This window comes from Rhinoraja longicauda, chromosome 26 (assembly GCF_053455715.1).
Source record: "Rhinoraja longicauda isolate Sanriku21f chromosome 26, sRhiLon1.1, whole genome shotgun sequence".
Taxonomy (NCBI): domain Eukaryota; kingdom Metazoa; phylum Chordata; class Chondrichthyes; order Rajiformes; family Arhynchobatidae; genus Rhinoraja; species Rhinoraja longicauda.
Window position 1 is genome coordinate 16918184 of NC_135978.1, and position 288358 is coordinate 17206541.

Genomic DNA, 288358 nt, shown 5'->3' on the forward strand with positions numbered 1-288358 from the left:
CACGTCGTGTTATTCAGGTGTGTGTTAGCCTAATGGCACAATGGGAGTTGTAATCTTGTATTTTTTTTTAAATAAAAATATAAAATAAAGAATGTGCAACCGTCGTGCAATTAATGATGTGGTCAGATGGCACCTCCAGCCAGAATTAATCTGGTTTCAAACAGAGGTGAAGAATGTGTTCCTGGCCTTGTCTACACTGCCTGGAGGATGTGCAAAGTCCACATTTAATCTGAAATAAACATTGTGGCCCCCACCGGTCACTGAACCAACACCAAGTGCACTGCTCTCCTAATGCAAACGAGTGACCAAACATTTTACTGCTTGTTTAGTGCTCCGGTAATTAGAAGGATCGTCATTTTGCAGGAACAAGCTTTCAAAAACGTTGAATGGAAATTTCAACTGGAATACTTAGAAACAGTTAGAAATAATAAATTCAGAGAAATTAAGCAAGGGGAAAACATTTAAAAGTAAAAATAACAACAAAATGTGAGTTGATAGATGAGATATATTCTGCATTTTATTGTTTTCATCACACATACTGATCCCCACAACACTGATCACACTGCGAGAGGCACAGCCAACTGCGGGGTTTGCTTACTAAAATGGCGGCCGTTCCGCCCCTTTGTGTACTAACTACACTTCAGTATAATAATAATAATAATAATATATTTATTTTATATAGCGCCTTAACACATGCACAAAGCGCTTTACAAATACAATTAACATAGAAACAAACAGACAAACAGACAAACTATCCTGACGGAAAAGCGGCGAATAATCAACGCCAGCGTCCTCTCACGTCAGGGTCCGGCAGTAGACATTAAAGAACACAAGACACACAGATACAATTTTTTACACAAAACAGCCATCACAGTGATTGCTCTAGGCATACCCTCACTGTGATGGAAGGCAAAGTCTTATCTCCTCCTCGTTCTTCTCCCGTGGCGCCACGAGGCGATCGAGGCTCCCAACCCCTTGAAGCCCCCACCGGGCGATGGAAAATGCCGCGGCCGAGCCACGCAGGGCGATGAGAGTCCTGAGCCCCCACCGGGCGATGTAAAGTGCTGCGGCCGAGCCACGCAGGGCGATGAAGGGCCTGCGGGCGGGTTGATCGTGCCTCGTGCTTCGGGGCGGTCGAAGCTGCTACGGCTGGAGCTCCCAAAAGCCGGTCGCCAGCCAGGGACCTGCGAACTCCCGATGTTGCGGTCTGCAGGGCCCACGGCCGAAGCCTCCGAGATGGTAAGTCCAGGCCTTGCGACCGGAGTCTTCGAGGTCGATCCCAGCTGGAGGCCGCCGACTCCACGATGTTAGGCCGTAGCGCGAACGGAGATACGACACGGTAAAGGTCGCATCTCCGTTGAGGAGGAGATTTTAAAAAAGGTTTCCCCCAACCCCCCCACCACCCCCCTACATACACAGAATTAAAAATAAAACAAAACGTACATTTAACATCAACATTGACTAAAAAACACAAAAAAAAAACGGAGAGACTGCCGGTGAGCCGCAGCTGCAGAACACAGCCACGCCCCAAAAAAATGTATAGACGATTTCAACGGAGTGGTCCATCTTGTTAGTCTAGTAGTTTTGGTTTAAGATAACAGGATTTGTTGTGCAATACAAAGGCTTCACTTAGAATTCCAAACCTTGGCTGTTAACATTACTTTGTTATTGTACTGAGATTAAATGGCATAAGGAGATAATTGTGGTGATTATAAAATTTACATGAGGTTTCTTTCATGAACATTCTGGGTGGGGGGGAGGAGGAGGAGGAGGTGGGGAGAAGGGGAGAGAGGGAGAGAGAGAGAGAGAGAGAGAGAGAGGGAAAAGGGGAGGGAGAGAGAGAGAGAGAGAGAGAGAGAGAGGGAGAGAGGGAGAGAGGGAGAGAGGGAGAAGGGGAGAGAGAGAGAGAGCGAGAGAGAGAGCGAGAGAGAGAGCGAGAGAGAGAGCGAGAGAGAGAGCGAGAGAGAGAACGAGAGAGAGAACGAGAGAGAGAACGAGAGAGAGAACGAGAGAGAGAACGAGAGAGAGAACGAGAGAGAGAACGAGAGAGAGAACGAGAGAGAGAACGAGAGAGAGAACGAGAGAGAGAACGAGAGAGAGAACGAGAGAGAGAGAACACACCTATTTCTACCATTATTCTGGCCCCTTCCACACCCCACCCCCAATTGGCCCCATCCTCTCTGGCTTTGTATTTCTCTTCTCCCCATTATTTGATGCTTTTGTGTCTCCTTTTCATCCCTGCCCTATATCACTTACTCCACCCATTCACCAATCAATCCTTCCTCATCTGTATCCACCTATCACTCCCAGAGTTAGTCCTGAGTTTCCTCCCTCACCCACTACAATCAGTATGAAGAAGGATCCGACCCGAAGTGTCCCCTATCCATTACATACACAGGTGATGCTGATTTACTCCAGCACTTTGTGTTTTACTCAACATTTCAGCATCTATATTCCTTGTGTTTGCTGCCATCTTCTGTCTATTCCAACAGATTCACAACTCTCTGGGTGAAAAAGTTTTACCTCATCTCAGTCCTTAATGGTCTACACCTTATTCTTAAATGACCTACCACTAAATGGCCTACCCTAGTTCCTCAATGTTTCGTGTCACAAACACAGAACATGGAAACATAGAAAAATAGGTGCAGGATTATGCCATTCAGACCTTTGAGCCAGCACCGCCATTCAATATGATCATAGCTGATCATCTAAAATCAGTACCCCTTTCTTGCTTTTCCCCCCATATCCCTTGATTCCTTTAGCCGCCTAGAGCTAAATCTAACTCTTGAAAACATCCAGTGAATTGGCCTCCACTGCCTTCTGTGGCAAAGAATTCCACAGATTCTCAACTCTCTGCATGAAGAAATTTTTTCTCATCTCAGTTCTAAATGGCCTACCCCTTATTCTTAAAATGTGGCCTCTGGTTCCGGACTCCCCCAACATCAGGAACATTTTTCCTGCATCTAGCCTGTCTTATCCTTTAAGAATTTTAAATGTTTCTACAGGATCCCCTCTCATCCTTCTAAATTCCAGTGAATACAAGCCCAGTCGACCCACTCTTTCATCATATGTCAGTCCCGCCATCCGGGAATTAACCTGTTGAACCTACGCTGCACTCCCTCAATAGCATTAATGTCCTTCCTCAAATTAGGAGACCAAAATTGCACACAATATTCCAGGTGCGGTCTCTCCAGGGCCTTTTACAACTGCAGTAGGACCTCCTTGCTCCTAAACCCAAATCCTCCTGCAATGAAGGCCTCCAAGCCATTAGCTTTCTTCACTGCCTGCAGTTCCTGCATGATTACTTTCAGTGACTGATGTACAAGCACCCAGGTCTCGTTGCCCCTCCCCTTTTCCTAATCTGACATAATTCCGATAATAATCTGCCTTCCTGTTCTTGCTACCAAAGTGGATAATCTCACATTTATCCACATTATACTGCATCTGCCATGAATCTGCCCACTCACCCAAAGTACCCTAGTCACCCTGCAGCCTCATATCATCCTCCTCACAGCTCACACTGCCACCGAGCTTAGTGTCATCTGCAAACTTGGAGATGTCACATTTAATTCCCTCGTCTAAATCATTAATATATATAATACATAACTGGGGGCCCAGCACCGAGCCTTGCGGCACCCCACTAGTCACTGCCTGCCATTCTGAAAAGGACCCGTTAATTCCTACTCTTTGCTTCTTCTCTGCCAACTAGTTTTCTATCCATGTCAATACCGTACCCTCAATACCATGTGCTCTAAATTTGCACACTAATCTCTTGTGTGGGACCTTGTCAAAGGCTTTTTGGAAGTCCAGATACACCACATCCACTGGCTCTCCCTTATCCATTCTACTAGTAACATCCTCAAAAATTTAGTCATGCATGACTTCCCCTTCAGAAATCCATGCTGACTTTGACAGATCCTGTCACTGCTTTCTAAATGTGTTGCTATAACATCTTTAATAATCGACTCAAGCATCTTCTCCACTACCGATGTAAGGCTAACTGGTCTATAATTCCCCGTTTTCTTTCTCCCTCACTTTCTTAAAAAGTAGAGTTACATTGGATCAGTTCCTGTGGACTGGAGAGTAGCCAGAGTCGAGAGAACATTTGAAAATGATCAACAATGCGTCCGCTATTTCTAGGGCCACCTCCTTGAGTACTCTGGGATGCAGACCATCTGGCCCTGGGAATTTATCTGCCTTCAGTCCCAACAGTTTACCTCACACCATTTCCTGACTAATGTGGTTTCCCTTCAGTTCCTCCCTCCCACTAGATCCTCGGTCTCCTAGTATTTCTAGGAGATTGTTTGTGTCTTCCTTTGTGAAGACAGAACCAAAGTACTCATCTAACTGATCTGCCATTTCTTGTTTCCCATTATAAATTCACCTGTCCCTGATTGTAATGGACCTACATTTGCCTTCACTAATACTTTCCTTTTTACATATCTAAAGAAGCTTATAGTTAGTTCCTATATACCTCACAAGCTTTCTTTCATGCTCTCCCCCCCCCCCCCTCTTAATTAACCCCTTTGTCCTCCTCTGTTGAGTTTTAAATTTCTCCCATTCCTCTGGTTTGCTGCTTCCTCTGGCCAATTTATATGCCTCTTCCTTAGATTGAGCTATTCTTGATTTCCCTCGTTACTTCACGATTGAGCCGCCTTCCCCATTTTATTTTTTGCCAGACAGGGATGAACTATTTTTGGAGTTCATCCATGCGGTCTTTAATTCTGTGCCATTGCATCTCCATCGTCAACCTTTTAAGTATAAATTGCCAGCCTTTCCGAGCTAATTCCCATGTCCTACCTTCAAAGTCTATTTTCTTTAAGTTCAGGACCCTAGTCTCGGAATTAACCGTGTCACTCTCCATCCTAATGCAGAATTCCGCCATATTCTGGTCACTGTTGCCCAAGGGGCTTTGCACCATGATCGCTAACTAATCCTTCCTCATTACACAATACCCAGTCTCGGATGGCCTTTCCTCTAGTCGGTTCTTCTACATATTGGTTTAAAAAACCATCCCACATACATTCCAGGAATTGCCCTCCTCAGCGCTGCTACTAATTTGGTTGGCCCAATCTATATGTAGATTAAAGTCACCCATGATAACTGCTGTACCTTTGCTACACGCATCCCTAATTTCCCGCTTGCCGCTATCCCCAACCTCCCTATTGCTGTTTGGTGGTCTGTATACAACTCCAACAAGCGTTTTCTGCCCTTCGCTATTTCGCAGTTCTACCCATACAGATTCTGCAGCATCGAAGCTAATGTATCTCCTTACTATTGCATTAATCTCCTCTTTAACCACCAATGCTATCCCACCTCCTCTTCCTCTGTCTATCGTTCCTGAATATTGAATCCCCCTGCATGTTTAGCTCCCAGCCTCGGTCACGATGGAACCACCTCTCCGTAAATCCAACTATATCATATTCCTTAGCGGCGGCTTCCTTCCCACGGTCTCTCTCCTTCTCTCTCTCTCGCCTTCTCTCTCCACTCGCTGTCTTTACCTTTGCGAATGACGTGCACAGGTTGTTCAGATCCACTTGAATGAATGAATGAATGAATGAATGAATGAATGAATGAATGAATGAATGAAGGAATGAATGAGTTTATTGGCCAAGTATGTGCATATACAAGGAATGTGCCTTGGTGCTCCGCTCACAAATGACAACACAAACATACAGTTAACAATTAAGAATAAAGCATAACCACATCAAAACAATAAGGATACAACATTACGGTCTAAACGTGTGGGTGAAAATAAACCAGGGCAAAAAAGCCTTGCAGCAGGTTGCCGAGGAAAGGCAGAGCCCGGGGCCCGGGAGGGTAGTTGCCACACTTCTTCCACCTCTTCATCAAGTCAAAGGCCAAGTCAAAGGCCAGGGCAAAGACGGTGCAGAACACGGGCAGCACCGGGAACCCACCAAACACACTGAGCACCACCTCGGGGAGAGCCCACAACTCCATGTTCCCCGGAGACAACGAGCGGCAAACTAACTGGAGGGAGGGAGGGAGGCGAGGGGACGCCAGGAAACTTCACTGCGAGACGCCACGCCCCCACTGACCCGTTCGCTCTCACGCACAGTGACGCCCTGTTGTGTGCGGTGGGTGTTGGGGCAGATACAACCACTACATGGTCCTTCCCTTCACAGCCCGTAGTCTCTGGTCCCGGGGGCGCGGGCGGGTCTGACCCGGGTCCGGTAACCCCACGTCTTGAACCCAACACTTTCCATGTATCTTTGTCCTCTCGGGAGTCTTCGTCTGTATCCTACTATATCGGAGTTCGTTACATGAGTGTGTTGCTGAACCTGTTGCCGATGCATTTGTATTCTCCGAATCAGGACGTATTCCAGTTGAAATTTCCATTCAACACTTTTGAAAGCTTGTACCTGCAAAATGACGATCCTTCTAATTACCGGAGCACTAAACAAGCTGTAAAATGTTTGGTCACTCGTTTGCATTAGGAGAGAAGTACACTTGGATCAGATCATTATGGTCACTGTTGGTGTTGGTTCAGTGGCCGGTGGGGGCCACAATGTTTATTTCAGATTAAATGTGGACTTTGCACATCCTCCAGGCAGTGTAGACAAGGCCAGGAACACATTCTTCACCTCTGTTTGAAATGAGATTAATTCTGGCTGGAGGTGCCATCTGACCACATCATCAATTGCACGACGGTTGCACATTCTTTATTTTATATTTTTATTTAAAAAATACAAGATTACAACCAGCCATTGTGCCATTAGGCTAACACACACCTGAATAACACGGCGTGCAAATTAACATGACATTGAGAATAATTGGTCAAATTTAACGATTTAATTCTAGACACTGTGATAGGTTTGGTATCAGGGTGTGTTTGGGGTCAGGGTGACAGGGGAGGTGGAAGAAGGTTCTCAATTTAGGTGGGGAAGTGGGTCACATCAAGAGTGCACTGGAACCTAAAGTGGGCACTGTACACAGTGTCCCTAATGGCGATATCTGAGTTGGTGGTGCTGCACCAATCTGAGATGTCCCCACATCTCATCTGGTTTTAGCACAGAGACGATAGGGGGGTGGACAGAGGGTAATTCCGTATTTAGCTTCCCTGAAGTTTGGCCGTGGCTCGTTTTCCAGGAGAAAGAAGGTGAAGTGTTGGAGCAAGGATGTGAAGAAGATGAAGAGTTCCGTCTTTGCCAGCTGCTCCCCCAAACACACACGGTGACCTGTGGGGTGAGGGCAAGAGTGGTTAGTGACCCGGGAGAGGCACTGGCAGAGTCACACTGACTGAACGGAAATGAGTACCATCACAGTCTAGAGTCCCAATGTTATCCTGCCTTAACCTACCCTGCCTAATCTCTCACAGAAGCACTGCACTCCCAGCCTTTATCAATGTTAAGCAAATGCTCATTCTGCTCACTTTATGTCAACATAAAATGTGCTCTTTCAGCACTGGGCTGACCATCAAGTATTTTAGCATTTGACTAAAATTTAGATGTTAACTAGACCAAGTGGACCCGTTGGGACCAAACCACTCCTGTATTGGTGCAGCACCCTCTCCTCCCCCACTCCCCTCCACCCTATCCCCCCTCCAACCTATGCCCCCTCCACACCTCTGCCCCTCACCACCTCTCCCCCCCTAGGGATGCCTCTCCTCCACCACTTCCTCTTCCCCCACCCCTCCTTCCATCCACAACCCTCCTCCAATCCTCCCCCTCCCTCCCCCCCCCCTCCACCCCCGGGAGCAACCCATGGTTGTCGTACCAACCCACCTCCCGGCCCGGGCGGCTGCCATTGGTGGAGTGGGGGTGGGGGAGGGGAGGAGAGTCCTGTCCTGTCCCGTCCCGGTGCGGGGATATTCAGTGGTAGACGGCGGTGGCTCTCCCACTGTTGCTCAGCTGCTGGACTTGGCGGCATGAGGAAGGTGCTGAGCCGGCCGGGGAGAAAAGGGGAGCCGGGTACGCCGAGGGCAGGCCCAGCACCAGGCCCAGGTGGCCAGGCCCTGATCAACGGGCCCCAACTGCGCAGGCGCGTACGTGTTTGTTCTGCGCATGCGCGGATGCGGTGGCCATCTTATGTGAGTACCAGATCAACGGAGCCCCGACTGTGCGTGCGCGTTTTTTTAAACCTTAAAATGTGAATAACTTAAAAAATATAACACCGATTTCAATGAAATTTCTTCCATAGGACCACGGGTCAACGGGAGCCTAGAATTGTCGGACTATCTTGTACTGTTTTGGCTGTAGTTCAGGAACAAGTGAACAAACGAGAGTTTTAGTTTATAGATGAACTAAACTTTATAAATCCAGGAGGAAGCCCCCCCACTCCCATCACACAGTGCAGAAGATGGAGCTGGATATCCATGATCACAGTTACCTCTTTTAATACATTCAATAATCTATAAATCCTACATTACCTGCAGAGAATGGGATGAAAGCTTCCGGCTTCACAAACATCCTGTCCGAATTCAGGAAATGTCCCGGATTAAATTCACGTGGAGTCAACCAAACATCTTCATCATACAAGGCTGAGGTAATGTTTGGAAAGATTGTTGTTCCCTAAAAGTCATTTAAGGAGAGACAAATTAGTCAGCAACAGGACCGGAGAACAATGGGGAGTTGTTGGTCTGTGCCTCTACTGCACAGAGGGAGTCGAACATTCAAGATTAGCTCTAGATCGTACCTTGGGAATGGTGTAACCCATGACCTCGGTGTCTCTGTATGTTTCATGAGGCAGTGAAATTGGAACAATATTCCCTAAGCGTTGGGTTTCGTGGATAACTGCGTTAGTGAATGGCATTTCCTCACGGTCTTCCAACTTCGGCTTCCTCCCATTCCCAATGACTCTGTCTATCTCCTCATGGACTTGGGCTGCAGGAACAAAGCAAGAACTCATTTTGAGTTTCAGTTCACCAAAGATATTGGTGTTTTCATTGTCACTCCCTCAAAATGTCCCCAAAAGCATTCCTGGTAAAATAAATTCTGGTATTATAGTGACTACCTCAACCTATGACCTACAGCAGCCAATTTATGCAGAATAAGATCAAACAAATGTCATTGGGATGCAAATTTAAATAATGGGTTTTCATGGACTTAAGGTTTCAAGACCTGGTGTTGATAATTGAATCATTGCAATCAGTGATTTCGGCACACAATGAACTGCAATACTAGAGGGCAACACAGTAGCGCAATGGAAGAGCTGCTGCCTCACACCGCCAACGATCCAGGTTTGATCCTGACTGTGGGTGCTGTCTCTCTGGAGTTTGTATCTTCTACCTGTGACCGTGTGGGTTTTCTCTGGGTGCTTCGGTTTCTTGCCACATTTCAAAGATGTGCAGCTTTGATTGGCTTCTGTAAAATTGTCCCAAAATTTAAAGGATGCGAAAGTGGGATGACATGTAACTTGTGTGAACAGGTGATCAATGGTCAGTGAAGACTCTGTGGACTGAAGGGCCTGTTATCTTTAAACTCTAGGCTATTTGCAGATACCTTCCGTAATACCCTTCTGCTTCCTCTTTTAATACTTTTGCACTGCTCCTCCATATCTTGCATCAACACAAGAGCATTCCTGATAATGTGGCAGAGACATTGTTACACTTACACTGTACATCAGGATGGAGCACCATGAAGAGCAAGGCCCAGTTTAGGGTGGTGGAGGTGGTCTCTGTACCTGCAGCAAAAAGGCTCAATAATGTTCCTACCATCTTGGACTCCAGAAAACTTGTGTTGGGGATGTGTTTCGTCTATGATGCAAATAAGAGAATCATTGTTAAGATTTCAAATCAAAGGTAGATCATCGGAAGGGTGCTAAAGTCAGTCATCTTGCGTTAAAAGTGCCCTGAAATGGTAAAATGCACTGGTGAGATGACAACTGTAGATGAACATCCAATTCTGGCCAGAACACTCAGGGAAGATGTGAAGGTCCTGGGAAAAAAATCCTATGGGGCTTCAGCCACAAGATTAGACAGCTCACATCTTGAGGAAATTTGAGAGGAGACTTGAAGAAGGTCCTTGGGATCAGGATTAGTTAACACTGGTTACTGGGAGGGAAGAGAATCAGGCCACAGCAGAGAGAAATGGATGCATTATGGTCCAAATGCATGGAAATTGGACCAGAAGAGATTGTACAATGGTCAACGTGGACTGTTTCTCTGCTATAAACTCCATGATGAATCTCTGAAAGTGAACATGCAAATGGACAAAGTATTTCAGAAGGTAAAGACATAGCAAGAGGATTTGAGTACAACGAGAGATGTTTCGCTCCATTATATAGGGCCCAGGTGAGACTGCACCTGGGATATTGTTTCTGGCCTCACAATCTAAGGAGGTACAGGTAAACACTACCTAGTGTAGGGCACTGCAATTACCGTCCCTTCCCCACCATGGAGGCACCAACATGGGAAAGGATGGGAAACACAACCACATAAAGCACTGTGCCTAGAATACCCCAGTAATCATCACCTACCTTCTCCTGTTGTGTAAAGAAAGCATCAATGAAGTCCCTGGGATCATCTGGATCCCACGATTCTTTGTGCCTTGTGACTATTGTTTGTAAAAATTGAGTGAGTTTATTTTGATTTTCGAATATTTTCTGCTGTGGGCCCGGGAGGTGTCGAATAAAGGGCAAGGCATTCGTCATCTGAAACAAAGACAGGATTTGAAATTAAATACATTTTTCTCAATCCTTTGAGATTTCCTAAAATAATGAACAAAAAGTTAGTTTTCACTGTCATGCAGTGAGGGAGGATGTAACGGAAGGTGTGGGTTTATTATAGTCAGTTCTGCCGCATGGGACAGGCAGTGCCCTGTGGTGCCTTCTCTGCCCAGCCGTCACTGGTGGCTGTGGGGTGTCCCGGTGAGTCGCTGCCTTTCTTTAACCAAAAATAATTTAATCAATTATTTACAATAATATTTACAGTAATGAAATAAATCAAAACAAAACCCACGACAAATCTTTGGAATAAACTACTATACAACTATATCGCCATCCTTATTGAGGATACATTCCACCCCTCGCAGTGCCCAGCGGGCCCGGAAATCCCCCAGCGTGCCCGTGGACGGCATGTAGTCCCTTTCTAAAACCACCGGGGTGCGGACGTAACCCAGGACAAGGGGCAGGCTGCCGGCTCGGGCAGAGCCCTCTTCCGCCTGGCGCCGTGACTGCCTTGGACTGTCTCGTCCGGGTGGTAACAACGGATCAAATCGGTTTCTATACCCTGCTGGGAACGTTGAACAAGGGAAGTTGGGAGCAGTGTCCAGTATCAAGAGGTTTCACCAAAACTGTTCGAGACACCAGGGAGAATCGAGTGGCCGTTGGGTTGGATGTGCAGCGATGTCTCAATGTGGGACGGGTTGTCCGGTAGCAGGGCCGGTCCAGTCATGATCCATGGCAGAGCCTACGTTGGCAGCTGCCATTGCCAGTGACCGAGCCCCTGGCTCCAGCAGAGGTGCTACTGAACTAAGGTAACCGAGTCACCAAATATTGAGATAGTTGGTGCGCCATTAAAATCAAACACAACTTGAGACCCTGCATCAGGACTCGGTCAAAGAGCCCTCCTTCGCTCTCTATAGCTCAGACGTCCAGTTGTCCCACTCCAATTACTAGGGTGAATGTCTAATTGATCTGTTGTATTTCAGATCCCAATATCATTATATCATTGCTTGTCACAGGGTTGTCAGAATGACTACAATGCATTTCCGACCATCTTAACATTTTTGGACACGAGCAGATCACTGGATGGCAATCAGTCTTTAAGGTCTTATTAAGAGTCAGGCACTGGTCAGAACTCATTTGGAATATTGTGTGCAGTTTTGGGCCCCATATCTGAAGAAGGACCTGCTGGCTTCCATAGATTTCGACTTCCTTTCAAACATATTCCAAACTTCTGGACTCCCCCGACATATAAGATAATTATACATTAGAGGCAGGAAACATGTTCCCAATGTCGGGGGAGTCCAGAACAAGGGGCCACAGTTTAAGAATAAGGGGTAGGCCATTTAGAACGGAGATGAGGAAGAACTTTTTCAGTCAGAGAGTGGTGAAGGTGTGGAATTCTCTGCCTCAGAAGGCAGTGGGGGCCAGTTCGTTGGATGCTTTCAAGAGAGAGCTGGATAGAGCTCTTAAGGATAGCAGAGTGAGGGGGTATGGGGAGAAGGTAGGAACGGGGTACTGATTGAGAGTGATCAGCCATGATCGCATTGAATGGCGGTGCTGGCTCGAAGGGCTGAATGGCCTACTCCTGCACCTATTGTCTATTGTCTATAATATCAATCTCAACAGCTTCACGTAACTTGCATCCTCTGTTTATATCAGAACTGTCCAGTTCTGCCGCAAGTTACCTATCTACAATATTTACTCAGTTATTTTCTCTCTACTACCACCAGCTGGAATACATTTGAGACTGATCTATCGGCAGAGCACTACATTGCCCACAAGTGGTACATCGTCAAATGAACAACTTGCCTTACCTGGCCCCAAAATCCACCTTCCAATACAAAGCTTTCTTCAAGTATGTGCAAAAATCCAAGGAACCATTCGTCATGATACTCAAAACGATCTCCGAAGATAATCGAACAGATAATATTTGAGTTTGCATAAGTTAACGGGATGCGAGGATCAAAAGGGCTACCTGAACGGATGTGTGGAGCAAAAGGGTGGTAATAAATTAGACTTTTTTCCAAAGTTAAGATCATACAAACACCAGCTCTCACCAGCCCTCTTTAATGTGTACATGAATGATTTATCTGAACAGCTTAGAGGCTGTAAAACAGGATGTATGATTGGTAACACCCTGGTAAACCATCTTATGTATGCCGATGATCTGGCGGTTTTTTCTCCTAGCAGTGCTGGGTTTCAGCAGATGTTGAATATATGCTCTGAGTATGGTGTCCAATTTGACGTGAAATACAATGCTAAAAAGAGCGTTGTCATGATTTGTAAAGTAAAAGGGGACAAAGATCTAGTCTTCCCATCATTTTACCTGTCAGGGCAGGTTCTATCTGTCTGCTGTAAAGCTAAGTATCTGGGACATGTCATCACAGATCAAATGTCTGATGATGAGGACATGTATAGACAGCGCCGCATGTTGTATGCACAAGCTAACATGTTGGTTAGGAAATTCCACTGGTGCTCAGGAAATGTCAAGATAAACCTGTTTAGAGCGTACTGTACTCCTCTTTACACTGCTCCTTTGTGGATAAAGTTTAATAAGTCAAGCATCCATAAACTTAAGGTTGCCTATAATGACTGCATGCGCATATTGCTTAGAAAGCCAAGGTGGTGCAGTGCAAGTGAACTGTTTTGTAGTGCAGGAGTCAATACGTTTCATGCCCTGTTGAGGAATCTCATGTTTAAATTTATATGCCGATTGAATGGTTCTCAGAATTCCATCATTGTGCTGCTGGTAAATCCTGGTTTCAGTGCCGTGAGATACCTGTCACCTATGTGGAAACATTGGTATTGTTGCCTTTTCTAATTTAATTTAATTTTATATGTATATACTGTGTACTGTATGTGTATTCTAATGGACCATAAGTCTGCTTAATAAAATTTAATAATAATAATAATAATAGAAATTGTGAAGAAATAGACTGCAGTGAATTGTGAAATTAACTGCAGGAAAGAAATCTAATGGGATGTTGACTTTCATTGCGAGAGGATTTGAGTTTAGGAGCAAGCAGGTCCCACTGCCTTGGTGAGGGCTCTGGTGAGACCACACCTGGTGTATTGTGTGTACTTACCAGGTCTCCTAATTTGAGGAAGGACATTCTTACTATTGAGGGAGTGCAGCATAGGTTCACCAGGTTAATTCCAGGGATGGCGGGACTGACATATGATGAAAGAATGGGTCGACTGGGCTTGTATTCACTGGAATTTAGAAGGATGAGAGGGGATCGTGTAGAAACATAACATTCTTAAGTGATTGGACAGGCTAGATGCAGGGGAAAATGGCTCCTGTGTTGGGGGAGTCCAGAACCAGGGGTCACAGTTTAAGAATAAAGGGTAGGCCATTTAGGACTGAGATGAGGAAAATCCTTTTCACCCAGAGTTGTGAATCTGTGGAATTTTCTGCCACAATATGCCAATTCACTGGATGTTTTCAAGAGAGCGTTAGATTTAGCTCTGAGGGCTAACAGAATCAAGGGATATGGGGGGAAAGCAGGAACGGGGTACTGATTTTGGATGATCAGGCATGGTCATATTGATGATGATAGCTCAAAGGGCCAAATGGCTTACTCCTGCACCTATTTTCTACGTTACTAAGTAGTGCAACAATAAAAATAAGGCAATGGCTTCCACAGGATTAACTCACCTTGTTCACCTTCAAATGCCTGGTTTAAAAATCCAGCCTCTTCCACAATTCGCAATTCAAGAGACTTCTTTCCGAGCCCAACATTTTTCAGCGTCAAAAGTGCAAATTTTCTCTGCGCTTTCCACCAGTCACCATACTTTGCTAGAACAATACCTGCATGGAGGTAGCAGGAATATAGTTACATTCATAGACAGACACACAATGCTGGAGCATCTCAGTGGGTCAGGCAGCATCCCTACAGAACATGAGAATGTTGTTTCATTCATGTTGGTTTCAGCCCGTCCCTAGAATTGAGCCTGTGGAAATTGGAGTAATAATGCCTGCCCTCTTTGTGGTGGGGGTTAGTCACAGTATTCCTACAATCCTCTTTCTCATAGCATATAATTGTGTTAATATTCTGCTCCATGAGACAGGATTAAGCAATCTATAGGATTTTCAGTGACAAAAAGATTTGAGAAAATGTGGATAGGAATGTGGCACTGATCAACCTGTTGGGTCCCAAAGGGTGTGCATTGGCAATTCCACCTCAAAATCCCCCCTGGACCTGAGATGTAGCCTAGGCTGCTCTGTAAGGTAGGGGAGATAATTGTTGGCCCCCTGACAAAGATTTTTAAATCTTTACAGTCCATACAAGAGGTGCCATATGACTGGGTGACAGCAAATGTGGTTTCTTTATTCCAAAGTATTAAGCCAAGTAATTACAGCCAGTGAGTCTCACAGCAGTGGTAGAGAAGTTATTGAGGGGAAAACTATGATGGACAAGATTAGTTTAGTTTAGTTTAGTTTATTGTCACGTCTCACAAGATACAGTGAAAAACTTTTGTTGCGTGCTAACCAGTCAGCGGAAAGACAATACATCGGCAATAGACTAATGTTGTAACCTATTATTGGGAGCTCTGGCTATAAGATGTCCCAGGACTTAGTTGACCTGGGAGATGGAGTCAGAACGACAATAGGGAAATTTAGGCCGGATCTCCAGGGGCTGCACCTCATCCATTCACCAGAATTTAGAAGAATGAGAGGGGATCTTATAGAAACATATAAATTTCTTAAGTGGTTGGACATGCTAGATGCAAGAAAAATGTTCCCAATGGTGGGGGAGTACAGAACCAGGGGTCACAATTTAAAAATAAGGGGTAGGCCATTTATGACTGAGATGAGGAAAAACCTTTTTTACCCAGAGAGTTGTGAATCGGTGGAATTATCTGCCACAGAAAGCAATGGATGTTTTCAAGAGTGAGTTAGATTTAGCTCTTAGGGCTAACGGAATCATGGGATATGGGGAAAAAGCGGGAACGGGGTACTGATTTTGGATGATATGATTTTCAGTGATCATATTGAATGACGGTGCTGGCTCGAAGGGCCTAATGGCCTACTCCTGCACCTATTTTACATGTTTCTATCCAGTGGACCTGCATTCCAAGTATCAGGCTTATCCAGGATTCCCTATCAGCATTCCCCATCCACCACCATGTAAGTAATGTTTCCCCTTCCCATGGAGGCTGCACCTGTCCTTTCAAGGTGCTCTGGCAGGCGTGTATCCCGGGGCACTCAGATGGCCATGTTGAGAGGATGCATTCATCATGCCGACAGTTGAATCTGACAATTCCTGGTCCCTCTGAGCCTGGTGCCCAGTACTGTCTCTGGAGCCCACTTCACACTCACCTTCTCCAATCTGCTTAAAGATCTTTTCATATATTGGGAGAACTGGCCGGTCTGCAAAATCTTCAGATTTCTTCACCAGCGCCTCTTTCAGGGCCTTGTAGCCACTCAACACCACCACGTTTGTCCACCCAAAGTCTAAGCTCATCACATCGCCGTACTGCTTCCGCAGCTTAAAGTGGGGGAGACGGGAGAAAGCACGAGGCTGTCATTGTAACTCGCTCACGGAGGCCAAATGCAACATTGAACAAAGACAGAACAGTCGCAAAGTTCTCACTAGTGCACTAGTTTATTCTGTGCCCATGCGGCCATTAGCGCTGGGATGCCGTGAGCAATGAGGTGAATTACTCGTGCTATTGCTTCCCCGGCTGTTATACTTACTTATCCAGTCACGGATGGACAGATGCCGAGCCGCCCCACAAAAGCCTGGCTACACAGCTGAAACACGGGGAGCATACAAGGGATAAACGCAAATGCAGGCCACAATGCGACCTCATTGCCGATAGATACCCTTCTGTATTAATCATCGTTTCGACACTGATTTCATCTGGGGACTTCTCCACTCCCTCATCTGAGACAGAGTAACAAACATTTTGTGCAGAATCCAACGTGGGGGAATAACTCAGTGGGGCGGGCAGCATCTGTGGAGGGAGTGGACAGGTGACGTTTCGTGTCGGGACCCTTCTTCAGACTAATTGTAGTGGGGGGGGGGGGGGGGAGGAAAGCTGGATAAGAGGTGAAAGGGTGTCAAAGCCAGGCAAGTGATAGGTGGATACAGGTGAATGGGGTTGATTTGCTGATGAATAGTAAGTGACAAAAGTTAGCAATGGAAAGGATCTATTCCACTTTCTCACCAACCCACACACCCAAATCCCTCAATCTGCCTTTACTCCTCTTGACACTCTTTTGTTTCTTTCTCATATCTAGCTTTGTCATTTACTGCACCCATCAGACCCGCTGAGTTACTCCAGCACTTTGTGCTTTGCTCCAGTTTCCAACATCTACAGTTCCTTGTGTTTCCGTGTCATACAGTACATGCTGGGTATTTCGCGTTCCCTTTAATTGTCCCCCCTCCCGAGCAGCGAACTAGATTAAATCTATGGACCACCCCCAGAAAGCTGAAACTGCCAAAAGACAATTTCTTGAAATTAATCTGGAGTCAGGTAGAGGTTTATACCAGACCTAGATATTAAAGCTCGGTGAATAACGGGATGTTACCATCCATGCAGTAAGATGGTCCAGATTAAAGTGAAGAGCTTCAGAAAGTGTAAATACAATTTCGTTTAGTTTAGAGACACAGCATGGAAACGTGCCATCCTATTCATGCCGACCGTTCACACTAATTCTATGTGATTCCACTTTCTCTCAACCACACCCGATACACTAGGGGCAATTTACAGAGTCCAATTATCCTGCAAAACTGCAAGTCATCGGAGTGTGGGAGGAAACTGGAACACCCGGAGGAAACCAATGCCGTGGTTGGGAGTCTGCGCCACCTCAAACTTGTTATGTTTAACATGCAAGCGAATAATGCAACAACATGATTGTCACAGTTTCACAGCCCACCGTTCATTTATCAGGAGTTTTGCAATTGGATCATCTCCATGGCACTATCAAAGCTACTTTTGAGGAACTCTATCAATGCCCGAATTTACTGATTTAAGTTTACTTTTGTTGGCGATATTACAGGGCTTAAACACTGGTTAAACGGGGTAGCACACCATTTCACTGAACAGTTGTAATTTTCTTTAATTAATAGACAGTAGACCATAGGTGCAGGAGGAGGCCATTCGACCCTTCGAGCCAGCACCGCCATTCAATGTGATTATGGCTGATCATTCTCAATCAGTACCCCGTTCCTGCCTCCGCCGTCCTTAATAGCGCTATCTAGCTCTCTCTTGAATGCATTCAGAGAATTGGCCTCCACTGCCTTCTGAGGCAGAGAATTCCACAGATTCACAACTCTCTGACTGAAAAAGCTTTTCCTCATATCATATCATATCATATATATACAGCCGGAAACAGGCCTTTCCTCCAAGTCCGTGCCGCCCAGCGATCCCCGTACATTAACACTATCCTACACCCACTAGGGACAATTTTTTACATTTACCCAGCCAATTAACCTACATACCTGTACGTCTTTGGAGTGTGGGAGGAAACCGAAGATCTCGGAGAAAACCCACGCAGGTCACAGGGAGAACGTACAAACTCCTTACAGTGCAGCACCCGTAGTCAGGATCGAACCTGAGTCTCCAGCGCTGCATTCGCTGTAAAGCAGCAACTCTACCGCTGCGCTACCGTGCCGCCCATCTCCGTTCTAAATGACCTACCCCTTATTCTTAAACTGTGGCCCTTTGTTCTGGACCCCCCCCCCCCCCCCCCCCCCCAGAATGTTCATGAAAGAAACCTCATGTAAATTTTATAATCACCACAATTATCTCCTTATGCCATTTAATCTCAGTACAATGACAAAGTAATGTTAACAGCCAAGGTTTGGAATTCTAAGTGAAGCCTTTGTATTGCACAACAAATCCTGTTATCTTAAACCAAAAACACTAGAGGAACAAGATGGACCACTCCGTTGAAATCGCCTATACTGAAGTGTAGTTAGTACACAAAGGGGCGGAACGGCCGCCATTTTAGTAAGCAAACCCCGCAGTTGGCTGTGCCTCTCGCAGTGTGATCAGTGTTGTGGGGATCAGTATGTGTGATGAAAACAATAAAATGCAGAATACATCTCATCTATCAACTCACATTTTGTTGTTATTTTTACTTTTAAATGTTTCCCCATTGCTTAATTTCTCTGAATTTATTATTTCTAACTGTTTCTACCCATTTCCCTCCCATCCTTCCTCCCCAGCCCCCTCTATTGTGCAGTTTCCATTGTATTGTTCGAACACACACTCTGCACAAATTTAACTTATTATATATATATATATATATATGAGAGAGGGAATGGGTGACGTTTCGGGTCGAGACCTTTCTTCAGTCTGAAGAAGGGTCTCGACCCGAAACGTCACCCATTCCCTCTCTCCAAGATGTTGCCTGACCTGCTGAGTTACTCCAGCATTTTTTCATACCTTCGATTTGTACCAGCATCTGCGGTTGTTTTCCTACACTGTATATACAGTTTAAGAATAAGGGGTAGGCTATTTAGGACTAAGATGAGGAAAAACCTTTCCACCCAGAGAGTTGTGAATCAGTGGAATTCTCTGCTTAAGAAGGCAGTGGACGCCAATTCACTGGAACGGAATACTGATTTTTTATGATCAGCCATGATCATATTGAACGGCGGTGCTGGCTGGAAGGGCAGAATGACCTACTCCTGCACCTATCTTTCTATGACGGGGGGGGGGGGGGGGGGCAGTTGGAGAGCAGGAGCGGCTCGGGTTGTACTGTTGGACAACCATAATCCTAGCTCGGACACGGAACGCCGCGCCTCGCCTCTTGCTTTACCACCCACTTGTCTTCTTGTTATTCTGTTTTCCACTAATGATTTTTTTCCCGCAGTTTTCTTTCTTTTAGAATTTGTATATGTATCTTGTGTATGGTTTTATTATTTTCTGTTTGTCTGAGTCTATCTGTCTGTGATGCTGCTACACACTAGACTTATCGTTGTACCTGTGATGCTGCCACACACTAGACTTATCGTTGTACCTGTGATGCTGCTACACACTACACTTATCGTTGTACCTGTGATGCTGCTACACACTAGACTTATCGTTGTACCTGCGCCTCACCACAATGACAAAAACCCCGACCCGACTGGAAACATACTGCGATACGCAGTCTCAATCTGAGTCGATTTAATGACCGGCCGCTGAACTTTCAGTCCTTTCCCCTCAGCAATCGAAACACTCAAAGTTTTTTTTTATATTCACTACATTTCGAAACATTTAGAAGCTATTAAATTGTTCAGGGTTTTAAAAAAAACAGATGTTAGGAACCAAAACACTTAAACGTACATGAAAACACAGAAATATTTTTTAATTTCTTTTAAAAATTAACTCCAGATTATTTACGTGCCACACACAATTGTTCTCCTTTGAAATGCGAGGCTGTTCATGGTGTTTAAAATGATTTCCCCGCTGCCGGTCACTATGTGGTGTTTAGCCACAGAGCAGAGGCTGGGAAGCGGTGTTAAACTGATACACGGGGGGAACTACAGGTGCTGGAATCTCGAGTAAATAACAAAGTCCTGGAGTAACTCAGAGGTCAGACAACATCCGTGCAGGGGAGAGATGGGGACTTTCCTTCCAGTGTTGGTCAATGCCCAGCGCTGGATGTTGGGGCGGCGGTAGAATTGCTGCCTTGCAGCGCCAGAGACCCGGGTTCGATCCCGACGATGGGTGCCCTTCTGTTCATAGTTTATACATTCTCCCCGTGACCTGCGTGGGTTTTCTCTTCGGTTTCCTCCCACACTCCAAAGACGTACAGGTTTGTAAGCTTGGTATGTGTAAATTGTCCGTAGTGAGTGTAGGATAGTGTTAATGTGCAGGGATCGCTCCAGACCGAGTCGGCCACTTCCTCCCCTCCCTCCCTCTCTCCCTCCCTCTCTCCCTCCCCCTCTCCCTCTCCCTCTCTCCCTCCCCCTCTCTCCCTCCCCCTTGCAGCAGGTTGCCGAGGAAAGGCAGAGCCCGGGGCCCAGGAGGGTAGTTGCCACACTTCTTCCTCCTCTTCATCAAGTCAAAGACCAGGGCAAAGACGGTGCAGAACACGGCCAGCACCGGGAACCCGCCAAACACCCTGAGCATCACCTCGGGGAGAGCCCACAACTCCATGTTCCTCGGAGACAACCAGCGGCAAACTAACTGTGCGCGGAGGGAGGCGAGGGGACTTCACTGGGAGACGCCCACTGACCCCTTAGCTCTCACGCACAACCATTCGTGGTCCTTACTCTTAACAATTCCTCCTTCGACTCCTCCCACTTCCAAGGCGTAACCACGGGCAGTCATATTGGCCCGTCCCGAAACGTCACCCATTCCTTCTCTCCCGAGATGCTGCCTGACCTGCTGAGTTACTCCAGCATTTGTGAATACATAGATTTGTACTAGCATCTGCAGTTATTTTCTTATACCACCCTTTATTAACCATGGTAGATCTCAATTTAATTTCAACTCTGCCTTCCCTATGCCCACAGTAACCTATCTCTCCTTTGCTTATCAAGAATCTATTTACTCATACCGCAAAAGTGTTCAAATGCTATCTGCGTGGAATTTGCACGTTGGTCCTGTGACCGCGTGTTATATAAGCATTGCATTTTGGGGAATTGCCAAAAGCCAATTTGTCTCTAAGTCAGAAAAGTTATTTTGCTATCGTAACCAATATCGTATTGCTCTACATACATAGAAGCATAGAACAGTCCCTTCAGCCCACAATATCCATGCTGAACATGATGCCAAGATGAACGAAGCTGAGGGCCTTATAGAGGTTTATGAAAACATGAGGGTCACAGGTAGTGAATGGTCTTTATCCCAGGGAAGGAAAGCCGAAAACTAAAAGGGTTTTCATTGGGGGGCGAGATTGAAAGGGGACCTAGAGGGCACGTTTTTCACACAGAGGGTGGTGGCCATGTGGAACAAGCTGCCAGAGGAAGCTGTGGAAGTGGATACACTTTCAATGTTTAAACTACACAGGGCGGCACAGTGGCACAGAGATTGCGCAGCGGTAGTGTTGCTGCTTTGTAACGCCAGAGACCCGTGTTGTCTGTATGGAGTTTGTACATTCTCCCCGTGGCCACGAGGGGTTTCCCCGGCTGCTCTGGTGGGCCAGGCAACATCTCTGGAGAACATGGATAGTTGCTGTTTCAGGTCGAGACTGAAGAAGGGTCTCGTCCCTTGGAGATCACGTGGTGGGCGTCAGGTGCAGTGCATTGAACTGGTAGAAGAGCAAGAATACCACTGCTTCATGTGGAAGCTCTGTTTGGACTCTTGGCTGGTGGGGCAGGGGTGAGGTAGTGCAGACCACAAGCTATGGAGTGGGAGTCAGTGGAGAATAAACCAGAGCATCACAGAGGTAAGTGTGCCTATGGAATGCTGAAAGAGGAGGGGAAAGGAAGGGAGGAATTGTGAGCGGATTGTGTTGACATAAGGTTAATGTGGAAAATGTCAGAAAAGTTGAAGAATTGTTCAAGGTGAAAGCTGGAAGCAGAAGCAAAACAGTCACATGTAGGGACATACGGATTAGCGGGGGGGTCTCGAACCCTCAGTTGGGCTAACGAGTCACGAGATGCGGGAGCGCGAGGTATAGTTGTGTCTGGCGCCCAGCTGGAGAGATGAGATTAGATTGTATTGGCTAGTTAAGTAGTGTGTGTCCAAAGTCAAGTCAAGTCAATTTTATTTGTATAGCACATTTAAAAACAACCCACGTTGACCAAAGTGCTGCACATCTGATTAGGAAAAAAAAGAAAAGAAACATACAGTGGCAGTAAGCGGTTGCAGTTTGTTACGGTTACCTACGAATAAAGACCTTTGAACAATAACGCTCGTTTTCATATCATATCATATATATACAGCCGGAAACAGGCCTTTTCGGCCCTCCAAGTCCGTGCCGCCCAGCGATCCCCGTACATTAACACTATCCTACACACACTAGGGACAATTTTTACATTTTACCCAGCCAATTAACCTACATACCTGTCCGTCTTTGGAGTGTGGGAGGAAACCGAAGATCTCGGAGAAAACCCACGCAGGTCACGGGGAGAACGTACAAACTCCTTACAGTGCAGCACCCGTAGTCAGGATCGAACCTGAGTCTTATACACCTCTGTAAGATCACCCTTCATCCTCCAGCTCTCCAAGGAATAAAGTCCTAACTTGCTCAATGTCTCCCTGTAGCTCAGGCCCTCGAATCATGGCAACATCATTGTAAATCTTCTCTGCATCCTTTTAGGTTTAACAACAGCTTTGATATAACATTGATCAAATAACCTTGTGTACAGCTTGTCCCCGTGATTTTACGCTATCAGGGACATCCTCCCTGTAGCTTTACAAGGTTCTTTTGTCTCTATCAGTTCTGATCTACTCTCTGACTTGAAACATTATACTCTTCCAGTTGCTAACCATTTCAACTCCCCTTTCCATTTCCATATTGACCTTTCTGTCCTTGGCCTTCTCCATTGCCTGAATGAGGCCACACACACACTGGAGGAACAGGACCTCAGATTCTGCTCAGGTAACGTATACCCAATGATATGAACATTAATTTCTCCAATTTTGTACACTTGATAGTTCCCTTGCTCCTGCATACCACACAAATTCTTATCATCAAACCCGCTAGCAAAGGAGGTGCTATTGTAGGCTACCATGCTGAAGCCAGGCATCTTCTCTGGGAGGCCTCCCCATTGACCATGACCCCATTGACAAACACCAGGTCACCAATCTCCCAGACTGTCACCAATCTCAATGCCTCTAAATATATCCCCTCTACCTCCAGCATCCAACCTTATAGTTCCCCAACATTTCTATCTCCTCCCCAAAATCCACAAGCAGGGCTGCCGTCTCAGACCCATTGTTTCACAGGTCCCACCATACTCATCTTCAAGTACCTTGATTCTCTCTTGTCTCCCCTTGTTCAGTCCCTTCCACCCTACATACAAGACACTTCACATGCTCTTTAATACTGCAATAACTTTCAATGCCGACGTTCCCATTGCTTCAACTTTACAATAGACATCCAGTCCCTCTTCACTTCCATTCTGCATCAGGAAGGTCTCAGGGCCCATCGGTTTTGCCTTGAACAGAGACCCGATCAGTTCCACTCTACTTCACCTGGAGGAACCTGCACTCACTCTCCACAACCTTTCTTTTAACACCTCTCATTTTCTTCAAGTCAATGTGGTCATCATGGACATTCATTTGGGCCCCAGCCATACCTGCCTTTTTGTTAGTTACCCCAAACGTTCTAAACGTATCCCAGCACCATTCCTGACTCTTTCTCTGCTTCATCGACGACTGCATCGGGGCTGTGTCCTGCACCCATACAGAACTCATTGATTTAATCAACTTTACTCTTAACTGCCACCCTACCCTCAAATTCACTTGGATTATCTCTGACACCTCCATCCCCTTTCTCAATCTCCCTGTCTCCATCACAGGAGACAGACTATTGACTAACATCTATTACAAACCCACTGACCACCACAGTTATCTTGATGTCACTTTTTCTCACCCTGCCTCTTGCAGGAACGCCATCCCCTGCACTCAATTTCACTGTCTCTGCTACATCTGCACCTAAAATGAGGCTTTCCACTCAGACATGCAAGATGTGCTGGTTCTTTAGTAAACCTGGTTTCTCCTCCTGCTGTTGTGGATAGATTCCTCACCCGGACTCCTCTGTGTTCTGTACATCTGCTCTCACTCCCCCCCCCCACTGATGGAACAAGAGTAAAGTTCTCCTGTTCCTCATCTTTCACCATATCAGCCTTTGCATCCAAGACATCACTCTCCCAAATTTCTGATACGTTCATCATGTTCCCACCACTGGTCATATCTTCCCATCCCCACTCCATCCTCAACTTCTTGGTTCATTCATCCCTTCCCACCCAAACCGTCCCCTCCCCCAGCTACTTAGGCCTGCAACCGTAGAATATGTGTTCAAGACAGAGTTAGATAGAGCTCTTAGGGCTAACGGAATCAAGGGATACGGGAAGAAAGCAGGAACAGGGTACTGATTTTGGATGATCAGCTATGATCATATTGAATGGTGGTGCTAGCTCGAAGGCCTACTCCTGCACCTATTTTCTATGTTTCTATGTTTCTATGTTTCTATTTAACACCTGTCCTATACCTTCTGCCTCACATCCATCCAGGGACCCCAGCAGCCCTTCCAGGTGAGACAGAAGTTCACATGCACCTATTCAAACCTTGTCTGGTGCTCACGATTTGGCCTCCTTTACATCAGCAAGATCAGGTGTGGACTAGGTGACTGAGCGGCCGAACCCTCGTGCTCTGTCCACCGTGGCCTGCTGGATCTCCCGGCCGCTAACTCCTCTTCTCATTCCAACACCATCCTATCTGTCCTTGGCCTTAACCATTGCCAGAGTGAGGCTGCACGCAAACTAGAACAACAGCACCTCATATTCCACTTGGGTAGCTTACAGTTTAACAGCATCAACATTGAATTCTCAAATTTTATAGAATAGCCTCTCCCACCCCCTCTCTCTTCCCTGTGCCTCCACCCCTCACACCAGTGCACACCCATTTCTACCATTATTCCAGCCCCTTCCTCCCTCCCACCCACCCACACCCCGCCCCCAATTGGCCCCTTCCACTCCGGCTTTACATTTCACTTCTCTTCTCCCCATTATTTGACACTTTTTTGTCTCCTTTTCATCCCTGGCCTATGTCACTTACAACACCCATTCACCAATCAATCCCTCCTCATCTGTATCTGCCTATCACTCCCCCCAGAGTTATAGACAATAGACAATAGGTGCAGGAGTAGGCCATTCAGCCCTTCGAGCCAGCACCGCCATTCAATGCGATCATGGTTGATCACTCTCAATCAGTTAGTTCTGAGTTTGCCCCCCCCCCCCCCCTCACCCACTACAATCAATATGAAAAAGGCTCCGACCCGCAGTGTGTCCTATCCATTACATACACAGGTGATGCCTGACCCGCATCTCCAACACTTTGTGTTTTACTCAAGATTTCAGCATCTCCATTCCTTGTGTGTGCTGCCATCTGCTGTCTATTCACTTGCTTTGTTGCTCCTCTCTTTCTGCAACCCTTCACACGTCTCTGGGTTAAATTTTACTTGCAGCTCATCTACCCAGATGAATCAGTGACTGGACCCAGAGGGTAGATCTGGTCACCATCCCTCGCTGGGCTCCGAGCCGAGAACAAGTTTGGTACCAGGTTCCACCTTGCCCGCTATTATTGTGTGCAGGTTTTCTGGCAGTTCTGCCTCTTGAATTTATGTGTATGCCTCTCAGTCGCCTTCGATAGGGAACCTATCAAGTTTTGCCAGCGTCTTCCTGCCCTGTGAAATCTTCCTCTCCCAGGAGCTGAGCCCTGGTGTGTTCTTTCTATGGGCTGCTTATGCCCAGAGACTCCTCACCCCTAGAGCCCACCCCCCAGCATGTCAAGTGTCAGTAACTGAGCTGCAAGGGTAGGTTGGTGTGTGCATCGTTATCCTTTTGCTGTTTAACCCCTTTCCAAGCGAGGTTGAAGGCAAAATGACAGAGTGGCGCAGTGGTAGAGTTGCTGCCTTACAGCACCAGAGACTCGGGATCGATCCTGACTCTGGGTGCTGTTTATATGGAGTTCTCCCCGTGACCGCGCGGGTTTTCTCGGGGTGCTCCGGTTTCCTCCCGCACTCCAAAGACGTGCAGGTTTGTAGGTAAATTGGCTTCGGTAAAATTGTAAATTGTCCCTAGTGTGTGGGATAGTGCTCGTGTACGGGGATCGCTGGGTTTGCGCAGACTTGCTGGGCCGATGGGCATTTGTCCCGCTGTATCTCTAAAGTAACTGGCGGCACGGTGGCGCAGCGGTAGAGTGGGGCGGCACAGTGGTGCAGCGGTAGAGTTGCTGCCTTACGGCAAATGCAGCGCCGGACACTCGGGTTCGATCCTGACTACGGGCGCCATCTGTATGGAGTTTGTACGTTCTCCCCGTGACCTGTGTGGGTTTTCTCCGAGATTTTTGACTGGGTGAATGTTTTTTAAAAAATGTCCCTAGTGTGTGTAGGATAGTGTTAATGTGCGGGGATCGCTGGGCGGCACGGACTCGGTGGGCCGAAGGGCCTGTTTCCGCGCTGTATCTCTAAATTTAAAAAAATCGAGAAAATCTAAACTATACTAAGCTACCAAGCTACCAAGCTTAGCCGGGTTATGGCAGCAAGGATTGGAGAGGATTTCATGGCTTACACCGTCTAGGACTGATGCACTTCAAGGCTTCTCCTACTCCTCCACCACGTTGGAAGATGTTTGGTGGAAAGCCCACCTGCCCAGCCACAGGGAATTCCCTGAGGAATTCACCATCTTTCACTCTGAAGAAGGGTTCCGATCCGAAACGTCAAATATTCTTTTTCTTCAGACCTGCTGCCTGACCCGGTGGGTTACTCCAACATTTTGTGTCTATCTTTGGTGTAAACCAGCATCTGCAATTCCTTCCTACATAGTGTGTGCGCTTCCCCTGGCTGGGATTCTGTTGAGTCTCCTGTAACTCGACCGGATGTCCAGCAGATGGTAGTCTTGCTGCACTCTAAAAACTGCTATTCCTTTGGAGATGTTGAAACAAGGAACTGCACTTTCTGGTATGCACAAAGGGACACAAAATGCTGGAGTAACTCAGCGGGTCAGGCAGCATCTCTGGAGATATGGATAGGTGACTTTTTGGGTCGGGACTCTTCTTCAGAATCATCTTCAACTTCGGAGATGTTGGGTGCTTGGGGCTATTGGCCTTTAGATTGCAGAGGAGCAGCAGGGTACAGGGCATGGCGTCAACGGGGGTCTCTCAGCGGTTAGCACTCACTGACAGTGGCGCACGGTCTAACGGTAAACTGGAAACCAATGGTGGGGGTGGTGATGGTGGGGAGCAGCTGATCAGGCAGTTGTCCATCTCTGAACGTGGTTCCAGGCAACAAGTCAGGAGTTGCAGCACAGGACGGTAAACTGGAAACCAATGGTGGGGGTGGTGATGGTGGGGAGCAGCTGATCAGGCAGTTGTCCATCTCTGAACGTGGTTCCAGGCAACAAGTCAGGAGTTGCAGCACAGGGGGGGGGATTGGAGTCACCGGAGAGAGGAAAGGGAGGCCTACGATAAGCAACACAGTCACTGAAGGGTCTCCAGCCAGAAGTTGCTTCCATTTGGCTGCTGGGATTCCTCAGCTCAAGGTACCTATTTGAAGGAGCTTCCCCTGAAAGTCTGGTTGCACCTGGCCCATTCTTCTGATCTTTTGGCACCCAGTACGGGCGGGGGGGGGGGGGTCGGGGGGGATCGCTTGGTCAATTTGCTGCTGGGCTTGGCCAAGCTGGCCATTCATGGGTCATGGCAACAAAGGGCTCCACCCAAGACGACTGCCTGTCCCTCTTCTGGGCTTGTGTCCTTGTCCAGGTGTCCCTGGAGAGGAAGCATGTGGCGTCCATGGGCACCGCGATTCACTGCCACCCACTTAAATGCCCCCTGAGAAAGCCAACGAATGCTGGCCTTGTCTGAGACAGCCAGCAGTGCAGAGAGAGCTTGGCCTTGGATAAAGGGAGGTGGCAACGGAAAAGCAATCACGTTCAATTATTGAGGAAGGAGGTACACTTTAATTTAGCTTACATTCGCATCTTTGCACAAAAAATGTATCCTATTAAACTGGCTTCCTTTTCTTCCAGCCATTCATTTGCAATAAGGTCAAGCTATTGGACTCGGCTCCTTTAATATTCCTCTGCTTCTCCCGATGTGTGGCTTCCAGCCTCGTGCGGAGAGAGGGTGTCATCAGTGGAGTAGAGCACCTTCTCCACCAGCTGGACCACCGTGTCGTCTTCCTGCTGGTTCTCCTGGCAGATCACCTCGATGCTCCTCAGCTTCCTAAAGTAGAAGTCCCGTTCCCTCTCCAGCTCCACCAGCTCGGTCCTCAGGACCTTCACCTGGTCGACGAGCTCGCTCATGTGCGCGTCTCCGTTGCCCGCCATGCTGGACCTCTCGGGACCCCCTCCTCCACTCTTGTGCTCTGCGCCCAGCCCCCCCGCCAACCCGCCGGCCTTTGGGGCTGCCTTTGAGCATGCCAGGAAGGTGCCCGATGACGTGGAGCGGAGGAGGGCCTTCTTGTCCAGGGAGCAACCCCCCGCTGCGCTCAGCGTGCTCACCGTCTTCTTGGGCCTGTTGAAGCCAGGAGGATGGGAGCCTGGAGGGGGTCCGACCTCCCGGCCCTGGCGAGCTGCCACCGGCTCGTAGGCCTTGCCGTCATAGTTGGCCTCGTAGAATTTCCTGAACCACTGCAGGTACTCGAAGTTGTCCTGAAACCTGCCCTTGGTCAGCCTGTCCACCGGGATGATTTTGTCCACGCCCATCTTCTTGAAGGAGGCCTGAAGCAGCTTGAAGTTCTGGATGTACTCGTGCTCCAGCCTCGCCTGGAACCTCACCTTCTTCAGGCCGATGGAGCCGGGGAAGAGCATGTCCATGAACTGGCAGTAGGCTGCGCCCGAGCACAGCTGCTCGATCTTGGTGTAACCCAACTGAAGTGTGTGATTGACCCAGGTCAACATGCTGTGTCGACTCAGTTTCTCACTGCTGGAAGCTGTGAAGTAAACATTGACTGCCATTTGGTTGCTTGCCTCGTTCTCACACACCTATCCGCCTCCCCTCAAGGTTTACCTTGCTCCCCACGACCCTTTGCTGATCTATCTTTGCCAGTCTGGCTGCAACTTATTTCTCACCGTGACCTAATCATTATGTCATAATAAGGACAGCCGTAGGTTACTGGGCCTGGTAGAGGAGTGTACTTGATATGCAGTCTGTGCGGCTTGCTCTTCAAACTCCATGCAGACAGCGCCAGAGGTCAAACTCCAACCTCTCTCTCTGGAGCTGTGAGGCAGTGGCTCTGCCAGCAGAAGCACCATGTCCTGCCCTCAAGATGAACAGAAATCTGGCTGATTGCCATGTGATCGGCAGATGTCGCACGCAAGAACATTCACTTGGGGTTCTGTGCCTTTACCCCAGCCTGGACAAACAAGTGTCGCGCTGAATTGGCCTCAGAGCCTTTGAACCAAAAAACGCGTGTTCGAAACATGACCAAACAAATTATTAACATGTTGGACCCAACTGCGACCAACATGCTTCCAGCAACCTATGCCATGTTTATGGGCACTCTGTCAAAGCGATTACTTACTTTTGCTGGGATCACTAAAGTGCTTTCAACACCAGAAAGGTGCCTCTTGGTGCCCCGGTAATACCTCCTTTCACGTGACCTAGCTGCCTCGTTCGCACGTTTGATAGTGAACAGCCGTGGCTTGAAGTCCTTGACCTTCGATATCTGGTGAATGGACCATTTGTCAAACACGTCCCCCATGAACAGCAGCTGCAGTTTCCTTGTCTCTCAGAGCCTGTTCACCCTTTGACAGAACCTAAACATCTCACCGCCTACGACACTTCTGGAGGAGATCGTCTCCAATTGAGATCCATACCACCAAGGAAGATACTTTTCGAGCCCGAAGTAAGACTGCACTTGTTCTATGAACATCAGCATTGCCATTTTGGGCACCAAGAATGGGAGTGACGAAAATAAGCAACCAACTTTGCCTGGATCTGTCTGTGTTTGGTTCCGTTCTGCAACAGCTCGGAAGTTGCTCCCAAGTTTTGTGCCTGCTTTTTGCTCAGTCAACACACTTGGTAAGTAGTCAGGGGGGCGACCTTGTACGACAATGACCCCAGCCACACTGTTGGGTGATCTGCCACACCATGCTCATCCCCAGTGACTAGAGAGAGCAGTTAATCCATGGGAACATCAAGAAGGAATTTACGGCCATTTGCCCCAGAAGTCTTAAACCACGATACCAGCTGAACAGATTGCCACAATGGTTCAAAGGAGAGTGTTCCAGACACTGGAGGTGTCACAGTGACTGGGAATGTTCAATAGTCTCAAATTCCAAAGGTATCACTTAGGCACACCTAGTCGGTGAGTGAGAGCCTTCTTCATTTAGGCAGGAGCCTGAAGACCTCTCCAGACCCTGCTTATTGCTATGATTAACAATATGAGGAAACATAATATGTAGGAGGAGTAGGCCCTTCAGCCCATTGGTCTGTCTTGTTACCTCAGCATTACTTTCCAAATATCAAACATTTGATTCTCTTAATACCCAAAAATCTATCAATCCATGTCTTGAATATACCTGTGATTGAGGATCCACAGCCCACTCGGATGGAGAATTTCGAAGATTCACACTCCTCTGGTGTGGCACGGTGGCGCAGCGATAGAGTTGCTGCCTTACAGCCCCAGAGACCGGGTTCAGTCCTGACCACGGGTGCTGTCTTTAAGGAGTTTGTATGTTCTCCCTGTGGCCACATTGGTTTTCTCCGGGTGCTCTGGTTACTTCCCACACTTCAAAGACACACAGGTTTGTAGGTTAATTGGTATCAGTAAAAAAAAAATTGTAAATTGCCCCTCGTACATAGGACAGTGCTGGTGTACAGGGTGATCGCTGGTTGGCGTGCACTCAGTGGGCTGAAGGGCCTGTTCCCGCACCATATCTCTAAAGTCATTTCTTATCTCAGTCCTGACGGAGCCAGACCTCTCTCAGAAACCCCCCAGCTGGGGCAGTCGTCCACTCTGTATTTACGCTCTCAAACACCAGGAGATATTTGTGAGTTTCAATGGGATCATCTCCCATTCCTCTAATCTCTAATCCCAGTCTCATTAATCCCTCCTCCCAGGACAAGCATCCACATCCCAGGAATTAACCCGATGAACCTTTGTTGCCCCCTCCATCATGGATCCAGCCTTCCTTCATTAGGGACACTGGACCTGTGCACAATATTCCAGATGCAGTCTCATCTGAGCCCACTAGAACTGGAGCAGGAAGAAAATAGACACTTAGACAGAAGCACGGAGATATGTTCCTATATTTATTCAAGTAAAGGATACAGCTAAACCCACCATCCTGTTCATTAATGATATCTGGTCCAGCCTGTGCCATTCGTATTGTTGTGAGATACAGCATGGAAACAGGCCCTGCAGCCCATTGAGTCTGTACCAACTATCAAGCACCCAACTACATTAATCCCACGCCAATACCATTTTATTCTCCCCACATTCCCATGAAATCCCCAGCTTCTACCACTCGCCTACACACACGGGACAATTTACAGGAGCCAATTAGCTGACCAACTTGTGCGTCTTTGGAATGTGGGATGAAATCGGGAGTACCGGGATGAAAACCTACCTGGTCACAGCACTTTCAAAGCACTTCATAAGATCACAGATTAATTTCACGGTAACAAAATGCAGTCCAAGATCGAACACAAACTGCGATTTATAATCTTTATTTCAATGTAAGCAGGTTGCAGCAGAGCAGGAAATACTGGAAACACTCAATAGGTCAGGCAGCTTTGATTGAAAAAGAAGACGAATGCTTCGGTTCTGCAGAATGTTCCCAGTTCCGATGAAGGGCTTTTGACCTGAAACGTTAAGCTTTTCTTTCTTCATAGATGTTGCCTGATCTACTGTGTGTTTCCAGCATTTTCTGGGTTTTTTTAAAATGTGCGGTTTCCAGCATCTGCAGCTTACTTTGCTTCTGCAGGCAGCAGATGCCTTCTGACGGGAGGAGGAGGGCAGCTGATGTTGAAAAGTTGGCAATTCGAGAATGTGGCAGATGCATTCGGAGGTCAACGTTGTGAAGCGGAGCTTTGCTCCTCTTTAGGCTGGGGGTGAATCTGCACTTTGTGTGCAGCAAATCAGTGATACATTGTGACAGATGAGGTATTGACATTGCAATGGGGTTCCAGCATCATTACACTTCCTGGGGAAATTGTTTTTCTACAGCTTGTTGTCTGGCAGTGATGAATGGAAAGCTGCTGTTCAGCACAGCTGCTGAGTAATGAACACCACTCTCTGCATTCGCATGACCTTTCCAGTAAGTGAATCTCACTAAATCTACCTGCTGTCGTCACCAGTGCCAGTGAAAGATGAAAATTTAGCTAGTTTGCATCCACCAAGCTGTACAAGATGTTGGTGAGACTGCGTCTGGAATATTATGTGCGCTTCTGGTCACCATCCTCTAGGAAGGATATGATTAAGTTGGAGAGGGTGTAGAGATGGTTCATAAGGATGTTGTCGGGATTGGAGGGCTTGAGCTGTGAGAAGATTCTGCTTAGACTGGGGCTGTTTCCTCTGGAGCGCTGGAGGCTGAGGTGTGACCTTGTAGATAATTTTTTAATGATCTCTGGCATAGATAAGAAGGATTGTCAGTAGTTTTAAACAAGAGGGGGAAAAATTTAAAGGGGAACTGACAAGAACATTTTTCACAGAAAGATTGGTATGTATATATATGGAACGAGCTGGCAGAGGAAGTGGGAAAGGCAGGTACAATTCGAACAAATAAAAAGGCATTTGAACATGTACATGGACAGTAAAGGTTTAGTGGGATTAGGCAGTGGGATCTGGACCAGCCCAGAAAAATACTTTGGTTGGTATGGATGAGTTGGGCTAAAGATTTGATTCCATGCTGTATAACTCTTATGTCTTCCAAAGGATGAGTTTGGTGTCCTGCTGCTTGAAGTTCACATCAGGGTTCTCTACCATTAATCAAAGTTGATTTTCGCTCTTCAGTGCATTGGGATTGATTGAATTGTGAATGGCAATAACGTCCTGAGTTGTCCATCCTGAGGTAGGACCTTGTTATTCATTGATGGTCAGGAGAATAGACAGGATGATGAGCTGTAGAACGTACCCTCACCTCTCCTGTTTCTGGGCCTGTTTCTGTGCTGTATGACCCCATGATGCTAAACGTCTTTGATTAAGATTGTGACCATCTCCCTGAAGTCTCCTTTATACATAGTTCCAAGGTTTGCTTCTTTCTTCTTCTGCTATGTTGTTGGCACGATGTAACTGCAACTTGTTTCCTGCCCTACAGTTAACAACATTGTCCCAGGGAGTTGGGTAAAAGGGCCAAAATTTGGAGAGGAACTTCCAGCGATGTGGCGACCGGGGCAACTGATGATGATACCTTTCACAAGCAACCAGCCTTTCTTCCTCTGCTGACCCAACCATTTCAGCCACGCCCTGTGAGGAGAAGTATCTCTCAGGCATGAGAGAGAACGTTGGTGAAGGTCTGATTTAATCTCTCCAGTCTCACGTGGACAAGACAAATAATGAGATAGCAATAGGTTTGGATAGATATAACCCTCAATATCAGACAATCTGCAAAACATGCAGCGTTTAACTATTGTTTGACTGGAACACTTCAGTTTTATTACAGAACAATTCTGTTTATTCATATTTAAAATATTCCAAACAGACGATACACTGCAGACATGAACTTTGTTATGTCTGAAACTAATATCAGCAGGACACAGGAGCTGAGACACACTTTGCCCTCAGTGTAACTCATGTTGCTAGTGGAGAGAATGATCACCACTACCTAAAGATATTTCTTTATGTTAATAGGTATGTGACGCAATCAATTCCACATATTATCTGTGAAAGTTTGGCAGCAAGGCCGAATTTCTCTGAATCTCTGTTTCTTCATGGATGTGCAGAGGTGAAAGAAGGCTTTGTTAAAACCCTAATGAAGCAATATCGTCCAGAGGTGTGTCACTATGTACAGACTGAACCGTGTTCTTACTCTCTGCACTTTGACATAGATTGTTCAGCATATACACCACACCACAGGCCACACGGGGCAACATGACCACCCTACTCTCTCCCCATCAGTATGGACCACCTCAAGACTGACCTCCCTGCCCTCCTACACTCCTCTGACTGAGTGCAGTCCATAAACTTTGAAAACGTGTTTTTGATTTTCCAGTTTTGAGGCACATTGTAAACAACAGTAGCCTCATTAATAAACATTGATCTTTATAACCCCCCCTGCTTATAATGTTATAAACTCATACAGCATGGAAAGAGGCCCTTCAGCTCACAATGTCTGTGCCAATCAGAAGGCTCCCATTAACACTAATCCCATTTTATTTTTCCCATATTCCCATCAATTCTATCAGATTCTACCACTCACTTACATACCAGAGCCAACAAGCACCTGGAGGAACCCCACATGCTCAGCGCCAGAGATCAGGATCGAACTCGAGTTGCTGCAGGCATGAGGCAGTAACACTGTTGCTTGTATACACTAGAATTTAGAAGGATGAGAGGGGATCTTATCGAAACATATAAGATTATTAAGGGGTTGGACACGTTAGAGGCAGGAAACATGTTCCCAATGTTGGGGGAGTCCAGAACAAGGGGCCACAGTTTAAGAATAAGGGGTAGGCTATTTAGAACTGAGATGAGGAAAAACTTTTTCAGTCAGAGAGTTGTGAATCTGTGGAATTCTCTGCCTCAAAAGGCAGTGGAGGCCAATTCTCTGAATGCATTCAAGAGAGAGCTAGATAGAGCTCTTAAGGATAGCGGAGTCAGGGGGTATGGGGAGAAGGCAGGAACGGGGTACTGATTGAGAATGATCAGCCATGATCACATTGAATGGCGGTGCTGGCTTGAAGGGCTGAATGGCCTCCTCCTGCACCTATTGTCTATTGTCTATTGTCTAACTCCACTGGTCACACCATTGTGCCGGCCCCTCCTACCACACCAAATATCTGTCTGCTCCGTTTGTTGAGCTGCCACATTCTGGACACCATATCAGCTTGCCTTAGACTGTAGTCTATAATGTGGTACCTAATCAAGAGAAATCTAGATAAATTATATCTGCAATATGACTCCCGTTGACTGTATTGTCTCTTCAAATAATTCACTGAGGGGGTGACTGAAGTTGATCAAGCAAGGCTTCCCTTTACATATTCACGCTGATACCTGTGTATAGAAAATAGATAATAGGTGCAGGAGGAGGCCATTCGGCCCTTCAATCCAGCACCGTATGACAGGTTAAACATATTTCAGGCATACAGCAACATCCATCAGAAGGCACAAAGAGTTAGAGTAGATCTGGGGACAGGCAGCATCTCAGGAGAACATGGATAGGCGACGTTTCAGGTTGGGACCCTTCTTCAGACTCCAGCACTTTGTGTCTTTTTTTGTAAACCAGCATCTGCAGTTCCTTGTTTCTACAAAAACATCCATCAGACTGACTACATGTTAACCAGCTGCCAAAATCCAATGTAACGTGCAGAAAGAATGAGCCATTCACCTTGTGAAACAAGAGCAAGGCAAAGCAAACCTGTGTGTGCAGATGAAGAGGGACCCGTTCCACAGTCATTTCATGAGGACAATTTCAGCTCGCGCTTTGACACTGGCTCTCAAATGTTGCTGAACTTTGGAGGTAACCCCAAGTCTGTGGTTCACCACAGGTGGAAATATTCAGGCGGAACACCTGTGATATCTTAAAGTCCTCCAGAGAGACTTCAAGTTGGAATCAACAAACTTCCTTTGCTTTTGTGAGCTAGTTGTTCCACAGTGAATTAGGTGTTGAATTTTTAGAATGTAGACTTCTTTTGGTTTTAAAAGGGTGACAAAATTGACAGCTCATGGCTCAGGCATGGGTTTCTGGCTGCCTTTGGGAAGTGTCTGTGACTTGCCCTGAACTTAAAGCAGACACTGCCTTAAAAGATCAGCCAAACCGCCTGCCAAGAATCTTTAATAAACTTCCAGAACATTATATTAAGAATAGGCATCATGTGTTTGCAATGCAATTCCTACCATTAATATGTTTTTTTTCTGCTGCGCACAAATACCAGTAAAACCAAATTGGCAAAGAAGCCAACATACTTTGGAAAAGAGTGACTGTGTGTTGCGATGGCAGCACCTTTGTGAAAGCATCTCATGGTAATCGTACAGGTGGCAGCTTGTGATCATTTAAGTGTCTAGACAAGCACTTGAACCACCTACCTACATAGAAGGCTATGGGTCAAACAATGGAAGATGGGATTAGTATGGATGAGTCCCTCTGGTTAACATGGGGGTGGTAGGCCGAATGGCCTGTTTCTCCATCCTCTATGGCTCTATGACTACGAGTATGGACGGTGCAGGGGTCAGGAGGGCAGCATTAAATCCTGATGCAGGGTCCTTTTGCCACCATTGATGCTGCTTGACCCACTGAGATCCTCCAGCAGTTTGATCTTTGCTCCAGATTCTTGTGTCTATGGGGCAACCTCTGTATTCTCTGACCTGCTCGGGTTAATGAAGAAAGTAGAACAAATACTGGTTATTATATAAAGAGTGCGATTGGCGGTGGGAGGGGTAACTTTCACATTCCTTTTGGCTGCAGGGTTCATGAGAGAACATGTATCCTTCTAATAATTTAAACTTGGGTATGTGAAATGTATTTTAAAAAATATGGAATTTCACTTCAATTTCATGGAATATGCAAGCAGTTGGCTCCTTTCCAATATTTAAACCCTGTCGTTGTAAGATCAACTTAAATTTCCTTCGAAATTCTGAGAAACAATCTTCTCAAATACCAGGAAGCAGTAAAGTCTGCTAGAGCACAATACTTCTCCGACCTTATTTCCAAAAACTCTCATAACTCCAAAATCTTCTAACCCACCTCTCTAACTCCAGGTCCCTCAGGTCGGCCGACTTGGGGCTACTCACTATCCCGCGGTCTAGGTTTAAGCTCAGGGGTGACCGCGCTTTTGCGGTTGCAGCTCCTAGACTGTGGAACAGCATCCCTCTCCCCATCAGAACTGCCCCCTCCATCGACTCCTTTAAGTCCAGGCTCAAAACCTATTTCTACTCCCTAGCGTTTGAGGCTCATTGAGGAGGCGCTGTGAACTGTTTGCGTGCTACTGTATGTTTCATTTTTTTCCTTAGTACCTAATCAGATGTACAGCACTTTGGTCAACGTGGGTTGTTTTTAAATGTGCTATACAAATAAAATTGAAATTGAAAATTGAAAGTTAAGCACAAGTATAGTGAACAAGATAATCAGATCCTAAGATCCATGGCCGGCAGGAAATGTGAAAACAATGAGCTTCTAATTGCTTCACTGGGCTGAAGGAAATTCCTGGCATACAATGGCGAAGTGCATCGCACACAATGGTAGTCAAGGATGGTGTCAAGGCAGGGAATGCAGATCTCGAACAAAGGCAAGCTTGTTTGGGAAGGACATTGTTCTGATTACCTTCTGCTAAAAGGGGTGGCATGGTGACTCAGTGGTAGAGTCGCTGCCTTACAGCGCCAGAGACCCGGGCATCGATCCTGACTATGGGTGCTGTCTGTTAGGAGTTTGTACATTCGCAAAGACTGCGTGGGTTTTCTCCGGGTGCTCCAGTTTCTTCCCACACTCCAAAAACTTGCAGGTTTGAATGCTAATTGGCTTGGTAAAATGTGTAAATTGTCCCTGGTGTGTGTAGGATAGTGTTAGCGTGCGGGGATCGCTAGTCGGTGCAGACTCGATGGGCCGAAGGGCCTGTTTCCGCGCTGTATCTCTAAACTAAACTGAAAAAAATACAGGGGACTGTAGTCGGTTCATTGCTTGAGGTTAAAAAAACAAGCTGCTGGAAGAACTCAACAGGTCAGGCAACATCTGCGGAGACAAAGGGATTGTTGACATTTTGGATCAGGATCATATGTCAGGGCAATGAGTGTAGAAATAAAGTACTACTAAGGTCTAAAAGAGTTGTGAATCTGTGGAATTCTCTGCCACAGAAGGCAGTGAAGGCCAATTCAATGGATGTTTTCAAGAGAGAGTTAGATTTAGCTCTTAGGGCTAAAGGAATCAAGGAATATGGGGGAAAAGCAGGAACGGGGAACAGATTTTGGATGATCAGCCATGATCATATTGATCGAAGGGCCTACTCCTGCACCTTTTTTCTATGTTTTTATGTAAACAAAAGTCTGAAAAAAGGTTTTGACCCAAAATATTCATGTTCTGCAGAGGTGCTCCTGACCCACTGAGTTACTCCAGCTCTCTGTGCCCTTCTGAGAATTTAGAATTGAGGTAATCTGTATGAGGTGAGGAGAGGGGTGAGGCAGGAGCTGGCTGGTAATAGGTAGGTAGATCCATGTGAGAAGGGGTCGAGGGGCAGATGGAACCAGGTGGGGGAGGAAAGGATGAAGATAGTGACAGAGGCTGGGAGGTAATTATGGAATCTGATAGGAAAGAACGCTGGTGAGTGGAAGCCAGTTAGGGCAAGGATTCTGGGAAGATGGGAACAGTGGGAAAGGGGAGGGGATAGCCCGAGGGGGTAGGATGGTGGGCAATGGGCCATCCTTAATCATGTTGTCCTCTGCCACAGATTAGGAGTCTTCAGTTGCAGCCATCTTGCTTGGAAGAGAGAGTGCCATTAACTGGGTTAGATTGGTGCTTTACTTCTCACCCGGAGATGGAGGCTGCCATGTTACGATGCCCATTAAAATCTGGAATGTGAATGGTAAATTTACAATGATACCAAGCCAATTAACTTATAGGCCTGTATGTCTTTGAAACGTGGAAGGAAACCAGAGATCCCGGAGGAAACCCATACAGGTCACGGGGTGAATGGACAAACTCCGTATAGACAAGCTGCCAGAGTCAGGATTGAACTCTGGTCTCTGGTGCTGTAAAGCAGCAACTCTATTGCTGCGCCACAGAGCCGTCAAACATTCTCCTTGTGCAAGGGATCATGATGTGGACTCCAGTCTGTGCAGCTGTACATCAACTGGGAGCCTATAAACATCCTGTGTGGATGATTGATTTCCATCCTCACTAACACTGGGCTGCAGAGATGATAATCCCTGAAGGGCCTGTCCCACTTAGGCGATTTTAAGGCGACTGCCGGCGACTAGGCTGACGCTGAACGTTCGCCAGGGTGTCGCGGCGTGATCGTGAGGAGTCTTCAATGAATCGTAGTGGATCTCGGCGCGTCGCGGGAACATTTTCCAGATAGAAATTTCTCGGCGACAGCTGGCTTGTCGCCAGGTATCGTAGCTTATTGCGGGCGCTGTCGTATGCTGTCCCCAGGTTTGCTAGGTTGTCGCAGATGCATTTAGAAGCACCTAATATTAAATTAAGAAAAGGCATTTGAAGATACCAGAAGATAGTTTAACCAATTTATTTATTTGTTTAACCAATTTATTTACCATCAGGACATTTGACAGGTAGATTGGAGACGACAGTTTGACGGTCAGGTAAGCGTGGGAATTTCGCGATGTTTCTGAAGACGGTGTAATCTCTTAGCCAGGCGCTAGTTTCACAAAATAGTAACTTGTAGCGAGCTGACTCGGCATTGTCGGGGTCATTGCCGTAGGGTAAAAGAAAATTTTGGCGATCTGCTACGACTTTGACAGTCGCCGGCAGTCGCCTTAAAAATCGCGTAACTGGGACAGGCCCTTTATTCGCTGTCTTTTAATTAGGCAATTGAAGATTTCAAACATTTGTCATATACTACCTTAAACCAGATTCAATGCAAATTGTCTATTTTCAGTGAGTTTACTGGCAACAGGCTGTTACTTTTAATGAAACTATAGATCTAACTCCTCCCTGGTAATTCAGTTGATTAGCAAAACATAGTCTTTGCTTAATCAGGACAGCGTAGTAACTGGCAATCTATCCAAGAGACAGTCTTGACTTCCTTTATTGTGCTGTGAGAAATATAATCACATCACACTCATCATTGACTAAATCCTATAAATAGTCTGACAATGAGACATGTTGCACCATTTCCAATACCGAATCTTACAGCAGAAAGAGGCCATTCAACCCCTTATTGCCTTTGCTAGCATGGTGAAGAACCCATCTCTTTAGACCAGAGATATTGTGTAGAAACAGGCCCTTTGGCCCGCTGAGCCCGCGCCAACCAACAATCACCTCGTACATTAACACTGTCGTACACACGAGGGACAAGTTACAACTTTATCAAAGCCAATTAACGTACAAGCCTGCATGTCATTGGAATGTGGAAGGAAACAGGAGAAAGCCCATGCACTCACAGGGAGAACGTACAAACTTTGTACAGACAGCATCTGTGGTCAGTAGTCAGCATCTGTAGTCAGGATCAAACCCGGGTCTCTGGTGCTGTAAGGCGGCAATTCTACCGCGGCTCCACCGTACCACTGTGCCTTGGTCATTTCATCTCATTTAATCTCCCTCCATATGTGCGACTGACCCGCTGAGTTCTTTTCAGTAACTATCTGGTGGAAAGACATGAGAAGGTGAAGGCAGCAAGCTTCTTGAGAGACCCTGCTGTGGCCAATTTGTCTGCCACACAAGTGGCTATCCTGCAAAAGATATTAAGTGGCTGTGAAGAATTTTGAGGCATCCTGAGGTTTGGAGCGGGGAATCTCCCCTTTTCCCTTCAGGAATGTGGCATTCAGTGCAGTACTTACTCAGAGTAGACAATCAACATGCAAATGTTTTCCCAAAGGTTTTCCAATATAATGCCCCTGCAGACCGAGTTCCTGAAACGATATAAAAACTCAGTATGGCTTGCTTTGATTGTCCTGATTTGACTGGCTCCTCAGGAAAAGCTTGTTGTTTTACATTTTAGATTAGCACCTCACAGAGAGGACAAGTGTCCATGTGGTGAAAGATCTCCTTTAAGCATACAAACACTTCCTATCATCTGTCAACTTCAAGATAGCCATGGAAAGTCAGACTTCCTTCCATTCAGTCTGACCGGACCCCATCGATCAGAGAGTGAGCAACAACACAATGCGAGCTCGGAACGGCTGACCTCCTCACTGAAAGGGGTGTCCTTGTCCTTAGGAAAGGCTTTTCGCGTGCCTTCCGTTGGAGGCAGTCTAGTCCCATGTGCAGGCAGATCAGACTCGGTCACGGCACCGTTTCATTTGCCACAGTTGCCTGAAGATACATGAGGGGGGCACAAAAAGAGGGGCAAAGACTGTGTAGAACGGACGAGATACCCAACTGAAGAGATGGAGTTTTTCTTGAGGAGTTATGGCAGGAATAGTCTATGGAGAATCATTGTGCTATCACAATGGCATGGGGACACAAGTGACACAAAGAGTGGGGCTCCACAATGGGACCAGGGGACGAAGGGCATGGCGTGACAGAGGTGGGTGATACAACAATGTATCAGAAGCCAAAACACATGGTATCCATTGTTTTTAAAGTTATAGACTCCCAATATACTATGTTACTTTCCTTTTGTGTTTTTTTATATGTTACAAAACAATAATAAAAATAACTCGATATATACTAACCAGACTAGCCTAGAATGCCAACTTGGCTGCCATGTACAATTTGGGCTGAGAGGGCTGTATAGCTCCACGATTCTATGATTCTAAATTGTCCAATCATTGAACTATTTACATATAAAGAAAAATCACATAAATATCTACTTACTAAACGCATTTATGTACAGTCAACAACAATAAATGTATCTATAAAATAAACCACAAGGTGCTGGATTAACTCAGCGAGTCAGATAGCGTCTCTGGGAGACATGGATTGGCGATGTTTCGGGTCGGAACCGTTCTCCAGGCTAATTGTAGTGAGGGAGAGAAAGCTTTGCTGAACACTTGTGCTCAGTCCATCAAAGCCTGCTGGATCTCCCGGGTTGTTGACCATTTTAACTCCCCTTCCCACCATTCTGTCCTGGCCTCCTCCATTGTCAAAGTAAGGCCACATGCAAAGTGGAGGAACAGCACCCCATATTTCGCTTGGGTAGCTTGCAGCCCAACAGTACGAACACTGAATCCTCCAATTTTAGGTTACAGCTGCCCCTCCCACCCTCCTCTTTTCTTCCTTCTCTTCCCGATTGTTGTTCACAGAGCAGAGAAGTTGGAGATATTTAATAAAGCCATTCATGAAATAGAGACAGTGGGGAAAACTGCAGTGAAAGATCAAGAGCATTGGGACACAGATTTATGATGATTAGCAAAAGAACTAAAGGCAACATGATAAAATACTTTGCAAGTGATGAACATATGGAAGGCATTGCCTGACAGGTGATCGGGGACAGGTTCAATCATTGCTTTCAAAAAGGAATTTCACACGTGGCCCAGAATGAATTTCTACCCATATGTGTTTTATTTACTGTTTCCTGAACTCTTTCGTTAATGAATCATAAAAATATTGGAGCTGTTTGCCTGGATGAGGCAGTTAAAGATGGCAGCCATGTGATGAAACTTCCTGCAATATGTCCAGCAGTGCTAGCATCTGTAAACCATTCCTAACTTGATCCAGAATGTATTATTCCAGATACAAGCAATCAAAATCCCCTCATCAGAATCTACTTAATCAAATAAGGTTCCTGCCTTCGTTGGGTCTGCAGGGGTAGAATGTATGCGGCAGTGAAGGCAGTGACTGAGGCAGGCGCAGTGACTGAGGCAGGTGCCCTGCCTGCCCGTGTTAATTCACCAAGACCAGTGAGGCTGACTTTGCGGAAGAAAAAAGGAACTAGTGATGCTAGTTTATACAAAAGGACACAAAGTGCTGGAGTAACTGAGCAGGTCAGGCAACATCTCTGGGGAACATGAATAGATGACTTTTTTGCTCAGGACCCTTCTTCAAACTCACTCTGAACCTTTCAAAACTAGGAGGATGTAATTTCCTTCTTTGTAATGAAAATGGGATAAAGAATTCAGTGAAGCCGCTTCAGAAATCTTGATCTCTTTCTTGCTGAGCTGCCAGGATGATATTTTTCAGCACACAACAGATCTTCAGCCTGGTGCTGAGTCTGGAGGCTATGGGCCTGGTGCTGAGGCTGGAGGTTATCATCATATCATCATCATATATATACAGCCGGAAACAGGCCTTTTCGGCCCTCCAAGTCCGTGCCGCCCAGCGATCCCCGTACATTAACACTATCCTACACTAGGGACAATTTTTACATTTACCCAGCCAATTAACCTACATACCTGTACGTCTTTGGAGTATGGGCCTGGTGCTGAGCCTGGAGGCTATGGGCCTGGTGCTGAGCCTGGAGGCTATGGGCCTGGTGCTGAGCCTGGAGGCTGTGGGCCTGGAGGCTATGGGCCTGGTGCTGAGGCTGGAGGCTATGGGCCTGGTGCTGAGCCTTGAGGCTATGGGTCTGGTGCTGAGCCTGGAGGCTATGGGCCTGGTGCTGAGCCTGGAGGCTGTGGGCCTGGTGCTGAGCCTGGAGGTTATGGGCCTGGTGCTGAGCCTGGAGGCTATGGGCCTGGTGCTGAGCCTGGAGGCTGTGGGCCTGGAGGCTATGGGCTTGGTGCTGAGGCTGGAGGCTATGGGCCTGGTGCTGAGCCTTGAGGCTATGGGTCTGGTGCTGAGCCTGGAGGCTATGGGCCTGGTGCTGAGCCTGGAGGCTGTGGGCCTGGTGCTGAGCCTGGAGGCTATGGGCCTGGTGCTGAGCCTGGAGGTTATGGGCCTGGTGCTGAGCCTGGAGGCTATGGGCCTGGTGCTGAGCCTGGAGGTTATGGGCCTGGTGCTGAGCCTGGAGACTATGGGCCTGGTACTGAGCCTGGACCTCAGTCTGAAGAAGGGTCTCGACCCGAAACGTCACCCATTCCTTCTCTCCAGAGATGCTGCCTGTCCTGCTGAGTTACTCCAGCATTTTGTGCCTATCTTGAGAATCAGATGTGACTTCCCTTTCTCACTTCTATCAGTCTCTGGGAATTACGGTATTATTTCCTATTTAAGAAGTCAAACTGCTTAGGTGCTAGTTGTGGCTCAGCTGCAGCAGTCTTGGCTCTCAGTTCATAAACTGTGGAATCAAGTCGTGCTCCAAGCCTTGAACAGAAAGACCGATGTTGGCTATCAGATGTTCTGTGTTTGACATGAGACATTAACCTTGAGATCCATGCTGAAGACTGCACGGTGGCGTAGAAAATTGACCTGCTGCTTCACAGCTCCAGCAAACCCAGGTTCAATTCTGATCTCTGATGCCTTCTGTATTTTCCATGCGACTACATGGCTCTCTCCTGGGTGCTTGGGTTCCTACCCGCACCACAAAGATGTGCTGGTGGGTTAATTGGTCCTCAGGGGCAAAAGGAAAGCAGAAGAGGCATCTCCTAGGCCAGGGTGATTTAAAGAGGGTGCAGAAATCTGGGGTCATCTACAGTACTTTGTTGTCGAAATGTGTAGGAAGGAACTGCAGATGCTGGTTTACACTGAAGATAGACACAAAATGCCAATGTTTCGTTTCTTCGTTCCTTAACCTCTAATAGCTACTGTATCACTACTATTGGCCCTGGCGATTGGCATATCGTTTTGGCTGCTACTGTGTGATGGTGGCTGTGCCTCTGAAGATCAAAGCGATGCCAAGATCCAGCTTGGAGCTGAGCAGATCCCCATCACTTCATCCATGAGACACAATCAGTATCAGCATCCTGTAACCTGAATGGTGAGGCAGGAAGTGTCGAGCAAGTAGGCCAGTCTGCTGTCTGAAGATGGGTCTCAACCTTAAACGTCACCCATTCCTTCTCTCCAGAGATGCTGCCTGTCCCGCTGAGTGACTCCAGCATTTTGTGTCTATCTAGGCCAGTGATCCCACTCTTTTAGCCTCTTCCAGCCCTGCCATAGCCCTTCCTGCTCCGGACAGACTCCCACCCCTCACTCCAGCAGGACCCTCTGCAAGCCCACATCACGTTCACTAATCTAACCAAGTGATCAACCACTAGTGATTGCTACTGGGTGTGACTGGAGCCCAGTGACGTGCCACAGAGGCAACACACCACAGGAAGCAAGACAGGGCAGAAGGTGAGACTGGCGTTAATAGATCAGGTGCACAGTGGTGGATATGATGGCACTCCATAAGTATTTCCTGGCTGATGATGATTCGCACATTAGTCCAGAACATTACTGGGATGGGGTAGGGTAGTGGATGACAAAACAAATATACGCAAATAATTTCTTTGGCAAACCCAAAAACAGAGACGAACTTGTCAGTGCAAGGGAGGCGAATCTATGACTGTCTGAATGAAACACATTCTTTCTCTGGTTTAGAAACAATCTCCCCACCCAACAACTTGTGACTCAGGTGCCCATTAAAAGGCGCCTGTCACGCTAAACAAACAGATTTTAAAACAAAAACACCAGCAATGCTACGCCTAAAACAAATTTTGGTCTTGCATAATAATGTAGGCATGTTGAAGCCGTGTGTTAGCTCCCAGGCAGATGTGTAATTGACGTGACTGGGGAACGAACTCTCCGAGGCACGTCAAGCATGTATTAACTCATACTGGAACCACCTCAGGTCACAAACATCTTTTCAGGTCGAGAATCTTGCTCGATCTTCCCCCAAACATTGTCAGCAATCCTGTTGCTTCCGCATGTGCTGCTTGACCTACCGAGTTCCTCCAGCAATCTGATTTCTGCTCCAAATTTCAGCATCTACAGTCTCGTGTGAGCCCATTCAGAATAACTTCCTGACAAGACCACGCTGCTATCAATGCCACTGCAGTCTGTGTGAGTAGTCCTTCACACGGTGTCCTCTGGTTACACAGCCTCCAATGCCTCTTATATTTAGAGTCATGGAGTGATACAGTGTGGAAACAGGCCCTTCGGCCCAACTTGCCTACACTGGCCAACAAGTCCCACCGGCTACACGAGTCCCACCTGCCTGTGCTTGGTCCAGATCCCTCCAAAGTTGTCCTAGCAATGTACCTGTCCAACTGTTTCTTAAATGTTGGGATAGTCACAGCCTCAACTACCTCCTCTGGCAGCTTGTTCCATACACCCATCACCCTTTGTGTGAAAAAGTTACCCCTCAGATTCTTATTAAACCTTTTCCCCTTCACCTTGAACCTATGTCCTCTGGTCCTCGATTTCTCTACTCTGGGCAAGAGATTCTATGCATTTCTAAAAAGTACTGACGTGCAGTTGAAAAGATGATTAACACAGAGCAGAGCATGTCTGTGCCCATTGAGGCCAGCGGGTATTTTGGCCCTGACTTTCCTGTGAGCTTTTTGTCAATACTAGCAACAATTTCCCAATGCAAGACTCGCCCAAATGAAGTAACAACAGTGCGATGCTCAAGATTAATCGCCACCGTGTTTTTAACCGAGCCAGTTTGAAGCAATTCTCACAAAACAACTAGCTTTCACTAACCTTCTGCTACTGAAACCATATAATTTGGATCACAGAATCATAAAATTAACAAAAACCTACAAAGGAAGCATTTCACTGATCATGCCCTGTGATGATCTAATCCACCTTCCAGCACATGGCCTACAGCTTTGCAAGTCCCTGCTCTTTAGTCATGGTTTAAATGTGACGAAAGTTTCTGCTTCAGGCAGAAACTTTCAGACGAGTTCCACACCCTTCCAGCTCCGGCTGGAAAGAAAATCTCTACCTCCTCTCCCATCTAATGCCTCCATCATTTACTTTAACTTTCTGCCCTTGGTTTCTGACCGTTCTGCCAGATGAAACAGATTCTTGTCATATATTTTATCTCGCCCGTATAATTTTAAACAGAGTTAAGTTTCCCTCAGCCTCCTCTGTTGCAAGGAAAACAACCCCAACCTATCTAACCTTTTGTCACAGTTACATTTATCCAGACCTAACAATCTATATACTAAAACTCTCGTTTGTTTGTTTATTTGTGATCGAACTACAGCCAAAACGGTACACGATGGCGCGACAATTTTAGGCCCACCTTACTCACCGTCATCGCTTTAATGGTGAAGCAAGTAGCTTTATTGAAATCGGTGTTATATTTTTTAAGTGTTTCACATTTTAAAGTTTAAATCAATCTCCTAGGGAGGGAGGGAGGGGGAGGAGGGTGGATAAGGGGGGTATGGAGAGGGGGAAGGGGAAGTGGGGAGGGGAGGGAGAGAGGGGGAGGAGAGGGTGCTGCACCAATGCAGGAGAGGTTTGGGCCCAACGGGTCCACTTGGTCTAGTATCTTCATAAAACCCTTCTCCACCTTCTCCAGTTCAATTGCATCGTTCCTGTAATATAGTGACCAGAACTATACCTGGCCCTCAAGCTATGATCTGATTAGTGTTGTAAACTGATCAAGCGCAATCTCCTTATTCTTATGTTCTTTTCTCAGCTAAATAAAGGAAGCTATCCAAATGCCTTTTAAACAAATTTATCGATTGGTCTTCGTACCTTTAACGATTTGTGGTCAGACACATTAAGGCCCTTCAATTTCTCCACACAACCCCTTCACAACTCAGTATCCTCCCATTTACTGACAATTCTCTTGCATTGTTGTTTCTCCCAAATGCATTTTACTTCTCTGGATTAACTTCCAATTGATACCTTTTCACTCAGTTGGCCAAACCCCCCTCCTTCAAATAGACAGTGAGATGTAAAACAGCTTGTCCATTCACTTATCACAGTGACCTGCGTGGGTTTTCTCCGGGATCTTCGGTTTCCTCCCACACTCCAAAGACGTACAGGTATGTAGGTTAATTGGCGGGTAAATGTAAAAATTGTCCCTAGTGTGTGTAGGATAGTGTTAATGTGCGGGGATCGCTGGGCGGCACGGACTTGGAGGGCCAAAAAGGCCTGTTTCCGGCTGTATATATATGATATGATATGATATGATATGATATGATGTCAGAGGTTATGGGGAGAAGGCAGGAGAATGGGGTTAGGAGGGAGAGATAGATCAGCCATGATTGAATGGCGGAGTAGACTTGATGGGGCAAATGGCCTAATTCTGCTCCTATCACTTGTGACCTTATGATGTCAATGTATCTTACCTGGCACCTCATGAACAAAGATGATTTCCTTCCATTCTGGTCTCTGACTTCTGAAGTGACTGATGAAGCCAATGTGAAAACTACTGACTCTTCCACAGAATGGATAAGACGTGTCTGATGGGTAGATGGGCGAATATTTTGAGAGGTGGTGCACTCTTTCTGCCATTTACACAGGGCTTCTGCAAACTCCCAAGCATGACTTTGAGGTTCTCAATATTATCCCAAACTTTAGACTTTGGAGATACAGGGTGGAAAAGGCCCTTCGACCTGTCTGCGCCACCCAGCATGCACCTCATACACTACCACTATTGTCCACATGAGGGACTGCAAGCCTGCATGTCTATGGAGCGTGGGTGGAAAATGGAGCACCTAGGGAAAACCCACGGGGTCACGCAGAACGTCCAAACTCTGTATAGACAGCACCCATAGTCAGGATCGAACCTGGGTCTCTGGTGCTCTATGGCAGCAACTCTGCCGCTGCACCACTGTGCCACTACTATGCAAACACTCGGCCACGGATTGCCAATCATCAGTGAGACCGTTGCATTTTTCAGAGAGGCATTGAATACTTTCTTGAATGTTTCCTCAGTCAGCCTGGTTATCTTTTCCAGTGACTCAGAATAGAGCAACAATTCTATGAATCTAGCATAACGCAAATGTGACATGGTGTTCACATTAGGCAGGTGTATGCCTTGAGGATGTCTTAAATTCCACGATATCACTGTTTAACATTCTTTTAGCAGCAGGAGACAGAGAGTCGGGCTTGTTATCACTATTCACTATTTATTAATGACCTAGTTTATTGGGCAGAGAGCTATACCTGCAAGTTTGGTAACATTACAAAAACACCAACACAGGGGTATCTTAGTGAGTAGGCAAAATGGGAAAATGATTTCAAAATTACCAAGTGAAATCATCTTAAGGGGCTTAAAATAACAGATCAGTTTTCTCGTAGGAAAAGTTTGAAGCAGTTCAAAAAGACTTGTCATCCATGTATGTGGACCACATTAGAGTTTTATTCCCAGCAATTTTGAAGATTAGGATTGGTCTTTACATGGACCAGTCTGTGCGCCCAAGATGAAACAAACTCAGGTTAGGTTCAGAGCAACTACTGTTGTTGGTTGGAAAATATAGGATGAGGGGATATAAAATTTAGAAGCTGCAATTTCAGGATCAAATTAAGAGACACAGAAGATGGAAGAAATCTAAAATTAATTTCCAATTAAAGTTTGCCATTGCTTTCGAGGTGCATGGACCAAAAAGGAAAATACGGAGTATGATTACAATTCATTCATTTCACTAAATGGCAGACAGCAGCTAAATTACTTAACCACATTCCCAAATTTCAATGGTGGGTAGAGATCGTGGAGTTGAGTTGCTGAATAATTGTTGCTGTGTTCATGCAGAATATTAAGCCAGTGCTAGTTTTGTCCGGGATTATGTCAAACTTCTTGAGTACTGGAGAGGCTGTCTTGCAAATGTTTCCACTATGCAGCGATAGAAGTGTAAAGAAGTCTTGCTACAATTGATCAGGGCAATGATAAGACTAGAACTGGAGTAAGCTATACCATCATGGTCTCCAAACTGATAGAAGCATACATTTGCCAGAGGTTTGCCAAGACATTAGACATTTTTAAGGCAGAGATTGATAGGTTCTTGGTTAGAAAGGGCATCAAAGATTACGGGGAGAAGACAGGAGAATGGGGTTGAGAGGGAAAAATAGATCAGCCATGGTTGAATGGTGGAGTAGACTCAGTGGGCTGAATGGCCTAATGTTACTTCTATGTCTTGTGGTGATACATGGGCATGAGTGCATTCTCCAGGAGGAGCGATTTTGTAGATTGTGCTTGCTCTGCCTTCAGTTTGGAATAATATGAGTGAATCTGAGGTTTAACAAGGTAGACTAGGAGAGAGTGCTTTCCCTGGTTGGGTTTTGAACCGGGAGACTGAGTCCCAGGCTAAAGGATGGTTCTTTAAGGATAAATGGAAAGAAACATAACTTCAGTCAGAGGTTTGTGCACTTCTGCAATTTACTATCCAGGTAGTCAGAAATATTCAGTGGTTGAGCACATACCAGGATGTGAATGGCTGGTTTTCTTTTGAGTTAAAAATTCCTTATCATCTGTGGACTAATCAAAGGCAGCGTTCATACAGTCTATTTTTCACTTTCTCAGTTATTTAGATAGGCTCTGCGTCTATAACAGGAAAGCCTTAATTTGACAGGATGACAGAATCTTTCAGTTTAGCCACTGAAAACAATAGGGAAATTATCAGTGTCCTTTATTTATGTCTGGTTTACAGCGTAATTCACTTGCAGGATTCTAAAAGCACACTTTAGCAATGAACAGCACTAATGCATGAGAACGGTTCTAGGCAGTTCTGGTTTATGATTGTTTATAACATTCTGAGCAGTGCTAGTAATACAACCTATCATTAAGCATGTTCTGTTCTCCCTCTGAGAGGGCCAAATGACAAAAGAAAATGGTGCCAACTTATTTCTTTAGAAAATGTATTTGTGTGAAAATCTTCCCGTGCATAATAAAGTCAGTTTTGTCGCACAGAAACAGGCCTCTCAGTCCAATGCACCCAAGTTACCACCCTGAGGTAGTCCCATTGGCTGTGTTCGACTCATATCCCACCAAACCGTGCCTATCCATAAATTTAAATCTTTTAAACATTGTGATACCCACCTCTCCATTTCCTCGTGTTCCACAAATCCACCACCCTCGTTGCGAAGAATTTTGCCACTGAAGTCTCCTTTTGACCTTTTCTCTCTCACCTGAAACCAATACCTTCTAGTTTTAGATTCCCTACCCTGGGAAGACGACTTTGTCCATTCATCTTATCTATGCCCCTCATGATTTTATTTACCTCTATAAGGTCACCTCACAGCTTCCTTGGGTCCAGGCAAGAAAGTCCCCCTCTATCCAGTGTCTCCTTGCAACCGAGGCCCTTCAGTCTCAATAACATTTAAAAATCTTTTCCGCACCCTTTCCAGCTTAAATCAGTCGTAAGAATCAACAATTGCTATTCTTATTATGAATTTGTCAATATTCCCCAACAAATTTTCATCCCTTCTAATGCCTTCTGCATAGACTACTGGTCTCGCTGTTCTTCAACTCTGCATCATGAAAGCAGATGCTAACAAGGCATTTCTGTTTTCCCACATCAACACATACCTTTTCGACAGAAAGCACAGGATATTGTGCAGTCGGACCCATGTGATTTCCTCCTCCCACCCCGACCCCTTTCATTTAACCCTTGGGGGGGGGAAATTCAGCTGCAGCTCAGTTACAGCTTCTCTGGGTCCAGCCCTCAAGCAGCTGGAGCAGTTCTTGCTGGGATGGGATCACATTGCACAATAAGTTTGATCACATGGTAGAAGGTGCAGACCACAGGAATGCTTTTGGTCTGCCTTGGCAACTGTGAGTGTCTAGATGTAATCATCCCAGTAACAGCAGTAAGAGGCAGACTTGATGAACCAGTCTTTGCTATCCATTATTATTATATGTTTGTGTGCAACAAAAATAACTACTGGTTTGCTACATGACAACGATGAAAATCCTTCCAACAATTGCCCATTTAGTTAGGCAGCTTTTATGCAGAAGGGAGCAAGCAAATTGAGCCCTCTGCACCCCAATTCTTTTAATGGGAAAAAAATCCAATTTGTTGGGATAAAGCTGTTAACTCGCTGCTAAATTTCAGCATGGGCCACACCAATTTGTAGAAAAACTGAAAACTTCAAAAAACAGTTTACTTGTGCGCAGTACCTTCATTATAGTTGATCTTTACATGAAGGGTGACAGGAACACTATTATAGAAAAGCAAACATTGATCCCCAAAAGGAGATATTAGGACAAATGAACAAAAGTTTGGTTGATGTGAGGTTTAAGAGCCATAGTAAGGGTGGAAGGGATTCTAAAAGCCCAGAGAGCCAATTATAATAATTATAATAATTATAATTATACAAGATAATTTTCAAAGCAGTGAGACTTGCAACTTCTAGGACCTACTCTTTACATAAGGTGTTTCACTCTCGTTAACCCAATTCAAACTAGTTCTTGAAAACTATTTGGGAACTGAACTGAGAACCTTCAAGTCAATATGGTTTATTTTCTCAATGAGACAAGGCAAGGCTGAAGAAGCCATTTTATCTGTAGTCTGTCTACTGCTTGGTGGCTCATTATATAAAAGGATCTTTCAGAAAGACTTTATACATCTGGAGGTGCTGTTATCTACCAAAGTGGTTTTTTGGGGCTTTTTTTAAAAGAAGGATTTAAAAATCACAAGCTGGCTTTTTCATGTTTTGTTCAGTCTGCGGCAAATAACTTATGTTTATCTTTCGTGTTGATCAGGCACAGCACTTTGTAACCAATATTCCCAAAACAAAATGACAATGGCTAGATTATATTTAAAATGATGATGTATAAGGCATCGAGATTGGTCGAGACCAAGAAAATCTCATTAGCTCTTTGTTTACATCTAGCTCAGTTGGGCAGATGGGGCACCAATTTATATCTCACCCAAAAGACAGCATTTCTGACCATGCAACCATTTTTTGATTACCACACAGAAGTGTCAGCCTAGGTTATGCAAACAGATCTACAGAATGGAATATAATTAGAGTTGAACATGTTACAGACATTTTTGATATGAATAACAGGCACTTTTAATATGTACTTTGAAACAATGGATGTGGAGTGCTAGGTACTGCATTTAAGGAGGACAGGGTAACTTGTTGAGCTTTAACAAGACTGTGGTAACTTATTTAAGTTATACTTTTCAGAAATAAACCATTAAATAAAGAACTGAAGAGAACAGCAGCAAATTGTACTCTTCCAGCACTTTTAACATAGTAACACGAGCACTAAACAAAAAATGATTCAACGCTAGGCAAACAAAAGTTGCATCAGACTTTGATGTCACAGGTAAATGAACAATTCTTGCCATGGACCTGGAAGAATGGTCTGGCAATTTTAATTTTCACAACTTTCCCTTCTGTGACGCCTGTTACCGACGGGGGCACAGTAGATGCGCAGCAGTAGAGTTGCTGCTTTACAGTGCCAGAGATTCGGGTTCAATCCTGACTACGGGTGCTGTCTGTATGGAGTTTGTAGGTTTTCTCTGGGAAGCTCCAGTTTCCTCCCACACTCCAAAGATGTTCAGGTTTGTAGGCCATTTGGCTTGGTATATATGTAAATTGTCCCTAGCGTGTGTAGGATAGTGTTAGAGCGCGGAGATCGGTGGTGGATGTGGACTCAGTGGGCCGAAGGCACCTGTTTCCACGCTGCATCTCTAAACTAAACTTTTGCTGACAGAATTACAGGCAACCTCTGGAGTCCACCAGCTGATGTCATCAAGCTAACAGCACAGCCAGTCACATTAAACAGTTTTGACAGACAGTGTCCCAGCAAGCAAAAAACACAAATGTTTAATTGTTTTACAAAAATATTCAGAATTCTAAACAGTGTAGCACAATTACAATAGAATATAAAATAGCAATTACAATAGAATATAAAAATTTTAAACATTTAAAAATCCCTTACATTTTGAAATTGTTATGTGAGGAAAATGACATTGCAGCAGGACAAGATGTTTCTGGGATCAGATAACATTAATTACTATCCATCAAGTCAAATCTTTTATTTTACAGCAGAGGTAACAAGTTCCCATTATTTCAAGTGACTTCCTTCGGAAGCCACACAACCGTGCTGCATCATTGACAAAAAGACCATTACACTACACACATGTGGTGGAAACCCAAAGGTTCCACCAACTTCCCAAAGTAATGACAGTGAATAGACATAGATTTGTCACTGATACAAACCCAACATCAGATCAAAAATTCAAATGAAGAGGTGGGTTTTCAGAATGGTCTTAAAGTAGGAGAGGTAGGGAAGCAGAACATTTAGCACTTCAGCACGTAAAGCCAATGGCGATGTGAATAAAACTGCACATGATGAGAGGGTCAAAATTTCAAGCTTCATTGATATCTCAAGAGTTGAAGGGCTGAATGTCACAGAAAAAGAAAAAGGGGCAAAACATTGGTTTTTAATTTTTTTTAAAAGTGAAGCATAATCAGACCAAGAAACCATAGCGATTTACGGGTGTCCAGGGCTGACGGGAGAGTACAACCTAGTGGCAGGTAGAATGGGGGGCTTTGGAATTTTTGAGCCAGTGTATGGTTTAAGATAGAAAGCTAGTGAGGAGAGCATTGGTAGAGACATGTCTAGAGGCATCAGAAACATTGATGAAGGTTTTCACAGCAGAACAGCTATGACAGGGGGTGAATTGAACATGGTCATGGAGTCAAAAGTGGGCAGTCTTTGTACCTGAGCAAACAGATCATCACAGTGTACCTCTGAACCAAAGATCACACCAAAAAGGCACAAATGGTCTTGTTTAGTCTCAATGACCTGAGAGAAGGATGGATGTTGTGGCAGACTTCTCACCATTTAGTGGTGGTAATTCACTCTCAACCAGTTTTGAATTCCAGACAAAAAAAATTTAAACAATAGGCGGTGGAAAAGTGGTGGTAGTGAAATAGAAATGAATACCAGCAAATAGTTAGTTTTGCCATCATTGCAATCCCAAAATCTCAACATATGCTGTTCACACAACCTAATTTATTGTTAACTCCTAAATTGTCTATTTTTTTTCCGACTCTTGATCCTCATGGCTTATTTATTTCACAAGTTTTACAAGCAGCATACAAATTCATGTTGCTATCAATTTCCATTTATCTCAACAGAAAAATCAAACTGTTATATTCAGCTTCATTCACCAATATTGAGCTACACAATTTCCATTCCCTAGGTCTATGAAATTAAAATTAGAAAGTGGCAACTGAGAAAAAGAAATTAAAATCATACTAGAACATACCTGCCTACACATCCAAGTCTGACTTTGAGGATATCAGATGCAAGTGTCAGAGACTTTATGTTTTGTGCTAATTATCTTCCGACTTCCTCCCACCCTCTCACACATCTTCAACTGCTATCATTTTGAAGATACATCGTACTTCAATTATATTTTTGTGTGTCCCAATCTATGTGTCTGTCATACTGCTGCAAGCTGGGTTTTCATTGTACCTGTACCTCACTGTACATGTGCATTTGACCATAAATGTGACTTCATGTTTACAGACCACTACTACTCAGTTAAAGGTGTGGAAACAGTGGTTCAGAATAACTCTCCCTCACATTTCCCCATTTCATTTTGGAAGAAAGCCTTGCTACCATTTTTTGCCCACCATGGATGGCTGGTTAACATTAAAGTTGGATAAAGAGCAGAACAGGTATTGATTTCCCCTTGCCTGATATCTCCTTGCCTAAATGTTTATAACATGCACAGTGGGCCAGATTTTGTTTCCGCATTAAATAAAAATGAAAAATTAAATCAGATCTTTTCCCCTCAGTACCTTAACACTCTTGAGGCCTATCCAGTTAAATGAAAAAATGCACAAAATTCTTCCATACAGTACATCAGGTTTAATCGTACAAAGATCTTAAGTTTCAAACTCTCTGGATCATAGGATTCTTAGGGGTTACAGAGGCATATAAAATCATGAGGGAGCATTGATAAGGTGAATAGCCAGGGTAGAGGAGTTTAAAAAGAGAGAGCATAGCTTTAAGAAGGAAAGTTTTAAAACTGACCAGAGAGGCAATCTTTTCCCACACAAGAGGGCGATGCATATATGGAATGAGCTGCCAGTAGAAGTGGTAGAGATGGGTACGACTACAACATTTAAAAGACAGGTAAACAGATAGGAAAGGTTTGGAAAGATGTGGTCGAGGCACAAGTGGGACTAGCTCAGTTAGGCAACTTGGTCAGCACTGGTGGGTCAAAGGGCCTGTTTGAGTATGGTATTGCTTTAACTGACTCATGGCCAGCATTTTTCAATATATTGTGTTTACAAAACCTTGTTATTACTAATGTTTAAAAGGCACATTAATTGAATGAAAAAAAGAGCTTGGTAATCACAGTTGCATTTGTAAAAGGAATAGGTTGCCAGCTTTAAAGCAAAAATCTAAAATTGATTATACGTTGTCAGCAGAAAATAATTCCCCAATCTATAAGTGTAGCACAATATTCCAATGAACAGGAAATCCAAATTACAACAACAAAAAATAATTCTAATATTTGGCAAATATATAGTTGCTGATATTTAAATCTCAATTAGACTCATGAACATCCACTTTTCTGCTGCCTTAGTGGATTGAAAAGACATCATAACTTACAATTCTTAACTTTAAAGAATGGCATATTTGGCAAAGAATGGCTTCCCTTTGACAATAGCCCAGTGCCACTTAAGTGTGCAGCATCCTCCTAAAAAGAATCCTTCAGCAAAAGTTAGTTCATTACCACAGAACAGGAACCCTCAAACTGTTTTGGAGCAGTGCTCTTAAAACCTTGATCGATCCCAGGATATTGATAAACAGGTTTGTGGTCACAAGTATGTCCCTGCTCAGGATTATGTTTAAGATTGTGGCTGTGGTGCCCATGTCCAGATATGTGCCCAAGATCATGGCCACATCCAAGGTCACGGGCATGTCCATATGTACCAACACCATGACTATGTCCATGACCAGATGCATCATGGTAGTGCCCGTGCCCTGTTGCCAGCCCGATTTCATGGCCAAGTCCCTGTGCAGATAGGTGTCCAACATCATGGCTGTGTCCATGTCCACATGTCTGCCTGGGATCATGGCTGAATACATGTCCAGACGGATGCGTAATATCATGACTGTGTCCATGTCCAGCTGCACGCCCAGCATCATTTTCAAATCCAGGAATATGTTCGAGATTATAACCAAGACGCTGTTGCCGGTCATATCCATATAAATGAATCGGGTCTTTTAAATTCCCTGAATAATGGCAGGACTGAGGGTCAGTGGATGGAGGAAAGTAATAGGTTTGAGTGGGGTAGGACCCTGGTTTAGGTTTACACCTATAATGAAAAGAAAAAAATCCCAATGTTGAATTGCAATATACATTTCCATCAACTAAACATTGGTCCCCAGACAATGACATGTTTTACACAGTGAAGTTGCAGATAACATCCAAGGTCAGTGTGAGGAGGTCACAAAAACACTTTTCCCTCAAATAATCCCTGATGATACACTTTACATTCCAATTTCATCGAGCATCCAATATATAGCGAGATATGCAAGGACCCTTGACAAGAAAAAAACTCAACAGCAAGAAAAATACAGCCGTGAGTTCAAAATGACTGCATGGAATAAACACAAATGTATTTTAGGCAAGGCTCAAAGTAAACAGCCAGACATTTAATCATCTTCAGGATCATAAACATCTTGAAGTATTAAAAGATTCACACCAGTAAAATCTTAAAGCAGTAGAGCCCTACTAATCTGGCATCAAATGATCGATCATTGTGCACAGGAACTGTGGTCATGAAGAACACCCTCCTATACCTCATTCCCCATTTCAGCCATTCGAAAGAAACAGCAAATCTCAAGGATATACAGATTTTCTAATTCAAGGATTGCTGACCCATAAATAGATACAAAATGCTGGAGTAACTCAGCGGGTCAGGCAGCATCTCTGGAGAAAAGGAACAGGTGACGTTTAGGGTCAGAAACCTTCTTCAGACTGAAAACTAGAGAAGGCCGGAATAAAACGTGACCTGCTCGCTGCCTGACCCGCTGAGATACTCCAGCATTTTGTGTCCATCTTTGGTATAAACCAGCATCTGTAGTTTCTTCCTACACATAACTGATGACCCATCACAGGAGGGGGATTTTCACCTGGCAGGTTAGTAGAAATTGTTATCAGCTCAAAATGCGATTTATCTGTTACTTGAGGAGTAAAACTGTCTCTTCAGCAAATACACCAGAAGCACACTGCAATTGAATGATGTTTGACAATTCCCCCAAACCCTCCCCCCCTGCTCCTTAACTAGAAAGTTATCAAGGAACCCATTTCTTCCAGGCTCCTCTGGCATCTGCTCCAAGCCTCCCATGCTCTCTCCATTTTAAAGAATTCAGATAAATATCAATGACCCAACAACATGACAGTTACAACCACCACTGCTTTCCTGCCGCAATTTGACCCACCCAAACTAAAATGGTTGCTCGTACTCATCCCTTTGATCAAGTTATATATACCCTAATGACAATTAAGATGGGTTAACTCTTTTAAAGGGATTGCTTCCTTCACAAATGCACGTGCACGACATCATAACGACACTCACTCCTAAGAAACAATCCTCAATCAAAATGCACAATCAATTTTTAATATATGTGATTGTAAACATTGAGATTAATTAAAATAAAAACATTTGGCCACAAAAAAAAAACTCGTGGAATTTACTCCAAAGTTTATAGACAATAGGTGCAGGAGTAGGCCATTCGGCCCTTCGAGCCAGCACTGCCATTCAATGTGATCATGGCTGATCATTCACAATCAGTATTCCGTTCCTGTCTTCTCCCCCTACCCCCTGACTCCGCTATCATTAAGAGCTCTATCTAGCTCTCTCTTACTCCAGAGAATTGGCCTCCACTGCCTTCTGAGACAGAGAATTCCACAGATTTACAACTCTGACTGAAAAAGTTTTTCCTCATCTCCGTTCTAAATGATCTTCTTAAACTGTGGCCCCTGGTTCTGGTCTCCCTCAACATTGGGAACATGTTTCCTGCCTCGAGTGCCCAAATCCCTTAATAATCTTGTGTTTCGATAAGATTCCCTCTCATCCTTCTAAATTCCAGTGTATACAAGCCTAGTCGCTCCAGTCTTTCAACATATGACAATCCTGCCATTCCAGGAATTAACCTAGTCAACCTACGCTGCACTCCCTCAATAGCAAGAATGTCCTTCCTCAAATCTGGAGGCCAAAACTGCACACAGTACTCAAGGTGCAGTCTCACTTGGGCCCTGTACAACTGCAGAAGGACCTCTTTGCTCCTATACTCCAACTCCTCTTGTCATAAAGGCCAACATGCCATTAGCTTTCTTCACTGCCTGCTGTACCTGCATGCTAACTTTAGCAGATAAAGAAAGTCTGTACATGAGGCATTTAATACTAGGCATGTTCCAGGGTCAGTCACAGAATGTTATTAACAAACTGAATACAAAAGTAGGGAGGTTATGCTTGAGTTATATAGGGCATAGGTGGGACCACATCTGCACTACTGTATATGGTACTGGTCTCATTATTCAAGGAAGAATATAAGCGAGTTGTAAGCAGTTCAGGAAAGATATTAGACTGAAATTTGACATGGGCAGGTTGGACATACCAGGCACATATCTGCTTCAATTTAGAAGACTAAGAACTGTCGTCACTCGTGCTGCCAAGCAGCACTTTACCACCAATAATGATGTTCAGTTTTGATTTTGGCAGGTCCAGACTCTACACTCCAGATGGACCAAATCAGCTGAATTCTAACTACCCTTGACATCAAGGGATTTTTTGATCAAATTTGGCATCGATGCACCTGGTAAAATTGAGTCAACAGCACTGAGGTGAAAATACACCATTGGTTAGAGTCATACCTTGCTCAAAGTTGGCCGATGGTTGCTAAAGGTCAATTACCCCAGGTCCAGAGCATTACTGCACAAGTTTCTCATGGCAATGTCTTATTTCCAACCATCTTCAGCTTCTTCATCAATGAGCTTCTTCAATCAAAATGTTGGTAGTGGGAATGTTTGTGTTGATTACACAAAATTCTATCCACATCTCCTCAGCAAACAAAGCAGTCCGTGCCTGCATGCTGCAGACATATTCAGTCATGGGTTGACAAGTGACATTAAAGTGCCAGGCAATTAATATCTTCAATAAGAGTCTCGCCACCTACCCTTGGCATTCCAATGGCATTAATATTGCTAAAATACCACCATCAAAAAGCTGGAGGTCAACAGTGACCACAAGCTCAACTAGCCCAGGCACCTAATTAGGGTGGCTATCGGAGCAGGACAGAGGCTGAATATCATGTGGCAAATAATTCATCCTCCGACTCCAAACCTACAATACATAAATCAGCTAGACCGAGAGTCAAATGACAAAGCACAGCTGAGAAATTACCAAAGTTTAGCCAGGAGCTTTAAGTCATTTGCGTTCACACTGGAGAGTCTCTCATTTTCTGACACTAAGAGGGGAGCAAATGCCAACATTTTGGTATTAAACTACTGGGATTTCAGACCATGTCCTATTCCAATACTTCAGCACACAAGTCTGATATGCTTATTAAATGCCTGCCAATAACAATCTATTTGTGCCAAAACACCAATTAAAGGAAAATTAGGATTCTTAGTTTTACAAAGTGGAACTAACTGTGTGAAAACAAAGTAGCTGTATAACGATTCTGTGACATGCAGTTGTTTGACTAATCATGATGACAGGAGGTTGGTGAAGTGCATTTTAAAAATTTGGGCCATTTCCCAAAACCTTTCACAACAAAAACAGTAAGTGCAGCAAACACTCAGCAGAGCAGCTGTGTGTAATGAAAACACTGGTGATGGATGGGCAATCTGGAACATCAACTCTGTTTCTCTCACTTTCCCACAGATGCCAAGAGTTTCCTGCACCTTCTGGTTTTGTTTCAGATTCTCAGCATCTGTGACATTTTTCTTTTTGTTTCCAAACACTTTGTGCTCTCTGCAAAAGTTGTGTCCTGCAAATATAAGGAATGGAAATAGTCTAATCAAACTCTGGAGCTTTTTCTATCATTCAATGAGATTGTTGCAACTTCACTTATCTGCCATTTGCAACTTCACTTATCTGCCATTTGCAACTTCACTTATCTGTCCTGTTCTGTGCTGATTTATTAATTAATTTCCCCTGCATTTGCATCTATCCCTTATCATCCCCTCTGCTCTTGACACCACTTCCTCTGCAGAAGTTCGGGTTGCCTTGTGCTATTTCCATTCTGGTGAAATTTTAAATAAAAACAGAAAATGATGGAATTACACCGCCACATTTGTCGGACTAGAAACAGAGTTAAGATTTCAGGTTAAAGAGCCTTCTTCAGAATTGGGAAGGAGAGAAATAAAGTTCATTTAGCTGCAAGGAGTCAAGAATGTTTAATTGTCAGATGTACCAACAATGGAACCAGACAACAATGGAGATTGATACAGTGATGCCACAGTGACTTTGAGGATATGCTGTAAGCATATTCAATGAATGAATGGGAGTACTGAGAGGGTGGATAAAAACAGACAAAAGTTGTGAAATGCATAGCAAGAAGACATGCCTGGCAGTGAACGTGAGATGTTAACTCTTTCTCTCTCCAGCAATGCTACCTATCATTTGCATTTTTCCATAGTTTTATTTCCCCATCTCTTGCATCTGGAGTGTTTTGCTTTTGCAACATAACACTTGCCTTTATAATCTATTAGCCTATCTAACTAGATACATTTCCAATGTATAAAAGCCATTTTGATAGCTACTTAAATAGAAAAGGAGTTTCTACGGATATTACCCTATATATGTAGCATCATCGGCATAGACAAGGAGGGCACTCATTTCTATGCTGTATGATTCAATGATTTCTGTGACATTGCAATACATCCACCCACTCTAAATAGCTATTAATCATTAGCAATGGATAGATCCCAGCTGAAACAAGCGATTATGCATGTGTCTTCATCAGCCGTGACATTGAGTACAAGAATTGGGACATCGTGATATGATTGCACAGAATGTTATTTAGATTGCAGTTGGAGTACTATGTTCAGTTCTGGTTGCCACACGATAGGAAGGATATGATTACGCTAGAGTGGGTGGAGAAAAGATTCCCGAGGGTGTTGCTTGGACTGATGGCTTGAGTTATTAGGAGAGTTTACCCTGGTGAAGAAGGCCAAAGGGTAATCTTAACATTTATAGAATTAAAGTGGTACAGATAGTCCGTTTTTCCCAGGGTAAGAGAGTCTAAAACTAGGGGCCATAGGTTTAAGGGGGGAGGGGAAAGATTTAAAGGGGATCTGAGAAAATAGTTTTTCCACACAGAGGATGGAGTCCTCTGTGATGGAAGCTGCAATGTTTAAAATACATTTAGATAGAACATGGAGAGGAAAGGTTTAGAGGTGTATGGGCCAAATGCTGGCAAATAGGATTAGCTTGGATAGGCATGTCAGTTAAGCCAAGGAGCATGTTTCTGTGCAGCATGTTTCTGTGAATCTACTTCAAACATTTCATTCCTCTCACCATCCTTGAAATTATTGGCATACCTGCCTATAACATGACTTTTGAAAAGTATGTTTCCAACTCTTCTATTTCACTGAAACTAATCTATAAATAACCTCCTCTATGACAGTCCATAGCTCAGATTCAGAGGAGAACTTTATGTCAGGGTTGCTCAGAGTCTGAAGAAGGGTCTCAACCTGAAACGTCACCCATCTCTCCAGAGATGCTGCCTGTCCCGCTGAGTTACTCCAACCTTGTGTCTATCATAGCTCAGATTTCTTCCATATCCCTTTGACCTTGGGCAGGCTTTGACAAGATCTTCAAAGTCTACTCCACTAGGACTGCCTTCTCCTATTTTCACTTTCCTATCAAATGTGGACAAATACTTTCCCACAATATTTTCTGACCTGATCTTCCATTTAGTGCTCAATTTCTACTTGCCTCGCTGTGGTGAAATCATCCATAAACATAATTTCAGATTCCAAGCTGAAGCACTCATTTCTTCCTCTTCACTACTACCCAATCCTTCCACTGCTTCCAGAACTATAAATTCTTACAATTTAAACACGTGCTTTCCAAAGTCTGTACCAGAAAAACTATTCCCTCAGCATGGATTATAGGTCCATGATTTGGACCCAGTGATGACGATGGACTATCAACATACTTCCAAGAGGGTGGAACTGGGAGGGAAGTTAGTGGGTGGCAGTGTTCTCATGCATTGTCTGCACTTCTTCATGGCAGAGTTTGGGTGGTGCTGCTGGAGTAGCCTAAATGAGTAACTCTAGTGCCATTTTTAACAGCGCACAATGAAGCCACAATCATGCCAATGAAGGATGGAATTAAAATTTAGGGTCTTTGAGGGCATACTCAAGTGGGCTGCTTTTATCTAGATGGTAGTCAAGCTTCTTGGGAATTATTGGAACTGCACTTATTCAAACAAGTCAAAAATATGCCATCACACTCCTGACGTGCCTTGTTGACTGTGGAATAGCCTTGGGATCACATGGTGAATCACTCACCACAGAACACTCAACCAATGGCCTGCTCGTCATCACTGCATTTTTGTGGCTGGCTCCGGTGATGTTCTGGACAAAGCTGACCCCCTGGGTTGTCGATGAGAGGCTCATTAATGGCAACGCCATTGAATATCAAGGGTAGCTGATTAGACTCTCCCCTATTGCAGATAGGCATTGCCTGGCACTTCAGTGGCACAAATGTTACTTACTACTTATTAGCCCATGAATGCATGTTGCCTGGGTTCTTCATTTGCTGAGGAGTTGCAAATAAATTTGAACATTGTGGAATCATCAGCAAACATATTCACTCCTAACTTTATGATAAAAGGAAGGATGAAGCAGTTCAATATAAAGCTATTGGTCAGCCAACACAGACGCTTGTACTGATGCGTCTACTTTTTTTGTCAGGCTTGACAGACTCCATTATTTGTTCATTTGAGCATTAAACCACATCCAGAAAGGTGTCTCCAATTATCAGTACGAGTATCCACTACCCAGGTAAGGCTGTACACATTTGCATTGATAAAACCTGTGTGCCTATTGAGGAAGCCTGAACTATACTTAACTTTACCATTATGCTGACACAAAGGTTCGCAAATTTTCTTCAAGGTATCAATTTTCTGTCCACTTTCTTGGAAAAGTGCAAAGAAAAAATATTGCCCTGAAGAACCATACCAATTTCACATTTGAACGGATTTAAACTGTACAAGCCTATGCAGTCGCCCATTACATTCATAACCATATGCACATTTACAAAAAGATTTGCAAGACGTATAAAAGTTCTACTTGTGCACGTTCCACTTTTTAGTTTACTTTGTTGATTTAGGTTTGAAGGACTTTAGTTTCTCTCTCAGCAAGAGGTCTGCTTCTACTTAGAGTTAATGTTTGGACTTCAACCTCACATAGCAATTACGCTTAAAGTCACGATTAATTTAGATCTGCAAGTCTTTGGAAGACTCAACATTAGCTATGCAGGAGGTGCTGGAAAATCACTCTACTTGGGAGGTGGTTCTTGAAACTAAAACAATGGAAGCACATCATTACAGTATATGCCTCAATAAAGCAAAAACCAAATAATAACAAAGAATTTTGGAAGATAAAAACATTCACCACAAATAATATGTAAAATTGGCAAGGTGGTTTCTCCTCTATAAGTGGTTTCTCCTCTAATGTCAACAAAGCCAACTCAATTATATCAATGTTGTCCACTTGGATGTAGCTCCTCCAACCTCCATAATGGAAGGGAAGGTTTATCAAACTGTCAATTATTACTGTTTTTAAAATGGAACTTAAAAAAAATATATATATATATAAAAATTTTAAAAATCGGGTAACAATTTGGACTCACTTAACAAAATTGAAGATCACATTGCAGCACCATGCAGTTTCCAATACCAGCAAGAGGGCTGATGTACAAGGACCAACCAGAAACTGGTAGCCTTTGAAATGGACACTTCTGCAATTTGAACACACAGAATGCCAGCACTGTTTTATCCCAGAGCTACAAGATTTTCCCAGACGTATTCAGACTGTCAAATATTCTTTAAAAATAGTTCTTCCACACAGCTAGCATTTTCTACAAAACATGCAACTTTAGAAACTGAAAATAGATGGTTTGCAGATGACACAAAATGTGACCAAATGCACGATTTAAATAGTCTCAGAAATCACATGTTCACAGCTCAAAAAGTATTACCTTTGCATTCACTTATTTTTCTCCACAGTGAATTTTCATTCATAATGTAAATGACTTGTATGAGCCGTTCACATTGTAATTGTACTCTTCTGCTAGAAGAGGTGTAGCCATGTCACAGTTATAGACTGGTAGGCATTAATTATATTAATATATGCAAGAGGTTTTCACTCATAAATGTGAACGTAAAATAAGGACAGAATACATAAATACACAAATCAATGCTCCACTCTCTTGTTCAAGTATCCCTTAACTTCCAGGTAGTTTACAGGGTTTAGTGATGCCATCGATAGAGCTGTTGCCCCACAGCTGCAGCTACTGCAGTTCAACCTAACTTCCAGTGCTGTCTGTGAAGGGTTTGCACATTCCCCACGTCACTCCACGAGTCGTCCCATGTGCTCTGATATCCTCCGATATCCCAAAGTCAACTGATCACAGTAAATTGCTTCTAATATGCAGGCGAGCATTAGAACATGGTAGGGAGAAGAATGTGGGGAAAATTACTATGGGATCAGAATGAGTGTAAATGGATGTTTACTGGTTGGTGTGGACTCAGTGAGTGAAGGGGCTGTTCCCATAATATATACTTTGACAAATAACTTCAGTCTTGATCTAATACTATGCATTCGTCTCTGTGTATTTCAACATAAAAAGATGCCCTCAGGAAAAAAATACACCTAATGAGGAGACCCCTGCTGTCTCCTAACAGCTGAATGGCAAAATGTTGCCGATGAACAACTCAGTGACTACTTATTCAATGTCTCTTCCTTTCTATTGAAGGCTCAATTTTACACAGAGTAACACACTGCATGAGCATCTTCTCATGTGCGGCATATGTGTAGGCTTCATCTAAAAGGATTATACCATAAAAATTAATAAATGACTGACTCTCCATTAATGTTACATAGCTAAAGCAGAAATAAAATACTAGGACTTCTAGAATGTGCAATCACACTATAAAAATAGGATTCAGAAACACATTAGAATTTGGCACTCCCCAAGCATTTTATCTACGTAGGCTTATGGAAAAACTAGATCAGTATGGTTAATTGGTATTATTGTGCCTCCCTAATGAAAAACTGTTGAATTTATAACAAAACTGTTATGGAAGCTATAACAAAAATTGTTATGGAAATAAACATAACAATTTTTCTCGCCAATTTCTGAGCACACAAGAACTCCAGAAAGAAATGGCAATGCAGGCATGTAGAATTCAGCATGAAATTATAACAATGTTAGAGAATTATCCATTATTCTTTTGTTATCTACACTTCGACAGCCATAAAATGAGTTGCATCAGAACTTCCAATTATATAGCGTATTTCACGGTCTTAACACATTCTTAAGTGTTTTTTAAGCAATACAATAATGGAGCAAAACTATTTAAGGAGAAAATAAACTCAAATGAAGTAAGAAAAACTCAGCTCTCCTTAAATTAATATGGTTATACTTAGCTCCGTCACTGGAATTTTTTTAGCATGTTGATTTTTATGGTGTGAAACAGATTTAATTGCCATTACTGTGTTGCAATTCACTTGTCAAAATCACATTCAGTGCGACAGAGCTTCCCGAGCATCAGTTCCGAGTCTGTGCCTTAGTTCATTTCACCCTTTTTAACTCCACGACATATCTATTAGGTTCAATAGCTCAAAATCTTTCAATATCCAGTCTTTTGGGAATGATGAGGCGAATTTTCCACATTTTCATCAGCGTTTTTGATCTAGCTCCTAAAATCGCCTGGATCTAAATTTTACATTTCTTCTCCTTTGTTCTCAATTACCTCCAACAGAAAGCATAGCCCTCTGATAGACACAGAATGCTGGAGTAACTCAGCGAGACAGGCAGCATCTTTAGAGAGAAGGAATGGGTGACGTTTCGGGTTGAGACCCTTCTTCAGACTGAAAGTCACGGGAAAGGGACTATAACATTGACTCTACAATCTCTAACATAACTTTGCATGAATGCATTTTTAAATGATTGACCTTAATTTGACAGCTGTTTAAATGATTGTTGTATGGTGTTATTTGATAGAAATTGAAGAAAGAACTGTGGTTGAGAATGAGCATGATAAAGATTGCAATGAAGCAGCCAAAATCAATCAAACAAATAGAAAACATTATAAATGGAAAGGCTAAATCACATGCGACATGCTCAAACTAATAACTGCATTCAGCAAAATAGAAAGTTTTCAGTGTATATTAAGTGTTTATTTTGCTTTGTTCATGACTGACATGTGGCCTAGCAGCATCATTTAGATTGAAAAAAACAGCGTAAACTCCCAAGAACAAAGCACGGGGTCCATATTAACTTATTCTAATTGTACTTAATGTTGAAATTGGGCTTTCCATTTTGGATGCATTTGAGTTCAAGAATAATTAATATTGTTAACTATACTCTTCCTCACCGACTAAATTTGGTTCTTTAAGAATTGTATATTCTGTCTGTGAAATCAGTCAATGAGATTGCCAGTTGATCAACTTCATGACTCGAATGGAGCATAAATGAAAGCAGAAGTTAAAACAAAGGAGAAATAATGGTTGTTCAATGAATAAAATTAATGTTATGAAAGAAAAAATGTTGAGGTGCTCATATACAACTCAAATTGGTCAGTTTCAGGCAACTAACAGAACCATAAATGGAACAAGCTGCAAGTGTTTTCTGCTAGAGAAGATGCATAATGTATGGAGGTAGAAAATGGGTCCTTCAAAGAACCTAAAAATAAATAAAAAACTATAAAGAGATTGTCTAATGTTTTAATTTTCCTTCTTGGAGAGAATGTTGTTCAGGTGGTTCTCATCACCAAGTAATATTGCAAGCCTCTGGCATGTATAAGTTTTCACAAGGTTCACAGCTATCTAAATTGCATCCGATTCCAAGACAAAACGACACCAAATTCATTATTGAGAAATCCACTCCCTGAACTTATGCAAAAGTCACTCCCACCTGGCAAACCACCTGAAAACAAAATATTTCCATTAGGCAGGGTTTGAAAGAATTTAGCATTTGAAAGCAGTGAAGCATTAATCTGTCACTCAATGGAAGGAGGGTCCCACAGTGTAATTTGTATAACTATTAGTTCAATCGAGGTGGAAAGCTTATAATTGACTAACTTTGCTAGCTGCTAGAGATTATTTGACTCATTATATATATAAATGACTAATTTTACTAGATGCTATAGATTATTAGGTTTATAAAATTGTTCCTTTAGAATTGATTTTCTCAAGAGGTGGGAAATTAAAGGTTGCATTGTACATTGAAGTAAAATCTGGAATTATTAAAATGGGAACCCATTGCCCTCTAGTCTGTCCCGAGGTTGGATCTACATCTCTTACTCAAATAGTGAGACCTTTCTTCCATTTATAACTTTTGCTATCTAACTTGTTATATGACATATTTTCATATTTTCGATAGAGCATGGAAACAGGCCTTTTCGGCCCACCAAGTCCGCGCCGCCCAGCGATCCCCGCACATTAACACTATCCTACACACACTAGGGACAATTTTTACATTTTTACCCAGTCAATTAACCTACATACCTGTACGTCTTTGGAGTGTGGGAGGAAACCGAAGATCTCGGAGAAAACCCACGCAGGTCACGGGGAGAACGTACAAACTCCTTACAGTACAGCACCCGTAGTCAGGATCGAACCTGAGTCTCCGGCGCTGCATTCGCTGTAAGGCAACAACTCTACCGTTGCGCCACCGTGCCGCCAACATGCACCACTTGAAACGTTTATCGATCTCACCTCAATGACAACTCTTTAGCTGTGTAGAAATTACCTTCCAGTCAATTTTACATAAGCACATTTTAGTTAGAATTGTGGAAAATTAATGTTTTGGAGATGCCGTCCTCAGTTTATAATATATCTCATTATGCAATTTTGTGGTAGAACCATAATATCCAAAGAAATAGCGATGATAACAGAAACTAGATTGAGTCTAAATGCAAAGATTTAATTAATGGAAGCTGACCTCTTGCAAATAAAAAAGCAAAAATCTGTAGATGCAGGAAATGTGAAATAAAACAGAAAATGGTAGTTCTGATGAAAGATCATCAATCAGAACTCCTAACTTTTTTTCCTGTCTACAGATACTGCATAACATACTGGGTGGTCTTAGCATTTTCTATTTCACACAGTGTTTGGAAAAGCTGTTTTTGTAATATGTCACCTATTAAAAGAAAAGCTTCAAGAAAGTTGAATGAGAATATGATAGAAAGAATAAATATAATTCTGATTTTCATGCACTGAATTTGGGCTTTAATATCTATTCACTGATGTGAAAAGGCAGCAGTTACCATTACAATAAATAGTCCCGTCTGCTCACCAGCATTTTCAGTATGTACTCATAAAGGGCTCCTCTTAAGTGTTAATTAATGGATTATGGGGAGGAATTAAATGACTAGATTTGTGCAGCAAATATATAATTTGCCCAACAACATCTCCAATGTTATGCACCGAACCCATAAAATAAGAATTTATTACTTTGCAAAGAGAAAAGATGTACTATAAAGTGCAATGAAAGTACACAGCTAAAGAAAAATATAGATGGAAATTTATCATGCCTTAATTTGGCTTCAGCAAAAATTAGTGGAAATTTTAGGAGTGAAAATGTATTAAGCCATACCTTTTAATAATATTCTTTGTAAAATTATGACACTAAAAATCCCTGTTGAACATAAACATACTGTTCCCAGAAATGTATGGAGAAGTAGAAGGTGTTTGTTCATTTTCATAACATCCAAAACTATATAAAACATGCATTGATCTTGTCCAAGAGCATTATTTTTTGATACTGCATAATGGCATCAGTATGTATCACTCTCAAATACAGCTCAGATTTTGTTACTGAGCTTGCATCTGTTCCCAAATGAAGATGGCCGCAAAATTATTTACAACTCTATCTCAAATGATGGGTTTAAAAAAAAATGAAACCTTTCTGTCTACATTATTTTGGAGCTCATGAGCAGAAGTGCTCCAGATGAGGTGGACCAGAGCAGTCTGTAACATTGGCTTAAACACAACTTTTCATATCAAGGGAACATTTGAACTTGAATCCAAATATAAATAATTATCCTAACGCTTTCACTTCATGAAAATATTTTTTAATGTTGATTTTTAAGGCCATACTAATAATAGTACAAAGCAGAGTCCTCTGTTGCTCATGTCAGTACATCAACTTGGTGATGTGATACTGAGCCACAGAGCAGAAAGAGCTCAGGCACATAATCTGCATTGCATCACCTACTAGGAATGGTCAAGAGAGGGGGTAGGGAGTGGGTGTGCAAGATGTAGGTAAAATTACCCAACGTTGCCCCTCTGATCACCATGCAGCCATGCTATTTATGTAGATGTGGTCATCAAGCAAAAATAGAATTACAGACACCAAGTCAGTGCAAGATGTACCAAAAAGATTCTAATGTGCTGCAAACAGTCCAATGTGGTGTTTCCAAAGCAGAGTAAATATGTTTTAATTCATTTTTGAAATAATTTGTTGTGAACCACTTTACCAGAACACATTACCATGAAAAGCTAGTGCAAGATGTATCAAAATGTTTTCTACTTGCTGCAAACAGTCCACGTTGGTGCTTCCATTGCAGAGCAGCTCTGTTGCATTCATCTGTCATTAACCAAAATAAACTTTGATACGAGAATTAAGAAACTGCAGATGCTGGAATATTGAGCAAAACAAAAGCTGGAGAAACCTAATAGGTCAGGCAGCATCTCTGGAGAGTAATTCGGAGAGTCATATGTGGAGGGAATGGAGAATGGAGAGACACATTTTGGTTTGGAACTCTTCTTCAAACTGATGGAATAGAAAGCTGGGCAAAGCTTGGCCACTCACAGTGGATACAGGTGAGGGGGAGTGATTGGCAGATAGCTAGAGTGTGGTGGGGGATGGTAGAGAAATATGTGCACACCAGAGTGGGATGGGAGAAAGAAAGAGGATCAGGGGCTATTACTTGAAATTGGGTTGCAAGGTACCCGAGGAGCTGCTTTTCCAATTTGTGCATGGCAACGGAGGAGGCCACGATCGTTAAGATCAGTCTGGGACTGGGAAGGGGAGTTAAAATGGTTAGCAACAGGGAGCTCCAGTAGGTCTTGGGAGACAGAGCGGAATAGTCACATAGTCAATGCTTGGTCTTGCGGATGTACTGGATGCTATGCCAGGATCACCAAATGCAATCGGAGAGGTTGGAAGAGGTGCACATGAACCACTGTCTCACCTGGAAGGATTGTTGGGGTCCCTGGATGGAAATAAGAGAGGAGGTGTAGGGACAGATGTTACATCTCCTGTAATTGCAGGTGAAATTGCTTGTGGTTGGAGGGGGGACAGTTGTGGGTGGGAAGGCTTGAGTGAACCGAAGAGTTGTGGAGCGTGTGGCCTATGCGGAAAGGAGATGGGCTCAGGAAGACATGAACACCTTTGCTTAGTCCACCTGGGCCTACGTAATCTCCCAGTTGCTAAACACTTCAATCCCCCCCCCCCCCCCCCCCCACACGACCATTCTGTCTTAGGCATCCACTGTCAGAATTAGGCCAAACACAAATTGGAGGAACAGCATCTCATATTTCACTTGGGCAGCTTACAGTCCAGCTATATGAATATTGGTTTCTCTAACTTCAAGTAACTCTTGGTTTCCCTCTCTTGCCATCCTTTCCCCACCTTGCCCTAATTAATTTTGCATGCCATTGTTGTCAGCTTTCCCTTATCCAGCAATGAATCATTGTACATTTCCTTCATCATCTATTCTTTGATCTATTCTTTCCACACCTTACATGTTCTTTGTACCCTTCCATATCTAATTTCCCTCTCTTGTAACTCTCAGTCTGAAGAAGGGTTGCAACCCAAAACGTCGCCTTTTTCTTCTCTCCAGAGATGCTGCCTGTCCCACTGTTACTGCAGCATAGTGTGTCTATCTTTGGTGCAAACCAGCATGTGCAGTTCCTTCTTACATAAGATGTGAATGGTGGTGGGTTCACATCCAGCAGCAGAATTAGGTCTGTGCACACTAGCCAAAGAATCAAAATGCTACCACTGACTGCTCATGACTACAGGAAGAGCAATTGGAACATGTGGAAAGATATCCATGGAGATAGCAATGAAAAAAAGGAGAAAGTACCTTGAATTTTTCTAAGTAACCAGGCAAAATAGCATGCTTACCTGTCAGTCATCTCGACATTTCTCACTTCCCACAAGGCTGAATAAAATGTGATTCCTGGTAAATTCTTCAGATTATTGAAAGGAAAATATCTCTCCAAAGAAGCAGCATTTGTCTCGGTCATGTCCAGATATGGAACAAATTGCCGGCCATAAACATCTAGCAAAATGGACTCCATTAAGGACAAATATGATTGTTCTGATTAGACACAATGATTGAATTAGATTCTATGAACAAAGTTAATTGCACATTGTTAATCCATTTCTTTGATAAAACTATACAGAAGGATCCAAAAAGACAACCAATCGATACAGATGGATCAAGCAACCATCATTTTGATGGTGTTAACAATGAGGTTGTCAGTGCTTTCAAATTGTATGGTGACTAAACATAAAAATTACAATAAAATTCTGCTCAAACTAATCAGAATAGGTAAGTTGCATTGAAGCAAGTTCTATGCGCAGCTATTATAGAGTATTAAACCCAGAATTTTGGTAATTCAGCACAATGAGGGAAGAGATGCTGCTCTGGTACTTGGAGAGTTAATCTAACAGGGACATGGCAGGGCACCTCCGACCCACAGAATGAACATCCTGTTGCTCCAGGGTGTTTCCTGCATTGTAAACAAATATTGGTGCAGGAAGCTGAGGAGCTTTGAAGATTGAGCAAAAACTAACGACAGTACGGTGCATCCTGAGAGTGAGGGCTTCATGGATAGCCTACAACACAAGAAACGCAGGCAAGAGACTGGTTAGCTCCCAGACAGACAAAAAGAGTAGACAGGTGCTTGAGGATATCCAGAAGGCTATCGTGTTTTCTAACTAATATTTGGTTCTGGTGGGGGAAGGAGAGCCCCTGGAGAGTGCAGCTGCTGTTCAGACCATACTGCCAAGGCAGGTTCAGCTGCACAGGGTGGAAAGGAGAAAGGTCAAGTAAGCAAACACTTCTGTAATAACAGGCGAGGTTCCAGATGGTTAGTTCCCTCCCTGTTCAGCAGTTCAACCCATACAGGGTCAAAAGCCACTGTTGGTAATGTACTATGGATTTCAAAATAAACCAAGGTTGATAAAGAAACAAATTTGAAGGCAGATATCTGACTTGTACAAAAAACACAAGATGATTAGCACTAATGGATTTCAATTGCTCTCATTTTATTGAGATATATAGTCAGTGTCAAAGATATAGAGGGCAAAGAATTTGTAAATTGCATCAGAGAGATTTTGTTTTGGCCAGTGTGCAGCAATTCTTGGGGATGCAATTCTAGATTTAGTTTTAAGGAATGCATCTGGACAGATGGCAGGAATATCGGTAGGGAACACTTTTGTGATCGTGATGGCAATTCAATTATATTTAGCATAGTTGTGGAAGAGAACAAAGATAAAATATTATAGGTTCGAAAGTGAGGAGAGGCCAATTTTTTACACTGAAGTGACAGTAAAAGTGGACGAAACAACAGCTTGAAGGTAAATCAGTCAGTGCATTGGGAGGCATTTTAAGAAGGAAATTAAAAGGGTTCAGGTAGACATGTCCCCACAGGGATAAAGAGCAAGATTATTAAAACTGGAAGCCTTTGGATGACAAGATTTAAAAAAACTGGGCAGCTTCTGCGAGACATTGAGAATTCAGTATATCTGGAAGACAACGGTCACCATATTAAAAAAAGTGAGTGGATTGAAAAAGCAGAGGGCACTTACGAGGATGCTAACTGGGCTAGACAATTGTAGCCATAAGAAAAGATTGGTTACGCTGGGGCCATCTTTTTTTAGAACAGAAATTGCAGAGGAGAGTTAATTGAGCTATATAAATTTATAGAAAAAACTATTTCACTTAGCAAAATTGAGAGGGCTTAGATTTAAAATAATTGATGGAAGAATTCCAAGGGCAGATGAGAAAACAGGTTTTTACACAAAAGGTGTAGGGGTCTGGAAATCACTGCCAGAAAGGAAAGCAAAAAGCTATACCAAATCCAAATGCTACTTGAATGTGTGCTTGAAGAACCACAATTTACAAGGGCCTGGGCCAAAAAGTGAATGGTGAGTTAAAACCGAGTAGCTTTGTTCAGAGACATGCATATGATAAGTTGTGTCTTAACTTTTCTATGAACCAATGATTCTATTGCTGATCTGGACGTCCTAATGTGGATTTAGGGAATAGTAAAATCAGGTTCAGGAAACTGCTAGTAGAACTCAGCAGGTTAGGCAGCATCTCTGAAATGATCTGTGGAAGGCAATGGACAGATAAGGTTTTGTGTTGGAACCGTTCTTTAGATTGATGGAGTTGCAATGAGAGAGCTAGCAGAAAGAGGCGGGGGAAGGGATGGGGCAAAAGCTACCAAGTGATAGGTGGGAATAAAAAGACACAGAGAGCTGTAGTAACTCTGTGGGTTAGGCAGGAGAACATGCATAGAAATGATCAAGATGAAGGGCCCCAACCCAAAATGTCACCTATATTCTCCAGAGATGCAGTCTGAGCCACTCAGTTGCTCCAGCGCTTATTTTGTAAACCAGCATCTGCAGCTTCTTGTATCCCCAAGTGATAGGTAGATCCTGGTGAGGAAGAGTTGATTGGCAGATGAGTTAGTGGGAGAGAGAAGGGTGGAGATACTGACCAAAGCTGGAGGTGGAGAAGACAAGTGGGTGCAAATGAGTGAATTTTATAAGAAGGAAGACAAGGAGTTAAATGTAGAATCCAAGGAAGAGATAGTGGGTAGTAGCAAATGGGTGGTGGGAAGGGGAGTGGAATGGGGAACCCCAGATAGGGCAGGCTGGGAAAAGAGCGGAAGGAGGAAGAGAAATAATCTAGATGACGGGGGGGGGGGGGGGGGGGAGAGTGGACAGAAAGGTGTGTGTGTTGGCAATAGGGAATGTGGGAATACCTGAATTTGGTGAATTCAGTATTAATGCCATTGGATTATAGATGCCCCTGTAGAATACGAGGTCCTGTTCTTCCTGCTGGAGTAGCCTCTCTCTGGTAATGGAAATGGGCAAGGACAGACAGGTCAGTATGGAAATGGGAAGTAGCTTACTCACAATTTTATAACAAGGGAGAGAAATTTAACAGCACCATGAATCAAAATGTACATTTCAAAATGTCAAGACAGCAGACAAAGATAATAATTTTAAAAATCAGTTGGGGACTAGAAGAGTATTCTGAAAGAACAATATTTTCATATCCCTACACTCTTGGTGTACTAAAATAAACAAGCCCTGGTGCGAATGGAGCTTCCAAGCAGGGACTTGAGCTACTATGCAAACAACATGGGAACTTGCTTCAATGCACATTTATAACACCAAATACAGCCCAGATCAAATCTTTCTGCATGTCTCACAATAAGTATTACTATCTGATGATGGATTATAAAACCCTCAAATATTTAACCATTTCAACTTTCCATGGTGTTAATTTAACAAATCAGTAAAAGGCACGTACATAAGATAATTGTGATTTTGAGAACAACTAAGGGTAAACCAAAACACTGGAATTTGGCAGAATTTAATATTAGAACCATATTCAAGATTAATTGAGCAAAGCTTTTGGAGGCAATAAAGGATACAAAGAACTCCTGCTCCAATTCCACAAATGTTACCCAAGATCGATGACTCCGGTATAAAAAGTGAAAGGGCAAGTAAAACGAATGGGAGATAAATCACCTTGATTGTAGTTATAAACACCACAGATTTCATAGGGGACAGACTCACAGACATCCCCACAAATGAGAAAACAACCACAGTGAACCCTTGAATTCCTTTTAGGTTGTCCAGTCCAAAAAATATTGAACCAATCATAAGATAGATGATTCCAGCAAGAATTGCAAGTAAGAGTGTGAGGTATGCAAATTTTACAGTTCCAACGTCCCTCTCCATGGCACCGCCAAAATACCACAGCATGAGGACATTGCATACCAGTGCACTCATACTTTTATGGATGAACATGTAACTCAGCACTTTGTACACTATGATTAAAAGAAACATACGTTAGTACTCATGCATAAGAATACAGTTTACATGACAATTTACATAACGGCACGGTGGCGCAGCGGTAGAGTTGCTGCCTTATAGCGAATGCAGCGGCGGAGACTCAGGTTCGATCCTGACTATGGGCGCCGTCTGTACGGAGTTTGTACATTCTCCCCGTGACCTGCGTGGGTTTTTTCCGAGATCTTCGGTTTCCTCCCACACTCCAAAGACGTACAGGTATGTAGGTTAATTGGCTGGGCAAATGTAAAAAAAATTGTCCCTAGTGTGTGTAGGATAGTGTTAATGTGCGGGGATCGCTGGCCGGCGCGGACCCGGTGGGCCGAAGGGCCTGTTTCCGCGCTGTATCTCTCTAAAAAAAAATTTGAGGGCCACAATTACTTACATTTTCTCGATATTCTCAAATGTGAGCAATTTATCTCATGCAATCCTTTAATTTGGAAATGTGGGTTAAGACATTCAGTTATAGAAAGGGAATATACATGCATGATATTTTTATGGACTTTCAAATGGATTTTTATAAGGACTCTTAAGAAATTGAAAGCTAACTTAGAGTTTGCAGAATGCAAGGCCAATTAGTAATGGGTAGGGTAGCAGAGTGTTTTAAGTTCTTCGTCTGCACCAGAGTTCATAATGCATGAATCTTATCAGGGCCGATATTTTTAAATGCAAGTAATTAAATTGAAATGTGCAGTTAAATAAGAAAGATAATCTCACAAACATATGCATAAGTATAAAACCACTAGGCAGTCATAAAATTGTACCTTGTTCACTACTACCCATTAGCAAAGGTACTATCTTCACCTGATCTAGACTACTTGACTCCAGACCCACCAATGGCATTAATTCCTAACTGTTCTCTTTAAATTTAGGGGCAATGAGGGATGGATAATAAATGTTTTTACTAAACTAGTAAATAAAATATAAATATATTACGATAAAGTGAGTGGAGGTGGGAAAGCACTCTATTAGTAAGAGAGCACCAATTAACTGATTCTATTGAGGATCACATGCACCTTTGTCAGTGTCAAACACAGTGTGACACTGTATAAATGAAAGCAGAAGTTACAAACAGAGAAGAGGTAAAGGGAATGGGTACATTCTGCCAAATCAATTTCAATATAGGCAAACAAGGTCACTTTGGATTGGGAAGAGGATAAAATAGAGTATCATAAAACTCCAATAAAGTGCATTCTTAGGAAAAATACAAAGTGCTGAAGGAACGCAGCAGCTCATGTAGCATCTCGGCAGGGAGCAGACATTCAACGTTTTGGATTGGGACCCTTCTTCAGACTGATTTGAGTAGGGGGTAGATGCCCAGAAAAGAGAGGCAGGTAATGCCTGAAAAGAGCACTAATTACAGTTACTCCAATTACAACAGTTACTTCAATTAGTTACTCCAATAATTAGTTACTCCAATTACACCTCAGTCATAATTTTATTTTGTTTTACATGTTAAACAATAATGTATATTTGTCAATTAACCAGCTGAATTTAAAGGGATCAGGTGATACAAAATCAATCCTGTTCGTCGATCCAGCTGAAAACCTACTCACATTCCTAACTCCTTTGCTGGTGTTGAAAACCTATCTCAGCTCTGGTCACACACCCCACTTGCACTCTGGTTACCCCGGCTCACATTCCGCACTAACAAATAAACTACTTGTCTGTCTATCGAAAAGAGAGCCAACAATGTCGATGGAGAGAGAGAGAGAAAAACTATTTCTGCTGACTGATAATTAGAATGGAAGTATAGTTTATATATTGAAGCCAGTGCTTTTAACAAGGGGTGTAATTAGAAAACAATTCTTCACGCAAAGGATGATAGCATAAATCTTCAAAGAATGGCAATTGGTTTTGTTAATTGCCAATTTTAAATATTTTAACTTAAATATAAAATTGAAAAGACTTTTCATAACCAAAAGTGATAACTTTAAGTGATGTGGAATAATGTCAGGTTGTTTTTAATATATATAAATGACATGGAGTTAAATGTCGACAGGTTGGTTAATACATTTGCACATGACATCAAAATTGCAGGAGTTGTGGGTTATGAAGAAGGTTCTCACAGTATAGTGTGGGATAAAGATTAGCTGCAGAAATGGGCAGAGAAATGGCAGATGGAGTTTCATCTGAGCAAGTGTGAGGTCATAGTCATAGAATGCTACAGTGTGGAAATAGGCCCTTCGACCCAACTTGCCAACATGTCCCAGCTACACTAGTCCCACCTGCCTGCGCCTGGTCCATATCCCTCCAAACTTGTCCTATCCATGTACCTGTCTAACTGTTTCTTAAATGTTGGGATAGTCCCAGCCTCAACTACCTCCTCTGGCAACCTGTTCCATACACCCACCACCCATTGTGTGAAAAAGTTATCTCTCAGATTCCTATTAAATCTTTTCCCCTTCACCTTGAACCTGTGTTTCTGACCCTCGATTCCCCTACTCTGGGCAAGAGATTCTGTTTATCTACCTGATCTTTTCCTCTCATGATTTTATACACCTCTATAAGATCACCCATTATCCTCCTGCTCTCCAAGGAATAGAGACCCAGCCGACTCAACCTCTTCCCAGAACTCAGTCCCTCTAGTCCGGGCAACATCCTCGTAAATCTTTTCTGAACCCTTTGAAGCTTGACATTATCTTTCCTATAACACAGTGCCCAGAACTGAACTCAATATGCTAAATACAGTCTCACCAACGTCTTATACAACTGTAACACGACCTCTCAACTTCTATACTCAATACTCTGACTGATGAAGTCCAACATGCCAAAGCCTTTTTGACCACCTTATCTACCTGCGACTCGACCTTCAAGGAACCAGCACTCCTAGATCTAGACGTATTACACTTTGGGAGGTCAAATGTAAGGAGAAAGTATACAATTAATGGCATAACCCTTAACAGAATTGATGCACAGAGGGATCTTGGGATCCATTCAAAACTCCCTGAAAGTGACAACACAAGTAGGAAGTGGTAAAAAAAAGCATATGGTATGCCTTCATTGGTTGGGCATTGAATACAGAATCAGAAGTCATGAGGCATCTTTATAGAACATTTGGAATATTAGGTGTAGATCTGGTAGACCCATTACAGGAAGGACGTGGAGTATTTGGAAAGGATGCAGAGATGCTTTGCCAGAATTATGCCTGAAGATGTGCGAGGAAGATTTGTGGGGTTTTTTTTTTTTTACACAGAAGGTGGCAACTGCCTGGAACACGCTGCCAGGAGTGGTGCTTGAGGCAGATACATTGGTGGCATTTAAGAGACTTTTGGATAGGCGTGTGTATATGCAGGAAAGGGAGAGAGATGGATTCTGTGGAGGCATCATGTTCGGCACAAACATTGTGGGCCAAGCGCCTGTTATTATGCGGTACTGTTCCATGTTCTACCTCATTAAATAGCAGAATAGTTTCTCAAGGTTAAATGGCCCACATCAGTTCCTTTGGAAACATTTTAGACAAGTCTCTTCCAGTTCTCTTCCATCGTGCACATACACCTGCTTTGCAGCAGAGTTTTAGAAAATTAGTTGATGCCAAAAACAGGTTATCTTCTTCTGAGGTCACTGACGCCAACTGCTAAATAACTATTTTGACCTGACAAACGCATGCAATTTAAAAAGGTATGAATTTTTAACCATGCTTTGTGGCTTAGACCCATATCAAGTGGTGAATTTACCCATTGAACAATATAACTGAAGAAAATGCCTTAATAACAGTTTTTTCTAAATTGAATTTAAACTTACAAATAGAACACTTGCATGTACTACCATCACTTGAACTAAGATAATAACAATGAATCTACAACACGAACATGATGTTTAGTTAAGACCACAGAAATATTCCATCTCAGGGGCAGTGCAATCAGTTGCCCTCCATATATAGGCCACATATCCTTTTAATCCTAAGGAGCAAGAAAAAGGTGAACAACTGTAAAATATGCCATGTGCAAATACCAGTTTCAAATGGAACCTAAACTGTAGATGACTTTGGGTTTACCAAAATAATATTAGCTGCAGCAATTATCACAAAAACTGAAAAGCAGTGTCGATACAATTTTGTCCATCCTTTCCTGACTAACACGTAGCTTGAAACACACTTTTCAGCAATGAAGTGAAACAGTTAAATGCTGCTGGCCTGCCAATCCCGCAAGCAGGCTGGCATCAATAATGCAAATTCTCGTTCAAGCATAATTCATGAATCTTATAAAAAATTGCTGAAGATACTCAGCAGATCATGCATTATCAAAAGAGAGAGAAAACGATTTAACATTTCAGATTGATGACCTTAGTCAGAACTCAGAACAGTAAACCTTCGTCATGACAGACCATTGGTTGGGGGAATGGTATTCGTTATTGCCAGTTGTCCGGAATAAACAAGCAAGGGATTACTTAGTAACAGAATATCATGCGTAGGAAAGAACTGCAGATCCTGGTTTAAATCAAAGGTTGACAAAATGTTGGAGTAACTCAGCGGGTCAGGCAGCATCTCTGGAATAAAGGAATTGGTTGGAGAGAAGGAATGGGTGAAGTTTCGGGTCGAGACCCTTCTTCAGATTCTCAACCTCAACAGAATACAATTATGTGCGTAGTAGAAACAAAGAACTGCAGATGCTGGTTAATATCCAAAAGGAAACAAAGTGGCATACATGGCAAGATTAGCAACTTTGCTGATGATGCAAAAGTGGGTGGTTTTGCAGATAGTGCAAATGATTGCGATCGATTGGCCCGATGGGCTGAGGAGTGGTTGGTGGAATTTAATACAGAGAAATGTGAGGTGTTGCATTTTGAGAAGTCTAACATGGGCAGGATCTACACAGTGAATGGTAGAGCTCTGGGGAGTATTGTAGAGCAGAGGGATCGACAAGTGCAGGTTCCTTGAAGATGGAGTTGCAGGTAGATAGGGTGGTTAAAAAGGCTTTTGGCACATTGGCCTTCATCAGCCAGAGTATTGAGTATAGAAGTAGGGAGGTCATGCTGCAGTTGTATAAGATGATGGTGTAGCTGCATTTAGAGTATTGTGTTCACTTCAGTTCAGTTTGGGACCATGTTATCGGAAAGGATGTTGACAAGTTGCAAAGGGCACAGAGAAGATTTAAGAGGATGTTGCCAGGGTCTGAGTTATAGGGAGAGGTTGAGACTATTCCCTGGAGTGCAAGAGGATGAGGGGTGATCTTATAGAGTTGTATAAAATCATGAGGAATAGATCGGGTAGATGCATAGAGTCTCTTGCCCAGAGTAGGTGAATCAAGGACCAGGGGGCATAGGTTTAAGGTGAAGGGAAATGATTTAATAGGAATCTGAGGGGTAACTTTTTCACACAAAGGGTGGTGGGTGTATGGAACAAGCTACCAGAGAAGGTAGTTGAAGCCTAAGAAACAGTTAGACAGATACATGTTTCGGACAGTTTGGAGGGGTATGGACCAAACGCAGGCAGGTGAGACTAGTGTAGTGAGGACATGTTGGCCAGTGGAGGCAAGTTGGGCCAACGGCCGCTGTATCACTCTATGACTCTAAAGTGCTGGAGTAACTTAGCAGGTCAGGCAGCATCTCTGGAGAACATGGATAGGTGACGTTTTGGGTTAAGACCCTTCTTCAGATTCAGTCTGGAACTGGACCTGGAATCCAGGAGAGTTGAGGTGCAGATTGGTGGGGTCATTGTTCGTGGCCCGCGAGCGGCCAGTGTGCAGGTAAGGGTCGGGAGTCGCAGCAGGCTAAGCATGGAAGCAACTGAGAAAGCTGTGTTGGACAACAGTAGGCCGGGATGCCGATGCCAGCCCCGTGCCCCGTCGCCACCCTGGTGCTTCCTAGGGCGGATCTACTGCCATCACTGTTAGTATTTAGAATAGAAAACTCTAAATAGCCTCATGCTCAAGCACTTTTCCTGAATGTCACTCAATTTTAGTGTCCATGGTCTTGGACACACTGCCAAGGACCAGCACATTTGGTAATTGCAAAACTCCGATGCCCATTACTTTGCTAATCTCACTGCCCAGGCCCAGTGTTTTGGTAATCGCAGCCCCCAGATATCCAGTGCTTTGATAAGATAGTGTCTTGGTACCCTATCTTTGGTACCCACACTGATCAGGCTCAGCCCAGTACCTTGTTGATCACGCACCCCGAGACCTTTCCCTTACCTTGCAAGCGGCTGTGGAAGTTGCCAAGAATAAAGGTCTGCTCGTCCAGGACCCTGTACCTGCAGGTGAGATAGAATAAAATCCATCCGAGCAGGGCGGTGGACACGGTGGCACAGGGTAGGACAGGTATGAGCGATTTCAGCATCTGCACCAAGCTGGGCGCTTCGCTGCGGTTCTCATCGAGCAGCTCCGGTTCCCGTTCCCTTCTGCCAGCCATGATGGTAAAGGCGTACCCGGAAGCGGATAACCTGGTCGGCTTGGGTGCAAAGAAGGGCACGGACTCTCAGTTCCCCCGCCGAGACAAACACAAACTTTCCACCAACTTCCGTCCCGCCAGCTCGGCCTCAAACCTCCCAGGACCACGGCCCACAGTGACGCATGGTCGGCAGAGCGCCTGCGCGCCCGCCTACTGCACAGCGCGTCGCCATGGAGACGGGCCGCGGTACCAGGCCTGCCCGCCACCAAGCCGCACAAACACTTCCTGTTTCAATCAGGCCCAATGTCATTTTATTCAATTTTCAACCGGCTTGTAGTTTTTCCAATGCGTATTTTGTTTCTGGAAACTCTCAGCAGGCTATTTAATACACATGAAAAGAAAATCCAAGTTATTGGTTCCCTCTCCACTCGTATTTCCTACATTGTTTTAAAGACTTCAATCATCTGTGTTTTTTTCATTATTTTTGTTTTGTTTCTACTGTTCTCCATATATTGCTTTCATATCCTGGGGCTTTGAGGCTAGTTTATTTTTTCAATAGACAATAGGTGCAGGAGTAGGCCATTCAGCCCTTCGAGCCAGCACCGCCATTCAATGCGATCATGGCTGATCACTCTCAATCAGTACCCCGTTCCTGCCTTCTCCCCATACCCCCTTACTCCGCTATCCTTAAGAGCTCTATCCAGCTCTCTCTTGAAAGCATCCAACGAACTGGCCTCCACTGCCTTCTGAGGCAGAGAATTCCACACCTTCACCACTCTCTGACTGAAAAAGTGCTTCCTCATCTCCGTTCTAAATGGCCTACCCCTTATTCTTAAACTGTGGCCCCTTGTTCTGGACTCCCCCAACATTGGGAACATGTTTCCTGCCTCTAATGTGTCCAATCCCCTAATTATCTTATATGTTTCAATAAGATCCCCCCTCATCCTTCTAAATTCCAGTGTATACAAGCCCAATCGCTCCAGCCTTTCAACATACGACAGTCCCGCCATTCCGGGAATTAACCTAGTGTCTCGGCGGGGGAACTGAGAGTCCGTGCCCTTCTTTGCACCCAAGCCGACCAGGTTATCCGCTTCCGGGTACGCCTTTACCATCATGGCTGCACGCCCTCCATAGCAAGAATATCCTTCCTCAAATTTGGAGACCAAAACTGCACACAGTACTCCAGGTGCGGTCTCACCAGGGCCCGGTACAACTGTAGAAGGACCTCTTTGCTCCTATACTCAACTCCTCTTGTTATGAAGGCCAACATTCCATTGGCTTTCTTCACTGCCTGCTCTACCTGCATGCTTCCTTTCATTGACTGATGCACTAGGACACCCAGATCTCGTTGAACTCCCCCTCCTCCTAACGACACCATTCAGATAATAATCTGCCTTTCTATTCTTACTTCCAAAGTGAATAACCTCACACTTATCTACATTAAACTGCATCTGCCATGTATCTGCCCACTCACACAACCTGTCCAAGTCACCCTGCAGCCTTATTGCATCTTCCTCACAATTCACACTACCCCCCAGCTTATTATCATCTGCAAATTTGCTAATGGTACTTTTAATCCCTTCGTCTAAGTCATTAATGTATATCGTAAATAGCTGGGGTCCCAGCACCGAACCTTGCGGTACCCCACTGGTCACTGCCTGCCATTCCGAAAGGGACCCATTTATCCCCACTCTTTGCTTTCTGTCTGTCAACCAATTTTCTATCCATGTCAGTACCCTATCCCAATACCATGTGCCCTAATTTTGCCCACTAATCTCCTATGTGGGACCTTGTCGAAGGCTTTCTGAAAGTCGAGGTACACCACATCCACTGACTCTCCCCTGTCAATTTTCCTAGTTACATCCTCAAAAAATTCCAGTAGATTTGTCAAGCATGATTTCCCCTTCGTAAATCCATGCTGACTCGGAATGATCCTGTTACTGCTATCCAAATGCTCAGCAATTTCGTCTTTTATAATTGACTCCAGCATCTTCCCCACCACTGATGTCAGACTAACTGGTCTATAATTACCCGTTTTCTCTCTCCCTCCTTTCTTAAAAAGTGGGATAACATTTGCTATCCTCCAATCCACAGGAACTGATCCTGAATCTATAGAACATTGAAAAATGATCTCCAATGCTTCCACTATTTCTAGAGCCACCTCCTTAAGAACCCTGGGATGCAGACCATCAGGCCCTGGGGATTTATCAGCCTTCAGTCCCATCAGTCTACCCAAAACCATTTCCTGCCTAATGTGGATTTCCTTCAGTTCCTCCATCACCCTAGGTTCTCCGGCCCCTAGAACATTTGGGAGATTGTGTGTATCTTCCTCAGTGAAGACAGATCCAAAGTAACGGTTTAACTCGTCTGCCATTTCTTTGTTCCCCATAATAAATTTCCCTGCTTCTGTCTTCAAGGGACCCACATTTGCCTTGACTATTTTTTTCCTCTTCACGTACCTAAAAAAACTTTTGCTATCCTCCTTTATATTATTGGCTAGTTTACCCTCGTACCTCATCTTTTCTCCCCGTATTGCCTTTTTAGTTAACTTTTGTTGCTCTTTAAAAGAGTCCCAATCCTCTGTCTTCCCACTCTTCTTTGCTATGTTATACTTCCTCTCCTTAATTTTTATGCTGTCCCTGACTTCCCTTGTCAGCCACAGGTGTCTCTTACTCCCCTTAGAGTCTTTCCACCTCTTTGGAATAAATTGATCCTGCAACCTCTGCATTATTCCCAGGAATACCTGCCATTGCTGTTCTACCGTCTTCCCTGCTAGGGCCTCCTTCCAGTCAATTTTGGCCAGCTCCTGCCTCATGCCTCTGTAATCCCCTTTGCTATACTGTAATACCGACACTTCCGATTTTCCCTTCTGCCTTTCCATTTGCAGAGTAAAACTTATCATGTTGTGATCACTGCCTCCTAATGGCTCTTTTACCTCTAGTCCCCTTATCAGATCAGGATCATTACACAACACTAAATCCAGAATTGCCTTCTCCCTGGTAGGCTCCAGTACAAGCTGTTCTAAGAATCCATCTCGAAGGCACTCTACAAACTCTCTTTCCTGGGGTCCATTTCCAACCTGATTTTCCCAGTCTACCTGCATGTTGAAATCTCCCACAACCACCGTAGCATTACATTTTTGACACGCCAATTTTATCTCCTGATTCAACTTGCACCCTATGTCGAGGCTACTGTTTGGGGGCCTATAGATAACTCCCATTAGGGTCTTTTTACCCTTACAATTTCTCATTTCTATCCATACTGATTCAACATCTCCTGATTCTATGTCACCCCTTGCAAGGGAATGAATATCATTCCTTACCATCAGAGCAACCCCACCCCCTCTGCCCACCTGTCTGTCTTTTCTATACGTTGTGTACCCCTGAATATTCAGTTCCCAGCCCTGGTCCTCTTGTAGCCATGTCTCAGTGATCCCTACAACATCATACTTGCCCATGACTAACTGAGCCTCAAGCTCATCCACTTTATTTTTTATACTACGCGCATTTAAGTACAACACTTTAACTTCTGTATTTACCTCCCCTCTCACATCGGTCACAATTGGCCCTGCCCTTAATTTCTTTTCCCCTCTAGAACTTCTGTTCCCATTCTTCCGAGAGTCTTTTGCAATATCTCCTGTATTCCCTTTTACCTCATCTTCATATTCACAATTTGTTAACCCCTCCCCCCCACTACTTAGTTTAAAGCCACAGGTGTCCTCCTGCTATGCATGTGTCTATAATAAGCTGTATTTATGGTAGAGGGAACACGCGATGAAGAGATTAGAGATATGGTGTATCTTTTTATGCTTGTTCCTGCCTTTTCCAAGGGGTTATTGAGTTAGTTCATTACTTGTTCTTTCGCCATAAAATTTCAAAACTATCCTCATCATTATAATCTCATTCTCTTTTGGACATTTCCATTAAATTGTTTTCCTCCAATTTTTCAAACTACCCTCATGACCATAATCCAGCTTGTGACACAAACTCTACTTACTCTCGTGTTCATAACTTGTAAAATTTCTTTAGACATTTCTATTCTAAGAGGAACATGATTTCATTTTCTCTGCTCCTGTCACATTCAAATCACCTCATCTTTGTTTGCATTCTAATTAATTATTTAGTGTTGTCTATGGAAGAAAAAATGCAATTTGACTTTTCTGCACCATTCTGATAAAGGGTGAATCAAAAGATTTTACTTCCACAAAGAGAAGACCTGATGCCTGTGTGAAAATAGTTCATGGTGGCTGCCATCTCACAATCAACGTGCTTAACAAATGGATGAAGCAATACTGGACAGAAAGTCATAATATTATTTGACAACCATACAGAAATGCTTAGGTTTTCTAAACATTTGCTGTTTTATGCATTTTTAGGGGCAGCACAGTGGCGCAGCAGTAGAGTTGCTGCCTTACAGCACCAAAGACCCAGGTTCAATCCTGACTACGGGTGGTGTACATTCTTCGTGACCGCGTAGGTTTATCTCTGGGAGTTTAGTTTAATTTATTGTCACGTGTACTGAGTGAGGTACAGCGAAAACCTCTGGTCTCCTCCCACATTGGAGACATGCAGGTTTGTAGGCTAAATGGCTTCTGAAAATTGTCCCTGGTGTGTAAGATTGGGTGATTGTAGGTCAGTGTGGCTCGGTGGGCTGAAGGGATGGTTTCACTCTGTAGCTCTAAACTAAACAAATCCAAAGGTCAAGTTAATGATATTTTTCTGCAGAGTAAACCATTTGCTTAGATTTTTAAATCATTGTCCTCAACTATGGCCTAAATAATCAATAAATTAAAAACATAAATTATACAGTTTTAATCAATATTTAATATTTAATCAATTTCTAATAAACGATTTGCTGATTTGTTTCTCACCCTTGACATTAATGTTCACAACCAATAGTCTGTGGTAATTATCTTTTCTCCTGACATAACGACTTAGAACTTGTGTAGCATATTTTTGCAATACACTGATTGTTTTAATTTTCAAGAAAAAGTATTTGTAAAGTTAGGAGATATGGAAGTCTTTATCACAGAAATACCTTGTGAATTTTTGGATACCGATTTTTGGATACATTCCTGTAAAGTATCACAGAGGAAAGACCGATCTGGATTAGTTTTTTTGCAGCAGCCCTGGAGAACATTGATATGCGGCGTTTCAGATCGAGCCCTTTCTTCAGACGGAGATTCAGGGAAGAGGGAGACACAGAGATAAGGAAGGGTAAGGTTCAACCACTGAAGGTCACCTCACCTACTGTCTCCTTTCTCTGTTCATTTATTTATTTACTTATTTATCTATTTATTAATTTCCCTATGTTCTCAAAATCTCTGTAAAGCGTCTTTGAGTATATGAAAAGCGCTATATAAATAAAATGTATTATTATTATTATTATAAGGTGTGAAAACGAGACATCAAATGAGATGCGGTTCATGGAAAATGAAGAATAGATCATTGTTAGCTAGGAGGTGAAGTCTGAAGACGGGTCTCGACCCGAAACGTCACCCGTTCCTTCGTCCCAGAGATGCTGCCTGCTCCGCTGAGTTAGTCCAGGGTTTTGTGTCTATCTTAGATGACAACGAAGCACACAGGGATAACATTAACTATGCACTTGTCCATGCCACCCGCGGGTGACGTTAGTTGGTGTGAATCACGTGGTGGCCAGCCCGCGCTCGGGATCCAGAACTGGGTCACATTGGGACCCAGCACTTCAGCGGAGGGGTGCAGGTGACCAGTGGTGAGCCAAGAGTAGGTTAAAAACGTTTCTTCACGGCCTGGTCCAGTGTTGATACAATTTTTGCTTGTGGTCTGTATGATTTCCAATTTAATCGGTGTGGTGCGTGGACCGTTTGACATATTATATTTGTTGCCCCTCTCACCCCCTCCGGTGTGGGCGGCAGTGGGGTAGTCGGAGGCGTCTTTCGCGCAGACTCAGTCGGCTGGGGAGCGGAGCGGCAGCTGTCGCAGCCATGTCTGGTAAGGTTCGGCCCGGTATCGCGGGTAGAGGGCTCCCGCACGATTACATGCGCGCATCTAGAGGCAGTGAGACGGCTCAGCTTCCTCTTGCCCTCCGCTGGGAACCTTTCGTTACCGGCTTTACTTTGCGTTGGCCGCCGGGCGGCGTGATGGGAGGCCCAGGAAGGGCTGCTTGAGGCGGGAGGGAGGAAGGTTTGTGTTGGCGAAGCCCTGGGGCGGCCGCTCTATGTCGAGTTGCCGACTTGGTGGGGGAGGTGTTGCTCTTCGAGCTGCGGCGGCCCGGCCTTGCGGTTCAGGCGGGAGTCCTGGGCGACCGTGACGCAGTTCCAAATGTGCAGGCCGCCATTTTAGGGAGAACGTGGAGGCCAGTGAGTCGCCTCCTCCTCCGGGTTAGCGAGGCCTAGGTTTCCCGGGGCCGTATGATCAGCCAGGCATAGGGCAATTGCGTGTTATTCCGTCACCTGCTTCCTGGATGCTTCTCCTATCATAAGGACGACAGGCCATTAGGTTCACCCGAGCTCCGACCCAGGGCCGGGAGCAATCCTAATTAATCTTAATCACCCTTCCTTGTTTCCCTCTGCCCCTGTAATTTAATCTCTCTCATATGTTCCCGTTTCCTTTTTTTGCGATGACTTGCGTCTTTGGGATGTAAGAGTAGTCTGTAAAGGTGGTGGTAAGAGCATATTGAAACTCGTGTCAAATTATCAGGCCGGTTCCAACAAATACTAAAGTTTCAATTAAGTGGGACACCACTAAACACTAATGGTGATAAATTGGCTCAAAACTTGAAATGTGAATTGTTTTAATTAACATTTAGATAACATGGGGAAAAGAATATGTACCTCAGTTATTGAGGTTGGGAGTTACTGGCAGAAGGAATGATGTTCAAGATAAGTAAGGAGGAATTGCAGATGCTGGTTTAAACACAAGATAGACACAAAAAGCTGGAGTAACTCAGCTTGACAGGCAGCATCTCTGGAATGGGTGACGTTTCGGGTTGAGACCCTTCATCAGATTGGTTAGGGATATGGGAAACGAGTGATATAGACGGTTGGGAGATAAAGAGCAAAGAATGAAAGATATGCAAAAAAGTAACGATGATGAACGAAACATCTCCTGAGTCGAGGGAGGAGGTTATAGGAACAGGGGTTGCATCTTCTGCGGTTGCAGGGGAAGGTACCTGGGGAGGGGGTGGTTTGGGTGGGAAGGTATGAGTTTACCAGGGAGTTGCGGAGGGAACGGTCTCTGCGGAAGGTGGAAAGGGGTGGAGATGGGAAAATATGGCTAGTGGTGGGATCCCGTTGGTGGTGGTGGAAATTTCGGAAGATTATGTGTTGTATGCGATGATTGATAGGATGGAAGGTAAGGACTAGGGGGACTCTGTTGCGACGTGGGGGAGCAAGGAGTACCGAGGAGCCATGAGTGAGGGCCTCATCTATGATGGGAGAGGGGAACCCCCGTTCCCTAAAGAATGAGGACATGTCGGATGTCCTGGTGTGGAACACCTCATCTTGGGCACAGACGCGGCATAGACAGAGGAATTGGGAGTAAGGGATAGAGTCTTTGCAGAAAGTAGGGTGGGAAGAAGTGTAGTCGATATAGTTGTAGGAGTCAGTTGGTTTGTAATAGATGTCAATCAATAGTCTAATTCCTGTGATGGAGACAGATCAAGAAAGTGGAGGGGGGTGTCGGAGATGGTCCAAGTACATTTGAGTGCAGGATTAAAATTGGTGATGAAGTTGAAGTCCATGAGTTCTGCATGGGTGCAGTCATCAATGTAACAGAGATAAAGTTTGGGGATAGGGCCAGTGTACGCCTGGAACAGGGATTGTTCAACATACCCATCAAAGATAAGTGTTTATTTGTTGTCCATACTTGATATCAGTACAGTGACAGTCTTGCTTATTGTAATTTTATGGGCGCCTTTGACAGCAGGAAAAAATACATGCACAAATTATCAGTTATTGTAAGTAAAACAAACAGTGATACATACCAATGTACGTAGAGCACCAGTTTGGTGCAAAGTATGTTGTCAGCGTTGTGCAGAGGTTCTGATGGTTAAAGAAAAGAAACAGGTCTTGAACCAAGAGTTTCCATCTTCCCAGTGGTAGCGAAAAGAGAGCGTGACCAGGGCGATGTGGGTCTATGATATTAACTGCCGCCTTAAAGTAGTGCTTCCCGTACGTCTGAAGAAGGATTCCAACCCGTAACAACATCTGTCCATTTCCTCCTGATGTGTTGGATTCCTCCAGCAATTTCTGTTCTGCTTATGATTCCAACACGTGCAGTTTCTAGTCTGTGTGGTCTCTATTTTCCTGTAGATCTTTTAATGGTGAGAGGCTGGGTACCTGTGATGGATCGGGCGATGTCCATTACCTTGCAATGTCCTTTGTTTCTTGTGCCTTCAAACTGCCTGTGTGGTCTCCACCATACACATAGATGTTTAGTGGAATATATTTGGCCTGCTCAACCTCTCCCTCTATTGCAGTCCCTCGAGACCTAGCAACATCCTCAAATCTTTTCTGCACTCTTTCCAGCTTAATGGCTTTTTCATATAGCAGGATGACCAAAAGCGAACACAATATTCCAAATGTGGCCTCACCACACTTGTATAACAATAACAAAACTTTACAATTTATATTCTCAATGCCCTTGCTGATGAAGGTCAAAGTACCAAAAGCCTCCTTCACCACCCTGTTTACCAGTGGTTTTATTTTCGAGAAGTTTGTACTTGAAATCAAGTTCCACAACATTCCTATAGGAACCTTTCACTGCCCTGGTTGACTTCCCAAAATGCAACACCTCATGCATGTGTATTAAACCTCATTTGTCATTCATCAGCCCATTTTCCCAGCTGATCAAGATAGAATTGAGAACCACTTTCACTGTCTAGGGAAAAAAAAGACAGTGCTAAAGTAACTCAGTGGGTCAGATAGCCTCTCTGAAAAACATACGTGATGTTTTGAGTCAGGACCCTTCACACTGTCTATGACACCACCTATTTTAGTGCCATTTGCAAACTTACTAACCATACCTGGTACACTGACCTCTCAACCAAATCATTGATTCAAGAGATTCAAGATTCAAGATATCTTTATTTGTCATCCAAAAAACAAGTTTTTTGGACGAAATTTCGTCACCCACAGTCCAACAATAAGAGCAATAAAATAAGCAAATTACACAACCCCAACCAACACAAAACCCCCCAAAAAGAAACATCCATCACAGTGAGTCTCCTCCAGTCCCCTCCTCACTGTGATGGAAGGCCAGAATGTCTTTTTTCTCTTCCCCTGCCGTCTTCTCCTGCGGTCAGGCTGTTGTCGTTGCCATGTTCCAGGCTGCGCCGGACGGTGAAATGTCCGCAACGGGCCGACCCAAGCCCCGCTGTAAGTCGGGGCGGTCGGGGCTCCCGACATTGAAGCCCCCGCCGAGCAGAGAAAATTCCGTGGCCTATTTCAGGCCGCGCCGGACGGTGAAATGTCCGCGGTGGGCCGACCCAAGCCCCGCGATCCGCTGCCGCTGCCGGAGCTCCCGATGTCGGCATCCACGCGGCCCGAGCCTAAGGCGAGTCGCAGCCGCTCCCGCAGCCTCCGAGAACGGCCGGCTCCGCTGATGGTGAGTCTGGTCCGCGGGCTCTGCGAACCAGAGCCCTGGAGGCCGCCAGCTCCAGGAGTTGGGCCGATGGTAGGCCGCAACAGGAACGGAGACACGGCCCAGAACACAAAGGTCGGGTCTCCGTTCGGAAGGGACACATATTACAATTTTACAGTTCCCCCCCCTCCCCCCCACATACACACATAGTACACAAACACAAAAACACCACATCACAACTACAATTAAGACAACAAAAACAACAAAAACACAAAGACAAATGGACTGCAGGTAAGCCGCAGCTGCTAGGGCAGCGCCGCCATCTTCCAAGACAAACAAAAATGGGGCCAGCACCAAGCCCTGTGGCATAACACTAATAAGGGGCCACCTGTCCATAAAACAGTCTTCTACCATAATGATACATTTCCTATCATCAAACCAATTCTGTGTCGATTTAGCTATCTCCCTGGATCTAAGTGACGTGGCCTTCCAGAGCAGCCTACCATATAAAACCTTACCACTGGTTTTGCTGAAGTCCACATAGACCGTCTCCTGTGCTGACCTTATCAACCTCCTTATTTACGTCTTCAAAAACCTGATTAAATTTGTGAGACATGATCTTCCATGCACACATTGTTCTGATTATTCCGATTCAACACTTGTCTTTTCAAATGCTTGTAACTTTGCCAAGCAAAGTTCCCTCCAGTAAGATGATTATAATGGAGATTAGGTTTATCGGTCTATAGTTGTCAGTGTTTCTTTGAAGCTGTTTTGAAAAAAGGCACATTAGCCACTCTCCAGTTTTCTGGCATATTACCCATGACTAATGATGATGTGTGTGTATCAGCTGGGGCTCCTGCAATTTCCTCTCATTCTTCCCACCCTGTTCTTGGATATACCTGATCAGGTTTCAGAGATTTATTTACATTCTTACATTTTAAGACACCCAGCACCACCTCTACTGTAATTGTGGCCTATTCCCAAATTTTCCAAATAACTTTCCTGAGTTATTTGTAAGAAAATAACTGCAGATGCTGGTACAAATCGAAGGTATTTATTCACAAAATGCTGGAGTAGCTCAGCAGGTCAGGCAGCATCTCAGGAGAGAAGGAATGGGCGACGTTTCGGGTCGAGACCCTTCTTCAGACTGATGTCAGGGGGGCGGACAAATTTTGTCATTTTGACTTTCTCCACAATAAAAACAAAAGAGAAATATTCTTTGAGGATCTTGCCCATCACCCATGGCTCCACATAAATCCCCATTATTTTCTCCTTCTGGAATTTTTTTAACCTCTATTTACTTGTAAAATCTCTTTGGATTCTCCATAATCGTCTCCTCCAAAGCTATTTCATGCTGCTTTATTCCCCTCCCAATTCTTTTAAGTACACACCTGAATCCCCTATTTGCTTGATCCCAGCTGCTTATTCCTGACCAATCTCTCTTTTTGACTAGGGCATCAATATCTCTTGGCATTTGTGGTTTCCTGTTCCCACCCCTCACTTTAACAGGAATGTGCACACATCAGTTGTTGGTCTCCCAATTGGTCAATGTCTAAATGACCACAAATAACCTTTTCCAATGAACATTTACTCCTGTCCAACATCGTCAAAACTTGTCTTACTCCAATTTACAACGTTAACTTGTTGACCACTTCTACTTTTTTCCATAACTATTTAAAAACTAATGTAACTCTAGTCTCTGGTCCCAAAATGTTCCCAGACTGACACCTCAGTCACTTGCCCTGCCCCATTTTCCAAGAGTAGGTCAAACCTGGCCCTCTCTTTAGTAGGACCCTCTATATATTGCTTGAGTAAATTTTAGTGAACACACTCAAGAAATTCCACCCATCTAAATCTTTTAACACATTGCCAGTCCCATCCTATATTAGGAAAGTTAAAATCTCATACTCTGAACACAATTCTCAAGTGGCATTGGCAAGAGAAAGATCCAATTCCCTGAGTTTGAGAATGAGTTTGGAAGTTGTGCTGTATGTATTTGTGTTGTCAAAGTGGTCCAGTGAAATCACATCTGTGGTTGATCTATCATTGAATTGCAAATTGAAGTGGATCCACTCCATTAACGGGATGCAAGTTGCTTTACGTCATGACCAACTACAAAGCATTTCATTGTGACAGATGCGAGTGCCACCATTTGGAAGTTGAGGCACATAACGTTCCCTTGGGTACTGGTATTATAACAGGTGGTGATCTTGGACTAGTAGTGAGAGGTTCAAGATATCTGCTTCAGTTTCTGCCAGTTGGTCCATACAGTTTTGTAAATGCAAGCAGGTACACCATCAGGACTGGAAGCTTTCTAAGAGTTCCTCCTACTGAATGTTCTCAAAAACAGGTCACAGGATCATCCTGTGATTTTGATATAGTAAAGCGAATAGATAAGTCTAAAGATATTTTTCCGTTGCTTCAGACTAAAGACAACCCGTTATATACGCAAAATGCTGGAGTAACTCAGCGGGACAGGCAGCATCTCTGGATGGGAATGGGTGACGTTTAGGGTGGAGATGCTTCTTCAGACTGAGAGTCAGGGGAGAGACACAGAAATATGGAAGGGTAGGATGTGATAAGGAGACATCAAAGGAGACATCAAAGCTCAAGGAAAATGTAGAATAGATCATTGTTAGCTAGGGGAAGGTGACAATGAACCATACAAAGATAAAATTTAATCAGGATGTCAGACCGATCAGAGAACTAGGATGGGGAGGGATGGAGAGATGGGAAAGCAAGGATTACTTGAAGTTAGACAAGTCAATATTCATTCTGAGTTGTAAACTGCCCAAGTGAAATATGAGATGCTGTTCCTCCAATTTGAGTTGGGCCTCACTCTGACAGTGGGGGAGGCCTAGGACAGAAAGGTCAATATGGGAATGAGATAGGGAGTTTAAATGTTTATCAACCAGGAGATCATGTACGTTTAGGTGGAGTGAATGTTGAACCTGCAGTTCCTCAGGCTGGAGTTGAGTGATTGTAAACTATTTTGCTGTACCTTGTGGAAAAGACATGAGTGCAATGAAAGAGCTACATTGTGGATAGGAGAGATTATAGTTAGGCTTGAGCAGTTGGGTTGGTTATGAGATTTCTTTGCAAATACAATACAATACAATACAATACAATACAATATATCTTTATTGTCATTGTACCCAGGGGTACAACGAGATTGGGAATGCGCCTCCCATACGATGCAATAATTTAGGTAATTTAGACAGCAGCAACCCAACGAAACGAAACAGTTGTAACAGTTTTGGACAGGGTAAAGTGCAAGTTGATCTATGCGTTGTGGCCATCCGGCTCAGCAGGACCGGTTCATAGCAGCTATGGCCCTGGGGATGAAGCTGTTCCTGAGTCAGGAGGTGCGGGCATAGAAGGCCTTGTATCGTCTGCCCGATGGAAGGAGTTCGAACAGACTGTTGCAGGGGTGTGAAGAGTCTTTGTGGATGCTGGTGGCTTTTCTGAGGCATCGTGTGTTGTAGATGCCCTCCAAGTCTTGTGCTGTCTTGTCGGTTTCATGCCAGAGGGAAAATAAAATAACCAGTTAGCACTTTAAAATTTTGGGCAATGTGTGCTGTTACCTTATAGTGATGCGTCATGTTCTACTCAAAAACTGAAATTTATAGAGCATTCACATGTTTCTTCAAAGAAAAACTATTTTTAATTGTTAAAGTGGCAAGTTGGGGTGCAGTTTTCATTTCTTAAAGATGGGTCATGTTTCTTTTGTATTTTCTGTGTAACTTTTTAGTTTCTTTGGAGTGTTAAATTATTAAGGAAATCATTGGTGCAGTTGCAATTGGTCTGGATTGATGACAGTTATCCACCCATTGAATTGAGTACAACTGGAAGATCTGCATGGGTTAAGATTTTCTTGGTGAGTTTCTCTTCGTGGTTCCTGTAAGTTACATTGGATGGTTGTTACTTTTCCTGAGGGGAATTTGTAGATCACTTATTTTTGTTAAATGTAACTAAATTTGATAGTGGACAAACGTGAAAGATAATTGCAGGAGTTGCTGATTTTCAACTTTTTTCATGAACAGATTATGGAAATTACAGCCAGCCTGGAGCTCAAGCACAAAGGTATGTACGCATGTCTGTATGTGAAGGACAAAAAATTGGTGCATTGGAGGTGGAATGGTAGAAAGGCACCGTAGTTTTGCAGTCTCTAAGTATCTCTAAATCGGTAGTGGTTCCTTCACTAGAATTGTGCTATGAAGGTCCCAGATATGTAATGATATTGATGTATCATGTGTATTTGCCACGTGAATATATTTTAAAATAGAAATTCAAACTAAATAGCTATCCGTAGCTATTGTAATTTTAATGCCATGTCTAACACAAGTACTGTTACCTATCACTTTTTAAATGTGATTAACAAATAGTCTAAAGAGATGGAAATTTTAGTGAATTAAGATTTTGGGTCATTGATTTAGAGCGTTAGAATCTGTAAACTTTACGTAGTCTTAAGATGTAGGATTCATTGTCACTTTAAACAGCTTTAAGTTTATATCGAGCATGCATAAATTGGGTCTTCAGTTAATAAAGCAAAAGTGATTAACTCTTTACTGCGTCCTTTGAAGTTGTTTTTCTATTGCTGAAGAGTGGTTAACTAGAGAGCATAGATTTAAGGTGATTAGAAAACCCTTCCCAGCCATCAGGAATATCTAATTATACCACAGAGAATTTGAAATTGATTACTTTTAGCTGACATATTCAGTGGTTTCTATCTGAAAATTGGATAATTAATATTTGCAGGGAGGGGATTGGGAAGAGTGTGAAATTGATTCATCAGCTGGTAAAGACAAAGTCCCCTACACTATTCTGATTCTGTGTGTTGAAAATATGATGGATTTCTAGTTTGTGTGGTGAGCTGACTTGGGTTCATTTCCTTGCTTCCTGTTTAAAGGAATATGGGCCAGGTGTGGGACTACTTGGTTAGACTAATTGGTTGGCATTGACGAGTTGGATCATGGGGGACTATTTCAATGCTGTATAGGTCTATGCCTTTAAAAATTGTTTCTTCACATTGACTAGTTGCATGAAATTAAATGGGAATTTTTCGAATGCCACTTCAGGGAAAAAAATCAGCATCCCTAGTGTTTTGCTTTGCTTTAGACAATAGACAATAGACAATAGGTGCAGGAGTAGGCCATTCAGCCCTTCGAGCCAGCACCGCCATTCAATGCGATCATGGCTGATCACTATCAATCAGTACCCCGTTCCTGCCTTCTCCCCATACCCCCTCACTCCGCTATCCTTAAGAGCTCTATCCAGCTCTCTCTTGAAAGCATCCAACGAACTGGCCTCCACTGCCTTCTGAGGCAGAGAATTCCACACCTTCACCACCCTCTGACTGAAAAAGTTCTTCCTCATCTCCGTTCTAAATGGCCTACCCCTTATTCTCAAACTGTGGCCCCTTGTTCTGGACTCCCCCAACATTGGGAACATGTTATCTGCCTCTAATGTGTCCAATCCCCTAATTATCTTATATGTTTCAATAAGATCCCCCCTCATCCTTCTAAATTCCAGTGTATACAAGCCCAATCGCTCCAGCCTTTCAACATACGACAGTCCCGCCATTCCGGGAATTAATCTAGTGAACCTACGCTGCACGCCCTCCATAGCAAGAATATCCTTCCTCAAATTTGGAGACCAAAACTGCACACAGTACTCCAGGTGCGGTCTCACCAGGGCCCGGTACAACTGTAGAAGGACCTCTTTGCTCCTATACTCAACTCCTCTTGTTACGAAGGCCAACATTCCATTGGCTTTCTTCACTGCCTGCTGAACCTGCATGCTTCCTTTCATTGACTGATGCACTAGGACACCCAGATCTCGTTGAACTCCCCCTCCTCCTAACTTGACACCATTCAGATAATAATCTGCCTTTCTATTCTTACTTCCAAAGTGAATAACCTCACACTTATCTACATTAAACTGCATCTGCCATGTATCCGCCCACTCACACAACCTGTCCAGGTCACCCTGCAGCCTTATTGCATCTTCCTGACAATTCACACTACCCCCCAACTTAGTATCATCTGCAAATTTGCTAATGGTACTTTTAATCCCTTCGTCTAAGTCATTAATGTATATCGTAAATAGCTGGGGTCCCAGCACCGAACCTTGCGGTACCCCACTGGTCACTGCCTGCCATTCCGAAAGGGACCCATTTATCCCCACTCTTTGCTTTCTGTCTGTTAACCAATTTTCTATCCATGTCAGTACCCTACCCCCAATACCATGTGCCCTAATTTTGCCCACTAATCTCCTATGTGGGACCTTGTCGAAGGCTTTCTGAAAGTCGAGGTACACCACATCCACTGACTCTCCCTTGTCAATTTTCCTAGTTACATCCTCAAAAAATTCCAGTAGATTTGTCAAGCATGATTTCCCCTTCGTAAATCCATGCTGACTCGGAACGATCCCGTTACTGCTATCCAAATGCTCAGCAATTTCGTCTTTTATAATTGACTCCAGCATTTTCCCCACCACTGATGTCAGACTAACTGGTCTATAATTACCCGTTTTCTCTCTCCCTCCTTTCTTAAAAAGTGGGATAACATTTGCTATTCTCCAATCCGCAGGAACTGATCCTGAATCTATAGAACATTGAAAAATGATCTCCAATGCTTCCACTATTTCTAGAGCCACCTCCTTAAGTACTCTGGGATGCAGACCATCAGGCCCTGGGGATTTATCAGCCTTCAGTCCCATCAGTCTACCCAAAACCATTTCCTGCCTAATGTGGATTTCCTTCAGTTCCTCCATCACCCTAGGTTCTCCAGCCCCTAGAACATTTGGGAGATTGTGTGTATCTTCCTCAGTGAAGACAGATCCAAAGTAACGGTTTAACTCGTCTGCCATTTCTTTGTTCCCCATAATAAATTCCCCTGCTTCTGTCTTCAAGGGACCCACATTTGCCTTGACTATTTTTTTCCTCTTCACGTACCTAAAAAAACTTTTGCTATCCTCCTTTATATTATTGGCTAGTTTACCCTCGTACCTCATCTTTTCTCCTCGTATTGCCTTTTTAGTTAACTTTTGTTGCTCTTTAAAAGAGTCCCAATCCTCTGTCTTCCCACTCTTCTTTGCTATGTTATACTTCCTCTCCTTAATTTTTATGCTGTCCCTGACTTCCCTTGTCAGCCACAGGTGTCTCTTACTCCCCTTAGAGTTTTTCCACCTCTTTGGAATAAATTGATCCTGCAACCTCTGCATTATTCCCAGGAATACCTGCCATTGCTGTTCTACCGTCTTCCCTGCTAGGGCCTCCTTCCAATCAATTTTGGCCAGCTCCCGCCTCATGCCTCTGTAATCCCCTTTGCTATACTGTAATACCGACACTTCCGATTTTCCCTTCTGCCTTTCCATTTGCACCATGTGTTAATATTTCCTGGAATATTTTCTGTCATGTCACAGGTTAATTCTGGAGAATGTGCAAGTTGCTACCTGACCTATTCTTATTGATTGAATACCCATTTTTTCACTTACAGCTATGGATCCTATGGTGGACAGTCAAGACAAAGTTCACAAGCTTCACAGGTATGTTAAATTAAGTGACTCTAGTTTGAGATTCTTGATACGGCCATGTTATAATTGGTAACGAAGGCCAGTGAGCTTTTTGATTTCGTGTTTGTTTGTTTTCTGGGAAACAAAAATAGCTTTCACAAAATAATCTGTTTAATGAATGGTTGTTCACAATGTAGTCTAAATCATCTGTCAATAAACCTGTCAATGCTGTAGTATAATGTACATATATCAAATGTTCTTTCGGTGTTGTCGAGAATGTTAAGAGTCAAGGTTGATTTTCAATATCCTAATTGTATTAAGCAGCAACTGTTCTGATTGATGCAAAGGCAAGGGAATTTTTGTAATTTGTGGATCTTTTTACTTTATTGGTTTTTTTTAATGAAGGATGGGTAGTCCCCTCTAAGCAATTGGTTTCTCTTCAATTATGGGTAGAGATTGGAAACGGAGCAAACATCACCTTGGGAATGTATTGTAGACTTCTCAGCAATTCACAGCAGATAGAGAAACTGATATTTAAACAGATTTCAGATAGATGCAATATAATTAGGGATAGCATTCTGGGTGATTTCAATTTCACGAATATTAATTGGGGTTTCCTTGGCGTTAAAGGAATTTGAGTTTTACCCAGGAGAGCTTTTAGATGCAGTATGTAGACAGTTTCACAAGGAATGGAATGTTAACAGTAACTAGACCAAGTGGACCCGTTGGGCCCATTCCTCATAGAGGGGGAACAGGGAAGGGGAGAGGGTGTCGTCACTGAGTAAACCCTGGACTCGAAGCCTCTCCTGTATTGGTGTAGCACCCTCAACCCCACCCCCACTCAATCCCCCTTATCCCCCCACTGACCCACTCCATCCCCCCTACCCCACCCCCACTTGTCCTGCCCCCACTCCCCCAGCCCTGCCTCCACCCCCATTCCCCCCACCCTTATTCCTCCCTCCCCTCCCCCCCACCCCCACTCTCCCCTCCTCCCGCCCCTATTCCTCCCTCCCCTCCCCCCACCCCACTCTCCCATCTTCCCCACCCCCACTCTCTCCTTCCCCCCACTGTTCCCCCCACCCCCACTGTTTGGGAGAGGTGACTACACCTCCTGATGGTCAGCGCTGCCCGATCTGAGGAATGTCAGGCGCAAGGCATTCCGGGACGGGCGGCGGTGCACGGGGGGGGGGGGGGGGGAGAGCGTATTAGTTAAAGGTGGGGGGGCGCATTAGTTAAAGGTGGGGGGGGGGCGCATTAGTTAAAGGTCCGGGGGGGGAGCACTTTAGTTAAAGGTCCCGGGGAGAGAGGGGGGGTGAGGAGGAGTGCATTAGTTAAAGGTCCTGGGGGGGCGGGTGAGCGCATTAGTTAAAGGGCCCGGGGGGGGGGGGAAGTGCATTAGTTAAAGGTCCAGGGGGGGCGCATTAGTTAAAGGTCCGAGGGGGGAGGGCGCATTAGTTAAAGGTCCGAGGGGGGGGGGGGGGGGCGAGATCGAGCTGATCTCTGGAAGACGTGCGGGTCGCATTGTGTCGTCACATGCTGAATACCGGCGGGGGGGAGCACGAGCACATCTCTCACAGGTGCACGGGTGCCATTGTGATGTTACTGTGCTATCAGAAGGATGTGATAGTGCTGGCGAGGGTGCAGAGGAGATCCACCAGGATGTTGCCAAGGGTGGAGCAGTTCAATTTTGCGGAGAGACTAGAGAAACGGGTGTATTCTCCGGGAGTGGAGGAGGTTAAGAGGGAACATAACTGAGGTTAATAATATGTATACGAAAATAACTGCAGATGCTGGTACAAATTGATTTATTCACAAAATGCTGGAGTAACTCAGCAGGTCAGGCAGCATCTCGGGATGCTGCCTGACCTGCTGAGTTACTCCAGCATTTTGTGAATAAATCATGAGGTTAATAATATATTCCTTTATTCGTCCCACTCCGGGGAAATTTACTAAAATTGGGGGTGGGGGGGGGAGGTACAGATAGGATAGACTGCAGGAATCTTTTCCCCATATTAGGGATGGATAAAACTAGAGAGTGCAGGTTTAGGGTGTGGGGTGAAGGAGAAGATTTGGAACAGGTATGAGGGGGGCCTTCCTAACTCGGTGTTTCTAAATGCATTGCTGGGTGGTTTGAAGCTGGATCTCTTACAACATTTAAGTGTCTAGAAGAACACTTAAATCACGTGCCAAATAATGGAAGATTGGGATTAATGTGGAAGAGTACTCATTGTTGGTGTAACAAGTTGGGCTGAATGGCTTGTTTCTGTGCTGTAGGATCCATGCTTATTTAATTAAGGACTACAATCCTCTGAGTTCCTGCATTTTGCTCATTCCTGTTTTTTACTTTGTAAATATTTTGGTTGCCCTGGCCCTTAATTCTCATGTTCTGTATCTTTTCCCTGCTGTAAAAGCACTCCTTTAAGTTTGGATCTTTTGATTAAGCTTTTGATCACCGTCCGAATACGTTCTTCTGTGGTTGGTGTTAAATTTTGTTGAGACATGTGAATGAACTATGGATTCTTTTACTGTTTTAACAGCATTGCATTTTGCAAGTTGATTGTTATAATGGTCTGGAGATTTTATTTCTTGCTATTTTAGTCTACTAGCGATGTTTAAAATGTACAAATTTAAGAACCATTTTTGGCTAATCTCAGGGAAAACCAATCCAATATACAGGCATTTTAGGCGCAGTTGCACCTTAAAATTAGGAATAGAAGTTAATTTGTACCCACATAATCCCTTTTTGTTTGACAACGCTTAGTTTTGACATTGTATGTTGTTGTCTTTGCTCTTTCAAGAACTGTAGTTATCATTTTCAGCCAATAACTCCTAGTATTTTGTCCCTAATGTTCTTGGTACACTGTGTTCAATTCCTCCTTTGCTGCAGTATTGTTATGGATTCCATACCGTACATTTTGTGATTGTCTTTGGAAGAATGAGTAAATGGATCATCAAAGTAATATAGTTTGCTCTTGGAATTTCCTATGAGCAGCAGACATTTGCCTTCACTAAAACTGCTCCAGAGCAAATACCTGGCCGCCTTTTAATCATGTTCCACAAATGTTGTGTATGCTCTTTAGAGTATTTTTTTTAAGACACCAGGCTAAATGTAAAACATTTAAAGTAAAAGTATTAATATTAATATTCAGCAAGTAAAGCAAAGATCTGTATCTTATTTGAAACTTCCCTCTTCCTGGGAAATGTTTGCTGAGCCTGCACCATAGACATAAGAGAATAATTCCTCCTACTTTCTCTGTGCTTCAGTAAAATAATGGTGATCTCTTATCTCTGTGCCATTTTCTTTAAACAGTCCCAATAGACAATAGGTGCAGGAGTAAGTCATTCAGCCCTTTGAGCCAGCACCACCATTCAATGTGATCATGGCTGATCATTCTCAATCAGTACCCTGTTCCTGCCTTCTCCCCATACTCCCATACTCCTGCATGACGTAAATCTAAAACTTTTGTTTTTGGGTGTTGAATATAGGTTGGGACAGAGCCTACTCAAGTAGATTATGTCAAAGATTCACCACGATGTAGGTGAAGAAATTTCTTACCATCTGCTTTGAGACACTCTTTTTCTAGATAGCTCAGCTCACCAGAAGAAACTTCATCCTTGCATCTACATCAAGCCCCATTTAAAAAAATCATTATATTTCAATGAGTTTGCTTTTGTTAGTATACACTATTTGTATAGACTCGCTCTATTAATTTTTCCTCTATTGATCAGGCTCACCATCTCTGGGATCAGTCTAGAGAACCTTCACTGCACCTCTGTTATAAGTATATTCCAGTTGCAGACTCGACAGTGACCTATACAATTGGTGCAAAACTCTTCTCACGTACTCAAATCCACATGCTTGCACATCAAATTTTTGTATATTACCCAAGCTCCTCGGGCACAGGTTTTCAATTTCCTGCTAATTGTTGCACATTCTAATTTTTTGCTCCAAAGTGGATGGCCCTTTGTGGCCCCAGCAGCGTTATCTTTATCATTCACACTGCAGTTTGCTGCAAGAACCATGTATGTGTTGGACATTGTAAGGGTTGAGGCTTCTCTGATATCTTCTGAGTAGAGGGGTGAGTGTTATACAGCATTGAAGCATGTTCTTCGGCCCAACTTGTCTATGCCAAACAAGATGTCTTTGAACCTTTGCATGTAGCTGTCTAAATGTATTTTTAAATATATTAATTGTACCTGCCTTTACCACTTCCTCTGGCAGCTCATTCCTTGCACCCATGACCACCCTCTGGAAATAAATTACCTCTTGGTCCCCTTTAAATCTTTCCCCTCTTGTCTTGAACCTATACCCTTTAATTTTAGACATTCTACACTTGGGGGGAGGGGGGGGGGGGGAAGGAGAGAGAGACACTGACCCTTCACCTTATCTATGCCCCCAATCATTTTATATATTTATAACGTCACTCCTTAACCTCCCGTGCTCCAGAAAACAACAGAACCAGCCTGACCGTCTCCTCATAATGAAAGCTCTTCAATTGCAGCAACATTTTGCTGAATCTACTCTGAGCCTTTTCCAGCTCAATGATATCCCTCTTATAGCCAGATAACAAGAACTGTGCATAATAAAAGTGCAGTCTCACTAAAGTCTTTTTACGGTTTTAGCGTGTCCCAGCACTTGTACTCAGTACTCTGAACCCATTGAAGGTACGTATACCAAAGGCTGCCTTCACCACCCTGTCTATCTGTGTTGTCACTTACAAGGAATTATACACTTGTATCTCGTGGGCTCTGTATTCTATTATGCTTTCCAGGGCCCTGTCATGTACTGTGCAAGTCCTGCCTTTCTTGAACATCCCAAATGCACGTAAACAGTAGGATATAACAGGATAACATATTTCCAACTGATCTGGATTTGACAACCTTCACCACCTACATCTCCAAGAGTCATTTGCAAACTTATTCGTCAACCCATCTACATTTTCATGCAAAACATAACATGCAAACTAGTGATCCCAGCATTGATTACTCTGGAACATTACCGATCTCGGCATTGTTCACTATGATGTTGTCATCTGCAAACTTGTAAATGGAGTTAGAGCAGAATTTGTCTCCACAGTCTGAGTATATAGGAAATACAATGAGGGCTGAGAGCACATCCTTGCAGGGTATCAGTGTTGAGAATTATTGTGGTCGATATGTTGTCGCCTATTTGCAGATGATACAAAGCTGGGTGGTAGTGTGAACTGTGAGGAAGATGCTATGAGGTTGCAGGGTGACTTGGACAGGTTGTGTGAGTGGGCGGATGCATGGCAGATGCAGTTTAATGTGGATAAGTGTGAGGTTATCCACTTTGGTGGTAAGAATAGGAAGGCAGAGTATTATCTGAATGGTGTCAAGTTAGGAACAGGGGACGTACAACGAGATCTGGGTGTCTTAGTGCATCAGTCACTGAAAGGGAGCATGCAGGTACAGCAGGCAGTGAAGAATGCCAATGGAATGTTGGCCTTCATAACAAGAGGAGTTGAGTATAGGAGCAAAGAGGTCCTTCTGCAGTTGTACAAGGCCCTAGTGAGACCGCACCAATAGACAATAGGTGCAGGAGTAGGCCATTCAGCCCTTCGAGCCAGCACCGCCATTCAATGCGATCATGGCTGATCACTCTCAATCAGTACCCCGTTCCTGCCTTCTCCCCATACCCCCTCACTCCGCTATCCTTAAGAGCTCTATCCAGCTCTCTCTTGAAAGCATCCAACGAACTGGCCTCCACTGCCTTCTGAGGCAGAGAATTCCACACCTTCACCACTCTCTGACTGAAAAAGTTCTTCCTCATCTCCGTTCTAAATGGCCTACCCCTTATTCTTAAACTGTGGCCCCTTGTTCTGGACTCCCCCAACATTGGGAACATGTTTCCTGCCTCTAATGTGTCCAATCCCCTAATTATCTTATATGTTTCAATAAGATCCCCCCTCATCCTTCTGGAGTACTGTGTGCAGTTTTGGTCTCCAAATTTGAGGAAGGATATTCTTGCTATTGAGGGCGTGCAGCGTTGGTTTACTAGGTTAATTCCCGGAATGGCGGGACTATCATATGTTGAAAGACTGGAGCAACTAGGCTTGTATACACTGGAATTTAAACGGATGAGAGGAGATCTTATCGAAACGTATAAGATTATTAAGGGGTTGGACACGTTAGAGGCAGGAAACATGTTCCCAATGTTGGGGGAGTCCAGAACAAGGGGCCACAGTTTAAGAATAAGGGGTAGGCCATTTAGAACTGAGATGAGGAAAAACTTTTTCAGTCAGTGTTGTGAATCTGTGGAATTCTCTGCCTCAGAAGGCAGTGGAGGCCAATTCTCTGAATGCATTTAAGAGAGAGCTGGATAGAGCTCTTAAGGATAGCGGAATCAGGGGGGTATGGGGAGAAGGCAGGAACGGGGTACTGATTGAGAATGATCAGCCATGATCACATTGAATGGCGGTGCTGGCTTGAAGGGCCGAATGGCCTCCTCCTGCACCTATTGTCTATTGTGGATTGTGGTCTTGGGATCAGAAAGGCAAGGATCCAGTGGTAGAAGGAGGGTGAGTCCTAGGTTCAGAAGTTTGGAAACTAGTTTGACTGCGATTATGGTGTTGAAGACTGAGCTATAGTCAACAAATAGCAAGGACACCTACCTAAACCTCCTATCTAGAAGTTCTAGCGATGAGTGTCGGGCTAGGGAGATAATGTATTGCCTGGGCCTACTGCAATGATAGACAAACAGCAATGGATCAAGTGTTTCTGAGAGGCTGGAATTGATCCCTCAAGCTGAATTATTTTAAATGGCCTCTCTGATCCTGTTATGTCATATGAAATTAAGGATGGGTTCCTTACTTCCTATTCCTGATGTTTGGAGTTGAGAAACCTGGCATCTTAATCTTGACTTAAAAATTTATTGTGTAAAGGTCAAACAAGAGACTTTCTTTTTTTTTATTCATTAAGATTTTTGGTCCCAGAGGTTTTTTTTCTTGTTCAAAGTATTTCCTGGTTATTGAACCAGCAATACAGCTGAGCAGAGTGAAACAACTAATTTGGTTGAATCTTCCATGTATTCCAACTCTGGCATAAGAATTTTGCAAGTGAAATTTGCAAGTGTTTGTCTGATCATCCATCTGGATAGTCACTTTTTCCATGTCAAATTTCTTGACTGGCTACACCGTTTTATTTTCTGCATTTATGTATCTGCACCTGACAAGCCCCTTGGGTTGAAATGTTGAATTCACTACCATTGTTAAACGTAGGATAATTTAACCATTAATGGAATAATTAGGACTGAAAGTTCCATTGTGGTCATAAATGATGCATCTGCGTACTTCCTTCTATGAAATTCGTCCCTCGATACCCGCAGCTTCGCTCTTGCTCCCCCTCCCCCCATTCGTAACAGAGTCCCCCTTGTTCTCACCTTCCACACCATCACCTGTTGCACACAGCACATAATCCTCTGACATTTTCGCCAACTCCAACGAGATCCCACAACTAGCCACATCTTCCCATCTCCACCTCTTTCCGCAGAGACGTTCCCTCTGCAGCTCCTTGGTCAACTTGTCCCTTCCCACCCAAACCACCCCCCTCCCCAGGTACTTTCCCTACAACCGCAGGAGATGCAACACCTGTCCTTATACTTTCCCGCTCAACTCCGTCCAAGGACCCTGACAGTCTTTTCAGCCGATGCAGAGGTTCACTTGCACCTCCTCCAACCTCATCTACTGTATCCGCTGTTCCAGGTGTAGATTCCTGTATATCGACGAGACCAACCGCAGGCACGGCGATCGTTTCACTGAACACCGCTGCTCAGTCCGCCTAAACCTACCTGATCTCCCGGTAATTTTTGTTAACACTTGTTAATTCCCTCTCCCATTCCCACACTGACCTTACTGTCCTGGGCCTCCTCCATTGTCAGAGTGAGGCCCAGCGCAAATTGGATGAACAGCACGTCATATTTTGCTTGGGCAGCTTACACCCCAGCGGTATGAACATTGATTTCTCTTTAACTTCAAGTAGCCTTTGCTTTCCCTCTCTCTCCATCCCCTCCCCCTTCCAAGATCTTTGACCAGTCTTACTGTCTCTGACTACATTTTATCTCTGTGTGCTTTGCTAATACCTTCTTCAACTAAAAATGATCTATATTACATTTTCCTTGACCCACATTCCTTTTGTCCATTTTTCACACCTTGCACTTCCTTATCTATGTACCGCCCACTCGCCTGACATCAATCTGAAGAAGGATCTCGACCCGAAACGTCACCCATCTTTCTCACCACAGATGCTGCCTGTCCTGCTGAGTTACTCCAGCATTTTGTGTCTACTAATACAGTGTCTGTTCTATCCAAGGGAAGCGATGTATAGTATCCTACTGTAAAGTGGATACTTTGTCATTCAATGGCATCTAGAATAGTATGTGCCATCTATATATATATATATATATATATGTATAGATGGCAGCAGATACTATTCTAGATGCCATTGAATGACAAAGTATCCACTTTACACATTACTAAAACTCTCCTCTTGTTTGTTTGTCAGTTTGTTATTTTGGTTGTACATACCCGAAATACAGCCAAAACGGTACACGATAGCGCAACAATTTTAGGCCCACCCTACTCACCATTCACCTGCGGTCTCAATTGATCAAGTTTTCTTACATTTTAAAAGCAATTAACTTGATAAACTTTAATAGAAGCGCTCCCCCGGCCACCGGGAGGACTGGCGGCCGTCCCGGCGTGCCCCATACCTGACCTTCCTCCCGTGATGCAGCGCGGCGGTCAAAGAAGATGGCCGTCGCCGCCACTGCAGGAGAGGTTTGCACCCAACGGGTCCAAAGCTCGCTCTGGCCGCCGTGATGGCCGGCCGGGGTGAGTGGCTCCCTCTCCCCTTTCCTCGCCCGCCCATGACCCCGGGGGAGGCTCCCCGGCCGGCAAAGGGTCCATGGGTCGTCAGTTGGGGGAAGGTTGCCGGGCCCCGCTGGAGAGGTTTGAACCCAAAGGGTCCACAGCCGAAACGGTACATGATAGCGCAACAATTTTAGGCCCACCTTACTCACCATTGACATGCGGTTCAAATGGTTGTTATATTTTAAGTTATTCACTTTTTAAACTTTAAAAAATCACTTTTTAAATTTTAATAAATTTGATTGGCTCTACCACCTCCCTTCCCCCCCCCACGTGTCCTGATTGGGTCCTGCCGCTCTCCCCCCCCCCCCCCCCCCCCCCCCCCCATGTGGGGTTGATTGACCTCCCGCTCGACGCCTGATTGGTCGCTGTTCCGGGTCCCACGTGGGGAGAGCGCCGCTGCAAAGCAACGGCCGTCGCTGTCGAACTACCACTGCAGGAAAGGTTTGCACCCAACGGGTCCACGGGTCACTCTGGATGCCGCGATGGCCGCCCGGGGCCGGGGTGAGTGGCACCCTCTCCCCTTTCCTCGCCCGCCACGGGTGCCAGGGGAGACTTCCCAGCCGACAACGGGTTCACGGGTCGTCAGTTGGGGGAGGGTTGCAGGGCCCGCAAGAGAGGTTTGGACGGAGGGTTGCCGTGCCCACGGGTCAACGCCCATCTGGTGGGCTTCTAAAAATCCACCAAGTAGAATTTTGTGTAACATTTCCAGCTACTCGTTTAACGTGAGAGTTGAAAGAATTTAAGGGGACCCGATAAGCAATCTTTTTGCACAGGGTGATGATGTATGTGAGTAAGTTGTCAGATTAACCAGTAGAGACAATTACAATTACTATGTTTAAAAGACATTTAGAAAGGTGTGATTTTTAGAGAGAGATGAGCAAAGTGGAGCAAAACAGAACTAGCTGATGTGGTCAACTTGATCAGCAAGGATATTTTGTGCTGAAGGGCCTTTTTCTGTGCTGTATAACTGACAGCTCAACTCTACTGCTTCTGAATAATAATGATAGCTGTCATGCTCTGTATTTTGCTATGGACATGGGGAGGGATGTATTGAACATTAAATATTTGTGCTTTAAACTATATTATCATGATTTCCCCTGTCGTGGTTCCCCCTCTTTTTCTCCTCCCCCCCAACCCCCCTGGGATGTGAATCCTGCATCTATGGTTAAAGTAACCTTTAACTGCAGCAAACATGAGCTTGGCTGGCTTTTGGAGCCTGGTTTCATTGAAAATTTGTGCAAGTGCATTGATAGTAGCTGCAGTTATACATTTATGAAGTAGGACTATTCAGAAAGGAGGAATAAAGACAGATCCACATGGTATGATAAAGTATATGTATACTGGTAAGTTATAATGTCAAAATATGGAGATGTTTTAGCAGAATACCCATTTGGGAAGGAAGTGTAATTAGATGGGTATGTGTAAGTAAACAGTTTTGTAACTAATGTGCATCTCTCTGCTAAGGGTTATGGTGGCTATGAGCAGTCTGGTGATGCTTCTGGATATGGACAAGGCCAAAGTGGGTATGGTTCAAGTTATGGACAAGCGCAGTCAGGTATATTATGTTTTTGTCTACACTAGTTTTCTTTTAAAAGTACAGCTACATAAATGTAATTTTTTTTCTTTTTATGTTGCAGGGGTGAATTCTCAATCTTCACCATCAGGTTATGGACCAAGTGGACAAAGCTGTGAAAATGAGAGTCAGCAGGGAAATTATGAACAATATTTGGATTCCTCAAGCAGGTAATGTCTCAAGATTTTTCAGTTGTTGCCAACAATATTTCAGTTGTTGCCAAAAAATAATATTCAACCCTTCAAACCACCTGGATCATAGCTAGAAACAAAAGATTACCGTTGCATAGGCCTTTACTTCCCCTGTGCCATGTATTGGGAGGTGCATTGCTAAGTATAATGGAGCATATTGTTTCCACATATTCCCACGAGTTTTACTTACATTAAATCATGCCCTATCTCTGTGCTTGCCATTCATGCTCATCATGCTCAGTGGCAATCTATACTCTGCCTCTCCATTTACCTTTGGCTGGAGTCACCGATGACTTTAAAGCTGTTTGTCTAGATCCTTTTGTGGATTCTCTAATCTGCCTTCTGAAAGTGGCTGCCTCATCCATTGTGGGGCCAGGATTTCTCGGAGGTGTCTCTTCCTTCCATGTGAAATTCTCAGCCCCTTGCTGCTTACAAATTAAAATGTCCTGGACAGGCAGCCCTCTCATTGTATTTTCCCAACTGAGCCAAACATGGTTTTCTCAGGTGTAGCCTCCCTCTTCCTTAGGAACTCGTGTACAGCACATCCAGTGTTTGTGTCACCGAGCCACATAAACTCTTTGGAATTTCATATATACATTACAAAATTGTTTATAGAGCATGTCATACCAATTTCCTGTGCCATTTTAATGCCACACAAGTAAATAACTAATTTATTTTAGCCTAGGCAAATTTATTCTACTTAACCCCTGATTGACTTATTATATCATGGGGTTGAATGAGTCCTGGCCCTCCCAATCCTGACTTCCAATTTGAGCAGCTGCAGAACAAGGACTCAAACTCAAAACAGTAAGTAATTCTTCATCCTGCAACTACAGCATGACTCGAATTACACTTGATTTTCAGAAGACTTTGTGTTCCTATCCTATACAATCCTGAGTCAATGCGTGCAATAATAATAATTATTATAAGGTGTTATTTACTCATAAAGTGGTATCCTAACTTTACTGTATTGAATTTCATGTTCTTTCTAAATTAGTTGTGGTTTGTGTGAAAACGTAATCTATTAAAAAATACTTCTGCTACTAAGTTTGGAGCAGACTGCTTTTATAACACCAAAAAAGACAAAAGTGCTAGAGTAACTCAGCAGGTCAGACAGCATCCCTGGAGCGCAGGGTTAGGTGATTTTTCAGGTTGTGACCCTTCTTCAGACTGAAGATTGTTCCTGACCGGAAATGTCACCTACCCGTGCTCTCCAAGGATGCTGCTTGACCCACTGAGTTACTCCAGCACTTTGTTTTTCTTGGTAAACCAGCATCTGCAGTTCCTTTGTATCCACATTTTCCTGCTTTCATATGACAGTTGTCATAAATAAAGAAAGTCATACTTCTTAGTCCTTGCTAACCTCCTGTATCGCCCTCCTTCCAGAAAGAGGTCTCATTGTTCTTTATCTGCAGCTGTTGGGTTTGGCTTCCTAGGTTGCATTGCAACTGTTTAATCTATATCCATATTTCTTTTCTTGCTACCAGCCATTTTGGTACAAGTCCTTGAGATCATGGCATCCTTGCCTTTTTACTCAATAACTATGCACTTTAAACAAAAGTGTCCATTTTAAAAGGCTTCAAATGCTTAGAATAAGTCTTTAAATTCTCAATTGTATATTTTTCCTGCATGAATATCACGAGTCCCCTGCCAAATTTTGCTTTACATTTTTTTGTTTTTTAATTTACCCATAAATCCCATTCTCTTAGCTGCCTACCTTGTTGGTATGATTGTCAGGTTTGTTTGTTTTTTCCCCTCGGCCTTTGTGCAAGGGAGTAATTTAATGTGTAACCTGGTACAAAATAATGGAAATATTTGGGTCTGGCAATATGTACAGAGAAGGAAAAAACAATCTTTCTGGAAGTCGAAACATTAGGGTTTCATATCCATATAAAAGTATGCCTGCCTGACATACTGAAACTTCACAGCTTTTTTCTTTGATTGTAAATAACAGGAACCATGGAGAATTTGAATGGAAGATGGCCTCAATCTTCTCTTGAATAATCCTCCATAAATCTTAAAAATTTGATAGCTTCTGTACTTTTTTGCTAGGCATGCTTTGCTCAACCGGGCCAGTGATGCCTGTGGCAGCTACAATACTTGTGTCTACCCGATATTTAGAGCTCCATTGTGAAACATTTCCATTTAATGATTACTTCTCTTACAGTTATGGCAGTAAATCGGAAACAGAGTATAGTAACCAGTCAAGCCAATCAAGTTACAGCCACTCAACCTCTCACCATCCACCTCATGAGAGCTATGGCCAGCAGAGATCAGGAGGTAAGTTCGTGAGGCACCTGAGGAAAGTGTGCAAAATTAGGTATGATGAGCAGTGGAGAATGAAATGCACTGTTTATACTGGGCTATGTAGATAATGAAAGTATTCCACCTGGATGGTAAAAAAAATGTTTGGAGGATGTGTAAAGGGCCTGTCCCAGTTACGCGATTTTTAAGGCGACTGCCGGCGACTGTCAAAGTCGTAGCAGATTACCAAAATGTTCTTTTACCCTACGACAATGACCACGACAATGCCGAGTCAGGTCGATACAAGTTACTTTTTTTGTGAAACTAGCACCTGGCTAAGAGATTACAACATCTTCGGAAACATTGCGAAATTCCCACGCTTACCTGACCGTCAAACTGTCGTCTCCAATCTACCTGTCAAATGTCCTGATGGTAAATAAATTGGTTAAACAAAACTATCTTCTGGTATCTTCAAATGCCTTTTCTTAATTTAATAATACGTGCTTCTAAATGCATCTGCGACAACCTAGCAAACCTGGGGACAGCATGCGACAGCGCCCGCAATAAGCTACGATACCTGGCGACAAGCCAGCTGTCGCCGAGAAATTTCTATCTGGAATGTTTTCCGAGATCCGCTACGTTTTATTGAAGACTCCCCACGGTCATGCCTGCGACACCCCGGCAAACGTTTCGGCGACAGCCTAGTCGCCTTAAAATCACCTAAGTGGATCAGGCCCTTTGCTGTTCAGCAGTTTGTCATAAGGAATAGGAGTAGAATTGGGCCATTCGGCCCATCAATCTACTCTGCCATTCAATTATGGCTGATCTATCTCTCCCTCCTAACCCCATTCTCCTGCCTTCTCACAACCTCTGACACTCGTACTAATCAAGAATTTATCTATCACTGCCTTCAAAAGCAGACTTGGCATCCATGGCCTTCTGTGGCAAAGAATTCCACAGTTTCACCACCCTCTGACTAAAGAAATTTCTCCTCGTCTCCTTCCAAAAAGAATGTCCTTTAATTCTGAGGTTATGACCTCTAGTCCTAGACTCTCCCACTAGTGGAAACATCCTCTCCACATCCATTCTCTCCAAGCCTTTCACTATTCTGTATGTTTCAATGAGGTGCCCCCCCCCCCCATTCTTCTAAACTCCAGCGATTACAGGCCCAGTGCTGACAAACGCTCATCACAGGTCAACCTACTAATTCCTGGGATCATTCTTGTAAACCTCCTCTGGACTCTTCCCAGAGCAGCACATCCTTCCTCAGATATGGTGCCCAAAATTGCTCACAATATTCAAAATGTGGCCTTACGAGTGTCTTGTAGATCTTCAACATTACATCCCTGTTTTTGTATACAAGCCCTCTTGAAATAAATGCTTTCTTTACTTCTGATTTGATTTGCAGATTAACCTTTTGAGCATCCTGAACCAGCACGTCCAAGTCCCTCTGCACCTCTGATTTCTGGATTCTCACCCCATTTAGAAAATAGTCTACACCTTTATTCCTACTACCAAAATGCATGACTCCAAACTTGGCAACACTATATTCCATCTGCCACTTCTCCTATCTCTCCCAACCTGTCCAAGTCCTTCTGCAGTCCCTGCTTTCTCTACACCACCTGCCTCTCCACCAATTTTCGTATCATCCGCAAACTTTGCCACAAAGCCTTCAATCCCCTCGTTCAAATCATTAATATACAACGTGAAGAGTAACAGGCCCAGCACCGACCCTTGTGGAACTCCCACTAGTCATTGGCAGCCAACCAGAAAAAGCCCCCTTTATTGCCCCTCTTTGTCTTCTGCCATCCAGCTAATCTATCCATGCTAGTATCTGCCCTTTGATACTGTGCTCGCATCTTCCTAAGCAGCCGAATGTGTGTGTGGCACCTTATCAAAGGCTTTCTGAAAATCTAAGTAAACAACATCTACTAACACTCTGTCTGTCCTGCTATTTACTACCTCAAAGAATTCTAGCAAATTTGTCAAACAAGACCTGCTGACTTTGGCCTATTTAATCCGTAACCTCATCCTTTATAATGAACTCTAAAATCTTACCAATCACCAAAGTCAGAGTAACCGGCCTCTAGTTCCCACGATTCTGCCTTGCTCCCTTTTTGTGCTGCTGGGTAATATTGTCAATTTACCAATCATCTGGGACCACTCCTGACTAGTGATTCCTGAAATATCGCTATCAATGCCTCCACAATTTCTAAAGCCACCTCTTTCAGAACCCTAGGGTGCAGTCCATCCGGTCCAGGTGAATTATCCACCTTCAGCCCTTTCAGCTTCCCAAGCTTCCCAAGCACCTTCTCCCTAATAATTGCTTTAGTCTTTGGCAGAGTTTCTTGCTGTCCAGTCAACTCCTGTTTACCTTGTGGAGGGTAGGGAATCCATGTACAGGCATGGATTCCCTGCGAGATGTTTTCCTGATTTGTGCTGACATACATTTGATTTAGCCACTTGTCATTGTAAGAAATGTCGAGCATGTTGCATACAAAATGAAACACTTTTCAACATTATTATCCACGAGGGCACTTTTCCTCTATTATGCATAATTGAATTGACTGATTGTGGAAAATGTAATAATGAGAATCTGAAAACTAGTAAGTTTTTATTTATGTTAGGAGTACCAATTTTGTTCTAAATTAATTTTATTATTGCCTATCTCTCTACTTCCCCATCTTAAGATGACTATGAGCAGGATAGACCAAGCAGGAGTAAATTTGGAGATGACAACCGAAACTTTGGCAGACAGCAGGGTAACGGCGGCAGAGGTCGTGGTGGATATGGCCAAGGTGGATATGATACCGACAATAGAGGGGAACGTGGTAGAATGGGGTAGGTGTTGCTTTAACATTAAACAAAACTTGCCTATCTCTTAACCCCTTGACATTGTTTTATATACAGTTTGCTAGTTAATTTATTTACCTTAAGTTTATAATCAAAATGTTTTCAAAGCTAAGGTCAATATTTTATTTTACAATTTAGGCTGGAAAGCTTCATTAACTCTGCATATTGCACAGATTAATGCATGGAGCGGTTGTGGTATTGTTCACTTTTATTGATAATTCATTTTGCTGATCATGAACATTCATTGGCTACTAAATTATTTTTCTATCCCTATTGTGACAGAGCAGTTATCAAACGCTTTCAAGCGTATCTACTTTGCATTCTTTGATCAGTGTGGTGGTGGATTATCTTTATTTCCATTCTTTAATAACCTGAATGGATTAAAATAGAATTGAAATTTGAATAAGTGCAGCACATTGAAACAAGAAGCCATATTAATAAAGAGCATCCCATTTGTGTTTGGACCATAACATATCCTATACCTTCCCAGCCTGGTCCATTTAATTTACTGGAATAAAATTAAAATGACTATTTCCACATATTAACTTTCTAGTCCCTTGAACAAACAATGTGATTTATACCTCGATTTGCCAATTAATTTTTTGGGTTAGAAGCTGGGGTCTTAATTTGAAATTTATGGAAAATGTAAAAAATGTTTTGCCATTGGGGGGATATTTTTGCTATCAAGGTCTGCCACAGTTATTGGTAATTTAACATGTTGGATTTTTGTTTAGAAAGTTACATCTCCATTTTGTAAATGTTGTTAATGCCCTTTAGTAACATTGATACTATGATTAGACTGTCTATTTGAAGACTTAAGTTTATTGTCCTTTCCCTCCTGCAGTCCTGTTTCTTGTATCGCTAATGATGGCAGCTGCAATAAAGTAGAATGATATCCCCTAAAATAGGCATCTTCCTGTTTCTTGGCAGTAGAACCGTGAACTTGGCAGTGGAAATAAATGTTTTGTTGGTAAAAAGTCGAGTGGTTATGACTTCAAGTTCCACTGGCAACTGTGTATAACCTAGAGCGATGTGCTTTTAGTGTTAATTTCAAGTGTTAGTGGTGGCTGGAACAATCGCATTGGCCTTTTGGACAATTTTTTGCTATTTAAAAAATCACCGGTTACCAATATAAAATATTGGTTGAAAGTTCAGATGGATTCCATTTGTATCACTATGATGATATCAAGACTTTTGCGTATCACACACTAGGATTTTAAGTGCTGCTTAAAATTGTTTCTGCTCTTTGGCTAATGGGAAGTTATTGAGCTTTGACTGAGGGAGTGGGTTCACAATGCATCATCTGTCTCCCACCTAACTACAATTGACTGGCTGAACTGTACATTGTGAATGTTGGTTTCTACAGTTGAGTATCCTTTCCTAAAATTTGGAATTGCTGAATAATAATGCTTTAATTTAGTTTGACTTTCATTGTTCTAAATTTTTTGACAATAATTGGGTTCATAACTGTTCACAGATCAATACTCAGCTGTATTTTCTAATTTGTTGTCATTCTGAATTCTCAGAAGAAAATAGAGATCTTCACCTCACAAACGACATGAGTTTTGAAACTTTTCAATTACTAATGCGAGTGTAAAAGTAATGGATGCAAATAATATTTGGTAACAACCATTTTAAGATTGCAGTGCTTTTTTCCAAGACTGAAGTGCATTTTAATAATTCTGACACTTGACAGGAACAAGGATAAGAGGTAAAAATGTTCTATAAGAAATGCTTTGCTTTTGAACATTTTTAAATGGTGACCTAGGAAAACTGGATATTGTTTCAAAGGTCTTTGTACATTGAGTTTTGAAGTCATCCAAAGGCAAGATTTTACCAAAAAATGTAAATTGCCTCAATATGTCTAAGTTATTTTCTATCCAGAAAAAACCCCACGGTTTTCAGAATTTTCTCTTTTCCTCCCTGAAATGGACTAGTTTCCATAAGACTGGAAACTGGAGCAAAAAAAAAAAACTGGATGTGGGAAATCTGAATCGATAGCAAAATGGTGGGAGAATCCAGCAAGCAAAACTTTTGATGGTCCATTTAATAGTTTGACCTTGGTTAATACATTTTGAGGGGCGAATTCCAGCATTATCTTGTTTTACTGACCCAATCGGCCAATAATCCGCTAAAGCAAATGGCTCCAATTGGCATGATATTTTTTAGTTGGTGGAGGTGCAAACCAGCAAATCTTCATTTGGGAATGAATGCGGTAATATTTCTGATCAAATTGTTGACTGTTGAGGATGACGACAACTATTTTCATGATGTGCTGATTTTGTATAAACAAGACATATCGTCTTGTCTGTGCCAGAGTAGAGGGTTGTGGCGAGGGAAAGGGTGAAATATTCTGTGCTTTATGATTAAACACAATAACGTTTATCAATGCTGGCTCCTTAATATTATTTATCTTTAACCTCGTTTGTGATTTTGGAAATTATTGTATATTTGGATTTTAAAAATACTACATTTCGTAGCATGTGGAAGAACATTTTAATACTTTAGGTGGTTATTATAGAACAATACAGCACATCACAGGAATAGGACCTTTAGCCCACAATGTCTGTGCAGGACATGATGCCAAGTTAAATTAATCTCTGCCTGCGTGCGATCCAGATTTCTCCATTCCCTGCATATCCATGTGCCAATCTAAAAACTTCTTAAATGCTACTATTGCATCTGCTTCCACCACCACCCCCTGGCAGTGCATTCCAGTCATCCACCATTCTTTAAAACAAATTGCTCTGCACATTTTCTTTATATTTTTCCCCTTTGATCTTAAATCTATGTCCTCTCATCTTTGACATTTCTAACCTAGGAAAGAGTTTCTTGGCTGTCTATCCTATCTATGTCTTATAATCTCATATGCTTCTTTCAGATATCTCCAAAACCTCCAATGCTCCAGAGAAAACAATTGAAGTTTGTCCAGTCTCTCCTTATAGTTATTGATCTGGAGTATTAACGGTCTCGCCACAGATGTGACCTGACCAAAGTCGCACAATTTCTTGCTTAAGTGTGCTGTGCTTGGATAAGCTCGCACAGTACCACTTAAGTCAATGCAAGAAAAGCTGTTAACTTTGATCATGAGGCATTCTTGTGCAATTTAATTTTGATATAGAAACTTCAAACTGAAGTCAAGACTTGGATTTTGCTACTTGATGGGTTTCCCTTTCAATCTATTGTACTAAGTATTGCCAAACACACATCTACATTTTAAATACATGTGGTTGTCTCCATATTTGAAGTACGATTATTAAAATTTGTTCTGTGTTAACTTGCTCTGCATTTTGTGTGCCACAGGTTTCAGAGCGAATGAACTAATACACTTCTCGACCTCTTAAATGAAGCTCATGCATTGTGCACACTTTTTGGTTTCTGAAGCTGCAAAAACTTATTGCAATAAAGCAGTTTTAGTAACTTTGGTTTTTAAAAATTTGGCTAATAGACAAACTTGCCTTAATTCAAGGAAACCTTTCTACTAAAAGTTAAATGGCAGGGACACCTCAATGGCACTTCAAATTATTAAAGAGTTGTACTTTTCCTGAGAACTAAGACCCTAAATTTACATCAAATCTTGAAGTGAAGATTTTTGAATAACTGAGTTGTGCCAGCATTGATGAACCAGTATCTGTCAGTATTGGTCAATACATTAGACCTTGAATCATCAAGATAAAGCTTTTTTTTGTTTCAACGTGTTACTGGCATGAGGAAAGCATAATTTCTTCAATTTTTTCCTCTGCAGCGGTGGTGACCGTGGTGGCTTCAATAATTTTGATGGTAAGTTGAGAGTATTGGAACTATTTTAGTGAAATTCTGACATTTGTGCCATAAAGCCACCATTTCCACGTCTTGCAGTATTTGGAGCATTCAGCATTAACTTCTGTGCATGCATACAACCTGGAAACTTCGAGTCAGAAAGGGAATGTGAGTTGCACTTTCAAAAGGGTGGGGGGTAGAAATTAGCCTTTCAAGATTTTGTATTTGCATAGCAAAGTAAACCGTTACGACTAGTGTTCTCGAGGCTCTATTACTTAATCTATATTCAACTTATGTAAATTGACCCAAAAGCACTTCTGCTATTTTGACCATTTTGAAAATTGCCAATTATAAATCTCTAGTGGTTAATATGTGTAGGCAGAACTACTATAAAATCTATCTTCAATGCCTGGTTATAGATTTTAACTGAAATAATTTGGGTTTGTACTGCGAGGCATTGTTATTTGGTATCGTGCAGAGGTTACTTGTACAAATCAAGAAACTGATAACCAAGCTGGCTGAGTGACATTAGCATTGTTGTTTATCAATCTTCCTTAACTGGCTGGTAGACACAATTTGCTGGAGTAACTCAACGGGACAGGCAGCATCTCTGGAGAGAAGGAATGGGTGACGTTTTGGGTCGAGACCCTTCTTCAGTCTGATGCTGCCTGTCTCGCTGAGTTACTCCAGCATTTTGTGTCTACCTTTGATTTAAACCAGCATCTGCAGTTCCTTCCTACACATTTTCCTTAACTGGCTGTTCTATAAGAATTAAAGTTCAAGTCATCGTCTACACCCAGACCCGCGTCAAAGACAGGAATGGGGAAATGTTCTCCATTATAAAGAATTTTCTCTTCAGTTATCTTCTGGGAATACATGTTTCAAATATGAATCGATGTGCATTATGTGTACAGAAGGTAAAAAAGGTTGCCTATCGTAAAACCAAGAGTTAATAGTACCATTGGATGATGCAAGATCAACCTTCTGAAAATGCTGATTTCATACAAATTGTTGCATTAAACGGGCAAATCATGTTTGCATGTAAACTCCGATGTAGTGATGATTGTATTAGGTTATAAATAGGTTGATGGTTTTGACACCCCTGAGAAATGTGCCAGTCTATGGCCTTCGTGTGGCCAAGAAAGCAAATGGATTCTAGACTTAAAGCTAGAATGGAGGAGCAAATTTAGTGGTGTGATAATATTGCTCCCAAAGCAACTGGAGGGATTTTTTGTTGTATTCATGAATATTCCTACATGTGCTTCATTAACACTTTAGTGTTATTTAGAACTATTGTACTTTGTCACTTTGCAGGCTCAAGAGATCGTGAACAAGACCCTAATCCTGGTAGGCAGACTTCAATATTGTACAAATGAGTGATATTTCAACTATATCAGATGATAAAAGATACCACAAATAACCAAAGATTTGCAAGATTTAAATGCATCTAACCTAGATCATTTGTGGGTGCTACTTGTCCACATGAAATAACTTAAAACTGGTTTATAAAAGTCTGGTTTCATCAAATTAATAAAATGCTTTTAAATGCAACTACCCTGCAAGTTAGGAGCTTAACTTCTGTTTTCCTTCTAAGTTTGGGTTTTGGTGTATTATTGTCACGTGATGTACAGTGAAAAGCTTTGTTTTTCATGCAATCCAATCAAATTGGGTAACGCTGTACATAAATACAATCAAGCCAAGCCCAAGTACAATAGGCAGTAAAGTGATTTAAGAGTAGAATGAATGTACTAACTCCTACTTAATAAAGAATAAGTATCTGTGACCATTGACTCGAAGCAAGTTTAAATTTTTACCTGCCAGGAGGCTGGTCCACAACAATAATTCTACACACTCCTTCAGAGAATAAGGTGCAAGGAGATAAGTGAAGAGATGGTACTGGTGGGCTTGTCCTGAGAGCTGAGCAAAGGGCTGAATGGCTCCTGTGTTGCAAGGAAATGCATGGTGATTCTGTGCAATCCTGGCAGTCTTGATATTATTCAGTTTCCATTGGATTTCAGCCATAGGATGGCTGTGGGCTCCAATAGAAAAGTAGTTTTAACTGTTCAGTATTTCCTAATGATCTGACGTGTAATTTCTACCTTGCAAATGTCTGCAAGGGCTTGCAAAACTATAAACATGTCTTTTTGTTCACAGCTTCTGATGATAACTCTGATAACAACACCATTTTTGTCCAGGGCCTGGGAGAGGATGTAACAGCTAATCAAGTTGCTGAGTTCTTTAAGCAAATTGGTGTGATTAAGGTCTGTACATTATGCTTTTGCCTGCAGTTTCAAGGGAAGAACGTGCATTAGTGGTGACTTACTGGTCTATATTTTGCAGATTAATAAGAAAACTGGAACCACCATGATCAACCTCTATACTGATAAAGTGACCGGCAAACTGAAAGGTGAAGCAACAGTGTCTTTTGACGACCCTCCTTCAGCAAAAGCAGCAATTGATTGGTTTGACGGTAAGATCCTTTTAATATAATGGGAGGAGATTCTAAATGGTAGGAGAATCTCTCACTGACGGTCAAACTCCCAGTCAGTTGGCCCTGGAGCTCACTTGTTTTTGTTAAAAATCCTGTATTCCTTCATTGAGGTTCCTACTGAGACATAGGACCTCTGAATGCAAGTGACTTTTCCTGCCCCAGTTGTTAGTCAACAAAGACATCAGGTTTTCACAAACATTCAAACACCTTTACAAATAAATACAGTACGCACAGAATTGGAAGTTCCACTATGTTTGCATTTGCTCATTCTATTCCTATTGTTGAAATCAATGGGGCAGCTGGGCTTATACCAAGTTAATCTGACAGATTCAGCAGCCAGATTTAACGTCTAATTTCCATTTGAAGCAGTACAGGGGTTCAAAGAACTGAAAACACTGATGAGCCAAAACATTATGACCACCTGCCTATTAGGCTGTTGTTCCTCCGTGTGCCGACCCGCCGAGGCATGGACTCTACAAGACCCCAGAAGGTGTCCAGTGGTATCTGGCACCAAAACATTAGCAGCAGATCCTTCAAGACCTGCAAGTTGCGAGGTGGAGCTGCCGTGGATAGGACTTGGCGATCCAGCACTTCCCACAGATGCTCAATCGGATTGAGATCTGGAGAATTCGGAGGCCAAGGCAACACTGTGAACACTTCATGTTCCTCAAACCATTCCCGAACAATGTGTGCAGTGTGGCAGGGCGCATTATCCTGCTGAAAGAAGCCACTGCCATCAGGGAATACCACTGCCATGAAGGGGTGTACCTGGTCTGCAACGATGTTTAGGTAGGTGACACGTGTCAAATTGATGTCCACATGAATGGCCGGACCCAGGGTTTCCCAGCAGAACATTTCCCAGAGCATCACACTCCCTCCACTAGCCTGTCGACTTCCCACAGTGCATCCTGGTGCCATCACTTCCCCAGGTAAACGGCGTATACGCACACGGCCATCCACGTGATCTAAAAGAAAACGGGACTCATCAGACCAGGCGACCTTCTGCTCCAAGGTCCAGTTCTGACGCTCGCATGCCCAATGTAGGTGCTTTTGATGGTGAACAGGGGTCATCATGGGCACTCTGGCCGGTCTGCGGCTACGCAGCAGGGTGCGATGCATTGTGTATTGTGACACATTCCTCCCGTGACCACCATTAAAATTTACTATGACATGCCACCTTCTGTCGGTTCCGACCAGACGGGATAGCCTTCGTTTCCCTCTCGCATCGATGAGTCTTGGGCGCCCAAGACCCGGTCACTGGTTTGTGGTTTGTCCCTCCTCGGACCACTGTGGGAAGGTACTCACCACTCCTGACTGGGAGCACCCCGCAAGCCTTGCCGTTTCAGAGATGCTCTGACCTAGTTGTCCGGCCATAACAAATTGGCCCCTCTCAAAGTCGCTCAGGTCTTTTACTCTTGCCCATTTCCCCTGCATCCAACACATCAACTTCAAGAACTGACTGTTCACTTGTTGCCTAATACATCCCACCCCTTGACAGGTGCCATTGTAACAAGATAATCAATGTTATTCACTTCACCGGTCAGTGGTCATAATGTTTTGGCTCATCGGTGTATAACTGGCAGGAAGACGTGCTCAAGAGATGTTAAATTGGTCAAGGTTCTGACCTAATCTCAAGCTTTCAACGGACAATTGGGTGCCTCAAGCCCTAAAAGTGCAAACATATCTAAAAGTGATAGTGGTAAGGCATGAATTGTAACAAATTTTGGCTATGAAAGCAATTGGTCATATTTACCTCACAAAATAGTAAATATGGCACTTCTTGCATTGGGTGAAGGGGTGTTGAGAGAATAGAAGCTGGGCCAGTCTCAAGAATAATAATTCCAACTAGGCATCAGGACAGCTATTTTAACCTCGCAAGTGCACTTAGTTTGGTGTACAATATGTCCAAGTCCTGGTTGGTAGTTTGAATTCACAATGTTTTTAATAATCCACGTGATCTTTGGATGGCTGATATACAGTTAATGAAGGGATTGCACAATGGAAAATTACCTTGAACAGCTTTTGGCTAGTCACAAGAAATGTTTACCAATTTGATTTGCCAGATTGAGATATGAAGCAACGATGGGTCAAGGGACCATAACAGGAGTCTGTGGCTATAAGTTAACAATTTGCTGCAAATATATATATATTTTTTAAAGCCCTTTTTTTTGCTTGCACAATGAAGAAATGTTTTTCTCCTTATCTTCCTTAGAAGCTTGCCATTTATGAATCGTATAAATGAAATAGTGATGCTGTTAGTGATCAGCTTTATTATGTCTCTGCAAGGTGCAAGAGTTGCAACTGGAGCCAATACTAATTTGCAAAGAGTTGCAGCTGAAGAAAATACTAATATTAATGTAGGTTAAGCTTATCAACTTTTTTGATAGCTCTGCTGAAGTGATTGTCAATACAACTTTTTCAGGAAAGGATTTCTATGGAAACGCAATAAAAGTTTCCTTCGCAACGAGACGATCAGAGTTTGCACGAGGTGCCAGAGGTGGACGAGGAGGTATTTCTATTTGCGGGGACTGATTTTACAAATGGCATTGAGCTAAATTTTGGATGGAGATTGATGATGGCAAACTTTATTTGTAGGTGGCCAGATGGGTAGAGGATTCGGGCGTGGCTTTCAAGGTGGCAGTGGTCCAAGAGGTGACGATTGGACTTGTCCAAATGCGTAAGTTGTGTTGAAGTTTTAATATTTGCCATGGCTTCATATTGATGACCTGGCTTGCGTTGTGAATACTTCCCAACTTGCAATTGAATTGATACTCTTGTCATCCCAGCTATCCTGATGTTTTAACATTTTCTTTTCTAGAACGTGTGGTAATGTCAACTTTGCGTGGAGAAATGAATGTAACCAGTGCAAAACACCCAGAGTAGATGGTGGTGGAGGAGGTGGTGGAGGTGGTGGTATGTATTACTGAATAAAGTTGGGGAATGGGGTATTTGTGTACAAGAAAAATGTAGGTCTTAAAAGTTAAGCACCTTGGATGTTTGATAGGTTATAATTTGTTTCTGGTCATTTGGCTTTATTTGAATAGTGGGTGTTTTGAAATGTCCATGATTTAAAAAAATATATTTTCTCTAGAATATCATGGCAGAGGTGGATTCAGAGGCCGTGGGGGTTACCGTGGAGGTAGAGGCGGCGATCGTGGTTTTGGTGGTTCTGGAAAAATGGGTGGTGGAAGGTATACAAATACTTATGATTTCAAAGTTATTTTTCCTCTTCTCTTCCACACCCCAAAATCTTGTGCCGAGTTTCTTAATGAAATACGCATGTCTTTACAATTCAGTTATTCTGGAACATATTGTAATTTTTTTACATGCTTTCCGTCCAATGCTGCATGTTAATGCTGGTTTGCTGTTTTATTTCTAAAGCTTGAGTATTTGTGGGTTTTAATGAATAGCTAAGCCAGATTTGGGGCAGCAAATACATGGAAACATCATACTTTCAAGTTCCCTCAAGCAGCACGGCGGCGCAGCGGTAGAGTTGCTGCCTTACAGCGAATGCAGCGCCGGAGACTCAGGTTCGATCCTGACTACGGGCGCTGTCTGTACGGAGTTTGTACGTTCTCCCCGTGACCTGCGTGGGTTTTCTCCGAGATCTTCAGTTTCCTCCCACACTCCAAAGACGTACAGGTTTGTAGGTTAATTGGCTGGGCAAATGTAAAAATTGTCCCTAGTGTGTGTAGGATAGTGTTAATGTGCGGGGATCGCTGGGCGGCGCGGACTCGGTGGGCCGAACGGCCTGTTTCCGCGCTTTAGCTCTAAATCTAAAAATAATCCTTGATTTAAGTATTGTTAGGTTAAATTCTGGAACTCTTGTTTATTTTTATTGTGAGGTGTGGGGGGGTTTAAGGTGGCTTGCTATCACCTTCAATCAGGAATGGGCAATGCATTTTGGCTTTAACAAAATAAATCTGCAAATAAAGATTTCAATTGAGGGCCTCAGTAACACAGTTCAGGTAGCATGTGTGGAGAGGCAGTTAATGATTCATCAACAAGTTTGAAATTATTGTTGTAAGTCCAACTTTAGTCAAGTTCTAGAACTTTGTTGGCAAGTTCTTTTTGAAGTGGGAGAAAATTTTAACAACTTTTTTTTAAATTTCAGAAGCGATTACAGATCAGATCGACGTGACAGGCCTTACTGAAAGCATCCTGAGAACAAGTTTTTTCTTTAGAGGTGCTTTAACATTGATGCAATGTAATGTACTTTTTCACAGTATGTATTTGAAGATGAAGATTAAACTGAATTTTTAATAAATTGCCTGTGCGTTGACTTGTCTTTGACTGATTGGATCATAACATCAGCATAGCCTTTTGTTCCATGTAAGTAGCACACTTGTATGCAACTGTGGTTCATTATGTTGTTGTCTGGGGTAGTATCTTCCTCTGTATAGAGGGATTCATAAACTATGAAAATGGGACTGCAATACATTCGGTTGAAATCCAGTCTGGATTTTTAATAATGGATACTGAACATGTTGCTCTTTTCTCTTAATTTGAAATCTGCAATAAATATTTGTGTATCCAATGATTTGGTTTTCAATATGCTATAGAAATAAGTGGCTAATGACTATAAATCTAGCAAATTTTACTTTTTGTGCATGTGAAGACTGATTAAAAATGAATTGATCCTCAGTGAGACTTGAAAAAATTAAGACATTTTAATGATCCTGTCTTCATTTGTTACCATATGTTAAAATTTTAAGCAGTTCTTTCACTTGTATACTCCACGTTAACTGGTTAGGGTTGGAAACTGCATCTCATGATTGGAAAATACTACAAAAATGTTTTTCGAGAATTTAAGTTCTTTGCTCCATCCTCAGCTGTTTTTCTTGATGTCATGGTCGTCTTCTGGTTTTGTGAGAAAAGATTTATTAAACCGGCCCTTTCTGACTCTTAACAAAAAAATAATTGGTTGATGTTTTGATGCAGTATTGCATGGCTTGTGGTTTCATTTGATGCCATTAATTTATTGAAAATGACTGACATTTAGGGATTGCTTTGAAAAGGGTTAAGAGAGCCTGTGAAGGGAAGGGAGGGAATGAGTTAGCTCACTCGGCAGATTGGCCATTACGTTCATGTATTATGCGCACATTGTAACTCATTTTGTTATGTTTCTAGCCACAGCATAACATTTTGTTTGAGTGGGACAAAAAATACAACGTGAAGCTGTAATTGATGTATTCATTTTTTTAAAATGAGAAGCATAGGGTGCTGCTGCATTACAGAACCTGAGGGTTTGGTCAGTATTGATACATAGTTTAATAAGGTTTGGTTTTATAAACTGTTCTATTGGAAAGGAAACATTTTCTCCAGGGGGCTAGAATACATTTTATTAGCGTTGACAATTTGTGCCAGACATTCAATAGACAATAGACAATAGGTGCAGGAGTAGGCCATTCAGCCCTTCGAGCCAGCACCGCCATTCAATGCGATCATGGCTGATCACTCTCAATCAGTACCCCGTTCCTGCCTTCTCCCCATACCCCCTCACTCCGCTATCCTTAAGAGCTCTATCCAGCTCTCTCTTGAAAGCAAGTTGGTCCTCCAGGTTGGGAGTTGAGCACAGGGCTAACAACCCCACTTCGTAAAACGAATATGTTACAGAAACAACTGAAGGAATCAACACTACTGGCGTGACGTGACGGACTTCCAGGGCTATCGACAGGCAATGGAATTGACCTGGGGTAGTGTCCAGAAACTAGCCCAAAACAGACAGGAGTGGAGGACCTTCATTGTTGTCCTACATGTCAGGAGGCATAATGGACAGTAAGTAAGTATTCATTCAAGTCTCAGAAACTGAGTGGATTTACTTTTGTATCTCAAAGGAATGGTAAAGTTGAGCAATGAGTGCTTGTGTCTTTAAAGAATGCTTGGGCTGTTTTTTGTGAATAGATGAATAACCTGGTGTGGGTCATTTATACTGTGTGGTAAGAGTCACCTATTATGATTATTCAAGAGCTTCAATGTAGTTTAATGCCGTTTCCTAAAGATTGAATTGACATTCGAGAGTGCTTGATGGAGGATGCAGTTCGTTAAACCTCCTGTAGGTGGAGGGTGATTGTGTATACTGTGGCATAATGAACAGTGATACATATCCTCAATTTATGCATAGTCCAAAAGGGAGTTGGATATTTTAGTCTTTCCTGCTGTTCGAGGTAATTCAAAATCATTTTACCTTGTGGTTGTCTTTATTCTTAATCTGCCTGCAATATGTTGTACCCTAGGTTTTATTAAGGCACTGGGTGGGACTAAACCAGTACGAGGGAGTACATGAAGTTAGCTAATTGTTAAATATATTTAGACAAATTGACTTCCCTGTTTTATTGTTACAATCTAGTAGTTGTAGTGAGAGCATATTCTCCAATGGAAAGCCATTGAAGTACTGTGAGTTTCATCTGCACATGGGCAATTTGGGTTGAAAACCCTGGTTTCTGCACTTTACGTTTCTAAGATGCTAACAAATGCAGTGCGACGGCTGCATTTTAAATTCAATGAGGGAGAACAGATCAGTTTGGACTTCTGCCAAGTGTTATCTACTGTTTTATTTATTGAAGGAGGAAAATAATGAAATAAACATTTAATAAAGATTCCGGCCTTGACCCATGTAAATTAGCAGGTGGGGATTTTGTTTGAGTGTACTGATTTACCTAAAGGGATTTTGGCTGCAAGACTATTACCAATTAAAGGCAAACAAAGAGAAGAAAAATGACTGCTCGAGTGAGAGAGGGGATGAGTGGGATGTCAACTGGGATCACATTTAATAGCTGCGTTCTGAGAGGATGGAAGACCATTTGTTTGTGTTTTCCGCGGGTACACAATCTGCTGGTGGTTTATCTTGCAAAGGGGATGTATTCTGCCCATTGCACCCTGGAGGCTGCTGGAGGAGCAAACCTAATATTCCCATTAACTCTGGTTCTCCCTCCCCTTGCACTCTTATGCACACGTTATTTTCTCTCAACTGCCCATCATAAGTTCATAACTCATAGGAATAGAATAAAGCCATTCAGACCATCAAGTCTACACAGTCACTCAATCATGACTGATCTATCTAACCTTTCACACCCTTCCTCATCAAGAACCTATCTCCACTTTAAAAATACCCAAAGACTTGGACTCCACAGTTGTCTGGCAACGAATTCCACAGATTCTCGCCTCCTTTATAGACAATAGGTGCAGGAGTAGGCCATTCAGCCCTTCGAGCCAGCACCGCCATTCAATGCGATCATGGCTGATCACTCTCAATCAGTACCCCGTTCCTGCCTTCTCCCCATACCCCCTCACTCCGCTATCCTTAAGAGCTCTATCCAGCTCTCTCTTGAAAGCATCCAATGAACTGGCCTCCACTGCCTTCTGAGGCAGAGAATTCCACACCTTCACCACTCTCTGACTGAAAAAGTGCTTCCTCATCTCCGTTCTAAATGGCCTACCCCTTATTCTTAAACTGTGGCCCCTTGTTCTGGACTCCACCAACATTGGGAACATGTTTCCTGCCTCTAATGTGTCCAATCCCCTAATTATCTTATGTTTCAATAAGATTCCCCCCCTCATCCTTCTAAATTCCAGTGTATACAAGCCTAATTGCTCCAGCCTTTCAACATACGACAGTCCTGCCATTCCGGGAATCAACCTAGTGAACCTACGCTGCATGCCCTCAATAGCAAGAATATCCTTCCTCAAATTTGGAGACCAAAACTGCACACAGTACTCCAGGTGCGGTCTCACCAGGGCCCGGTACAACTGTAGAAGGACCTCTTTGCTCCTATACTCAACTCCTCTTGTTACGAAGGCCAACATTCCATTGGCTTTCTTCACTGCCTGCTGTACCTGCATGCTTCCTTTCAGTGACTGATGCACTACGACACCCAGATCTCGTTGAACATCCCCTCTTCCTAACTTGACACCATTCAGATAATAATCTGCCTTTCTATTCTTACTTCCAAAGTGAATAATCTCACACTTATCTACATTAAACTGCATCTGCCATGTATCCGCCCACTCACACAACCTGTCCAAGTCACCCTGCATCCTTTCTCAAGGTATGTTATTTCCCTCTGAGACTGCCATCTGGTTCTAGACTCTCGACCAAAATCCTCTCCCGCCTTCACTCTGTCAAGGCCTTTTATTATTTGCTAAGTTTCAATGAAATTCATCCTTCCCCTTTAAGCAAGTACAGGCCTTGAGCCGTCAACTTTTCACCTTACGTTAACCCAGTCATCCCTGGGTTCACTCATAAACCGGCTATATTCCTCCTCGATACCGGGCCCAAAAACGCCCACATTGCTGCAAATGCGGTGTGATCGGTGCCCTATAAAGACAGTCTTATTTCACTGCTTTTATGTTCTAGTCATCTACATCACCTTCCATACAAATTCAACCTGCAAATTAACCATTTGGGAATCCGGCACCAACACTACCAAGTCCCTTTGCATCTTCGACTTCTGAATCCTCTTCCCGTTTAGAAAATAGTCTACGCCTTTATTCCTACCACCAAAGTGAATGACCGCACACTTTGCTGAGCTGTATTCCATCTGCCACTTCTCTGCCCACTCTCCCTGCTTAAGTCCTTATGCAGATTTCCACTACACGACTTGCCCCTCCACCAATCTTTGTATTATCCGCAAACTTAGCAACAAAGCCATCAATTCCATCATGCATATCTTTCTCAGTGTCTATGTTCGGTATAAATTAGTATGCAGTTTTTTGTATTTACTTAAAGGTGCGATGTTTTCGCGGAGCGTGGCGCAAATGTGAAACTGCTGTTCAAATGCCAATTTATATCCGAGCCCGAGATTTTTGTCAGCCAATTATATTAAATAATATGAGGAAAAGGTAGAAATATGTTGTGTAATCAATTCACTTTAATCTCATTTGAGGGGCAGCGCAGAGGCAGGAGAATGCATGCGGCTCGAGTTTTTTTCTGTTCTGATCCACAGGTTTATCATCATGAGGGTTCAAAAGTGATAGGTGCAGAATTAGGCCATTCGGCCCAACAAGTCTCCGCCATTCAACCATGGCTGGTCTATCTTCCCCTCTTAACCCCATTCTCCTGTCTTCTCCCCATAACCCCTGACACCCTAACTAATGAAGAATCTGTCTATCTCTGCCTTAAAAATATACATTGAATTGGCCTCCACGGCGTCCGTGGCAATTAATTCCAAGACACAAAACAATCCCAAGACGTCAAGCCACGACGGCAAGGGACAGGCAGCTGGAACTGGAAAGTGGAGCCAGTGGTAATTGTGGGAGAGCAAAAACAAACATCCCCCAAGTGCTCACGCTCGCTTCATAGTTTCGCACCTGTGTGTACCCGTCCAATGATTTGGAGCTAAATTCACAAACGGAGATGAAAGAATCTGGCGAGCAGTGTGACTGCAATCACAAATCCCAGGAGTAAGAAAAAAACAAATGCTGGAGGAACTCAGCATCTGTGGAGTGAATGGACAGACATCGTTTTGGATCGGGACACCTCTTGAGACCGATGGGTGGGGACAAGTTTAAGATGCATCGGCCTCGTGAGTTACAGCAGCGATCCAGACGAGTTGCATCCTGCTATCGCGAAACACGGACCATTGCCCTTTTAAATGCAAACTGGGCGGATTCTCACGATCTCCGTTAGCCGCCGGGCTAATGGGCGGCGCTAATAACTACTGTTAGTTCATACTTTATTTTCCTTATACAGTCTCCCCGCAGTCAGACACGCAGTCTTGCCATTCCCTCGTCAGTGAAAGGAGAGGGGCTGGATGCCAGGTGATATTAAAGAGAGCGGATGTGGAGAAGGTGTTTTTGCCCGTGGAAATGTCTGCACAGATATCTCCTGAGCTGAATCACCTGGAAATAAACTGACTGCTTTGAATCGATTATTTGTTTGGAGCGCAGGATGAGTCTGAAACCTTCGCCCCGGAGTTTCCTAATCCTGGAGACGATCGGTGTCGTTTACTTCTTGTTTACCTTTGCACGCTGTGTTCCCACGGCGCACAAACCTCACACAGCACTCAAGAGCAACGACCAACTTAAAGAAACCGTGGTACGTACTCTCTCGCCAAGATTTATCTAATTTGTTTCTTTAAATCTGTTTCAAGCCATCACCTGGAAAAAAAATTTGTTTAAGATAAAGTGAAAACACTCATTGTAAATACGGCTCTTTGGAAAAAATGCGAGCGGTTCTCTTGCTTCGTCAGTGCGGAAACAATCCTCGGTAGAACTTTATGCAATAATAAGGAGCGGCAGATGCAGGCTTGTACCAAAGATAGACACAAAATGTTGCAGTAACTCGGCGGGTCAGGCGGAATCTCTGGAGAAAATGGATAGGTGACAAGAAGGTATGAAAAAGGATCTCAACTCGAAACATCGCCTATCTATGTTCTCCATAGATGCTGCCTGACCCGCTGAGTTACTCCAGCATTTTGTGCCTCATATCGGCAGACCTTTAGTGTTTTGTCCCATTGCAATAGCTACCTGCCCACTGCTCAGGTCACCAACACTCCTTCGAACCCTTAGGCTGCAGAACTGACTGTACGATCACCTACTGCCAGTCCAGGTTGGCGTTTGTAAGCTATTTAGGTTATTTGGGCTGTTTAGGTTATCTAAGTTATTTGGTGACATACGCACTCAGCTTCCTTAATGTGGGAGACAGCGAGTCATTGAGGATCAGTTTTATCCAGGGACGGTATCAATGCCATTGGCCAATAATACCTTACTTGGCAATACCAGCTCCATTGAATCCTGGAGCGGTGAATTATTTATCGTTCAAGTCTTGCGATGACGCTCTAACCCAGCACATTTCAACTATCTCGCCATTTTTGTATGAGGATCTGTAGTTCAATGGGGTTTTCACATTTACTTTGCGCACAGAGGGCGGGGTGTGGAGCATCTGTACAACGGTGCTGGGTAAAGGACAGAATGAAACGGCAGAAACAGCGCACGTAGAGGGCGGCCATTCAGCCCATCACACTCCTGCCAGCCCTTTGACGAAGCAAACCCACTTTCGTCCGCAGATTTATTCCATTCACGGCGTCTATCCTGCAGTGACATTGACGCCAGAGTCGTTCGTCCGTCTGCACAGGGGAAGTGTGTGGCGCCACGCCTAGTGTGGACGCTGGAGGAGCCTATCCCTACCTTCAGCCCACGACTGTGGGCACCGGGTCCATTCCCACAGCGCTCGGCTCCAGGTGGCAGCGAGTCAGCCAGGTGCCCGGGTATAACCCCTGGGCGAGGCTGCTCTTTAAGTCGGAAATGATCGTTCATATTCCCACCCAGATTCCCATCCCTACTCTCCCCTCCCGAACAGTGATTCGGGCAAGGAGCCGAAAGATTCCAGCGAGGAGCTGTCCGAATCCACACACTGGTCTGTGTTACAAGTTGTATAAGAAAATCACTGCAGATGCTGGTACAAATCGAAGGTATTTATTCACAAAACGCTGGAGTAACTCAGCAGGTCAGACAGCATCTCAGGAGAGAAGGAATGGATGACGTTTCGGGTCGAGACTCTAATTCTTCAGTCTGAAGAAGGGTCTCGACCCGAAACGTCACTCATTCCTTCTCTCCTGAGATGCTGCCTGACCTGCTGAGTTACTCCAGCATTTTGTGAATAAATACCTTCGGTCTGTGTTACAATAACCTTCCGTGGGACAAGGCACTTCTCCCAGAGATTCGATGAATGTCTGTTAGTCCAAAAGACTCAGTCAAGAAATCAGCGTTATGTTGAATGAAATATGGATGGGTAGACCAGTTATCTAATCTTAATCAACGTAAAGACGCTTGTAACTATCTGCTCATCCCTGTTTGGCGGAGTTAGCGCGTTTGGTGCATGTAGCGGTATTTTTTTTTTACGAAAGACGCATTTTATACTTGGTGTATAGAAGGCCCAGGCAGGGGAGACTCGGTTGGGAAATAATGGTTGGGAACCCGGGGCAAATGTGTCGGCAACTAAAACAGAAGTGGCCGAGGGGAGACCCAACACCTGAAACCTTTACCCCGTTTCTCCCCGCCTGACCCATGGCTGTTTTCCAACGTGTTCTGTATTTATTTCACATTTCCAGCATCTGCAGTTTCTTGATTTTAATTTACTCTATAATATAATTTATACTCTACTGAACCAAATGGTTTGCACTTACATTTTCATTGTTCATGTTCTGGCGGGGATTTTTAAAAAATGGCTTATTGCACGCTCATTTACCCCACGGCAATTCTTGCCCATCAGCGCTCGGTGATGGGTTTCGACTGACACGTCGACAATTGTACCTGCCCCCCCTACTAAATCTCCGACAGGTGCTGCTCGACTCGTTGAGATCCTCCAGCAGATTTCTCTTGTTGCTCCAGGTCTCTCTTCCCGATCTGTTTGAGATTCATTATCCCGTGGGTAAGGTCTGTTTCCCTCCCCACACACGCGACTTGACATTTTGAGTATTTCCAGAGCTTTACGCTTTAATTTTGGACGGGACCCCGCTGGGGTTAAGCAGGCACCCAAGAGAGACCGCACTGTGGCCGAGGGAACGCATGCAAGAGGCTGTGAGAAAACCATATAGGGGAAAGCCGTTCGTCAAGAAAACATTTCCGCCAATAAATCCTTCTGCAACATCGCAGCAATCTTCAGAAGGGGTGCGCGCCAGGAAAGCCTGTGGTTCCTATTAAATGGCTAGACGGGCGACTTTGCCTTTAGGTGTGGCTACCTGCAATCACAGGTGACTAAGTCAATCCACACCTTGCACAGTTCTTCCTCAGTTCTCGCCCGCTTCTTGCTGCCAGATGAGTAATTCATATGTGCGTGTGGGTTATGGGTTTGGCCCGGCAATAAGTTTATACTCATGGGCCAGGTCCCAACCCTCACTCCGTGGTGTTTCCACTCATGTCTCCACCTGTCTCAAACCTCTCTTTTCTTGCGGAATGTGGTCTACACTGGAGACAGAGTGGAGTTGCTGTGGATCAAGGAGCCACGTCTGTTCACTGTGACTACACAGGGCTCACGCCAACAAATCCCGGAGCCGACCTTGGTAATCGAGTTTCACTGTACCTTAATTGAAACCTTTTTGAGATGCCGCGAATCAAGCTGAAGGGCTGCTCGCCTTTCAAAAGACACATCTGCCCCCAGCTTTGTTACAGACCTTTGATCAGGCTACCTTCCCTCAGCCATGCAGGGGGAGCAGGAACTGATCTGAGCAGCGGGAGGAACCGAACAGCAGGAATTGGCCAGTGCACCCGTCGCTCGATACTTGGGGCGGGACTAGGTGTAACGACGACGTCAACAACACGTAGCAAGATTTTCCGCCTCAATGCCATCTTTCCTGGAGCAGAGAACCCTAGTCCAATATTCCCATTTTATTCTCTCCACATTCTCATCAACTCCCCCCAGATTCCACCACTCGCCTGTGCACTAGGGGCTATTTACAACAAACCACATAGCTTTGGGATGTGGGAAGAGACGCATGGGGTCTTAAAAGAGAACCCGCGCACTCCACATAGTGAACACGGGAGGTCAGGTTTGACCCCGGATCACTTGTTATCAGGAAGCAGCTCCACCAGCCGAACCATGTGCCACCCTTTGTATTTGTCCATCACAGATTATCAGCTGACTGCATTACCATGGGAGTGGAACCCAATTAGTGAACACAAACCTTGCCAATGTGGCTGCAGGACCCCTTGCCTGTGGAGATGGGTGGGCTGGGTCCTGGCTCAGCCTGGGCTCTTTGTGGTCACTGCGCCAGTTTTTTATTCGGGTTATCACACAGCTGTTTGCCAATAGCGAGCAAATTTTAGTGCCACGTCGTTGGCCTCCGCAGGATCCTTTACAGTGCATGTGTCATGCAGCATGTCACAGCTCAGGAGATGTTCCATAGTCTGGAGGCCGTTCCAGACTGCACCAGTTGTAACTCGGCTTCCCCAGGCCCAGTGTCCGTGGGTTCTCCCACTTACGAATGGCAATACTGAAATTCCCAAGAGCTTGCCTGACACCTTGGCTGCCCCCGAGCTGTGACCTATCCTGGCCCTGCCTGGGTTCAGGTTGGCCATGGAGCACTCTCTGGTGGACGATGTCAAGGTGTCCCAGACAGTGGAGATTGTCAGCGTCGAGCGCGGCCTTCGAGGACTGCAGGTCAGTGCTCATGGATCTTGTTGTACACGCAAGGAACTGTAGATGCTGCTTTACAACAAAAAAAATGCAATGTGCTGGAGTGCCTCAGTAGGTCAGGCAGCCTCCTTGGAGAACATGGATAGGTGAAAGATTCTGACCCGAAACACTACCTAATCATGTCCTCCTACGGATCTTGTTGTTGGTCACCCCTTGGACAAAGTGAATTTTTCACAGGCACTGGAGATGGGGCTGCTCAGTATCTGCACCTGTTTGCAGAACATCACCCAGCTCTCATAGAGTATTGAGTTGAAAACCAGATAAAGCAGATAGCTGATACCCCTGGCACTGCTCCCAACGTTAGGGAGAGTGTTTGGGCATTGAAAGTTTGGGGGAAAAGAACTGGTTTTGTTTGGCATGTTCTGTAATGTTTTCTGGCTGATTGCTATTCACAGTCAATTTGTACTGAAAAGCCATCAGCTGGCAGTGCACAGCCCATTGCTTCTGAAGGGGAGTACTCCCACTACTGAGGGAAGCTGAACAAGGCTTGTGGTTTTGGTGGTGAGGAGGGCCAGCCCTGGGCACAGTGCATTTTAAGTGCCTTTTTCCTGCACTCTGAGGAATCTCAGCTACATCTTGAGGTGGAGCTGCAAATCTATTTGCGACTATAGACCTGCCCCTCTAACTCTGCATCTCATTCTGTGCGCACTGCTTATTTCTAGCCTCTGCACAACATACCAGGATCTGTTGGTCATCTCAAAATGTCCTTTAAGAAGCTGGGATGTTCCCCTTGAACTGCTGCTGTGTGATCCTTTGTCGGGTTTATGTGGCTAGATGGACCTTGTCAATGGTCTATTATAAATGACGCATCAGACTGTGATCCAGGATCAAATGAAGCTGCTCAAACGACAAATGTGAACCCAGAAAGAGTATTGACGATAATCCAGAGATTCAAAGTAACTTTTTTTAGTAATACCTGTTTTTCTAAACTGAACTCAAATTCCCTCATCAAATAGGAAGGAACTGCAGATGCTGGTTTATACCAAGATAGGCACAAAGTGCTGGAGTAACTCAGTGGGTCAGGCAACATCTCTGGAGAAAAAGGATAGATGACATTTCGGGTCAGGATCCTTCTTTAGACTTCAGAACCCAATTCCCTCATAGTGGGTTTAGACCACGTTGCTGTGATCTGGGAGTATGCTCATGCACTAAATAGACCGTGGAGCCACAGATGCTTTTTTGGGCAGTTCCTATTAAATATTAAGGAGATATAAGCAGCTTATAAGATATTTACCACCTGCCACGGCTTTGTTAGAGACTAACATGCAGAGGGACCATGGATTATGATGGAAGAAAAGTGTACTGAGTTTGGATGATCTGCCATTGAATAATAGAGCAATCTCAAAGGGCTGAATGGCCTCCTGCTCCTATTTTCCATGTGCATGAGTGGCAGTGGGAATCAATGATACTGGATTGGGCAATGTCCACCACTTTCTGCAGCCACCTTCATTTGCGAACTTTCAAATGACTAAAACAGGCTGTGATGCATCAAGTCTGTGTGCTTTCCACTATATACCGAACTGTAGAAATGTTTAGTTTTTTAGTTTTAGACATACAGCGCGGAAACAGGCCCTTCGGCCCACTGAGTCCGTGCCGACCAGCAATCCCCACACATGAAACCTATCCTACACACACTCGGGAGAATTTATAATTACACCGTCTTTGGAGTGTAGGAGGAAACCGAAGATCTCGGAGAAAACCCACGCGGTCATGGGAAGAACGTACAAACTCCATACAGACAGCACCCGTAGTTGGGATCGAACCCGGGTCTCTGGCGCTGTAAGGCAGCAACTCTACCGCTGTGCCATCGTGCCACCCTTCAATAGAGTATTCTGAGGATGTATTCTGAGGAAGTTGGTGAGCATTTGTTTTCTGATTGCATCAACATACTGGATCCTGGGCAGATCATCAGAGATATGTACGCCCAGGAATTTGAAACTGTTAATTCTCTCCCCTGCCATCCCACCAATGTTTGTACGTGGACCATTTTTGTATGACTTTGGATAAATATAATTTTAAACAGCATTCTACCATGACATAATAAGAAGGAACGGCAGATGTTGGTTTATACCAAAAATAGACACAAAATGTGAGAGTAACTCTGAGTTATTGATCAAGCCTGACCCGCTGAGTTAGCTTTTCACCCGAACAAACTTGGCAAAGTCTTTGCACTAATTGGGATTGGAACATTGTGTTTAAAAAAAAAATTCCAACCATGAAGGATGAGTGGAAAAAACGACAAGGCAGTGACTTAAGTAGGCTGTTATTTAAAACTGAAACATGTCTGCAAATAAGAGGTCATAATCTGGTTCAGAGACTTTCAATCCTGTTGGAAAGGTTAAGCAAATGTTAAGATTTCATACATGATGTTTTGAACTTTTGTTTACTGAGACCCCATTAATCTTTGAGATTATCTCCTTGTACGATCTTTGTAAATGCTGGCCCAATCTCCGCGAAACCACTTCTATTGAGAATAAGCTTCATTTTTAACCTGTATCTCCTCTCCAAGAGGAATAGTGAGAGAAAGGGGAGGGGATAAGGGGGGGGAAAGAGAACAAATGAAAAGAGAGAGAGAGAGAGATGAAGGAGGGGTACTGGGAAATAGAAAGAAAGAGAGAGGAAGGGAGAGACAGGTAGACACAAAAAGCTGGAGTAACTCAGCGGGACAGGCAACATCTCTGGAGAGATGTTTTGGGTCGAGACTGATGTCAAGGGAGAGGGCGGGACAGAGATAGAATGTAGTCGGAGACAGTAATCCTGGTGGGAGAACTAGGAAGGGGAGGGAATGGAGAGAGAGGGAAAGCAAGGGCTACTTGAAGTTAGAGAAGTCAATGTTCATACCGCTGGGGTGTAAGCTACCCAAGTGAAATAAGAGGTGCTGTTCCTCCAATTGGTGCTGGGCCTCACTCTGGCAATGGAGGAGGCCCAGGACAGAAAGGTTAGATTGGGAATGGGAGTACGTTAAAGTGCTGAGCAACCGGGAGATCAGGTAGGTTAAGGCGGACTGAGCGGAAGTGTTCTGCGAAACGATCACCGAGCCTACACTTGGTCTCGCCGATATACAGGAATTGACACCTGGAACAGCAGATACAGTAAATGAGGTTGGAGGAGGTGCAAGTGAACCTCTGCCTCACTTGAAAAGACTGTCGGGGTCCTTGGATGGAGTCGAGGAAGGAGGAAAATGGGACAGGTGTTGCATCTCCTGCGGTTGCAGGGGAAAGTACCTGGGGAGGGGGTGGTTTGGGTGGGAAGGGACGAGTTGACCAGGGAGTTACAGAGGGGATGGTCTCTGTGGAAAGCAGAAAGGGGTGGAGATGGGAAGATGTGGCCAGTAGTGGGATCCTGTTGGAGGTGGCGAAAATGTTGGAAGATTATATGCTGTATGGGACGGCTGATGGGGTGGACAAGGGGGACTCTGTCCTTGTTACGAATGGGGGGAGGGGGAGCAAGAGAGGAGCTGTGGGATATCGAGGAGACCATAGTGAGAGTTTCATCTATAATGGAAGAGAGGAACCCCTGTTCCCTAAAGAATGAGGACATCTCCGATGACCTGGTATGGAAAACCTCATCCTGGGCCCAGATGCTGCGTAGACGGAGGAATTGGGATAGATTCTTTACAGGAAACAGGGTGGAAAGAAGTGTAGTTTAGATAGCTATGGGAGTCAGTGGGTTTGTAATCAATGTCAGTCAATAGTCTGTTTCCTGTGATGGAGACGGTGAGATCTAGAAAAGGTAGGGAGATGTCAGAGATGGTCCAAGTGAATTTGAGTGCAGGATGGAAATTAGTCGTGAAGTTGATGAAGTCAGTGAGTTCTGCATGGGTGCAGGAAGTAGCACCGATGCAGTCATCAATGTAGGGCCAGTGTACGCCCGGAACAGTGATTGTTCAATGTACCCTACAAAGAGGCAGGCATAGCTGGGGCCCATGCAAGTGTCCATAGCTACGCCTTGGATTTGGAGGAAGTGGGAGGAGTAGTAGGAGAAGTTGTTGAGGGTAAGGACCAGCTCTGCTAGGCGGAGGAGAGTACTGGTAGATGGAAATTGGCTGGTTCTGCGGTCGAGGAAGAAACGGAGGGCTTTAAGACCTTCCTGGTGGGGGATGGAGGTGTGGAGTGACTGGACATCCACAGTAAAGATGAGGGAGTGGGGGCCTGGAAAACGGAAGTCATTGAAGAGATGAAGAGTGTGTGAGGTGTCTTGGACATAAGTAGGGAGGGATTGGACCAGGGGGGAGAGGATGGAGTAGATGTAGTTGGAAATTAATTCTGTGGGACATGAACAAGCAGAAACAATGGGACTGCCAGGGCAGTTCTGTTTGTGGATTTTTGCGAGAAGATAAAATTGGGCCGTGCGGGGCTGGGGAACGACTTTAGAGGGCAGAGAGCCGGAAGTAATGAAATCAGAAACGGTGTGTGATATTACGGTCTGGTGCTCATCTGTGGGATCATGGACCAAGGATAAGTAGGAGGAGGTGTCTGGGAGTTGGAAATGAAACGTTCTAAAGAAGGTAGAGGGCCAGCCGGGGGAGTCCAAGAGGAGGGGGTCCGTTGGAGACGGGAGAAGGGGGTCATCACTGGGTGGCGAAGAATCCTTCCCATTGAAAAAGGCACGGAGGCAGAGGCGATGGAAGAAGGGAGAGACAGATGGGAAGGACAGCGAGCAAGAAATAGGAGCAAGATGGGGAGAGTGGAAGAAATGGAGAGAGGGGTGGAGAACGGGATGGAGGAAGAGGATAGAGAGAGAGAGGATTAATCTTATAGAAGTTTAGTATAGTTTGGAGAAACAGCATGGAAACAGGCCCTTCGGCCCACTGAATCCACACCAACGAACGATCACCCCTTACAATAGTTCTATCCTGCACACGATGGACAATCTACAATTTTTACTGATGGCAATTAACCAACAAACCTTTATGTCTTTGGATGCGGGAGGGAACCGGGGTACCCGGAGAAAACCCACGTGGTGACAGGAGGAACGTACAAACTCCCTGCAGACAGCACCCGTAGTCAGGATCGAACCCGGATCTCTGGCGCCGTGAGGCAGCAACTTAACCGCTGCGCCACCGTGCTGAAACAGATGATCTGCCGAAGCACGCAGCCGATTCTATCCTGAAGCAGAGCACGTCGCTGCCATTCTCTCCCCGCCACAACGATGCCTCAGCAATGAGATACCCACTGAATAGGTGGAGAGTAAAGATAATACTGACACAGATAGATTATTAGAAATGGGAGGTGCAAAAACACCAGCGTGGATCAGTTGAGCCAACCGACCCTGGTTCTGTGCTAAGGGTGACACACAATGCTGGAGTAACTCAGCAGGTCAGGCAGCATCTCAGGAGAGAAGGAATGGGTGATGTTTTGGGTCGAGACCCTTCTTCAGACTTGTGTAGGAGCTGGGGTCTTTGAGGCACTCCCTGACTGTCTCAAAGAGACACTCCCTGTCTCCCTTTCAGGTTGTCCTGCAGTGAGTGCTCGTTCCTTGAAGCCAGCATGCATGATTACTGTAGATACTCTGTCTGCATAAGGCCAGCTGTTTATTGTGGATACTCTGCCTGCATTTGGCCAACAAAATGGAACAAGAGCCAGTAAAAATCGCCCAAACGACTGCATATATTTTAATATAAATTGGAAGAGGTAATTCATCCAAGCAGCGGTGTTTTAACAACCAATTTATTAGGGAGTGGAGACTGGGCCTGTCAACCGCTTGGTCACTTTTATAAAGGCCACACTTGCAGACCAACAGATGTCCATTTCAACAACAGCAAGTGATCAGAAAAGCATAGAGAGAAATTACTCTGCCCCTTGTCTTTCATACTGAGTGGCGCATTGGTACAAAAATGGAGAGAGATCCCTATGTTTATCACTGGTCTAACCGACCTTTCGTGTCTAAAGAAGGGTCTTGATCTGAAACGTCACCCATTCCTTCTCTCCAGAGATGCTGCCTGTCCCGCTGAGTTACACCAGCATTTTGTGTCTATCTTCGGTTTAAACCAACATCTGCAGTTCCTTCCTACACTTTATGGTTAATGTATGGGTAACCTTTTATAGTTAAAGGTTAAGTCTAATCGTTAGGTACCAGTGTAGGGCTCCCACTTCTTTGCTCTTGGATTAAGTAATCAGGTGTTCAAAGAGACAGTTATATGCACAGACCTTGACTCAAGAATAGGGTGTCACCTGCTTAGGCCCCCCCAGAACCACGACAAAGAATCATTGTGAATGCAATTCTTTACAAGAAGTCTGAATTTAAATGTTTGTGGTAATAAGACATTTTTGGCAGACGATGCAGATATTAATTTATTGAGCGAAACAAAGCATTGATTCAGCCAAATATGCCGCAAATAGGTGGAATACCATTCAGCTACATAATAGGTCTCCAATACAATATGCATTATTATAGTTTCGTAGTGGCGTGCTTTCAAAGATTTGTACATAATCGGCCAACTGTGCATAAATAAATAATTTGATGTGATTTATTGTCACAAATACACATTCCAGGATGCCATATGCTGAGACATGGAGCCAAAATTTCTTAATCAGCACAAAACCGGTCAATTGTTCTCTGCCTTCCTTGCCTCACTCATCAGCCTGTGCAGCTATGACTAATTCCACCACGGTCTTCGTTCCCCAGCGTTTCTCTCTTTTGTCTCAAAAGCTCAAAATCTTTTGTTGCTCTCACTCTTTCCTCTCTCTCTTTAGCTTCACATGAGCAAGTTACATTGCGACAGAACCTTTTAGCCACTGTTTCCTGATGGGCACTGGGGAGTTTCAAAGTCTTGGTGTAGCATTTGTCTAGGTGGAAGGCGAACACGTCATTTCTGCTTGAGTCTTCGTGGTCAGAGACCATTTTAAATCTCCTCACCAGAGTAAGACCTCCTAACATTACAATCAAGGCTCCCTGTTCTGTTTCCACTGCCTTTACTGGCTTGTGCTGGTGAATTGATATTGTCACCAATAACACGGCAGTGAGAATACATGAACTAAAATATCACATGCTGACTCTTCCAGACAGTTGCTGGGCACTTTGTGCCCACCAGTTACATATATTAAACCTCACTGCCTTTTCTGTCCCTCTGCACTGCCACCACATTGTTGATTGCGGCCATAGTTTTATTTTTTTATCTACTCCACACCATTCTGTATTTAAAAAATTCAATTATTATGTTTTAATTTTTAACTGTCTGCTGTAAATCGCATTTTTTATACTTTTGCGAGCAAAGCACCAAGACAAATTCCTTGTATGTGTATATTCTTGGCTAATAATCTTTTATTCATTCATTCATTCATTCATTCATTCAAGTGTTCAGGTACTTACTTAAAATTCCAAGGGTGAATGGTAGAATAGTGAGCTCTGCACAGCAGGAAGGCCAAACATAAACTCCTACATCTGTGCTGGATCTAATGTACCTCCAACAATCAAGAGTTTTATCTGCCAGGATTTGTTGTCTCATGCTGGGGACTCTCGTGGACGCTGTAGGATAAGATTAGGCGTAGCTGTGATGTCCACTAAACATCGGGCAGAGTCCCGATGAAAGAAAATAACAAAAGTGAAGAACTAATTATTAATCTGTATGTACACCAATGTCTGTGCTGTAACCACTAGGCTGTTGAGCTGCCCATATTGTTATCTGAAATTGAGAAGTGTTTGCAACCATAAGATAATATTCCTGCAGGATATAGCAGAAGACGAGGGGAGGTGCTGGCATTGATTAAGGATGTTGTCCTATTTCTAAACCGAAACGAGACACATGATGGATTAGAAACTTTGTCAGTGAAGGCATAACAAAAATAGAGCAGTTATAGTTCACAAGTTCTAGTAGGAGAATTAGGTCATTCGGCCCATCAGGTCTATTCCACCATTCAATCATGGTTGATCTATCTTTCCTTCTCAGCCCCATTCTCCTACATCTGTGCTGGATCTAATGTACCTCCAACAATCAAGGGTTTTATCTGCCAGGATTTGTTGTCTCATGCAGGGGACTTTCGTGGATCCTGTAGGATAAGATTAGGCGTAGCTGTGATGTCCACAAAACAGACACCCATCCCTGCCATTTGCCAACAGTCGAACATAAACTCGCAGCCAGCACGAGGATTGGTGGAGAAGAGGAAAATCAGCCTTCTGGGGAACATTGTACATCATGGGCTGTCACTGTTTATTCAACCCATATTTGGTGGTATTTTGTTTCTGAATGTAGGCAGCAAGCCAGAATGAACTTGGGTCTGTAAGTGTTTAATCCCGAGTCCAAAATTGCTCTTAAATCCTGTGATTACGAAAGGCAGTCCATTGCTGGAGCAGTTACCCAGTGCCAAAGCTCAGCTTCTGATCTGAGTGGAGCAGGGGTGAGGGGTAAGAATGACAGCACCTACACATAGGGCCGTGGACTAGGACAGTGCCATTCTGAGCTATGATAAATAACTTTGACAAGGCTCCAGTGTTCCCGAATTGAGGACAAACAGCACCGACGAGTGGTGGGGGAAAGGAGTGGGACTGTTGTTTAAATTAATTTGGCACGGGAATGGGAATGACAAAATGGGAAAAATTGATCAAAATGAGAACATAGGCAATTCAGTTTAGTTTAGTTTATTGTCACGTGTACCAGGGCCATCTTAACACATGGGCCTGATGGGCACTTGCCCGGGGCTCCACGAGCATAGGGGCCCCATGCTGATCTGTGTATGTTAAGTGACTTGCAATAAATAAATACTACTTTAAAAATGTAGGTTCAATAAGTGCTTTTTTCGCAACATTTTCGGTCACTAAGTGCTTCTCACAGCGATCTGTAAGTGCTTTTCGCAACAATGTAGCACCCTAAGTCCATCGCTAAGTGCTTTTCGGTAAGTGCTTTTCGCCGGCACGACAGGGGGGGGGGGGGGGGCTGGTAGGGAAAGTGGGGTGGGGGAGAGTAACGGTAGGGGCCACAGTACACTGCTTTGCACGGGGGCCCATAATGCTGTAAAAACGGCCCTGACGTGTACCGAGGTACAGTGACAAGCCTTTGTTGCGTGCTAACCAGTCAGCTTTTCTCCAGAGATGCTGTCTGACCTGCCGAGTTACTCCAGCTTTTTGTGCCTATCAGTGGAAAGACAATGCATGATTACAATCAAGCCATTTTACAGTGTATAGATACATGATAAGGGAAAAAAATTTAGTGCAAGGTAAAACCAGTAAAGTCCGATCAAAGATAGTCCGAGGTAGATAGTCCAATGAGGTAGATAGTAGTTCGGGACTGTTCATAAAGAGCTAAATACAATAAAATTAACAATATCCTGAAAATATCGGGCAGAGTCCCGATGAAAGAAAATAGCAAAAGTGAAGAACTAATTATTAATCTGTATGTACACCAATGTCTGTGCTGTAACCACTAGGCTGTTGAGCTGCACATATTGTTATCTGAAATTGAGAAGTGTTTGCTACCATAAGATAATATTCCTGCAGGATATAGCAGAAGACGAGGGGAGGTGCTGGCATTGATTAAGGATGTTGTCCTATTTCTAAACAGTAAAGAGACACATGATGGATTAGAAACTTTGTCAGTGAAGGCATAACAAAAATAGAGCAGTTATAGTTCACAAGTTCTAGTAGGAGAATTAGGCCATTCGGCCCATCAGGTCTACTCCACCATTCAATCAAGGTTGATCTATCTTTCCTTCTCAACCCCATTCTCCTGCCTTCACCCCTATAATCCCTTAACACTAATCAAGGATCTGTCAATCTCCGCCTTAAAAATATCTATTGACTTGGCCTCCACGGCCATCTATGGCAATGGCAGTATACATAGAAAGTTAGGACAAGCAAAAAAAGAGTTGTAAGAGTGGTGAAATTTTTGATATATTCTATCAATATGTCCTCAGTTGCACAAGGCTGGAAGCAGTGAAACGAAGTAAAGCAAGTATTGATTTCAATGGAGTGAATTTTGGAAGCGGAGTATAATTCGGTGACACAACTGACTGCCACATTTAGTGCTCGAAAGTGAACAGAAAGGGAAGTGATGACTTTGGGCCTTTCATTGGTTTTGTTATGTGCTTCCTTTTCTGTACGCAGAAAAGGTGCCAGAATGCACGACAAATAACCATAGTCTGTAGTGCAACCAAAGACACAGTCCATCATGGAAGATCATGGTTGCTGAGGTTAGTGTTGTCTAGTGTTCTAGAGCCTGATGGTTGCAGGGAAGAAACTGTGCTTGAAGCTGGTGGTCACGGTTTTCAGGCGCGTAAACCTTACTCCCGATGGCAGGAGTGAAATGAGAGCGTGACCATGGTGGTGTGGGTGATGATATTGGCTACCTTTAAAAAGCAGTGCCTCCTATTGATGGAAGGGAGGTCAATACCTGTGTGGAACTGCCATTGTTTCATTGACTCGAGCTCCAGAGACTCGAGTTTGATCCAGTGCGCTTGGTGTGAAGCTCGCATACTCTTATTGTAACCACGTGAAATTCCTTTTGGTGCACCAGTTTCCACCCATATCCCTAAGATGTGCAGGTTGCTGGGTTCATTTGCCACTGTCCATTACCCCTAGTGTGTAAGGTGATAGGAGAATCAGCTGGGAGTTAATGGGTTAATGAGAGAGGAAAGGTTATAGGATAATAGATGGGAGAATAGCATTGATGGGATTGTTTTGAGAGCTAGCCCAGTCTTGATGGGCTAAAGTCATTCCTCTTCTGTTATAAAGATATAAAATATGAAAATAATATGATATATATGAACACTCCAATGCATTGCACAACCAGCAAAGTACTTTTGAAATCACTATTGTGAGCATAATTTGGTGCATACCAAGGCCTCACAAATTAGAATGAGCTAATGACCAGATAATGATAATCAAGAGGCGACAAGTGCTGGAAACAATCGTCAGGTCTGGCAATGACTTGAATGTTGCCAGAGGTACTGAATAATCGGATGGTGTTTAGTGATGTTGGTTGAGGAATATATTTCCCCTCTCCTGGTCTGATGTACTGCAATCTACACATTGCAATCTGCACAAAAAGGCAGATGGGAACTTGGGCCAATCTGCAAGAGACTTCTCCGATATAATGCACCCTTTCCCCACTCCTGCTGTGTTATAGTTTTTTACCTGTTGCTGTATGTAACTCTGTTTCCCTCAGAGGCTCGGAAATGAGAAAGACAGAAACCATGCTCTGCAAATTTGGCCGCAATTGGCACTAACAACGTTGCAAATGTCGGGTTTCGCTGTGAGAAACAATGTGATACCCTACAATATGCCCATCAATAAGAAGAGCAACCCAGCAAATCGAGGAAGTGTTTCAGCTTCATGTTTACCATCCAGTGGTTTTTACTGAAAGCTGTGAATTGGTGGGATATACGTAAGGGACTGTTGACCAACTGTTTCCTCTTAGTCCACCAGGCCTAATTGTCTATTTAGGTACTGGTGCCAGAACTGTGCAACACAATTAAAGATTTCCTCCCACATTTTTATACATCAAGAAATCGAACCACAAGAGGTTGCCAAGGGATATTAAGATTTCTACTGTTCTAACATAGTCTCACAAAGGCCACCAGTTTGTGCTTTTCCAGGAATAATGGACGGAAGTTGACAACATTCCCGAACCGCTCACATATTCCAATATTTTGATATGATCTAGAAAGTGTCCCATTGCATCTACATTAACAGAGCAATCATAGTACATCATTCATTTCCTTGTAACCTATTCTCCGCATCTTCCCATCAATTCTCCCTAGATTACACGCACACATTTGGTAGGAAGGAGGAAACCAGAGCACCTACATGAAACTGGTGTCGACATCACCAAAGATCAGCATTGAACCTGCATCACCTGAGCTGTGAGGCAGCAGCTTTACTGGTTCTGCCATTTGTGTCTGCCCACTCTCCCTAATATCCCGAACAATAACAATAAAAATCAACCATTTTGGCACTGGATCCAAGGGTGCATCCATTATTGTGTTGTGCATGCAGCAAAACCAGGAGAGGAGACTGCTTGCAAAGATCCCGTTTACACACTGTGCTTGGAGCAATGCATGCTTAAGTCATCCTCCACCACTGAAGATAAATAGGAGCAGATGCTTTCCCCAGAGGAAGGGAAGGAATATGGATGGACATGATTTCTGGGGTTCCCTCTCCAGCTGCTTCTCACAAGCTCAGACCACAATGGGCCCTGTGATGTTCTATTAGATACAAGTTACAAGTGAACAGTGTTGTCAAGGGCATAAAGCAATCCGCTGCAGGAACTCAGTGGGACGAGCAGCATTTATGGGTGGGCAGGATTGTTGATGTTTTGGGCTGAGATCCTACATCAGGTCACTACATCAGAGCATTAACAAGGGAGTTGTATGGACACTGTGGTTTAATGTCAAAATACTACTACTCCCTTTCATCTGGCTGTTTTGATTTTAATAGACACTTTGCTCTTCTTCCTCAAGGCATTCTTGGAAAAGTATGGCTATCTTAAACCCGGGCCCGTCGATGGACTGAACTCTGTACAAGTTAAGGAGGCAGTGAGGTAAGGCTTTTACACAGAGGCATGGGCACTGTGCACTGTAAAGATAATAACCTGCAGCATCTGCAGAGCCAAGACAATGGACTTCATTCGGTGCTTGCTGTGAGCCCACAGTTATAAATAGCCAGACCTTAACCAGGTCCTCTTCCTTTCAGTTATTCATTCTAGGACTGAAAGTTTTGGTTTGGTAGGTTGGGTTGAAGGAACATAAGTGAAAGATAATATTGAGGATACAGGAAATGACTCGCTTCCATTACAGCGATAGATAACTGAACTTTATTGCCTGGGCTTTGACCTTTGGTTGATAGTGTTCAGCTTTCAATTGCTAGTTACCAAGCAGAGTTAAAAGCAGTTAACAGGGACTGGCTCTGGTGGGGGAATCAGGCACGGATCTGCCAGGATAAAGATATTTGTTTAATCTTTCATTTTTGGCCAGGTTATTGATGAATCATTAAAATAAATCAGCAAAGGCAGAAAATCCAAACTTTCTGCTCTGTAAATGTTTGACGAATGCTCTTGTGAAGGAATGTGAACTGTGAATGACGTGAACTTGTGTGGCACAATGGTGCTGCAGGTGTTACTGCTGCCTTGCAGTTGCAATGGCCTGGGTTCCATCCCCACCTTATGTGAGTTATTCCTAGAAGCTCCAGCTTCCTCTCACATCCCAAAGAAGTACCTGTTGGTAGGTTAATTGGTTACTAAAAGTTGCTCCTGGTAGAAATGGAAGATAGACACAAAATGCTGGAGTAACTCAGCGGGACAGGCAGCATCTCTGGAGAGAAGGAATGGGTGACATGGGCGTGTGAGAGAGAACAGCCTTTATGGAAATAAGGTGGGATTGATGGGCATTTTCTGAGAGCCAGTATAAACTTGACAGGCTGAGTGGGCTTCTATGCTTGGGGTCTCGAACCTTGCGGTGAAAGAACGTGAGGGTTCAGGTTTTACTGGGGAAGGGCATCTCTGTGCGGGTCCTGTTATCTGGAGGTTGGTACTGCTTTCAGCTTTCTAAAGTGTGGAGTGACAACTGTTGAGCAAGGCCACCATAGCGCCGCTGCCTCATGGCTCCAGAGACCTAGATTCAAAGCTGACTTCCGGCACTGTCTGTGTGGAGTTTGCAAGTTCTTCAACTAAGCATTCACTGGTTTCTTCCCACATCCCAGGGACATGCTGGTTAGTAAATTAATAGGAGAGTATAAATTGCACTTAGTGTCAGTTGGTGCTGGAAAAGCAAGATGGAAAATGTAGACATGTAAGTATAGATATGTACCTGATGGTACTGCAAGTATAGGTATGCACACAGTGGACTGAAGGGCCTGTTTCATGACACTGGTCCATGATGGCATTGCCACGTGCAGTAATCCCCCCTCGCATTGAGACATCAATCTTTGCACTCTTAGTGAGAAATGTTTTGGGATGTGGATCCATCGGAATATGGGCTAAGACTCCCAAGCTTATTCTTTCCATGAATCTTCTCAGCAGAGACAAGAAATTTCCACCCTTCGGTTGAATTTGAATTCAAGAGTTGAGCATGATGCAATATTAAAACTTGATGGCCTTACACACCGCATTGGCACGGGTTACTGCCCCGAGACCATACCAACATAATGCAAGATATTATAAGCATTGCAACATGTAAACCTAGGCAGTTTCCTTGCATTCGAGGTCAGAAATGATGCAGGATATTGGCAGCCGAGCAATGTTATACTTGACTCGCTGGCTGTTTTTAGTCACACAGACTCCTTACTTGCATTAAACATGTGTTTATTCAAAGTGATATTTGATAACCTTTTCCAACCACATTTGGGAGGGGTTGGCTTCAATGTTTGATTTATAGATTGCTGTTTCTTGTAATGAATATCAATTGCTCCAAGTTCCCATTCCAAGTCTATCCAGGGGAGCAAACTCCCCCTCAGTGAACGGGAGGCCGCAATAATTCAGTACAACTTCATGGCTGGAGTTCCTGCCCTGATCATAAGCAAGAACCCACCCAAAACATTCTGAGCCGCCCAAGAGCAGCTCGCTGCTTGTTGTTGCTTCCCTGCCCCTCCTGCTACACCATCTCCCTCCATGGTCCTTGTCCCGTATAGGCCCAGACTACTTGCAGCCTTCACTGTCCTGTCTTCCTGTTCTTGCCCTCACTAGCATGTGGCACTGTGAATAATCTGGGAATCACTACCCATTGAAGTCTTGTTTTTTTAACCCTTTGCTTAACTCCCTATATGCACCTTGGAGGACCTGATCCCTTTCCCCACCCATGTCACTTGCGCCAATGCACACAATAACTTCTGGCCACTCATCCTCCCTCTTGGGAATGTTCTGCACATAGAAATATTGCTGAATGTTGTGAGAGTACCTGTCTTCACCGCTCTCTCAGGTTGAGAGTTCAAATTCCACTGCCATTAGCTGGCAAATGGAATTTCAGTAATTCAATGCTATTTAGACAGAATGCAGGCAAAACAACTGCAAAAGCTGCCAGAATGTCATTAATTCTCACCTGGTTCATTAAACCCTTTCATGAGCAGGGGCCTGCCACTCCTATCCTGCCTTCTCTATAGGTTTATGTACGTCACAGACGGTCTGACTGCCTCTCATTGCTGTAACATGTAATTAATTACCCCCCCCTGATCACAATGGTAGCTCACACTATAGAAGTTGGTTGTAAATAAAAACGAACGGCCAGTGTTGTAAAATAAAACCAGAAAATGCTGGAAACACTCCGAGAGAGAGAGGGACCTAGAGTTTTTGCTGAAACACATTCTGCTCTTTGGTAAGAAGCGTTGTGACCTGTGTCACAACACCCCGATCGGAAGAGATGCTGGAATGTACATCAGGTCTCAGCATTACAGTGGCTGACAAAATGTGTAGGAAAGAACTGCAGATGCTGGTTTAAATCGAAGATAGGCACAAAATGCCGGAGTAACTCAGCGGGACAGGCAGCATCTCCGGAGAGAAGGAATGGGTGACGTTTCAGTCTGAAGAAACGTCTCGACCCGAAACATCACCCATTCCTTCTCTCCAGAGATGCTGCCTGTACCACTGAGTTACTCCAGCATTTTATGTCTATTTACAGTAGCTGAAGTTTGCTTTAGAAATAGTGAACCCATAGCAACAAGAAGCTTAAACACATCCTGGAAATTTCAATGAACAACTCATAACCTTATATATATATTTCATATCTTCTGATCATTTGCTGCATTCAGTTCCTTTTGTAGTAATAGTTTAGTGTGTAAAAAAACAAAGTACTGGAGGAATTCAGTGAGCCAGACAGCAACTGTGGAGGGAATGGGCAGACTGTGTTTCAGATTGGGACCCTTCTTTAGACTGATAGAGTAGGTGGGAGAAGGATGGAAATGAATTGTTTGGGTGAGACTAGGAAGGAACTGCAGATGCTGGTTCAAACCGAAGATAGACACAAAAAGCTGGAGTAACTCAGTGGGACAGGCAGCATCCTTCTCTCCAGAGATGCTGCCTGTCCAGCTGAGAGACTCCGGCTTTTTGTGTCCATCTTCGGGTGCAGGTGAGGGGATTGACTGGCAGATGGGTGGAGTAAGTGACAAAGGCAAGAGGTAAAACGGAGACAAAAGGGTGTCAGATAAGGAAAGAAAAGGAGTGAAATGTAAAGCAGGAAAGAGGGACATGGGTGGGGAGAGAAGGAAGAGGGGAAATAAGTCGGATAAAAGGAAAATATGGACTCCGGAATGAGAGGTGAGCATAGGGAAGAGGGGAAAGGATTGGGATGGTGGGAGAAATGTGCTTGTACTGGAGTTGGAATGAGGGCGGGGGAAAGGTAGGGGGTATTATTATTTAAAAATGTAGAATTCAATGTTCATTCCTACCCAAGCAGAATATGAGGTACTGTTCCTTTAGTATAGCTGGTTTTCCAGATGTTGATCCTTACCTCTGTGTAGTTTTGCAGATGTTGATTCTTCGCTGAATGTGGTTTTCCAGATCTTGACGTTTTAATATTTGTGGATCTTTTATTACATGTGGTTTCCCTGCTGTTGACTGAATACTGTACACAGTTGTTCAGGTGTTTTACCCTTTACTGTAACTAGTTTGTCAGATGTTGAACCTTTACTGTGAGTAGTTTGTCAGATGTTGAACCTTTACTGTGAATAGTTTGTCAATTGTTCATTCTTTGGGCATACAGTTCCCCAAATGTTAAATCTTTGCAAAATGTATCATTGCCCAGATGTTTCCTGAATGCAATTCTTAAATCTTCATCCTGCATTTGATACAGTTCCCCAGATCTGTTGCCCGACGTGGTTCCAAGTGGTAGCTTGTTCTCCAGTACTTGGGCCTGATCACTGGTAATTAGCTTGGAAGGTAGTGGAGAGCTTAATCTCCTGATCATCTTACACACTTGGGGAAGAGGGAATGGATAATAATCGTTAACCCAGACACTGAGACTGATTGTTGTCACCCTAACTGCTGGCCCCGTTGAAATCTACTTCAGAGCAGATTCACGATTAACTCTCGCATAGCTCAGTCACTCTAAGCTTTCAATAGCCCAGCAGTCAGCACGACCCCAAGCAATGTATTTACTTTAAAAGGAAAAAAAAAACTGCAGATGCTTGAAATCTAAAATAAATACAGAAAAAATGCTGCCAACACTCAGTAGGTCAGGCTGCATCTGGTGAAAGCAAAACAGAGATAACCTTTCAGGTCAAAGCCCCTTCATTCTGTCAAAGAATCATAGAAACATAGAAAGTAGGTGCAGGAGTAGGCCATTCAGCCCTTCGAGCCAGCACCACCATTCAATATGATCATGGCTGATCATCCAAAATGAGTACCCTGTTCCGGCTTTTTCCCCATATCCCTTGATTCCCTTAGCCCTAAGAGCTAAATCTAACTCTCTCTTGAAAACATCCAGTGAATTGGCCTCCACTGCCTTCTGTGGCAGAGAATTCCACAGATCCACGACTCTCTGGGTGAAGAAATGTATCCTCATCTCAGTCCTAAATGGCCGACACCTTATTCTTAAACTATGATCCCTGGTTCTGGACTCCCCCAACATCAGGAAATTTTTCCTGCATCTACCCTGTCCAATCCTCTGAGAATTTTATATGTTTCTATAAGATCCATTGGATCTTATAGAAACATCTTAGATCAATTGGAAACATTTACTTTGTTCCTCTTTCCACAGATGCTGCCTGACCTGCTGAGTGTTTCCAGTGTTTTCTAAACATATTTACCTTCCCTGGATTCATTCTGCGTAAAAATAACGTACAGATGTACCAGTTATGGGCAGGAAGACTACAGACTAATGTCAAGTCCACAGTGTGAGGCCCTGAAAATAATAATTTAAAAGCGGGTGGCACAGTGGCGTGGCGGTAGAGTTGCTGCCTTACAGCCCCAGAGGCCCGGGTTCAATCTTGACTACGGGCGCTGTCTGTAGGGAGTTTGTACATTCTTCCGCGTGGGTTTTCTCCAGGCGCTTCAGTTTCCTCCCACACTCCAAAGCCGTAGAGGTGTGTAGGTTAATTGGCTTCTGTAAACAGTAAATTGTCCCTGGTGTGTAGGATGGTGCTTGTTTATGGGATGATTGCTGGTCAGCATGGACTCGGTGGGCCAAAGGGCCTGTTTCCACTCTGTATCTCTAAAGTCTAAAGACAGGCTCCCTCTTGAACCTATTCCACCAATCAATAAGCTCATCTGATTTTTAACTTCAATTCAATATTATTATCTCCTTGCAATCAGTTTTCCATCCACTTCTCCCTAAAATGTATTCAAAGACACGGCCTCCACTGTTCTTTGAGTAAGAGATTTCAAAAGCCTCATGTTTCTTTGAGAGGGAAAAATTCACCTCATCTGCCTTAAATTGGCAATCTCTTATTTTTAAACAAACCATAAAGTACTGGAAGAACACAGCAGGTCAGGCAGTATCTGTGGATGGAATGAACAGACGATATCTCTGGTCGGGACCATTCTTCCAACACACAGGTAATGTTTCAGGTCAGGACCCTTCTTCAAACCGACAGATGATATCTTGGGTCGAGGCCCTTCTTCACAGATGACGTTTCGATTTGAGATGTTGCCTGACCTGCTGAGTTTCACCAGCACTTTGTATATTCTTCAAGATTCCAGCATCAGCAGTTTCTTGTGTCTCTTATTTTTAAATTCTAGTACTAGATTCCCACATAGAAGGAAATCATTCCCCTTCCATCCACCCCTCTAATGATCTTATCTATTTCCACCCGACCCTTCTTCAGTCTGATTACAGAGGGGTGCAGGAAGAAGGATTCCGACCCGAAACGTCTCCACGGACGCTCTCTGACATGCTGTGTTACTCCAGCATTTTATGTCTATCCTTGGTATAAACCAGCATCTGCAGTTCCTTGTTATTACATTCTTTATAGGACTGGATGGTTCTGGACATACTTGAGATTTATAGGATTGGAAGGTCAGGAATATGGAGTCAGATGGTCAGGGATGCAGAAATGTTGAAAAGTAGACGGTGTCTGGAATCTCGGGGAATGGAAGGGACATGGATTGGGAACATTGGAGAATTGGAGGGATAGCAGTGGTTGGTGGAAAGGAAGAGGTTTTCTCATGAGTATTGAGTGCCTTCAGCCTCATGAACCCTGCAGCAGTTGCCCCTCACAACGCCATCGCCTGCTTCCCTCTGCCAGTTTACTGCCCCTGAATGCAAAATACTCCATTTCAAGGGGAGGTTTCCCCCCATCTCTGCTCAACTAAACCTGTCCCTTCCCACTCAACCCTTCTGTCCTCAACTAAACTTGTCCCCGCTCAACTAAAGCTGTCCCTGGTTTGAAGAAGGGTCTTGACCCAAAATGTCACCCATTCCTTCTCTCCAGAGATGCTGCCTGTCTCGCTGGGTTACTCCGGCATTTTCGTGTCTATCTCCTGCTCAACTAACCCTATCTCTCCTCAACTAAACCCATCTCTCCTTAACTAAACCGGGACCTTCTCAGCAAATCTATTTTGCATCCTTTCCAGGATTTTGATATTTTCCCTACTGAAGGCTCACAATTGGACATAACGCTCTCCCCGCAGCCTAAACAATGATCAGTATTGTCTTTGCATTGTCTCTTTGCTTTTTATGAAACCTTGAGCTTTAAAGATTGTTTTTAATGTTTATGTCAGCTTTCAAAAAAATGTCTGAAAGGCTAAAGCTCTCTACTTTATTGTATGGTGTATAACTGCACCAAATTCCTTGTTCTAAACTGTTTCACCCCATTTTCATCTGCAATCATTTTATCTTTAGCCTGACATAGAGCAGTGGTGATTAGCTTTAGAGTCGAGCTGGAGGAATGTGAAGGAGCTAGAGGGATTTGCCAAAGGAGTGGTTGAGGGGAGGAAGAGACTCCAGTGAGTCATAAACCTGGGCGTAACCTCTTGGACCAAAAGGCCTGTGTTGTGCTGTGTGTTCACAGTTTGTTTTCTCGAAGTTACTCCAACAGTATTGTGCTACCAAAATAAAGGCTTAATATTTTATAATGTCAGGATGTCCTGATGTTGATCCTGTAGTAATCTACAGGACACAGCACCACCATATGCACCGATCCAACAATTGGTTGTGTGATAATATTGATAAAATCTGGACACAGATTCCACGAACATTTTTGCAATTCAGCATGCAATTCTTAAAACAGCCCAAATGCTTTATGGTACTTTGTGCTCCATAGCACGCTTGCAGAAATTGGATGGGGTCTTTGGTAGGCATTGAAGGTAGATAGGCACTCTACGCTAAACAGCGTGAAACTCTCAGCTTTACCTATGTAGCCTGAAGGCATACTGTGCTGATCAGGACTGTGATCCACTTTGATCTCACACTGAGGCAGGACTTTAGTGGAGGCTTGGTACCTGTCTCGGTGCTGTGGTGGAGACATGCTAACCTGGGCTACTGGGCGAGTTCACGCATCTGTTTACACCCATTCCTCAATGTATGTTAGTGAGGCACTTTTGGAAAATGTGCTTTAGTTTAGTTTAGTTTAGAGATACAGCGCGGAAACAGGCCCTTCAGCCCACCAAGTCATCGCCGACCAGCGATCCCCGCACACTAACACTATTTTACACACACTAATAATAATAATAATAATAATGCATTACATTTATATAGCGCTTTTCTAAACACTCAAAGACGCTTTACAAGGTTTACTAAAACATAAAAGAAAATAAATAGATAAATAAGTAAACGAAGAGAAAAGGAAAAAGAAGGTGAGGTAACGGTCAGTGATTGAAGGCAGTGTTGAACAGGACAATGTACAATTTTACCGAGCTACCTGCATGCCTTTGGAGTGTGGGAGGAAACCGGTGCACCTGGAGAATACCCATGTAGGCCACGAGGAGAACGTACGTACAAACCCCATGCAGACAGCCCCCGTAGTCAGGATCGAACCTGGGTCTCTGGCGCTGTAAGGCAGCAACGCTACGCTGTGCCACCGTGCCACCCAAACTTTAAGCAATATTTTGTAAATCGAGCATTTGGAAATTGAGGAATGACTGCAATTCCTGGTAGGTCTTATTGTCACGCTTTCTTATTGATATCCTCAGACTAACCTCCCTACCCCGGCTCTGATGAACTCCACAGCAGATCCAATCCCAAGCATCACCATAATAGTGTCCACAACTCACAACTGCCACTCTCTGCAAATGGGGGAGATCATAGAAGGAAGACCTGTGTGTACATTTCCTCACACCAGACCTGTTCCTGTTGTATGAGACACCTTGCGCCTCATGTATGATGGACTATCAATGCCTGGGTCATTCACCCAAAATCCAACTCAGTTTAATCCGTGTTTTCAGGAGCGTGGACAGATTTTTTTGCCTCGGTTTTTGGCATCTGTTTTTGCCCAGTGACGCCCATTGTACCATGAATCAGACTGAGTCAACTGGAAGGAGATCTCCTGTTTTCACTGAATGTGGCCACAGGTTCTGTCCCCTCCACTCGAGAGGGTAGATGAAGCCATGTTCTTTTCCCGAGATGAGCAGCCCCTTGTGCAATGCATAACTGAATTTTACCTGATACTTACTTACTTGGAGGTATTTGGCCCTTGTGGGCAGGGGTGCAGTGCTGTAAAAAAAAGCCCAAATAAACAGCGGGGAATTTTAACCAGCGGGGAGTTTAACAGTGGCCGCTCTGGCACCAGTGACAGCTCCGGCACCTAAAAAATTACCACTGCAACACTGTTTGTGGGTGTGTAGTCTTCTGCCAGAGCAGGGTGATTACGATGCACATACTCGTGAAAGCAGCAAGCCTCTGCAAAAACCTTGCATTCCATTGCATTTCAAGCCTGTGGGGTAGAAAGCCTGTGAAGGCCTCTTGTACTGAAGGGGCCTTCACTGAGAATTGAGAGCGCTTTTAGCATTGGTTGGAGGAGACAAAATCGAACTCAGTCTGCTGCCAAGGAACATCCATTGATTTTCATCCAATCTCACTCCATTGCACTGAAACAATGTCAAAATGGCTTTTCACTTACACATTCACAGCTGCGATTTTACCAATGAAGTTGATGGAGTTGTTTGCTCCCATCATCCTCTGTTCCCTCCACCTCCCACAAGGCTCATAAAGTCATAAGGAATAGGAGTAGAATTAAACCATTCGGCCCATCAAGTCTACGCCGCCATTCAATCATGGCTGATCTATCTCTCCCTCCAAACCCCATTCTCCTGCCTTCTCCCCATAACCTCTGACACCTGTACTAATCAGGAATCTATCTCTCTCTGCCTTAAAAATAACCACTGACGGCCTTCACAGCCTTCTGTGGCAAAGAATTCCACAGATTCATCACCCTCTGACTAAAGAAATTTCTCCTCATCTTCCCAAAGGACGTCCTTTAATTCTGAGGCTGTGACCTCCAATCCTGGACTCTCCCACTTGTGGAAACATCCTCTCCACATCGACTCTATCTAAACCTTTCACTATTCAAGTGTTGGCTGCTCAGCCCCTCTGATGTGCTGTGCCATTTCCTCAGACCATCCAGTTCCCCGTCTCCGGTATTAGCTATCGTCGGGCCACTCTGGGACCCACAGCCTCACCGTTTTTTCTCCGATGTGCTTTTCTCCGCAGGGAGTTCCAGTGGATTTCCCACCTCCCAGTCAGCGGCATCCTGGACAAGCGGACAGTCCACCAGATGGCCGTGCCGCGCTGCGGAGTGCAGGACGTCGGGAGCCACGGGAGCTGGGAGGGGCGAGTGGAGGCTCTCTTCCTCGGCCGAGCCGGGGAACCCCGGCGTGTGAAGCGCTACTCACAGCAAGGTAAACTCTGGTGCAGGAAGGAACGGCAGGTGCTGGTTTAAACTAGAGACAGACACAAAAAGCAGGAGTAACTCAGCGGGACAGGCGGCTTCCCTGGAGAGAAGGAATGGGTGACGTTTCGGGTCGAAACCCACCTTCAGACCCATCCCTTCTCTCCAGAGATGATGCCTGTCCCGCTGAGTTACTCCAGCTTTTTTGTGTCCGTCTAAGGTAAACTCTGGCCTGGGCCCTCGATCCCCTGACAATGGCAGCGTGTTGCGGCAAAGCTTTAAAATGTCCTGACAGGGGGTCGCGGACTGAAGCATTGGCTGTTTCTCTCTCCACACATGCTGACTGCCCTGCTCAGTGTTTCCAGCAGTTTCAGTTTTGATTTCAGATTCCCAGCATGTGTTTTGCTTTAAATTTTCAAGGCTTTAATCGGTAAGGAGCATGGATGCAAATACGTTTCAGAAACAGAGGGCTCATGCCAACACTAATCGATAACATTGAGGTAATACAAGCAAGGAGTTAAGAATGTAAAGCAACGTCTTTACTTAATTAGTAATGATATCAGGGGTTAAACAGTGCTGGTGGACTCTAGCCAGTTCTGTGTAAACGACCAGGGGTGGAGAGGGAGAGGAGTGAGGGAGAAGAGGGCGAGAAAGGAGGGAAGGTTTAGGGAGAGGGAGACGAGAGTGAAGGAGGAGGGAGGGTAAGGGTGAAGGGAGATGGAGAGATGGGAGAGTGAAAGGAGAAGCAAGGTGAGGGAACAGAGAGAAGAAGAAGAGGGAAAGAAGAGGGTGAAGGGAGATGGAGAGGAGGGAAGGGTGAGGGGGTAGAGAAGGGTGAGGTTGTAGAGAGAGGGTGAGAGTTGGTGGAGAGGAGGGAGAGGGGAGAGGGAGCAACATGCGGGTGAGGGTGGAGGGAGAGGAGGGAAGGTACAGATGAAGTGAGGAAAGAAAGTCAGTGATTTGTGTTGCTAGTATTTCAACACGAGCTTCTGCATTTTAAACACTTTGGATCACGTTTAAAATGAAGAAATACATAATGGCGGGATTGGGACAATTAAAATCTTATCCGATTAATTTAAATCTCACAGATGCTAGTCCTCACAGATGTCTAGTGCTCTGTGGACTACGCTGTTATGTGATAGTCTCGAGAGCTGGAGGTGCCAGTTGTTCACCAAGTACTTGGGCCGTGCGTGTGGGAAGGAGATTTGTGAATTTGGGGAATTCTCTGCCACAGAAGGCAGCGGAGGCCAATTCACTGGATGAATTTAAAAGGTAGAGCTCTAGGGGCTAGTGCTGGATTGAAGGGCCAAATGGCCTCCTCCTGCACCTATTTTCTATGTTTCTATATTTCTATGTTTCTATGAGCTGCAGATGCTGGTTTAAACCGAAGAAAAACACAAAAAGCTGGAGTAACTCGGCAGGTCAGACAGCGTCTCTGGAGGAAAGGAATAGGTCACATTTCGAGTCGAGACCCTTCTTCGCTGTTGCTTGCTGAAGCCTCTGAATCCTCCCAGTGCTCATTTCCCAGGTTACATTGGATAGCAGTTGTCAGCAGCTCTATGTTTCCAAGTGTAGTCAATGTAGCCAAGGCAGCTACACTCCTATCGGTTTAATCAAGTTCAATTTGGAGAACTGTCAACACAGCCTGCTCTCCATTTACTTTGCAAATGCACCAGAGAGAACTAGTTTACAATCCATGGTGGTTTCAGTTTAAGAAGCAGTGATTTTCAATGCTTTATTTGCCAAGTTTCGTTGCTTCTCAGCGTGCTGAGCCACACTCTCCCCGAACCAACCCCCAACACGGACCCGTGGAAGAAGCCTTCTCTGCACCACGCCTGCAAATCCCTTCATCCACCTCTTGTGCGGAGGATGGAAGATTACTTATTTTTCAGGAACGTTTCAGAGAACTGAACTGAAACACTCCACTTCGCAGTTGAATTTAGAAGGAAGAGATTACATTATTTTCATGATCGTAAAAAGCAACTGGGTCATTACTGAATAAGGAATGGGGAAAACAAAAGATATCAAAATGTTGGTTGGACAGCCTTACTCTACTTGTTTTACTAGATGAAATCCTGGCATTCACCCCTAGACCAGGAATTACAGCCTGGTATCGGGATGAATCCTACATTTCAGGGAAGTGCCGGTCTCCATTTAATATTTCCATGTGACATGGAAGAAAGCCATTCGGCCCGTTCAGGCTTTGGCAGCTTGCAAGGCAATCACATTACCCATTAACTTCCCCAGTAACCTGTTCATCTGCTTACATTCCCATCAATAACCCACGGAGAGAACATTGGAGACATTTGCCAATTCACCAACCAATCTTCACGTCTTTGAGACGCAGACAACACTGGAGGTCAGGATAGACAATAGACAATAGGTGCAGGAGTAGGCCATTTGGCCCTTCGAACCAGCACCACCATTCAATGTGATCATGGCTGATCATTCTCAATCAATACCCGTTCCTGCCTTCTCCCCATACCCCCTGACTCCGCTATCCTTAAGAGCTCTATCCTCTCTCTTGAATGCATTCAGAGAATCGCCCTCCACTGCCTTCTGAGGCAGAGAATTCCACAGATGGAGCATTAACAATTGACCAGTAATGGCGGCTAGGGATGGTGTACAGTGGCCTTGGTGGGTCTTTCGGCTTGGTGGATTGCTAATGCTTACCTCTGACACCACTTTTGTACAGACACCCTATGCCTAATAAAGCTACCTGGCCAAGGTCATAAGTGATAGGAGCAGAATTCGGCCATTCGGCCCATCAAGTCTACTCCGCCATTCAATCATGGCTGATCTCTCCTTCCTAAGCCCATTCTCCTGCCTTCTCCCCACAACCCCCTGACATGCCATTGACCACACTGTGGCTGACACTAAGCAGAGTTGACCGTCTCAATGCTCCTGCAGCAAATGTCCCAGTGGACCTCGGAGACATGAGATAAACAACACTGGCTGTTAGATGACCCTGCAGGATGTGAGAACCAGTATTCAGCGACGACTGTTTTCTCCTGTGGAGATTTTCCATCAATTTTCATGCTGAGAGGCCTGTTCAAACCTGAACACCTATAATTTTTCAACGTGTGGTAAACACTTCTGTAACGTTACACGCGAGAGGGTTCCACTGTGTCAATCCACCCCCCAACCTCCTGCTGCTGCATGCAGTCTGGACCTGCTGTAGCCTGCACACTCCCTGATATGTTGGTGCTTGCGGATAAAACTCCATTCCATGCCATGGTTTGGATGCCTTTCCTTCAGGGACCTTTACATTCATCACCTTTTCACCCAAATCAAAATAATTTTGTTGCAAAAAACTCAAGTCAGACCTATAGCAAGAAGCGGAGTGGAAATGTCTCAAACTCTTATAAGCACAGAATGTTTGGCCACTATTGCTATTCCCAGTTTTTTTTTGTCTCACCGTTCCTGTGTTCTATTTCCATTCTCAATGCTGTCAATTCCTACCCTCTGAGTCTTAAAGTCATGGCTTCAAGCGCAGCTCCGGGGCAAAGTCAAATAATTTACACCTTGACTGAGTGCTGCATGGTCAGGGTTGTAGAGTTTCTCAGGAGAAATAAAAGCCGCTGCATTTTCAGGCTGATGTGAAAGGTTCTGCAGGACAATTCACGGAAGAGGAGAGTATCCTCAACCAACACCGGAATGCTCAGAACCATGCATTTATGCCATTCGCCATTTGTGGCCTCTTTCGTTGTGTGAACTGAGGTCTGTGTTTGCTTACATAACAGTGTCTGAGCTGTGAATGTGCTTTCCCTGGGTCATGCAGTCAACTCTCACTGGGGACAATTTGAACTGAGTCTGCCTGGGGTTGCTTCGGAAATCTGAATGAAATTGAGCAAAGCTGGGTGGTTATCACGTGGTCAGTTTCCTGCCAGTGGGGTTGGTAGGAGACCTTAATCCCTCATAATATCCCGGTTTGCTTCACAGCCAAGTTCTTTCACATGGGGCAGACAGCTAATTTGGGCAAAGCAAGCTCCCTCAAATGGCAATGAGATTAATACCAGTCAGTGGGCGGCACAGTGGCACAGTGGTAGAGCTGCTGCCCCACAGCGCCAGAGATCCGGGTTCGATTCCGACTACGGGTGCTATCTGTGCGCAGTTTGTACCTTCTCCCTGTGACTGCTTGGGTTGTCACCAGGTGTTTCTGGGTTCCTCCCATATTACAAAGTTGTGCAGATTTGTACGTTAATCGGCTTCTGCAAATTGCCCCTAGTGTGCAGGACGCGAAAGTGAGATAACATAGAACTAGTGTAACGGTGATCAATAGAAGGTGTGGACTCAGTGGGCCGAATGGCCTGTTACCATGCTGTATCTCTAAACTCTATACGATCTGTGTGACCACATGGTGACCTTCCCAGTGCAGCTTTAAATCGTGACACGGTGAATTATCAATCTGCCCTGACGGGCCAAATGGGGTTTGATTAGATTTCTCACCTACAGCAGTGCAACAATCCCCAGTCCTGCCTTTCCTTCACTACAGGTTAGAGTTAAAATCCAGCGTACAGTACTAGATTGACAGTCAGTCAACGCAGATGAGTGTACAAGTTGAAGGATAAGTTCCTAACCCTGGAGAATAAGAGATTTTGGCTATTGCACTACGTTTTCATTTAGGCTTCTGCCAGGACTGTTTACTCTTCTGCAGTGGAGGTGTTGGATGTTGAAAGATGGGCGTGTTTGCCCTTGGCTTGCTTTGGGAACTAATCACCAAAAGAATGCAGAACCTGTAAAAAAAATAGTTGAAGTGACATGGAATTTCACATCCTCATAGCACCAACAGTTTTTACTCGCCGGTCATTCTTGGCATGCTGAATTGATCTAATATTTCTGCTACGCCACCGATATATTATCACTTATGTGGGGAAAGGGCAATTTTGAGAGATCTCTTTCTACCATTGACACTGGCCTTCGGTGTACTCCTGGTACATGCCCCTCAGTGTCATGTGAAAGACCTTGCCAAAAAACGAGTGTGGTAAATTAGTTCCAAGACTGGGTCATAGGACAATTATTCCTAAATTCTTTTCGTTGTTGTCCGTGGAGTAGACAGAGGTCAGCACTCTGTCACTTTGCTGTTTGTAATCTATATTAATGATTCAACCCTAATTGCAAAGGGGCACGATGAACATTTCGGCAAATTATCTGAATGTTGATTGTGTGGTTGACAATCATGAGGAAGGCTGTTGACTGCAGGAAAGTAGGGACGGTTTGGTCTGTTGTTTAGCAAATGGAATTTAATCCAGAGAAGAGTAAGGGAATGCATTTGGGGAGCTTCAGTAGCGCAGGAGAATAGACAATAAATGACAAGATATTGAGGGATGTGAAGGAGCGATGAGACCATGGAGTGTACGTTCACAGATCCTTAGAAGCATAAGGACTGGACAATAAACTGGATTAAAAAAAGGCTTACCGATACATTTTATTAGCAGAGCATAAACTATGGACTCAAATATGTGGATATGTTAATAATGATTGTCTTAGAGCAATGGAGAAGGGAAATCTAAGTGTGGGGAACCAGGATGTAAAAGTGGTTTGGGTAATGCTTAAAAAAACAAAACTTGAAAAGTCACCAATGAAAGTGACATGCTGGCTGTTACCATGCAGTAAAACAGAGAAGATAAGAAAAACTTAGTGTCAGCTTTCCAGGAGATAAGGCAATAATCACGGGGGATTTTTAATATACATGTAGACTGGAGACATTGGCTTGGCAGAGAACGTTTAGACGAGCAGAGTTTTTTCAAGATGATTTCTCAGAAGAACATGTTTTGGAGCCAGCTGGGGAACTGGCTGTACAAGAGCTGTTTAATTAATGTCCACATCATGAGGAAGTGATCTTTATATGACTGAGTGTGACATTCAGTTTGAGGGGAGGGGGGGGGGGGGGGGGGGGGGAGAATGGACTGGGTTTAGTCATTTAAACTTGAATAAAGTCAATTATTGGGGCGTGAAAGTAGAGTGAGCTAAAAATGTGGTTGAGGGATTATTAATTAGAAACCCAGTGGGAGACATTTAAAGGGACCTTTTTGAATACACAGGATGGAAATATTCCACCAATAAAGAAAAATGCCAAGGGTCGGGATCCACCTTTCCTGGTCATCAATAACATTCTATCTTAAAAGTCCAGGTATCACAGGAGACCACAGAACTTTAATAGCTCTGCTTCTCTCCCTACAGACACCGCCTGACCTATTTCATGTGTTTTCTATTTTATTTTGTAATACCACCTTATCTAGAAACATAGAAAATAGGTGCAGGAGTAGGCCGTTCAGCCCTTCGAGCCATTCAATATGATCATGGCTGATCATCCAAATGCACGGTGGCGCAGCGGTAGAGTTGCTGCCTTACAGGGAAAGCAGCGCCGGAGACTCGGGTACGATCCTGACTACGGGCGCCATCTGTACGAAGTTTGTATGTTCTCCCCCTGACCTGGGTGGGTTTTCTCCGAGATCTTCGGTTTCCTCCCACACTCCAAAGACGTACAGGTATGTAGGTTAATTGGCTGGGCAAATGTTTAAAAAAATTGTCCCTAGTGGGTGTAGGATAGTGTTAGTGTGCGGAGATCGCTGGGCGGCGTGGACTTGGTGGGCCGAAGGGCCTGTTTCTGCGCTGTATCTCTAAATCTAAATCTAAATCTAAAGTAATCCGTTCCAGCTTTTTCCACATATCCCTTGATTCCCTTAGCCCTAAGAGCTAAATCTAACTCTCTTGTAAATCGTAATTTTACCCCACACCCTTTCCCACTGGTGTGAAATCCATTCCCTTATTTTGAGGGGCGTCTCCACCACACCCTGCCCCCCATGTCCAGCAGCGGAAGAACCCTAGACTGTGGCCCTCCCCCACAGAGTCTTGGTGTTGGCTGCACCAAGCTTCAGTGCGTCCCTCAGCACGTAGTCCTGCAATCTGCAGTGAGCCAGTCGGCAACATTCCCCGACGGACATCTCGCTCTGCTGGGAGGTCAACAAAGCTCAGGCAGACCAAAGAGCTTCATGTCCCCAGAGCCCTGGAGCAGAGGCACCAGGCCCGTGCAACCTCCCTCCTTGGTTGTGGCTGTATGGGTTGAACCTCACTGTTTGCCTGCTATCCAGCGTCACCGGCTGGAGGTGATTGTTTCAGCAGCTGCCAGGCCCCAGGGAGTGAACAGACCCTTGGAGGTGACGAAAACCAAGGTTGTTGAAAAAAAACCCGTCAAAGCTGATTAATTCTGGAGCTTTGGGAATTGCTGTCAGGAGTCTAGGTGTCCAAGCATTCTTGGGAAATTTTGGAAAGGATGTTTGTGGACAGTGATTAGAAGCAGCAGGAATCTCTGTGTAAGCAATTCATTTCCTAGCCTGGGGAATTGGGAGCCCCGAACATTTGCCACAAAATTCCCGCCGTGCAAATGTCACATTTGAGGGTCTCGGAACTGATCAATTAGATTGCTGTGGTATTTAGAAATAAAGAACTGAAATCTAACTTGGCCGAAAGCTGCTTTTGAGGTTTGTTGGTGCATTCTGTGGGATTGTTTCAGAGTGAGTAAAGACATTAAAAATTATGGTTCCTGACCATATCAGCACTATTATCAGGAGTCCTTCAAATCACTCACAGTCTGCGCTGATAGAACTGAGGTCCACTGAGCAAGGAAGTCAATGGTTGGTTTTACCCCAAGTCTGTATGGATCTCAACTTACACAGCATGGGCTTATGACAGCTCCAGACAAAGGAAAAATCAACAAAGCTGCTATTGAATGTTATTGAGAAGCCTGGCTCCACAGGACAAAGGAATCAATAATTTTCTAATCCCCAAAGTCAGCCCAATGTAATTAATTTCATTAATGTAATGGGGAATTATATTCGATGGGAATTTTTAAAAGAAGAGGAGATGGCATCTTGTAAATGTGTTGAATTGAGAACATGTGAAATTTTTAAAAAAACTAGAAACCCTTCTGCTTGATTAAGATCAGGGCTGATCATTCACCTCAGTGCAACCTTCTTGGTTAAAGTCCCCCTGAGTCCCTTAATATTGAAAAATCCACCGATCTCTGCCCTGAGTAAACTCAGTAACTGAGCTTTATTCAGTCTGAAGAAGGGTCTTGACCCGAAACATCACCCATTCCTTCTCTCCTGAGATGCTGCCTGACCTGCTGAGTTACTCCAGCATTTTGTGAATAAATACCTTTGATTTGTACCAGCATCTGCAGTTATTTTCTTACAGTAACTGAGCTTGCCCTGAGTGAAGAAGTTAAATGAACGGTACTTACTTTAAGGGTGTGACCTCTGTTTCCAGATATGTTATCCAGGGGAAACATCATCCCTGCATTTACCCTGTAAAACCCCTTTATTTTCTTTGGAGGCACCAGCTATTCAGATGCTGGAATCTTGAGCAAAGAAAACAAAGTGCTGCAGGAATTCAACGGGACAGGTAGCATCGGTGGAGTGAAATGGACAGTCAGCATTTTGGGTCTCTCCCAAGTGCATTCCAATCCCAGCAATTCTCCCTCCCAGGATAGAAATGCCTGATTCACATTCAGTGGGTCAACTTCTGATTCCTCCAACATGATATCACCAAGAAACACATCATCCTTTCCCCTCTGCATTCAACATTGCAAAGAGAATGTTCTTTTATTATAGGCATTTGTTCACACGATAAGGATGTCCCAGGCAATTTATTATCTACCCTAGAATGAGAAGACAATTAAGAGACACAGTAGCCAACTAAGGATGGATAATTCCTGTTCTGAGTGGCACTGGTGAACCAAATATTTTTGAAAATCCAGACGTTTCATGGAGATTAGACATGTTTTAAAATCTTGATTTATTTAATTACTTGGTTATAAATTCCCCATTTCCCTTTGTAAGATTTGAACTCGTAACTCTGGATCAGTAGCCCAAGAATCTGACATTTAACCTTTACTTAACCCCGACGTCACCAGTCCAACACACTGTTCAGTTCAATACTCTGGTTCATTGCTCTCTTTCTCCACAAGAGGCTTCTCAAAACAATGGAAGAGTAAGGAAGCATCTACACTTTTACCCCTCTTTTCCCATTATCCAAAATCCCAGACACTCTTCCTACTCCTCTTCTTCTGGTCCTAATACAGATCCTTGTATAAACCAAACAAAGTAGAATGAAGTTTGGTAATTCCTCAGCCACTGCCGATCAATGTCCATGGACTGGATTAACACCCTGTCAATGCAGGGCACCATTTTGTTGATAATTGGGAATTTGATACTGGGTCAGTGAGAAGATGGGGAGATGTTTCTTTGAGGAAGAGATTAAGAGGCATTTGTGGCAGCTCCCAAGGGTCGGGCCATTCCACTATCGAACCCCTCGGCACGGGAATGGACTAGTGCGGGGGCGGCCCCTAGCTACAGGGATAAATGGCAGGGGTTTAGGCTTGATCGCTCTCTTGCAGACCCGACTGGACAAGAGAACAACAGCAAATAAAATTCCTCCCGAAACACCTGGCTCCTCACCTTCACTGCGCCACACATTTATATTTTCACAAACACACTGCATTGATGGTCTTCATCAGCTGACCAAGTAGTAATAGTTTCTCATCCTCAGTTAAGTTTCTCGTCCTAAGTTAAGACCTCAGGCAAGGTCTCACAAACTAATTCCAAACTCTCTCCAATTTGACGAGGAATCTGGAGAAATATAAGCCAAGCAGTTACTTCCTGCACTGACGCTTCTGCACAAACTAATTGTTTACTTAGACTGCAGTTAAAGCAAGGCGAAGGCCTTATCTTCGAGGGAACGATGATTGTTGCAAATAGGAGCAGTTCCACAACAGTTCTGTCTACACTTAATGATTTGTTAATACTAACGTTGGCTAGAGATGCATGCTTTACAACTCTGCAAAGAACTAAATGCTGTCCTTTTGCATTCTCCAAGAAATGCAACTTGTGTCTGCCGGTTCCCATATCAGAAGGGAACTTCCTGATTATCTCGCACAAATTGCTGTACATTCCAGAGTTCAATAGTTTGTGCCCAGTCAACCATTACTTCCTTCCACAATCCAGCCTGGCTCCCTTTTATATTACTGGGATGGAAGACAGAAATTTGGGGCGTTCTATGAGATGATTTTCTGTGAGAGGATTTTCATGGAACTACTTTTTAAATTGAAAACCTTCCTCCAGTTCCCAATTGCTAAGGCTGCTAATCATCACTGCAGAAATTAGCTATCAGTGGAGGGCAATATTTTCTGTGATGCATGTTTTGTTTGAAAGAACAGGCACTCATTGTCAGGTCTCACATGTGAATAAAAATAACATTCTGATTATGTCTTGTGTTCATGAAACCATAAACCAACGAGGAAATAATCTCTGCTTGAGAGAGAATTTACAGTAAGATAGCTATACTGGGAATCATACCTGACCCAGCCAAATACTCATCAAACTTGGTTGATTATAAAGAGGAAATTCTTTCCTAGATCCTGATGGAAGTTCCCTCTGTGAGACACTGTTAGCATTAGTAATGATTGTTGATATTTGTTAAATACCCATCAAAACCCAGGGTAGGTTGCAGAATGTATTAGAGTTAGTCTCAGCGAACAAATAATCATCAGGGTGAGATGAGTAGAGATGTATTGCTGTAGTGGTCTTTCTGTGCATCCCTGCACTTGTGATCACATCTTCAGCCTCAAGTTGCAGAATTCTACCTCTGAACCTCAGCACTTTTCCTTGCTCCATTGGTAAATGCCTTAAATAACACTTTATTCTTTGAACCTTTAATGATATCTTTATCTCTCTCCATGCCACAGTGGCCATTTTGTCTGATTATGTGCCCGTTCAGTTCGTTGTAATGCTTTTACTTGCTCCGGACGATAGAGAAGTGGAAGTTGTTGTTGCACGTGTTTCACAGGGTGTAAATAGGCAGCTTTTAATGGTGTTTACTCTAATAAAGAATTGGCTTGGTAGCCCTCGTGCCGTGGAGTACAGAGACCGTGGTCTCAAGCCTCGCCATGCATGATCCAAGGGGAAGATTAAGTGCAATATTCAGGGGGTGCTGCATCATTGGAAACGCCAGCTTTGGAAAGAGACGCCAATATACAGCCATGCGCTCCTCAAGGGTGAACATAAAAGATCCACAGCACTTTCGTAATGGGAGATCTCACCCCTCCCCCCAACTCCAGCCTAATTCAATTCTTCAGCTCACTGCTCACTGCCATGGTGGTTGTATTCCTCTCACACTATTGCCTGTAGGAGCTGCTGTTTAAACTGGCAGCATGTTTCCAAGGTTACGAAAGTAAATTTGTTCCCTTAACGGAGGGTCGGGCAACCCGAGCGCAGGCAGAGGACTGCACAGGGGCTCACGGCGGCATTTAGTTCTGATGCACATTCTGAAGTGTTTAGAATGGTCACCAGTGGACTGGCTACCATACGATACGATGCAACAGAACTGTATTTACCCCGGGAGGGATTTGTGATCTGAGTAATCTCTGACCGCGCCTTTCCTTCCTTCCCTTCAGGAGAGAAGTGGTACAAACACGACCTGACGTACAGGATTATCAACTGGCCCAGGTACCTGGAGCAGCAGCGGGTGCGGTTGGCGGTGAGGACGGCCTTTGAGCTGTGGAGCAATGCGTCGCCATTGACCTTCCGGGAGGTGATGGATGGCCCCGCTGACATCCGCCTTGCCTTCTACCAGGGCGAGCACAACGATGGGATCAGCAATGCTTTTGATGGACCAGGTGCTGACTGCTGTCTCATCGTAAGATTCATATTTAACATGCAGTCTTAAGTACAGTCCACTTTCAGGTGCCAAACCCAAAGTTGTAAAACAGTGTTGAGGCCAGGGCTGGAGTACTGTGTAAGGTTCTGGCTGCCACACCGCAAGAAGGGCACAAATGCACCAGGAGGGAGCAGAGGAGATTGACTGGGATGTTGCCTGGGGTGGAGCGTTTCAGTTCCCAGGAGAAACTGAATTTGTTTCCTTGGAAAGGAAGAGGCTGGGGGGGGGGATCCAATAGTGGCAGACAAAATTATGAGGGGCACGTACAAGGTAGACATTAGAAACCTTTCACCGTGGGCATTGAGGAGCATCACACTGGTGGACCTCACCGCCGCTTATGATACTGTGTGGCACCAGGGCTTGATCTTGAAGCTCCTCCGAACCATCCCTGACCGTCATTTAGTGCGGCTCCTTGCCAACATCCTTGCCAACCGCAGTTTTGTACTCAAGACCAGCGACGGACAATCTAGCCGACTGCGACGCCTAAGAAACGGAGTCCCCCAAGGCTCGGTACTGGCCCCCATGCTCTTCAATCTCTATATCAGCGATCTGCCACGCACGACCTCGCGCCAGTATGGATACGCAGATGACTTGGCCCTACTGCACTCGGACAAGAGCTGGTCAAATGTTGAGGATGTGCTCTCGGCGGATATGGAACTTGTCGCGGGCTACCTTAAGACCTGGAGACTAAAACTGAGTATGGCAAAAACCACCACAACGGCCTTTCACCTGAACAACAAGGAAGCTCAACGCCAGCTAACCGTCACCCTCAATGGGTCACCCCTACCCTACAACCCATTTCCTACATACTTCGGGGTGAAACTAGATCGGCAGCTGACCTACAAGCAACACCTTGAAGCTCCCCGTGCTAAAGTCTCGGCACGGAACAACCTCTTGCGATGCTTGGCCGGATCGTCATGGGGCACCAGGACATCTACTCTTCAAACCAGTGCTCTTGCACTCGTGTACAGCGCCGCTGAGTACGCCGCCCCAGCATGGTGCCGCAGCGCTCATACCAACAAGCTAGACGCCACCCTCAACGACACCATGCGGATCATCACTGGCTGCCTACGCCCTAGTCCGACGGATCTCCTGCCGGTGCTCGCAGGTATCGCACCCGCCAAGCTTCGCTGAGAGTTCTTCACTCATAGACTGGTGTGCAAGGCCCCATCAGACGGCAAGCATCCTTTGCACCACCCCGATGTCAAGACCGTAGTGCTGACGGAGATACGACACGAAAATAGTCACATCTCCGTCGGGGGAAGAGATTAAAAAAAGTTTCCCCCAACCACCCTCTTCCCCCCCCCCACATAATACAAAATTAAAGATACACTAAAACATACAAGTAAAACAAACTAAAAACAACAAAAGAAGAAAGGGTCGAAACAGGCTGTTGGCAAGGCTGCCACATATGGTGCCACCTGGTCCCATGTGAGATACCAAACTTACAGAACTAATAATACACATAAATGTTGGAGTAACTCAGCGGGACAGGCAGCATCTCTGGCGAGAAGGAATGGGTGACGTTTCAGGTCGAGTCCCTTCTTCAGAATTACAGGACTAATAGTTTTTCAAGGGGGTTGATTTGTCCTTTTTGCAAAGGGGTTGATTTGCTGGCTTTGATTTGTCCTTTTCCATACTTTCATTCATTTTTTTCTTTGTACCTTTTCATATCTCTAGTTTCCCTCTCCCCAGACTCTCAGTCTGAAGAACGGTCTCGACCCGAACTGTCCCCTATCTCTTTTCTCCAGAGATGCTGCCTGACCCGCTGAGTTTACTCCAGGTTTTTGTGTCTATAATAGTTTTGCAATTTTTATTCTCCCACGGAAATCAAAATTAATCCCAAGCAGTGACAGTGGGCATTGAGCTGCTAACACCATGATTCACATTTGTGAACATTTCAAGGCTTCCGTTTATTCAACTTAATCACCCTTGGTTCAACTCTGAAAGACCCAATTAATCCTGAGTTACCTCCAACATTAGAATGACGAATGGATAGTTGAAACCCTCTGGGCACGATTCAGGAAATGATGTTAGTTTTAAGGGTTTGTGACATTTGTCTCTGGATCCAGTGATTACATTGTGCAAGGCTTGATGTTCCACCTGGGATTTGTGCAATTGTGGTTTTGGATCACACAACGTATCGCATATTGAGCAATCTATACAATGGTCACTTTTAAAAAATCATATTTACTTATTATTAGAAGATGATGTTTGGCTTCTGGAGTTCCCACTGTTGAACTGAGCTTGCTTCTCAATGTCTGTTACAGGTGGAGCCTTGGCCCATGCTTTCTTCCCCCGAAGAGGAGAAGCCCATTTTGACAATGATGAGAGATGGTCCCTTAATCAGGGCAAAGGCAGGAATCTGTTCATTGTCACAGCACATGAAATTGGACATACACTGGGCCTGGAGCACTCCCCCGTCAAAAATGCATTGATGTCTCCGTTTTATAAAAAGTTAGGCCGGGACTTTATCCTAAACTGGGATGACAAAATGGCCGTTCAGAAACTATATGGTAAGTTTGAGATTCAGATCATCTGTCTCATTCCCCACCCCAGTGGCAGCTGTGTATGTTGATGGAGACACAGTCATAGAATTATAGAGCTATACATTACGGGAACAGGCCCTTCGGCCTAACTTGAAAATGCCTAACCGAGTTGTTCCTACTTGTCTGCACGTGGCCCACGTGAAGAGATGTGAGCCATGTGCAGCCAAATAGGACCAAATCATTCCTATCTATGTACCTGTCCAAGTGTCTTTTAAATGGTGTAATTGTACCCACCTCTACCACTTTCCCTGGTAGCTCATTCCGTATACCTACCGCCCTCTGTATGAAAACGTTGCCCCTCAGGGTCCTTTTACAACTTTCCTTTTTCACCTTAAACCTACACCTTCCTTGGGGAAAAGACTGTGGCTATTAACCTTGCCTTACCCCCTCATGATTGCATATAGATTTAGATTTAGAGATTCAGCGCGGAAACAGGCCCTTCGGCCCACCGTGTTCGCGCCGCCCAGCGATCCCCGCACATTAACACTATCCTACACACACTAGGGACAATTTTTACATTTACCCAGCCAATTAACCTACATACCTGCACGTCTTTGGAGTGTGGGAGGAAACCGAAGATCTCGGAGAAAACCCACGCAGGTCATGGGGAGAACGTACAAACTCCGTACAGACGGCGCCCGTAGTCAGGATCGAACCTGAGTCTCCGGCGCTGCATTCGCTGTAAGGCAGCAACTCTACCGTTGCGCTACCGTGCCGCAGCGGTATACACCTCTAAGGTCAGCCCTTAACCTCCTACATTCCAGGGAGAAAAGACATAGCCGGTCTAACCGCTCCTTATAACTTCAACGTTCCAGGCCTAGCAATATCCCCGTGAATTGTAGAGCACCTGGGATGGAGAAACTAAACAATGGCTTTGGTGAGAACAATTCTCCGCAACTTTGAACCGCCATCACGGTCCCTTCTGTTGGCCAGGACCAGGCATTCGGGCAAGAGAGGATCACATTAACAGGATCAGACTGCAACATGCCATGATCTCCAGTCTGTGGGTTGTTGGAGCTTGTGGGTGAATCGGACACCAGGGGATACAATCTCCTGACTTGCATTCTCCACGTCTGCGCCCAAGTGGAACATTTCCAACAAAATTTGCGGAAGGCACCAACTGGATTGGACACTGAATGGGCTACTGTCTCTTTAGGAATTCCTAGCCTCAGTCAAATTCCGGGAGATTAGTTAAAATTGCTTCATGTACTGCTGAGTGAGATGTCAGATTAGACTGGGCTCCCGATAAGGCCGCCCAGTGCTGTGAGTTCACAAAGTCCAATGCTATTCCCTGTCACCACAGGCGCCATGCAAAAACTTTCTCAAATAAATTGGAACGATTAGGAGCAGGGGCTAGTGTAAAGCTGTTCATTCATATCCTCATTCCTTCATCAAGCGTTCTATTTGCAACCCTCCGGTGATGGCCTACTTTGCTCGGAAATGCTTCGATGCAAATCTCCGCGCGCTGAATTTCCCATTGCTCAACTGCTTGGAGTGTTGGTAGGATGCCAGGCATTTCTCACAGGAACACAGTCAGCCCAGCCCGAAACTGTGCAGCACTCAGAGTCTGCTGTGGTTCAGAGTTAGCTCTTTTTTTCTCTGAACTGGAAGGTTGCGTGTTTATGTCTCACTTCAGAGAGTTGAGGACAAATTTAGTTTAGTTTTGAGATATAGCATGGAAACAGGCCCTTCGGCCCAACGAGTCTGCGCTGACCAAAGATCACCTGTACACTAGTTCTTTCCTGTGCACTGGAGGTAATTTGCAGAAGCCAATTCACCTACAACCCTGCACGTCTTTGAAGTGTGGGAGGAAACCGGAGCACCCGGAGAAAACCCACGTGGTCCCACCACGGGGAGAGCGTACAAATTCCATTCTGAAAGCACCCGTACTCCGGATCGAACCCAGGTCTCTGGCGCGTAAGGCAGCAACTCTGCCTCTGCGCCACTGTTCCTCCCAATTTGAGGCTGCCCCACTGTAATGTCGTGCTTGGGAAGGACAGCATCGTCAGAGATCTTATTTTCTCAGAGAAGTGTCACATCCTGGCCCATTATACCTTTTTTACATTTAGTCACATGAGTCAAGTCAGTGCAATGTTCCTGACAATACAAGGGAACATGAATATGTAGGGAATTCAGAGATATGGAACATGTGCAGCCAGAAGAGATTAATTTAAGTAGGTATCATGTCCGGCACAGACATTGTGGGTACTTCCTGTGCTGTGTTGTTCTATGTTCTAGGTTTCTGGGTTATGAATGACCTAACTTGCAAAAATCCAATCTTGCGCAAATTCTCCCAGACATTTTTAAAGCATTTCTGAAGCTTGTAATAACAATAACAAAAATAATAAAATGACTTGGATGAAGGGATTAAAAGTAACATTAGCAAATTTGCAGATGACACAAAGCTGGGTGGCAGTGTGAACTGTGAGGAAGATGCTATGAGGTTGCAGGGTGACTTGGACAGGTTGTGTGAGTGGGCGGACGCATGGCAGATGCAGTTTAATGTGGATAAGTGTGAGGTTATCCACTTTGGAGGTAAGAACAGGAAGGCAGAGTATTATCTGAACGGTGTCAAGTTAGGAACAGGGGACGTGCAACGAGATCTGGGTGTCCTAGTGCATCAGTCACTGAAAGCAAGCATGCAGGTACAGCAGGCAGTGAAGAAAGGCAATGGAATGTTGGCCTTCATAACAAGAGGAGTTGAGTATAGGAGCAAAGAGATCCTTCTGCAGTTGTACAGGGCCCTAGTGAGACCGCACCTGGAGTACTGTGTGCAGTTTTGGTCTCCAAATTTGAGGAAGGATATTCTTGCTATTGAGGGCGTGCAGCGTAGGTTTACTAGGTTATTTCCTGGAATGGCGGGACTGTCATACGTTGAAAGACTGGAGCGACTAGGCTTGTATACACTGGAATTTAGAAGGATGAGAGGGGATCTTATCGAAACGTATAAGATTATTAAGGGGTTGGACATGTTAGAGGCAGGAAACATGTTCCCAATGTTGGGGGAGTCCGGAACAAGGGGCCACAGTTTAAGAATAAGGGGTAGGCCATTTAGAATGGAGATGAGGAAAAACTTTTTCAGTCAGAGAGTTGTGAATCTGTGGAATTCTCTGCCTCAGAAGGCAGTGGAGGTCAATTCTCTGAATGCATTCAAGATAGAGCTGGATAGAGCTCTTAAGGATAGCAGAGTCAGGGGGTATGGGGAGAAGGCAGGAACAGGGTACTGATTGAGAATGATCAGCCATGGTCACATTGAATGGCGGTGCTGGGTCGAAGGGCCGAATGGTCTACTCCTGCACCTATTGTCTATTGTCTTGTTTTGTGGCATTCATTAATGAATGGCCTACTCCTGCACCTATTGTTTATTGTCTATTGTCTATTGAATAGATACAGTATATATTCCATTAGTTTAATTATGGGTGATGTCATGGAGATTATTCAATGAAATAAAAGAATTATAACAAGCGTATACAGAGTGATATGCTACTAGTTGCTACGGAAAACTAACGTTTCTGATTTACAGAGAAATCGGTTTACGGACTGTTCTCAGGGACAGAAGCTCTATGTAATCCAGGGACCGTCTGTATTTGTCTCTCAATGCAGGAGGTTTGGGGGGGATTACTAGAGTAAGGTAACTCAGGCCACCGATGAGGTCGGACTTTGTTTCCACCTTCACCTACTGTGTGATCTCACTGTGCAATCCTGCACTTACTGAGAGACACTGACTCTCCATCAGATTTCCGCCTTTCACTGCAAAGTCCGAGGGACCTTGAGTGGGGGGGGGGGGGGGGGGCGGGGGAAAGACCATTGCAAACTCGAGGTGAGTGAAGAGGTTAAAAAACAATGACTTCCAGCACTAAGAGAAGGTTTTCGCGGTGTTAATTAGTAAGAGCCAAACCATAAACACCCAACTGAGAAATGCAAGGCCTCGTGTAGCATGACTGATGCCGTCTGCTGGGAGGCAGGGGATCAGGACCAGAGTGGCGCCGGTCGGCTGCTTTTGCTTTGGCCTGGTGCTGTGGGGATTGGGTTGTTATTGTTAACACAGCACAATCACCATTACTCGAACAGGCCTGGGGACAGCAGTGCGGGCTGGTTCATTGAGAGTTTGGATAAACAGTTGTGAACAGAAATATCACACTACACCACACTGAATGTTCTCCAACACAGGCTCTGTGGTGAATGGCTAATTGCTGGCCGGGTTCCTTGTCCCACACATCGTCCTTCGCAGAGACTGACTGTCTCTTGCTTTTGCCTGCAGTCTCTGTATCCCTGTTTCTCTGCAAATTAATCAGCCGTTATCTACCCTAACCACGATCTAATCTAGCCATTATCGACCCAATCGTCTCACGTGTTGTCTTTCTGCTGACTGGTGAGCACGCAACGAAAGCTTTTCACTGTACCTCGGTACACGTGACAATAAACTAAACCAAACTAAACTAATAGACTAAACTAAACTAATTTTGCACATCCCCAATCCTTTCCACTCGTCACTTTAATTTCAAGTTTCATGTATCTTGTGTTTTATGACCGTTGGCAGATCAATTTCCCTCCTGGGATAAATAAAGTTCTATTGTATGGTATTGTATAATATCGTATCGCAAACCCTCCACTCACTCGATTTATATGTAAGAACTTACTGTTGCTCTCTTTGGGGGAGAGCGCAGGGCCGTTTTTACAGCATTATGGGCCCCCGGGCAAAGCAGTGTACTGGGGCCCCTACCGTTACTCTCCCCCACCCCCCTTTCCCTACCAGCCCCCCCCTGTCGTGCCGGCGAAAAGCACTTACCGAAAAGCACTTAGCAATGGACTTAGGGTGCTACATTGTTGCGAAAAGCACTTACAGATGCTGTAGAAGCACTTAGTGACTGAAAATGTTGCGAAAAAAGCACTTATTGAACCTACATTTTTAAATTAGTATTTATTTATTGCAAGTCACTTAACATACACAGATCAGCATGGGGCCCCTATGCTCGTGGGGCCCCTATGCTCGTGGGGCCCCGGGCAAGTGCCCATCAGGCCCATGCGTTAAGACGGCCCTGTCTTTGGTGTCACTTTATGATATTCCCTCCATCTCAGTGTGCACATCTTTTCCTCTCTCCTTTGCATCTCCTCTCCATGTTTTGACTTTTGTACAAACGTTTTTTACTTTTACACAGGTGCATGGATAGGAAAGGCTTAGAGTGATGTGGCCCAAATGCAGGCTGGTGGGACTAGTGTAGATGGGACATCCTGGTCGGCATGGGGAAGCTGGGCTGAAGGGCCTGTTTCTGTGTTATAAAACCCTACGATTCCAGGAATCTATAACTCGTTTCTTCACTCACTCACCCTGTTTGCATTTGTGAAAATCTTTCTCTTTCTTTCCGTCTTTTTCCTCCTTCTCTCCATCTCCCCCTCTTCTTTCCTCTCTCCCCCTCTCTATCTCTTTCTCCTCCCTCTCTTTCCCTCTCTTTTTTTTCTCAGCTCCTGTTCATCTCTCTCACACTCCTTTTTTCTCTCCCTCTCAATTTCTCTCTCCTATTTTCCACCCTTTCTTTTCCCTCCATCTCTCTCCCTCTTTTTCTCTTTCTTTTTCTCCCTTTCTCTCCCAATTTCCCTCCCTTTCTTTTTTTCTCTCTCCCCCTCAGCATCTCTCTCTCTGTCTGCCTCTCTGTTCTTCTCTTCCTCACTACTTCCCTTGCAAGCACTGTTTTAAAACTTAGCTCAGTTGCAGATTAATATTTTTTACCAATAAAAATGTACGCTTGCCTCTCACAATTTTCCTCTAGTGCACTGATATGAAGCCATTGTAATTTAAGTGTGAAAGTCTGTGTGCGATGCATAAACACATTGCCTGCTGAATCTTTGGTAATGTTATATAGCAGCCTTCAGACTGAATTCGAAGATTACCCCTTAGGGCAATTTAAAATATGACAACATAACTGAGATCCACCAAGTTTCATGATTTACCCTAAAAGCAAAAGTCAGCCGTGATACTAATTTATTCCAATCATTGCTGACACTGGTCATTTTACAGTAATGCACAGATGGAGAGAGATACATTGTTAAATGCAATCTAAACCTCCCCGAGAAAACAGATGGTTGCCGAGAGTTATGAGGCTGTTAAAAAAAATCCAGGAAAGGGAGGGGAGTGGGGCAGGTCACATTCCCAAATCACACAGAGAAGTTTTAGCAATCTCAGTGAGATACATGACCTTTTCAAATAGTTAGTCATAAACAAAGAGGTGGGCAGAGCCGGTGCTGCAAGTACCAAGTTTATTGTTAGAACGGTAGTTCTTCTGTAAAACTCTCCACGTTTGAAGGCAGAGACCTCCTCCGCAGATACTGCCTGACCCACTGCGTTTTCCCAGCATTTTCTGTTTATGACTAGTCAATCTGGTAACTTCAGGCACATGGTGATGTTTTGAGGAAAGTCATGAATTAGAAGTTTTAGGATAGTGTAGATGACAATAGACAATAGGTGCAGGAGGAGGCCATTCGGCCCTTCGAGCCTGCACCACCATTCAATGTGATCATGGCTGATCATTCTCAATCAGTACCCCGTTCCTGCCTTCTCCCCATACCCCCTGAGTCCGCTATCCTTAAGAGCTCTATCTAGCTCACTCTTGAAATCCAATCCAGGTGTTGAATTCCTGAGATCCCCCTCTCTCACCCTCCCTCGTCAATTCCCTAGCTCGATTAGTTGATGTGAGAGCGTTGATGTGAGTGCCTGAATCTGTGCTCACCACACTGAGTTCTGCATCTCCAGGACACTTCGGAAGGACAGAGATCAATGGGTCCAACCCATGGTCGCACTGTTCCTACACTGGGCCATGCTGGCAGTGTGCATTCCCATCCTCTGGACTTCTGCTCAATCACAATATTTGGTCTGGGTATCCTTAGTGACCCAGGTTCAAGCCGGCCTCCTGAGCTGCATGTGTGCACGCATGTGACCGCACGGGTCTGGCCTGGGTGCTCCAGTTTCCTCCCACATCCCAAAGACATGAAGATTGATAGGTTAGACAACCACGGTGAGTTGCCCCCTGGTGCGTAGGTGAGGCGTGGAATCTTGGTGGGGAAGGGGGGGGAGGTTAATGGGAATAAGGGAAGATTAATATGGGAGCAGCTTAAGATAAATATGCTTGATGGATGTTGCAGACTAGATGTCTGGTCAAGCTGCATGACTCTATTAAAGGTAGACATAACATTCTGGAGTAACTCAGCGGGACAGGTGGGAGATGCTGCCTGTCATGCAGTTACTCCAGCATTTCGTGTCTATCCTCGGTGTAAACCAGCATCTGCAGTTCCTTCCTATGCGTTTCGTGACTCTATTAAGGGAACTGCTCAAGGGCTTTGGACGGCAATCACGCCATACGCCCAACACTCTCAGAACAAACTGGGGTGTTGGTGGGAAGTGGCAGCGAGGGCAGTGTGAGGAATGCAATGTATTATCTAAGATACCTGTGGCGCCCCAGGTTTCAGGTGCCAGACGATTTAGAACTGTTCTCCTTCATTGTCAATGCCAGGACCGTCTTAACGCATGGGCCTGATGGGCACTTGCCCGGGGCCCCACGAGCATAGGGGCCCCATGCTGATCTGTGTATGTTAAGTGACTTGCAATAAATAAATACTACTTTAAAAATGTAGGTTCAATAAGTGATTTTTTCGCAGCATTTTCCATCCCTAGGTGCTTCTCACAGCGATCTGTTTCGCAACAATTAGCTCCCTAAGTGCTTTGCTTTTCCATCCCTAAGTGCTTCTCACAGCGATCTGTAAGTGCTTTTCGCAACAATGTAGCATCCTAAGTCCATCGCTAAGTGCTTTTCGGTAAGTGCTTTTCGCCGGCACGACATGGGGGGGGGGGGGGGGGCTGGTAGGGAAAGGGGGGTGGGGGAGAGTAACGGTGGGGGCGACGGGGACATTTTTATTCCTGTGAGTAGTTGTCGTAGGGGCCACAGTACACTGCTTTGCCCGGGGCCCATAATGCTGTAAAGACAGTCCTGGTCAATGCTCAGCTATCTTGTTGGGCAGTGTGGGGGGGGGGTGAGCTGTTCCAGCCGCTGGGGCTGGAGAGCTCCAGGCTCCGGCCTGGAGAGAGATCACTCACCACGTCTTTATCCCCTCCCTTCCAGGGAGGCCGCTCCACCAGTCGGGAATGCAGCTGCTGGCGGACCTGCTGACTTCCTTCCAGAACCCTGCGGAACACACCGAGCTCGAGGACCCTCCTCGGGGCGGCTTGCAGCCCTCCTACTGCCGGACCAACTTCGACACCCTGACCAAGGGTAAGGGGTTTACCTCCGACCCGGCTGCCCACCCCTGGTGGCCACTCCGCTTCTCACAAGCTCTTCACTGTACCCCGAATATCAGCAAAAGTCTTCCCCCTCTGAAACCTGTGCGTGGCAATGCTTGGATTTATTGTAATTTAAAGGGGACCTGAGGGGCAAGCTTTTCACACAAAGAGGATCGGTATTGGTTTAGTATGGTCACGCGTACCAAGACAGAGTGGAAGACTTTACATGCCATCCAGTCAGATCATATTATACATGCTGAACAATCGTTACAATCAAGCCATATACGAATACAGCTGGTAGTGCAAACAGAATAGTACTAGAGTGTAGAATACTGTGTTGTGGTGTTTCAGTTACAGTGAAACAGGAGATTTAAAAAAAAATTGCAAGGGCCACAATGGGGTAAACATAGAAACATAGAAATAGGTGCAGGAGTAGGCCATTTGGCCCTTTGAGCCTTCAATATGATCATGGCTGATCATCCAGCTCAGTAACCTGTACCTGCCTTCTCTCCATACCCCCTGATCCCTTTAGCCACAAGGGCCACATCTAACTCCCTCTTCAATATAGCCAATGAACTGGCCTCAACTACCTTCTGTGGCAGAGAACTCCACAGACTCACCACTCTGTGTGAAGAAATGTTTTCTCATCTCGGTCCTAAAAGACTTCCCCCTTATCCTTAAGCTGTGACCCCTGGTTCTGGACTTCCCCAACATCGGGAACAATCTTCCCGCATCGAGCCTCTCCAACCCCTTAAGAATTTTATATGTCTCTATAAGACCCCCCCCTAAGATTGGGGGATTGAGACTCCACCCTTAGTTTATGAGAAGACCGTTCAGTTGCCTGACAAGAGTAAGGAAGAAGCTGTCCTGAATCTAGTAGTACGTGCTTTCAAGCTTTTGTATCTCCATTTGTATCTAGAGGTCCCTTTATTTTGAGACCACTGGCTCTGGCTCTTTGCAAACCGCGAGCATTTTGAGTTTTCTCGGTGGGACAACAATCTGACTGTGACTTTCTCATCCCGCCCCCCCCCCCCCCCTCAGATCTAAAACAAACAGTCTACATATTCCGAGGTGCTGACTACTGGAAGCTCTCGAGGGACGGCACCATCAGGGGACCGCTGTCCCTGCAGAAGAGCTGGCCCCAGCTCCCGGCTGCCATCGAGGCAGCAGCAGTGTCGGAGAAGGAAGGGAAGTTCTACTTTTTCAGAGGTAACAGGATGTCAGTTCAGTCTGGTCAATGGCCAATTCTTTATTGTCACACGTACCAGCTACAGTGAAATACGTTTTTTGCATACAGGTCAGCAAGCTATCCCCATACATAAGCACAATCACCCCAGTTCGTACAGTATGTATAGAACAGCCCACCGAGACAATATGCAACAGGTGCCATTTTGGCGCCATTTTTCAGTCCCAACCGCAGTGCAAATGCCAGATTTTGCCACTTGAGCTTTTTAAAATTAAAAGTGGCAAGTCTGTTCTATTCCACAGTGTCAGAGAAGGAAGGGAACTTCTACTTTTCCAGAGGTAACCACGGATATCAGTTCAGTCTGTGACAGTGAACTCTATATGAGGTGATGTTTGGGGTGTGGGGAGCTGTGAGGACAGTGTCCAGACAGCTCCCTAGCTTCTCTCTCAGTCTGTCCCAATTGGTTTCTACAGCAGGGATACATGTTCCCAACCACGACCAAACGCAGACTGGGTGATCGTTTCGCTGAACACCTTCGCTCAGTCCGCCTGAACCTACCTGATCTCCCGGTTGCTAAACACTTTAATTCTCCTTCCCATTCCCACACTGACCTTTCTGTCCTAGGTCTCCTCCATTGTCAGAGTGAGGCTAAATGTAAATTAGGGGAACAGCATCTCATGTTTAGCTTGGGCAGTTTACAGCCCAGTGGTATGAATATTGATTTATCTAACTTCAACCCTACATTCCCTCTCTCTCCATCCCTCCCCCACCCAAGTCGCACTAGCTTTTCGTTTTCACCTAACAAACAGCTAACAATGGCCTGTTTCCTTTATCATCATTACTTTTTTTCATATCTTTCATTCATTGTTCTTTATCTCTCTACGCCATTGTCTATATCTCTTGTTTCCCTTATCCCTAACTAGTCTGAAGAAGGGTCTCAACCCGAAACGTCACCCATTCCTCTCCAGAGATGCTGCCGATCCCGCTGAGTTACTCCAGCTTTTTGAGACTAACTTTAGACTTTAGACTTTAGAGATACAGCGCTGAAACAGGCCCTTCAGCCCACCGAGCCTGTGCCGACCCACACCAGCAAGATCCTACATACTAGGGACAATTTACAAGTTACAGAAGCCAATTAGCCTACAAATCTGTACATCAGAAAATGCTACGTCTTTGCAGTTTGAGAACTTAAATCCAGTTTTAAAATACGGGAACAAGGAGATAGAACGGAGATGAGGAAGAACTTTTTCAGTCAGAGAGTGGTGAAGGTGTGGAATTCTCTGCCTCAGAAGGCAGTGGAGGCCAGTTCGTTGGATGCTTTCAAGAGAGAGCTGGATAGAGCTCTTAAGGATAGCGGAGTGAGGGGGTATGGGGAGAAGGCAGGAACGGGGTACTGATTGAGAGTGATCAGCCATGATCGCATTGAATGGCGGTGCTGGCTCGAAGGGCTGAATGGCCTACTCCTGCACCTATTGTCTATTGTCTATTGTCTATTGTCTATTGTCTATCTTTGGAATGTAGAAGGAAACTGGAGAATCTAGAGGAAACCCACGCAGGTCACAGGGAGAATGTACAAACTCCGTACAGACAGCACCTGTAGTCAGCATCGAACCAGGGTCTCTGACACTGTAAGGCTGCAACTCTACCACTGCGCCACTGTGCTACCATTAGCCCCAAAGGTTCCTGGCATCACATCCTGGCTCCTCCTTCTCATAGGGTTCTGTCTCCAACATGTGTGTCCATCCACAGAGGGCTCTGATGTTGGATCTTTCAGTGTCATGGACATGACTGAGAATCTAATCTCCACCTTCCTCCACCTGGTAACCCCCTCCTCCTCATTCATCTCCTCCTCCTCCAGCTCCCTCTTTAGTCTCCATGTTTAGTTTATGTTTAGTTTAGTTTAGAGACGCAGCGCGGAAACGGGCCCTTCGGCCCACCGAGTCCGCACCGACCTGCGATCCCCGCACACTTACACTATCTTCCACACGCTGGGGATAATTTATAGTTTTACCAAGCCAATTAACCTACAAACCTGCATGTCTTTGGAGTGTGGGAGGAAACCGAAGATCTCTCGGAGAAAGCCCACGCAGGTCACGGGGAGAACGTACAAACTCCGTACAGACGGCAACCGTAGTCGGGATCGAACCCAGGTCCCTGGCGTTGTAGGCCAGCAACTCTACAGCTGCATCACCGCGCTGCCCACCGTCTTTCCCCCTTCCCCCCCCCCCCTCCTCCTCCCCTCCTCCTCATTGCCCATCTCCTAGTTCCCCCTCCTCTTCCTCCTCTATCTGCAGCTGTGCCCTCACATGCTGCCCATGTTGCCTCACCAGCTCCCTACGGATCATTCCTTGGACCTCCCCAGGTGTTACCCCTCCTGGCCACTGCTCCTTGTTCCCGTATTTTAAAACTGGATTTAAGTTCTCAAACTGCAAAGACGTAGCATTTTCTGATTACTCTTTCATGTGACGTAATCATCATCCCACTGTGATTGTAAACTAAATCCCTCCCACTCACTTCACCTCATCACCATCTGGAAATGCAATGAGCTGAACGCTTTTCCAATCATTCCCAGATTATGTCTCGCTGATTAAATGTGTGGAGAAGCCATTAGTCCTGGAAATCTCTGGCCCGGGTTCAGCAGCTCCTGGGGCCCTGTGTGAGTGTTGGAAAGAGCACAACAGCTCACGATCCACCCACCAGCCCCTCAGCCTCCCACTGCCCATCTGTGAATGAGTCTGCTGGTGCTATATTGGCCTCGTGGGTCAGTGTGGAAGCAGAGTGTAATCATCCCAAGGGGGCTGAGGAGTCCGATGCATGCTTGGGATTGCTAGCGTTGAACTGTCAGCATTCAGTATCCACACCAGCTCAGCTCATTTCATTTTCTTTCACTACGTATACGGGAAGGGGGCATTTTGTCCATCGGGTCTATGCCTGTTTCTAGAACAATGCCATCAATCCCATTCCCATTACTCTCTTGCAATCATCTCCTCCAATTCTCCTGCCCTGCACATTGGGTGTGATATATAGTGACCAATGAACCCGCTGATTTGCACGTCTCTCGGTGTATGGGAGGAGACCCCCCGCGACCACAGAGTGAATGTGCAAACCCCACACCGACGGCAGACACGGTCAGGATTAAGCCCGTGTCTCTGGAGGTGTCAACGCTGCATCGCCCCACACCACTGGTACACTGCCCATCATGATATTCAACAGCTCAGTCACTGGCCTGTGCTGAATTCGTTTAGTTTAATTTAGTTTATAGATACAGCGTGGAAACAGGCCCTTCGGCCCACCGAGTCCGCACCGACCAGCGATCCCTGCACACTAACACTATCCTACACACACACACACACCAGGGACAATTTACAAGTTTATCGAAACCAATTAACCTACAAACCTGTACGTCTTTGGAGTGTGGGAGGAAATCGGAGCACCCAGGGAAAATCCACGCAGGTCACGGGGAGAACGTACAATCTCCGTGTATACAGCACCCGTAGTCAGGATCGAACCCAGGTCTCTGGCGCTGTAAGGCAGCAACTCTGCCCCTGCACCATCGTGCTGCTTATGAAATTAGTCAGGATGAGGTAGTACACTGAGCTGCAGCCCTCCCCACACCCCCCCCCCCCCCACCCCAGGCGGTGCATCTGTGTGCGTGACTGTGCTGCTCCTCATCTTCAAGTTGCTTGTGGACACCTTCAAGTTGCTTGTGGACACATGCCACCTAGGTCCATGTTACAATGTCACATAAAGTTGGACATTGCAGACCAGGGCATGGTCGAAAGGGGGACTTGGGAGAAATTAAGGAGAGAACTTGGGCGAATCTACGTGCAAATCCTTATTTCACGCATAAATTCGGAATACCGCATTCATCAAGCAACCCATTTAAAAACTTTAAAACAGTGCTGAGGCACTGATGTGATTTGTTCCCTCTGGACCTCATGGAGTTTAATAAAGTGTAAACTTTCCAGAGGTGGGTGTAGTTGGATATGAGAAAGACATATGGGAAATCAACATAATGTGAAAAGATTGCAGGTGCTGCAATTTTGAGCAAAAAACAAAGTGCTGCAGGAACTCAGCAGGTCAGGCAGCATTCGGGAAGAGAAAGAGACGGACAATATTTTGGGTCGGGACCCATTTTCAGACTGATGGAATAGAGGGGAAATGGCTGGAGAGAGAGATGAGGGTAAGGTGTGGGGCAAGAACTGACAAGTGATAGCTTGATTCAGGACAATATTTGACGCCACACAGTGTTAGATGATATTGGATCAGTTGACTAATTGGCCGGGAGGCAAGTTTATGCTGAATCTGGGGGGTGAGAGAGGGTGGCAAGGAGACGGCGAGCCTCAGGGCCTGTTTCCATGCGATATCTCCAAGACTAAACTAAAACATAAGGGGTGATTATTGGGAATTGGTACAAGGGGTCAAAAATCAAAAACTGCTGACACTGCAAATCTGAAAGAAAACTTCAAAAAACGCTGCAGGAAGAGAAACAGAGTTACTGTTTCAGGTGGAAGACGTCTGCCTCTGCTTCTCCCTCTGCAGATGCTGCCTGGCCTGCTGAGCGTTTTCAGCATTTTCTGTCTTTATTGCAGTAAATCTGATGTTCTATAGCATGCCAATGAAAATCTCAAGAGAGGCATTTCCTGTAAAGTTGAAAAGCCCAGGAGAGTGTAGGGTTTATCTGCAGAGTGGGTCAAATGGACAGGTTCTGCTGAAGGGCCTGTATGACTCTATAAGTCCAGTGCTTTTATTTGTGCCCATAAGTGTACCGGCACCTCTTAAAAAGTTTAACACTAGATTGCTGTACTTCAGCCAACATTTTGTCGGGTGAACTGTTGAATGCATACTGGCACTTATTTTTGTCTACAAAAAAATAACAGGTCAGGTACATCCCTGTTGCACAGCACAGTTTATGAGAGGGACAGAAAGAGAGTGAACTCTTGTCCAACATCGCCATCTGCTGTTTGCTAGAGGGATGAACAGGTTAAAGAACGGTCTCGAAACAAAGATAATAGAGTAGATAGAGTAAGATAGACCACTCGACCCAAAAAACCGTAGTATGACTGGGCGCCATTTTAGTAGGCAGAAACTTGCAGAAACTTTCAGAAACATTTAAAAAGAAAAATAACAAAAATCTGTGAATTGATAGATGAGATATAATCTGCATTTTTACGGTATCATCACACATACTGTTCCCCCACAACACTAATTACACTGCGAGAGGCGGGGTTTGCTTACTAAAATGGCGGACGTTCCGCTCCTTTGCATACTAAACCAGTATAGGTGATTTCGACGGAGTGGTTCATCTTGCTCCTCTAGTATCTTTGGTCTCGACCCCAAATGTCACCGACTCCTTCTCTCCAGAGATGCTGCCTGTCCCGCTGAGTTACTCCAGCCTTTTGTGTCTATCTTTGATATAAAGCAGCATCTGCGGTTCCTTTTTCTTACATTTAACAATACTTCCCTGTTGTGTGATGGACAGGAGGCCGGTGCTGGAGATACACGGACAGCCAGCTGGACATCGGTTACCCCATGAAGGTCAAGAAGATGGGGCTCCCCCGCCACCCGGACGCCGCCTTCTACTTCCCGCCCCTGGGTCACCTCGTGATTTTCAAAGGGTCCAAGTACTTTGTCCTAAACGAGGAAACGATGCAGGTGGAGCAGTATTACCCACGCACCCTCAGTGACTGGAAAGGGATCCCTGTCGGCATCAACGGGGTCGTCAGCTGGAACGTCAAGCAGACCTATTTCTTCAAAGACGAGACTTTCTGGCGGTTTGACAACAGCAGACTGAAGGTGCTGGGCCAGGGCAGGTGGGCGCAGGCACTGGGCTGGACCGGCTGCCGGCTCAGCAACCAAACAAACTCTGCCCGGCCACGGACGTGACCCACGGCGTGGAGTCCCCGAACTACCAGATTAAAGTGCAATCCCCCAACAATCCCAGCCTCGGTCTGCGGAAATAACGGACGGAGCAAATTAATTGCACCGAGAGAGCCCAGTGTAACTGAGCAAACACAGAGGGTGCACAGTCCACCACACACTGGGAGAGGGTATATAGTCCAATACACACTGGGAGAGGGTATATAGTCCAATACACACTGGGAGAGGGTATATAGTCCAATACACACAGGGAGTGGGTATATTGTCCAATACACACAGGGAGGGTAATATAGTCCAATACACACAGGGAGAGGGTATATTGTCCAATACACACAGGGAGGGTAATATAGTACAATACACACAGGGAGAGTGTACACAGTACTCCACACAGGAAGAGTGTACGCAGTACTCCACACATGGAGACAGGGTACATAGTACAATACACAGGAGGAGGGTACACTGCACTCCACACACAGGGAGAGGGTGCACAATACTCCACGTACATGAGGAGGGTACACATTGCAATGCACACAGGGTGCGGGTACACCATACTCCACACATAGGGAGAGGGGACACAGTACAATGCACACAGAGATAGGATACATACTACAATACTCAGAGAGAGAGAGAGGGCGCACAGTTCTCCACACAGTGGGTTTGATTGGTTAGTTTATTATGATTGCCATGTGTACTGAGATACAATGAAAAACTGCTTTGCATGATATCCAGCCAAATCATTTCACATATGAATACAGCAGGTGCTGTCTGTATGGAGATTGTACGTTCTCCCCATGGGGGTTTCCTCCAGGTGCTTTGGTTTCCTCTTCACACTCCAAAGACGTACAAGGTTTGTGGGTTAATTGGCTTTGGTAAAGATTGAAAATTGTCACTGGTGTAGGAAAGTGCTAATGTACAGGGTGATCACTAGCGGGCGTGGACTCAGTGGGCTGAAGGGCCTGTTTCCGTGCTGTATCTCTAAACTAAACTAAGCAGGTAGTACATACAGGCAGGGGTAGGGTACACAAAACATTGCACGCAGGGGGAGGGGCACAGTACAATGCACATAGGGAAAGGGTTCACAGGGAGAGGGTATGCAATCCAACACACAATGGAAGATAGACACAAAAATCTGGAGTAAATCTGTGGGAAGGCAGCATCTCTGGAGAGAAGCAATGGATGATGTTTTGGGGTCAAGACCCTTTCCCAGTCTGAAGAAGGGTCTCGACCCAAAACGTCACCAGCAGTCTGAAGAAGGGTCTCGACTTGAAACGTCACCCATTGCTCCTCTCCAGAGATGCTGCCTGTCCCACCGAATTACTCCAGCATTTTGTGTCTATCTTCGATTTAAACCAGCATCTGCAGTTCTTCCCACCACACAATGGATTTGTTTGGTTAGTTTATAATTATTGTTCAGCAATCTGGTAACAGCAGGGAAGATGCTGTTCCTGAATCAGGTGGTGCGTGCTTTTAAGCTTTTGTATCTTCTGCCTGATGGGAGAGGGGAGAAGACAGAATTACCTGTGAATTGCCCCTAATTATGCTTTCCTGACGTGGCATGAAGTTTAGATGGAGTGGATTGGGAGGGGGGGGTCGGGGGTGATCTGTGTGCTGGACTGGGCTACGTCCATAGCTCTCTGTAATGTTATTAGTCTTGGGCAGAGCAGTTTCCAAATCAGATTGTGGAGCATCCTGATAGGATGCTTTCTCCGGTGCATCTACAGAAAGTGAGAAGAGCCATGGGAGGTGTGATGAACTTCCATAGTCTTTGAGGAAGTAGAGGCGTTGAAGTGCTTTGTTCACTCCAGCTCCAATATGAAGGAGCCTGACACATTAAGATTCGGGGACCATTGCTCTGGGAACTGAGAAGTCGTCACCCTGTGCTCAAGCTGCTATTGCATAGAACGGTGAGGACTACTCCCCGTGCACCAACACCTCACACACTGGCCCTCACTCGGGGTCAGACCTTTGCTTGACATTTGTTCTCAATGGCTGCGAGAATGTGGTTTTGTAGAGTCACCGAGCTGAACAGCAAAGAGATGGTTCCTTCGGCCCATTACATTCATGCCAACCTTTTTACCCATCTGCACTAATCCCATTTGCCCACCTTTGAACCATATCTATCCATGCCTTGCCGTTTTTTAGTGCAGTCCTAACATAGTAAGTATAACTGAATCCACCACCTTGGCTGACAATGTCTTGCACTCTCCGAATATAAACCTATCCCTCAGATCACTATTAAATATTATCCTCTCACCTGTTGATACCCCTACCATGCAAAAAGATTTTGACTATGAACCCTATCGTACTTCTCATAACCGTATGTACCCTGCTGTCAATTCTTAGTCCCTCTTCTCATCCCTCTCATAGAGTCATAGACTCATAAAGTGATACAGTGTGGAAACAGGCCCTTCGGCCCAACCCGTCCACACCGGCCAACAATGTTCCAGCTGCGCTAGTCCCACTTGCCTACGCTTGGTCCATATCCCTCCAAACCTGTCCTATCCATGTACCCGTCTAACTGTTTCTTAAATGATGGGATAGTCCCAGCCTCAACTACCTCCTCTGGCAGCTTGTTCCATACACCCACCACCCTTTGTGTGAAAAAGTTACCACTTGGATTCCTATTAAATCTTTTCCCCTTCACCTTGAACCATTGTCCTCTGGCCCTCGATTCCCCTACTCTGGGCAAAAGACCCTGTGCATCTACCCGATCTATTCCTCTCATGATTTTGTATACCTCTATAAGATCTCCCCTCATCCTCCTGCGCTCCATGGAATAGAGACCCAGCCTACTCAACCTCTCCCTGTAACTCACACCCTCATCCACCCTCTAGTCGTAGTTTTTTTCTGAACCCTTTCAAGCATGACAATATCTTTCCTATAACGTGCCCAGAATTGAACACAATATTCTAAATGCGGTCTCACCAACGTCTTATACAACTGCTACATGACCTCCCAACTTCTACACTCAATACTCTGACTGATGAGGGCCAAAGTGCCAAAAGCCTTTTTGACCACCTTATCTACCTATAACTCGAGCTTCAAGGAACCATGCACCTGTACTCTTAGATCCCTCTGCTCTACAACACTGCCCAGAGGCCTACCATTTAAAATGCAACACCTCATACTTCTCTATTAAATTCCATCAACCATTCCTCTGCCCACCTGGCCAATCGATCCAGATACTGCTGCAATCGTTCACAACCATCTTCACTATCTGCACTTTGTGTCTTTTGTGTACAAGTGTTTATTGTTCCTTGTATCTAGAATCAATCAGCATCTGTATTGTCTTTAGGAAGCCTTTTAGATACAATTTATGAAGCCTTTTGATAACACAGGTAAATGGGGAGGAGTTCCCTTACTTCTCTATCCTCCACTCTATCCTCCATTGGCATCAGCGTCATTATCAGGCTAATGCATCTCCTCCATATTCTGTGCATGTCCACCAGGTGGAGCACAGCTCTGTGGAGACTTATTTCAGTGAGCTTCTCACGGCTAATAACCGTCAGATTAGATGTTAACCCTTTGTTTGTACGTTCTGTTATTTTCTTATCCCTGCGGATAGTGAATTTATTTTTGACAATATTTGGAAGAGTTTTGCAGTTTCCATCTTATTCCAGATCTTGTTCGTGCTCACTTACTTATTGCAGCAGAGGGGGACCATTTGTCCCATCAAGTCCATACTGGCTCCCAGCAGTGTGTCCTCCCTGATCTTTTCCAGTTCCCTGTCTTTAGTAAATTGACATTACTATTCACATCAGCAAATCGCTTCACTGCTCCGTTTGGGACTATACCGAGCACACGTGAAGGATGGAGCACTCGACAAGAAACGATCCATCATTACTCCTCTCCTCATCAGGTGGGGATCATAAATGCTAGCTAGTTATTAATGTTCCACTACCAGTGGCCATTTCCTAACCTCTATTACCCGGCTTTTAACCCTAACCTCTGTTGCCCATTCCTAACAATGAGATTCTTAGCTAATAAAACAGAACATTTCCCAAATGTACAGCTGGTAAAGAAACAGAAGTACTGTACCGGGTCACTGACCTCCGACATAAGTTCATAAGTTATAGGAGCAGAATTAAGCCATTCGGCCCATCAGGTCTACTCTGCCATTCGATCATGGCTGATCTATCTTTCCCTCTCAACCCCATTCTCTTGCCTTCTTCCCATAACCCCTGACCCTGTTCTAATCAAGAATCTATCCATCTCCGTCTTAAAGATATCCATTGACTTGGCCTCCACAGCCTTCTGTTGCAATGAATTCCACAGATTTTGACTGAAGAAATTCCTCCTCATCTCCTTCTCAAGGACATTGCTGTATCTGCTTGGTAAAATTGGAAGCAGAGCTTATCTTGAATCCAAACCATTCAGCACAGCATCCAGAGGCTTAAATCGACCCTGTTCAAAAGATGTGGTACATAGAACATATTGCAGTTCAGCACAGGCCCAGGCCCTACAGCTCACAATGTCTGTGCTGAACACCATGCCGACATAAACTAATCCCATCTACCTGCAAGTGCTTATATCCCACGGCACGGTGGCGCAGCGGTAGAGTTGCTGCCTTACAGCGAATGCAGCGCCGGAGACCCAGGTTCGATCCTGACTACGGGTGCCGTCTGTACGGAATTTGTACGTTCTCCCCGTGACCTGCGTGGGTTTTCTCCGAGATCTTCGGTTTCCTCCCACACTCCAAAGACGTACAGGTATGTAGGTTAATTGGCTGGGCAAATGTAAAAATTGTCCCTAGTGGGTGTAGGATAGTGTTCGTGTGCGGGGATCGCTGGGCGGCGCGGACTCGGTGGGCCGAAGGGCCTGTTTCTGTGCTGTATCTCTAAAAAAATGTTTTTTTAAATTCCCGACATATTTGTGTGACTTTCTAAAAGCCTGTTAAAGACCACTTTTGTATCTGCTTCCAGCAGAATGTTAAAGTGAGAACTTAGTCCATTGCCCATGGAAAGCACCAAGCAGTTATTTAGTTAAATCAATAACTTTGTATCATCACTGGCAGCATGTTCCAGGTAGTCCCGTGAGCTTACACTGAGCTTCCTTGGAGGCTAAAGATTGAGCAGTTGAGTGTGGGAGTGGGTGCAGAGAATTAAGGTGATGGATGACTAGAGTTCATGTCCCACTTGAGGACAGAATGGAAGTGTTCTACAAACAAGTCATCCAATCTATTTTTCTTCCCACCAGTGCAAAGGAGACTACGTTATGAGCAGGGGATCCTGTGGAAAGGTTGCTTGCGGCCCTGGGCAAGATGAAGAATTACCTGTTGGCTCTCCGAGATTTGCATTGAGAGGTCTCATGGAGAGGGAGGGTGGGTGCTCGGGGAGACTCCAAGAGGAGACCACCGTGTGGCAGAGGGAACAATCCCTTGGGAAAGATGCATTTGATTATCATCAGTGCAAGGGCTGAGGATGAAACATTGAAGCAGGAGGCTGGGGATGTAAGATGAGGACTAAAGGAATCCTAGCCCGGTTTGGTGTGGGAAGGGCAATAGTGACAGCATAAGTGTAGGAATGTGGAATGTCAATTGCAGAGGGGGGAAATTTCAGGAATCATTGAGGCACACGCTGTGGGAATAGACCCATCACCCTCTTCTAATGATCAAATACCCAACCGTACGAGTCCTATTTTCAACCCTTTAGCGATTTTCATCCTGTAGCTTTCTATGCAATGTCATTTGAAGTACTGGCATAACTACTTCTTAAATGTTCTGGGATTATGTGTCTCCACCATTCTCCTCGTGGAGGGAAAAAGTAATGCAAAATGGATGCTCTAACCTGGAAGTGGTATCATCAGAACAGATTCAATAGTGACGGAAAAGTTGGGAGAATAAACTAGAATCTTTCCAGGAAGCTGGCTAAGGGGGAGGTGTAGTCTCTGCTGCAGGAAGCCATGGTATTCGAGAGGGTATTGATCACCAATCTATAGACTGAGATGGATGTTAAGGAAAGGACTGACGATATGAATGTTGGGAAATAGTGAAAATCGGCTGAAAAACAATGGCATTTTTAGTTGCAGGATCTGTAAAAGGAAACAGCACCAATCTAGTAGTCCATGAGGAGATAGGCAAGGGCACTGCAACAGAGAAACATTTTCTTCATAGCCAAGGAAGAGAGTGGCATAGCTGGAACCCATTCTTTGCATTTTGATAGACACAAAATGCTGGAGTAACTCAGCTGGACAGGCTGCATCCCTGGATAGAAGGAACGGGTGAAGTTTCGGGTCGAGACCCTTCTTCAGACCGGATCAACCCGGTACAGAACTAATAGTTTTTCAAGGGGGTTGATTTGCCATAGTTGATGCAGTCTCGACCCGAAACGTCACCCATTCCTTCTATCTATCCAGAGATGCTGCCTGTCCCGCTGAGTTACCTACACACTTTGCATTTTGATTTCTAGCATCTGTTTAAAACCTGCATCTCCTTATTTTCTGGTACACCTTTTTATCTCAGGGAGCACTAGGCAAGCATTATTAACTCACTTTCAATGCTAGGGCTTGGTGGCTGCCCTGTAAGCCAATCTCTTCCTCCCAGGGGGATACTTTGGCAGGCAGCTCACAGCTAATGACGAGCGTCATGCACAGAACAATGGATGTCGAAAGCCCATCTGAGCCAGGATGTTGAAGGGTTTAATAATCCTGGTGAACACACCTGAGAACAGTCAGCAGGGTGACAATGTATCATTTTGACATGGGCTATGTTTTAATACATTTTTTAAACCGACTCATCCGTATTCAGCACACATCCGACACTCGGTGCAGTGTTAGATTTGGTCAGAATTACTTTATTCCTAAACATGACCCTTAAACATGAAGCAATATTAAACTCTTTCTGTTGAGAAAAACATCAAAATTGCCACATCAGTCTGAAGAAGGGTCCTGACCTGAAACCGTGTATGTCCAATCCCTGTACAGATGCTGTCTGACCTGTATAGTTCCTCCAACACTCTGGTTTTTTTTAATCAAAAAAGCAAAAATATGAATCTGTCAGAAAACATTAACATCTTGCACAGAATCTTTAAAACCCGAACCCTTTCAAAATTATTTTTGGCAGTGCAGAGAAAATTGGGCTTTAAATCCATTGCATGACCTGAGGTTAACTTAGATTAAAAAAAAACGCAACGTGTTGGAAACTCTCAACAGGTCAGGCAGCATCGGTGGAGAGAGAAACAGGGTTAATGTTTTAGGTTGCTGAATTTCCTCAGAATTTTCATCAGGGTTCTGATGAAAGGTCATTAATCTGAAACATCTTCTAGTTTCTGTCTCCACAGATGCTGTCTGACCTGCTGTGTGTTTTCGGCATCTGAAGCTAGGCATACTCACAGAAACCAACTTTGCGACAGGCAAAACAGACCCACCAGAGGAGGCAGATAAAGAAGCTGGCCATGGGAGAATTCAAGATGTGTAGCAAAATAACTGCAGATACTGGTTCAAATCGAAGATAGACACAAAATGCTGGAGTAACTCAGCGGGTCAGGCAGCATCTCAGGAGAGAAGGAATGGGTGATGTTTCAGGTCGAGCCCCTTCTTCAGTCTGAAGAAGGGTCTCGACCTGAAACGTCACCCATTCCTTCTCTCCTGAGATGTTGCCTGTCCTGCTGAGTTACTCCACAATTTTGTGTCTACCATGGGAGAATTCAACATTGATTCCATATCCCCAAAGTTCTCCCTCAGTTAATCAATCAGTGCTCCTGCATGTTGAGTTTGAGTTGACTTGAGTTTAGTTTATTGTTACATGTACCGAGCGAGGTACAGTGAAAAGTTTTTGTTGCGTGCTAACCAGTCAGCAGAATGACAATACATGATTACAAACAAGCAATCCACAGTGTACAGATACATGATAAAGTGAATAAGGTGAATAACATTTAGTGCAAGATAAAGTCCCATCAAAGGTAGTCTGACGGTCACCACTGAGGTAGATAGTTGCTCAGGACAGCTCTCTAGTTGTTGGTAGGATGGTTCAATTGCCGAGTAACAGCTGGGAAAAAACTGTCCCTGAATCTGGAGGTATGCGTTTTCACACTTCTATACCTCTTGTCTGATGGGAGAGGGGAGGAGAGGGAGTGGTTGGGTTGCAACTCGTCATTGATGTTGAGTAATACTGGAAGAAGCACCAAATGTGGCAAGGACACAGAACATTCTCTGGGTGGGGACTCCAATGTCCCCATCAATGAGGGTATCTTGGTAATAACACAATAGACTGTGCAGATCGACTACTGAAGGATACAGAACATTCTCTGGGTGGGGACTCCAATGTCACCATCAATGAGAGTGTCTTGGTAATAACACCATAGACTGTGCAGATCGAATACTGAAGGACACAGAACATTCTCTGGGTGGGGACTCCAATATCCCCATCAATGAGAGTGTCTTGGTAATAACACAATAGACTGTGCAGATCGACTACTGAAGGACACAGCTGCCAGACAAGAGTTGGCAGTACATAAACAAACCAAAACAAGGGAATGAACTTAATAGATCTAATCCTCAACAATTGCTGTGTTGGGCATAGCTGTCCATGGTAATATTGGTAAAAATACCATTGGACTGCCCTTGTAGAGGTAAAATGCTGTCTCCCCTCCATGTGAGCCACTATAATTGTGCTTAGTGGAATGAAGTCAGGACAATAAGGCAGCTCAATACTGGGTGTTCATGAGGCTCTGTGGATCATCAGCAGCACGAGGAGAATTATACATGACCAGAATCTGTCAAACCCATGGCCCATCATATCCCTCACTCTATCACTTCTGTGAGTCTATATGATCATCGCCAATCAAAGGAGAGTGGAGAAGGGTATATTAGGAGCATAGCTAAACATGAGGTACCAGCCTGATTAAACTGCAATTTAGAGGTAAGCAGCAATATATTGAACTCAATAATCCCAAACCCAACACATTGGCGTTTTTTTGGATAATAATTTCACAACATTCAATTCCATCCACAACTCCTTCTCAAATGAAGCAGCCAGTGACTGCCTGTGATAAGATCCATACACGATTCAGCCAAAGAGTGATAACTGGCAAATAACTTCCACTGTCATGAAAGTACCAGGCAACAACATCCCGAATAAGAGTTTGACTGCATACATAAGACAGCACATTTCCGTAGCTGAGTCCTCACCGTCAACATCAGGTGGCCATTTTTGATTTGTATAGTGTGGCTGCAATAGCAGGTCTAAAGTTGGTATGTGTAGGAAGGAACTGCAGATGCTGGTTTACACCAAAGATGGACACAAAAAGCTGGAGTAACTCAGCCGGTCAGGCAGCATTCTGGGGTGAGTGGCTCACCGCTTGACACCCCAATACCTTTTAATCATTCACAAGTCACATATCAGGAATGTGATAGAATATTCTCTTATTGCCTAGATGATTGCTCAACTCCAACTCAACAAAGCAGCCCTTTTAACTGATACCCCATCATCAACTCTGAAAATCAATTACCCCCCCCCCCCCCCCCACCACATTGGTGCAATGTGTACGATCTGCGAAATGCACTGTAATTAATTGCCCAGAATGCTGTGACTGTACCTCCAAAGCCTATGACTTTCCCCTTCAAAAAGGACAATGGCAGCAGGAGCAAGGGTAGCACCACAATCTGAGGGTCACCCTTCAACCTGTGCACGATTCTTGGAAATATGTTGCTATTCCATTATTGTTGCTGGGTCCACCCCACTCCCCCAAAATATTCAGCTCTTCATCTCTTCAAGGGCAAACAATGCTTGGCTCAATATGATGATAATGGACCATGTCAGGAAAATCCACCAAGTTCACTTATGTCCTCTCGGACAAAGAAGATCACTGTGTGCAGCTCTCGAACCACAGTATGCTTGCACCTTAACCACCTTAGTACAGAGGCAAGTAGGGATAGACAATAAATGTTGGCATTGCCATTGACGTCAGTGAAGGAATAAATTAAAATAATTAATTACAGCAATACACAGTAGGCATGTATTTCATGACCACATACTGCAAATATGGTCAAAAACAAAAAAAACCTGTAGATGCTGGTTAATACACAAAAGGTCTGAAGAAGGGTCTCGATCTGAAACTTCACTTACCCATGTTTTCGAGAGATGCCTTGCAAATACAATAGCTGGAGTGAGAGTCAGAGATGAGAGCATTGAATTCATAAGAATGGCTGAAGATAACAGCTAGATCATCCTGAATGCGGAATGAACAGGCAGTTATTGGTCATCCATCACTGAATAATTGACAAGCAATTTAATAACGCTGGGGCAGAGAAAAGACCGACGAAGGATCAGCATTCTTCAAAAGATGCTTTAATGTCAACTCCAACCCTAGTATTTTAGAATAATGAAAGGCACCATTTACAGTGTTAAAAGAGGAGTAAAAATACACTTTATCAGAGGGCCTGCGGTTAATGAAGATAATTGAAAACTGAACACCCTTAAGATAACGCTATTGCCTTCATGTCAAAATATACCTGTGGATCGGGTTAGGATATCAGGTGACTGGGGGGGCGTATATACCCATATCATTCTCACTGCCACTATTGTAAAGGGTCACCTTTCTCAGTGGGTCCCATGTGATTGGTATTTGAAACCTAGACAGCTGCCAAACAAAGCCACAGGAGTGGGAGCCCAGACAAGCTCACAGGCATGTAATTAGCAGAGCTCTCAGGGTCTGACTGTTGAGCACATTGACTGGGCCCCAGAGAGGAGATATTAAGCAGCCTCGCGTGGAACGAATGATGGGTAGTCATTCATTTTTCCTGCTCTGTTTACTGTCCTTCACAAACACCCATGTCCTTATCCCTTATTCCTGCTTTGCAGGCAGAAATCATGCACATATTTTCGGCCTTCTCGGTTCTAAGGTCTTCCAGCAATTTATCTCCAAATTAATTTAAGGTACATTTCAAATGAGGTATTGTTTAGATATGTTGGAGGGGAAAGGGTGGATTTGGAACCTCAAACTCGATCTTCTACCTCAGGGATACTGACCAGAGTTCGGTCCACTATCATGGATTGGAAAGGTTTGCCACACACGGTGCGGTTAGGCACCCAGCAGATAGGGGAAGGGATGTGGGTTCACGAGTCAAATCAAAAGTGTTTGATTTCCATACGTACCGGCAACAGTGCAATGAAATTCTTACTTGCAAGCAGCATAAGAGACACGTTAATGCACAACACACACTATCCATGCAATAACACACAATATTCTGCTCCAGCACCTCGTTATTAAATACAGGCTAAAACAAAACTCTTATCAGATATCTGTTAAGACATTCTCCAGAGACAATCAATTACTCCAATTATATTCCTGCAGCCTTTTCCGTCAACTCCAGAGATCCTAAGATTTCTGGAAATTAATCAAGGGAAATGGGGTTACTGCAGGAAAGTAGCACTGACATAAAATGTCAATTGTAATTGCATTGAATGTCTAGGCAATGGTCTGAATGGCCTACACCTGTTTCTATTTCTGTTCTTATGCTCCACCATGATAACCCCACCAAATTTCTCCATTCCTCCAATTCTCACCCCATGCACACCCCCCCATTCACTGCTCCATCACTGACAGTCACGACGTCATCAGGTGACTGCATTTATAATCAAGCATTCCTTTCCCAAATCTCTCTCCCTGCCCCACCCCTTCTGCTCTCTCTTGCTTCCCCTGTCTATCTCTCGGCTCTCTATCCTCCCTCCCTGCACCTCACCCTCTCTTTGCTTCTCTTCCCCTCTCTTTATCTTTCCCTCACTCTCTCAATTTCTCTCTCTCCTTCAACCCCTCTCACCTTCTTCTCTCCTCTTTCCTATGATCTCTCTCTCTCTCGCTCCTCCCTCTGGACTCCCATCTTCTCGCCATCCTTTACTCTCTACCCTTTTACAATCTTTCTTAAAACACATCTCTTTTCCAAAGCTCTGGTCTCCTGTCTAATATCGCCGATTTGTTCCAACCAAATTTTGTTTGGCCATCCTCCCGCATATCCTCCATCCTCCCGCATAATGCCCTATTTGACCACATCATCAAAAGCCTTGCTGCTAATGTTTGTGCCCTTTATGTGACCTTTGGATGCCAGTGAACTACAGACATCCTCCATGTTCAGCGTTGCTGCAGAGCAAATGACAGGAAATCCTTCCGATCCTGATGATATCCCAGAGTCTCTGTCATCTGGGTGTGGAGTGGGCGCTGAGCCCGGTAGATAGTGATCTACAGATCACACACAGTCAGCAGTGGGATTGGGTCTCCAGTCACTGGATGTTTTTTGTCCCAATTCTCCAGGCATCCTGAATGAGGGGCAGGCTAGATTTACCTGTCATTTATGTATCGTTCTGTCCTATAAACAACCACCAACCGATTTAATTGACAAAAAAAAACAAGCAAGAAATATTTACCACATGTAATACCTTTAATAATTTCACACACTTTGAAACATTTGAAATACTTCTGAAATAAAAATCGAAAATGCTGGAAACATTCAGCATGCGAGGCAGCGTCTGTGCAGAGAGAAACAGTGTTCATTTTAAAGTTCAATGACTTTTCACTCATATCCGTAGAATTCCGACAGGGTGGAAGGTGAGGTCCTGAGGAACTGGGGAAACTGAGAGAGCAGAAGTTTGGCAAATGAAATGAATACAATTCAGGGCCATGCCAACCTCTGCAGAGTGGCAGCCTATGATGAGCAAAATGGAAGATTCAAACTGCTGGTAGAGAGGACACTGAAGTATTGTGAAGCATAGCCCCTGGTTAATGCTGTCAAGATATGTAGCATAATTGTTTACTAATGGAAGAGCATAATTGATTGGATGTGATAGTCAATAATCAGTTAAAGTTACTACAGTGTTTATATGCACAGTGATGGAATATGCTTTGAGCTTAGCTCAGTTTTCGGATGGCATGTGTTTTTCCAATTTTCCCAAAGCATTTCCATCTGACATCAAACGTAAAACAGTGGCCAGAAGACCGAGCAAATTGGTGTTGACATTGCGGTGTTGGGATTTTCTCTTTGTGATTGGGTATACAGTTCAGAAATTAATCGTAATGCTAGCTTGAACATTACATTACAAGTGCTTGATGGAACTTAAAGTGATTATAGTTCATGAAAATGTAATAAGGTAAGCACCAAGAAACATAGATTGGAGAGCTTGATTGTATGACTGGGTACTGATTTTGGATGATCAGCCATGAATGGTTCTAAGGGCCGAATGGCCTACTCCTGCACCTGTGTAATAACAAGAATAAGATAAATGTAGTCAGTCCATGTGCAGCAAAATGATTTTTGATCAGCAGGCTGAGGAATGAATAATGGAGTTTAATGCAGATAAGTGCAAGGCGTTAGATTTTGGAAAGTCAAGTTAGGGAAGGACATTCACAGTGAATGCTAGCGCCCTAGGGAATGTTGTAGAGCAGAGGGATCTTGGAGTACAGGCACACAGTTCCCTGACCGTGTTGTCACAGGTAGATAGGTGGTAGAGAAGGCTTTTGGTACATTGGCTTTCATCAGTCAGGGTATTGAGTATAGAAGTTGGGGACATTATTGTACAAGACGAAGGGTCTCCACCCGAAACGTCACCTATTCCTTCTCTCCAGAGATGCTGCCTGTCCCTCTGAGTTACTCCAGCTTTTTGTGTCTATTTATGGTACAAGACACTGATTTAGTTTAGTTTAGAGATGCACTAGTTTAGAGATACGCCCGTGGAAACAGGCCCTTCGGCCCACCAAGTCCACGCCGACCAGTGATCGCCTGTACACTAGTTCTATCCTACACACTAGGGACAATTTACAGAAGCCAATTAACCTACAAACCTGCATGTCTTTGGAATGTGGGAAGAAATCAGAGCACTTGAAGAAAACCCATGCAATCACAGGGTCTTCAGGAGGCTGAGGATGATCTAAAGAAGGTATGTAAAATCATAACGGAAATAGATGAAGTGAATGCTCAAAGTCTGTCGCCCAGGGTTGGGAAATCAAGAACCAAAGAACCTAGGTTTAAGGTGAGAGGGCCAAGATTTAATAGGAGCCTGAGGGGCAAATTTTTCACTCAAAGGGTGGTAGGTATATGAGCTGCCAGAGGACGTATTTAGGGCAGGTACTATAACAGCAGTTAAAAGACAGTTGTACAGGTACATGGATAAGAAAGGTTTACAGGGATATGGGCCAAACACAGGCTAATGGGACAAGCATAGATGGGGCATCTTGGTTGGCATGGAAGAGTTGTTTCTATGCTGCATGGGTCTATGACTCAATACCTTTATGCACTGTGCCTCACAGCTCCAGAAACTGCTGCTGCCTGTGTGGAGTTTGCATGCTCTCCCTGTGACTGCGTGAGTTTCTCCTGGGTGCTCCAGTTTCTTCCCTCATCCCGAAGATGCGCAGGTTGGTAAGTTAATTGGCCATTAGTGCGTAGGCGAGTGGTAGAATCTGGGAAGGTGTTGATAGAAATGTGGAGAGAATAAAATAGGATTAGTGTAAATGTGTGCTTGATGCCTGGTGTGAGCTCGATAGACCAAGACCTGTTTCTGCATAGAATGACTCTAAATCCCAGGGGTTATGGAGCAAAAGCAGGAGAATGGAGTTGAGAGTGAAAGATAGATCAGCCATGATTGGATGGCGGAGTAGACTTGATGGGTCGAATGGCCTAATTCTGTTCCTGGAACTTATGAACTTATCAACAGTGATGTGGCAACAGAGTCCTTTAAAAACAATTGCAAGACTGTTTGGGTTCCATAAAGATAAGGAAAGATATTGTCCACTCTCTCTGATTAGGGCAGGGTTTGTGCTGGGGCACAGCACATGGTCGTGATGTGTCAGCCCCAGCACGCTGCACATTAACAGCTGGACAGGGAGTGGGGATGGAGACTGCAAACTCTTCTCCAACCCACCCCTGAGGACAGCGGTAAAGTCAGTCCATTAACGTTCAATCACAGGAAGCACCAAAACAAAATCAATGGCCTTTTTCAAAGCCTTTGTTAGTTGTGTCACCGCGCCGGCCCAGTGAGAGGGACGTTGACCAGGCCTTTGAGGAGAGAGGGGAGAGAAAGTGATTGGGGATTCCATTATGGAAATTAAAGCCAAGCTGGTCAACGACTTGGGGGAGGTGGTAACTGACCACAGCAGGCGGGGAGAGGAAAGTTGGGCGAAAGGGTTGAGGAAAATGAAGCGCCATTCAGTTTTGCTTTTCATTAGACCTGGCTCGACACAGTGTTGGAGTTACCCTGCGGGTCAGGCAGTGTCTCTGGAGAAAAGGGATGGGTGACCCTTCTTGTACGGTCCTGACCCGAAACGTCACCCATCCTTTTTCTCCAGAGATGCTGCCGGACCCGTTGAGTTACTCCAGCACTTTGTGCCCATCTTTAGTGTATACCAGCACCTGCACTCCTATCTACTTACACTTACACTTATACTTACACTTATATTTACACTTACACATACACTTATACTTACACTTATACTTATACTTATACTTACACTTATACTTATATTTACACATACTTATACTTACACTTATACTTACACTATCACTTATATTTACACTTACACTTATACTTACACTTATACTTACACTTATACTTATATTTACACTTATACATACTTACACTTATACTTACACTTATACTTATATTTACACTTATACTTACACTTATGCTTACACTTATACTTATACTTACACTTATACTTATACTTACACTTATACTTATATTTACACTTATACTTACACTTATACTTACACTTATACTTATATTGACACTTATACTTACACTTACACTTATACTTACACTTATACTTATACTTACACTTATACTTATACTTACACTTATACTTATACTTACACTTATACTTATACTTACACTTATACTTATACTTACATCTACACTTATACTTTACTTTATTGTCATTGTTGTGGCGCATACAACGAAATTCAGGCGCACTGCCTGAGTGGAGCTCAAATGTACAAGATAAAAAATAACAATAAAATAACAGTAAAAAAGTGAGAAAAAAAAATCATACGCTTACGTGTTCATACTGTGGCACATACACACAGATTCACACATGCATACACATTATGCCTACGTTAGCACCCTTATCAGAATATAAAATATTGCACTCAGAAGATCATTGTCAAATATAAGATATTGCACAGAATAGTATTATAAAAATAAATATTATAAATGAATATATCAGTATTGCACAAAGGTAGGTATTGTCCAGTATAAATATTGTCTATGGGGAGGGAGGGGTGCTTTCAGTGCAGAGTTCAGTGTGGCGATGGCCTTAGGGTAGAAACTGTTAGTCTTGTGGGGTGCGCTTTGATGGATCTGCACAGTGAGACCTGTCTGATCTTTTACATCAATGCCAGTTTCCTGCCCTAACCTTACTACCCCACCCCATATCCCCTCCCCCCATCCTATGCCCCCACCCCCATCCCATCCCATCTCGCCCCCCCCCACCCCATCCCATCCCATCCCATCTCGCCCCACCTTTCCCCCTCCCCAAATCCTCCCACACCCACTCGCCAGCCACCGTTGGTGGAAGAGGCGAGCAGCTTTGCTGGCGCCGGCCCCGGGAAGGCAAGGGTTAAGCTGGGAGGCGGAGGATGGCTCTGCCGTCGCCAGGGAGCTGGGAAACACAAGTATGTGAGTGTAAACACCGTGTCCAAGAGGGCGGGAAGCCCCCGGGCAGCAACGACTCGCCGAGCCCACCAGCCCAGCCCAGCCCGAGGAGAGAGTTTGGACAAGTTTGTGATTGAAGGTGGTGGGGGACAGAGGGGAGGGGAGGTGGTGGCCGGAGAGTTGGCCCGGCAGCCCCAGGGGCATGGCCAACATTCAGTCGGCCACGGCCAAGAGTATCCGCCCCTTCAAGTCGAGCGAGGAGTACCTGGTGGCCATGAAGGAGGACGTGGCCGAGTGGCTGAACGAGCTGTACGGTCTGGGCACTGGGCTGGAGCAGCTGGTGAGGGACCTGGAGACGGGCAGCCTGCTGTGCCAGCACGCCAACAACGTCAACCGGGTGGCCCACGACTTCTGCTGCCAGTACCCCGGGCTGTTGGCCAAAGTCAAGCTGCCGCGGGCCGGGGTCACCTACACTGCGGCCGCTCAGCCCGGGACTTTCCTAGCCCGGGACAACGTCTCCAACTTCATCCAGTGGTGCCGCAAGGAGATGCAGATCAAAGGTAGCTGCACAACTCTCTCTCCCCAGTCCACCCCCCTCGGCCAAAGGGGTCTGGTCTCTTCCCCAGAGGTCCAGCAACCACTCCCCGAGAGTGAGCCGAGGCAGCGTGTGGTTATTGGGGATTATTTGACCGGGAAATGCTTCGCATCGGTTACCATGAGATTAGGCGAGTGGGCAAATGCAGTATGGCAGATGCAGTATAATGTGGATAAATGTGAGGTTATCCACTTTGGCGGCAAGAACAGGAAAGCAGAGTATTGCCTGAATGGTGGCCAATTAGGAAAAGGGGAGATGCAACGAGACCTGGGTGTCATGGTGCACCAGTCATTGAAAGCAAGCGTGCAGGTGCAGCAGGCAGTGAGGAAAGCGAATGGTATGTTGGCATTCATAGCAAGAGGATTTGAGTATAGGAGCAGGGAGGTTCTGCTGCAGTTGTACAGGGCCTTGGTGAGACCGCACCTGGAGTATTGTGTACAGTTTTGGTCTCCTAATCTGAGGAAAGACATTCTAGCCTTAGAGGGAGTACAGAGAAGGTTCACCAGATTGATCCCTGGGATGGCAGGACTTTCATATGAAGAAAGACTGGATAGACTAAGCTTATACTCGCTGGAATTTAGAAGACTGAGGGGGGATCTTATAGAAACATATAACATTCTTAAGTGGTTGGAGAGGCTAGATGCGGGAAGATTGTTCCCGATGTTGGGGAAGTCCAGAACCAGGGGTCACAGCTTAAGGATAAGGGGGAAGTCTTTTAGGACCGAGATGAGAAAACATTTCTTCACACAGAGAGTGGTGAGTCTGTGGAATTCTCTGCCACAGAAGGTAGTTGAGGCCAGTTCATTGGTTATATTTAAGAGGGAGTTAGATGTGGCCCTCATGGCTAAAGGGATCAGGGGGTATGAAGAGAAGGCAGGTACAGGTTACTGAGCTGGATGATCAGCCATGATCATATTGAATGGAGGTGCCGGCTCGAAGGGCCGAATGGCCTACTCCTGCACCTATTTTCTATGTTTCTATGTATCTCTCGTTCCCACTCCCAGCCCATCCGACCCAAAACCTTGACCTTTCCTTCCTCTCTCCGCGGATGCTGTCAGGCGACTGAGTGTTTCCAGCGTCACCCTTTAAAAAAAAAAACATTGGGATAAGTAAATAATTTTGCCGTGTCAGAGGTCTTGTGGAGCTTTTTTTTCTGCAGCAACGTGGGTAAACTACCCCATCTCACTCACTGACAGCAACACAACAAAACCGTCAGAATCCCTTTCCATATATTGGGTGAAGGATAAGTCACGGCCGGGTCTCGGGCGAGCTCTCTGGACCTCCAGAATATTTATTTTGTGCCCACCCATGTCAGTCAAGTCAAGTCAAGTCAATTTTATTTGTATAGCACATTTAAAAACAACCCACGTTGACCAAAGTGCTGTACATTTGATTAGGTTCCAATAGAAAAAAAAAAAATGAAAACATACAGTAGCACGCAAACAGTTCACAGCGCCTCCTCAATGAGCCTCAAACGCTAGGGAGTAGAAATATGTTTTGAGCCTGGACTTAAAGGAGTCGATGGAGGGGGCAGTTCTGATCGGGAGAGGGATGCTGTTCCACAGTCTAGGAGCTGCAATCGCAAAAGCGCGGTCACCCCTGAGTTTAAGCCTAGACCGTGGGATAGTGAATAGCCTCAAGTCGGCCGATCTGAGGGACCTGGAGTTAGAGAGGGGGGTTAGAAGATTTTTGATGTCAGGGGGTGAGAGAAGCCGCATTTAATGCACCGCTCGGCAATGCTGCTTCCCCTCAGTTCAAAACCAGCTCTAAACTGGCGAGAGTCACAGTCGCACACCGCGGTCTAGACACGGTGCAAGACAAACTGCAAATCAATAACTTTTTAAATAGTTTACTTTTTTAGAAGATTTGCTTTTATTTCCTTTAGAGGATGTTTTTTTTTTCCTGGCCAGCATGTGTTGTTGTTGAGAAGGTTGTGGTGAGCTGCCTTCCTGAATTACTTCCACAAAGTTGGAGAAGAGAGAGAGTTTCAGGGTTTAGACCCAGTGACCATGAAGGAATGGTCCATATATTTCCAAATCAGGATGGGGGGTGTTTAGACGGGAACACCCCCAGGTAGTGGTATTCCCGTTCACCTGTTGCCCTTGCCCCCTCCTTGGTGGGAGTGGCCAAGTAGTGGGAGGTGTTGTCAGTGTGGTTGGTCTAAATGAGCAACTGCATTTCCTCTCTGCAGAGACTGCAGCTAACGGTGGAGGGAATGGAACGACGAGGGAGGTTGATGGGGTGCAAAACAAATGGGTCCTTCATCATTATCATCATCAATAATGATAAGGTTCTTCGATGTTGTTGGAGCAGCACTCCTCCAGGCAAGTGCAGAGTACTCCTGACGCTTCTAAATGGAAGTGAAAGGCTTTTGAGTGCAAGGACAATGATGAACCTTAAATTGCAACAATACCTGTATGACTGAGCCAACATACATCAACACCTGTAGGATCGAGCCTCAACATACACGAACACCTATGTGCCTGAGCCTCAACATACATGAACACCCGTGGGGTGGAGCCTCAACATACATCGACACGAAGGGATCGGGCCTCAGTGTACATTTGACATCCGTGGAAGCGAGTCGCAACGTGTACCGACACCTGTGGGACTGAGTCCCAACGTATACCAACACATGTGGGATCGAGCCCCAATATACACCGACAGCTGTGGGACTGAACCCAAGGATGTACAACATGTACAGATTGACACCAACTGGACCAACACCTGATGATCTTAACTCCAAGATGTGTCAACATCTGTGTGCCTGGTTTTTGATGCCTTGTCCACTGGTGGGTATGTCATTGCCTAGGCTCCAAGCTCTGTATAACCCTCACTCTCTGGTTCTCTACCCCTCCTGAAACCCCCTCTGGTAGACCTTTTGGTCATCTGTCCCCTTACATGACACGATGGGAACGTTGGCCTGATGATCGCTTTTGTGAAGCGCCTGGGAATGTTTGGCACCATGTAAACGCAAGGTATGTGGTGGATTTGATGAAGATCTGACTTTATATATCCTGGGCCGCATATGTGGGCTGTGCCATCCTGCAACTGTGCTGATCAGTGATCCTGGTGCATCTGGTGTTAAACAGAGGCTCCACTAGCAACCATCCTCGCTGCCTTGGGACTTGACTGTTTACAGCTGAACATTCAGGGAAATTAAAGTCACAACCCTCTGACAAACATCAACAAAAGGGAACTAATGCAAAAAATGTACTGTCATTTTTGGATTTGTTTTGTTTCTACACTTTTTCTTTGATCTATCCCAGGCCTGCAACAATGAGGCCAGGAGTACAATGGCTCAAAAGATTAATTTCATTTTCATTGCTTAATTTACGGCCGGTGACTACCTGACAACGTGGCAAGAGGGCAACTTGTAGAAATTAACTTGCATTTCCTCAAGTATAAAAGATTAAATAAAGGGTTGGAGGGGAGATAGATTCATCGAGTCTTACAGCGTGGAAACAGGCCCTTTGGCCCAACCTGTCCACACCAGCCAACATGTTCCATCTACACTCGTCCCACCTGCCTGCATTTGGCCCATATCCCTCTAAACCTGCCCTATCCATGTAACTGCCTAAATGTTTTTAAATGCAGAGAGATTATTTCCTCTGGTGGGGGGATTAAAGGGGCAGAAAGATAGCAAATGGAGTTTATGATAAGTCGGGAGACACAGTAAGGCAAAGGATAAATGGGAGGATATTGAGTCGATGGAGGAAGAGAAGGACTTTGCGGCCTGACCCGCTGAGTTCCTCCAGAAATGAGTCTTTTATTGAAATGGGTGCTTGATACAGTTGGCAAAGCCCTGGTGAGATGGGGCACTTTGTTTCCATGCTGCTTGAGTCCATGACACTAGTCATGTTACAGGGCAGTGTGGTGGCACAGCGGGAGAGTTGCTACCTTACCATACTTGCAGCGCTAGAGATCAGATTCGATCCCGACTACGGGTGCTGTCTGTTTGGAGTTTGTACATTCTCCCCGTGACCGCGTGGGTTTTCTCCGAAATCTTCTGTTTCCTCCCACATTCCAAAGACGTACAGGTTTGTAGGTTACTTGGCTTGGGTTTGTACACTTGGTATAAGTGTAAATTGTCCCTAGTGTGTGTAGGCTTGTGTTAATGTGCGGGGATTGCTGGTCGGTGTGGACTCTTTGGGCCGAAGGGATCATTAGCACTCTGCATCTATTAACTAAAAACGAAACCACAGCTTGAGAGCTGTGCACAGGTCTCCTCACCAAATTGTGGGAAAGAGGCGATTTCACTGGACAGTGTGTTGAGAAGGTTATCAAGGTTGTTGCCTGAGATGGAAAATTGTGGCTCGGAGGAAAGATTGATTGTTTTTGGAACAACAGAAGCATGACCAAGGTGTACAAAAGTCTGAGGGCCAAGGTGGGTGAAATAAAAAGCCAAGAAGGGGCAGGGATTTAAAGTTAGTGATCGGAGGATTTTATTTTTAATTTTTAGTTTTAGAGGTACAGCTTGGAAACAGGCCTTCGGCCCACCAAGTCTGCGCTGACCAACGATCACCCGCAGTTCTTTGTTCTTCCACTTTCGCATCCCACACGCTAGGGGCACTTTACAGAAGCCAATTAACCTACAAACCTGCACGTCTTTGGAATGTGGGAGGAAGCCCGAGCACCCGGAGAAAACCCTTGGAGAACACAGGGAGAATGTATAAACTCCATACAGACAGCAGACGTAGTCAAAATCGAACCTGGGTCTCTGCTGCTGTGAGGCAGCAACTCTACCGCTGTTTCACTGTGTCATCTTGAGAGAGGATAGAGAAAATCCTCTTCCACCAGAGGGTGCTGGAGTTTGAAAATCGCTGCCTGAAAGGGTGGTGAGGTGAACATCTATGGACCCAGTGTTGGAAAGATGGGGGGTTAGGTTAGGTAGTTCTCTTTAACCATCACAGACATGTTGAATGGAGTGGCCTAACCCATGTCATCGATTTTCTACGACCCTACAGTTCAACAGTGACTTGTGGGGCTGAAGTTCCTACTTCTGTTGCCGACGTTCTCGTGCATTTATACATTACTTGTAGATCTCTGAATCAACCATTGATTAGCATTGATATCACCCCACAGGTTTGAAAAGATTTCCAGTCACTTATTACAACGTAAAGGCCTTCGGGATTGATGTGGCACTAACAGCAGGTTTCTGGCTTGTGGAGAGACAAGTTCCAAATGCTGTTACATCTGCGGAGTGATTTTCTCTGTGTGAAGCTCTTGATAAAGTCAGGCACTATTCATGGAAGTTAATGACTGATTGAACTAGTCAACAGGTGCCTGGCTGCATGAAGCAGAGCAAGGCAGACTGTTTACTTTAGTTTAGGATTGCATCATCTCGCACACAGGGAGGTGGCCTAGGGTCTCCCGCAGCAGATGATGGTGCCGGTCATATATCAAGAGTGTTTCATTGTCGTATGTCCTGAATCGGAACAATGGAATTCTTACTTATTGGTTTATAAACACAGTACTCAAAAGATAATATAATAAATAAACATTAAAAAAAGTTCAATAAATAAAATAACCTAATATAGTGAAAAAATCAAAACACAGCCCAAAGTCCCGAGTGCAACCAAGGCAGTTCGTAGTTCGGAGTCTTGGTTGAAGTTCGTAGTTAAAGTTAAATAGCCTGATGACAGTTGGGAAGAAGCTATTGCTGAACCTGGGTATTACAGTTTTCAGGCTCCTGCACCTTGTTCCCAATGGCAAGAGTGAAATGAGACAGTGGTGTGGGTCCTTGATGATGCTGGCTGCCCTTTTGAGGCTGCGCTTCCTATAGATTACCTTTGATAGTGGGGTCAGTACCCGTGATGGACTGGCCAGTGTACATCACCTTTTGCAATCTCCTTCGTCCATGGGCGCTCGTGTTGCCAAACCAGGTCGTGTTGCAACCAGCCAATATGCTCTCTCCCGCACACCTGTAGTTGTCCTATTTGTCTTTGTCTTGTCGACGTCTTTGTCGACCTACCAACAACTAGAGAGTAGTCCTGTGTTACTATCTACCTCATTGGAGACCCTCAGACTATCTTTAATCTGACTTTATTGAACTTTATCTTGCACTAAACATTATTCCCTTCATCATACGTCTTTACTTCTCAGTATAAGGAATTGAGAGAAGAATTGAAGGGAAGTTAATTCGGATCAGAGAGAATAAGCTGCAGAGCCACAAGGAAGTAAAGAGAGGGGTGATGGGAGCTAGCATGGACCCTGTGGGCTGAATAGCCTCCTTCTGCATTGCAAGTTAGAACAGAACAAAATAAAATGTGCAATATCAGAAAATGCAACAGGACAGGCAGCATCTGTGGAGACGGTAGCAGTTATCATTTCTAACAACCTGGTGCCCTGGTCTAAATAAATGAATCACCTTCTACCTTGAAAGCAACTGAATTTAGATCTTTCAAATCCAGAATTCTGGAAAATCACCCAGGGACAGGTGCACCCTGAACTACGGATGAATGTCAAGTAAAGCAGCAGGTCCTGTGAAACTTCCTTTACACAGCAAACCTGCAGTGACCGCGAGGAGATTGGGGCAATGTCAGAGGTCTGTCTCCCAAACGGGACTTCAAGCTAAGAGTATGTTTGTTCTCCAAACATAAAATCTTCCTCAACTATCAATGCAATCGATGAACTTCACTGAAACAAATGATCGATTATCCCATTACAGACTGCGTGGAAATAGACTCTGTTTCGAACATTACAGCATTGCAGGTGGTGGGAGAGAGGAGGATGATGGCAAAGCTATCATCACTGCTGGACAACGACTCCCACCCCATGCAGGACACTGTCACTGCACTGAGCAGCTCCAGTGACAGACTTCTTCACCCCAAGTGTGTGAAGGAGAGATATCGAAGGTCCTTCCTTCCTGCTGCCATCAGACTCAACAACCAGCATTACTCCCAGCAGACCAGTAAATAAAGATAATTATCTTATTTTATTTATAATGAATGCTTATCTATTTTTTGCTATCCACTTTGCTGCTGTAACCCTGCAAATTTCCCCGTTGTGGGACGAATAAAGGATTATAATTATCATTATTATATCTTGTTATCTGGCTTAAAAATGTTTGCTAATCTCCCGGCTGTTAGGTAACTGAACCATCCTACCGCAACTAGAGAGCGGTCCTGAACTATTATCTACCTCATTGGTGACTCTCGGACTATCTTTGATCGGACTTTACTGGCTTTATCGTACGCTAAACGTTATTCCCTCATCTTGTATCTGTATACTGTGAATGGCTCAATTGTAATCACATAATGTCTTTCTGTAATTCATCAGTCATGTTATATCCTATTTGTGATATGGAAACACACATTTACAGCAGCTTCTCACTGTACCTCGGTACACGTGACAATAAACTAAACTGAAGGCTATAAAAGCCACCACAATCCAGTTATTACTGTTGGTCCCCTGCCTGATTGAAATGTAGTTGCTGAGGATTTGTTTCTATTGCAGACGTTCTCATGTTTGAGACGGAGGACCTGGTTCTGAGGAAGAATGAGAAGAACTTTGTGCTGTGTCTGCTGGAAGTTGCCAGGAGAGCTTCCAAGTTCGGCATGTTGGCTCCGGTCCTCATTCAGATGGAGGAGGAGATCGAGGAAGAGATCCGCGAGGAGATGGATCTACCTCTGGAGATCATTCCTCCTAAACCCAAACCCCAGAGGCAGCTGTGCGACTTCAAAAACCTGGATGAAATGGTGAGTGAGTCATGACCGCTCACTCAAGCCGTGCTCCATGTAAAGCAAAGGGCAATGCTTACAGCATACCACAGCTTAGAGGGTACACTCCGCCAGTGCCCATGCAGGTCCATTGAAAGAGCCATCCAATTAGTCTTACTTTTCTTCCACCATGGTCCTGCAAACTATTTATTTTCATGTTGCACAACCATCAGGGCTGCCACCTCAGTGCTTCAGTAACCTGAGTTCAATCTTGACCCCCCCCCCTGCTCTGTCTGTGTGGAGTTTGCATGTTCTCTCTGTGACTCCATGGGTTTCCTTTGAGCGCTCTGGTTTCCTCCCACACCCTAATATGGGCTGCTTGGTCAATTAGGCAATGCAGACAAAAGTGGCACCCAAAAATACAATCTCCTATGCCCTTTGATTTCTTTGCCAGCTGCCTTAAATCTGTGGCCTCTGGTCTGAATCTACAGCGTAAGAAAGGCCTTCCATACCTTCTATCACATGGCGCGTGGGTATGTAGGAAATGGGGGAACATGGATCATGTGCAGACAAAAGGGATTAGTTTTATTCAGCATCATGTTTGGCACAGACATTGTGGGCTAAAAAGCTTGTTCCTGTACTGTGCTGTTCTATGTTTTATGTTGTTCTGTTTTTTGAAGGTGGTGGTGATTCCATGCATAATATGGAATACATCATGGGGTCATAGAATTATACAGCATGTAAACAGGCCTCTTGGCCCACTCATACATATCAACCAAGTTGCCTAAGTGAGCTAGTCCCCCTTGCTAATAACCCAGAGCCCGTATATTTCCAAACCTTTTCGATCCATTTACTGCCAAATGGTGCTTTCACCACTCCATCCACCTGTATATCGCCACCTTCATGGAAATGTGTACCTGCTTTTCCTGGGGCAAAGGAGGATGAAAAGTGACGTGTTAGAAGTACATAAGCCTATTATAGACTTAGAGAAGGTAGATCATCAAAATCTTTTCCCAATGTCAGGTGTATCCAAACCAAGAAGGCATAGGTTGAAGGTGAGAGGTAAGAAATGTAAGGAGGATGTGAAGGGTTGGTTTTTTCAACACAGAGAAAGCTCAATATCTAGAATGTACAGCCAAAGGAGGCGGTGGAATCGGATGCAATATTACGGTTGCAAAGTATTTAGACAGACACTTAAACTGGCAAGCAAGGCATAGAAGGATACAGTCCTAATGCAAGCAGATGTGATCAGTGTGTGTGGTTCAAAAGGTCAACACGGATAAGGTGGGATGAAGGGTGTGTTTCTGTGCTGTCTGGCACCATTACGCCTGCTGACTTTCTCATCTTTGGTGGCACAGGTTTGAGAGGTGCTCTCAGAGCAGCCTGAGCAAATAACCCCAGTGCATTTTGTGGTCATTGCACACTTGCAGCCACTGCAGGCTAGATTATGTATTTGTAATTTTGTTGAGAGGATGCCAGTTAAGCAGGTTGCTTTGCCTTGGTTGGTGTAATGCCTCTTAAGTGCTGTTGGAGCTGCACTCATCCAGGCAAGTGGCAAGTGTTCAGTCACAGGCCTGACCTGTGTCTTGCTAATGCCCGAAAGGAATAGGGATGTCAGGAGGTGAGTCGCTCCCCAAGGGCTACCCAGCCTCTAACATGCTGTTCTTCTTCTTCTTTCGTGTCCATCATCCATGTTTCAAATGATACCTCGCTGTCATCATCCGACCTGGAAAAGGGCGCAAGCTTCCGACGACAATCAGTGGGAAGCCATCACTTGTACAATAGATGATGGTGGCAGCAGAATTAGCTCAGGACACTTCCAGTTTCCAGCCCCATGAAATGGACGCCTGCTATGGGGCCAACATGCTGGTGGAGCCACGGTACTTTTGTAGTTTGTCAGGTTGTGTGTCAAGATATAGATGGTGTAGGCTCGTTGATAGTAATGCCATTGAATATCAAGGGCAGGTGGGTTAGAAACATAGAAACATAGAAAGTAGGTGCAGGAGCTTCGAGCCAGCACCGCCATTCAATATGATCGTGGCTGCTCATCCAAAATTAGTACCCTGTTCCTGTTTTCTCCTCATATCCCTTGATTCTGTTAGCCCTAAGAGCTATACCTACAGGTATGTAGGTTAATTGGCTGGGTAAATGTAAAAGTTGTCCCTAGTGGGTGTAGGATAGTGTTGATGTGCGGGGATCGCTGGGCGGCACGGACTTGGAGGGCCGAGGGGGCCTGTTTCCGGCTGTATATATATGATATGATATGATATGATATCTGACTCTCTCTTGAAAACATCCAGTGACTTGGCCTCCACTGTCTTCTGTGGCAGAGAATTCCACAGATTCACAATTCTCTGGGTGAAATTTATTTTCCTCATCTCAGTCCTAAATGGCCTATCCCTTATTCTCAAACTGTGATCCCTGGTTCTGGAATCCCCCAACATCAGGAGCGTTTTTCCTGCATCTAGCCTGCCCAATCCCTTAAGGATTCTAGAAGATTCCCTCTCATCCTTCTAAATTCCAGTGAATATCAGCCTAGTCGATCCATTACTGATGCCCCCTTATTGAGATGCTCATTGCCGGACATTTTTGGAGCATCAATGTCCATCAGTCAGCACTGGAGGGCAGAAACAGATCTGTATCAGGGACTTCACAGCAAAAAAATTAAGTGTTTCACTCAGATATGCCAAAGTGGTGAAGGGTGAATTTTAAAGGCAAGTGCATTTTGTCTTTAACCTGCAGGTTCGCCATCTTGTGAGTCGTTGCACCTGTCCTGATCAGTTCCCCATGGTCAAGGTCTCTGAAGGGAAATATAAAGTGGGAGACTCCAACACCTTGATTTTTGTGAGGGTAAGTGGCAAAGGCTTTTCATTTCTCTGTTCTTGGTCTGTCGCCTCTTCAAGTGGTTCTCCAGGTATGTCAGCATCTACCACTCTTCCAGGCCATGTGTTGCTCTCCCTCCCTCCTCTTAAGTATTGAAGTTATTCTTCAGCGCACATCCTGCACAAACCTATACATCTTTGGAGTGTGGGAGGAAACCGGAGCTCCCTGAGAAAACCCACGCAAGGTCATGAGGAGAACGTACAAATTCCGTGCAAGGATTGAACCCCGGTCGGTCTCTGGCACTGTAAGGCAGCAACTTTACCACTGTGCCACTGACCTCTCTGGGAATGGGATGATATAGTGAAGTGGAAAGGATCTAGTTACAAAATGTTGGAGGAATCTCGGCTTAATCCAGAGTAATTCGTTTACATGGAAGTCTCCTCAATCTTAGGTGCATGAAGTGCTGGACTTATGACATTGTTATTTGCTCAAAATTTCAGCAAAATCTAGGTTCAATAATTAGGCTTAGGTTTGCTCTAATGCTTTAGAGTTTTGTTCGAATTTCTAAGTTCTTAACATGGATTTTATTCAATGTATTCATTTTTTTAATAGTTTGACCATAGTATGTATTGAAACACAAAAATAACTGCTAATTGCATTGCATAACATTTACACCAGAGTAAAGGGCCCTTATACCAAAGGTTTGTGTTTCTGTAGCACACAGGCCCACCAAACCTTGCTTCCATTATGGTTGAAATCTTTAATGTTTCCACTGTTCTTCACCAAATATTAAGGCATTTGATGCCCTCATTTCAGTGTTGGCACAAAAATAATGCCATCACTGGGCACCACACTGAATGTGAAGTCTTAATCAGGTCGGACACCCTCAAAGGACTCCAGAGCAAATTGACCTCTGATCATTCCGGACCTGTCACAAATGGATGAAGCACTGGCACTCTGGCTGTGATGTAAGTAAGCCCCATAATGCTCAAAACTGAGCTGAAAAGAGATAACCTAACTCAGAGTCAGCACGAACTGAGTAAGCATGGATTTATGAAAGCGAAAGAGTGTTTAATGGATTTATTAAAACACTTTGAGGATGAAACTAACCAGCTCCATAACTAGCCAATAGATAAATTGGCATTTGGTTTCTCTAAAGGCTTTTGATAAAGTGCACCTGATAATGGACCATAGGAACAAAAGGAAACAGGAGCAGTGATAGGCCACTCGGCCATTCAAGTCTGCCCCACCACTCAGTATCATCCCTCCCAGGCTTAATCTTCTCTTCTGGGCAGTTTCCCATTGTCCTTAATTCCCCAAACTTACAGAAATGTATTAATGATTTAGACGAGGGAATTAAATGTGACATCTCCAAGTTTGCGGATGATACAAAGCTGGGCGGCAGTGTGAGCTGCGATGAGGATGCTATGAGGCTGCAGGGTGGCTTGGCTAGATTGGGTGAGTTGACAGATGCATGGCAAATGCAGTATAATGTGGATAAATGTGAGGCCATCCACTTTGGTGGTAAGAACAGGAAGGCAGATTATTATCTGAATGGTGTTTTAGATGATCAGCCATAATCATATTGAATGGCGGTGCTGGCGCGAAGGGCCGAATGGCCTACTCCTGGACCTATTTTTCTATGTTTCTGTGTTACAGGCAATTCTGCTGTAATGTGTGTTTCCATATCACAAATAGGATATAACATGACTGATGAATTACATTTATTATGAATTACATTTATATAAATTAATACATATGATGTTTGTATTACGTGAGCTGAAAGGGACTATGGTGCACTTTCGATCGGAAACCAGAGAACCATTTAAATGTTACTATGGAAATTGATAAGCAGAAAAAAAAGCTGTCTAGCAAAAAAAAAGTCCTGGAAAAAAAGGTCTCTTAAGTCTCTTCAGTCTGTTAGTTTCAGCGTAGAAGGCCATTGAAACTAACAGGCAATTACTTTTATTGGCACTTTTGCAATAAACCTCTCTTCAACAATTTAACATGCAGTTTTTGGGTATTTTTAGTCTGCAGTAGTAAAAATAAGCTTGCAGCTATTAAAAATGACAATCACGTGAGAAATAGGGCGGTGCGGTGGCGCAGCTGGTCGAGCTGCTGCCCCACTGCTTCAGGGAACTGGGATCGATCCTGACCTCGGCGCTGTTTGTGTGAATGTTTGCACATTCTCCCCGTCACCCTGTGTGTTTCCACAGAGTGCTCCAGTTTTATGCCGCATTCCAAAGACATGAGGGTTTGTTGGTTAATTGGTCTCTATGTTGTCCCTGGTGTGTGGGGAGTGAATGCGAAAGTGGGACATCATAGAACTAGTATGAATGGGTGATCAATAGTCGGCGTGGACATGGTGAGCCAAAGGGCGTGTTTTCCTGCTGTATCTTTCAATCAATCAGCTCAACCAATAACTTTATTTTGGGAGTCTGAAGCATTCTAGCCTCAACTCCTATTCCCCAAAGACACAATTCTTTTACAACATAAATGTATGCAACACAAGGTTTCTTATTAACACAACTATCACATTACGGCAGAATTATCTATACCACCTCTTTAACTATCTCTCCTGCACAAATCTCCGAGGAAAAGAATTCCAGAGATTCACCACCCTCTGGGAGAAGAAGAACTCGTGCACCCCATTTAAAAATGACCACACCATTGTCCCCTTATTTGAGATTTCTCTGACATCTACCGTATTCATGACTCCTTGAGATCATTATGTTTCAATAAGATCGGCCCTAATTTTTCTAAACTCCATAGAACAAAGATTTAATTTCTTTTGACACCCCTGGGGGAGCAACTCTCTCATCACAGGGATTAGCCTAATGAACCTCTTTTGGACTGACTCTAATTTCAGTATATCCTCTTGAGAGTAATGTCTTGTTATAATTATAGACCTGGTTATCAGACAGAAAGAAACCAAAAGGATGGATTATTTTTCAGTGCAACTGCAACTTATCAGGCTCCACAGCAGTTAACACTCGGTCTAATTATTGACAACATTAATGCGTTTGACAAATGCAGTGAAGGTATTGTACCCCAGTTTGGTGATAGTACAATTGAATGTGAAATTGTTGAGAGGAAGGCAAACTCTCTATAAATGTTACCCTTGGCGTGATAGACCTACACTGGGAGTGGTGCTAACACTCACATTTAGATCCTCAAAAAAAAAAGTGACATTGATAGGCACGTGGGCGGCACGGTGGCGCAGCAGTAGAGTTGCTGTCTTGCAGCACTTGCAGCGCCGGAGACCCGGGTTCGATCTCGACTATGGGTGCTGTCTGTATGGTTTGTACGTTCTCCCCATGACCGTGTGGGTTTTCTCCGAGATCTTCGGTTTCCTCCCACACTCCAAAGACGTACAGGCTTGTAGATAAATGGGCTTGGTATAAGTGTAAATGGTCCCTAGTGTAGGATAGTGTTCATGTGCGGGGATTGCTGGTCAGTGAGGACTTGCTAGGCCAAGGGGCCTGTTTCTGCGCTGTACTTTTAAACTAAATTAAATAAAATAAAAAGATGTTGGAAGCAGCACCAGGGTGGTTTGGAGGCAAAGTGAAATGAGCACTTCACCCAACAAACCAAGCCTATTAGAATAAGGCTTCTAGCAATGAGCTCTGCACTAGCCAGAAGAGGGCCCGAATGTACACTCGCCATGGCAACCAGCATCTCGTGCGGCAGCTGCCATGGACGAGAGAAAAGATGCAGGGGCGAGGGATGCCACTCACATTTTTAAGATAGATTATTTCTTGATTAGTATGAGTGTCAGGGGTTATGGGGAGAAAGCAGGAGAATGAGGTTAAGAGGGAAAGATAGATCAGCCATGATTGAATGGCGGAGTAGACGATGGACTGAATGGCCTAATTCTGCTCCTATCACTTATAAACTTATGAAGGAGGGCATTGAGGTGCACACAAAGACATACACACCAGCATGGAAGTCTTGAGCACCAAGGCCAGGATAGCAGCCAGGTCACCATGGGAAGGGCCCGGTGGAAGGTGGCTCTAGAGGTGTCCTCCAGATGCCAGAATGTAGAGACAAATCACATGGCCAAGATATATAACCGTGTGAGGGTGGAGCGCTAGACGCAGTTGTACAAGCCATTTCAGTCACTGGATCGAAATATTGGATTAGATTCATTCACATGTTATGATCAGTGCAGGGCAGTCTCACAAAGTATTATGTAGTGTTTCCGGGCTCTCTTGTATAATTAAAGGGTCGACCATATTTGTTCAAGAAATAAATTTAAGAATGTAGAATTTGTTACCGGATTGTCACATACAAATCATTATTGCCCCTAATGATCTTCTGTCCTTTTCCCATAGATTTTACGGAATCACGTGATGGTGCGTGTGGGTGGAGGATGGGACACTCTGGAGCATTACCTGGACAAGCATGACCCTTGTCGCTGTACCTCACTCAGTAGGTATCTGCCAGCCAGGGAGCCGGTTATCCACAGAGGATGGGCAGTGAGGGGGTGGCCTGACCACAGCAATAAATAGACGAGTGATTTTGTTGATCACTGATGTCTTGTTCATCTGATTGTTTGTAAAATTTCTCCTTTGTCCTAGGTTGGGCAAAGCTCCAGAACTTCTGAAGCACAGGGAAAGATCTTTGTTATTCATGAACTGGTGTGGGTGAAGGAGGTGGACAACCTACCTAGTAGGCGTAGAAACAAAATGCCGGAGTAACTCAGTGGGTCAGGCAGCATCTCTGGAAAAAAGGATTAGGTGACATTTGAGATTGAGACCTTCTGCAGACTGAGATTCAGGGGAGAGGGATACTTGAGGTCTGAAAAGTTTCAGAACAAATCAGTGCTGGCACCAATAACTCGGGAAAGGTGGAACCTTTGGCTGTTGCCATTGTTGCCTAATGGGCAAATAGTTTGAGCTTAGTTTATTATCCCCTTTCCCGAGGTACAGTGAAAAAAGCTTTTGTTGCGTGCTGACCAGCCAGCGGAAAGACAATACCTGATTACAATCCAGCCATTCACAGTCAAGTCAAGTTTATTTGTCACATGCACATACACGATGTGCAGTGAAATGAAAGTGGCGATGCCTGCGGATTGTGCAATAAAAAGAATTACAGTTATAGCATATAAATAAAAGTTAATACAGAGAAGACAAAATTTAGTCCCTGGAGTTATAAAAGTTAACAGTCCTGATGGCCTGTGGGAAGAAACTCCATCTCATCCTCTCCGTTTTCACAGCGTGACAGCGGAGGCGCTTGCCTGACCGTAGCAGCTGGAACAGTCCGTTGCTGGGGTGGCAGGGGTCCCTCATAATCTTGCTTGCTCTCGATCTACACCTCCTGATGTACAGTTACATGATAGGGGAATAATATTTAGTGCAAGGTAAAGCCAGTGAAGTCCGATCAAAGATAGTCCGAGGGTCCCCGATGAGGTAGATAGTAGTTCAGGACTGCTCTCTGGTTGTGGTAGGATGGTTCAGTGCTCGGTTAGCTTCTGTTACAATTCTCCCCTCAGAGCTTGGTTGAGTTGCAACAGCAGAAATATCAAAACCACTGCCACAAACTGTTTTCTTGCTGCTGGCTCCATCCCTAACCAGACCGTTTGTATCACGGTATCCTATGAAATGCCAAACTGAACCTCTGGCTCAAATCATCTTGATCAGACACCACAGCTCTCTGCCTGTTACGTTGCCTGCCTCTGGCTTATCAGAGCTGTCGATCGAAGCTCCTTTTTATAACTAGTCCAATATTAACTGCATGGATTACATTGGAATTCTGCCAAATCATCCGTTGGGTGCAGACAGCAAGTTGTATTGAGACCCGCTCATTTACTGCCCAAGCAGCATAAACAAAATTGACGTCCATTGATTCAGTTCCCTAGCATGGAAAGCTGCAATCCTGCACTCGAGCACATCAACATAGTTCATTGACAAAGGGATCACAAAAGTATATCTTGACGCGTCAGATACATGCTTAATGCATACACTCTCACTAGGGATTCCTTCATCCAAGTCCTGTGAAGTGCTTGTTGAGATGGAAGAACGTTGGGAATTGTAAGTCAATAGCATTAACATAGTTATTGCAGATCAGTCCCAATTCATCAGCTATTGAATTACAATGGATGTTGACCGATTTCCAACAACTGACCTCTAATCCCTTTAATTTCCAACAGCTCACAAGCAAGTGTCAAGATTCAGCAGCCCGCACAGATCCGCCTTGCCCACGCATGAGATCAAGGCTCGATTGCCGTCAAGGACTGACCAGCCGAACAAGCCGCAGACGGCACTCATTCTGTCAAGATCCCAAAGCCCCATGCCTCCAGTGGAGTGGAAACCAGCCAAGCCCTCTGCTCTTTCCCTGAGGAATCACAACGCTGCTCTCCGACCCCCATCACTGGATGTGGCCACCACCTCTGCAGATAGCTCCACCAGGAGGAATCCCCACGACAAGTCAGAGCCACGGCAAACCTACCAAGCCAGGTAGAGGAACAGCATTGTATGCTTAAAACACAGGCTATGGCTGTCATTCTCAGAAAGCGAAAGTTGTTGTTTTTTTTGCTGAAAATATTAAGGAAATTGGAAAAAACGGTGGTCAAAAAGAATGAGATACTGCCATTATATCACTGAATCGAGTGATGAGGCCTCGGGCTAAATCAATTCCTTTTGACTCGCAGTGCTATGTTATCGCTTCCTATCATCATTTATATCAATGTGCCTATTGCAGATCTTTACCTGTGTTGGAAGGAACTGAAGTTAGCTGGAAGATAGCTTAGTTTAAACCAAAGATAGACACAAACCGTTGGAGTAACTCTGCGGGTCAGACAGCATCTCTGGAGAAAAGGAATAGATGACGGTTTAGGTCGAGACCCTTCTTCAGACTGGCCATGGGGCAGTGATGTCTCATTAGACCCAAGCACCTCATTTACTCTTTGGACAAACAAGTCCAAGCTGCCTTCCTGCAGCCCTTGCGTGAAGTCCCAGAGCAGCAAACGTTCAGCCAGTCTGAAGAAGGGTCTTGACCCGAAACGTCACCCATTCCTTCTCTCCTGAGATGCTGCCTGACCTGCTGAGTTACTCCAGCATTTTGTAAATAACGTTTCCACAGAGTTCGGTTTCCTGCGCTTATTTTGAACTCCTTCTTATTCTCCTGAACTAAAAGGAGAGATTTTGAGAGGATGATGTGAGATGCAGAGAGCACAATGATGATGGCACTGTGCATGACTGTTCGCTGCATGAGAACTGTCAATTGGAAATCAACTTAATTAAAATGTCCCCATGCGGAGGCAGCCATGTGCAAGTGTTGCAATTAACTCTCGACCACCTTGGCAACGATCGCAGTGGGGCTGTGCAAGTGAGCTGCCTGCTAATATTTAGCAGTTTGCCCCAGGGTTGGTGCGTGAGGAGCTGCAGCAGTCTTATCCGTGGCACCATAAATTCAGCAGAAACTGAGGGAAATATCTAGGCAGCCTTAGTTGGTGTCTTGTCATGAAGTAACAGTACTAAATGGGGTGTACTGCATCAAGGCCGCTGTCATTGATGGAGCCTTGCACATTATGGTGTGTCCCAGGGACCAGTGTACGATCCTCACCTCTTGTATTATCAGTGTACGCTTTGCATGTTATCCCTGTGACCCTGAGGGTTACCCACCAGCTTGTGGCTGATCTGCCCCAGGTGTCATTTCCTCATCTGTGCCAGTTCCGCAAGTGCTCAATCCCACAATCTTGAGAACCCTCCAGTGATCCAGACTCCACAACTGCCTGGAGACGCCCTCTGCAAGAAGGAATTGCTATGCGCCTCGGTTGTAAATGACTGCCCCATTATCTTGTAACTTTGGCCCCTCCGCAAGGTTCTCACTATCAACATCCAGCCTGCCAAGCTCCCCCAGGCTCTTATGTTTCAATGGGGTCACCTCCCCATTTTCTTAAACTTTATGGAGCACAGATCCAGCTGCTCAAGGTTGTTTGGCCCCCTGATCCCTGGAATCAGACGGCCTACAGTGCTAGTATTTACTATTTGGGAGACAAAGTTCCAGACTTCCACAGCTCATGGTGCAGAGATTTGTTGATTTATTCTCTGAACTGTGAAGCTTTAATTTGAAGTTTTGCCTGCTTGCTGTGAATTCCACACCAGAAGGCACAACATTTAAACAAACATTTCAATTAAATCACTTATCATCTTCTGTACTCCAGGGAATGCAACTGTATTCTATGTAGCCAGTCCTTATAATTTCCCCCTTTTACCACCATTGCCATCCTGATGAATCTCTGGTCTTAAGCATCCTAAGGTCAATATGATCCTTCCCCAATGACCACTGATATTCCATTTGGGGCGTGATCAAACTTTTATACAACCACCAGAGGACATAAAGTAGCATTGTGGGTCAGGCAGCATCTCTGCACAGGGCCGTCTTAACGCATGGGCCTGATGGGCACTTGCCCGGGGCCCCACGAGCATAGGGGCCCCATACTGTTTAATTTTATTGACCATTTACATTTTTATTCCTGTGAGTAGTTGTCGTAGGGGCCCCAGTACACTGCTTTGCCCGGGGCCCATAATGCTGTAAAGACGGCCCTGTCTCTGCAGAACATGGATAGATGCCTTTTTGGGTTGAGACCCTTCCTCAGCCTTTCTTGTGAACCAGCATCTGCACTTCCTTGTTTCTACTCTTTTTAAAGAAATATAACCACACTATAACTTTGTGTTCCAATCTCTTTTGTATTTAAGCTGTCATTGCATTAGCGTTTTAAGTTCTTCTCTTATGCACATCTGCCAGTGAAACTGTAAAAGGACAAGTGTCCCTGGAAACGATAAGTGGGTTAACCTTAATGTTTCCTGAAGAGGCGGATTCTGCCTTTAATGCTGAGATGGCATCTCATTGCAGGGACATCAGGATATCTAGAAGTACAAGATACTGCTCCCCTATATATCTGCATCACCCATTATCCCAAAGTTAGTGATTGGAAGAAATGAGCCAGACTGTATAACCCTCATTGCTCATTCTGTGAGAACACTGGTTAATTAAACCCCATTATCTGTGACAGTCAACAATGGGCAATATCAGCTGCTTGGGCTTGTTTTGCAGGAAGCTGGTGATTTCCCTGTGGGATCGTTGCGTTGACTTGTGTTACCGCCCATCCCCGGCAGCAATGCTTCCAACCTGCAGGGAAGATGGCCGACTGCATGAACAGAACATAGACGATATAAGGCACCATCATTGGCAAAGCTCCTGGTTTCCTATGCATTGCTATTGATTTCCTTTCAATCCTTGTGCTGTAATGGCGCCACCTCCCATCCCCCTGACTCACAAAGCTGTTGTGTTGATTCCAGGACGAAGTCAGCCCAAGGAGGGCACCCTGTGAATGTTGCCACACCAGTGGGGCTCCAGACTCTTCCCAGAGAGCAATGAATGTTGAGCAACCCAAGCACATTAAAGTCATGAAACAAACTGCTTCAGAAACTCAGCGAGTCAGGCAGCATCTGTGAAGGGAAATGGACAGTCAATGTTCATAAGTTCTAGAAACAGAATGAGGCCATTCAGCCCATCAAGTCTACTCTGCTATTCAATCATGGCTGATCCATCTTTCCCTCTCAACCCCATTCTCCTGCCTTTTTCACCAAACCCAGGACACCCTTACTAACCAAGAATCTGTCAATCTCCATCTTAAAAATATCCATTGACTTGGCCTCCACAGCAGTCTGGGCAATGGCCCCATGTTTTGGACTTTAAGAATAGAGGAGAGATAGCCAGGTGTGGGAGAGGAGTGGGGTAAGATCTGGCAAGTGATAAGTAGATCAAGGTGAGGAGGGGTTGACGAGCAAATGGAGTCAGGCGGGAAGGGGAGGGTGGAGATACAGAGGCTGGGAGGTGATAAGTGGAGACATCAAAGACCTGCAGATTATGGAATTAGAATGGAGGGCAAGTGAGGATAGGGGACTCCGTGCGAGGTGTAAGTGGGTATTGGGTAGGTGAGGGAGGAGAAAGAAATTGGGTGTTAGTGGGGCTGGGAGGGTGGGGCATGGAGTTTGGAAAGAAGAGCAGATCAGGAGAGAGAAAGGGACTGACGGGGATGCGGGTTACCTGGAACTGGAGACTTCAGTCCTCATGTCATCGGGTTCAAGACAACCCAGGTAGAATATAAGGTGTTGTTTTTAGTTTGCCCTTGGCCTCTCCCTGGCAGTGGAGGAGGTCAAAGTTAGACGGGTCAGTGTGGGCATCTGCAGTCTTTTGCATCTCCACATTAAGAACGCTGTCAGTGACCTCTGTACCTGAGTTAGGAAGTTGAAGGTCGTCCAGTCTGGCACCAATGACCCTTGTACTTTGTTAAATTCTATTAGGAGTAATAAGTCACAACTGAAGCAGGTGAAATCGCTGCCCTGCTGTGAGTGTGGATGTACCCCTCTCCCTTCAGATCTGTTTCTTCAATCTTGAAAACTTGAGACTGTGTGTTTGGATATTGGGCCCTGTGTGACTCCTTAAAGAAGGGGTGGGGGGGGGAGCAAAACCTGGGCCAGGCAGGTTGTGGATGGGTCTGGTATTAGTCCCAATGGAGCCCTCGTGGGAGCTCATAAAGGTTCACCACTGGTCGGCTGGCTGGAGTTGAAGGGGACAGATTAAAATACCAGTTCAACAGCAGCCAGAAAATTCTTGGCTTGTTCGTCACCGACGTTCAAATCAGCCGGTTGGGGAGCAAACAGAGAAAATGAAGACAGAACTTCCATTGCTTCTATAAGCCTCTCCCTGGCTGTGAAGTGAGGTTAGAAGGGGTGGAAATGCTTCTTCAGCATGACACTGGGAATTAAAAGTTCTGGCATTATTGCAGGAACATGGTGCTGAGATAAGAAGATAGCAGATAGACGCAAAAAGCTGGAGTAACTCAGCGGGACAGGCAGCATCTCTGGATAGAAGGAATGGGTGATGTTGGCCCATCAAGTCTACTCTGCCATTCAATCATGTCTGATCTATCTCTCCCTCCGAGCCCTCCTGCCTTCTCCCCATAACCTCCGACACCCTCTGATTAATTGTATTAATAATAATATATTTATTAATATATCTTAAATAAATGTATTTATAATTGATTTCCACACAGAGGCCAGTAAAAAAATGAAGAGAGTGGAATAGACTGGAGGGCCAAGTTATTTTTGGCTAGGGCAACCAAAAGGCACATTAGGTTGCTCGTTTACTTATGAAATGGGACCTGAGCTTTGGGTATTCAAGCAAGAACCCTACAGATCTGCCTTCACCCACTGGTGTGGTCAGTTCAGATTGATTAGTAGGACTGGCTGTTACAAGCCCTGAAGTTTTGCACTACAATTGACTTGCACGGTGTTGTTCTTGTGGATGACCACTAGGTGATGTTGCTACCATTCAGACACATCTTCAGTTGTGTACCTCAACGTCACTGGGTGTTTCGGCCTTTTCTCACAAGACACCCTCAGTCGAGGCAGGGTGATCAGACCTGGGTGTGTGTCTTATGGTTAGTCTCTAGATGGTCACGTGGCAGCCCAGGCAGCATCTCTTCTTTTCAGCCACAGCCTGTGACTGTTCCGTTCGGCGGATTGGCAAGTTCTTTGGTTGCTTTCCTTTGGGCCTGCCCTCTGACTCCTACTTCCCTCAGGAGCACTGGCCCATCCAGGGCAGAGCACGTTACACAGCAAAACTAATGATTTCCTTCACCTACTTACCGACTGCTCACTTGCTTTCTCTGGGCCCAATAGGTGCCTGTTTCTTCTCTATAGGCTCACTAGTGAAGAGGTTCACGTGATATATTTTTTTACATCCTACTGATCTATGTTTCTGATTTATTATTCAGGCAGAGAGATCGGTCATCAACTCCTTCTCACCAGATGCCAACCAGCGTCAACAGTGGGAAATTCAATTCCAACATCTTCTCTGCAGCAAGAACAGGGAGAGAGAAGACCAGGGCTTTGCCAATAACCTCTAAGCCCTATTCTGCAGCTCAGGAGAGCAAAGGTGGTGCCATACCTGTGATGGACACCAAGAAAGTGCCAAGTCAACCTGCTGTCCCTCAACAGGCAGAGAGCAGGATGAGCCGCACTTGGAGCAACACCCAGTGTGTTGATTCCAAAATTGACCAAAACAGCTCAAATGTGAACAAGCGGAGCACCAGGTCGTTGTCGCTGACTCACAAGCCGGCTTCAGAAGCAAGCTCCACCATCTCCAAAGGATCGGCGAGAGGTCACTTGTCTGCACCCAGCCCACAGTGGAAGCTGTCTGTAACTCAAGGTGCGGAGAAGAGAAGTGGGAAGGATCAAGCAGCTCTTCAGCTGCCTGTTCCACGAGGTGCCGGGCAGGAAAGCTGCTGGCAAGAACCCACCTCTGCCAGGAAGCCATCACCTGACGGATCAAGGAAACCAAATCTGCATAAGAGTCCTATTCGATCGAGAACTCCAGACCCTTACAGCTTAAATAACAACAACAACAACAAAGGTGTGAACAATGCAAGGAGCAAAACGTGTTTATTCACACCACCACCTATTAACCCGACCCAGGAAATAGAACTGTACAGAAGATTTGAAGATGAAATTGTGTCCAATATGAAAGCTCTGGAGATGTTTAGTTTAGTTGGGGACAACTTGGAGGAGAGCGAGCCCAGTGCATGTTCTTCAGCAGCGAGTTTGGCCAGTTCCCCAAGCCAGAAGGAAGCTAAAAGACCGGATAACCTATGTTCTTCAAAGTGTTCAATATCCTCCTTCCAAGCTGCCGCCATCCATGTCAATAATGCCAATCGTCCCACCAGTTGTGGCAATGGGACATCACCTCCCTCAGCAAAGCTTACTCAGAATGGCAGTGGCTTTGGTGAGGTTCTTGCCGAGCTCGTCAGCGGAACGCCATGCCTCAGTCACGTGGACATTGAGAACTGGATAGCAAAGAGCTCCCTGGAAATGGTGCCATCTGATTCCAGCACCAAGCTACAGCAAATAGGTTTGAACGACATGGAAGCCATCAAGCCATTCCCCAATAGAACTGAAGATCAAAGTGCAAATGAGATTGGTTCAACGTGTGACCAAAAGGGCAATGCTTTTAAGGGAGTTATAAGAAGCGTTGTGACAATGCCTCAAAATGAAGTGACTGCAACCGAGCTGAATTCCACACCCACCAACGAAGGGTCTGACACCAACTTATCCTTTGACTGGCCAGACCCACCCTGCACTCTTCTGAAAACCTGGGTTCAACAAGGAAGACAAAAGAGGTTCTTAAGAAAGCCCGTGAGGGTTCCCTCTATCTACAAGCTGAAGCTTCGGCCCAAAATACGTCCCAGGAGGGACAATAGACCTGAGAAAAGGCCATCCAGAATCCCAACACCTTTATCCTACAGGCAGGACGATAAAACATTAAAAAACACCACCAAGTCTGGAATGCTGCACAAATCTCACAAAGCTAACAGCAGGGTTGTGAGATCTAAGGCTCAGGGTAAACAGAAGCCTGCTTCGTATTTGACACAACCAGAAGAACTTGTTTCAAGGGAGGACTCTTGTCCTTCTCAGCGTGTGCAGTCAAGACAAAGCAGGACTTCAGAAAAACAATCCATCTCACAGGGCATGGGGCAAGGAAGTGAAGATAATGAGTCTTGGGTTTAAAAGCCTGAAAGCACACTATTAATCTCAATCCCAAGTATTTCTACATCAATGTATTTGTGTTGGTTCATCTTTAGTTTAAAATCAGTGTTCCCAAACCTATCACTTGATCAACTGCACGGTTGAAAAACCATATATAAAAGAACAAGTTAACACTGAAAACAAAAGCACCTTCTAATGAAATTATATGTGATTATTGTGCAAGAATCAGACATTTACATGCCAGCTACACAATCTGAATGCTAATCACACCTGTTAGATATGGGAGGCAGAAATCTCAACTAGAAATGAAGTATTTGAATCAAAGCACCAAATGGCATTGACTGACAGATCATTCTTATGACACTGATTAACATATTTATTCATAATTATTTTGTAAGCTGAGCATTTTAGAGAGTCCAAGAATAATGTTTACAAATGCTGATCTTCAAAAAAATTGTTTACAAATCATTTCACAAAGCAATTACAATGAGCATAATGACATCACTGAGATTATAAAAAAAGGTAGGAGTTGGTTTGGTTTTAGCCCTGACACGACAGAATATTTCTGATTTTATTTTTGTCTGGTCTGGTTCAACGTTAAAACGTAAATGTTCAGTGACTGAACCTGATGTTTCACTGAATCTTGCCCGAGCTCAGGGCAAACGTCAGGTTAGGACGTTTAGATTAGAGAGAGCAGGATGATGCCAGGAAGCATTCTCCATACACAAAGGTGAGTGGAAATCGTAGGTTTGGGACTCTCTACTGAAAATTTGAATTGGCCGATTGTTTAATGAATGTATTAATGGCCACGAATGGAAGGCACATAGATGGTGCTGCAGGACAGATCAATCATTCTTGAACTGAATGAGGCAGGCTGCTTGAGAAGCCGTTGTCCTTTCCTCCATTGCAGGGAGTTTGGAAGAGATGACTGTACTTTGCTGAACGTTAACAAGGCATGGATTTCTAGCTAGGCTTTGGAGGGAAGTCTGCATAGAAAGGTTAGAAACACATTTGTCTTCGTTACATCCAGTGAATGTTAGCCTCTTGATCAGAAAGCAGTCAGAATGAGAGTTCTGACATGTCATTCCTTGAGAAAATGATTAATATCTTGTTATGCATAGCGTGGAAATTGGTGAATAGCAATACGCTATCTTAAAGGGGAGGGTTTCTGATTTTGTTACAGAGCGTGAAGCTAAATTGCAATGCGTGTCTCATTTATAAGAGCTTATTTCACTATCTTTGATGCAAAGCAGTGTACACCAGGAGTCTCAGAGTTAAACCAGTGTCCAGAGTGAAGTTTAATCATTAATTCTAGTGAATAGAAAATGAAACAAAACTTGAAAATGAAAATGACAAACGTGCATATACTGGTACCCTGAAATATCCTGAATTCTTCGTAGATTTTTGATTAGTACAGGTGTCCGAGGTTATGGGGAGAAGGCAGGAGAATGGGGTTAGGAGGGAGAGATAGATCAGCCATGATTGAATGGCGGAGTAGACTTGATGGGCCGAATGGCGTAATTCTACTCCAATCACGGCCTTATGACATAAATAGAAATGAGTGGAAACATTCAGCAGGTCGTGCAGCATCTGTGAAGAGAGAAACAGTGGAAACAGGAATGCTGACTGACCTGTTGAATGATTTGACTGAATGAACAGAATGATTCTGTTTTATTATTTAGGGGCAGCACTTGTGCCACCGAAAGTGTCCTTATTGAGGACTTTTGTAGTTTCACATATTTCGTCTAGCAGAAAGAATTCATATCAATTGATCATCAACAGGTAACTCTGTGCATCAATATTACACAAAATAAGTATTCATGCTGACAATGGCCAATTGCCATTGTGTTGTGTTGACTTCTGCTGATAGCAGTGCACTGACCCCACTTTCAATTCTGTCGTGTTGTAATTTTAATGAATAATTCTGCTGCTTTGTCTTCTAGAATTATTATTTTTTCTCTGCGTCCTATATCTTTTGTAAAATCGAAGCAATTATCAATGTTTTCAATAAAGAAAATTTGTAATTAAAAATATGTGATTTAATAACGGGCTTTCCGTAAGAAACCCTAATATCATATTTGACCTTCGTGTCAGTGCCCACATGCAGACTGTCTACTTCCAGTTGATGTAACATGCATCAGGTCCAGCCTTCCCTCCTTTGACCTGCTGCTGATATGCTCATTCATGCTTTTGTCACCTCTAGCCTTGGGGATGGTGCCGTGGGGCATAGTGGAGCTGCTGCTTCACATCTCCAGTGAGCCGGTTCGATCCTGACCTTGGGTGCTCTCTATATGGAGTTTGCTTGTTCTCTCCGTGACCATATGAGTTTCCCCCCAGCAGTGGCCTGTTTGCTCCCACTTCTCAAAAACATACAAGTTTGTCGGATACTGGACCTCTGTACGTTGCCACACAATGTACAGGAGAGTGGGTGATTCTGGGGGGAGTTGAGAATGAGGGGCGAATGCAATGTGATTAATGTAAATGGGTGCTTGATGGTTGGTATGAACCTGGTGGGCTTTCCTTGCTGTATGATGTTAGACATGACTATTTCAATGCCCTCTGACCAGGTCTCTTTATGCTCTCATGCATTAGGCCTGAGATGTCTTCATCTAGTTGGATCCTAGTTCTTGGGCAAAGCCTTCCTTTCATCCCACCACTTGCCACCCCAGATCACAGCCCATCAGGGTGAGATGCTGGAATATCAAGCCTGTATTTCTAGGGCTACTCGCGTTCGAGCAGGGTAGCTTTCCACCATCCCGGCTGTAGTCGCAACTGGGACATTGTTGAATTCGATGGTGCATTAAGTGTGCACAGAAGGGGAAACACACGGGTGATTAGTTAATACCAACACAGGGCTACTAACCTCTGTTTGATATAATTCCAATAACAGATAGATTCATTAAAACATGTTGTTTAACCGTCAAAAAGTTTGTGAAAAGTTGCGATGGAGCAATGAGATGGAACAGCGATGAATCACTGGTGATCTTTAGGCGACCACTACCATTCAATTAAGTATTGATTGTGCTGGAAAACAGCAACGCTGTCGCCCAATGTCTGTAAACTCCTGAGATCCCTTGACATTTCTCTTCAACAAGGGATGGAACTGTTAAATGGGAAAGTGAGATATGTAGACCTGTGCACAATGTGATCGGTGCCAGGAATGTAACCGTCGGTGGTGTGCTAATAATTGTGCTGCTTTCTGAGTCTGCGTAATTGTTTTCCTGGCCTCTATAATATTATTGGGAGATTTTCCTCAGCAGGTCACTAGCACCTGGCACAGTCACCTTGGCCTCCCCTGTGATGACCGGACCCTTTATACAGTAGATACTCAACCTCACAAAGCCAGACTGCAGACAATGTGGACAGCCTTGATGTTATTCATTTATTGATTTTTTTTCTTCTGCTTATTATATATTATCTGTGTGCTTTTTTGTTTTCAGGCCGATTATGCTGCACCAAGTAAGTATTTCATTGTTCTGTTCTCGGTACATATGCCAATTAAAACCTTTGACTCTGATGGAAAATCCCAGCAGTTGGTAAGGTAGGGCCATGGTAGGGTCACATCACGGTGAGCACATGTCTTAAGCCTTCCTGTCAATTGCAGGTCGACCGGTTACAATTATATGTCTGTGAAATGGTTACTAGTGATTCCTCAAGGGCGGCACAGTGGCGCATTAGAGTTGCTGCCATACAGCTCCAGAGACCCCGGTTCGATCCTGACAACGGGTGCTGTCTGTACAGAATTTATACATTCTCCCTGTGACCATATGCGTTTTCTCTGGGTGCTCCGGTTTCCTCCCACACTCCAAAGACAAACAAGTTTGTAGGTTAATTGACTACGGTAAAATTATAAATTGTCCTTAGTGTGTGTAGGTTAGTGTACGGGGTGATCGGACACGGTAGGCCGAAGGGCCTGTTTCTACGCTGTATCTGTTCAATCTTAAGTCTAATTAGACTTTAGAGATACAGTGGGGAAACAGGCCTTCAGCCCAGCCAGTCCGCGCTGATCAGCGGTCATCCTTTACACTAACACTATCCTACACACTAGGGACAATTTACAACTTACAGAAGCCAATTAACCTACAAACCTGTACGTCTGCCTAAAGTCTAAAGTCTCAATGTGGAATTGTAGTGTAATTATGGAACTGTAGTTCTCTATTGTTTGCATGAGCTGGCTGCCCTCAGTTTCTGTATTGCTTGGCCTGCTGAAGGCTGAGCATGTATCTGTTCTGTGAAGTGCTGCTGCTTTGTAACATACTCCATGCAGCCACATTGATATGCCAAGGGACTTTGAACAGCACAAAGTCTCATACCTCGCTCTTCCCTCAGATAGGAGATCCACAATGGCCAAGCCGCACGGTGTATGATGTGATGTGGTTGAAGGTCAGAGACTTTCAGTTTCCCCGTCACGAGTAGCAAGGTTAGTTGTCTGTGTTCTGTCTGGTGCACGGCCTTGAATAATAGCATTTCTCTGCATGGATCTTAAATAAATCCAATTGTTTGGCATGGATAATTCCTACAGGGCGTGCTGCATATTCCTTGTGAGCGTAGCTGCAGATGATGAAACTATCTCTGGTTTCTTATCTTAATTGCAAACCATCGAAAGTGACTGGTTACTTGGGCAGAGAATCCATTAGAAGGTAAGAGAACGATCATGAAATCCCTGATATTTTTATGCTGCATGGGCGGTGGAAGAGTGTCTTGTCATACAAACAGTAGCAGGCCACTGTTTGTGCCCCGTTCTGTGCTGAGTGAACAATGCTTCCAATTGTGGGTGAAGTTTTCCACAGAGGAAGTGTAGGTAGGAATGGCTCGGACATGTCTAAGCATTGAATCCCACTGATGAGATGATACTCTGTTAGTTTTCTCTCAGGCTGGTCCCAGATGCTGTGGAATAGGATCTTCAAGAGAATCCTCGTGCAATCAGATTGGCTTTGACAGTATGTTTTAGTTTAGTTTAGAGATACACCGCGGAAATAGGCCTTTTGGCCCATCGGAACGGCGCCAATCAGCGATCCCCATAAACTAGCACCATCCTACACATTAGGGACAATTTGCAGAAGCCAATTAACCTACCAATCTGCACATCTTTGGAGTGTGGGAGGAAACCGGAACACCCGTAGAAAACCCACGCGGTCACAGGGAGAGCATACAAACTCCGTGTGGACAGCAGCCAGAGTCAGGATTGAACCACTGTAAGACAGCAAATCTGCTGCTGCGCCACTGTGCCGCCCTTGTTTGGAGAAAGAAATCTCTACGCCGTCCACCGGTCTCAGCCTGTCTTTCCACTTCCTCCTTCTCTGGTAGAGGCTGAGCACTTCTGAAGACGAGGTTGTCCACCACACAGCAGGTGATGGTGAGGTACCCAACCCTCTCCAGAGAGCACTGCGAGGGAAGCAGATGAGGTGCTGCAGGCACCAGGATCCACATCTTGAGGACATAGATGGCATCTACCACTGGGCCTCCTGTCAATGTGCACCCACACATTGGAAACCTCAGCCCCTTGGGCGACCAACGTCCTTTACAAAGCACTAAACCTTGACCTGATCTCATCTGGCAACACCCCATGCCACCCCTGAAGATCCTCTGTGATAAACATCTTGTGTGGACTGACAAGTTTATGTCCGGTTGAACTTCTTCAGTTACATTTTTAGTTAACCGTGTTTTCAAAATTCCCTATCTAAAATATTGATTTAAAATTGTGTGGCATTTAATGAATCAGCACTACACCATCCAATTCTGCTTCACAATATCTAGGTTCAAAGTGTCAAGTAGCAGAAAGCTAATCAAATCATTCTTGGATATTAGCGAAATGAATTCTAGCCGTCACTTTGCTGGAAATGCTATTCATTAAAAATAAACAGAGGCATAAGTGCCCATTTAAAGAATTTATCAATTCAGCATAAAATTGCTTGTTCCTACTGTACAAGCGATTGGCTGCACTGTTATAAATCACTGGTGAATGGTTTCATGAAGGGACAATTTAGTGTAAAAATGCATGGCTCAGCAGTTACCTGCAATTATGATTACTGCAGCAGTATTTGCTGCCTGCTTCGCTTACGTGAGGTCGTAAATAAACACAGTCAACTGTAGTTCATTTCTCAAAGGATAGAATTAAAAACCAGCGATGACACCTTAATCTCGGTTCGAATTGCAATGGGCGAAGGGGTTGTGGATTTGCCAGCTGTCAAATGTTTTGTTCCAGCGAGTGTGGGTGTGGCTTGGTCTGCCCGGAATCCATGAGTGGAGTTGTGTCGCGGGAGGACTTCCTGATGCACAGGTCTTTACCGTAACCAACGGATTTCAACCTTTATGTTTATCAACACAGTGGAGTTGCAGCCTCACAGCTCCGGAGACCCGGGTTTGAACCTGACCTCCCGTGCTGTCTGTGTGGAGTTTCTTCTGTGAATATTTTTCGTTTTCTCCAGCTGCTCCTGTTCCCCCTCCCCTCCCCCCACATGCCAACGATGTGAAGGTTGGTGGGTTAAATCACACCGGCTCCTCTCTGCATCTTCCTCACATTTCCACTCAGCTTTAGGTCATCCACTAACTTGAGCAGTTCCTCATCTAAATTGTTAACATATATTTTGATACATTCTGAGAAGTTTAAAGAGATTCAGTATGCTTCCAAATACACACCAGCACACCAACATCTCTTCTTCCTCAGAAGGCTTAGGTAGGCTGGCATGATCCCACCAACCTCTACAGATGCGCCACAGAAAACATTTTATCAGGATGCATCACAGCATGGTTTGGGAACAGCTCCATCCAATACCGCGAGAAATTGCAGAGAATTGTGCATGTAGCCCAGACCATCACACAAGCCAACCTCCCTTCCATTGACTCCATCTACACTTCACACTGCCTCGGCAAGGACACCAGCATAATCAAGGACCAGCCTCACCTTGGACACTCGCCCTTCTCCCCTCTCCCATCAGGCAAGAGGTACAGAGGTTTGAAAACGCATACCTCCAGATTCAGCGATAGTTTCTACCCAGCTTTTCTCAGGCAACTGAATCATCCTCTCACCAGCTAGATAGTTGTTCGGACCTCCCATCTATTGCAATGGAAACCCTTGGAGTTTCTTTAATCAGACTTTATTGGACCTTATCTTGCACTAACGTGATACTCTTTACCATGTATCTGTACACTGTGGATGACTTGATTGTAATCATGTGTAGTCTTTTTTCTGACTGGAGTTGGAATTGTAGGAAATGCCTTCGCATCTTCAGTCACAAGTGTTTGCCAAACCCATAAGAAATGCCCTCTAGTTACTGAAACACCTGCCAGTGGTGCATTGCTTCCCAATGACACTGACCACATAAACTACCTCTTAGTGCAGGCTAATATCAAGAAAAATCAAAGGGAAGTTGAAGGGCATATTGGAGAGAGAATCAGCTGCAGGAATACTGGGACATAAGAATGGCAACCCAATGAAGTTGTTCCCTGAGAGGCACCATGGATACAGGTTGAGTATGGAAGTTGGAAGATGGGAGGTCATGTTTTTAGTTGTATAAGATGTTGGTGAGGCTGTATTTAGGGTATTGTGTTGCGTTCTGGGCACCATGTTATAGGAAAGATGTTGTCAAACTAGAAAGGGTACAGATAAGATTTACGAGGACGTTGCCAGGACTCAAAGGCCTGAGCTATAGGGAAAGGTTGAGCAGGCTAGGACTCTATTCCTTGGAGTGCAGGAGGATGAGGGGTGATCTTATAAAGGTGTATAAAATCATGAGAATAGATCGTGTAGAGCGCAGAGCCTCTTGCCCAGAGTAGGTGAATCGAGAACCAGAGGAGATAGGTTTAAGGTGAGGGGGGGAAAATTTAATAGGAACCTGAGGGGTAATTTTTTCACTCAAAGGGTGGTGGGTGTATGGAATGAGCTGTCGGATGAGGTAGATGAGGCAGGTACTATCGTGACGTTTAAGAAACATTTAGACAGGCACATGGATACGACAGGTTTAGAGGGATATGGGCCAATTGCAGGCAGGTGGGACTAGTGTAGATGGGACATGTTGGCCGGTGTGGGCAAGTTGGGCAAATGGCCTGTTTCCACGTGGGCCGAAGGGCCCGTTTCCGCGCTGTAAGACTCTATGACTCCATGACTCTATGATAGGCCCAAATCATAGAAAAATAATTCACTTCACGCTACAGTTCAATTTCCTCTAAACATTTTCAGCTCCATCCCAGGTGGCTCAGTCTCAGTTCACCATTCATGTACAATTTTAGTAAACCCAGAGTTACTCAAGGCTTTGACACCGTTAACAAGATACAATGCCTAGTGTGGACATCAGGCTCCAGCTGAGGGCTCATCAGCAGCTCGTTAACAGGAATACCCTGCAATCCCTCTATATTGGTGGCAAGAACAGGAAGGCAGATTATTATCTGAATGGTGTCAGGTTAGGAAAAGGGGAAGTACAATGAGACCTGGGTGTCCTCCTTGCACATCAGTCACTGAAAGTAAGCATGCAGGTACAGCAGGCAGTGAAGAAAGCTAATGGCATGTTGGCCTTCATAACGAGAGGAGTTGAGTATAAGAGCAAAGAGGTTCTTCTGCAGTTGTACAGGGCCCTGGTGAGACCACACCTGGAGTATTGTGTGCAGTTTTGGATTCCTAATTTGAGGAAGGGCATTCTTGCTATTGAGGGAGTGCAGCGTACGTTCACGAGGTTAATTCCCGGGATGGCGGGACTGTCATATGATGAAAGAATGGAGTGACTGGGCTTATGTTCACTGGAATTTAGAAGGATGAGAGGGGATCTTATAGAAACATATAAAATTATTAAGGGATTGAACACGCTAGATGCAGGAAACATGTTCCCGATGTTGGGGGAGTCCAGAACCAGGGGCCACAGTTTAAGAATAATGCGTTGGCTATTTAGAACTATGATAAGGAAAAACCTTTTCACCCAGAGAGTGGTGAATTTGTGGAATTCTCTACCTCAGGAGGCAGTGGAGGCCGATTCACTGGATGTATTCAAAAGAGAGTTAGATAGAGCTCTTGGGGCTAGCGGAATCAAGGGCTATGGGGAGAAGGCAGGAACGGGATACCGATAGTGGATGATCAGCCATGATCACATTGAATGGCCTATTCCTGCACCTATTGTCTATGTATCTATGTATCTACGTATTATTTCTGCTTTATCGCACATTTTACTTGCTCCATTTCAAAATAATGTGTTCTTCACAATTCAATGCAAATATGAATTGGGATAATTCACAAAAGCAATTGGTTTTAAATGATTTTCTAAGAAGTGGTAATCTATGTATTAAAATTCTTCATGTAAATCTCCCCAGTGCATTCAGTATTGCTCAGCATTCGTAGCCAGAGTAGAACTTGAAGCTCTGCTAAAGCAAGGCTGGAGTGACCCTATCAAGCACATTGTCCAATCAGTCCTGGACTGAGCCCAAGGTAACGGGGCCAACTTTGGATGCTCGTGAGTGGTCTGGGAGGGTTCAACCAGTAACAGGCCAAAGGCATGTGAAACACTCTCTCCACAAGGGAACTGCTTGGTCCATCATGGGTAATGACCTCCCACCATCAAAGAAATCTGCAGGACATGTTGCCTCATGAAGTCAGCTGATATCATCGAAGACTCACCCCCCCCCCCCCCCCCCTGTACCACACTCTCATCCTCTCATCTCGCTGATTGTTTGTGACTTTGAGCTGAATAATATTTATCAATTTTTTTAGGCCGTTCAGAATCTCAGCTATGTCATCCTTTGCCAAGATTCCAGCAACAGCATTGTCGCTGTATACTGCTAGTACCTCAGCCTACCCCAGGAGATGGGGCTGGAGGAAGTGCAACCAGGGAAAGCCTGTGGGATAATAGGCAATGTTCATCAGTAGCATTTCCCAGGAAAAGGGGACTGGGAAAGGGAAGCATCAGAAGAGGGCAATGGGATGGTGTAGAAATGAGAAACATGATCAATAAATCATTCCATACCTGAGTTGGAGCAGAAAGCTGCATTGATATGGTCCCAGATGTACTGGAAGGAAAGGGAAAGGTGGGACGGCGTAAGTCCTAATCTTCCACATGTCCAGAAGGATTCCTTGAACATAGACAATGGAGTGGGGCATTTTCGGATTTGGAATGGGAGCAGAAAAGAATCTTCATACCTGAAGATCTGAAGCCCACATGACCCTCCAGTAGGCTCGAAAGTCAAGGCACAGCTTACCAGCTGAGGTATTGGTGAAGTGTTTGGTTCCTTGCAGGCAGACAAGGCCTTGTGGTGATCGGAGGTAGTGATCAGGGCTGAATCTAGCAGAAGGCAGATGGTGGGTGATGGATAGTGCTGACCAGCCTGTGGGATGAAGGGGAGGTAATAGCCTTTGTTCTTTTAACGTGAGAGTTGGAAGGGGCATCCTTACACTAATCTGGCAGTTTATTTTACAGCACCACTCTGCACCACTGTTTCAACACATTCATAGAACAAGGGAGTTATGGACAAGGCCAGCATTGATTGTCCACCTCCCCAGGAAGCCACAACTAATCATGTCCCTGCATGTTTGGCAGCAGCTACATTGTTTTAAAACCACAACTGAAGGGAGACCACTTCCTCTCCTTACCTCATTGGTTTCCCCAGGATTAACTCTGCACAAAATGGAACAAATGTTTCATATATCACAACTGTGACATGGCTGAAAAAGTACTCCATTAGCTGTGAAATGCATTGAAATACTCTGAATAGATGTGGAAGATGCTATATTCATAAAACTCTCTCTTATTCCCTCCAGGAAAAAAAAACCGATTGACCATTTCCTCAGTGCGTGAATCCTGACAAGGGTTCAAGGTGCCAATTTGTACCTGCAAAGAAAATGGGAGAAAAGTGTGTAACACCAGATCTAGACATCAACTTGTCAGTGGGAAGAAACCATTCAGGAGACATTGAGAGAAAATGGGCAAATGTAAAGTTTAAAAAAAAAATGTATTTGGCTTCATTCTAACGGGGAAATATTCATAAATATTCAAATATTCATGTTGAAAGAACGTGTTTGAAACATTAGCAATAAAGTATACAGCATCAGTGAATATAAAATTTATATAAGCCGAAGACAACAAATGTTTTTAAGGTTAAACAATATTTACTATTTTATACCCATCTATATGCTGTTCTCTGGTCTACCAGAGGTCAAAGTAGACTTTTACCTCATGGACAATCTAAAGTGCTTTTGGAACTCAGTGGGTCAGGCAGCGTCTGTGTAGAGAATGGACTGGCGATATTTTGGGTCGGGACCCTTTCTTCAGACTGACTGTACTGCTCTAGTTTACCTAGCAGGATGTGTTTTTTACCCATTATCACCACCAGTCTGAAAGGTCATTTGGAGAAAACTGTTCATTTTTCAATTCTCTGGTACGATGTATAATGATCCTCTGGAGGGGCTGCAGAGGCAGGGATTGTGATGCCATTGAGAGATTTCAAAACAGCAAAGAAATGTCTAAATTTGGGTTATTTTCCTTGGGGGTAAATGCCCACTTTGGCCTCTGGCTGAAGGGGATGTTGTGAGTTTTGGAAGATCACGGGTGGCATGCGATGTGAGTTGATTAGCTGGCTAGGAACAGGCATGGATGAAGGCTTCAGTGACTGATAAGCTCGGGTAGAGGCAGAGCAGCACAGTGTTGTGGAGGTTGATTCAGATGCCATCGGTGATGGAGGTGACGGTTTGCCTCAGCCTTGCAGGGCCTCAGAAAGATGATCAGGGCTGAGGAATGCTAGTTCGATGAAGACCTAAGCGAACAACTTTCACCCTCCCAATATTTAAAATGAATAACTATGAAAAACGTATTGTGGCCTTATTCATTGGAAGGCCACAATAAATAATAATAAAAGGCCTCCAGAAGATTTATTCAACTTCTGTGATTGCAGTTACAAAGTTCCTGTAAATGTTATTGGGTTTAGGCTCGTGCTCACAGATAGCAGGGAATGGTGGCTGACATGCTGATGAAGAGGAAAATGTTGTGTCCGTAGAACATCCATTTTATTCTGATCCTGCCACAAGTTGATTTTGGGAGCTGGGAGGACCAGTTAAAGATCAGAATAAAGACATTCGCCACTGTAACACTTGGCATTTCCATTTAACTCCAGCATCAATCATATCAGTGCAATAAAGACTCCTCCTGCTGTCTGGATTGTAGAGAAGGGTCTTTCTATGACTCGCGGAAAACCATTTCTCATCACAGATTTGCTATTCCAGCCCCACTTTTCGTTGCTGTCAAGGTTTTCAGCTTTTACCTCTGCAGCTAGGAAGGGGAGAGCTTACCCTGACACAGAACCTTCCTGACACCAGCGTGTTTGAAAGGATTTACAGCCACTGTAAAGGTTTAAGGCATAAACATGTTTGTTGATGAAAGGTGTGCAGTAGTCACAGAGGTCCAAGAGATGGAAGGAAGCCAGGAATGGCAGCAGTAGTCGCAACATCTTCATCCTTCTATTTCTTACGTCCATCATTCTCTGTTTCAGTTCAGATTCCCAGCGTCTTCCGGTTTTTGTCTTTTGTCGTTCTCGGCAGTAGTTTAGTTCAGTTTAAAGATACAGCTTGGAAACATAGTCAGGATCGAACCCGGGTCTCCGGCGCTGTCAGGCAGCAACTCTACCACTATGCCATTGTGCTGCCTCGTTCAATCACAGGGAGGTTAGAGCACAGAAAGAGGCCATTCAACCCATTGAGTTCACGCTGGCTCTGTGCAAGGGCAACCTAACTAATCCCGTTCCCCACCATGGCCTTTACTTTTTATTATTTATTTCAGGTACATACCCATTCTCCGCCACCCCCACTCCTGCTGCCCAACATCAGTGGAAGGCATGGGAGCACCCCACTGCCTGGTCACCACTCCGTGGTGATTGGCAGGCACTTGCTGTGCAGACGGCAGCCACCCCATTGGAAAGCACGTGCTTTTGTTTCCTTCACTTTGGTCTCCTGCTGGTAATTCCAGCCAAAGTCCCACGTTTGCTGCCAGGGAGCAGTGTGTATGTGGGGATCATCAAAGGACCAGAGATCCTTCTGATAACAAATGTCCACCCCATCAGTCTCACGTCTGAATGATCCCGCTCTCTCTCTCTCTCTGGCACGCTCGATCAATGTGGAATGCACTCATGTTTCTCTCAATCACAAGTGTTTCCCCTTACTCTCTCCTCCTTGTCTTTCTTCAATGTCTACATTCTGTCCACATCTCTCTCTCAATCTTTGTCAAAGATGGAGTCGTTTCACTCCTTTCTCTCTCCCTTTCATCACATGTTGTTGTCCTCGTCCTGCCCCTCACTCTTTAGAGAGTCCTCTCTCATTTATTGCAGTAATCTCCACCATTTCTTCCATCACTCACGATATTGTACTCTCTCTCTCCCTCTCCCTCCTCCTCTCTCCCTCACTCTCTCCCTCTCCCCTCACCTCTCCCTCTCCCTCTCCCTCTCCCTCTCCCTCTCCCCTCCCTCTCCCTCTCCCTCTCCCTCTCCCTCTCCCTCTCCCTCTCCCTCTCCCTCTCCCTCTCCCTCTCTCTCCCTCTCCTCTCTCTCTCTCACCTCTCTCTCTCTCTCTCTTCTCTCTCTCTCTCTCTCTCTCTCTCTCTTCTCTCTCTCTCTCTCTCTCTCTCTCTCTCTCTCTCTCTCCTCTCTCTCTCTCTCTCTCTCTCTCTCTCTCTCTCTCTCTCTCTCTCTCTCTCTCTCTCTCTCTCTCTCTCTCTCTCTCTCTCTCTCTCTCTCTCTCTCTCTCTCTCTCCCTCTCTCTCTCTCCCTCTCTCTCTCTTTCCCCTAAATGATTATTAATATCCCACTTCCCAATCTCAGTCTCTCACCCTGCACAATCATGCATTTCTCCCCCCCCCCCCCACCTCTCTCTCGCTCGCTCTCTCGATTGAGTCCCTCTTTTATCCTTGCTCTCTCTCGATTGAGTCCCTCTTCTTGCTCTCTCTCGATTGAATGGTTCTTCTTCCTTTCCCAATATTGAGTGATGCTGCTTCCTTTCTCTCTTTAACCCTCACTGTCTTTCTGTCACCCACGCAATGTTGAGTTCTCCATCTCCCTTGCTGAATATTGAATAGTCCTATACCTCTAAATGTGTGGCCCATCTCCCTCTCTCAGTGCTATATGATTCTCCTCTCTCTTTGAATGCTGTGTGCTCACCCTCATTCTCTCTTAATGTTGTGTGGTATCTCTCTATTTCTCAATATTGAATGGTTCTCTTTCTCTCTGTGTTGAAGGGCCCTCTTTCACAATCCCACTTGCCTTATTCTCTACCGTTGAACTAGCTCAATGTTTCCCTTTTCCTTCTATTATTATGCAATTTCCACATATTTTTCTTATAAGGTAGACAGAGGCCATTCAGCCATTGTCTATGCTGGCTCTCACAGCATTCTTCTCCTCCTTTCACCCCCTCCCCGCACATCAACACCAATCTGATGCTTATATCACTCACCTACATGCTACCCGCAATTTACAGCAACCAATTAATCTACCAGCTCACCCTTGGATATGGGAGGAAATTGATATACCTGGGAAAACCCATATGGTCACAGTGAGAACGTGCAAACACCACTCAGATAGATCCGGGGCTTGGATTGAACCTGGCTTGCTAGGGCTGTTGGGCAGCAACACCACTCTCTGTACCTCCCCTGTTAAATTGATGACATCCGACAAATCTGTTTCTAATCCAACATGACCGAAGAAATATTTACAATAGCACAAAGAATTATTGTAAATAAAATTTATTTTGCTCCGTTATAGCACTTTTTGAGTAAAGGTATTCATCCTGTTTTTGGATGGGAAGTTCTTTACTCTGGGTACAAGAGATTGCGGTACAATGTGGAGTATTAATAATTGCACAGACCCGTCAGTATTGATTAATAACCAGAATATATACTGTACAATGCAAATGAAGGATCAATTGGTAGTTACAATAGTTTACCGCCTCATTCAGACCATATCGCGATAGTTATGGTTTGTTGAGATTCTATTGATTTGGACCAGACTCAATGGGCTCTACCTCTGACCTAGGCATGTTTGTGGACATGTATATCCATGTCTGCTGTTGCTTGTCACTTCAGAATGTAGAGCCCTTCCCTTGTCCTCGCTGGCCTTTGCTGTACGGAAAAAAGGAATTCAGTTAATCTTTTTGGTATCTTCCGCAAGAGAGCACAAGGTCCAACTAATTTCCACAGACCATTCTATTTGATAAAACTTGTGTTCCGGATGTGTTACTGTACAAAATGGACCAATATAGAAAACTCAATCTAAACTAGTGAGAGTCAAAGGGTGAGGAAGGGGGCGCCTGATATGGCATTTACATTGCCGGAATTCCAATGGATGAAACCATTGGGAAGAATAGAGATAGCACGTGAGATTCATGTCCTGAAGAACATTTTACAGCCAATGATGTTCTTTGGAACAAAAGTCACTGTTGTTAGATTGGGAGATGTGGCAAACCATCTGTGCACAAGAAGAGGCCCCAGAGGGCAAAGATATGGTGAACGTTTTATCAGGATTAGGGTACTTTAGGAATCGACCAGCCGGTGTGGTGCGAGAGGATCCTTATCTGGGACAGAAAGTCATTGCAAGCAACAGCCACAATGCTCATTTAGGAGCCAGTCAGTCAGCCTGTAGTCAGAGCGTGCCACGCATAGCAAGTATCTCCCATGTAAATGTCATGAAGAAAATATATGTTTTTCTATTCATTTGTAATGATGTGGTACTGGAATGGTTAGAAGTCCAGCTGACTTGGCCTGTACTGGCTGGGGTTTAGAAGAATGAGGGGGCACCTCATTGAAACATACAGAATAGTGAAGGGCTTGGATAGAGTGGATGTGGAGAGGATGTTTCCACTAGAGAGAGTCTAGCAGCAGAGGTCTTAGAATTAAAGGACTTCTTTCAGGAAGATGAGGAGAAATTTCTTTAGTCAGAAGGTGGTGAATCTGTGGAATTCTTTGCCGCAGAAGGCTGTGGAGGCTAAGTCAGTGGATATTTTTAAGGCAGAGATATAGATTTTTGATTAGTACGGGTGTCAGAGGTTATGGGGAGAAGGCAGGAGAATGGGGTTAGGAATGAGAGATAGGTCAGCCATGATTGAATGCCGGAGTAGACTTGATGGGCCGAATGACCTAATTCTACTCCTATCACTTACGACCTTATGACTTCACCACAGACAGGAACAATAACTTACCAGCTTTTATTTTTGGAAAAGACAGGTCAACAAAATGGTGCCGTTGTAGACTTGAGACCTGGATTCAATCCTGAACTTAAGTGCTGTCTGTATGGAGTTTGCAGGAGATTACTCCTGTTCTGGTTTCCTCCCACGTCCCAAATACATACATGGGTTGATACGTTAATTGGCTGTTGTACATTGCCCCTAATATGGAGGTGACGTTAGAAACTGGGGGTTGAGAATAGGTTCCAAAGGAATTTTAGTTTTTATTTTAGAGATGCAACGTAGATGGCCCGCCAAGTCTTTGCCGGCCAGCAATCCCTGCACACTAGCACTAACCTACATACTAGGGACAATTTTAGAATTTTTACCAAAGCCAATTAACTTACAAACCTGTATGAGTTTGGAGTGTGGGGAGCTCCCAGAGAAAACCCATGCGGCCTCGGGGAGAATGTACAAACACCATTCAGACAGCCCCATGTGTCGGGTTCGACCCGGGTCTCTGGCGCTGTAAGGCAACAACTCTACCACTGCGTACCACCCTTAGTGAATAGGACTTCTCTGTTATCACTCAGCGAATTGAATGGCCTCCCTCTTTATCGTAATGAAATATTGAAAGCGTAAGGTGGCTGGGCCTCGAACCTTCTCTGGTGCCCCTGGGCAGTGTGAGTGAAAGGTTTAATGTAGATAGACCACCCAGCTGGAGTAGTCAACCAGAGGGTATAAATTGATCTTCAGTGATAACGTTGACTTCTGACACTGCCCAATGCTGGCTGAGGTTCAACAACAACTCTTCAGCCCCTGAGCGGCTGCATGAGAAAAGGTCCACATCCCTGACACCAGTCCCCCATAACCCAGACGCAGCAATGGAAGGGTAGGAGTCCTGACCCATCATCCATGGGAATGAGGCAAAGCCCTTAACCCCTATCATCAGGCAATTTACGTCTTACTGAGGGCACCGTAGTTGCTGTCAAAGACCGGCTATCGAGACGCAATGCCCCCTTATGTGAAAAACAATGGAAGAACCCAGTGGGTCATGCAGCATCTCTGGAGTACCATTAATAGGTAATGTTTCGAGTCTGGACCCTTCTGCAGACTGCAGTTACTTGTTTCTACACAGAGAATTCACTGGGTCAGGCAGCATTTCCGATCGAGACCCTTTCTCACAAGGTCTGATCAATCAGTCTGAAGAAGGCTCCTGATCCGAAACGTCTCTCCACAGATGCCGCCTGACCCGTTGAGTTCCTTCACGCAGTTTTTTTGCTCAAGTTTCCAGCATCTGCAGTCTGGTGTGTCACCCTTATACATGAGCTTTTTGTAAAATACTACACTCCAGCTTTTCTTAGAACTGTACTAAAAATTACATGTGACAGCACTTCAAAAATTCCTCATTGGATGTTAAGATTCTGGGAAGCACTGAGCTCTGGAAAGAATATATTTGATCAATGGACACCATATGTACAATTACATCCCAAGCTGGTGCAATCATTCTCATTGTGCCTTTGACAGATGTTCAAGTCTATCCCTGAAGTGGATCTGAACCCGGTCTTAACTTTGCCTACATTCCGGTCCGTCACTCAGAGTAGATCTTTGTACAGTTCAAAGGATGTGAAAATTGACAGAAGGTCCAGGTTAAACATCCACATAGAACAAACTCTCTTACATCTAATTATCTTTTGTCCACTAAGCCACAACATCAATTATTTCTGACCTTCCCTGGTCGCCCCCTGTGCGAGTAATTTAAAAGGTCGCCAACTCAATCTATCAGCAACATCACTGATTCACTGTACAGCTCCCACAGTGCTGTAGGGAAGAATGCTGAGATCTGAAGGTGTCCTTTCTACCAGCAATTAGCCACACTAGGCGAGTGAGAAGAGGCTTCCAGAGGTTGAAGCTGGAAAGTGTGTGAATACAGGGGTTTTGAAGGAGACACAGTGAGAAATACCACCTCCTGGATGCGAGAATGTGGGAAGTGTACATGCTTATGAGAACTAGTGCTGGAGGAAGGAAGGACCAAACCAGTCACTGTGAAAGATTACTACCACACAGAGTGTAATCTTTACATATCTGATCTTCATGGAAAACTACCAGGTGGATAATTGATCTTGGAGCCCAGGAATAACTGAGGTCAGATCCCAAGGAAAACTGGACACAGACCCCAGGGATAACTGAGTTTGGACCCCAACAATAAAGTCTCTCAAGTCTAACCCATTCCGTAATTTTCCAGTGCTTAAAATCTCTTCACATATGGTCCTACTCAGCTCAGGATAAGGGTGGCAGGCAAGGGGGGGGGGGGGGGGGGGGGTCTCGCCTTGCAGTGCAAGATTCCATCACTGTGTGGTGCAGCAGAAACGAAAAGACACCGGGTGCTTTGCCCAACCTTCCAGACACGGCTCATGAAGGTTCCAACTTGGTCATTCAGGTGGACAAGGTGGAGAAGAAAGTGTTTAGCATGTGTGACTTCATGAGGAAGGGTATTGGGAACAAAAGTTGGGACATTGTGGTACAGTTGTACAAGTCATTGGTGAAACGGGGTTCTATATCCATGATATAGAGCTCGCTGCCTCTGTGTTTCTATATCTTTCTGCTCAAGATGCAAACTTGCTCACCTTGTTCTTTCAGTGCTTCTGTTTTTGTTCCCCTCAAACCCAGAGAGGACTAGAGCAACTTATTTGTGGCATGGTGACACTAACATCTGCATGCATGGTCTCATCAGACTGTGCAAAGACAGTCTCATCAACCTGTGTAGGACGCAGTCTCAGCCACCAGTTAACGGTTCTTGGAGCTACGATTCGGACACTGGGGAGAATTGTACTGCTCTATTGGTAAATTGTGGCATTGAGCGGGCATTTTGAAAGATGGTGTCTCTCACAGGGTGACACTGGGGCGCAGCTGCTAAAGCCGCTGCCTCACAGCTCCAGCCACTGGGGTACAATCCCAATCTCCTGCACTGTCTGTGTGGAGTTTGCATGTTTTCCCTGTGACTGCATTGGTCTCCTCTGGGTGTTCTGGTTTACTGCCACATTCCGAAGATGTGCGACTTGTTAGATTAAGTGGCTGCTGGGTAAATTTTCCCTACCGTGTGTGCGTTTTTGTGTAGAATCATTGACGTAGACGGCAGCTGACAGGAACGTGGGGAGAATGCAATGGGACCGCTGTAGATGGGGGCTAGTTGGTCCGTGAGTTGAAGGACTGCTTCCACGTCATTTGCCTCCGTGAGTCTAACACCGCAGCAAGGCCACAGTCACGGACTGGAGGGCCAGCCTAGATAGATACTGTGGTCAGGTCTAGGGAAAGGGTTGATCCTACAACCACCGATTCAGTGTCGAGAGTGCTGGTGCTGTGTTTACTGCTGGCAGATAGGACGCCACGTTCTGAAGTCCTTCTGATAATTATTGCTGAAGTAACTGAGAGAAACAAACCAAGGGTGGCCGCAGGACAGAGATAAGGGGGCCAGCTTCACAACTCAGCGCCAATGGTACAGAGCTGCCGAAACACGAGTCAGGAGCGGAGAGTGGGGGTGAGAAGCAGGCCGCAGACCGTGCCTGTTTATCACCGCCCTCAGATCCGAGTTCAACGTGTGGCTGGCTCAAAGCACTGGTGGTAAAAATCTGCCCGCTACATATCCCGACCCCTTCACAGCCCCCTGGTGATGCAACGGCCACACGCTGCAAAGCCCCCGGCCCGAGGGGAGGGTCACATCACACTGCACCGGTTCCGACGCAGGGCTCCCTGAAAGCGGATGGTGGTGTGCATGTGTCTGCAGCGTGCGCAGCCGATGGTCTTTAGCAGTTCGTTGAAGAGCATGAGGATGTGCCAGTTGTACTTGGCCGAGCACTCGATGTAGCCGCACTTCCAGGTCTTTTTCACGAGGTTGGACACGTTCCGCCTGGGAATGACACGGCCCTGCTGTAGGTCCCGCTTGTTCCCGACAATGATGATGGGGATCTCGCTGGTTCCAATCACCCTGGGTGGGAAGAGCAGAAAGAGAGAGAGAGAGAGAGAGAGAGGTCTCCGGATTAACAGTCTGTTAATTCAATCACAGCACCAAACACATCATGGTTTCATTATTGCAACTCTACCTTTGAACATTTTACATCAGAGAATCGGGAAATTTAATTCACAGGACGTGAAGCAGAAGAAGAGGGCAATATGCCCGGATAGTCTCTGAAGTCAACATGACTCTCCTAACACACAACTTCATCCAACCCTATCAACATATCGAAGATAGACACAAAATGCTGGAGTAACTCAGCGGGACAGGCAACATCTCTGCATAGAAGGAATGGGTGACGTTTCAGGTCAAGACCCTTCTTTAGACTGTTTCAGTCTGAAGAAGGTGGGTATGTGAGTAGCCTGAAGAAGGGTCTCCACCTGAAACGTCACCCATTCCTATTATCCAAAGATGCTGCCTGTCCAGCTGAGTTACTCCAGCATTTTGTGTCTATCTTTGGTTTAAATCAGCATCTGCAGTTCCTACCTATACTTCTCTTGTTGGTCCACCTTTATTTATTTATTCACTTACTAATTTTTCAGAAACAGGGTCAGACAGACACGGCCAGCGTTGATTGCCCTTCACTAATTGTCTTTGAAATGATTGCTTTAATTGAGCATTCAACAGTCATTCGCATTGTTGGGTCTAGATTCACGTACAGTGTGAAGGTGTAAGCATGGGAGATTCCCTTCTCTGAAGTACAGTTGTGAACCAGGTGAATGTTTACGACAAGCTGGTAGTGTTGTGGCCATTATTTGCTGATGGTTGAATTTAAATTCTACTGTTGCCACGGTAAAGTTTGAAGACGGGACTCTGGATTGTTGTTCCAGATCTCCACCACTTACTCTGGCAGATCCTTTCACATACCCAGCACCCCTAGAGTGGAAAAAGTTGCTCCTCATGTCCCCTTTAAATCCTTCTCCTCTCATCTTAAAGCTATGTCCTCTGGTTTTAGTTTCCTCTACCTTGCGGAATGGACTGCGGCTCTCTGCTCTATCTAAGTCCTTGATAGTTTTCTAAACCTCTGTAAGGTCACCCCTCAGCCTCCTTTGCTCAAGGGATAACAAGCTCATCGTATCCAGTCTCTCCTTGTCGCTCAAGAACTTGTCCATATCCCTTTGCGTCTTCTTCCTGCCCTCCTTGCAATTTACTTTCCTATCTAAATGTGTATATTCAGCAGATCTAGATGCAGACACGCTCTCCATTCATCTAAATCATTAACGCAAAATGTAAACACCGATTGTCCCCAGGATGCATAGAAACATAGAAACATAGAAAATAGGCGCAGAAGTAGGCCATTCGGCCCTTTGAGCCAGCACCACCACTCAATATGATCATGGCTGATCATCCAAAATCAGTACCCAGTTCCTGCTTTCTCCCCATATTCCTTGATTCCCTTAGCCCTAAGAGCTATACCTAACTGTCTCTTGAAAACATCCAGTGAATTGGCCTCCACGGCCTTCTTTGGCTGAGAATTCCTGAGATCTTATTATATCCAGCTGTAAATTGATGTGGACAATGAAACTATTGCTGACTGGTGGGGATTCCATGGACAACTCCATCTTCAGTGGCAATGGAACCCGATTATGAGGCCAAACATTTGCGGCCATTCTTATTCAGAGAGTCCAAATGCGACAAAGGTTACAGGGTCAGATAAAATCCGAGCAGTAGGGCTGAATATTTGCTTTCCTGAATTGCCACATCTCCTGCCAAGGAAATCTAGTTACAGCACTGAAACTAGTTCAACTGAAAACATCCTGTAGAACAGTACACCACATCCATTTAGAGCAGAATAAGTCCAAATAAATTCAGTGCACACATTACACTGAACAGCAGGGGCTAAGGGAGCGGCCCGATGGAAGTGTACACAATTACAGGAGGCACAGATAGGGTAGTTAGGAAGAAACCTCTTCCCAAGTCCAGAGAGCATAAGTTTAAGGTGAGGAGTAAGAGATTTCGAGAAGATCTGAGGAATAACCTTTTCACTCAGAGGATGGGTGCAATCTGGAATGCACTGCCTGAGGCAGGTTATCATATATAAGACACACCTCTCAATTGCCAAGGTAAAGGTGCGAGACCATATGCTGGCATTTATGATTAATATGGGCCAAAGGGCCTGTCTCTGTTTCTGCAATGCCTGACTTGATGAGTCCTCGCATCAATACACAGAGGAAGCCCTTTCTGAACGTGTCCTCCTCTGTGTGCAGTTATCAGGCTGCTTCTGTAGATGGTGCTGCAATAGCACTTTAACGCTTGGAGCTGTTACATTTTTCATTTCTGCCCCCACATCCCCATCACCTTACACTCTGTTCAATGACTCTTCTACTGGGCACTGAGCATCTTTTCTTCACAATCCACTCAAATGCTTTTATGACTACTATATTTACGACTACCATGACGATTTTACGATTCCTATTTTCAACATCTATAATTGAAACCTAGTGAGCGAATTTATTTTCTAAAGAAAACATTGTTATCTTTTACAGGATTTCACTATAGCAATTCAATTTGCCCAATGAATGGACTCTGGCTTCACACCTTGCGTTCCACATGCAGTCTGGTGCAACCTGTTGCCTGGACTCTGACAGAAACCATGAGGTTACTAGTGACCACGGGCCCTGTGGACTGCAACATCGGGAGCTCGCAGGTCCCTGGCTGGCGACCGGCTCCAGCCGTGGCGGCTTCGACCATCCCGTCGGAGGGCTTGATCGACCCGTTTGCGGGACCGTGGCCCGGCGCGGCTCGGCCGCGGGGCCTTCCATCGCCCGGCGCGGCTTGGCCGTGGGACTTTCCATCGCCTTGCACGGCTCGGCCGCGGGACTTTCCATCGCCTTGCACGGCTCGGCCGCGGGACTTTCCATCGCCCTGCGCGGCTCGGCCGCGGGACTTTTCATCGTCCGGCGCGGCTCGGCCGCGGGACCTTCCATCTCCTTGCGGGGGCTGCGCGAGTCGGGAGCCTCGGTCGCCTCGGCAGAAGTCGAACTATCTGTCCGTGGGAGAAGCATGGGGGAAGAGAGAAGAAATTTTCTTGCCTTCCATCACAGTGAAGGGGTGTCTGGAGGAGTCACTGTGATGGATGTTTGTGTTAAAATTGTGTGTCTTGTGTCTTTTGCTCGGTACTGTTGTGGCTGCGTGGCAAATGATTTTCGTTCAATTCATTTTGAATGACAATAAAGGTAATTCAGATTCAGATTCAGATTCAGATGAAATGGGCCAGGGGTTGAGAGAGTTCTGCTCAGATGAGGGATGACATTACACATCTTTTGTTGGGAATGAGAAGCTCTGTTAGAAAAGGAAGGGTTAATTCTCATAAACTACCCCAGTTGGTTGAAGTGGAAGGATATGGATTTTAGTTTAGTTTAGTTTCGAGGTACAGCACGGAAACCGGCCCTTTGGCCCACGGAGTCTGTGCCGACCACTGAACTCATGCACTAACACTATCCTATACACACCAGGGACTATTTATTTTACCGATGCCAGATTAACCTACAAACTTATACGTCTTCGGATTGTGGGAGGAAACCGGAGCACCCGGTGAAAATCCTCGCGGGAATCATGGGGAGAACGTACAAACTCCATACAGACAGCACCCGCAGTCAGGATCGAACCCGGGCCTCTGGTGCTGTGCAGCAGCAACCCTACTGCTGCGCCACCGTGTCACCCTTGTTCAGTTTGGATGGTTCAGTTTTCACACAACTAAGGCAGTAAAGGCAGAAGTGAAACCTTGTGGAAATAAACAGCAGTGTTCAGAAAAATCATTACACTTCCCATTAAAACTAGGTTATTAAACTAAAAGTATACTAAGAAAGTTCCCTTACTTTCACTCAGCCTTTGCTCCCATAGCCTTTGTGTGTAGAGAAGTCTCGGCTGGAGAATATAATTGGAGAGAGTCAAGGCACAGAGTGGCAAGGGCTGTCGTTAGACCAGGGGTCTGGGAAGTTTTAAAAATTCAGCAGTGAAAGACTAAAAGCTCTTAAGATCCTGAAAATAGCCCTAAAACAATGGATGGGCTGGTTTCCAATAATAGGGACGAACTTGCAGAATGTAGAGAGGATAGTACCTGCCTCAACTACCTCCTCCAGCAGCTCATTCCAAACACCCATCACCCTTTGTATAAAAAAAAGTTACCCCTCGGATTCCTATTAAGTCTTTCCCCCTTACCTTAAACCTATGCCCTCTGGTTCTCAATTCCCCTCCTCTGGGCACGAGATTCCGTGTGTTTACCCGATCTATTTCTCTCATGATTTTGTACACCTCTGCAAGATCACCTCTTATCCTCCTGCACTCCAAGGAATAGAGTCCTAGCCTGCTCAACCACTCCCCATAGCTCAGGCCTTCAAGTCCCAGCAACATCCTCATAAATCTTCTCTGCATCCTTTCCAGCTTGACAACATCTTTCCTATAACATGACATTCTGATGAATCTCATCTGCACCCTCTCCATTGCAATCACGTCCTTCCTGTGGTGTAGACAAACCTGCATGCAATACGCTGGCTCTAGCATGACCAACATACAACAGAGTTGCAACATAATTTCCTCGCACTTATATTGTCTACCCAACTAATGGAGGCAAGTATCCTGCATTAACCACCTTATCTATCTATCTGCAGTCTCCAGGGATAAGGTCCCTATATTTCTCACTAGTTCCTAGTCCTACTGTTCATTGTGTATATCCAAGCATGACTTGTTCTCCCAAAATACATCACCTAGCATTTCTCCATCTGCCACTTCTCTGCTCATCCTACCAACTCATCGGACGCCAAAGACTAGCCCCCTCATTATAAACAGCAACACCAATCCATGTATCATCTGAAAACTTACGAATTGTACTCTCACCTTCACATCCAGTCTGTCAATGTATGTAGCAAACAGCAACAAACCTAGCACTGATCCCTGTGGTATTCCACTGACACAGGCTAATGACAAAGACAACCCTGGACCATTGCCCTCTGCCTCATCGCCAAGCCAGTTAGATTTGCCAACTTGCCTTTACATCTTGGACCAATCCCCCATGTGGGACCTTGTCAAAGCCCTTCCTGAAGTCCGTGTAGACCACATCAAATGTGCGACAAGGATACAACAGGTCAGTCGGTTTGGCAACCACCCCTTACAGGCGGTACCACCCACAACAGGTGTGAGCCCAGAAAGCAGGCCTAATCTAGCCTGATCCATTCACTGTTAAACCATCACTGCTGCTGGGTCTAAATCCTGGAACTCGCTCCTCGAAAGCACCGTGAGACCACCTTTGTCAGTGGAACTGCTGCAGTTCAAGAAGGCAGCTCAGGGCCATCTGAGAACCCAAGAAAGGGCTTTTCAAAGGGTAATTAGAGATTGGTAATACAAGCTGACCTTGGCACCAAGGTCCAGATCCCATTTACATAATTTACATTCAATTTACATTGAATTTCCATTAATTATCACCATGGCAACACCATATCCCTACTCGTAGCGAAAGACACAAATCAGGAAATACTTCGAACCGAGGACGTTTCATGTCATTTAATGACATCCCCAATCGCATTGTATGTTCTGAACCAATTTTCTGATGGCTTACACCCAGTTGGTGATTTCTCAACTGTCCACTACTGGAGGAACAGCACGTGCAACATTTACCTTGATCATGAACAAATACCATAATCAAGAAAACAATTTTCTTGATTAGGAAAGGTTGCCGTGTTATCGAGAGAAGGCAGGAGAATGGGGTTGAGAGGGAAAGATAGATCAGCCATGATTGAAAGCAGAGCGGACTTGGTCTGCCAAGTGGCCTAATTCTGCTTCATGACCAAGACCATTAGCTAAAACATGACACCATTCATATAGTAACCTTTTCCAGATGTGTCTTCAAGATCAATTATGAACTATGACCCATACATAAGCACAAAATGTTTGATCTTGATCTTGAAGACACATCTGGAAGAGGAAACAGAACATAGGAAGAACTCAACGGGGTCAAGTCCTGGCACCTTCCCATGCAACTGTAGGAGGGGCAACACATGTCCCTTCACTTTCTCTGTCACCACCATCCAGGGACCTAAACAGCCTTTCCAATGAGGCAGAGTCTCACCTGCTCCTCTTCCAACCTGGCCTACTGCACACAATGCGCTTCCTCTACATTGCTTAATGGTTCAATAGTTCAATGGTTCTTTATTATCACATGTGCAGACGCACAGTGAAATTCTTGTTTTGCATTCAGTTCAGTAGAGTTTTGCCATGCCTAAGCACAATCCCCGATTAGTACAATGTGCATTGAAACAGTCCGCTGAGAACGCATGGCAGAGTTGCCAGGTTTTGGGGGCATTTTCAAAGTTCAGTCAGGTGCTGCACATTCGGTATCCTGCTGTGGCGTCGGGTCCAGGCGAGCACCAGACTACTGCAGGGCCTCCACATTGGCGAAACCAGTCACAGACTAGGCCATCGTTTTGTGGAGCTCTGCAACGTCCGTCTTCAGCATCTGATTGCACTTCACTTAGCTTTCCTTCCCATTCCCACACCAAGCTCTCACTGCTCAGCTTTCTCTAATACCTCAGTGAGCCCAAATGCAAATCTCCTCTTTTCAGCTACATCTGATATTCTGAATGTGATAAGACTCAGTGGTATGACCAGTTTTCTAATTTCAGGTAAGCCCCTCATCCCCACTTCCCTCCTCCCTCCTCCCTGATGTCCTCCTCCACACATTCAGCAGTCCACCTCACTTACTTCTCCCTTTGTTCCCAACTCCTGCCTCCTCCCTCCCTTACCGACACCTGGTTCCATCTGCCCATCACCCTTAGTTTAGTTTAGTTTACCGTGTACCGAGGTACAGTGAAAAGCTTTTTGTTTCATGCTATCCAGTCAGCAAATAACAATCAATCACACACAATTACAACCAATCTATTCACAGTGTACAGATACAGGATGAAGGGAAGATAGACACAAAATGCTGGAGTAACTCAGCGGGACAAGCAGCATCTCTGGAAAGAAGGAATGGGTGACGTTTCGGGTCGAGACCCTTCTTCAAACTGACGGCCATCAGTCTGAAGAAGGGTCTCAACCCGAAACATCACCCATTCCTTCTCTCCAGAGATGCTGCATGTCCCGCTTAGTTACTCCAGCATTTTGTGTCTATCCTCCATTTTAATAATTTTAGACAATAGACAATAGACAATACGTGCAGGAGGAGGCCATTCGGCCCTTCGAGCCAGCACCGCCATTCAATGTGATCATGGCTGATCATTCTCAATCAGTACCCCGTTCCTGCCTTCTCCCCATACCCCCTGACTCCGCTATCCTTAAGAGCCCTATCTAGCTCTCTCTTGAATGCATGCAGAGAATTGGCCTCCACTGCCTTCTGAGGCAGAGAATTCCACAGATTCACAATCCTCTGACTGAAAAAGTTTTTCCTCATCTCAGTTCTAAATGGCCTAAACCTTATTCTTAAGCTGTGGCCCCTTGTTCTGGACTCCCCTAACATTGGGAACATGTTTCCTGCCTCTAATGTGTCCAACCCCTTAATAATCTTATACGTTTCGATAAGATCTCCTCTCATCCTTCTAAGGATTTATTACCACCTGGATATCTACTGGATAATTTTGAATTAGACAAATGTGTGGAGCAACCAGTGTCAGAGGATTTCCCTTTCGACACCTCTTCTGAGGCTGTTACACTCAGCGGGAGCCAATATCGGGAGAGGTATCCGATGGTTGACAAGCTGGTGAAGAAGGGTGGCCAAAGGAGATAGGTTACTTTGTACATGATCTACTGCCAGGCACTCCTGGCAGGAGCTGAGCAGTGAAGTCCCCATCAGGACATGTAAAGAGTCTACGAGAAAAACAAAATGCCATCGATAGTCGGGCTGCGACTTTAATTTTCCATCCCTTCCCCACTCTGATCTAACAGTGTGTGACTTCTTGCACTGTTACAGTGAGGTGTAAAGCAAACTCCAGGACAGCATCTCATCTTCTGTCTGTTGCAGCCTTCTGGACCAAACGCTGAATTCTACAACTCCGGGTACCTTGATTGCTCTGCCTGGGTCGGTCGTCCATCTGTGGTGTTGGCTCAGCTTGCTTTTTATTCCTTTATTTTTCTCTCTCTGGGAGTGAAGGACGAGTGCAGTCTGACCTGCCGGGGAGGTCCTCCTACTCTGCACTTTGCAACTCCTGCAGCCTTTTGTCTGGGTCTTTTTGTTTCTCACACTCGAACTGCTCCTATTCTTGTGTTAACCAGATAACCTAATTTAAGGTTTATCCCCCATGGTCACCAGGGCCGTCTTAACGCATGGGCCTGATGGGCACTTGCCCGGGGGCCCACGAGCATAGGGGCCCCATGCTGATCTGTGTATGTTAAGTGACTTGCAATAACTAAATACTACTTTAAAAATGTAGGTTCAATAAGTGCTTTTTTCGCAACATTTTCGGTCACTAAGTGCTTCTCACAGTGATCTGTAAGTGCTTTTCGCAACAATGTAGCACCCTAAGTCCATCGGTAAGTGCTTTTCGCCGGCACGACAGGGGGGGGCTGGTAGGGAAAGGGGGGTGGGGGAGAGTAACGGTAGGGGCCCCAGTACACTGCTTTGCCCGGGGGCCCATAATGCTGTAAAAACGGCCCTGATGGTCACCCCGATTTTACGCTATCACCTTTGCAACCACCTTTTGGTGAGGCTTTGCAACCACCTTTTGTCTCGTTCTCCGTTCCGATGAAGGGTCTCTGATCTGAAACGTTGTTTCTGTTCCTATTCCCACAGATGCATCCTGACCTGCTGAGTATTTTCCATGTTTTCTGTTTTAGTTTTAGATCTCTTGAATCTGCAGTTTTTTTTATTTTCACAAGACAGTCCGCAGTTTGGAGCGGCAGTTCATCCTGTGTCCACTCTGCCTGCTCCTGTGGGCCAAGGTCAATGTACACGGAGTCTTTTCTCCTTGATTCTAGATCTTGGGTTTTAGTTTTAGAGATACAGCATGGAAACAGATCTTGCGGCCCAACGAGCCCATGCCAACCATCGTTCACCTGCTCGCAGAAGTTCTACATTATCCCACTTTCTCATCCATTCCCTGCATATTCGGTGCAGTTTTTCAGAGGCCAATTGACCTACAAACCTACATCCCTGTGGGAGGAAACCGGAGCACCCAAAGGCCACGGGGACGCAGGGAGTACATGCAAACTGCACACACACAGCACCCGAGGACAGGTTCGAACCATGACTCTGGTGCTGAGGGGGCAGTGGCACTACTGACTGCCTCATTGTGCTGCCCCTAAAGCAGCAGGAAGCATTAAACTGTGAGGGGCAGGTGGTAACAGCAAAAGAACACGAGGGGAGGAGCTAGGAGTTTGCCAATCACCCCTCCTGCTTGCTCCCTCGTTTGCTAACATTTTGTCTAATCCATCCTTGGTCTCCTTCCCTCTCTCTTCCCATATCCCTTGTCTTGCCTTCAATGGAAATACTTGACAGTCCCCCCCACTGTCCCCCCCCCCCCCCCCCTTTGAAAATGTGCAATGATTCCACTTTCAGCATTCTCTGGGAAAAGAATTCCAAAGATTCCTGCACTCTCTGAGGAAAAAAATATCCTCCTCGATAAGATCCTCTCTCATTCTTCCAATCTCCGTTGAATATAGACCCAGTCTGCTAATCCTTTCTTCATATGTCAGAAACATGAGCACTTTTGTTCCACTTTGGGTTTAGGCCACATTTCAACTACAGCATGATGTTCATCTTGGAGCTTTACAGGTGAATTTCGAGACCAAGGAAGTTCCAATGCTTCTGCAATACAATACAGTTAACAGTCTGAAGAAGGGTCTCGACCCGAAACGTCACCCATTCCTTCTCTCCCGAGATGCTGCCTGACCTGCTGAGTTACTCCAGCATTTTGTGAATAATACAGTTAACATTGATCCTCTTCTCAAGTGTTTGAAAGAAACAAAGAGGATAAGCTGGTGAAGAAGGGTGGCCAAAGGAGATAGGTTACTTTGTACATGATCTACTGCCAGGCACTCCTGGCAGGAGCTGAGCAGTGAAGTCCCCATCAGGACATGTAAAGAGTCTACGAGAAAAACAGGAGAGTAGCCTAATCATTTCTGGCACCTCTTGAAGTACTAACTAACCACGGGTGATACAAACAGTTTCCCTTCCGAGGCTCTTTCTTCTCAGCTCACGGTAATGAGGGAAAGCAACACTTTACACAAAGGTACTTTTGCAATCTGTGGCAGCCCTGTGCAATAAGCCATTCAGAATACAATTAAATCAAACTTTTTGCAACAAGATATTTCACAGTTGCATGTTCCACAGTGTCAGATTTGCCGTTTCTGATAATGCATTTCTGCAAACAGTACGTGTGATGATGAGTCGGGAGAACTACTGCTTCCCTCTTGCTCTTTTTGTTCTGTTTATTTATCCTTTCTGTTTTGTTCTTCATATTTTATTTCCCAGTCCTGGCGCAGGAGGGACACAGAGTGGAAGCTTTCGCATCTCAGGCTGATGGCAAGGCGGGAAAGGTGACATTCTCCCCTCAACTCCCTTCAACCAGATCAAGTACAAGGCATGATTGCACTTCACCGGCAGCGTGGCTTCAAACGGAACAAAATTCCTTCGCAAACCAGATTCTCCACAGCTGACACGTTGATGAATCAATAGGGAGAAGTCTGTACAGCCCACGTACACCAATGAGAGAACTATTTTATTTTTGGAAAAGACATTGTGTACGAGCTAGTTTGGCTTCAGGCCTGTTAAGCTGCATCTCCTGCTGGCGCTGAGGCTTTAGCTTCTGTTCAGTGTTGGCACTCAGGCATCCAGTAGCAGGGCAGATGCTGGTCTTTGCTCAAATGATTGTCAGCGACCAGTGGGCAGATCCAAATACTTCACAAAAGATGGGACTTTTTAAAGAGGGATAGCTTAGGCTGGATTACCACCAGATTGTGTACTGAGTCCTCGGGAGGGGAGATATTGGATTTTGCTTGTATTCTTTCCAGATTAGTTGCAATTCCCTGAGCAGAATCCTTATTGTCCACAACAGCCTGTGTGTAGCTTGCAGTCACACAGCAGCTTGTGGTGGAAATTTCCCAAGCAGACAAAAGCTGAGCCATGCAGAGAGGAGAGCATGAACATTGTACAGCAAAAAAAAAAAACACTGGAGGAACTCAGCGGGTCAGGCAGCATCTGTGGAGGTAGCGGGACTGTTGATGTTTTGGGTGGAAACCCTGCATCAGGACTCCTGACACAGGTTCTCGACTCGAAACACTGACTATTCCTCTACCTCCAAAGATGCTGCCTGATCTACTAAATTCCTCCAGCTCTTTGACTTTTGTTTCAGATTCCAGCATCTGCAGTCTATTGCATCGCCATGGATCTTGCACATGTGAGATAGTTTCCGTGGATCCTCAAAGTCCATCTTCCTTACTGAAGCCCACCAGTCGCATTAACTCTGTTGGGATCTTGTATCTCCCTGTCGGGTGTGAGAGAATCTTGGTAGACTCGGCTCCATTAAGCGGCTCTAACTTTCACTGAATGAATCGGCTGGCAAGGAAAGTATCTCTTAAAGCAGAATACAAATATTCCCTAGGAATATTATGGGATTCTCAAATCCTCTGCAATGGGAACTGTTTTGTGGCCTTCAAAATTTGTAAGTTCCTTGCAAATCACCATTGCAGCTGACACCTTGTGGGGCCTGCAATGGCAAAGGGAGGAATGGGAAACAATATGGTGATATCCCCAATCTTTGAGACCTAACATTGAGATCAGATTGGCCGCAGTATTTGCTTTGTTACAACAACGAGCACACATTGGAAGTAGCGCAATGCTTTAAAACTCTTTGAATTGGGAGCAGCACTGGAAAAACTTAAGTCCTTAATTTCTAACATTCAAGGGCCCCATCTTTTTATCAACAACCTTCTTCTTGGCATGCATGGACAAGTGGGACACGCTTCCATGCTGTACGATTCTATAACTCCATAACAAGTTCTCTTGTGTAGGAAGGAACTGCGGATGTTGGTTTAAAAGGAAGATAGACACAAAATGCTGGTGTAACTCAGCGGGACAGGCAGCATCTCTGGAGAGAAGGAATGGGTGACGTTTCGGGTCGAGGCCCTTCTTTAGACTGGGTCACTTGGCCTAACAAGTTCTCTTGGTGTGAACGCAAAGGCGATATTGACTCCAGCTTTGTAAGGTGCAACTGTGAGGGAGCTCGGCTTGCAGCAGTGGTTCAACAAAATGCCCGGATGGAGGTGGCAACTAGACAAACAGTGACAGAGTTGATCAGAAAGTGGATCAAATGAAGGATTCCCAAGCCAATCTCAGGCTAAGTGGACGAGTGAAGCATGTGCTCAGACCATCAGCATCTGTGGATGTACTGGGTATAACGATCACCTGACACACTTGCAGACTGTTCGATGATATGTTGTTGAAAGGCACCGTTTCATACTTGGCCTCCACTGATTGCAGTTTCTGTCCCATTACCTAGAAGGCGATTGCATGCAGTGAGCTGTGAACCTGCTTAAGCTATGTAATCTAGCCAAATGCCCTCACTTACAAGGAGATAACAGGCAGGATAATGGGAACAGTCAGGTGGGACAATGTGTGGAAAAAAAATGAACTCGGACTTTCAATTTCAAGTTACCTCAGATAGCGATATTAATTCATCTTCCATTACCTACTGCAGAGCCCCAGACAATAAGGTCACAAGAACTGTGACAGGAATTGTAAGTCGAACGTAGAGAATGATTATGAGGATTACTTTCTATTGTTGAGGAAGGATTTGATGGTTTCACTAGTAAGTTATAGATCCTGTGTCCAGCAGTACCATAAGGTAAAATAAATTATTCAGTTAAAAGCATCTGGATAAGAGGAGACCATTCAGCCCCTTGAATTTGCCCTACCCTTCAATTAAATGCTAGGCTCCAAACTCAATTCCTCTACCAATCTTTGGTTTGTCTCCCCGTATAACCCCAGCTAAATCTCCAAGGTTTCAAGTGTTGCCCATGTTTCACATCCTGATACAAAGTAAACTCCAGGTTTTCAAAGCCCTTTCTGTGAATACTCTGTCAGCCCTTACTCTAATTTTCAGATATCTTTCTGGAAACATAATCATGAGGTGTATATATTTTCGGAGTAGCGTGATTGAGGATGTAACTAGGAAAATTGACAGGGGAGAGTCAGTGGATGTGGTGTACCTCGACTTTCAGAAAGCCTTCGACAAGGTCCCACATAGGAGATTAGTGGGCAAAATTAGGGCACATGGTATTGGGGGTAGGGTACTGACATGGATAGAAAATTGGTTGACAGACAGAAAGCAAAGAGTGGGGATAAATGGGTCCCTTTCGGAATGGCAGGCAGTGACCAGTGGGGTACCGCAAGGTTCGGTGCTGGGACCCCAAGTATTTACGATATACATTAATGACTTAGACGAAGGGATTAAAAGTACCATTAGCAAATTTGCAGATGATACTAAGCTGGGGGGTAGTGTGAATTGTGAGGAAGATGCAATAAGGCTGCAGGGTGACTTGGACAGGTTGTGTGAGTGGGCGGATACATGGCAGATGCAGTTTAATGTAGATAAGTGTGAGGTTATTCACTTTGGAAGTAAGAATAGAAAGGCAGATTATTATCTGAATGGTGTCAAGTTAGGAGGAGGGGGAGTTCAACGAGATCTGGGTGTCCTAGTGCATCAGTCAATGAAAGGAAGCATGCAGGTACAGCAGGCAGTGAAGAAAGCCAATGGAATGTTGGCCTTCGTAACAAGAGGAGTTGAGTATAGGAGCAAAGAGGTCCTTCTACAGTTGTACCGGGCCCTGGTGAGACCGCACCTGGAGTACTGTGTGCAGTTTTGGTCTCCAAATTTGAGGAAGGATATTCTTGCTATGGAGGGCGTGCAGCGTAGGTTCACTAGGTTAATTCCCGGAATGGCGGGACTGTCGTATGTTGAAAGGCTGGAGCGATTGGGCTTGTATACACTGGAATTTAGAAGGATGAGGGGGGATCTTATTGAAACATATAAGATAATTAGGGGATTGGACACATTAGAGGCAGGAAACATGTTCCCAATGTTGGGGGAGTCCAGAACAAGGGGCCACAGTTTAAGAATAAGGGGTAGGCCATTTAGAACGGAGATGAGGAAGAACTTTTTCAGTCAGAGAGTGGTGAAGGTGTGGAATTCTCTGCCTCAGAAGGCAGTGGAGGCCAGTTTGTTTAATGCTTTCAAGAGAGAGCTGGATAGAGCTCTTAAGGATAGCGGAGTGAGGGGGTATGGGGAGAAGGCAGGAACGGGGTACTGATTGAGAGTGATCAGCCATGATCGCATTGAATGGCGGTGCTGGCTCGAAGGGCTGAATGGCCTACTCCTGCACCTATTGTCTATTGTCTATTGTCTATTGTCTATTGACTTGAAGCGTAAAACTGATCTCAAATCAAATAGATACCTCCTATCAGGAGACTTTTAACTGTCCATTTCCTTGCAAGCAATGCAGGTACACACCGAGCACGTACAACACATGCAGATGATGCCAACCAACCCATCCCAACTGGAGATCACACTGATTGATGCATGGAAAAACAAGTACACACCTTGAAGGCAAGGTATAATAAAGTAAGGCTCAACGACAGGGATAATCTCTGCATCTGTGCTATTGCAAAGGCTCACTGATTACATACAGACTTGGAAGATACACAAGTGCACAGATTATGAGCAGGATTAGGCCACTCCGAAGAGCAGTAAACCTATCCAGATAAAGGCTGTTCATATTTGGTCTTGCGTGATGAAAAAGAACAGATAAAACATTTTGTGGTTAAGTACAGGTGGAATTTCAGGTACATTTTGAGGGTGAACACTTCAGGTTGAAACCAGTGTCATCAATAATGGCAATTACAATGGTCTGCAGATGGATTGTCTAGCGTGGACTTGGTAAATAAGTTATGATATAGGTCAATAGATGAGGAATGGTGGATCACCAAACAGCATGTGGCAAGGGTGGCAGGGTGGCAGCAGTAGAATTACATCTCTTGCAGCGCCAGAGACCTGGGTTCGATGCCGACTACGGTTGCTGTCTGCACAGAGTTTGTACATTTACTTTGTGACCGCGTGTGCGTCTCCGAGATCTTCGGTTTCCTCCCACACTCCAAAGATCTACAGGTTTGTAGGTTGATTGGCTTGGTATAAATGTAAGTTGCCCCAAGTATGTGTAGGATAGTGTTAGTGTGCAGGGATCGCTGGTCGGTGCGGACTCGGTGGGCCGAAGGGCCTGTTTCCGTGCTGTATCTATAAACTAAACTAAGGTGGTCATAGCACTCAGCTGAACATTGTTCACCCAGGACATCGATCATCTAGCTATCTCCTATTGATTCTTTACTTGGCTTTCACCTGTTCACCGCCTGCAGTAAGATCTCTGGATAAGCTGAGTAGCTGCTGGGTTAATTGCCATTGCTGCTGTGAGTGCTGTCAGTACTGCAGACAGGCACACAGCACTGGGTGGGTTCAGCATGCACATTCTGTCCAGGAGCTGCCTGAAGTCTCCTATCACTACTCATGTGCAGGCGTTCATAAGATCATAAGATCATGTGATAGATGCAGAATTAGGCCATTTGGCCCATCAAGTCTACTCCGCCATTCAATCATGACTGATCTATTTCTCCCTCCTAACCCCATTCTCCTGCCTTCTCCCCATAACCTCTGACCCCCGTACTAACCAACAATCTAATTATCTATGTCTTAAATATGTCCACTGACTTGGCCTCCACAGCCTACTGTGGCAAAGAATTCCACAGATTCATCACCCTCTGACTAAATAAATTCCTCCTCATGTCCTTCCTAAAAAAAACATCCTTTAATTCTGAGGCTATAACCTCTAGATTTAGTCTCTCCCACTAGTGGAAACATCCTCTCTGTGATGTATATGTATTTTCATATTTTTTATTTCAGATACAGCGCGGAAACAGGCCTTTTCGGCCCACCAAGTCCGCACCGCCCAGCGATCCCCGCACATTAACACTATCCTACACACACTAGGGACAATTTTTTACATTTACCCAGTCAATTAACCTACATACCTGTACGTCTTTGGAGTGTGGGAGGAAACCGAAGATCTCGGAGAAAACCCACGCAGGTCACGGGGAGAACGTACAAACTCCTTACAGTACAGCACCCGTAGTCAGGATCGAACCTGAGTCTCCGGCGCTGCATTCGCTGTAAGGCAGCAACTCTACCGCTGCGCCACCGTGCCGCCCAATATAAATGCCAGTGCTCCCTTGAGGCCAAGAGCAGAAGCGGGCCAATGGGCTTGTGCCTTGTGACTGAGGTCAGGTGACCTTCTAGGGCCAATGGGCTTGTGCCTTGTGACTGAGGTCAGGTGACCTTCTAGAAGTTTCCTGGTGAAGGATCAGTAATAAAATCTTCTTACAAGATGTTGGGCGTATATTCATTGTGCTAGCCACAACAGGGTCTTACAGAGGACATTACACTCTCCACATCTACTCTATCCAAGCTTTCACTATTCTGTGCGTTTCAATGAGGTCCCCCCTCATTCTTCTAAACTCCAGCAAGTACGGGCCCAGTGCCGTCAAACGCTCAACGTACGGGTGTTGTGTGGGAGCACTGTGACGGCATTTTTCCCGTGCGTTCGTTGGGGAAGCCACCACTGACATGTCCCACGTGCACGAGTCCTTGCAGGGGGACAGCCCCGCTTGGATCTCTGGCATGCCAATGCCCCACTGCAGCTTTGCCAGGGTTCACCAATTTCTGGCCCTCGAGTCTCCTCACTGATGCCTTCAGCAAAAGGACTGCACAGTGGCGCAGCGGTAGAGTTGCTGCCTCACAGTGTCAGAGACCCGGGTTTGATCCTGACTACGGGTGCAATCTGTGTGGAGTTTGTACGTTCTCCCTGTGACTGTGTGAGTTTTCTCCGGGTGCTCCTGTTTCGTCCCACACTCCAAAGACAAACAGGTTTTTGTTGGTTAATTGGCTTTGGTTACAAAAAGTTGGATATTGTCCCTAGTGTGTAGCTTTCGCTGGACAGCACAAACTTGGTCGGCCGAAGGGCCGGTTTCCATGCTGAATCTCGAAAGTAAAGTCTAAAGCAGAAGAAATCATTACCCCACAACTGCATTATCAAAGACTTTGAAAGTTTTAAACACCTTTCACTCTCCCTGCAGACTTCTAAACTCAGGGGAGTACAGGTGAAGTTCAGGCAACTGGTTTAGTGAATGTAAATATGTGTCTGGAAGTCTGCAGATGTGTGCAGTGTACGCAGAGAGAATTGAATCAAAAAGACACAGGTGCCTTTGGCATTCTCTGGCTCTCTTTACAGATTCATCAACTTCTTGGCACGGCCTTCAGTCAGAACAAAATGCCAGACATACATTGCAAATTGGTGGTTATGAAGTGCAGACCTCATGTGACCAAAGTAAATAGTTCTAATTGAGGCAAGATGGTCCAGTTGTCAGCACTGGGTCAGTGCAGGTGCAGCTCACTGGCAGTATCTGACCCTGACAACAGCAGCTGACCATGGAGCATTGGTAACTTCTTCTTCTTGCGTTTGAGGCAGCAGAAGTTATGAAGCTGCTTCTGCTTCTGCTGTCTCTGTTTGTGGTCGTTCGCCTGACTGAGGTCAGTTGACAGGGCTCACCACGGGGAGGTCGACAACGTGAGCCCCCATTGGTAACTGAGAGTACAGGAGAGAGTGCCTGGTAAACACCAAAGAAAGGGGAACATCAGGGAGATGGACAACAGGGCAAGGATTACAGATGAGAATCCACCCAAAATCTATGGGGAAGAGCAAGGCTACAAGGTACGTGCTCTCTTTTGATAGACTGAAGGTGAGAGGAAATGAGTGTGTATGTGTGTGAGGTGTGTGTGAGTGTCTATATTTGAGTGTCTGTATGCTTGCGTGAGTGTATTCAAGCATAAGACGGCTCCTGATGGGTTAGGAATCATCGAGTCATAGAGAGATAAAGTACAGCCCAGAAACAGGCTGACGGGTCTGTGCAAATGACATTAAAATTTGCTTTGTACACCATTCGGTATCACTGCATATGCTCACTGCTAGCCATGCCTGGCTGTACGGTACAGATGAGGAGCACAGACTGAATGTAGACACGCTCATTATACTATTTGAACCAGGAACCCCGGTGGGTTTTAGATATTTAATCGCAGCGAGTGCTCATAAATTGGAAAAATTTCTAGCCCACTGCTTTTTCAATTAGATTGTTGCAAAAGATTCCAAGGCACTAAAGCCAGGCACAGGAAATACTCCTTTCTAATCCGATAACAACGTGGATCTGTGCCTTCAGTGATCAAATAAGTGAGCTCTCTCAGTCAGAGAGCTGGGAAAGACTTGACCAGTATAAGAATGCATTGAATGTGCAGAGCGAGGGTGAATTTTCTGCCAATTGAGGTCAAACTGCAGGGGTTGACCCTGAGGAAGCCAAATCGCAATCCTGGAGGATCCTTTCTCACTCATTCAGCGGGCATGGGGATACCAGCATTTATTGCCCATTCCTGATTACACCTCGAGTGTATCATTCACATTGGAAGGTTTGAAGAATTCACACAATGTCACACTATCCACAATTTCCACATCTAGCCCAGACTACATAGGATGGCTTATTTCCTCTCATGAAGTAGGAAAATAACTGCAGATGCTGGAACAAATTGAAGGTATCACAAAATGCTGGAGTAACTCAGCGGTCAGGCAGCATCTTGTACACCAGTCACTGAAAGTTGGCGTGCAGGTACAGCAGGCAATGAAGAAAGCTAATAGAATGTTGACCTTTATAACAAGAGGATTTCAATATAGGAGTAAAGAGGTTCTTCTGCAGTTGTATAGGGCCCTGGTAAGACCACATCTGGAGTATTGTGTACAGTTTTGGTTTCCTAATTTGAGGAAGGACATCCTTGTAATTGAGGCAGTGCAGCGTAGGTTCACGAGATTGATCTCTGGGATGGCAGGATTGTCATATGAGGAAAGATTGAAAAGACTAGGCTTGTATTCACTGGAGTTTAGAAGGATGAGAGGGGATCTTATAGAAACACATAAAATTATAAAAGGACTGGACAAGCTAGATGCAGGAAAAATGTTCCCAATGTTGGGCGAGTCCAGAACCAGGGGCCACAGTCTTAGAATAAAGGGGAGGCCATTTAAAACTGAAGTGAGAAAAAACTTTTTCACCCAGAGAGTTGTGAATTTGTGGAATTCTCTGCCACAGAGGGCAGTGGAAGCCAAATCACTGGATGGATTTAAGAGAGAGTTAGATAGAGCTCTAGGGGCTAGTGGAATCAAGGGATATGGGGAGAAGGCAGGCACAGGTTATTGATTGGGGACGATCAGCCATGGTCACAATGAATGGCGGTGCTGGCTCGAAGAGCCGAATGGCCTCCTCCTGCACCTATTTTCTATGTTTCTATGTTTCTATCTCTGGAGAGAAGGAATGGGTGACGTTTTGGGTCGAGACCCTTCATCAGTCTGAAGCAGGGTCTCAACCTGAAACGCCACCCATTCTTTCTCTCCAGAGATGCTGCCTCACCCGCTGAGTTACTCCAGCATTTTGTGATACCTCCTCTCATGAAGTAAATCAGTGGACTTGATGGGTTTTAAGAGAATCCCATGGTGTCATGGTTCCTGTTCCTGAGTTGACATTTTGACTGCCCTGGATGTATTTATGAATTGGAATTGCCCAGCGGCCTAGATCGGGCTTGAACCCCCATCTCTGCATCAAGGGCCAAGTCTATGAAGGAATATGGAAGTTTTGTGGCTCAGCAAGGAGCTTGGTGGAGAGTTGGGGGAAACTCTGGGCTAATGCTCCAGGGCAATACTGAAGCTGTGCTGCACTGTTCCTGGTGTTCTCCTTCAGGTCTGAATCTCAGATGCTTTCTGTATCCAGAGTTTTGTTTAGTTTAGAAAACAGGTCATTCGGCCCACCGAGTCTGCACAGACCAGCGATCCCCTAACATTAACACTTATCCTACACACACGAGGGACAATTTACATTTATGACAAGCCAATTAATCTACAAACCTGTACGTCTTTGGAGTGTGGGAGGAAACCAAAGATCTCAGAGAAAACCCATGCAGGTTATGAGGAGAACGTATAAACTCCATACAGACAGCCCCCCTAGTCAGGATCGAACCGGCGTCTCTGGCGCTGTAAGGCAGCAACTCTACCACTACACCACTGTAGGAGCGGTAAGAAGTTATGAAACTCAGAGCCAAGAATTCACACAATGTCACACTGTCCACAATTTCCAGACTCATAGCCTTGTGATCTCTGTGGCTGGCGGAAAGAGGGAGTGCAAGATCCGAGCAGACACCTTCCTAATGTGGAATACCGTCATTCCATCCCTTTGAAGATCTTGGACCATTCCTCCCACTAACACACCTTTTGGTGGTACCTTTACCTGACAATGTAATCCCCATTATCTCCGTCAGGCATTTATAGGTAAGCAACAGAAACCCCCTAACCAGCAACGCCAGCTCCTGGAATCTATCATTTACATTATGAACCAGCTAAGGATGAGCTGGGATCAAAGTAAATTTTATCTTCTATCTACCAGCTCTAAGACAGCCATTCCTTGCAACTGGGCTGGGATTCAGAACGCAAATCACATTACATTAGGTTTGGCTCTGAGATTCTTGATCTGTTCTCAAATTGCAAAATGTGCATTGCTACAGAAAGCAGTTGATTTATAAGCCTGCAATATGCTGGATCAACAAGGAAACAATGCGATTGAATAACAATGGTTAAGTCAGCACAGCAGACTCATCCACTGAGCCTGCTGGACATTACCTGGAAACACATTACTTCTTGGTGATCAATAACAGGTACGCAGTCATTTCCCATTATGTCCTATAACAATAAACTGTGGAAGGCAACATTATTCCCCAGAGCCTCTGGAGAATATAAACCAGATTCAGGGCTGAGGTTTGAAATACAGAGAGGGGAGCTGGAGATTAAAATATCGAACCAGGGGCTGGAAATCAAATACTGTATCAGAGGTGGAATATCAAGTACATTGTCTGGGGCTGAAGATTACAATACAGAGTCAGGGGCTGGATAGCAAGTATATTGGTTGAAGGTTAAAATACAGAGTCAGGGGCTGGATAGCAAGTACATTTTCAGAGGGTTGAAGATTAAAATGCAGAGTCAGGGGCTGGATAGCAAGTATATTGTCAGGGGGCTGAAGATTACAATACAGGGTCAGGGGCTGGATAGCAAGTACATTGTACGTGCTGAATCGTGTAGTTGCAGATGAGATCAGTTTAACCAGGCATCATGTTCGGCACAAACATTGTGGGCCGAAGGGACAGTTCCTGTGCTGTACTGTTCTATGCTTTATGTTCTATGTAGAATGTCAGAGGTTTGAAGATTAAAATACAGAGGCAAGGGCTGCATATCTAGTTGAAGATTAAATATTGAAATAGGGTTGGATATCAAATACACCATCCAGGAGACAGGCCAGAGGCACATGACACACTAACAAACCACACAAGGTCAAAGAAGTCTTGGTTAAGGATGCCATGAGGAGAATCCAAATCTAGTACTGTTTGAAATTCCTCAAAATTGTAGGTTTCAGACAAGGGGCCCAAAGCACAAAGTCACAATGAGTGAGTACGATGTTTTATTAAAGAACATACTTTGCATTATAATTTTGGTGCCTTTTTGGATCATGACTTGAAGGATAGATTTTTTTTGTGGAGACTGGGCAAATGAACAACTTCAATCTTGATCCTAGCTATTGATTATGCAAAACCTGGATTTGAAACGTAAAATTGCTGCATCAATAGAAATGGAGCCAAGAATCTCCTTCAGCACAACAGGTCCACATCTGGAAGTTGTAGCAAAGCCGAGGGTGAATCTATTGGTGAGATGGGCTCAGTTCGCTGCTGTTGTTACAATTGTCATCACTCAGCACAGTCTTGTCAGCTTCGGACGGCCAAGATCTGTAATTGGCATTTTGGAAGTCACATTTCTGCGGTCTGTAGATACAAGACTAAGCCAAGCAGCAAAAGCTATTTCAGTGTCAATTCGAAAAGGCATCAATTCGAAACTTTTCAAAGTTTGGAGGTTTATTAAAACAATGGAGAACTGGGATTGTGGAGTATCTGTGCCACGCGATAGCAAACAGACAGACTTTCAAGTGAATGTGTGAAGCAACAGCAATGGCTGTATTCTGTGTGGCAGAATTGATGCGGCCACAGTCTGGTCGATAATGAGTCAAGACATTGAACTTGCAGACACTCACCCAGGTACCATTGATGGAAAGCACTGTCACGTGGAAACTGGCTGATATTTTTAGCAACATTAGGGCAAATGGAATTCACGGTGCAAAACTGCAGAGAACTGCAGCTTCCAAGCAATGTAAACAGGCCAGCTTTAATTGGGAATGACTGGCTGAGACATGCCAAACTGGATCGGAAGAATGTTTTCATCATCGACACTATAAAGTTGCACCTCCAGACGTTGTTGTGAAGGAAGACGATGTTTTTGCCGGCGGCTACAGTGGAAAAACACAGCACAATGTGCACGAGAGTTCGGAGCAGACTGCAAGCTCAGAGCAGTCACATGTGCTATGAAGAGTACTGTTGAGAAGAAACTGGATAGGCTGGAACAAGGTTGGGCTTGGTGTGTTCATGAAGACAACCAGTAAGAGTGGGGGACACGAAAAGTAGCTGCCTCGACGGCAGAGAAAGTAGCCGAGCTGAATGGAGACTTCAGAGTCATGCAAGGCCAAGCTAAAAACTACCGACATTATCCAACTTTGCAGTCCTTGTATGCAGAGTGAGGAGAAATGCAAGACTGGACCCCTTCCAATTGTTTTACATGATCAAACCAGTAGAGTCCGTGCTGTAGAATTATACAACTCGGAAACAGACACTTTGGCCCAACATGCCCCATCTTTACTTGTCCCACCTGCCTGCATTTGGCCCTTATCCCTCTAAACCAACCCTATCCATGTACCTCTCTCGATGCCTCTTAAACGTTGCGATAGTCCCAGGCTCAACTCTCTCCTCCAGCAGCTCATTCCATACACCCACCACCCTTTGTGTAAAAAAGTTACCCCTCAGGTTCCTATTAAATCTTCCCCCCCCCCTCACCTTAAACCTATGACCTCTGGTTCTTAATTCCCCTACTCTGGGCCAAAAATGTTTACCCGATCTATTTCTACCGAGTGCTCCGGTTTCCATTCACGTTCCAAAGTTGAGCGAATCAATAGGCCACTGCAAGTTGCCCCTAATGTGGACGGGTGCTAGGGACATCTGTGATGGGGGAGGGTGGAGGGGGGAGGGTGGAGGGTGGAGGGGTGGAGGGGGGGGGGAGGGTGGAGGGGCAGTTGATGGGAATCTGCAAGAAAATAGGTTCCAGGGAAAATGGGTAGGGGAATGATGGGATTGCTCCAAGAGTCAGCATGGACTTGAATGGGCTGAATGGCCTCCTTCTATGTCAGAGAAATCTGAGAAATAAATAGGGTTGTGGAACAGTGGTATCAGCTTGTTTGAAAGAAAATATTTGGACTGATCATTACTGTACACACAAGAAGAGTCACCATAAAAGAATTGACAAATATCTTTGTGTACTGGTCTCCCAAGGACTATTACCATGAATTATTGCTGAGCAAATCCAATATTTTCCAAAATTGTAGGAACAATCCACTAAAAACAGATTTGTTCTGATTTGCTGAACCTTTCCAGAGAGTACATTGAGAATAAATGACGACTTGCTGATACAGACACAATGTTAGTCCAAGTGGGTGTGAGTGCAACACAACATGTTATTTAAAAGGAATTAAATGTAACATCTCCAAGTTTGCAGATGACACAAAGCTGGATGGTAGTGTGAGCTGCGAGGAGGATGCTATGAGGCTGCAGAGTGACTTGGATAGGTTGGGTGAGTGGGCAGATGCATGGCAGATGCAGTATAATGTGGATAATTGTGAGGTTATCCACTTTGGTGGCAAGAACAAGAAGGCAGATTATTATCTGAATGGTGTCAGATTAAAAAAAGGGGAGGTGCAATGAGACCTAGGTGTCCTTGTACGTCAGTCACTGAAAGTAAGCATGCAGGTACAGCAGGCAATGAAGAAACCTAATGCCATGTTGGCCTTCATAGCAAGAGGATTTGAGTATAGGAGCAAGGAGGTCCTAATGCAGTTGTACAGTGCTATTGAGGGAGTGCAGTGCAGTTCACCAGGTTAATTCCAGGGATGGCGGGACTGACATATGATGGAAGAATGGATCGACTGGGCTTATATTCATTTGAATTTAGAAGGATGAGAGGGATTCTTATAGAAACATTAAATTCTTAAGGGATTGGACAGGCAAGATGCAGGAAAAATGTTCCCGATGTTGGGGGAGTCCAGAACCAGCAGGGTTCTAAGGGGTAGGCCATTTAGGACAGAGTTGAAGAAAAAGAGTTGTGTATCTGTGAAATTCCCTGCTACAGAAGGCAGTGGAGGCCAATTCACTGGATGTATTCAAGAGAGAGTTAGATATAGCTCTTAGGTCTGCCAGAATGAAGGGATATGGGGAGAAAGCAGGAACAGGGTCATATTGAATGGCGGTGCTGGCTCGAAGGGCTGAATGGCCTACACCTGCACTTATTTTCTGTTTCTATGTTTCGACATGAATCAATGTACCATAACCCTATGTATTACAGATGAGCTGAGATTTAAAAGCACCTACCATGGGTTACCTAAGGAACTAATTTCTCCATTTCAATCTACACCTCATGTAAAATTTACAAAATGGAATCATTTAAAACATATTCTTGCTCCTCCATTTCACCCAGCTTCAAATTAAGCAGTTGAGCGGATAGTCAAAATTGTTATACAAGCTCTCAGGAAGCAAGTGATGTACTTGGCCACTTGCCATTCACCGGGCCAATTGCTTGTGGAAGTACAGAACAGTAGCACAGTACCACAGCACTTCATTCTTTCAATGTTCGCAGAATTGTTAATGGCTGAAGAGGTCAAAAACGTCTCCATGACAATAATCTGAGCAGACACAGTGTCAAGCAAAATGAATGCATTCCTGTTCATATCCTCTCACAAACCCAGGTCACGGGAAGTAGGACCGTGTACAAGAGAGAGATATTTGGTTGCAACTGACGACAGAGTGCAAAATGTTCAACTAATTGACTGTTCTCTTCCAGAGATGAACCAAATCTGGAAAACAGAACACCCACCACGAAATTATGCCTGGATTATTGGCACCAATGCAGATTTTAGGAAAGAAAATACCGAATGTTAAATTTGGCAAAGGCTGAAAGCTTCTTCAAGTTCAAACCAGAACTAAATGGCCTAAGAGTGATTCAACACAAAAACATGTAAGGGAAAGTCTGAAAATTGGTTACTAGACTGGATTTAAAGTGATTATTCATTTAAAAGTGAAAACCATTGATAATTATAGCTTTGTGCAACAAAATAGGATTTATCATTGAGCTCAGAGTAAAGGTACTCTCAGCTAACAGCTAGCACAATAGGATTTACTTTTACATTTGGTTTGAAGGAGGCTTTACTTGATGGAAACACATATGATCTGGATTGGCCTTGACAAGAGAGACATAGAGAGGATGTTTCCTCTTGTGCGTGAACCTGGGACGAGGGATCACCTGTTATTCATGATCACCCTTGCTCTTATTGAATTGCAGAGCCGGATTGATGAGTTAAATTAGCCCCCACCCCCCCCCCCCCCCCCCCCTCTCCTTCTGCTCCAAATTCATTTGTTTGCAAGTAGGTATATATGCACCTCCATTTGCCCTATTCAACTAATCAGTCTGCGCTAATGTGCACTGTAACTTCTTAATTTTATCACTGGCACAGATATACCGCAATAATCAAGCATCATGTTTCTCTCTAATTCCAAGTTTGAGGAAGGACATTCTTGCTATTGAGGGAGTGCAGCGTAGGTTCACTAGGTTAATTCCCAGATTGGCGGGACTGTCGTATGTTGAAAGACTGGAGCAACTAGGCTTGTATACACTGGAATTTAGAAGGATGAGAGGGGATCTTATTGAAACATATAAGATTATTAAGGGATTGGACATGCTAGAGGCAGGAAACATGTACCCAATGTTGGGGGAGTCCAGAACCAGTTTAAGTTACTTCAACTTAACTAACAGTTTAAGAATAAGGGGTAGGCCATTTAGAATGGAGATAAGGAAAAACTTTTTCACTCAGAGAGTTGTAAATCTGTGGAATTCTCTGCCTCAGAAGGCAATGGAGGCCAACTCTCTGGATGCTTTCAAGAGAGAGCTAGATAGAGCTCTTCATGATAGTGGAGTCAGGGGGTATGGGGAGAGGGCGGGGTACTGATTGTGAATGATCAGCCATGATCACATTGAATGGCGGTGCTGGATCGAAGGGCCGAATGGCCTACTCCTGCACCTATTGTCTATTGTCTATTGTCTAATACTTGAAAGTTATCGATGTTCTAGCATAAATGTTATGCCATGCTTTCTCTCAGTGTGATTGATATAGTCGGTACGAATTTAACTTTACTATTTTCATTTCAAGCGAAGGAGTAAGCTGAAAGAATACTTAGTGTCCACTTACGCAGTGAGTGACTATCTGTCTGCGTGAATCAATTTTTCAAGTTACCAGTTGAAAGTGTCTTAATTGGTCTGCAATCGTTGAGTGAAGCAGATGGAACAAAAATAAAATGGGATAAGAGGAGCGGATATCAATAATGGAGACCATATAGATGACAAATTAGATATACAAGCCTTTCTCATTTGTAGCCCTCCACTTAATTTCAATGGTCTAGAAACTGCTTTAAACCTTTAATGGAGTGACCGAGGTTCATACATACCTTCCTCCATAAGATGGAGAGTATACAAATGTAAATCTAGTGACTCTGGGATTGGACCAGCTCCCAGGGATTAGAACTGGGTTGAAGGGACTAGGGGTCAGTATCTAATCTGATCCTCAATGTCAAGTGATGTGAGCTGGAGCTGTAACAGAGAGAGTTGCCTTTGATGGGTGACAATATCAATGGGGCACGAGGGGAGTGTGTGGGATGGGGGGTGGAGATGAAAAGGCCAAATAGGTGTGCGTAAGTGAGAGAAGTAAGTCAAAAATCTAAATGAAAGTATTGGCTTCCCAGTGCTAGTGAAGAAGGTCCCCGTTGCTGATGGAGGCCAAGCAATGAAAGAACATAAGAAATAGGTCCAGGAGCAGACCCTCTCATCTGCTCTGCCTCGTAGTAAGATTGTTTTGCTTCCATGCCATTCCTCTGCACCAGCTCCATAGCCCCTGATTCCCTCAACATGTCAAAATCTACTGTTCACCGTCCTGAATATACTCAGTGACTGAACGTACTCAGTGACCGCACGGGTAGAAAATTCCAAAGATTTACTAGCTCGTAGACAAGAACATTTCCTTTCTTCCCTGTCATGAATGGCTAACCCCTTATTTTGAGACAGTGATCTCTCTGGTTCCAAAGATTCCAGCCAGGGGAAACGTTATCCCTACATCTGAAATTAAAAAAAACAAGAAATAAATCTGGGAATACCCTGCAGGTCAGGCAGCTTCTGTGGGAAGAAGAACAGAGTTAACATTTCAGGCGAGAGTCATCAGTTTTCTGACAGTGGTGAGTGAGGGAATCCAAGGTCTAAGGATGTATGTGAAAGTATTGCAGAAGAGATTTGCTGGTGTGGTTTCAGGGAAGAGAGACTACAATTACGTGAATACACTGGAGATGCTGCAGTTTCTCCTTCGAGCAGAGATCAAGATATTTGATAGGGGTGTTTGAAATTTTGAAGATAGGAGAACTAAAGGGCCAATGATTTAAGGTGATTGAGAAACTAACCAAAGGGACTTGAGGAAAACTTTTGTTTTGTACAGAAAAATGGTTAGAATTGTAACACACTGCCTAAGATAGGCGTGGATACAAATTCACTCTGTGCCTTTCGAAGGGAAACTGATTTCCAGATTTCAAGATCAATTTATTGTCACATGTACCAATTAAGGTACAGTGAAATTTGAGTTACCATACAGCCATACTAAGTGAAATGCAACAAGACCCACACCCACATAAAATAAAATTTAACATAAACATCCACCACAGCGGATTCCTCACTGTGCTGGAAGGTAATAAAGTTCAAGCATCTTCCTCTTTGTTCACCCGCGGTCGGGGCTGTTGAACCATCCGCAGTCGCCGCTGCCGACTGTCCAAGCCCTCACGTTGGGATGATCGAAACTCCCCATGTCGGGAAGGTCTAAACACTCTCTGTGGCATGGAGCTCCAGAGTCGGCCTCTTCTTACCAGAGACTGCGGGCTTCACGATGTTAAAGTCCACAGGCCCCACGGTTGGAGCTCTCCACAGTCGATCCTCGGCAAAGGATCGCAAGCTCCGTGATGTTAAAGTCCATGCTGTGCCCGCAGCATGAAGCGCCGGGCCGGTCTCCAGGAAAGGCCGCCAACTCCTCGATGTTAGGCCGAAGTGGGGACGGAGATACGATACGGAGAAAAATCGCATCTCCATTGAGGTAAGAGATTGAAAAAAAGTTTCCCCCAATTCCCCACCCCCACCCCCCACATAAAACAAACCAAGAAACACTAAAACATACTTTTAACACATACTTAAAATAACAAAAACAGTAGAAAGGACAGACAGACTGTTGGCGAGGCAGCCAGTTCTAGTGGCGCCACCTGGTGGAATTGGATAGTTATTTAGAGAAATTGAATGGAAGGGGTACCGAAGGTGGGCTCATGGATTTAAAGAAGGTAAAGAAGGTAAAAGGTATATAGTGTAAGAAAATAACTGCAGATGCTGGTTCAGGAGGGGAGAGGTTAGAGTTCTTCCCCAGTCTGAAGAAGGGTCTCGTCCCGAAACGTCGCCCATTCCTTCTCTCCTGAGATGCTGCCTGACCTGCTGAGTTACTCCAGCATTTTGTGAATAAAAGGTATATAGAGTCTTTTTCCACGGTTGGAAAAGGAAAATAGTAGAAGGCTTTGAGGTGAGAGGGGGAAAGTCAAAAGGAGATGTGCAAAGCAGTCTTGTTACAGAGACCGATACAGAGACGTGACAGAGATGTGCTAAGAATGTGCTGCCGGTGAACATGGTGGAAGCAGATACAATCAATAATGTTTAAGAGGTGTTTAGGCAGATACATGAACATGCAGGGAATAGTGAGATACAGATGGTGTACAGGTATGTGAGCAGTTTAAATTGACATCATGGTGCGCACAGACATTGTGGGCCTCAGGGCCTGTTCTGATGTTGGACTCTTCTACACTCTAAGGAATAAAGGGGAAATGAGGAAATATAATTTCACCAGAGTGTGATGTGGTGGGGTCTGAAACTCACTGCCTGTTGGAGCGAGACTCTGACTACATTTAAATAGTAAGTAAACTTGAAGAGCGTGACTTTCAGGGTGACAGAAGCTGCTGGAAGGTGGGATGGGGCTGGCTAGCACTATTCGACTGTATAGACATGATGGGCTGAAGGCTATTCTTCAATGTCGTACATTTTCTACAACTCGAGGGAATCTATGATTGCATAGGGCTTTTCCCGTGTGGATTTCTCCCACATTCCATCAATGTGTCGGCTGGTAAATTAATTGGCCGTCTCATAAATTCATAAATGATAGGAGCAGAATTAGGCCATTCGGCCCATCAAGTCTACTCTGTCATTCAATCATGGCTAATCTCCCTTTCCCTCTTAACCCCATTCTCTTGCCTTCTCCCCATAACCCCTGACACCCGTACTAATCAAGAATCTATGTATTTCTGCCTTAAAAATATTCATTAATGGCCTCCACAGCCTTTGGTGCAAAGAATTCCATAGATTGACTGCTCCCTGACTAAAGAAATCCCTCCTCATCTCCTTCCTAAAGGAACTTCCCTTTATCCTGAGGCTATAACCTCTGGTCCAAGACTCTACTACTAGTGGCAACATCCTCTCCACATCCACTGAATCCAGGCCTTTCACTATCTCCCTTCATGGAAGATCTTGGGGGGGGGGGGGAGGGGGGGGTTTAATAAGAATGGAATTCTTGTGAGGTATAAACTGGTGTTTAAGGGTTGGTGTGGACCCGATGGGCCAAAGGGCCTGGTTCCATGTTGTACGACTCAAAAGCTGAAAACTAGATTGCCAATGTGGCTAAACATGCGACCACCTTCTTCCAGCAGCTTTGTCCATTCTGGAAATGAGTCCCATGACAGTAAACTCCAGTGACATTCTGAACATTAATGCAATGGTCCCTTGCAGATAAACAGAACGTTAATCTTCTCAGGAGTGCATCAGCAGGGAGATCCCTGCAGATGTGCTGAAGCTCGTCTGAATGAGGCATGGGAATTACAGCAGATGAAAGGCTATCAAATCCATTGTTTATCAAGGAAACACCAGCCATAAACACAATAGTCAATTACCAAACATAAATTCATATTTTTACAAGCCTTCCGGAAACAGATTTGGTCAATGGTTTCATTTCTCAATACCAACTGCAATGTTTCAATGAAACCTCTGTTAACCCTTCTTAAATTGATTTCAGCTTTGTATATTTATTAAAACGATTTTATTTGCCTGTTGTTGGAACCAGTTACGTCCCTTTGAGGTAGAAACATTGTTGGAAATACTCAGAGGGCAGGCAGAATCAATGGGAAGAGAAACGGTTGTTGTTTTAGATTGAGGCCCTTTCATCAGAATGATGTACTGCAATTATACTTTACAATTGAATGGCGCCAACCCAAAATGTTAACTCTGTTTCATTCTCTACAGTCGTTAACTGGCCTGCTAATTATTTCCTGTTGGTTCTGTATTTATTTTACATTTCCAGCATTGACAGTTTTATTTTGGTTTTTGACTTTGTTAATTGAGTGAAGTGTGCCAGTCTAGGCCAAGGTGATGCGATGTTTGTCTGTTGGCTATGAGGTCAAATGTGAAGCAGGTTTGGAGAAGTTTACTTTAGCTCCTTCTGTGCATAGATACTTTAGTACATGTGGAACGGCAGGTGTGTGACATGCTGTTTCCGTGCTGTGTGACTATGGTTTTTAATTTACAAATTCAAGTGTCTTTGTTGAGACCATCACTGTAGAGGGCTTCATGGTCTGTTGCTAAGGGTACCACAAAACCCAACCAGATATCAGAGCACTTCAGAAGTTATCAGATATCAGAGCACTGAAAATACCAACCCAAAACACATACAGTGGACAGGTACAAAGTTGAATAAACCATGGATCTAATGTCAAGGGAACTTGAGTCAAGTAGTCATGGTTCACATAACACTCCAAAGGATGGCTCCATATCCAGCCCTGTTCAGAACTGGGAGAATCGTGCACCCATTTAGGTGCTGACTCTCAAATTGGGGGATTAAACCAAAGCCTGTCTATTCTTTCAAATAGAGTAAAAGTTCTTATGATAATGCTTTAAGAATCTCAGGAGAATTCCTCCCCCCCCCCCGATTTGATCAAGTTTGTGGGTTTTTTTTAAACGGTAAACCATAACAAGTGACCTCCCCATTGATTTTATTGCAGTGATTCACAACCAGCTGTGCAGAGATTAGCTGTTGCAATTCATCCCTTACAGCAGTCACCATGGCTCCAAAGAACCTCATTGCTTTGAGGTGCTCTGGCAAATTTCTGTGGTCACGAACAGAACAATATAAATACAAAATAAATACAAAAAACCTTCGATTTGTACCAGCATCTGCAGTTATTTTCTTATAATATAAATACAAATGTAATTGCTGGTTAAAGCAATCATCTGAATCCCTTTCCTGCTAGTTGAATCATATGAATGTATCTCTACAGTGAATATCACAGCCTTGTACAATTAACGACAGATGTGGCAGAACTTTGCAGAATGAACCTATTTGCTAAGGACATTGAGGTATCCAAAACTCCTATTGATACAGTACAGTCCAAGGGATATGAGGGTGGCACAATGGGTAGAGCAGCTGCCTCACACTGCTAGAGAGATGCTAAATGAGGTTTAATTCCTGACCCCGGGTGCTGTCTGTGTGGAGTTTGCACATTCTCCCTGTGACCGTGTGGGCTTCTTCCGGTTGCTCTGGTTTCCTCCGACATCCCAAAGACGTGCGTGTTTATAGGTTCATTGGCCTCTGTAAATGGTTCCTACTGTGCAGGGAGTGTATGAGAAAATGGGATAACATAGAACCAGTCTGAACGGGTTCAATAGTCAGCGTGGACTTGGTGGGGCCGAAGGACCTATTTCCATGCTTTTTCTCAAAATGAAACTAAACACAACCTTTGCACAGTGAAGCATGTGCTGCTCTCGTGAAACAGATCTTATAATAGCAGGGTTCCAGGCCGTTCCACATCAGTGTTTCACAGCCGCTTCTCTTGTGTGCAGTAAGAAGTTGTCCTTTGAACTGAGAATATGGCTTGATCATTGGAATTTGCTTTTCCTGGAATCTTTCCAAAATGTTTTCATGTTATTCGGAGGTCTCAAAGCGAAACCCAATGCTGCCTGTTCCTGATGTGGCAGAGCTGATTGGACTGGTGGGATCATACCGATGCCAACAGAAATCTCGGAGCTGCCAGCCTGCCTGACACGGATTCATGGGATAGCAATAAATGAGGGAAACGACAGAACTGGACAATTGTGATAAATGTGTGCTAACCGATCCCTTAAGAATTTTATATGTTTCTATAAGATCCCCTCTCATCCTTCTAAATTCCAGTGAATACAAGCACAGTCGACCCACTCTTTCATCATTCCCTTTGACGTTTCACTCAGGTTAAATGCTCTTACCTTGTGTCCAATATCTGTTGCCGAATGGTTTTGATATATTCAAAGCTGTCGAAGCAGCAGATGTCATACACCAGGATGTAGGCGTGTGCGCTCCGCAGTCCACGACAACACACATCTGCCCATTCCTGCAATTGACGGGAAAGGCAGAATTAATCCATGGCCCTCGGCCCTCCATCTACAATATGCAGTCTGAACAACTAAAATGGAACCTAACATACATTATTACCTGATGGAATGATTTAGCTCAAAGAGGTTTTCAACAAAATGTCCCACAAAATAATCTTAAATGGATGCAAAGGTGGTCAGTGACAAAGAGAGAAACCGGGCAATGTATCCAGTAATGAATGGACAGTTTGGGGTTAAGGCTATTTTAATTGCACTCAGATGTGTTCTTGAAGGAGACCAAAGCAGGGTGGAACTGTTTCATTGCCTCATTATCTTTCTCAGGCACCCCAACAGACTCAGAAAGTCCACTGACCACCCACTTACATTAACTCTGCACTATCCCCACTTTATTTAATTTAGTTTAATTTATTTTAAAGATACAGTGCGGAAACAGACCCTTCGGCTCACCAAGTCCGCACCGACCAGCGCATTAACTCTATCCTACACACACTGGGGGCACTTTACACTTACACCAAGCCAATAAACCAACAAACCTGCATGTCCTTGGAGAGTGGGAGGAAACCGAAGATCCTGGAGAAAACCCACACGGTCATGGAGATAATGTACCAAATCTGTACAGACAGCACCCGTAGTCAGGATTAAACCCAGGTCTCTGGTGCCGCAAGCACTGTGAGGCACCAACTCCACCGCTTCTGTGGGATGTTGTAATGAAATTGGTGTAGGAATGATGCTTGAAGGGATGTATAGACTCAGTGGGCTGAAGGGCCTGGTTCAGTATATTGTAGCTCTCTGGAAGTACGTGTACACTGTATCACACACCATTTGAACAGTCAAGGCATACATCCAGTTTACTATGAAGGTTATTATTAAATCTGCCTCCACCTCCGTATTTGGCAGGGCATTCCAGAATAAAACAACTCATCCATTGAAAAAATGACACCATTTGCCAGTCTCCTTAAACTGAGTCATGTAATTTCAGACTTAGTTGAAGCTAATGGAAGCATTATTTACCCCATCAAATTCCTTCATAATTCTTTTCTGCGGCCTTCTTAGGCATTCGGGTTACCAAACCAAGCTGTGATGCTACCAGTCTGTATGCTCTTGACTGTTCACCTGTGGAAGTGATATACTGAATCTCCTCAAACATCTGAGTGGGTTGGTTGGTTAGTTAGTTTAGTTTATTGTCACGTGTGCCAAGAACAGTGAAAAGCTTTCTTGTTGCGTGCGATCCAGTCAGCGGAAAGACTATGCGTGATTTCAATCAAGCCGTCCACTGTGTGCAGACCGATACAGGGTAGAGGTGTTGATGAGCTTTCTTTGTAACTGCATCAATGTGCTTGGCACAGGACAGATCTTCAGAGATCTCAAACGTTAACTCTATCCGACACACGCAAGGAACTCGATGCTGTTGACTCTCCACCATTATCCGTCAATGAAGGCAAGTTCATAGAATCTCGGTTTTCCCTTCCTGGAGTCAACAATTGGTCCTTGGTCTTGCTGACATTAAGAACAAGATTGTGGTTCTGGCACCATTCAACCAGATTATACTGAAATTATAATGGAAGTCACAGAAACATAGAAAATGTACAGCAAAGAAACCATTCAGCCCATTGTGCCTGCCCCAGCCAAGAAAGATCTCCTGAACCTAGTAGAGGCATTGTCATAGAGTGATACAGTGTTGGCCCTTTGGCCCAACTTACCCACATCGGCCAACATGTCCCAGCTACATTAGTCCCACTGCCTACGCTTGGTTCATATCCCTCCAAACTTGTCCTATCCATGTACCTATCTAACTGTTTCTTAAACTTTGGGATAGTCCCAGCCTCAACTACCTCTTCTGGCAGCTTGTTCCATACACCCAACACCCTTTGTGTGAAAAAGTTACCCCTCAGATTCCTATTAAATCTTTTCCCCTTCAACTTAAACCTACGTCCTCTGGTCCTCGATTCCCCAACTCTGTGCATCTACCCGATCTATCCCACATTTCAGCACAGGCATCCACACTCCTGCAGGTCATGGATCTTCAATGCGCATCAAAGCATTTCTAAACAAAATGCTGAGGGTTTTATGCATCTATCACCCTGACCGGCCCTGGCTCCATCTGCTTATTCCTTTCCTTGTCTACTTCCCCCTATCATTCACCGCTCTGTCTCTCAACTCCACTCCCCCTCTCCCTCCTGATTCTATCTGCCCACCATTCCTCACCATCCCCATTAGCCTCAGTCCACTGGGATACTAGCCCCTGCCTCACCCCCCCCCCCCCTCCTCTTGATACCAGCTATCTTCCCTGTCCACTCTCAGACATGACGCAGGATCTCGACCTGAAACGTCAACAATCCCTTTCCCCCCCAATAAATACTGCAGGACCCGCTGATTTCCAGATCGCTACCACCCTCTGAGTGAAAGATACTTTCCTCAATTTATCCTTCCTCAAAACAGAAGTATATAAAATTACGAGAGGCATTGATAAGGTAGATAGTCAGAACCTTTTTCCCTGGGTGGAAAGGTCAGACTAGGGAGCATAGCTTTAAGGTGAGAGGGACAAAGTTTAAAGGTGATGAAAAGGACAAGTATTTTACATAGTGGCGCAGCGGTAGAGTTGCTGCCTTACAGCGAATGCAGCGCCGGAGACTCAGGTTCGATCCTGACCACGGGTGCCATCTGTACGGAGTTTGTACGTTCTCCCCGTGACCTGCGTGGGTTTTCTCCGAGATCTTCGGTTTCCTCCCACACTCCAAAGACGTACAGGTATGTAGGTTAATTGACTGGGTAAATGTAAAAATTGTCCCTAGTTTGTGTAAGATAGTGTTAATGTGCGGGGATCGGTGGGCGGCGCGGACTCGGTGGGCCGAAGGGCCTGTTTCCACGCTGTATCTCTAAATCTAAAAAATCTAAATATCTCTCTTCAAAGAAAATGAAAAGAAAACGTTTTTTTTAATGCTTTGGTGGTTTCTGATAGCTGAACATATTTGAGATTGGCCTTCAATTGCTGGAGACTCTGGCACTCTGGTAATCCCACTGAGTAACTGGGAGCCTGGGGGTAGCTCCGCAGCCTTGCTAATTGAACACGAACTTGAAGTGTAATCTGGAGCCTCCAGGGATTTCTACTGTAATCGAAGCGAGAGTCCCTTGATTTGCATGTTGACAACTGGAGTTAAAAGAATTCCTGAAAAAAGTTATAACATTGAAAATACCAAGGAGATCCTCACTGACACAATCTTTCGATTGCTAAAATAATACAGGAGCATAGAACATAGAACAGGATGCATAGGAACAGGCCCTCTGGCCCACAATGTCCATGCTGAACATAATGCCAAATTAAACCAATCGCTTCTGCTTACATGCGATCCATATCCCTCTATTCCCTGCATGTGCCTATCGTGAAAGTCTTAAATGTTCCTATCATATCTACCTCCACTATCACCCCTGCCAGCATGTTCCAGGTACCCAGCACCCACTGTGTAAAATACTTGTCCTTTTCATCACTTTTAAACTTTGTCCCTCTCACCTTAAAGCTATGCTCCCTAGTCTGACCTTTCCACCCAGGGAAAAAGGTTCTGACTATCTATCTTATCAATGCCTCTAATAATTTTATATACTTCTGTCAGGTCTCCCCTCAACCTCTGATGTTGAGGAGTAAATAATCCACGTTTGTCCAACCTCCCCTTATATCTAATACCTCTAATTCATGCAGCATCCTGGTGAACCTCCTGCACCCTCTCCGAAGCATCCACACCCCTCCTGTAATGGGCCAACCAGAACGGCACACAATACTCCAAATGTGGCATAACCATAGCCCTAAAAGCTGCAATATGACTTCCTGACTCTTAATGCCCTGACCTATGAACACAAGCATGCCATATGCCTTCTTTACCACTCTGTCAACTGCTACTTTCATGGAGCTATGAACCTGGACACCAAGATCCCTCTGTACATTAATGGTGTTAAGACTCATGCCATAAACTGTAGGAAAATCTACAGATGCTGGTACAAATCGAAGGTATGACAAAATGCTGGAGTAACTCAGCAGGTCAGGCAACATCTAGGAGAGAGGGAATGGGTGACGTTTCGGGTCGAGACCCTTCTTCAGACTGAAGAAGGGTCTCGACCCAAAACGTCACCCATTCCCTCTCTCCTAGATGCTGCCTGACCTGCTGAGTTACTCCAGCATTTTGTGATGCCATAAACTGTATACTTTTTCCTTACATTTGACCTCCCAAAGTGCAACACTTCAGACTTGTTTGGATTAAAGTCCATCTGCCATTTTACTGTCCATTTCTATAGCTGGTCTAGATCCCACTGTATACTTTGAAAGCTCTCCTCTGACTGCAATTCCACCAATTTTGGTGTAATCTGCAAACTTGTACTGTCCTCTTTCTCCTCTCCCCTGTCCCTTTCCACCCATATCCCTCTCTCTAGCTTTATGTTTCAATCCTCTCCTCCCCAGTCATTCTTTTGTCCCGTCTTAACCTCTAGCCTTTCACTTACTCAAACCACCTGCCAATCAAGCCCCCCCCCCCCTTCATCTCCCCTCTCCAACCCCATTAACCTGCATCCAGCTATCAAATAAGGGTGGCACGGTGGCACGGTGGCCCAGTGGTAAAGTTGCTGCCTTACAGTGCTTACAGCGCCGGAGACCCGGGTTCGACCCCGACTACGGTTGCTGTCTGTACGGAGTTTGTACGTTCTCCCCGTGACCTATATGGGTTTTCTCTGAGTTCTTCGGTTTCCTCCTGCACTCCAAAGACGTGCAAGTTTGTAGGTTAATTGGCTTGGTAAATGTAAAAATTATCCCAAGTGTGTGCAGGATATTGTTAATATACCGGGATCGCTGGTCGGCGCGGAACCGGTGGGCCGAAGGGCCTGTTTCCGCGCTGTATCTCTAAACTGTCTCTAAACCAAAGTAAAAAATTGCCTGGCTTTGTCGGTATCACTTGCCAGGTTTTATCCTGGCCCTGCTTCTCGTTAATCTATTCCCTCCACAGATGCAGCCTGACCTGCTGTGTTCCTCTAGCACTTTGCACTTTGCACAAGATTAATTACACTGCCTCAGGAAAATTACTTATTCTGGTATCCACGGTGCGTAAAATTGAAATATTACCACCTATCTGCACTGCATAATTACCTTTGGATGAATGCTAGACAGAGACCTCATCAGACGGTTTAAACCCGCATGATATTTACAAAGCCCATCTGTCTATCATAATGCTGCTCCTTCAAACCATGGCAGGAAGGCTTGTTTATTGCACTGGTTTATTGTAGGCCTGACGTCTGCATATTGCCTGTTTTGTTGGCAACTGCTCTGCTTGGCAACTGCTCTGTCCAAGACTTCATGAAGTTGCAGAGTTGTGGATGCAGCCCAGTCCGTCATGCAAACGAACCCTCCCACCATCCACTCCATTCTACACCTCACGCTGCCTCGGGAAAACAGCCACCATAATCAAGGAGTACTCACACCCCAGTCATTCTCTCTGCTCCCCTGTTCCATCAGGTTAAATATATAAATGCTTTAAATCATCGACAGAAAATTAATGAACAGCTTCTTCCCCATTGTCAACAGACTCTTGAAGGGATCTCTCATGTGCTGAGGATGAATCTTCATCTCCCAACCTACCTCGTTGCAGTCCTTGCACTTTTTAATTTGCATTTTCTATGTAGCTTTAACACTATAATTTGCAGCTTCCTTTCTCTTTTTCACTACCTGGTGTACTTATGCATCGTACAATTGACCTGGATAACATGCAAAACGATTTTTTCCACTGTAGCTTGGTACATGTGACAATAATAATAAACAAAAGTAAACTAAACTAATCAATTTATTCACAAAATGCTGGAGTAACTCAGCAGGTCGGGCAGCATCTCGGGAGAAAAGGAATGGGTGACGTTTCGGGTCGAGACCCTTCTTCAGACTGATGATCTTAAACTAATCAATTACTATGCATCACCTATGGTATGTCATGATTTGCAGGCAAATTCTGTTACTCTTTGCTGGATCCTCTCCTTACTTATTTTGGACTTCACCGTGTGGGAATAGGGAAATGAATTACCAGGTCAGGATTCAAAAGAATCCATAGTAGTGCAAACAATAGTCCATGGTGTTCCAAGGCACCGGATCGCCGGGTTGGGGTCGGCCCGCTGCGGACCTTTCACCATCCGGTGCGGCCTGGAACGTGGCAAGTTCAACAGCCTGACCGTGGGAGAAGACGGCAGGGGAAGAGAAATGCCATTCTGGCCTTCCATCACAGTGAGGAGGTGACTGGAGGAGACTCACTGTGATGGATGTTTCTTTTTTGTTGTTTTGTGTTGGTTGTGGT

The 288358-nt window shown here is 44.7% G+C and overlaps 6 protein-coding genes and 1 pseudogene across 12 annotated transcripts in view; 3 read left to right on the forward strand and 4 right to left on the reverse strand.

The window, feature by feature from the left end:
* Positions 1-6803: 6803 nt before the first annotated feature.
* LOC144606310 (cytochrome P450 2D26-like) lies at positions 6804-18196 on the reverse strand. Of its 2 annotated transcripts, none has more exons than XM_078422282.1 (9): positions 18078-18196; positions 15950-16118; positions 14285-14437; positions 12441-12601; positions 10438-10611; positions 9574-9715; positions 8656-8843; positions 8390-8531; positions 6804-7199 (listed from the first exon to the last, which is right to left on the reverse strand). In XM_078422282.1, the coding sequence occupies exons 2-9, from the start codon at positions 16092-16094 to the stop codon at positions 7018-7020; spliced, it is 1287 nt and encodes a 428-aa protein (XP_078278408.1). In that variant the 5' UTR covers positions 16095-16118; positions 18078-18196; the 3' UTR covers positions 6804-7017. The 2 variants fall into 2 exon arrangements, with proteins under 2 accessions (XP_078278408.1, XP_078278409.1); XM_078422283.1 differs by lacking the exon at positions 18078-18196 and adding an exon at positions 16328-16365.
* Positions 18197-28310: 10114 nt separating this feature from the next.
* LOC144606256 (microtubule-associated protein RP/EB family member 1 pseudogene) lies at positions 28311-29198 on the reverse strand (annotated as a pseudogene).
* A 23918-nt stretch (positions 29199-53116) lies between these two features.
* On the reverse strand, positions 53117-82590 carry rhbdd2 (rhomboid domain containing 2). Of its 2 annotated transcripts, none has more exons than XM_078422162.1 (4): positions 82238-82590; positions 75683-76081; positions 72132-72288; positions 53117-57065 (listed from the first exon to the last, which is right to left on the reverse strand). In XM_078422162.1, exons 1-4 carry the CDS (start codon positions 82452-82454, stop codon positions 56468-56470), a joined length of 1371 nt encoding a protein of 456 aa, XP_078278288.1. In that variant the 5' UTR covers positions 82455-82590; the 3' UTR covers positions 53117-56467. The 2 variants fall into 2 exon arrangements, with proteins under 2 accessions (XP_078278288.1, XP_078278289.1); XM_078422163.1 differs by lacking the exon at positions 53117-57065 and adding an exon at positions 67518-67922.
* A 5758-nt stretch (positions 82591-88348) lies between these two features.
* Positions 88349-125774, forward strand: LOC144606308 (TATA-binding protein-associated factor 2N-like). Of its 2 annotated transcripts, XM_078422277.1 has the most exons (16): positions 88349-88402; positions 96037-96076; positions 99493-99541; positions 109861-109951; positions 110034-110139; positions 112328-112440; positions 115095-115245; positions 119003-119037; positions 120331-120363; positions 121171-121277; positions 121357-121486; positions 123930-124016; positions 124103-124184; positions 124326-124420; positions 124599-124698; positions 125622-125774. In XM_078422277.1, the coding sequence occupies exons 1-16, from the start codon at positions 88396-88398 to the stop codon at positions 125659-125661; spliced, it is 1266 nt and encodes a 421-aa protein (XP_078278403.1). In that variant the 5' UTR covers positions 88349-88395; the 3' UTR covers positions 125662-125774. The 2 variants fall into 2 exon arrangements, with proteins under 2 accessions (XP_078278403.1, XP_078278404.1); XM_078422278.1 differs by lacking the exons at positions 88349-88402; positions 96037-96076; positions 99493-99541; positions 109861-109951; positions 110034-110139 and adding an exon at positions 110665-110967.
* A 5483-nt stretch (positions 125775-131257) lies between these two features.
* Positions 131258-188264, forward strand: mmp28 (matrix metallopeptidase 28). Its single transcript, XM_078422226.1, has 8 exons — positions 131258-131543; positions 148034-148113; positions 158144-158331; positions 169777-169998; positions 172310-172555; positions 180700-180849; positions 181899-182066; positions 187526-188264. Exons 1-8 carry the CDS (start codon positions 131397-131399, stop codon positions 187927-187929), a joined length of 1605 nt encoding a protein of 534 aa, XP_078278352.1. The 5' UTR covers positions 131258-131396; the 3' UTR covers positions 187930-188264.
* Positions 188265-204698: 16434 nt separating this feature from the next.
* On the forward strand, positions 204699-231031 carry gas2l2 (growth arrest specific 2 like 2). The gene is made up of 6 exons (XM_078422286.1): positions 204699-205056; positions 212550-212791; positions 215495-215602; positions 219910-220006; positions 221727-222033; positions 227364-231031. The coding sequence occupies exons 1-6, from the start codon at positions 204699-204701 to the stop codon at positions 229150-229152; spliced, it is 2901 nt and encodes a 966-aa protein (XP_078278412.1). The 3' UTR covers positions 229153-231031.
* A 12813-nt stretch (positions 231032-243844) lies between these two features.
* Positions 243845-288358, reverse strand: part of rasl10b (RAS like family 10 member B) — an 84530-nt gene continuing 40016 nt past the window's right edge. For all 4 annotated transcript variants that reach the window (XM_078422331.1, XM_078422332.1, XM_078422334.1 and 1 more), the window contains 2 exons: positions 281919-282043; positions 243845-249230 (listed from right to left, as the gene is read on the reverse strand). In XM_078422331.1, the coding sequence (XP_078278457.1) occupies positions 248960-249230; positions 281919-282043 (396 nt within the window). In that variant the 3' untranslated portion in view covers positions 243845-248959. The remainder of the gene's footprint in view (positions 249231-281918; positions 282044-288358) is intronic.

Bases quoted from the DNA above. Each gene is read 5' to 3' on its own strand.
- LOC144606310 (XM_078422282.1), bottom strand. From the start codon at position 16,094: ATGAGCTTAGACTTTGGGTGGACAAACGTGGTGGTGTTGAGTGGCTAC. The intron at 14,438-15,949 runs GTGAGTGTGAAG...ACCTCCATGCAG, and splicing joins CTTTAAGCAGATTGGAGAAG to GTATTGTTCTAGCAAAGTAT. The intron at 12,602-14,284 runs GTGAGTTAATCC...ACATCCGTTCAG, and splicing joins GGCATTTGAAGGTGAACAAG to GTAGCCCTTTTGATCCTCGC.
- rhbdd2 (XM_078422162.1), bottom strand. From the start codon at position 82,454: ATGGCTGGCAGAAGGGAACGGGAACCGGAGCTGCTCGATGAGAACCGC. The intron at 76,082-82,237 runs GTAAGGGAAAGG...TTTTAATCATAG, and splicing joins CTTCCACAGCCGCTTGCAAG to TGTACAAAGTGCTGAGTTAC. The intron at 57,066-72,131 runs GTAAGCATGCTA...TTTTCATTATAG, and splicing joins AATGTCGAGATGACTGACAG to GTGTAAACCTAAACCAGGGT.
- LOC144606308 (XM_078422277.1), top strand. The intron at 115,246-119,002 runs GTAGGTGTTGCT...TTTCCTCTGCAG, and splicing joins GGGGAACGTGGTAGAATGGG to CGGTGGTGACCGTGGTGGCT. The intron at 124,699-125,621 runs GTATACAAATAC...TTTAAATTTCAG, and splicing joins GGAAAAATGGGTGGTGGAAG to AAGCGATTACAGATCAGATC.
- mmp28 (XM_078422226.1), top strand. From the start codon at position 131,397: ATGAGTCTGAAACCTTCGCCCCGGAGTTTCCTAATCCTGGAGACGATC. The intron at 169,999-172,309 runs GTGCTGACTGCT...TGTCTGTTACAG, and splicing joins CAATGCTTTTGATGGACCAG to GTGGAGCCTTGGCCCATGCT. The intron at 180,850-181,898 runs GTAAGGGGTTTA...CCCCCCCCTCAG, and splicing joins CTTCGACACCCTGACCAAGG to ATCTAAAACAAACAGTCTAC.
- gas2l2 (XM_078422286.1), top strand. From the start codon at position 204,699: ATGGCCAACATTCAGTCGGCCACGGCCAAGAGTATCCGCCCCTTCAAG. The intron at 215,603-219,909 runs GTAAGTGGCAAA...CTTTTCCCATAG, and splicing joins ACACCTTGATTTTTGTGAGG to ATTTTACGGAATCACGTGAT. The intron at 222,034-227,363 runs GTAGAGGAACAG...TTTATTATTCAG, and splicing joins CGGCAAACCTACCAAGCCAG to GCAGAGAGATCGGTCATCAA.